Source organism: Pseudophryne corroboree, chromosome 3 (genome assembly GCF_028390025.1).
Source record: "Pseudophryne corroboree isolate aPseCor3 chromosome 3, aPseCor3.hap2, whole genome shotgun sequence".
NCBI lineage: Eukaryota > Metazoa > Chordata > Amphibia > Anura > Myobatrachidae > Pseudophryne > Pseudophryne corroboree.
Genome location: NC_086446.1, coordinates 648459733 through 648748090, shown reverse-complemented (window position 1 = coordinate 648748090; position 288358 = coordinate 648459733). Strand labels below are relative to the sequence as shown.

Below are 288358 nucleotides of genomic sequence, written 5' to 3'. Positions count from 1 at the left end.
TGCAGATGTGAAAAGGATCGGACGAGTCCCCAATTGACAATGCTAAATTCCTATGTCGTATAAACAACCCTTATGAAGCTAAGAACACTGTACGCTGTTTACTTAAGAAATACCGTAATGGTACGCTATTTGCGTAACGATCGCTCAGCCGTAGGCGAGACGCTCAAGCGTCACGTTCGCTCACGGCCCAGCGATCACAGGACACGTTATTGGTTATGTCTAGGGGAAAGATTCGCTATGGCGTAGCATACACTCGAGACCACGAGGAGGTCACCAGCGATGCAGACGCTCACAACACTATACCTTGATATTAAACCTTATACCGACGAAACACACAGAATACCTTTAATGTGAGTACAGGGTGTAAATGCAACTTTGTGTAGCCTGACTACCTACAAAGCTGTTTGAGCGTCACCGTCGCTCAAGTGAACACTTAACACTATAGTAAATACACAGATACTGTTTTAGGGTTCCAAAGCCTATTATCTGTATTATATCTAGTATACTTGTAAAAGAGTAACACAGTACAAATGATACACTACAATATAACAAAGACTTCCTAACCAAACACCTAACTAAGGGATAAACTACAATACTATCCTGGCCTAACACAATACAATACAATACTATAAAGTTTAGTCTAGGGGAGTTACGAGAGAGAAGAGAAAATAGAGAGAGAGAAATAGACACAGAGGGAGAGAGAGGAATTGGCTCACAGAAAGACAATGATTACGGAGAGAACTTACGCACAAAGGGTATGATCGCCTGCGCCTCGATATCCAGCTCCCGATTATCAGCAGATAACCGTTGATGAGAGAGTGAGAGCTGGATGTGGTCGGCCTGCCTATTTATGCCCCACACACAATGCAATCTCCTGGTCCTACAATCCTTCAGTTTATTGGACACAGGAATTCGGCCCTGTACTGTAACCAAAGGTCATAGGTTGATTCATACAGGTGGGCTGTGCTGAGTTTAAACGGCTCAGGTGGGTGGGAAACTGGGTTTCCCGCCGCATACCTGAGTATGGGTAAATAATAGAAATGGACATAAACTTCTTATGTTCATAACTATTCGCACGAGCGATTAATACGCTCCAAACCAACACCGGAATATTGCTAATTAAATACTCTTCCGATGGGTACCAAATACTGCTGTATGACTCCTGTTAGACCCTTCGTACAATACAAAGAGGGATTCCTCCGCTCAGGGACATTCTATCTAAACCAAACTTACAGAAACTATTGAGGGGAACATGATCTATAAACGACATTAATTGTGAACTTTTGTAACGAATGAGTCGCACGCTACGATCACATAAACTCTACCGTAAATGCGCATACTGCGCGTGCGAGTGCACGCTATTGCGGGTATGCGCTTCCACGGGAGAGCGTACGCATGCGCAGCACGGACCAGTGTGCGGTGCAAATATGGCAGTGTGCATTGAGACATTTTTCTGACTTCGACACAGGTGACGGAGGGAGTGAAGAATCTTCACTCACACACACACCCCCCCCACCCACCCTGCCGGGTCGCCCATCTCCACCATCGGGCAGCGCATCGTGCAGTGTGTAGTGCCCTTTAATACTCCTGGCTGAGTACAGTATATATTAGGAATATTGTAATGACTATAAAGGGGGAATACACATGGGGCAATTTTTGCCTATTCTGTAAGAGGTCTAGATCGCTTAGAAAATAGGATTTTAATGCCTACCGGTAAATCCTTTTCTTGAAGTGGATAACGGATATTGGGGGAAACGAGTACGATGGGTCCAAAGGAGCCAGTGCACTTTAAATTTCTTCCACTGGGTGTGCTGGCTCCTCCCCTCTATGCCCCCCCCCCCCCTCCCACAGGCAGTTATAGGTAAAAACGTGCCCGAAGCAGAAAGGACATACGAGAGAAGGAACAAGATAAACAGAAAAGGTGGTGATATTTACACACAAGCACACCATTAACATACAACGACGGCTGGTAACAGCAACAGCTGAACAGGTAACTATAGAACAAGAACCTGCAGAAAAGTCCACACACTGAGGCGGGTACCCAATGGGGGTCATTCCGAGTTGTTCACTCGTTGCAGATTTTCGCAACGGAGCGATTAAGGCAAAAATGTGCATGTGCATGGTACGCAGTGCGCATGCGCTAAGTAATTTAGCACAAAATTTAGTAGATTTACTCTCGTCCGAACGAAGAATTTCCATCGTTGAAGTGATCGGAGTGTGATTGACAGGAAGTGGGTGTTTCTGGGCGGAAACTGACCGTTTTCTGGGAGTGTGCGGAAAAACGCAGGCGTGCCAGGATAAAACGTGCGAGTGTCTGGAGAAACGGGGGAGTGGCTGGCCGAACGCAGGGCGTGTTTGTGACGTCAAACCAGGAACGAAACGGGCTGAGCTGATCGCAGTGTAGGAGTAAGTCTCAAGCTACTCAGAAACTGCTAAGACTTTTCTATTCGCAATTCTGCTAATCTTTCGTTCGCAATTCTGCTAAGATACACTCCCAGAGGGTGGCAGCCTAGTGTGTGCAATGCTGCTAAAATCTGCTAGCGAGCGAACAACTCGGAATGACCCCCAATATCCCTTATGGACTACGAGAAGGATTTACCGGTAGGTATTAACATCCTATTTTCTCTAGCATCCATAAGGGAGATTGGGGGAAAATAGCATGATGGGGATGTCTCCAAGCTTCCAGAACGGGCGTGCACATGCGGAGACTGCTCTAGCACCACCTGCCCAAACTGGGTATCCTCTTTGGCCAAGGTATCTAATTTGTAGAACTTCACAAACGTGTTCTTCCCTGACCAGGTAGCACCTCGGCATACTTGCAAGGCCAAGACTCCACGGACAGCCGCCCAGGAAGAGCCTACTGATCGAGTAGAGTGGGCCTTTAGAGACTTGAGAACAGGTAAGGCTGCAGACACATAGGCCTGTTCGATAGTAAGCCTAATCCAATGAGCAATGGACTGCTTTGAAGCAGGGCAACCCTTCTTCTGCGCATCATAGAGCACGAACAAGGAATCCGTCTTTCTGACCGGAGCTGTACACTTGACATATCTTCAAGGCACGCACCGCATCCAACACCTCCGGAGGAGCAGAAGCATCAGAACTGGATGGAACCACAATGGGTTGATTCAGATGAAACACGGAGACAACCTTCGTCAGGAACTGCTGTCTAGTCCAGAGATCCACTCTGTCCTCGTAAAAGACCAAGTAAGGACTTTTGCACGATAAGGCCCCCAATTCTGAAACACGTCGAGCAGAAGCCAGAGCCAGTAACATCACCCTCTTCCACTTGTGGTACTTGTATTCTACCGTCAGAGGTTCGAACCAGGAGGACTGTAAGAATTTTAACACTAAATCCAAATCCCAGGGTGTCGTAGGCGGCACAAAGGAAGGGTGTATGTGGAGGACCCCTTGCAAGAAGGTCTGAACTTCTGGAAACACTGCCAATTTTTTTTTTTTTTTTTTAGAAGGAAAGAGAGCTGAGATCTGGACCTTAATGGAACCCAGATGTAAGCCCACACCAGACTGCAGGAAACGACCCAAGTGAAACTCTGCAGGCGGATAAGAGCGTTCCCCGCACCAAGAGACAGATCTCCTCCACATATGATAGTGTTTTGACATCACAAATTTCCTGGCCTGAACCATGGTTGCAGTAACCTTTTTGGAAAGGCCCTTGCGAGCCAGGATGATCCGCTCAACCTCCATGCCATCAGTCACCGCAAGTCGGGGAAGACGAACGGTCCTTGTTGAAGATCTCTTCTGCGTGGTAGAGGCCAAGGGTCTGGGCCGGACATGTCCAGAAGATCCACGTACCACGCCCTCCGAAGCCAATCCGGGGCAATTAGAATTGCCTGGACACCTTGATTCCTGATTCGCTTGAGCACTCTTGGGAGCAATGGGATCGGAGGAAACCGGTAGACCAGCACGTACAGCTAAGACAACACCAGTGCGTCCACTGCCCTCGCCTGAGGGTCCCTGGTCCGCGAGCAATACCAGGGAAGTTTCTTGTTGAGACGAGAAGCCATCATGTCTATTTGTGGACAATCCCACCGGTCGATGATCTGCTGGGACACCAGATGGTGGAGCCACCACTCCCCCTGGGTGAAGATCGTGATGACTCAGGAAATCCACCTCCAAGTTGTCCACATCCGGAATGAAGATTGCGGACATTTTGCTTGCATTTCTTTCCGCCCAGAGGAGTATCTTTGTCACCTCTCGCATGCAGGCTTTGCTTTTTGTCCCTCATTGTCGACTGATATATGCAACCGCCGTGGCCTTGTCCGACTGTACCTGGATCACATGATCCTCGAGCAGAGGAGAGGCTTGAAGTAGAACATTGTAGATCGCCCAAAGTTCCAGAATGTTGATTGGAAGGAAGCTTTCATGGGCCGACCACCTGCCCTGGAACTGTGCCCCTTGGGCGACAGCTCCCCATCCTCTCAGACTCGCATCCGTCGTGAGGAGGGTCCAATCCTGAATCCCGAAACTCCTGCCCTCCAGGAGATTGAGGACTGTTGCCACCACAGGAGGAAAAACCTGGCCTGAGGTGTATCTCCGGTACATCTGGAGATGCGATCCGGACCACTTGCTCAGGAGATCCAACTTAAACTTTCTGACATGGAACCTCCCATACTAGCTAGATTGCCTTGTATGAGGCAACCATCTTTCCCAACAATCTTATGCAGAGATGTACGGACACTCGAGTAGGTCTGAGCAACATGCGGACTATCTCCTGAAGTGTTTTCGCATTATCCACTGGTAGAAACAGCTTCAGGGCCACAGTATCCAGCAACATCCCCAGGAACAGGAGCCTCTGAGTTGGCTCCAGGTGGGACTTCTGTAAGTTGAGGATCCACCCACAGTCTGACAAAAGACGGAGGGTGCGGTCGATATGGAGAAACAAAAGCTCACTGGATCTTGCCTTTATTAGAAAATCATCTAGATAAGGGACCAAATTGATACCCTGGACCCGGAGTTGAAGCATCATCTCCACCATCACCTTCGTGACTGTTAACGGGCCGTAGGGCAATGCTTGGAATTGGAAGTGATCATCCAGCAGGGCAAACCGCAGGTACGGCTGATGAGGCCAAATCGGAATATGGAGATAAGCATCCTTAATATCCGAGGAGATCATAAATTCCTGTTATTCCAGGCCTGCAATCACTGCTCGCAGAGATTACATTTTGAATTTGAACACCCTCAAATAAGGATTCAAGGATTTCAGATTCAGAATGGGTTTGACCGAACCGTCCGGCTTTAGCACCACATACAGGTTTGAGTAAAACCCTTTGCCACGTTGCGGTAGTGGTACTGGAACAATAACGTGGGACTGGATCAACTTTCGGATAGCCTGCTGCAACGTAACTTGCATATCCTCCAAAGCTGGTAAGATTGATTTGAAAAATTGCTGGGGGAAGGGGGAGGGGGGTGTAAGTACTGTCAAACTCCAGCTTGTAGCCTTGAGAAACAAGCTCCCGGACGTCCTGGCTGAAGTGACGCATGCAGGCTCCCACCTCGAGGTGGGTGGGTACCATCATGCTGAGGCCTTAATGGAGGCAGAACTGGTAGACTGTTCCTGAGAACTGGTACTTACAGGATTTCTGGACATACCTCTGGTGCCTCTAGCCACATTGGAGGCACTTCCGGCCTTCGATCGAATGTGCAAAAAGGACTGGACAGACTGTCCCGGATAAGAGCGTCTCACCGCCGGGGCCCCAGAGGGAAGAAATGTGGATTTCCCAGCAGTAACTTTGGAAACACATGCATCCAGGTTAACCCCAAAAAGGCATTTCCCATGAAAGGGGTGGGATTCCACATTACGTTTGTATTCTGCGTCCGCCAATCCACTGATGCAACCACACCGACACCACCATGGCAGACGTCCTAGCATTAATATTCCCCATCTCCTTGAGGCAATCCGAGGAATCGGGTAGTGTCCTGAATGTGCATCAGGAGGGTTACCATATTAACTAAGGTCATATCCCCCGAGAGGCCCCCCTGAAGTTGCCTGGTCCAAGAATGAATAGCATGGGTCATCCATCAACCCGCAATGACCAGTCTTTGTGAAAGGCTGGCTGCAGTGTATATAGATTTTAGGGTAGCCCCTATCTTTCGATCCCCAGTATCCTTCATAGTAAAGGAGCCCAGGGCAGGCAGCACCGCTTTCTTAGACAGGCGAAAGACTGAGACATCTAACCCAGGGGGTTCCTCCCAAAATTTTCTACCTTAAAGAGCAAATAGGAAAGTGTGCAAAAAATTTTTGGACACTTGGAATTTTTTGTCTGGGTTTTTCCAGGCCTGTTTGATTAAGTCATCTAACGCTAGAGAATCAGAGAAAGTGACATTGGGCTTGTTTTGTACAAAGAAAAACGACTGCTATGATGCAGCATCCTCTAGAGGGAGTTTTAACACATCCTTTATAGCCAAAATGAAGGGTTCAATACCCATAGTAGAATCAGGATCCCCACTAATGGGATCCAGGTCAGCCTTATCTTGAATATCATCTGAATCTGATAGCGCAGGTAAACTACGCTTCTGTGGACCTGCACATCTGCCCTAGCAGCTAAATCTGCAACAGCTTGTTGCAGTGGCTGAGTCTTCTGCACATTAGCAGTGAGCTAGGAAGACATCCGACATCATAGTCTTGAGACCCTAACCAGTGGGGCCCTGGACCCTCTCCCCCAGCTCCTTCACTGATTTGTGAAGATTGACTGCATTGTTCACAGGAAACCGAATCATTAGATAATGGAGAGAATCTGTTGTGACACTACACAGCTGGTGTTTACCCATTTCACTGTAAGCACAATAACACAGTTAAAATGCAAGCATGCAGTACTGTATGTGAGAGGAGACACAGATGAGAGAGAGGACACCAGCACACCCTGAGCTGCACAGCCCCAGTGAGGCTGTCAGCTTTCTAAACACAGTAAACACTAGCAATTTAAGGCCAACAGAGAATCAGGATAGTGTACACAAGCGACACAAGCCATAGCGATGCGCGGCCCTGCGCGCCAACATCACCCACTCAGATCTTTAGCACATGCAGGCAAGATCTAGTTAGATCGCCTAGCATGTGCATAAAAAACATTGGTTAGCACAGATCGCTCAGCGCACATCACTGTGTGTATAGCGATGTGTGCCGAGTAATCTGTGGTAAACTAGATCGCTTAGCACACAGCACAAGTTGCTGTGTGCGCATGCCCTCTAAGCCACCACTTCAGGTCTCACTTTAGCATGTTGTACGTTAGCAGGGAAAGGGATACTACTGCACTAGCATATTATAGAAAAGTTCCAAATTAGAACAAAGGAAACCCCTAGTTATATTCTATATCAGATATTTGAATTGTATAGGGGGTGCTGCCACTGAATATATTGTTGCCAATATATAGTTATGCACAAAAAGAAACAGAGAAGGATTGGACTTGAAGTGGCGCACTTAAACTAAATTGATACATAAATTATAACTTTTATTAGAGTATATTTGTTAAAAAGACCTGTAGCTGTGAAATATTAAAACCAAAAACATATAAATTGACAAAACAAAGTGTGATATGTGTGAATAAAAACACACACTGTGCTAACTGTGTAGTGCTACACATATATAATATATTATAGGTACTATGACCCTTGAATCAAATTATATGTGTTGTTAGGCTGAGTGCCAATGGCGCTTTGAAGTCACTGATCAGTTGTACTAGATAGGCTTACTGAGGGTACTATAAAGTGCAATATTCCAAAAGAAAGCTCCCCCTCAGTTTGGGCGCTGTGACCCCTCACTTATGTGCAATCATATGCTTGTACAGCTATGAGTCAGTGTTTATCCTCACTAGTGATCTCAATGTAATTAGCTGTTCTCAATCAATTTACAGCAGGTAATATCTGAAGTCAGTATCACTTTAAGTGAATAATCTGTTTGGGCGCTATGACCCCTCACTTATATGCATTCATATGCTTATACAGCTATGAATCCGTGTTTCTCCTCACTAGTGATCTCAATGTAATTGGCTGTTCATTAATCAATTTACAGCAGGTAATACCTGAAGTCAGTGTCACTTTAAGTGAATGATAATTGATGTTCACTTATATGCTTATACAGCTATAGATCAGTGCTTCTCCCCACTAGTGATCTCAATATAATTAGCTGTTCTCAGTCGATTTACAGCAGGTAATTAATAAAGTCAATGTCACTTTCAGTGAGTAATCTCAATGTTCATTAGTGATATTGTTAATGAGAGACACTGTAATGTCCAAGAATGCATATAAACTGACAGTTTTCCACAATATTCACTACTATTATAGTGGAATATAGATCATAGCTGTGAGGCACAGGGTTTAGTGAGCTGTTTGAGTATTGCACTAATGCCGTAAACTGGAACACTCCATCAGCTGTTAATAGCAGTATATCCTAACTAGCTATTTTGTAATTATCAGCTGTGTGATGGAAACCTATATATAAAATAAACAGCATTTAACCTGAATAGCACATAAACATTGCTAGATAATTGTTCTATACTTGTAAAGTAACAAGCAGTGCTGTAGAGATGTCTCAGCTGCTACATTAAGCAGTGTATCTTAGTCTTGCTACAATGTTGCTAGTACATGCAGCTTGCTGAGTCATATGTGGTTAAATAATCCTCTCAGTGCAGGAAAGCTTGTGAGCTCCATCAGTGTCATGAGGCTTCACAATAGCCAGCTCAGCTTTAGTATAGATCTCGCTCTATACCTAACAACACAATACATTTAGCACATTGTTATTATACACAGCAGCACAGTGTGACTCGCCGACACGTGTTTCAGTTAAGTTTTTTCAGGGCTAACCAGAATGGCATTCTGGTTAGCCCTGAAAAAACTTAACTGTGAAACACGTGTCGGCGAGTCACACTGTGCTACTGTGTATAATAACAATGTGCTAAATGTATTGTGTTGTTAGGTATAGAGCGAGATCTATACTAAAGCTGAGCTGGCTATTGTGAAGCCTCATGACACTGATGGAGCTCACAAGCTTTCCTGCACTGAGAGGATTATTTAACCACATATGACTCAGCAAGCTGCATGTACTAGCAACATTGTAGCAAGACTAAGATACACTGCTTAATGTAGCAGCTGAGACATCTCTACAGCACTGCTTGTTACTTTACAAGTATAGAACAATTATCTAGCAATGTTTATGTGCTACTCAGGTTAAATGCTGTTTATTTGATATATAGGTTTCCATCACACAGCTGATAATTACAAAACAGCTAGTTAGGATATACTGCTATAAAAACAGGTGATGGAGTGTTCCAGTGTACGGCATTAGTGCAATACTCAAACAGCTCACTAAACCCTGTGCCTCACAGCTATGATCTATATTCCACTATAATAATAGTAGTGAATATTGTGGAAAACTGTCAGTTTATATGCATTCTTGGACATTTCAGTGTCTCTCATTAACAATATCACTAATGAACATTGAGATTACTCACTGAAAGTGATATTGACTTTATTAATTACCTGCTGTAAATCGACTGAGAACAGCTAATTATATTGAGATCACTAGTGGGGAGAAGCACTGATCTATAGCTGTATAAGCATATAAGTGAACATCAATTATCATTCACTTAAAGTGACACTGACTTCAGGTATTACCTGCTGTAAATTGATTAATGAACAGCCAATTACATTGAGATCACTAGTGAGGAGAAACACGGATTCATAGCTGCATAAGCATATGAATGCATATAAGTGAGGGGTCATAGCGTCCAAACAGATTATTCACTTAAAGTGATACTGACTTCAGATATTACCTGCTGTAAATTGATTGAGAACAACTAATTACATTGAGATCACTAGTGAGGATAAACACTGACTCATAGCTGTACAAGCATATGATTGCGCATAAGTGAGGGGTCACAGCGCCCAAACTGAGGGGGAGATTTCTATTGGAATATTGCACTTTATAGTACCCTCAGTAAGCCTATCTAGTACAACTGATCAGTGACTTCAAAGCGCCATTGGGCACTCAGCCTAACAACACATATAATTTGATTCAAGGGTCATAGTACCTATAATATATTATATATGTGTAGCACTACACAGTTAGCACAGTGTGTGTTTTTATTCACACATATCACATTTTGTTTTGTCAATTTATATGTTTTTGGTTTTAATATTTCACAGCTACAGGTCTTTTTAACAAATATACTCTAATAAAAGTTATAATTTATGTATCAATTTAATGTTTAAGTGCGCCACTTCAAGTCCAATCCTTCTCTGTTTCTTTTTGTGCCTCACTTTAGCATGCCATCTTTTATCTTTCAAGGGCATATGGATCAACCATGCTTTACCCAGTCACATAACTAGTATAAATTCAGTACTACCTACTCACTAAGGCTGGGCACACATTACGACGAGGATTGTGGTCACCTGTACACACAGAACGCTATATTGTGCTCTATCATCCAGCGGCTGTATCCAAGAGCATGCCGCAGTCAGTGGATTAGTCACATCAAATGTGGCCTACGACCCACAGGAGCACGCAGTCACAGTATACGATATATGCGTTATGGTAAGAACTTACCGTTGATAACAGTATTTCTCCTATGTCCACAGGATAACATTGGGATATGCTGGAGCATCAGCGGACTGGCACCAAATCGATCACAAGCTTTGTGGCCTCCCAGGATGCACCATATAATCCCGCCCACCGACTCAGTCAAATCAGTTGTTTCCAAAGCATTTAGGCAGGAGTATTATGTAGAACCCTATTCAGGCAAGAAGAACACACATGCACACCCTTCCACGCAAGAGGGAAGAGGTTAGTGAGTATAAAGATTCTCAAATCAAGTGCGTCAGGGTGGGATCCCTGTGGACATAGGAGAAATACCGTTATCAACGGTAAGTTCTCACCATAACGTATATTTCTCCGGCTGGGTCCACAGGTTATTCACAGGATAACATTGGGATTTCCCCAAAACAAATTTTTAGTGGTGGGGATGCTCCTGATTGGACAGGAGAACCTTTCACCCGAATTCAGCGTCATGAGAGGCAAAAATAAGAATTTACTCACCGGTAATTCTATTTCTCGTAGTCCGTAGTGGATGCTGGGTACTCCGTAAGGACCATGGGGAACAGACGGGCTCCACAGGAGACTGGGCACTCTTTAAAGAAAGATTAGGTACTACATCTGGTGTGCACTGGCTCCTCCCTCTATGCCCCTCCTCCAGACCTCAGTTAGGGTAACTGTGCCCGGAAGAGCTGACATTACTAGGAAAGGATTTGGAATCCAGGGTAAGACTCATACCAGCCACACCGTACAACTTGTGATAACTATACCCAGTTAACAGTATGAATAACAGCTGAGCCTCACTGAACAGATGGCTCAGAACAATAACCCTATAGTTAAGCAATAACTATATACAAGTATTGCAGAAGTCCGCACTTGGGACGGGCTCCCAGCATCCACTACGGACTACGAGAAATAGAATTACCGGTGAGTAAATTCTTATTTTCTCTGACGTCCTAGTGGATGCTGGGTACTCCGTAAGGACCATGGGGATTATACCAAAGCTCCCAAACGGGCGGGAGAGTGCGGATGACTCTGCAGCACCGAATGAGCAAACTCAAGGTCCTCCTCAGCCAGGGTATCAAACTTGTAGAATTTTGCAAACGTGTTTGATCCCGACCAGGTAGCAGCTCGGCAAAGTTGTAAAGCCGAGACCCCTCTGGCAGCCGCCCAAGAAGAGCCCACCTTCCTCGTGGAATGGGCTTTTACTGATTTAGGATGCGGCAGTCCAGCCGCAGAATGAGCCTGCTGAATCGTGCTACAGATCCAGCGAGCAATAGTCTGCTTAGAAGCAGGAGCACCCAGCTTGTTGGGTGCATGCAGGATAAACAGCGAGTCAGTTTTTCTGACTCTAGCCGTCCTGGAAACATAGATTTTCAGGGCCCGGTCTACGTCCAGCAACTTGGAATCCTCCAAGTCCCGAGTAGCCGCAGGCACCACAATAGGTTGGTTCAAATGAAACGCTGATACCACCTTAGGGAGAAATTGGGGACGAGTCCTCAAATTCTGCCCTGTCCATATGGAAGATCAGATAGGGGCTTTTACATGACAAAGCCGCCAATTCTGACACACGCCTAGCCGAAGCTAAGGCCAATAGCATGACCACTTTCCACGTGAGATATTTTAGCTCCACGGTCTGAAGTGGCTCAAACCAATGTGATTTTAGGAAATCCAACACAACGTTGAGATCCCAAGGTGCCACTGGAGGCACAAAAGGGGGCTGAATATGCAGCACTCCCTTGACAAACGTCTGAACTTCAGGCAGTGAAGCCAGTTCTTTTTGAAAGAAAATAGACAGGGCCGAAATCTGGACTTTTATGGATCCCAATTTTAGGCCCATAGTCACTCCTGACTGTAGAAAGTGCAGAAATCAACCCAGCTGAAATTCCTCTGTTGGGGCCTTCATAGCCTCACACCAAGCAACATATTTTCGCCATATGCGGTGATAATGTTTTGCTGTCACATCCTTCCTAGCTTTTATCAGCGTAGGAATGACTTCAACCGGAATGCCCTTTTCCATCAGGATCCGGCGTTCAACCGCCATGCCGTCAAACGCAGCCGCGGTAAGTCTTGGAACAGACCGGGCCCCTGCTGCAGCAGGTCCTGTCGGATCGGCAGAGGCCAAGGGTCCTCTGAGATCATTTCTTGTAGTTCCGGGTACCAAGTTCTTCTTGGCCAATCCGGAACGATGAGTATAGTTCTTACTCCTCTCTTTCTTATTATCCTCAGTACCTTTGGTATGAGAGGAAGAGGAGGGAACACATAAACCGATTGGTACACCCACGGTGTCACTAGAGCGTCCACAGCTATCGCCTGAGGGTCCCTTGACCTGGCGCAATATCTTTTTAGCTTTTTGTTGAGGCGGGACGCCATCATGTCCACCTGTGGCCTTTCCCAACGATTTACAATCAGCTGGAAGACTTCTGGATGAAGTCCCCACTCTCCCGGGTGGAGGTCGTGCCTGCTGAGGAAGTTTGCTTCCCAGTTTTCCACTCCCGAAATGAACACTGCTGACAGTGCTATCACGTGATTCTCCGCCCATCGGAGAATCCTTGTGGCTTCTGCCATTGCCATCCTGCTTCTTGTACCGCCCTGTCGGTTTACATGGGCGACCGCCGTGATGTTGTCTGACTGAATCAGCACCGGCTGGTTTTGAAGCAGGGGTTTTGCTTGACTCAGGGCGTTGTAAATGGCCCTTAGTTCCAGAATATTTATGTGTAGGGAAGTGTCCTGACTCGACCATTGTCCTTGGAAGTTTCTTCCCTGAGTGACTGCCCCCCAACCTCGGAGGCTTGCATCCGTGGTCACCAGAACCCAGTCCTGTATGCCGAATCTGCAGCCCTCGAGAAGATGAGCACTCTGCAGCCACCACAGCAGAGACACCCTGGCCCTCGGGGACAGGGTGATCAGCCGATGCATCTGAAGATGCGATCCGGACCACTTGTCTAATAGATCCCACTGAAAGATCCTTGCATGGAACCAGCCGAAGGGAATTGCTTCGTAAGAAGCTACCATCTTTCCCAGGACTCGCGTGCAGTGATGCACCGACACCTGTTTTGGTTTTAGGAGGTCTCTGACCAGAGATGACAACTCCTTGGCCTTCTCCTCCGGGAGAAACACCTTCTTCTGTTCTGTGTCCAGAATCATACCCCAGAACAGCAGACGCGTCGTAGGAACCAGCTGCGACTTTGGGATATTCAGAATCCAGCCGTGCTGTTGTAGCACTTCCTGAGATAGTGCTACTCCGACCAACAACTGCTCCATGGACCTCGCCTTTATAAGGAGATCATCCAAGTACGGGATAATTATAACTCCCTTCTTTCGAAGGAGTATCATCATTTCGGCCATTACCTTGGTAAATACCCTCGGTGCCGTGGACAGACCAAACGGCAACGTCTGGAATTGGTAATGGCAGTCCTGTACCACAAATCGGAGGTACTCCTGGTGAGGTGGGTAAATGGGGACATGTAGGTAAGCATCCTTGATGTCCAGTGATACCATATAATCCCCCTCTTCCAGGCTTGCAATAACCGCCCTGAGCGATTCCATTTTGAACTTGAACTTCCTTATATAAGTGTTCAAGGATTTCAAATTTAGAATGGGTCTCACCGAACCGTCTGGTTTCGGTACCACAAACATTGTGGAATAGTAACCCCGTCCCTGTTGAAGGAGGGGAACTTTGATTATCACCTGCTGGAGGTACAGCTTGTGAATTGCCGCCAGTACTACCTCCCTGTCCTTGGGAGTAGCTGGCAAGGCTGATTTGAGGTAACGGCGAGGGGGAGACGTCTCGAACTCCAGCTTGTATCCCTGAGATACCACTTGTAGAACCCAGAGATCCACCTGTGAGCGAACCCACTGGTCGCTGAAGTTCCGGAGACGGGCCCCCACCGCACCTGGCTCCACCTGTGGAGCCCCAGCGTCATGCGGTGGACTTAGTGGAAGCAGGGGAGGATTTTTGTTCCTGGGAACTGGCTGTCTGGTGCAGCTTTTTCCCTCTACCCCTGCCTCTGGGCAGAAAGGACGCGCCTCTGACCCGCTTGCCTTTCTGAGGCTGAAAGGACTATACTTGTTAATACGGTGCTTTCTTAGGCTGTGAGGGAACCTGAGGTAAAAAGTCGACTTCCCAGCTGTTGCTGTGGATATGAGGTCCGAGAGACCGTCCCCAAACAATTCCTCACCCTTATAAGGCAAAACCTCCATGTGCCTTTTAGAATCAGCATCACCTGTCCACTGCCGAGTCCATAATACTCTCCTGGCAGAAATGGACATTGCATTAATTCTAGATGCCAGCCGGCAAATGTCCCTCTGTGCATCCCTCATATATAAGACTATGTCTTTAATATGCTCTATGGTTAGCAAAATAGTGTCCCTGTCAAGGGAATCAATGTTATCAGACAGGGAATCAGACCATGCTGCTGCAGCACTACACATCCATGCTGAAGCAATAGCAGGTCTCAGTATAGTACCTGAGTGTGTATTCACAGACTTCAGGATAGCCTCCTGCTTTCTATCTGCAGGCTCCTTTAAGGCGGCCGTATCCTGAGACGGCAGTGCCACCTTTTTTGATAAGCGTGTGAGCGCCTTGTCCACCCTAGGGGATGTCTCCCAGTGTAACCTATCCGTTGGCGGGAAAGGGTACGCCATTAGTAACTGCTTAGAAATCACTAGTTTCTTATCTGGGGAACCCCACGCTTCTTCACACAATTCATTTAACTCATCAGATGGGGGAAAAGTCACTGGCTGCTTTTTCTCCCCAAACATAATACTCTTTTTTGTGGTAACCGGGTTAATGTCAGAAATGTGCAACACATTTTTCATTGCCGTAATCATGCATCGGATGGCCCTTGTGGATTGTACATTTGTCTCATCCTCGTCGACACTGGAGTCAGACTCCGTGTCGACATCTGTGTCTGCCATCTGAGGTAGCGGGCGTTTTTGAGCCCCTGATGGCCTCTGAGATGCCTGGGCAGGCGCGGGCTGAGATGCCGGCTGTCCCAAAGCTGCGTCATCAAACCTTTTATGCAAGGAGTTGACACTGTCGGTTAATACCTTCCACATATCCATCCACTCTGGTGTCGGCCCCACAGGGGGCGACATCACACTTATCGGCACCTGCTCCGCCTCCACGTAAGCGTCCTCATCAAACATGTCGACACAGCCGTACCAACACACCGCACGCACACACAGGGAATGCTCTGACTGAGGACAGGACCCCACAAAGTCCTTTGGGGAGACAGAGAGAGAGTATGCCAGCACACACCAGAGCGCTATATAACAGAGGGATTTACACTATACACAAAGTGAATTTTCCCCCAATAGCTGCTTATATCACAATTTTGCGCCTAAATTTATGTGCCCCCCCCTCTCTTTTTTACCCTTTCCGTAGTGTATACTGCAGGGGAGAGCCTGGGGAGCGTCCTTCCAGCGGAGCTGTAAAGAGAAAATGGCGCTGGCTGTGCTGAGGAAGATAGCCCCGCCCCTTCAGCGGCTGGCTTTTCCCGCTTTTTTAATAATAATTATGGCGGGGGATTAGGCACATATACAGTTTAGAACTGTATTATGTGCATTTTGCCACTTAAGGTATACTAATTGCAGCCCAGGGCCCCCCCACCCCCCCAGCGCCCTGCACCCACCAGTGACCGGAGCGTGTGGTGTGCTGTGGGAGCAATGGCGCACAGCTGCAGTGCTGTGCGCTACCTTATTGAAGACCGGAGTCTTCAGCCGCCGATTTTCTCAGGAATCTTCCGTCTTCTGGCTCTGCAAGGGGGACGGCGGCGCGGCTCCGGGAATGGACGATCGAGGTCGGGCCCTGTATTCGATCCCTCTGGAGCTAATGGTGTCCAGTAGCCTTAGAAGCACAAGCTAGCTGCAAGCATGTAGGTTTGCTTCTCTCCCCTAAGTCCCACGTAGCAGTGAGTCTGTTGCCAGCAGATCTCACTGAAAATAAAAAACCTAACAAATACTTTCTTTTTAGTGAACTCAGGAGAGCCCACTAAGTGCACCCAGCTCTGGCCGGGCAAAGATTCTAACTGAGGTCTGGAGGAGGGGCATAGAGGGAGGAGCCAGTGCACACCAGATGTAGTACCTAATCTTTCTTTAAAGAGTGCCCAGTCTCCTGCGGAGCCCGTCTATTCCCCATGGTCCTTACGGAGTACCCAGCATCCACTAGGACGTCAGAAAAAGTATCCAAGGCATAATGTCTAATGAATGTGTTAATGGAGGACCATGTGGCTGCCTTACATATCTGTTCTGCATTTTGTGCTGCCTATGAAGGACCTACCTTAGGTATAGAGTAAGCAGAGACATTAGCCGTAACAGGGAGATCAGCTTGAGAGTATGCTTCTGAAATAGTCATTCAAAGCCATCTTGCTAGCATCTGTTTAGTAGCATGCCATCCCCTCTTATGAAATCCGTAGAGAATGAAGAGAGAGAATCTGTCTTTCTGATGGCACTGATACGATCTACGTAGATTCTTAATGCACGGACTACGTCCAGCGACGCTTCTCCCGCAGAAAGTCCCGATACCTGAAAAGTCGGGACTACAATTTCTTCATTAAGGTGAAACTTCGATACCACCTTTGGAAGATAACCAGACCTAGTTCTGGTAACTGCTTTACCTGGATAAAAACTCAGAAAAGGAGGAAACTTACACGATAGTGCTCCTAAATCGGATACTCTTCTAGCTGATGCCATAGTCAGTAGGAAGAGTACTTTAGCTGTTAACCATTAAAAATCCACTTTTTTAAGTGGTTCAAACGGAGCCCCTTGAAAAGCTTTGAGAACCAGACTTAGATCCCATGGCACTGCAGGAAGAACAAAAGGTGGTTGAATGCGCAGCATTCCCTGGAAAAAAGTATGCACATCCTGAAAAGTAGCAATTTTCTTTTGAAACCATACAGTCCATGCCAAAACTTGAACTCTGAAGGAAGCCACCTTCAAACCCTTATCCATTCCTGCCTGAAGGAAATCTAAGATACTGGATACTTAGAAATATGTATCCAAAATCTTTCATTCACTGCACCAATGAATATAGCTTTGCCATATTCGGTGATAAACGAGAGCAGAGGAAGGTTTCCTTGCTCTAAGCATTGTTTGAATTACCTGCTGTGAAAAACCTCTTGATTTTAGGATAGAGGTTTCAACAGCCACGCCGTCAAAGACAGCCGATCCAGATGCCTGTGACAACAGGGACCCTGCATTAGTAGATCTGGACGTTGAGGGAGCAGAATTGGCGCATCAATCGACATCCGCTGCAGATCTACGTACCAATGCCTTCTGGGCCATGCCGGAGCTATTAGACTCACGGCACCCTTTGCTTGCTTTATTTTCCTCACCACCCTGGGTAGCAGGGAGATTGGAGGAAACAGATATGCCAGATGAAAGTCCCATTTCACCGACAGTGCTTCCACCAGGATCGCTCCGGGGTCTTTTGTTCTTGACCCGTATGCCAGAACTTTGTGGTTCAGACGGGACGCCATGAGGTCTCTCTGGCAACCCCCACTTGTCTACTAGTGTCTGAAATACTTCTGGGTGTAGAGCCCATTCTGTTTCTTGAATGGTGTGTCGACTGAGAAAATCCGCTTCCCAGTTTAGGACTCCTGGAACGAACACTGCGGACAATGCTGGAAGATGGAGTTCTGCCCACTTTAGTATGTGACTTACCTCCTTCATTGCTCTTTGGCTGCGAGTTCCTCCCCGATGGTTGAGGTATGCTACTGTCGTTGCATTATCTGAGTGGATCTGGACTGGTTTTCCTTGCAGAATGTCCTTTGCCTGAATCAGTGCCCTGTATATGGCCTGTAGTTCCAACAAATTTATTGGCAGGCAACTTTCCTCTTTGGTCCATTGTCCCTGGAACCATAATTTTCCGGACACTGCTCCCCAGCCCTGAAGACTGGCATCCGTTGTCAGGATCTCCCAATCTGATATCCAAAAGGGTCTCCCCTTGTCTAGATGGGATGTCTGTAGCCACCAGGCTAACAAACTCTTTACCTTTACTGGAAGTACCATCATTTGTTTCTTTATTGTCTGATGTACTCCGTTCCATCTGGTTAGAATCAGATGTTGCAAAGGTCTTGAGTGGAATTGTGCATATTCCACTATGTCGAATGTTGACACCATCAATCCCATCACTCACATTGCCGTATGAACTGATATTGTTTCCTAAGTTATTAACTGCACCTTGGATATTTTTTCCACAGGTAAAAATTATTTTCTGCAGACCTGAATCCAATACAGCCCCTAAGTGAATCATCCGTTGTGACGGAATTAGAGACGACTTTGCCCAATTTATGAGCCATCCATGCTTCTGTAGACAAGTTATTGTCTGTTGGAGATGGCTCAATAGCAATTCCTGGGATTTGTGCCAGGATTAAAAGATCTTGGAGGTATGGAAAAATCCTTATACCCTGCTTGTGGAGATAAGCTGCCATAACCACCATGATCTTGGTAAATACTCTGGGGTCTGTAGCCAACCCAAAGGGTCAGGCCTGGAACTGAAAATGTGGCTGGAGGATAGCAAACCTGAGGTAACCCTGATTAGACAAGGCTATCGGCACATGCAGGTAAGCATCTTGTATATCCAAAGATACCATGTAGTCCCCTGGCCAAAATTATGGAACATAATATTTTCATATGGAACCTTGGGACCCAAATGTATTTGGGTAACATTTTGAGATTGAGGATGGGTCGAAACGACCCACTTGGCTTCTGGACCAAAAATAGGTTGCCGTAAAACCCCTTCCGCCGTTGTTCCGGAGGTACTGGGACAATTACTCCTGACTGAAGCAATTTGTGAACTGCTTCTTGTAGTGTCCTGGCCCTCGTCTCTATGTGAGACGGGCTGGTACAAAAAAAAAACCCTTGAGGAGGCTGTTTTTTGAATGGGAAAACATAACCCCGAGATACTACTTCTTGCACCCAGGCGTCTGTTGTCGACCGCTGCCATATGTGTGCAAACTGAAGCAGACAGCCCCCTACCTTGGAGTCCCCCAAGTGGAGGCCCGCACCCTCAGGCTGATGGTTTCTGTTCTGGTTTGGAAGTTGGCCCTCTAGTTGCCCACTGCTTCCTTGTTTTACCAGACTTATTGTGCTGGGTTTGCTTAAACTCATTTTTACCTTTTGTTTTACCCTGCCATCGAAATGGCCTAAATCCTGAACCTTTAGGCTTAGGAGTATAACTGGCATACAATTTAACCTTCTTGGATTCAGCTTCTGTCTCCAGAATCTGTCAATTCCTTACCATAGAGAATGTTCCCAACAAAAGGCAAAGCTTCCAGAACCTTTTTGGATTCCGAATCAGCTTCATGTACGTAGCCAAATTGCTCTGTGAGCAGCCACCGTTAAGGCTGATGCTTTGGAAGCAATCGTACCCATATCCATTGCTGCTTCTTCTAGAAATAGCAGAGCCTGTTTCATATGAGCTATATCAGCGTTTTTCAACCCATGTGCCGCGGCACACTAGTGTGCCGCGGCTGGTTGACAAGTGTGCCGCAGAGTCAGAGCCCCCTTCACTAACTGTGGACCTTTACAGCGGACACGCGGGCAGCGCTGGGCTCTTCTGATAGTGCCTGAGCCGTGACCTATAGTGACGCGGCGGCATGGCATCACAGGTCACATGCGCTACATAGCATGCCCACCCACCAGCCAGCCCGTACGACCGTCTGCCATCCAGCCCGCATAACGGCCCCACTCGCCAGCTAACCAGCCAGACAGCCGGGCAGCTAGTCTGCCTGCATGCCTGTCTACCGCTCACAGATCTGCACTGTGAGTTTCACTCCAGCCGATGAGGGACCTGAGCTCCTTTCTCTTCTATCAGCAGGTAGGGACCAATGTATTTTATTCATTTTTATTTTGGGAGCAAATGTGTGTTTTAATACTATGGGGGCTAGTGTGTGTGTGTTTTGTTCTTGAGGAGGCAAATGTTTGTTTTTATTGCTGAGGGGGCAAATGTTTGTTTTTTTATTCTGAGGGGGCACATGTTTGTTTTTATTTGTGAGGGGACAAATGTTTGTTTTTTTATTCTGAGGGGGCAAATGTTTGTTTTATTACTGTGAGGGCCAAATGTGTGTGGGGGTTTTCTGTGGTGGCAAATGTATTTATTTTATTACCCGTGTGCCCGTGTGTTTCTTTTATTACCGTGGGGCCACTATGTGTGTTTTTCCCCGTGGAGGACTGGTGGTGTGCCTCAGCAATTTAAAAATATTGTTCGGTGTGCCGCAAGTTGAAAAAGGTTGAAAATCACTGAGCTATATGGAGACTCCTGCTCCCTAGTAGGTGCTAAAAGCCCATTCTCTAATTCTTCAGCCCATTCAACTACCGCTTTTGCCATCCAGGCTGAGGCCACGGCAGGCCTTATGACTGCCCCTGACAAAGAAAAAAAAAATGTTTTTCAAAAAACCATCCACTCTTCTGTCTGACATCATTTAATGATGTTGATGGCAAGGGTAAAATAGATTTTCGCACAAGTCGAATGACGTGCGCATCTTCTTTAGGAGGCACGTCTCTTTTTAAACAGTCCCCAGTTGGAAAAGAGTAGTACGAATCCCATTTTCTTGGAATTCTATTTCTCTAACGTCCTTGAGGATGCTGGGACTCCGTAAGGACCATGGGGAAGAGACGGGCTCCGCAGGAGATAGGGCACTTTAAGAAAGCTTTGGACTCTTGGTGTGCACTGGCTCCTCCCTCTATGCCCCTCCTCCAGACCTCAGTTTTTACACTGTGCCCAGAGCAGGATGGGTGCACTGCAGAGAGCTCTCCTGTGTTCTCTGCCTAGAAGCATTTTTGTTTGGATTTTTTTCTACTTTTTTACAGGGAGCACTGCTGGCAACAGGCTCCCTGCATCGAGGGACTGAGGAGAGAGGGGCAGACTTTCTTGTCTAAGATAGGCTCTGCTTCCTCGGCTACTGGACACCATTAGCTCCAGAGGGGGTGAACACAGGTTCTTACTGGGCGTCCACCCCCAGAGCCGCGCCACCGTTCTCCTCACAGAGCCAGAAGAACCGAAGTCAGAAGACGTCAGGAGGCAGAAGCCTTCAGCTTCACTGAGGTAACGCACAGTACTGCAGCTGTGCGTCATTGCTCCCATACACCTCACATACTCCGGTCACCGTAAGGGTGCAGGGGGGGGGGGGGCGCCCTGGGCAGCAATATAACACCTCTATTATGGCAAAAGACAATATACATGTACAGGTGGGCACTGTACATGTATATAAAAGAGCCCCTGCCATATTTTAGTACGTTTGAGCGGGACAGAAGCCCACCGCCGAGGGGGCGGGGCTTCTCCCTCAGCACTCACCAGCGCCATTTTCTCTCCACAGCACCGCTGAGAGGAAGCTCCCCGGACTCTCCCCTGCTTACACATGGTGAAGGGGTGTTTAAAAGAGAGGGGGCACATAATTGGTGGATAACATATTATACAGCGCGGCTGGGGGAAAAACATTTTGTGTTGGTCTCCAGGGTCATTGCGCTGGGGTGTGTGCTGGCATACTCTCTCTCTGTCTCTCCAAAGGGCCTTGAAGGGGATACTATCTTCAGAAAAGAGGTTCCCTGTGTGTGTGTGAAGTGTGTCGGTACGCGTGTGTCGACTTGTTTGACGAGGAAGTCTCGCTTAATGTGGAGGGGGAGTGCTTGAATGTCAGGTCGCCGTCGGCAACACAGACACCGGAATGGGTGGATATGCTGAATGTCTTGAATGCAAATGTCAATCTATTGCATAAAAGGTTAGACAAGGCTGAAGCTAGGGATCAGTCAGGTAGCCAGTCCATGCCTGTCCCTGTGGCGCCAGGCCCTTCAGGGTCTCAGAAGCGCACCATATCCCAGATTGATGACACAGATACCGACACGGATACTGAATCTAGTGTCGACTATGAAGATGCAAAATTACAGCCGAGGGTGGCAAAAGGTATTCGGTACATGATTATTGCCATTAAAGAGGTTTTGCATATTACTGAGGAACCCCCTGTCCCTGACACGAGGGTACACATGTATAAAGGGAAAAAGCCTGAAGTCACCTTTCCGTCCTCATTTGAACTGAGTGAATTGTGCAAAAATGCTTGGGAATCTCCGGATAGGAGACCACAAGTTCCCAAAAGGATTCTTATGGCGTATCCTTTTCCACAAACGGATAGGATACGATGGGAATCTTCGCCTAAAGTAGACAAGGCGCTGACACGCTTGTCCAAAAAGGTGGCACTGCCTTCTCAGGATACAGCTTCCCTCAAGGATCCTGCTGATCGCAGGCAGGAAATTACCATGAAGCACATTTACACTCATTCAGGTACTATTGTTAGACCGGCTATGGCGTCGGCCTGGGTTTGTAGTGCGGTTGTGGCATGGGCAGATTCCTTATCTACGGAGATTGACACCTTAGATAGGGATGCCATTCAAATGACCATAGAGCATATCAGAGATGCTGCTTTGTATATGAGAGATGCTCAGAGAGACATTTGTTTATTAAGCTCCAGAATAAATGCTATGTCTATTTCTGCTAGGCGGCTCTTGTGGACCCGACAGTGGACGGGAGACGCAGATTCAAAGCGGCATATGGAGTCCTTGCCTTACAAAGGGGAGGAGTTGTTTGGAGACGGCCTCTCGGACCTTGTCTCTACTGCTACGGCTGGTAAGTCGAATTTCTTACCTTATGTCCCCCCGCAGCATACAAAAAAGGCACCTCATTATCAAATGCAGTCCTTTCGTTCCAATAAAAACAAAAAGGTACGGGGATCGTCCTTTGTTGCCAGAGGGAAATGCAGGGGAAAGAAGCTGCACACAGCTAGTTCCCAAGAGCAGAAGTCCTCCCCTGCGTCTGCAAAGTCCACCGCATGACGCTGGGGCTTCCCGGGGGGAGGCAGATCTAGTGGGGGCTCGTCTTCGGTTTTTCAGCCACGTCTGGGTTCACTCGCAGGTGGATCCCTGGGCATTAGAGATTGTTTCTCAAGGATACAGGCTGGAATTCGAAGACTTGCCGCCTCGCCGGTTTTTCAAATCGGCTCTGCCGGCTTCCCCGTCAGAGGGAGCTAGTGTTGGCAGCAATCCAAAAATTGTATCTTCAACAGGTGATTGTCACAGTTCCTCATCTCCAGCAAGGAGAGGGATATTACTCAACCCTGTTTGTGGTTCCGAAACCGGACGGTTCGGTCAAACCCATTTTAAACCTAAAATCCCTGAACCTGTACTTGAAGAGGTTCAAGTTCAAAATGGAATCACTCAGGGCGGTCCTCGCCAGCCTGGAGGGGGGGGGGGATTGGATGGTGTCCCTGGACATAAAGGATGCTTACCTTCATGTTCCGGTATTCCCCCCTCATCAGGCGTTCCTGAGATTTGCAGTGCAGGACTGTCACTACCAATTTTAGACGTTGCCATTTGGGCTTTCCACGGCCCCGAGAATTTTCACCAAGGTAATGGCGTAAATGATGGTGCTCCTGCGCAGGTAGGGGGTCACAATTATCCCATACTTGGACAATCTCCTCATAAAGGCGAGATCTCCGGAGAAGTTGCTGGACAGTGTGTCTCTGTCCATGAAGACGTTGCAGTTACACGGCTGGATTCTCAATATACCGAAGTCCCAGCTAGTCCCTACAACGCGTCTGGGCCTGATTCTAGACACAGACCAGAAAAAGGTTTTTCTTCCGGTCGAAAAGGTTCAGGAGCTCATAGCCCTGGTCAGGAACCTATTAAAACCAAAACAGGTTTCAGTGCATCATTGCACGCGGGTCCTGGGGAAGATGGTGGCTTCATACGAGGCCATCCCTTTCGGCAGATTCCATGCGAGGACTTTTCAATGGGACCTCTTGGACAAGTGGTCCGGGTCCCATTTACAAATGCATCGAAGGATCACCCTGTCTCCCAGGACCAGGGTATCTCTCCTGTGGTGGCTGCACAGTGCTTACCTACTAGAGGGTCGCAGGTTCGGCATTCAGGACTGGGTCCTGGTGACCACGGACGCAAGCCTCCGAGGCTGGGGAGCAGTCACACTGGGAAGAAATTTCCAAGGTCTCTGGTCAAATCTAGAGACTTGTCTCCACATCAACGTCCTGGAGTTGAGGGCCATATACAACGCCCTGCGTCAAGCGGAGGAATTGCTTCGGGAAAAACCGGTTCTGATTCAGTCAGACAATGTCACGGCAATGGCTCATATAAACCGCCAAGGCGGAACAAGGAGCAGAGTGGCCATGGCAGAAGCGACCAGGATTCTACGCTGGGCGGAAGGCCATGTAAGCGCGCTATCAGCAGTGTTCATCCCGGGGGTGGACAACTGGGAGGCGGACTTCCTCAGCAGGCACGACCTGCATCCGGGAGAGTGGGGACTTCATCAAGAAGTCTTCGCACAGTTCATGGGTCGGTGGGGACTGCCTCAAATAGACATGATGGCATCCCGTCTCAACAAAAAGCTAAAGCGGTATTGCGCCAGGTCAAGGGACCCTCAGGCGGCAGCGGTAGACGCTCTGGTGACACCTTGGGTGTTCAGATCGGTCTATGTGTTTCCTCCTCTTCCTCTCATACCCAAAGTGTTGAGAATAATAAGAATAAGCAGGGTCAGAACAATCCTCATTGTTCCAGATTGGCCACGGAGGACTTGGTATCCGGAGCTGCAAGAGTTGCTCACAGAAGATCCATGGCCTCTTCCTCTAAGGCAGGACCTGCTGCGGCAGGGGCCCTGTCTGTTCCAAGACTTACCGCGGCTGCGTTTGACGGCATGGCGGTTGAACGCCGGATCCTAGCGGAAAAAGGGATTCCGGAGGAGGTCATTCCTACCCTGATCAAGGCTAGGAAAGACGTGACGTTAAAACATTATCACCGTATATGGCGAAAATATGTTTCTTGGTGTGAGGCCAGAGCTGCTCCTACGGAGGAGTTCCATTTGGGCCGTCTACTTCACTTCCTTCAAACAGGAGTGACTTTGGGCCTAAAATTAGGGTCCATAAAGGTCCAAATTTCGGACTTATCCATTTTCTTTCAAAGAGAATTAGCCTCTCTTCCTGAAGTACAGACTTTTGTGAAGGGTGTGCTGCATATTCAGCCTCCCTTTGTGCCTCCGGTGGCGCCTTGGGTTCTTAACGTGGTGTTACGTTTCCTCAAGTCACCTTGGTTTGAACCACTCAAAACTGTGCAGTTGAAATACCTCACGTGGAAAGTGGTCATGTTGTTGGCATTGGCTTCGGCAAGACGAGTTTCAGAATTGGCGGCTTTATCACATAAAAGCCCATACTTGGTTTTTCACGTGGATAGGGCAGAGTTGAGGACTCGTCCTCACTTTCTGCCAAAAGTGGTCTCATCTTTTCATGTGAACCAACCTGTGTGCCTGTGGTTTCACGGGACTTGGAGGATTCAGAGTCCCTGGAAGTGGTCAGGGCTTTGAAGATTTATGTTACCAGAACAGCTAGAATCAGGAAGACTGAAGCTCTGTTTGTTCTGTATGCGGCCAACAAGGTTGGCGCTCCTGCTTCAAAGCAGACTATTGCTCGATGGATCTGTAATACGATTCAGCAGGCGCATTCTACGGCAGGTTTGCCATTGCCTAAATCGGTTAAGGCCCATTCCACTAGGAAAGTGGGCTCTTCTTGGGCGGCTGCCCGAGGGGTCTCGGCATTACAGTTGTGCCGAGCAGCTACTTGGTCGGGGTCTAACACCTTTGCAAAGTTCTATAAGTTTGATACCCTGGCTGAGGAGGACCTCCTGTTTGCTCAATCGGTGCTGCAGAGTCATCCGCACTCTCCCGCCCATTTGGGAGCTTTGGTATAATCCCCATGGTCCTTACGGAGTCCCAGCATCCTCAAGGACGTTAGAGAAAATAAGATTTTACTTACCGGTAAATCTATTTCTCGTAGTCCGTAGAGGATGCTGGGCGCCCGTCCCCAGTGCGGACTTCTTCTGCAAGACTTGTATATAGTTGTTGCTTACATAAGGGTTATGTTATAGTTTATCGGTTGAACCGAGGCTATGTTGTGGTTCATACTGTTGACTGGGTAGTGTATCACAAGTTATACGGTGTGATTGGTGTGGCTGGTATGGATCTCGCCCTTAGATTTACAAAAATCCTTCCTCGTACTGTCCATCTCCTCTGGGCACAGTTTCCCTAACTGAGGTCTGGAGGAGGGGCATAGAGGGAGGAGCCAGTGCACACCCAGAGTCCAAAGCTTTCTTAAAGTGCCCTATCTCCTGCGGAGCCGTCTATTCCCCATGGTCCTTTCGGAGTCCCAGCATCCTCTACGGACTACGAGAAATAGATTTACCGGTAAGTAAAATCTTATTATTTCTAATTGGGCGTAGCCCAAGGTTCCTCCATAATTTCCGTCAGTTCTTCTGACCCTGGAAACTCAACCTTCACTGTTTTGGGACGTTTAAAACACAGGTGCTTTAGTTTTAACTACTGGCTCAACTGAATCTTCTAGAGACAGAATAGCCTTCATTGCTCCAATTAACTCAGCTATATCTTCTGAGCTGAAGCCCTCTATTTGTTCTTCATAACGTGAAGTAGAGTATATGGAGTCATCTGTTGTATCATCGTGTGTAGCCTGTTCATTAGATATATTTACCCTAAGTTTATCAGCTTGTTGACATGTAGAAGCTGTAGGGACTATACCATAATATGGGAGCTGCATGTATGGGTTAATCGTGTACCCTGTGGCTGGAGCTGCAAGGGCCAACCCGTCAGCTATACTGGATAGTCTGTGCAAATATGGCCCAAGGTGGATCTATTTGTTGTTGAACAGGGATCTGCCTTGCTGTCTGCTGAAATGAAAAACAATTTGCACACAACCCATTATTTCCCAAAGATTGAGTTGTTAACCCCGCCTTGCAGGATAAACATGTTTTGAGTGTTGGTGTTAAGGTTACAACAGTATCACCTTTGCCACTCTTAGACATGATAAATAATCAACTATTCCACAGTATACTACACAATCTGTGACTGAAAACACTTTATATTGCATAAAAAGTGATATCAAACTGAGCCCAACCCAAGCACCAGCATTGAGGTTCAGAAAAAACACTGACAAACATATATAAAGTCAGCAATCACACTAGCAGTCAGCCATGTTATACATTAATCATATGAGCATATTATCAACTACAAACACATTTCAAGTATGTAGGCGTACATTTACTGTTCTCTGTACTATACAGTTATTTTATTGTATTCAGACGCAACTGCGGAGAAAACCACAGCATTGTACAAAACTCATATGCAATAGGCACTAAACTTAACTATTCGTACTAACTCAGTAGATAGAATTTTAGTGCTGTATAACCCTTACTCTGTAGAGTGGGATACAGGGAGACTCACCCCACTTCCAGGATCGATCAATACGTTAGTAAACCGCTGAGTGGATCCAGACGCTACTAGTGTACACTGCCGCTCCGGTATTTTTAATGGACACAGACGCTCAGTGAACGTTTAGTGTATGCAGACACTCATGTCTGCGTCCCAATCTCTTAGCGGTAAACTTTAGTGTATACAGACGCAGCTGCCCATGCTGCGACCGAGTCCCCTCGTGGTAGCGTCTGAGACGGAAGCAAGCTAAACAGTTCATGGCGTGAGACGCACGGTAACTGGTCATGATCTGGGGGGAGGGGCGACCAGGAGAGCATCTGACTCCCCACTGCTGACATCAACCCTAGGGATCGCAGCCTCACTAATCCTGGTGCCTTACGATTCCTAAAGCCGTATAACTTGTGATAACCTTACCCAGTTAACAGTATGAACAAACAACATAGCATCAACCAAAGGATGCCAATATAACATAACCCTTTATTAAGCAATAACTATATACACGTATTGCAGAAAGTCCGCACTGGGGACGGGCGCCCAGCATCCACTACGGACTACGAGAAAAAGATTTACCGGTGAGTAAAATCTTATTTTCTCTAACGTCCTAGTGGATGCTGGGGACTCCGTAAGGACCATGGGGATTATACCAAAGCCTCCAAACGGGCGGGAGAGTGCGGATGACTCTGCAGCACCGAATGGGCAAACACAAGGTCCTCCTCAGCCAGGGTATCAAACTTGTAGAATTTTGCAAAAGTGTTTGAACCCGACCAAGTAGCAGCTCGGCAAAGCTGTAATGCCGAGATCCCTCGGGCAGCCACCCAAGAAGAGCCCACCTTCTTTGTGGAGTGGGCTTTCACTGAATTTGGATGCGGCAATCCTGCCGCAGAATGAGCCTGCTGAATCGTGTTACAGATCCAGCGCGCAATAGTTTGCTTTGAAGCAGGAGCACCCAGCTTGTTGGATGCATACAGGATAAACAGCGAGTCAGTCTTCCTGACTCCAGCCGTTCTGTTAAATAAGATTTTACTTACCGGTAAATCTATTTCTCGTAGTCCGTAGTGGATGCTGGGGACTCCGTAAGGACCATGGGGAATAGCAGGCTCCGCAGGAGACTGGGCACTCTAAAGAAAGATTCAGTACTATCTGGTGTGCACTGGCTTCTCCCTCTATGCCCCTCCTCCAGACCTCAGTCAAGGAAACTGTGCCCGGAAGAGCAGACATTATAAGGAAAGGATTTTGGAATCTCGGGTAAGACTCATACCAGCCACACCAATCACACCGTATAACTTGTGATACACTTATCCAGTCAACAGTATGAACAACAACAGGGCATCAACAATGGATGCCAACATAACTTAACCCATTATTAAGCAATAACTATGTACACGAATTGCAGAAAGTCCGCACTTGGGACGGGCGCCCAGCATCCACTACGGACTACGAGAAATAGATTTACCGGTAAGTAAAATCTTATTTTCTCTGACGTCCTAGTGGATGCTGGGGACTCCGTAAGGACCATGGGAATTATACCAAAGCTCCCAAACGGGCGGGAGAGTGCGGATGACTCTGCAGCACCGAATGGGCAAACTCAAGGTCCTCCTCAGCCAGGGTATCAAACTTGTAGAATTTTGCAAATGTGTTTGAACCCGACCAAGTAGCAGCTCGGCAAAGCTGTAATGCCGAGACCCCTCGGGCAGCCGCCCAAGAAGAGCCCACCTTCCTTGTGGAATGGGCTTTCACTGATTTTGGATGCGGCAATCCAGCCGCAGAATGAGCCCCTGAATCGTGTTACAGATCCAGCGGGCAACGGTTTGCTTTGAAGCAGGAGCACCCAACTTGTTGGGGGCATATAGGATAAACAGCGAGTCAGTTTTCCTGACTCCAGCCGTTCGGGCTACATAAATCTTCAAAGCCCTGACTACATTTAGTAACCTGGAATCCTCCAAGTCACGAGTAGCCGCAGGCACTACAATAGGTTGGTTCAAATGAAAAGATGACACTACCTTTGGCAGAAATTGGGGACGAGTCCGCAATTCTGCCCTGTCCATATGAAAAACCAGATAGGGGCTTTTACATGACAAGGCCGCCAATTCTGACACACGCCTAGCCGAAGCCAATGCCAACAGCATGACCACCTTCCACGTGAGATACTTTAGCTCCACGGTCTTAAGTGGTTCAAACCAGTGGGATTTTAGGAAACCCAACACCACGTTGAGATCCCAAGGTGCCACTGGTGGCACAAAAGGGGGCTGAATATGTAACACTCCCTTTACAAACGTCTGAACTTCAGGAAGAGACGCCAGTTCCTTTTGAAAGAAAATGGACAGGGCCGAAATCTGGACCTTTATGGATCCCAACTTCAAGCCCATAGTCACTCCAGACTGTAGAAAGTGCAGAAATCTGCCCAGTTGGAATTCCTCTGTAGGGGCCTTCCTGGCCTCACACCAAGCAACATATTTTCGCCATATGCGGTGATAATGCTTTGCTGTCACGTCCTTCCTAGCCTTTATCAGCGTAGGAATAACTTCCTCCGGAATGCCTTTTTCCGCTAGGATCCGGCGTTCAACCGCCATGCCGTCAAACGCAGCCGCGGTAAGTCTTGGAACAGGCAGGGCCCCTGTTGCAACAGGTCCTGTCTGAGAGGCAGAGGCCATGGGTCCTCTATGAGCATTTCTTGCAATTCCGGGTACCAAGTTCTTCTTGGCCAATCCGGAACAATGAGTATTGTTCTCACTCCTCTTCTTACGATTCTCAGTACCTTGGGTATGAGAGGAAGAGGGGGGAACACATAGACCAACTGGAACACCCACGGTGTTACCAGGGCGTCCACAGCTATCGCCTGAGGGTCTCTTGACCTGGCGCAATACCGTTGCAGCTTTTTGTTGAGACGGGACGCCATCATGTCTACCTGTGGCAGTTCCCATCGATTTGTAATCTGAATGAAGACTTCGTGATGAAGTCCCCACTCTCCCGGGTGAAGGTCGTGCCTGCTGAGGAAGTCTGCTTCCCAGTTGTCCACCCCCGGAATGAACACTGCTGACAGTGCTTGTACGTGATTCTCCGCCCACCGAAGAATCCTGGAGGCCTCCGCCATCGCGACTCTGCTTCTTGTGCCGCCCTGGCGGTTTACATGAGCCACCGCGGTGATGTTGTCTGACTGAATCAGCACCGGTTGGTTGCGAAGCAGGGGCTCCGCTTGACTCAGGGCGTTGAATATGGCCCTTAGTTCCAGGATATTTATGTGCAGACAAGTTTCCTGACTTGACCACAACCCTTGGAAGTTTCTTCCCTGAGTGACTGCCCCCCACCCTCGGAGGCTTGCATCCGTGGTCACCAGGACCCAGTCCTGTATGCCGAATCTGCGGCCCTCGAGAAGGTGAACACTCTGTAGCCACCACAGAAGAGACACCCTGGCCCTGGGGGACAGGGTGATCAGCCGATGCATCTGAAAATGCGATCCGGACCATTTGTCCAACAGATCCCATTGAAAGATCCTCGCATGGAACCTGCCGAAGGGAATGGCTTCGTACGATGCCACCATCTTTCCCAGGACTCGCGTGCAGTGATGCACAGTCACCTGTTTCGGTTTTAAGAGGTCTCTGACTAGAGTCACAAGCTCTTGAGCCTTCTCCGTCGGGAGAAACACCTTCTTCTGGTCTGTGTCCAGAATCATGCCCAGAAAGGGCAGCCGCGTTGTAGGAATCAGCTGCGACTTTGGGATATTCAGAATCCAGCCATGCTGTTGCAACACTTCCTGTGAGTGCGCTACGCTGATCTGCAACTGCTCCCTCGCCTTTATGAGGAGATCGTCCAAGTATGGGATAACTGTGACTCCTTGCTTTCTCAGGATCACCATCATTTCTGCCATTACCTTGGTAAATATTCTCGGTGCCGTGGACAGACCAAACGGCAACATCTGGAATTGGTAATGACAGTCCTGTACCACAAATCTGAGGTACTCCTGATGAGGCGGATAAATGGGGACATGCAAGTAAGCATCCTTGATGTCCAGAGACACCATAAAATCCCCCTCTTCCAGGCTTGCAATGACCGTTCTGAGCGATTCCATTTTGAACTTGAATCTTTTCAGATAAATGTTCAGGGACTTTAAATTTAATATAGGTCTGACCGAACTGTCCGGTTTCGGTACCACAAACATTGTGGAATAGTATCCCTTCCCCTGTTGAGGAAGGGGAACCTTTACCACCACCTGCTGGAGAAATAGCTTGTGAATTGCCACTACCACTACTTCCCTTTCTATGGGGGAAGCTGGCAGGGCCGATTTTAGGTAACGTTGAGGGGGCATCACCTCGAATTCCAGCTTGTATCCCTGAGACACAATCTGTATAGCCCAGGGATCCACCTGTGAGCGAACCCACTGGTGGCTGAAATATCGGAGACGCGCCCCCACCGCTCCTAGCTCCACCCGTGGAGCCCCAGCGTCATGCGGTGGATTTAGTGGAAGCCGGGGAGGACTTCTGTTCCTGGGAACTAGCTGTAAGGTGCAGCTTTTTTCCTCTGCCCCTGCCTCTAGCAAGAAAGGAAGCACCTCTGACCTTCTTGCTTCTTTGTGCGCGAAAGGACTGCATTTGGTAATACGGTGCTTTCTTCGGTTGTGAGGGAATATATGGCAAAAAGTTTGACTTCCCAGCAGTAGCTGTGGAAACCAGGTCCGAGAGACCGTCCCCAAATAATTCCTCACCCTTGTAAGGTAACACCTCCATGTGTTTTTTGGAGTCGGCATCACCTGTCCACTGCCGTGTCCACAGGACCCTCCTGGCAGAAATTGACATTGCATTAATTCTAGAGCCCAGTAGGCAAATGTCCCTCTGGGCATCCCTCATATATAGGACGGTGTCTTTTATATGCCCCAGGGTCAGCATAATGGTATCCCTGTCTAAGGTATCCATTTCCTCAGATAGATTATCTGTCCACGCTGCTACAGCACTACACATCCACGCCGATGCAATTGCCGGCCTCAGTAGAGTCCCTGAATGTGTATAAACAGATTTCAGGATACTTTCCTGCTTCCTATCTGCAGGATCCTTTAGGGTGGCCGTATCCTGTGACGGCAGGGCCACCTTCTTAGATAAGCGTGTGAGAGCTTTATCTACCCTAGGGGAGGATTCCCAGCGCACCCTGTCCTCTGGCGGGAAAGGGTATGCCATAAGTAACCTTTTGGAAATCAGGACTTTCTTATCTGGGGAATCCCACGCTCTTTCACATAACTTATTTAACTCATGTAAAGGGGGAAAAGTCACCTCTTGCTTTTTCTCCCCATACATATAAACCCTCTTGTCAGGGACAGGGTTTACCTCTGATATGTGTAAAATATCCTTCATCGCTATAATCATGTAACGTATAGCTTTTGTCATTTTTGGTTGCAATTTTGCATCATCGTCGTCGACACTGGAGTCAGAATCCGTGTCGACATCTGTGTCAACCATTTTGGATAGTGGGCGCTTTTGAGACCCTGAGGGCCTCTGCGCTGTAGGATCAGGCATGGGTTGAGATCCTGACTGGTCCGAGGTATCAGCTTTATCCAACCTTTTATGTAAGGAGTTTACATTATCATTTAACACCTTCTACATATCCATCCAATCAGGTGTCGGCACCGTCGGCGGCGACACGTCAGTCAACTGCACTTGCTCTGCCTCCACATAGCCCTCTTCGTCAAACATGTCGACACACGAGTACCGACACACCACACACACAGGGGAAGCTCTAAATGAGGACAGGACCCCCACAAGGCCTTTTGGAGAGACAGAGAGAGAGAGTTTGCCAGCACACACCCCAGCGCTATATAACCCAGGGATTACACAGTAACTTAGTGTTAACCCAGTAGCTGCTGTATTATGATTTATGCGCCCCCCCTCTCTTTTTACCCTTCTACCGTGATTCTGCAGGGGAGAGCCTGGGGAGCTTCCTCTCAGCGGAGCTGTGGAAGGAAAATGGCGCTGGTGAGTGCTGAGGAAGAAGGCCCCGCCCCCTCAGCGGCGGGCTTCTGTCCCGCAATTTCTTGTAAAATAAATGGCGGGGGCTCATACATATAACAGTGTGCCACTGTCTATATACAGCATTCGCCAGGAGGTAACAATTGCTGCCCAGGGCGCCACCCCCTGCGCCCTGCACCCTACAGTGACCGGAGTGTGTGGGTTAGTGTGGGCGCAATGGCGCACAGCTGCAGTGCTGTGCGCTACCTCATGTGAAGACAGGAGTCTTCTGCCGCCGATTTCGATGTCTTCTCCGGTTCTGCCGGCTTCTGTCTTCTGGCTCTGCGAGGGGGACGGCGGCGCGGCTCCGGGAACGGACGACAAGGTCAGGTCCTGTATTCGATCCCTCTGGAGCTAATGGTGTCCAGTAGCCTAAGAAGCGCAACCTAGCCGCAGTTAGTAGGTTTGCTTCTCTCCCCTCAGTCCCTCGTAGCAGAGAGTCTGTTGCCAGCAGAAGCTCTCTGAAAATAAAAAACCTAACTAAAATACTTTCTTATTAGCAAGCTCAGGAGAGCTCACTAAAAGCACCCAGCTCTGTCCGGGCACAGATTCTAACGGAGGTCTGGAGGAGGGGCATAGAGGGAGGAGCCAGTGCACACCAGATAGTACTGAATCTTTCTTTAGAGTGCCCAGTCTCCTGCGGAGCCCGCTATTCCCCATGGTCCTTACGGAGTCCCCAGCATCCACTAGGACGTCAGAGAAACATAAGACTTCAAAGCCCGGACCACGTCCAGCAACTTGGAATCTTCCAAGTCACAAGTAGCCGCAGGCACCACAATAGGTTGGTTCAAATGAAACGAAGACACAACCTTTGGTAGAAATTGCGGACGAGTCCGCAATTCTGCCCTGTCCATATGAAAAACCAGATAGGGGCTTTTACATGACAAAGCCGCCAATTCTGACACATGCCTAGCCGACGCTAAGGCCAACAGCATGACCACTTTCCATGTGAGATACTTTAGCTCCACGGTCTTAAGTGGCTCAAACCAGTGGGATTTCAGGAACCCCAAGACCACGTTAAGATCCCAAGGTGCCACTGGTGGCACAAAAGGGGGCTGAATATGCAGTACTCCAACGTCTGAACCTCAGGCAGTGAAGCCAGTTCCTTTTGAAAGAAAATGGATAGGGCCGAAATCTGGACCTTCATGGACCCTAATTTTAGGCCCATAGTCACATCTGACTGTAGGAAGTGAAGGAATCGACCCAGCTTGAATTCCTCTGTAGGGGCCTTCCTGGCCTCACACCAAGCAACATATTTTCGCCATATACGGTGATAATGTTTTGCAGTCACGTCTTTCCTAGCCTTTATCAGCGTAGGAATAACTTCATCCGAAATGCCCTTTTCCGCTAGGATCCGGCGTTCAACCACCATGCCGTCAAACGCAGCCGCGGTAAGTCTTGGAACAGACAGGGCCCTTGTTGTAACAGGTCCCGTCTGAGAGGCAGAGGCCATGGGTCCTCTATAAGCATTTCTTGCAGTTCCGGGTACCAAGTCCTTCTTAGCCAATCCGGAGCAATGAATATTGTTCTCACTCCTCTTTTTCAAACAATTCTCAGCACCTTGGGTATGAGAGGAAGAGGAGGAACACATAGACCGACTGGAACACCCATGGTGTTACTAGTGCGTCCACAGCTATCGCCTGAGGGTCCCTTGACCTGGCGCAATACCCGTTTAGCTTTTTGTTGAGGCGTGACGCCATCATGTCCACCTGTGGGAGTTCCCATCGATTTGCAATCAGCGTGAAGACTTCTTGATGAAGTCCCCACTCTCCCGGGTGGAGGTCGTGTCTGCTGAGGAAGTCTGCTTCCCAGTTGTCGACCCCCGGAATGAACACTGCTGACAGTGCCTGCACCTGATTCTCCGCCCAACGAAGAATCCTGGTGGCTTCTGCCATCGCCACCCTGCTCCTTGTGCCGCCCTGTCGGTTGACATGGGCCACTGCAGTGATGTTGTCTGACTGAATCAGCACTGGTTGGTCTTGAAGCAGAGGCTCCGCTTGGCTTAGGGCGTTGTATATGGCCCTTAGTTCTAGGATATTTATGTGCAGACAAGTCTCCTGACTTGACCACAGCCCTTGGAAGTTTCTTCCCTGAGTGACTGCCCCCCAACCTCGGAGGCTTCCATCCGTGGTCACCAGGACCCAGTCCTGTATGCCGAACCTGCGGCCCTCGAGGAGGTGAGCCCTCTGCAGCCACCACAGAAGAGACACCCTGGCCCTGAGGGCCAGGATGATCAGCCGATGCAAGAAAAAAGGGCGGCTGCGCTGAATTTCAGAAATGTATGATATAATCAATAGAGAGAGCCAACGTGTCAAATCTAAAAATGAACAATTTTATTTAAAAAACTTAATATAATAGAAAACAATAAATGAATATTCCTGTTACTTGTCTCAAAGTGTCAACATTCAAGAGCTTATCTCAATTTGCAGCTGTGATGTATAATGCTGAAGTCCATGTTCCGTGACTGAGAGGAGGTGCTTCTAATGGTGCACAGAAATGAACACAGGGTGCAATTGTGGAGCTCCTATGATATAATAAACGTGTGTAGCCAGTGGGTCATTCAGTGATTAATACCTCTCAATGGGCTGGTCCGTTTACCGGGCGTCCCCGGTCTGGTGTCCTGCGTTGCCCACTAGTGCTGTGCAGCGGAGAGGAGACAAAATGCCGTGTGTGGTCAGCTGGCTGGTGCGGCGTGAATGACAGCGGCTGCTAGGAGCAGAGATCAGTCCGGAGCGTTGCCGTCTGGGAGTGCCGAGCTCTGCACCAAATGCGAGACACCTGAGCAAGGTGTGTAGAGAGGCGGGTCCTAACATCCCCGGTCTGGTGTCCTGCGTTGCCCACTAGTGCTGTGCAGCGGAGAGGAGACGGAATGCCGTGTGTGGTCAGCTGGCTGGTGCGGCGTGAATGACAGCGGCTGCTAGGAGCAGAGATCAGTCCGGAGCGTTGCCGTCTGGGAGTGCCGAGCTCTGCACCAAATGTGAGACACCTGAGCAAGGTGTGTAGAGAGGCGGGTCCTAATGCGTTTCGTCACGCTCCACGTGACTTTTTCAAAGAAGGATTGAGTCGCTCTCCCTTTTGTTCTCTTGTGGGTGACCCTGTAATGTGATCTTGCTGCAAAGCTGTAGCGTCCCTCACTGTTCAGCGAGAGGCATCGGGAACCGACTGGCCAACAATGAATCAGCCGATGCATCTGAAGATGCGATCCGGACCACTTGTCCAACAGATCCCACTGAAAAATCCCGGCATGGAACCTGCCGAAGGGAATGGCTTCGTATGACGCCACCATCTTTCCTAGGACTCGCGTGCAGTGATGCACCGACACCTGTTTTGGTTTCAGGAGGTCCCTGACCAGAGTCACGAGCTCCTGAGCCTTCTCCTCCGGGAGAAATACCTTCTTCTGGCCTGTATCCAGAATCATGCCCAGGAAGGGCAGACGCTTCGTAGGGATCAGCTGCGACTTTGGAATATTCAGAATCCAGCCGTGCTGCCGCAACACTTCCTGAGAGTGTGCTACGCTGATCTGTAATTGCTCCCTGGACCTCGCCTTTATGAGGAGATCGTCCAAGTATGGGATAATTGTAACTCCTTGCTTCCGAAGGAGCACCATCATCTCCGCCATCACCTTGGTAAATATTCTCGGTGCCGTGGACAGGCCAAACGGTAGCGTCTGGAATTGGTAATGACAGTCCTGTACCACAAACCTTAGGTACTCTTGATGAGGCGGATAAATGGGGACATGCAAGTAAGCATCCTTGATGTCCAGAGACACCATGAAATCCCCCTCTTACAGACTTGCAATGACCGCTCTGAGCGATTCCATTTTGAACTTGAATTTCCTCAGATAAATATTCAGGGATTTTAAATTCAAGATGGGCCTGACCGAACCGTCCGGTTTTGGTACCACAAACATAGTGGAATAGTAACCCCTTCCCTGTTGAAGGAGGGGAACCTTTACTACCACCTGCTGGAGGTATAGCTTGTGAATTGCCGCCAGCACTACCTCTCTTTCCATGGGGGAAGCTAGCAAGGCCGATTTTAGGTAACGGCGAGGGGGCGTCACTTCAAACTCCAGCTTGTATCCCTGAGACACAATTTGTATAGCCCAAGGAACCACCTGTGAGCGAACCCACTGGTGGCTGAAATTTCGGAGACGCGCCCCCACCGCTCCTGGCTCTGCCTGTGGAGCCCCAGCGTCATGCGGTGGATTTAGTGGAAGCCGAGAAGGACTTTTGTTCCTGGGAACTAGCTGCATGGTGCAGTTTTTTTTCCTCTACCCCTGCGCCTCTGGCAAGAAAAGATGCCCCTCTGACTTTCTTGCTCTTTTGCGAACGAAAGGACTGCATTTGGTAATACGGTGCTTTCTTCGGCTGTGAGGGAACATATGGCAAGAAATTTGACTTCCCTGCCGTAGCAGTGGAAACTAGGTCCGAGAGACCGTCCCCAAATAATTCCTCACCCTTATAAGGCAAAACCTCCATGTGTCTTTTAGAGTCGGCATCCCCTGTCCATTGCCGAGTCCATAAGACCCCTCTGGCAGAAATGGACATTGCGTTTATTCTAGAGCCCAGCAGGCAAATGTCCCTCTGGGCATCGTGCATATATAGGACAGCGTCCTTGATATGTCCCAGGGTCAGTAGAACAGTGTCCCTGTCCAGGGTATCTATCTCCTCCGAGAGATTATCAGTCCAAGCTGCTACAGCACTACACATCCAGGCCAAAGCAATTGCTGGCCTCAGTAGAGTACCAGAATGTGTATAAACAGACTTCAGGATAGCTTCCTGCTTTCTATCCGCAGGATCCTTTAGGGCGGCCGTATCCTGAGACGGCAGGGCCACCCTCTTAGATAAGCGTGTCAACGCCTTGTCTACCTTCGGGGAGGATTCCCAGCGTAACCTGTCAGTTGGCGGGAAAGGATACGCCATCAGTAATCTCTTGGAAATTACTACTTTCCTATCAGGGGAATCCCACGCTTTTACACATAATTCATTTAATTCATGTGAAGGGGGAAAAGTCACTTCTTGCTTTTTCTCCTCATACATATAAACCCTCTTGTCAGGGACAGGGTTTTCCTCTGATATGTGCAATATATCCTTCATTGCTATAATCATGTAGCGGATGGCTTTAGTCATTTTAGGCTGCAACTTTGCATCATCGTCATCAACACTGGAGTCAGACTCCGTGTCGGCATCTGTGTCAACCATCTGGGATAGTGGGCGCTTGTGAGACCCTGACGGCCTCTGCATTGTAGGATCAGGCATGGGTTGAGACCCTGACTGTCCCAAGGCTACAGCTTTATCCAACCTGTTATGCAAGGAGCTTACATCATCATTTAACACCTTCCACATATCCATCCAATCAGGTGTCGGCACCGTCGGCGGCGACACCTCATTCACCTGCACTTGTTCTGCCTCCACATATCCTTCCTCATCAAACATGTCGACACTGACGTACCGACACATCGCACACACACACACACAGGGAATGCTCTGACTGAGGACAGGACCCCACAAAGGCTTTTGGGGAGACAGAGAGAGAGAGTATGCCAGCACACACCCCAGCGGTATATAACCCAGGGATTACACTGTACCTTAGTGATTACCGAGTAGCTGCTGTCTGTGATCGTTTTGCGCCTAAATTTATGTGCCCCCCCTCTCTTTTTACCCTTTTTGCACCTGGATACTGCAGGGGAAAGCCTGGAGAGCGTCTTTCCAGCGGAGCTGTGAAGAGAAAATGGCGCTGGTGTGCTGAGGAAGAAGGCCCCGCCCCCTCAGCGGCGGGCTTCTGTCCCGCTTCTATGTGTAAAAAATGGCGGGGGCTCGAACATATATCCAGTGCCTGACTGGATATATGTGTTATTTTGCCAAAAAGTACCTTAATTGCTGCCCAGGGCGCCCCCCTGCGCCCTTGCACCCTACAGTGACCGGAGTGTGCGGTTGTGCTGCGGGAGCAATGGCGCACAGCTGCAGTGCTGTGCGCTACCTTAAGTGAAGACAGGAGTCTTCTGCCGCCAATTTCGATGTCTTCATGCTTCTGCTGCTTCTGTACTTCTGGCTCTGCGAGGGGGACGGCGGCGCGGCTCCGGGAACGGACGATCAAGGTTAGGTACCTGTGTTCGATCCCTCTGGAGCTAATGGTGTCCAGTAGCCTAAGAAGCGTAACCTAGCAGTTAGTAGTTTTGCTTCTCTCCCCTCAGTCCCACGTAGCAGAGAGTCTGTTGCCAGCAGAAGCTCTCTGAAAATAAAAAAACCTAAACTAAAATACTTTCTTCTTAGCAAGCTCAGGAGAGCCCACTAAAAGCACCCAACTCTGGCCGGGCACAGATTCTAACTGAGGTCTGGAGGAGGGGCATAGAGGGAGGAGCCAGTGCACACCAGGTAGTACTAAATCTTTCTTTAGAGTGCCCAGTCTCCTGTGGAGCCCGTCTATTCCCCATGGTCCTTACGGAGTCCCCAGCATCCACTAGGACGTTAGAGAAAACTGGCTTGACTGAGTCGGTGGGTGGGATTATATGGACGAAGCCGGTGGATCCTGGGAGGCCACAGAGCTTGTAATCGATTTGGTGCCAATCTGCTGACGCTCCGGCATATCCCAATGTTATCCTGTGGATAACCTGTGGACCCAGCCGGAGAAATATTGTTCCAATCTGTAGAATCAGGTAACATATCGCCCAGTGCGTACCCACCCTAAGAAAACTTAGGCCCAAAGTACAATGGTGCAGGTCTTCTCTCCAACAATGCACCTCGGCATACAGAGAGATCTATACTAGAGGTGCTTTAAAAAAAAAAAAAAAAGGATTTTAATACCTACCAGTAAATCCTTTTCTCTTAGTCCGTAGAGGATGCTGGGGATGCTTCAAGAACCATGGGGTACAGACGGGATCTGCAGGATACATGGGCACTTTAAGACTTTGAATGGGTGTGAACTGGCTCCTCCCACTATGCCCCTCCTCCAGACTCCAGTTTAAGTAACTGTGCCCAGGGAGACAGACATTAATAAAGAATTTGTTAAACCACGGTGAGCATTTTACCAGCTCACACCTCCAGTATGCCGCAGAACGTGACATTCAATAGAACACCAGCCGACGGCATGAAGAATATGCAGCAATACGTTGACAAAGCGTAACACAACCTGAGTGTAAACTAGAGATGAGCGCCTGAAATTTTTCGGGTTTTGTGTTTTGGTTTTGGGTTCGGTTCCGCGGCCGTGTTTTGGGTTCGACCGCGTTTTGGCAAAACCTCACCGAATTTTTTTTGTCGGATTCGGGTGTGTTTTGGATTCGGGTGTTTTTTTAAAAAAACACTAAAAAACAGCTTAAATCATAGAATTTGGGGGTCATTTTGATCCCATATTATTATTAACCTCAAAAACCATAATTTCCACTCATTTTCAGTCTATTCTGAATACCTCACACCTCACAATATTATTTTTAGTCCTAAAATTTGCACCAAGGTCGCTGGATGACTAAGCTAAGCGACACTAGTGGCCGACACAAACACCTGGCCCATCTAGGAGTGGCACTGCAGTGTCACGCAGGATGTCCCTTCCAAAAAACCCTCCCCAATCAGCACATGACGCAAAGAAAAAAAGAGGCGCAATGAGGTAGCTGACTGTGTGAGTAAGATAAGCGACCCTAGTGGCCGACACAAACACCGGGCCCATTTAGGAGTGGCACTGCAGTGTCACGCAGGATGTCCCTTCCAAAAAACCCTCCCCAATCAGCACATGACGCAAAGAAAAAAAGAGGCGCAATGAGGTAGCTGACTGTGTGAGTAAGATTAGCGACCCTAGTGGCCGACACAAACACCGGGCCCATTTAGGAGTGGCACTGCAGTGTCACGCAGGATGTCCCTTCCAAAAAACCCTCCCCAATCAGCACATGACGCAAAGAAAAAAAGAGGCGCAATGAGGTAGCTGACTGTGTGAGTAAGATAAGCGACCCTAGTGGCCGACACAAACACCGGGCCCATTTAGGAGTGGCACTGCAGTGTCACGCAGGATGTCCCTTCCAAAAAACCCTCCCCAATCAGCACATGACGCAAAGAAAAAAAGAGGCGCAATGAGGTAGCTGACTGTGTGAGTAAGATTAGCGACCCTAGTGGCCGACACAAACACCGGGCCCATTTAGGAGTGGCACTGCAGTGTCACGCAGGATGTCCCTTCCAAAAAACCCTCCCCAATCAGCACATGACGCAAAGAAAAAAAGAGGCGCAATGAGGTAGCTGACTGTGTGAGTAAGATTAGCGACCCTAGTGGCCGACACAAACACCGGGCCCATTTAGGAGTGGCACTGCAGTGTCACGCAGGATGTCCCTTCCAAAAAACCCTCCCCAATCAGCACATGACGCAAAGAAAAAAAGAGGCGCAATGAGGTAGCTGACTGTGTGAGTAAGATTAGCGACCCTAGTGGCCGACACAAACACCGGGCCCATTTAGGAGTGGCACTGCAGTGTCACGCAGGATGTCCCTTCCAAAAAACCCTCCCCAATCAGCACATGACGCAAAGAAAAAAAGAGGCGCAATGAGGTAGCTGACTGTGTGAGTAAGATTAGCGACCCTAGTGGCCGACACAAACACCGGGCCCATTTAGGAGTGGCACTGCAGTGTCACGCAGGATGTCCCTTCCAAAAAACCCTCCCCAATCAGCACATGACGCAAAGAAAAAAAGAGGCGCAATGAGGTAGCTGACTGTGTGAGTAAGATTAGCGACCCTAGTGGCCGACACAAACACCGGGCCCATTTAGGAGTGGCACTGCAGTGTCACGCAGGATGTCCCTTCCAAAAAACCCTCCCCAAACAGCACATGACGCAAAGAAAAAAAGAGGCGCAATGAGGTAGCTGACTGTGTGAGTAAGATTAGCGACCCTAGTGGCTGACACAAACACCGGGCCCATTTAGGAGTGGCACTGCAGTGTCACGCAGGATGTCCCTTCCAAAAAACCTCCCCAAACAGCACATGACGCAAAGAAAAATAAAAGAAAAAAGAGGTGCAAGATGGAATTGTCCTTGGGCCCTCCCACCCACCCTTATGTTGTATAAACAAAACAGGACATGCACACTTTAACCAACCCATCATTTCAGTGACAGGGTCTGCCACACGACTGTGACTGATATGACGGGTTGGTTTGGACCCCCCCAAAAAAGAAGCAATTAATCTCTCCTTGCACAAACTGGCTCTACAGAGGCAAGATGTCCACCTCATCATCACCCTCCGATATATCACCGTGTACATCCCCCTCCTCACAGATTATCAATTCGTCCCCACTGGAATCCACCATCTCAGCTCCCTGTGTACTTTGTGGAGGCAATTGCTGCTGGTCAATGTCTCCGCGGAGGAATTGATTATAATTCATTTTAATGAACATCATCTTCTCCACATTTTCTGGATGTAACCTCGTACGCCGATTGCTGACAAGGTGAGCGGCGGCACTAAACACTCTTTCGGAGTACACACTTGTGGGAGGGCAACTTAGGTAGAATAAAGCCAGTTTGTGCAATGGCCTCCAAATTGCCTCTTTTTCCTGCCAGTATAAGTATGGACTGTGTGACGTGCCTACTTGGATGCGGTCACTCATATAATCCTCCACCATTCTTTCAATGGTGAGAGAATCATATGCAGTGACAGTAGACGACATGTCCGTAATCGTTGTCAGGTCCTTCAGTCCGGACCAGATGTCAGCATCAGCAGTCGCTCCAGACTGCCCTGCATCACCGCCAGCGGGTGGGCTCGGAATTCTGAGCCTTTTCCTCGCACCCCCAGTTGCGGGAGAATGTGAAGGAGGAGATGTTGACAGGTCGCGTTCCGCTTGACTTGACAATTTTCTCACCAGCAGGTCTTTCAACCCCAGCAGACTTGTGTCTGCCGGAAAGAGAGATCCAAGGTAGGCTTTAAATCTAGGATCGAGCACGGTGGCCAAAATGTAGTGCTCTGATTTCAACAGATTGACCACCCGTGAATCCTTGTTAAGCGAATTAAGGGCTCCATCCACAAGTCCCACATGCCTAGCGGAATCGCTCCGTGTTAGCTCCTCCTTCAATGTCTCCAGCTTCTTCTGCAAAAGCCTGATGAGGGGAATGACCTGACTCAGGCTGGCAGTGTCTGAACTGACTTCACGTGTGGCAAGTTCAAAGGGCATCAGAACCTTGCACAACGTTGAAATCATTCTCCACTGCGCTTGAGACAGGTGCATTCCACCTCCTATATCGTGCTCAATTGTATAGGCTTGAATGGCCTTTTGCTGCTCCTCCAACCTCTGAAGCATATAGAGGGTTGAATTCCACCTCGTTACCACTTCTTGCTTCAGATGATGGCAGGGCAGGTTCAGTAGTTTTTGGTGGTGCTCCAGTCTTCTGTACGTGGTGCCTGTACGCCGAAAGTGTCCCGCAATTTTTCTGGCCACCGACAGCATCTCTTGCACGCCCCTGTCGTTTTTTAAATAATTCTGCACCACCAAATTCAAGGTATGTGCAAAACATGGGACGTGCTGGAATTTGCCCATATTTAATGCACACACAATATTGCTGGCGTTGTCCGATGCCACAAATCCACAGGAGAGTCCAATTGGGGTAAGCCATTCCGCGATGATCTTCCTCAGTTGCCGTAAGAGGTTTTCAGCTGTGTGCGTATTCTGGAAACCGGTGATACAAAGCGTAGCCTGCCTAGGAAAGAGTTGGCGTTTGCGAGATGCTGCTACTGGTGCCGCCGCTGCTGTTCTTGCGGCGGGAGTCCATACATCTACCCAGTGGGCTGTCACAGTCATATAGTCCTGACCCTGCCCTGCTCCACTTGTCCACATGTCCGTGGTTAAGTGGACATTGGGTACAACTGCATTTTTTAGGACACTGGTGAGTCTTTTTCTGACGTCCGTGTACATTCTCGGTATCGCCTGCCTAGAGAAGTGGAACCTAGATGGTATTTGGTAACGGGGGCACACTGCCTCAATAAATTGTCTAGTTCCCTGTGAACTAACGGCGGATACCGGACGCACGTCTAACACCAACATAGTTGTCAAGGCCTCAGTTATCCGCTTTGCAGCAGGATGACTGCTGTGATATTTCATCTTCCTCGCAAAGGACTGTTGAACAGTCAATTGCTTACTGGAAGTAGTACAAGTGGGCTTACGACTTCCCCTCTGGGATGACCATCGACTCCCAGCAGCAACAACAGCAGCGCCAGCAGCAGTAGGCGTTACACGCAAGGATGCATCGGAGGAATCCCAGGCAGGAGAGGAATCGTCAGAATTGCCAGTGACATGGCCTGCAGGACTATTGGCATTCCTGGGGAAGGAGGAAATTGACACTGAGGGAGTTGGTGGGGTGGTTTGCGTGAGCTTGGTTACAAGAGGAAGGGATTTACTGGTCAGTGGACTGCTTCCGCTGTCACCCAAAGTTTTTGAACTTGTCACTGTCTTATTATGAATGCGCTGCAGGTGACGTATAAGGGAGGATGTTCCGAGGTGGTTAACGTCCTTACCCCTACTTATTACAGCTTGACAAAGGGAACACACGGCTTGACACCTGTTGTCCGCATTTCTGTTGAAATACCTCCACACCGAAGAGCTGATTTTTTTGGTATTTTCACCTGGCATGTCAACGGCCATATTCCTCCCACCGACAACAGGTGTCTCCCCGGGTGCCTGACTTAAACAAACCACCTCACCATCAGAATCCTCCTGGTCAATTTCCTCCCCAGCGCCAGCAACACCCATATCCTCCTCATCCTGGTGTACTTCAACACTGACATCTTCAATCTGACTATCAGGAACTGGACTGCGGGTGCTCCTTCCAGCACTTGCAGGGGGCGTGCAAATGGTGGAAGGCGCATGCTCTTCACGTCCAGTGTTGGGAAGGTCAGGCATCGCAACCGACACAATTGGACTCTCCTTGTGGATTTGGGATTTCGAAGAATGCACAGTTCTTTGCTGTGCTTTTGCCAGCTTGAGTCTTTTCATTTTTCTAGCGAGAGGCTGAGTGCTTCCATCCTCATGTGAAGCTGAACCACTAGCCATGAACATAGGCCAGGGCCTCAGCCGTTCCTTGCCACACCGTGTGGTAAATGGCATATTGGCAAGTTTACGCTTCTCCTCCGACAATTTTATTTTAGGTTTTGGAGTCCTTTTTTTACTGATATTTGGTGTTTTGGATTTGACATGCTCTGTACTATGACATTGGGCATCGGCCTTGGCAGACGACGTTGCTGGCATTTCATCGTCTCGGCCATGACTAGTGGCAGCAGCTTCAGCACGAGGTGGAAGTGGATCTTGATCTTTCCCTAATTTTGGAACCTCAACATTTTTGTTCTCCATATTTTAATAGGCACAACTAAAAGCCACCTCAGGTAAACAATGGAGATGGATGGATACTAGTATACAATTATGGACGGACTGCCGAGTGCCGACACAGAGGTAGCCACAGCCGTGAACTACCGTACTGTACTGTGTCTGCTGCTAATATAGACTGGTTGATAAAGAGATGTCGTAGTATGTATGTATGAAGAAGAAAGAAAAAAAAACCACGGGTAGGTGGTATACAATTATGGACGGACTGCCGAGTGCCGACACAGAGGTAGCCACAGCCGTGAACTACCGTACTGTACTGTGTCTGCTGCTAATATAGACTGGTTGATAAAGAGATGTCGTAGTATGTATGTATAAAGAAGAAAGAAAAAAAAACCACGGTTAGGTGGTATACAATTATGGACGGACTGCCGAGTGCCGACACAGAGGTAGCCACAGCCGTGAACTACCGTACTGTACTGTGTCTGCTGCTAATATAGACTGGTTGATAAAGAGATGTAGTAGTATGTATGTATAAAGAAGAAAGAAAAAAAAACCACGGGTAGGTGGTATACAATTATGGACGGACTGCCGAGTGCCGACACAGAGGTAGCCACAGCCGTGAACTACCGTACTGTACTGTGTCTGCTGCTAATATAGACTGGTTGATAAAGAGATGTCGTAGTATGTATGTATAAAGAAGAAAGAAAAAAAAACCACGGTTAGGTGGTATACAATTATGGACGGACTGCCGAGTGCCGACACAGAGGTAGCCACAGCCGTGAACTACCGTACTGTACTGTGTCTGCTGCTAATATAGACTGGTTGATAAAGAGATGTCGTAGTATGCATGTATGAAGAAGAAAGAAAAAAAAACCACGGTTAGGTGGTATACAATTATGGACGGACTGCCGAGTGCCGACACAGAGGTAGCCACAGCCGTGAACTACCGTACTGTACTGTGTCTGCTGCTAATATAGACTGGTTGATAAAGAGATGTCGTAGTATGTATGTATAAAGAAGAAAGAAAAAAAAACCACGGTTAGGTGGTATACAATTATGGACGGACTGCCGAGTGCCGACACAGAGGTAGCCACAGCCGTGAACTACCGTACTGTACTGTGTCTGCTGCTAATATAGACTGGTTGATAAAGAGATGTAGTAGTATGTATGTATAAAGAAGAAAGAAAAAAAAACCACGGGTAGGTGGTATACAATTATGGATGGACTGCCGAGTGCCGACACAGAGGTAGCTACAGCCGTGAACTACCGTACTGTGTCTGCTGCGACTGGATGATAAATAATGATATAAAAAATATATATATATCACTACTGCAGCCGGACAGGTATATATATTATATAATGACGGACCTGCTGGACACTGTCTGTCAGCAGAATGAGTTTTTTATAGAATAAAAAAAAAAACACCACACAAGTGAAGTCACACGACGAGTGTTTAACTTTTTCAGGCAATCACAATATAGTATACTACTAACTATACTGGTGGTCAGTGTGGTCAGGTCACTGGTCAGTCACACTGGCAGTGGCACTCCTGCAGCAAAAGTGTGCACTGTTTAATTTTAATATAATATGTACTCCTGGCTCCTGCTATAACCTATAACTGGCACTGCAGTGCTCCCCAGTCTCCCCCACAATTATAAGCTGTGTGAGCTGAGCACAGTCAGATATATAATATATACATAGATGATGCAGCACACTGGGCTGAGCAGTGCACACAGATATGGTATGTGACTGTCTTGTACTCCTGGCTCCTGCTATAACCTATAACTGGCACTGCAGTGCTCCCCAGTCTCCCCCACAATTATAAGCTGTGTGAGCTGAGCACAGTCAGATATATAATATATACATAGATGATGCAGGCATGCAGCACACTGGGCTGAGCAGTGCACACAGATATGGTATGTGACTGAGTCACTGTGTGTACCGTTTTTTTCAGGCAGAGAACGGATATATTAAATAAAACAACTGCACTGCTGGTGGTCACTGTGGTCAGTCACTAAACTCTGCACTCTCTTCTACAGTATCAGCCTCAGGTCAATCTCTCTCTCTCTCTCCTGATCTAAATGGAGAGGACGCCAGCCACGTCCTCTCCCTATCAATCTCAATGCACGTGTGAAAATGGCGGCGACGCGCGGCTCGAGTCCTTATATAGAATCCGAGTCTCGCGAGAATCCGACAGCGTCATGATGACGTTCGGGCGCGCTCGGGTTAACCGAGCAAGGCGGGAAGATCCGAGTCGCTCGGACCCGTGAAAAAAAACATGAAGTTCGTGCGGGTTCGGATTCAGAGAAACCGAACCCGCTCATCTCTAGTGTAAACACAACCAAGAACAGCATAACGCATGCCACGGCATGAATAACGTCAGCAACAGGCTGACTTAAACGCAACACACCATGTGTGTAAACATACCCAATAACTGCAGATACAGTACGCACTGGGACGGGCGCCCAGCATCCTCTACGGACTAAGAAAAATAAGATTTTACTTACCGATAAATCTATTTCTCGTAGTCCGTAGTGGATGCTGGGACTCCGTAAGGACCATGGGGAATAGCGGCTCCGCAGGAGACAGGGCACAAGAATAAAAGCTTTAGGATCAGGTGGTGTGCACTGGCTCCTCCCCCTATGACCCTCCTCCAAGCCTCAGTTAGGATACTGTGCCCGGACGAGCGTACATAATAAGGAAGGATCTTGAATCCCGGGTAAGACTCATACCAGCCATACCAATCACACCGTACAACTTGTGATCTGAACCCAGTTAACAGTATGATAAAACGAAAAGGAGCCTCTGAAAAGATGGCTCACAACAATAATAACCCGAATTTTTGTAACAATAACTATATACAAGTATTGCAGACAATCCGCACTTGGGATGGGCGCCCAGCATCCACTACGGACTACGAGAAATAGATTTATCGGTAAGTAAAATCTTATTTTCTCTGACGTCCTAGTGGATGCTGGGACTCCGTAAGGACCATGGGGATTATACCAAAGCTCCCAAACGGGCGGGAGAGTGCGGATGACTCTGCAGCACCGAATGAGAAAACTCCAGGTCCTCCTCAGCCAGGGTATCAAATTTGTAGAATTTTGCAAACGTGTTTGCCCCTGACCAAGTAGCTGCTCGGCAAAGTTGTAAAGCCGAGACCCCTCGGGCAGCCGCCCAAGATGAGCCCACTTTCCTTGTGGAATGGGCTTTTACCGATTTTGGCTGTGGCAGGCCTGCCACAGAATGTGCAAGCTGAATTGTACTACAAATCCAACGAGCAATCGTCTGCTTAGAAGCAGGAGCACCCAGCTTGTTGGGTGCATACAGGATAAACAGCGAGTCAGATTTTCTGACTCCAGCCGTCCTGGAAACATATATTTTCAGGGCCCTGACAACGTCAAGCAACTTGGAGTCCTCCAAGTCCCTAGTAGCCGCAGGTACCACAATAGGTTGGTTCATGTGAAATGCAGAAACCACCTTAGGTAGAAATTGAGGACGAGTCCTCAATTCTGCCCTGTCAGAATGAAAAATTAAGTAAGGACTTTTATATGATAAAGCCGCCAATTCTGACACACGCCTGGCTGAAGCCAGGGCTAACAGCATCGTCACCTTCCATGTGAGATATTTGAAGTCCACAGTGGTGAGTGGTTCAAACCAATGTGACTTTAGAAAACTCAACACAACATTGAGATCCCAAGGTGCCACTGGAGGCACAAAAGGAGGCTGTATATGCAGTACCCCTTTTACAAATGTCTGAACTTCAGGCATTGAAGCCAGTTCTTTCTGGAAGAAAATCGACAGGGCCGAAATTTGAACCTTAATGGACCCTAATTGTAGGCCCATAGATAGTCCTGTTTGCAGGAAATGGAGGAAACGACCCAGTTGAAATTCCTCTGTAGGGGCCTTCTTGGCCTCACACCACGCAACATATTTTCGCCAAATGCGGTGATAATGTTTTGCGGTTACGTCCTTCCTGGCCTTGACCAGGGTAGGGATGACTTCATCTGGAATGCCTTTTTTCCCTCAGGATCCGGCGTTCAACCGCCATGCCGTCAAACGCAGCCGCGGTAAGTCTTGGAACAGACAAGGCCCCTGCTGGAGCAGGTCCTTTCTCAGAGGGAGAGGCCACGGTTCGTCCGTGAGCATCTCTTGAAGTTCCGGGTACCAAGTCCTTCTTGGCCAATCCGGAGCCACGAGTATAGTTCTTACTCCTCTCCTTCTTATGATTCTCAGTACCTTTGGTATGAGAGGCAGAGGAGGGAACACATACACTGACTGGTACACCCACGGCGTTACCAGGGCGTCCACCGCTATTGCCTGAGGGTCCCTTGACCTGGCGCAATATCTGTCTAGTTTTTTGTTTAGACGGGACGCCATCATGTCCACCTTTGGTTCTTCCCAACGGTTTACTATCAGGTGGAAGACTTCTGGGTGAAGTCCCCACTCTCCCGGGTGGAGGTCGTGTCTGCTGAGGAAGTCTGCTTCCCAGTTGTCCACTCCCGGAATGAAGACTGCTGACAGTGCTATCACATGATTTTCCGCCCAGCGAAGAATCCTTGCAGCTTCTGCCATTGCCCTCCTGCTTCTCGTGCCGCCCTGTCTGTTTACGTGGGCGACTGACGTGATGTTGTCCGATTGGATCAATACCGCCTGACCCTGAAGCAGGGGTTTCGCTTGACTTAGGGCATTGTAAATGGCCCTTAGTTCCAGAATGTTTATATGAAGAGATGCTTCCATGCTTGACCACAAGCCCTGGAAATTTCTTCCCTGTGTGACTGCTCCCCAGCCTCTCAGGCTTGCATCCGTGGTCACCAGGATCCAATCCTGAATGCCAAATCTGCGGCCCTCTAGTAGATGAGCACTCTGCAGCCACCACAGAAGAGACACCCTTGTCCTTGGCGACAGGGTTATCCGCTGATGCATCTGAAGATGCGATCCGGACCATTTGTCCAGTAGATCCCACTGAAAAGTTCTTGCATGGAATCTTCCGAATGGAATCGCTACGTAAGAAGCCACCATTTTTCCCAGGACCCTCGTGCACTGATGCACTGACACCTGGCCTGGTTTTAGGAGGTTCCTGACTAGCTCGGATAACTCCCTGGCCTTCTCCTCCGGGAGAAACACCTTTTTCTGGACTGTGTCCAGAATCATTCCTAGGAACAGTAGACGTGTCGTAGGAATCAGCTGCGATTTTGGAATATTTAGGATCCACCCGTGCTGACGTAACACTACCTGAGATAGTGCTACTCTGACTTCTAACTGTTCCCTGGACCTTGCCCTTATCAGGAGATCGTCCAAGTAAGGGATAATTAAGATGCCTTTTCTTCGAAGAAGAATCATCATTTCGGCCATTACCTTGGTAAAGACCCGAGGTGCCGTGGACAACCCAAACGGCAGCGTTTGAAACTGATAATGACAGTTTTGTACTACAAACCTGAGGTACCCTTGGTGAGACGGGTAGATTGGGACGTGGAGATAAGCATCCTTGATGTCCAGAGACACCATATAGTCCCCTTCTTCCAGGTTTGCTATCACCGCTCTGAGTGATTCCATCTTGAATTTGAACCTCTTTATGTAAGTGTTCAAGGATTTCAGATTTAAAATTGGTCTCACCGAGCCGTCCGGCTTCGGTACCACAAACAGCGTGGAATAATACCCCTTTCCCTGTTGTAGGAGGGGTACCTTGATTATCACCTGCTGGGAATACAGCTTGTGAATGGCTTCCAAAACTGCCTCCCTGTCGGAGGGAGACTTTGGTAGAGCAGACTTCAGGAACCGGCGAGGGGGAAACGCCTCGAATTCCAGTTTGTACCCCTGCGATACTACCTGTAGAATCCAGGGGTCCACTTGCGAGTGAGCCCACTGCGCGTTGAAATTCTTGAGACGGGCCCCCACCATGTCTGAGTCTGCTTGTAAAGCCCCAGCGTCATGCTGAAGACTTGGCAGAAGCAGGGGAGGGCTTCTGCTCCTGGGAAGCGGCTGCATGGTGCAGTCTTTTTCCCCTTCCTCTGCCCCGGGGCAGGAAGGAATGGCCTTTAGCTCGCTTGTACTTATGGGAACGAAAGGACTGAGTTTGAAAAGACAGTGTCTTTTTCTGCTGATGTGAAGTGACCTGGGGTAAAAAGGTGGATTTTCCAGCCGTTGCCGTGGCCACCAGGTCCGATAGACCAGCCCCAAATAACTCCTCCCCTTTATACGGCAATACTTCCATATGTCGTTTGGAATCCGCATCGCCTGACCACTGTCGCGTCCATAACGCTCTTCTGGCAGAAATGGACATAGCACTTACTCTTGATGCCAGGGTGCAAATATCCCTCTGTGCATCACGCATATATAGTAATGCATCCTTCAAATGCTCTATAGTTAACAGTATATTGTCCCTATCCAGGGTATCAATATTTTCAGTCAGGGAATCCGACCACGCGACTCCAGCACTGCACATCCAGGCTGAAGCGATTGCTGGTCGCAGTATAACACCAGTATGTGTGTATATACTTTTAAGAATATTTTCCAGCCTTCTATCTGCTGGTTCCTTGAGGGTGGCCGTATCAGGAGACGGTAACGCTACTTGTTTAGATAAACGTGTGAGCGCCTTATCTACCCTAGGGGGTGTTTCCCAACGCGTCCTAACCTCTGACGGGAAAGGATATAGTGCCAATAATTTTTTAGAAATTAGCAGTTTTTTGTCGGGGGAAACCCACGCTTTATCACACACCTCATTTAACTCATCTGACTCAGGGAAAACTATTGGTAGTTTTTTCACACCCCACATAATACCCTTCTTTGTGGTACTTGTAGTGTCAGAAATGTTCAATGCCTCCTTCATTGCCGTGATCATGTAACGTGTGGCCCTACTGGACATTACGTTTGTCTCCTCACCGTCGACACTAGACTCAGTATCTGTGTCTGGGTCTGTGTCGACCCACTGAGGTAACGGGCGTTTTAGGGCCCCTGACGGTGTCTGAGACGCCTGGACAGGCACTAATTGATTTGCCGGCTGTCTCATGTCATCAACCGTTCTTTGCAAAGTGCTGACATTATCACTTAATTCTTTAAATACGATCATCCAGTCAGGTGTCGACACCCTAGGGGGTGACATCACTAACCCAGGCAATTGCTCCGCCTCCACATCATTTTCCTCCTCATACATGTCGACACACACGTACCGACACACAGCACACACACCGGGAATGCTCTGATAGAGGACAGGACCCCACAAGCCCTTTGGAGAGACAGAGGGAGAGTCTGCCAGCACACACCAAGCGCTATATATATATACAGGGATAACCTTATATAAGTGTTATTCCCTTATAGCTGCTGTTTATATAATTTATAGCTGCCAATAGTGCCCCCCCTTCTCTTTTTTACCCTGATTCTGTAGCAAGTCTGCAGGGGAGAGTCAGGGAGCCGTCCTTCCAGCGGAGCTGTGAGGGAAAATGGCGCTTGTGTGCTGAGGAGATAGGCTCCGCCCCTTCACGACGTCCTTATCTCCCGCTCTTTTCTGTAAAAATGGCAGGGGTTAAAATACATCCATATAGCCCAAGAGCTATATGTGATGTATTCTTTTGCCAACCTAAGGTATTATCTGTTATATTGCGTCTCAGGGCGCTCCCCCCCAGCGCCCTGCACCCTCAGTGACCGGAGTGTGAAGTGTGCTGAGAGCAATGGCGCACAGCTGCGGTGCTGTGCGCTACCTTAGTCTGAAGACAGGATCGTCTTCTGCCGCCGATTTCACCGGACCTCTTCGCTCTTCTCGCTCTGTAAGGGGGCCGGCGGCGCGGCTCCGGGACCCATCCAGGCTGAACCTGTGATCGTCCCTCTGGAGCTAATGTCCAGTAGCCTAAGAAACCCAATCCACTCTGCACGCAGGTGAGTCCGTTTCTTCTCCCCTGAGTCCCACGATGCAGTGAGCCTGTTGCCAGCAGGACTCACTGAAAATAAAAAACCTAAAATACACTTTTATTCTAAGCAGCTCAGGAGAGCCACCTAGCCTGCACCCTTCTCGTTCGGGCACAAAAATCTAACTGAGGCTTGGAGGAGGGTCATAGGGGGAGGAGCCAGTGCACACCACCTGATCCTAAAGCTTTTATTCTTGTGCCCTATCTCCTGCGGAGCCGCTATTCCCCATGGTCCTTACGGAGTCCCAGCATCCACTAGGACGTCAGAGAAAAAGTATTTACCGGTAGGTATTAAAATCCTATTTTCTCATACGTCCTAGAGGATGCTGGGGATGCTTCAAGAACCATGGGGTTCATACCAAAGCTCTAGAACAGGTGGGAGAGTGCGGATGACTGCAGCACCGATTGAACCAACAAGAGGTCCTCAACAGCCAGGGTATCAAACTTGTAAAACTTCTCAAAGGTGTTTGAACCCGACCAAGTAACTGCTCGGCCAAGCCGTAATACCGAGACCCCTCGTGCAGCCGCCCAGGATGAGCCCACCTTTCTGGTAGAATGGGCCTTCACCGATTTCGGTAACAGCAATCAAGCCGTAGAATGAGCTTGCCGAATCGTATTATAGATCCAGTGTGCAACAGTCTGCTTGGAAGCAGGAACCCAATCTTGTTGGGATCATACAGGACAACAGAGCCTCCATTGTCCTAATCTGAGCCGTTCTGGCGACATTGAAACAAAGCCGCTGATTCAGACACCCGCCTCGCGGATGCCAAGGCCAACAGCATGACCACTTTCCAAGTGAGGAATTTGCGCTCAACCTTATGTAAAGGTTCAAACCAATGAGATTGCAGGAACTGCACACCACGTTAAGATCCCATGGCGCTACTGGGGGCACAAAAGGAGGTTGGATGCGCAGCACTCCTTTCACGAAGGTCTGAACTTCTGGAAGGGAGGCCAATTCTTTCTGAAAGAAAATTGACAAGGCCAAAATTTGTTCTTTAATGGAGCCTAACTTTAGGCCCGCATCCACACCTGCTTGCAAAAAAAATGGAGAAAACGCCCCAGCTGAAACACTTCCGTAAGAGCCTTCGTGGATTCACACCAAGACACATTTTCTCGAAACACGGTGATAATGCCTCGCCGTTACTTCTTTTCTAGCCTGAAGTAGTGTGGAAATTACTTCACTGGGAATACCCTTTCTGGCTAGGATTTGGCGTGCAACCGCCATGCCTGCAGACGCGGTAAGTCTTGATACACGCACGGTCCTTGCTGTAACAGGTCCTCTCGTAAAGGAAGAGGGCAGGGATCTCCTATGAGTAATTCCTGAAGATCCGGATACCAGGCCCTCCTTGGCCAGTCTGGAACAATGAGTATTGCCTGAACCCTTGTTCTTCTTATGATCACCACCTTTGGAATGAGTGGAAGTGGAGGGAACACATAGACCGACTGAAAACACCCACGGTGTCACTAGAGATGAGCGCCGGAAATTTTTCGGGTTTTGTGTTTTGGTTTTGGGTTCGGTTCCGCGGCCGTGTTTTGGGTTCGACCGCGTTTTGGCAAAACCTCACCAAATTTTTTTTGTCGGATTCAGGTGTGTTTTGGATTCGGGTGTTTTTTTCAAAAAACACTAAAAAACAGCTTAAATCATAGAATTTGGGGGTCATTTTGATCCCAAAGTATTATTAACCTCAAAAACCATAATTTACACTCATTTTCAGTCTATTCTGAATACCTCACACCTCACAATATTATTTTTAGTCCTAAAATTTGCACCTAGGTCGCTGGATGACTAAGCTAAGCGACCCTAGTGGCCGACACAAACACCGGGCCCATCTAGGAGTGTCACTGCAGTGTCACGCAGGATGTCCCTTCCAAAAGACCCTCCCCAAACAGCACATGACGCAAAGAAAAAAAGAGGCGCAATGAGGTAGCTGTGTGAGTAAGATAAGCGACCCTAGTGGCCGACACAAACACCGGGCCCATCTAGGAGTGTCACTGCAGTGTCACGCAGGATGTCCCTTCCAAAAAACCCTCCCCAAACAGCACATGACGCAAAGAAAAAAAGAGGCGCAATGAGGTAGCTGTGTGAGTAAGATAAGCGACACTAGTGGCCGACACAAACACCGGGCCCATCTAGGAGTGTCACTGCAGTGTCACGCAGGATGTCCCTTCCAAAAAACCCTCCCCAATCAGCACATGACGCAAAGAAAAAAAGAGGCGCAATGAGGTAGCTGTGTGAGTAAGATAAGCGACCCTAGTGGCCGACACAAACACCGGGCCCATCTAGGAGTGTCACTGCAGTGTCACGCAGGATGTCCCTTCCAAAAAACCCTCCCCAAACAGCACATGACGCAAAGAAAAAAAGAGGCGCAATGAGGTAGCTGTGTGAGTAAGATAAGCGACCCTAGTGGCCGACACAAACACCGGGCCCATCTAGGAGTGTCACTGCAGTGTCACGCAGGATGTCCCTTCCAAAAAACCCTCCCCAAACAGCACATGACGCAAAGAAAAAAAGAGGCGCAATGAGGTAGCTGTGTGAGTAAGATAAGCGACCCTAGTGGCCGACACAAACACCGGGCCCATCTAGGAGTGTCACTGCAGTGTCACGCAGGATGTCCCTTCCAAAAAACCCTCCCCAAACAGCACATGACGCAAAGAAAAAAAGAGGCGCAATGAGGTAGCTGTGTGAGTAAGATAAGTGACCCTAGTGGCCGACACAAACACCGGGCCCATCTAGGAGTGGCACTGCAGTGTCACGCAGGATGTCCCTTCCAAAAAACCCTCCCCAAACAGCACATGACGCAAAGAAAAATTAAAGAAAAAAGAGGTGCAAGATGGAATTGTCCTTGGGCCCTCCCACCCACCCTTATGTTGTATAAACAGGACATGCACACTTTAACCAACCCATCATCTCAGTGACAGGGTCTGCCACACGACTGTGACTGAAATGACGGGTTGGTTTGGACCCCCACCAAAAAAGAAGCAATTAATCTCTCCTTGCACAAACTGGCTCTACAGAGGCAAGATGTCCACCTCATCATCATCCTCCGATATATCACCGTGTACATCCCCCTCCTCACAGATTATCAATTCGTCCCCACTGGAATCCACCATCTCAGCTCCCTGTGTACTTTGTGGAGGCAATTGCTGCTGGTCAATGTCTCCACGGAGGAATTGATTATAATTCATTTTAATGAACATCATCTTCTCCACATTTTCTGGATGTAACCTCGTACGCCGATTGCTGACAAGGTGAGCGGCGGCACTAAACACTCTTTCGGAGTACACACTTGTGGGAGGGCAACTTAGGTAGAATAAAGCCAGTTTGTGCAAGGGCCTCCAAATTGCCTCTTTTTCCTGCCAGTAGAAGTACGGACTGTGTGACGTGCCTACTTGGATGCGGTCACTCATATAATCCTCCACCATTCTTTCAATGGTGAGAGAATCATATGCAGTGACAGTAGACGACATGTCCGTAATCGTTGTCAGGTCCTTCAGTCCGGACCAGATGTCAGCATCAGCAGTCGCTCCAGACTGCCCTGCATCACCGCCAGCGGGTGGGCTCGGAATTCTGAGCCTTTTCCTCGCACCCCCAGTTGCGGGAGAATGTGAAGGAGGAGATGTTGACAGGTCGCGTTCCGCTTGACTTGACAATTTTCTCACCAGCAGGTCTTTCAACCCCAGCAGACTTGTGTCTGCCGGAAAGAGAGATCCAAGGTAGGCTTTAAATCTAGGATCGAGCACGGTGGCCAAAATGTAGTGCTCTGATTTCAACAGATTGACCACCCGTGAATCCTTGTTAAGCGAATTAAGGGCTCCATCCACAAGTCCCACATGCCTAGCGGAATCGCTCCGTGTTAGCTCCTCCTTCAATGTCTCCAGCTTCTTCTGCAAAAGCCTGATGAGGGGAATGACCTGACTCAGGCTGGCAAGTTCAAAGGGCATCAGAACCTTGCACAACGTTGAAATCATTCTCCACTGCGCTTGAGACAGGTGCATTCCACCTCCTATATCGTGCTCAATTGTATAGGCTTGAATGGCCTTTTGCTGCTCCTCCAACCTCTGAAGCATATAGAGGGTTGAATTCCACCTCGTTACCACTTCTTGCTTCAGATGATGGCAGGGCAGGTTCAGTAGTTTTTGGTGGTGCTCCAGTCTTCTGTACGTGGTGCCTGTACGCCGAAAGTGTCCCGCAATTCTTCTGGCCACCGACAGCATCTCTTGCACGCCCCTGTCGTTTTTTAAAAAATTCTGCACCACCAAATTCAAGGTATGTGCAAAACATGGGACGTGCTGGAATTTGCCCATATTTAATGCACACACAATATTGCTGGCGTTGTCCGATGCCACAAATCCACAGGAGAGTCCAATTGGGGTAAGCCATTCCGCGATGATCTTCCTCAGTTGCCGTAAGAGGTTTTCAGCTGTGTGCGTATTCTGGAAAGCGGTGATACAAAGCGTAGCCTGCCTAGGAAAGAGTTGGCGTTTGCGAGATGCTGCTACTGGTGCAGCCGCTGCTGTTCTTGCGGCGGGAGTCCATACATCTACCCAGTGGGCTGTCACAGTCATATAGTCCTGACCCTGCCCTGCTCCACTTGTCCACATGTCCGTGGTTAAGTGGACATTGGGTACAGCTGCATTTTTTAGGACACTGGTAAGTCTTTTTCTGAGGTCTGTGTACATTTTCGGTATCGCCTGCCTAGAGAAGTGGAACCTAGATGGTATTTGGTAACGGGGGCACACTACCTCAAGAAATTGTGTAGTTCCCTGTGAACTAACGGCGGATACCGGACGCACGTCTAACACCAACATAGTTGTCAAGGCCTCAGTTATCCGCTTTGCAGCAGGATGACTGCTGTGATATTTCATCTTCCTCGCAAAGGACTGTTGGACAGTCAATTGCTTACTGGAAGTAGTACAAGTGGTCTTCCGACTTCCCCTCTGGGATGACCATCGACTCCCAGCAGCAACAACAGCAGCGCCAGCAGCAGTAGGCGTTACACGCAAGGATGCATCGGAGGAATCCCAGGCAGGAGAGGAATCGTCAGAATTGCCAGTGACATGGCCTGCAGGACTATTGGCATTCCTGGGGAAGGAGGAAATTGACACTGAGGGAGTTGGTGGGGTGGTTTGCGTGAGCTTGGTTACAAGAGGAAGGGATTTACTGGTCAGTGGACTGCTTCCGCTGTCACCCAAAGTTTTTGAACTTGTCACTGACTTATTATGAATGCGCTGCAGGTGACGTATAAGGGAGGATGTTCCGAGGTGGTTAACGTCCTTACCCCTACTTATTACAGCTTGACAAAGGCAACACACGGCTTGACACCTGTTGTCCGCTTTTCTGTTGAAATGCCTCCACACTGAAGAGCTGATTTTTTTGGTATTTTCACCAGGCATGTCAACGGCCATATTCCTCCCACGGACAACAGGTGTCTCCCCGGGTGCCTGACTTAAACAAACCACCTCACCATCAGAATCCTCCTGGTCAATTTCCTCCCCAGCGCCAGCAACACCCATATCCTCCTCATCCTGGTGTACTTCAACACTGACATCTTCAATCTGACTATCAGGAACTGGACTGCGGGTGCTCCTTCCAGCACTTGCAGGGGGCGTGCAAATGGTGGAAGGCGCATGCTCTTCACGTCCAGTGTTGGGAAGGTCAGGCATCGCAACCGACACAATTGGACTCTCCTTGTGGATTTGGGATTTTGAAGAACGCACAGTTCTTTGCGGTGCTTTTGCCAGCTTGAGTCTTTTCAGTTTTCTAGCGAGAGGCTGAGTGCTTCCATCCTCATGTGAAGCTGAACCACTAGCCATGAACATAGGCCAGGGCCTCAGCCGTTCCTTGCCACTCCGTGTGGTAAATGGCATATTGGCAAGTTTACGCTTCTCCTCCGACAATTTTATTTTAGGTTTTGGAGTCCTTTTTTTACTGATATTTGGTGTTTTGGATTTGACATGCTCTGTACTATGACATTGGGCATCGGCCTTGGCAGACGACGTTGCTGGCATTTCATCGTCTCGGCCATGACTAGTGGCAGCAGCTTCAGCACGAGGTGGAAGTGGATCTTGATCTTTCCCTAATTTTGGAACCTCAACATTTTTGTTCTCCATATTTTAATAGGCACAACTAAAAGGCACCTCAGGTAAACAATGGAGATGGATGGATACTAGTATACTTATGGATGGACTGCCGAGTGCCGACACAGAGGTAGCTACAGCCATGGACTACCGTACTGTGTCTGCTGCTAATATAGACTGGATGATAATGAGATGAAATCAATATATATATATGTATGTATATATAATATCACTAGTACTGCAGCCGGACAGGTAGATAATATATTTATTAGGTAATGATGACTGATGACGGACCTGCTGGACACTGTCAGCTCAGCAGCACCGCAGACTGCTACAGTAAGCTACTATACTATAGTAGTATGTACAAAGAAGAAAGAAAAAAAAAAACCACGGGTAGGTGGTATACAATTATGGATGGACTGCCGAGTGCCGACACAGAGGTAGCTACAGCCGTGGACTAACGTACTGTGTCTGCTGCTAATATAGACTGGATGATTGATAATGAGATGAAATCAATATATATATATATATGTATGTATATATAATATCACTAGTACTGCAGCCGGACAGGTAGATAATATATTTATTAGGTAATGATGACTGATGACGGACCTGCTGGACACTGTCAGCTCAGCAGCACCGCAGACTGCTACAGTAAGCTACTATACTATAGTAGTATGTACAAAGAAGAAAGAAAAAAAAAAAACCACGGGTAGGTGGTATACAATTATGGATGGACTGCCGAGTGCCGACACAGAGGTAGCTACAGCCGTGGACTAACGTACTGTGTCTGCTGCTAATATAGACTGGAGGATTGATAATGAGATGAAATCAATATATATATGTATGTATATATAATATCACTAGTACTGCAGCCGGACAGGTAGATAATATATTTATTAGGTAATGATGACTGATGACGGACCTGCTGGACACTGTCAGCTCAGCAGCACCGCAGACTGCTACAGTAAGCTACTATACTATAGTAGTATGTACAAAGAAGAAAGAAAAAAAAAACCACGGGTAGGTGGTATACAATTATGGATGGACTGCCGAGTGCAGACACAGAGGTAGCTGCAGCCGTGGACTAACGTACTGTGTCTGCTGCTAATATAGACTGGATGATTGATAATGAGATGAAATCAATATATATATGTATGTATATATAATATCACTAGTACTGCAGCCGGACAGGTAGATAATATATTTATTAGGTAATGATGACTGATGACGGACCTGCTGGACACTGTCAGCTCAGCAGCACCGCAGACTGCTACAGTAAGCTACTATACTCTATAGTAGTATGTACAAAGAAGAAAGAAAAAAAAAAAACCACGGGTAGGTGGCATACAATTATGGATGGACTGCCGAGTGCCGACACAGAGGTAGCTACAGCCGTGGACTAACGTACTGTGTCTGCTGCTAATATAGAGTCTAGACTGGATGATAAATTATTGATAATGAGATGAAATCAATATAATATCACTAGTACTGCAGCCGGACAGGTACTATATATATTTATTATGTAATGACTGATGACGGACCTGCTGGACACTGTCAGGTCAGCACAGCACCGCAGACTGCTACAGTAAGCTACTATAGTAGTATGTATAAAGAAGAATGAAAAAAAAAAAAACACGGGTAGGTGGTATACAATATTATATATATATATATATATATATATATATATTAAACTGGTGGTGATTGATTATTAAACTGGTGGTCACTTCAGGTCACGTTGCAACTTGCAACTAGTACTCCGAGGCCTAAGCAGACAATCACAAAATATATTATTATTATACTGGTGGTCAGTGTGGTCACAACAATGGCAGTGTGGCACTGACTCTGGCAGCAAAAGTGTGCACTGTACGTTATATGTACTCCTGAGTCCTGCTCTCAGACTCTAACTGCTCCCCACTGTCAGTGTCTCCCCCACAAGTCAGATAATACACTTACAGTCACACTATCTAATCTATAAATATCACTTCAGCAAGTAGTATAGTAGTATACAGTATAGTAGTACTCCTCCTAATAATGCTCCCCAAAATACTGTGTCTCTCTCTTCTCTAAACGGAGAGGACGCCAGCCACGTCCTCTCCCTATGACTCTCAATGCACGTGTGAAAATGGCGGCGACGCGCGGCTCCTTATATAGAATCCGAGTCTCGCGATAGAATCCGAGCCTCGCGAGAATCCGACAGCGTGATGATGACGTTCGGGCGCGCTCGGGTTAGCCGAGCAAGGCGGGAAGATCCGAGCCTGCTCGGACCCGTGTAAAAAACCTGAAGTTCGGGCGGGTTCGGATTCAGAGGAACCGAACCCGCTCATCTCTAGGTGTCACTAGGGCATCCACTGCTATTGCTTGAGGGTCCCTCGACCTGGAACAATATCGCTAAAGTTTCTTGTTTAAGCGAGACGCCATCATGTCTATTTGAGGAATTCCCCAACGACCTGTCACTTCTGTGAAGACCTGATGAAGACCCCACTCTCCTGGATGGAGATCGTGTCTGCTGACAGAGCGCTTGCATGTCTTTCCGCCCAGCAATGAACTTTTGTGGCCTCCGCCATTGCCGCTCTGCTCTTTGTTCCGCCCTGACGGTTTATGTACACCACTGCTGTTATGTTGTCCGACTGAATCAAGACGAGCAGACCGCGAAGATGATGTTCTGCTTGCAGAAGGCCATTGTAAATATCCCTTAATTCCAGAATGTTTATGTGCAGACAAGCTTCCTGGCTTAACCATTTTCCCTGGATATTTTTCCCCCTGTACGACTGATCCCCAGCCTCGGAGACTTGCATCCATGGACACCAGAATTCAATCCTGGATCCCGAACCTTCGTCCCTCTAGGAGGCGAGAACTGTGCAGCCACCACAGGAGAGAGATTCTGGTCCTGGAAGACAGAATTATTTTCCGGTGCATGTGCAGGCGAGACCCGGACCACATGTCCAACTGGTCCCGCTAACACCACTCTGGCATTTAACCTGCTCACTGAATGGCCTCGTAGGCCGCAACCATCTTTTTCATCAACGGAACGTATTGATGGATTGACACTGTTGCAGATCTGACCCGACACTGGATCCTCAGAGCTTTTTCCACTGGAAGAAACAAACTCAACAGTTCTGTATCTAACATTATTCCCAACGCAGACAACCGCGTCGTTGTGAACAACAGTGATTCTGGCAAGTTCAGGAGCCAACCACTGAAGAACGGTCAGGGAGAAAGCAACGTTTTGCACCACTTGTTTCTTGACCTCGCCGTAATCAGGAGAGCGTCCCAGTACAGAATAATGACTCTTACTATCGAAGGAAAACCATCATACCGCCATCACTCCGGTGAATTGGTAATGACAACCCTGAATAGCAAACCCAGGCTCGCCTAATGCGGAAGAAAAATAAGAATTTACTTACCGATAATTCTATTTCTCGTAGTCCGTAGTGGATGCTGGGGACTCCGTCAGTACCATGGGGAATAGCGGCTCCGCAGGAGACAGGGCACAAAAATAAAGCTTTAGGATTAGGTGGTGTGTACTGGCTCCTCCCCCTATGACCCTCCTCCAAGCCTCAGTTAGGATACTGTGCCCGGACGAGCGTACACAATAAGGAAGGATATTGAATCCCGGGTAAGACTCATACCAGCCACACCAATCACACCGTATAACTTGTGATCTGAACCCAGTTAACAGTATGACAAACGTAGGAGCCTCTGAACAGACGGCTCACAACAATAACAACCCGAATTTGTTTGTAACAATAACTATGTACAAGTATTGCAGACAATCCGCACTTGGGATGGGCGCCCAGCATCCACTACGGACTACGAGAAATAGAATTATCGGTAAGTAAATTCTTATTTTCTCTAACGTCCTAAGTGGATGCTGGGGACTCCGTCAGGACCATGGGGATTATACCAAAGCTCCCAAGCGGGCGGGAGAGTGCGGATGACTCTGCAGCACCGAATGAGAGAACTCAAGGTCCTCCTCAGCCAGGGTATCAAATTTGTAGAATTTTGCAAACGTGTTTGCCCCTGACCAAGTAGCAGCTCGGCAGAGTTGTAATGCCGAGACCCCCCGGGCAGCCGCCCAGGATGAGCCCACTTTCCTTGTGGAATGGGCCTTGACAGATTTAGGTTGTGGCAAGCCTGCCACAGAATGTGCAAGTTGAATTGTGCTACAAATCCAACGAGCAATTGTCTGCTTAGAAGCAGGAGCACCCATCTTGTTGGGTGCATACAATATAAACAGTGAGTCAGACTTTCTGACTCCCGCCGTTCTTGAAATATATATTTTCAATGCCCGGACCACGTCCAACAACTTGGAATCCTCCAAATCGTTAGTAGCCGCAGGCACCACAATAGGCTGGTTCAGGTGAAACGCTGACACCACCTTAGGCAGAAAATGAGGACGCGTCCGCAGTTCTGCCCTGTCCGTATGGAAAATCAGATATGGGCTCTTATATGATAAAGCCGCCAATTCTGATACTCTCCTGGCTGAAGCCAGGGCCAGTAGCATGGTTACTTTCCATGTAAGATACTTCAACTGCACCGATTTGAGCGGCTCAAACCAATGGGATTTGAGAAAATCCAAGACTACATTAAGATCCCACGGTGCCACTGGGGGCACAACCGGGGGCTGTATATGTAGTACTCCTTTTACAAAAGTCTGGACTTCAGGAACTGAAGCCAATTCTTTCTGGAAGAAAATCGACAGGGCCGAAATTTGAACCTTAATGGACCCCAATTTGAGGCCCATAGACAATCCTGTTTGCAGGAAATGTAGGAATCGACCCAGTTGAAATTCCTCCGTGGGGGCCTTCCTGGCCTCACACCACGCAACATATTTCCTCCAGATGCGGTGATAATGTTGTGCAGTCACCTCCTTCCTGGCTTTTACCAGTGTAGGAATGACCTCTTCCGGAATGCCTTTTTCCCTTAGAATTCGGCGTTCAACCGCCATGCCGTCAAACGCAGCCGCGGTAAGTCTTGGAATAGACACGGTCCCTGCTGAAGCAGGTCCCGTCTTAGAGGTAGAGGCCACGGATCCTCCGTGAGCATCTCTTGAAGTTCCGGGTACCAAGTTCTTCTTGGCCAATCCGGAGCCACTAGTATCGTTCTTACTCCCTTTTGCCGTATAATTCTCAGTACTTTTGGTATGAGAGGCAGAGGAGGGAACACATACACTGACTGGAACACCCACGATGTTACCAGAGCGTCCACAGCTATTGCCTGAGGGTCTCTTGACCTGGCGCAATACCTGTTCAGCTTTTTGTTGAGGCGGGACGCCATCATATCCACCATTGGTTTTTCCCAACGGTTCACAATCATGTGGAAGACTTCTGGATGAAGTCCCCACTCTCCCGGGTGTAGATCGTGTCTGCTGAGGAAGTCTGCTTCCCAGTTGTCCACTCCCGGAATGAATACTGCTGACAGTGCTATCACATGATCTTCCGCCCAGCGAAGAATCCTTGCAGCTTCTGCCATTGCTGTCCTGCTTCTTGTGCCGCCCTGTCTGTTTACGTGGGCGACTGCCGTGATGTTGTCCGACTGGATCAACACCGGCTGACCCTGAAGCAGGGGTTTTGCCAGACTTAGAGCATTGTAAATCGCTCTTAGCTCCAGTATATTTATGTGAAGAGACATCTCCAGGCTTGACCATACTCCCTGGAAGTTTCTTCCCTGTGTGACCGCTCCCCAGCCTCTCAGACTGGCATCCGTGGTCACCAGGACCCAGTCCTGTATGCCGAATCTGCGGCCCTCTAACAGATGAGCACTCTGCAACCACCACAGAAGAGACACCCTTGTCCGTGGCGATAAGGTTATCCGCTGATGCATCTGCAGATGTGATCCGGACCATTTGTCCAGCAGATCCCACTGAAAAGTTCGTGCGTGGAATCTGCCGAATGGAATCGCTTCGTAAGAAGCCACCATCTTTCCCAGGACTCTTGTGCATTGATGCACAGACACTTTCCCTGGTTTTAGGAGGTTCCTGACAAGTTCGGATAACTCCCTGGCTTTCTCCTCCGGAAGAAACACCTTTTTCTGAACCGTGTCCAGAATCATTCCCAGGAACAGCAGACGTGTCGTCGGGGTCAACTGAGATTTTGGAAAATTCAGAATCCACCCGTGTTGTTGCAGCACTAGTCGGGTTAGTGCTACTCCGTCCTCCAGCTGTTCTCTGGACCTTGCCCTTATCAGGAGATCGTCCAAGTAAGGGATAATTAATACGCCTCTTCTTCGCAGAAGAATCATCATTTCGGCCATTACCTTGGTAAAGACCCGAGGTGCCGTGGACAATCCAAACGGCAGCGTCTGAAACTGATAATGACAGTTTTGCACCACGAACCTGAGGTACCCTTGATGTGAAGGGCAAATTGGGACATGCAGGTAAGCATCCTTTATGTCCAGGGACAACATAAAGTCCCCTTCTTCCAGATTCGCTATCACTGCTCTGAGTGACTCCATCTTGAACTTGAATTTTTGTATGTACAGGTTCAAAGATTTCAGATTTAGAATAGGTCTTACCGAGCCGTCCGGCTTCGGTACCACAAATAGCGTGGAGTAATACCCCTTTCCCTGTTGTAGGAGGGGTACCTTGACTATCACCTGCTGAGAAAACAGCTTGTGAATGGCTTCCAATACCGTCGCCCTGTCTGAGGGAGACGTTGGCAAAGCAGACTTTAGGAACCTGCGAGGGGGAGACTTCTCGAATTCCAACCTGTAACCCTGAGATACTACCTGCAGGATCCAGGGGTCCACCTGTGAGCAAGCCCACTGTGCGCTGAAATTCTTGAGTCGACCCCCCACCGCTCCTGAGTCCGCTTGTAAGGCCCCAGCGTCATGCTGAGGGCTTTGCAGAACCCTGAGAGGGCTTCTGTTCCTGGGCAGGGGCTGCTTGCTGCCCTCTCTTACCCCTTCCTCTGCCCCGAGGCAGATATGACTGTCCTTTTGTCCGCTTGTTCTTATAGGACCGAAAGGACTGCGGCTGAAAAGACGGTGTCTTTTTCTGTTGGGAGGGGGTCTGAGGTAAAAAGGTGGATTTTCCGGCAGTTGCCGTGGCCACCAGATCCGATAGACCAACGCCAAATAATTCCTCCCCTTTATACGGCAATACTTCCATATGTCATTTGGAATCCGCATCACCTGACCACTGTCGCGTCCATAAACTCCTTCTGGCAGATATGGACATCGCATTTACTCTCGATGCCAGAGTGCAAATATCTCTCTGAGCATCTCGCATATAAAGGAAAGCATCCTTTAATTGCTCTATAGTCAATAAAATACTGTCCCTATCCAGGGTATCAATATTTTCAGTCAGGGAATCCAACCAGACGACCCCAGCACTGCACATCCAGGCTGAGGCGATGGCTGGTCGCAGTATAACACCAGTATGTGTGTATATACTTTTTAGGGTAGTTTCCAGTCTCCTATCAGCTGGATCCCTGAGGGCGGCCGTATCAGGAGACGGTAACGCCACTTGTTTTGATAAGCGTGTGAGCGCCTTATCCACCCTAGGGGGTGTTTCCCAGCGCGCCTTAACCTCTTGGGGTAAAGGGTATAATGCTAATAACTTTTTTGAAATTAGCACTTTTCTATCTGGGTTAACCCACGCTTCATCACATACATCATTTAATTCCTCTGATTCAGGAAAAACTACAGGTAGTTTTTTCACCCCCCACATAATACCCCTTTTTGTGGTACTTGCAGTATCAGATATATGCATAGCCTCCTTCATTGCCGTGATCATATAACTTGTGGCCCTACTTGAAAATACGTTTGTTTCATCACCGTCGACACTAGATTCAGTGTCTGTGTCTGTGTCGACCGACTGAGGTAAAGGGCGCTTTACAGCCCCTGACGGTGTCTGAGACGCCTGGGCAGGTACTAACTGGTTTGCCGGCCGTCTCATGTCGTCAACTGATTTTTGTAATGTGCTGACATTATCACGTAATTCCATAAACAATGCCATCCATTCCGGTGTCGACTCCCTGGGGGGTGACATCACCATTATCGGCAATTGCTCTGCCTCCACACCAACATCGTCCTCATACATGTCGACACACACGTACCGACACACAGCAGACACACAGGGAATGCTCTTATCGAAGACAGGACCCCACTAGCCCTTTGGGGAGACAGAGGGAGAGTTTGCCAGCACACACCCAAGCGCTATAATATATATGGGAACAACCTTATATAAGTGTTGTTCCTTATAGCAGCTTAAATATATCAAAATATCGCCAAAAAATGCCCCCCCTCTCTGTTTTACCCTGTTTCTGTAGTGCAGTGCAGGGGAGAGTCCTGGGAGCCTTCCTCACAGCGGAGCTGAGCAGGAAAATGGCGCTGTGTGCTGAGGAGAATAAGCCCCGCCCCCTATTTCGGCGGGCTTTTCTCCCGGAGTTTTAGATATCTGGCATGGGTTAAATACATACATATAGCCTCAATGGCTATATGTGATGTATTCTTTTGCCATAAAGGTATTAAATATTGCTGCCCAGGGCGCCCCCAGCAGCGCCCTGCACCCTCCGTGACCGCTTGGTGTGAAGTGTGTGACAACAATGGCGCACAGCTGCAGTGCTGTGCGCTACCTTCATGAAGACTGAAGAGCCTTCTGCCGCCTGTTTCCGGACCTTCAATCTTCAGCATCTGTAAGGGGGGTCGGCGGCGCGGCTCCGGGACGAACCCCAGGGTGAGACCTGTGTTCCGACTCCCTCTGGAGCTAATGGTGTCCAGTAGCCTAAGAATCCAATCCATCCTGCACGCAAGTGAGTTGAAATTCTCTCCCCTAAGTCCCTCGATGCAGTGAGCCTGTTGCCAGCAGGACTCACTGAAAATAAAAAACCTAAAAACTTTTTCTAAGCAGCTCTTTAGGAGAGCCACCTAGATTGCACCCTGCTCGGACGGGCACAAAAACCTAACTGAGGCTTGGAGGAGGGTCATAGGGGGAGGAGCCAGTACACACCACCTAATCCTAAAGCTTTATTTTTGTGCCCTGTCTCCTGCGGAGCCGCTATTCCCCATGGTCCTGACGGAGTCCCCAGCATCCACTTAGGACGTTAGAGAAAGGTACTTAGACCCCCTTTCTCCCTTTACAGATTGGAGATCCCTGCCCTGAGAGATTCCATCTTGTAGTTCAACTTCTTAAGTAGAAATTTTTGGGATTTTAGATCTAGGATTGTTCTAACAGAGCAGTCTGGCCTCAGAAGCACGAAAAAGCTTGAACAGCTTTTTTCTTTTTTTTGTGACCGGGACAGCAGGACAATGACCTCATCCTGACACAACTCTTGTATGGCGACGCATACTACCTCCCCTCGGTAAGGTCTATTTGAAAAATCAGTGATAGGGGAAGAGTCTGGACACTCCAGTATGTCCCCTTGGGACTCTATTCTTAAACTCACTGGTCCATGTCCGTTCCAGGACTGACTGAAGAGTATTAGACATGGTCCCACCGGTGTGGGCTCCCGCAAGATAGACCCAGCGTCATGCGGTGGATGTGGCAGAAACAGAGGATGATTTCTGCTTCTGCGAACTTGAAAATAAGAATTTACTTACCGATAATTCTATTTCTCATAGTCCGTAGTGGATGCTGGGACTCCGTAAGGACCATGGGGAATAGCGGCTCCGCAGGAGACTGGGCACAAAAGTAAAAGCTTGAACTAGCTGGTGTGCACTGGCTCCTCCCCCCATGACCCTCCTCCAAGCCTCAGTTAGGATACTGTGCCCGGACGAGCGTACATAATAAGGAAGGATCTTGAATCCCGGGTAAGACTCATACCAGCCACACCAATCACACCGTACAACCTGTGATCTGAACCAAGTTAACAGTATGATAAACGAAGGAGCCTCTGAAAAGATGGCTCACAACAATAATAACCCGAATTTTGTAACAATAACTATATACAAGTATTGCAGACAATCCGCACTTGGGATGGGCGCCCAGCATCCACTACGGACTATGAGAAATAGAATTATCGGTAAGCAAATTCTTATTTTCTCTAACGTCCTAAGTGGATGCTGGGACTCCGTAAGGACCATGGGGATTATACCAAAGCTCCCAAACGGGCGGGAGAGTGCGGATGACTCTGCAGCACCGAATGAGAGAACTCCAGGTCCTCCTCAGCCAGGGTATCAAATTTGTAGAATTTAGCAAACGTGTTTGCCCCTGACCAAGTAGCTGCTCGGCAAAGTTGTAAAGACGAGACCCCTCGGGCAGCCGCCCAAGATGAGCCCACCTTCCTTGTGGAATGGGCTTTTACAGATTTTGGCTGTGGCAGGCCTGCCACAGAATGTGCAAGCTGAATTGTACTACAAATCCAACGAGCAATCGTCTGCTTAGAAGCAGGAGCACCCAGCTTGTTGGGTGCATACAGGATAAACAGCGAGTCAGATTTCCTGACTCCAGCCGTCCTGGAAATATATATTTTCAGGGCCCTGACTACGTCCAGTAACTTGGAGTCCTCCAAGTCCCTAGTAGCCGCAGGCACCACAATAGGCTGGTTCACGTGAAACGCTGAAACCACCTTTGGGAGAAATTGAGGACGAGTCCTCAATTCTGCCCTATCCGTGTGAAAAATCAGGTAAGGGCTTTTATAAGATAAAGCCGCCAATTCTGAGACACGCCTGGCTGAAGCCAGGGCTAACAGCATTACCACCTTCCATGTGAGATTTTAATTCCACAGTGGTGAGTGGTTCAAACCAATGTGATTTTAGGAACCCCAAAACCACATTGAGATCCCAAGGTGCCACCGGGGGCACAAAAGGAGGCTGTATATGCAGTACCCCTTTGACAAACGTCTGGACTTCAGGCACTGAAGCCAGTTCTTTTTGGAAGAAAATCGACAGGGCCGAAATTTGAACCTTAATGGACCCTAATTTTAGGCCCATAGACAGTCCTGTTTGCAGGAAATGTAGGAAGCGACCCAGTTGAAATTCCTCTGTAGGGGCCTCTTTGGCCTCACACCACGCAACATATTTTCGCCAAATGCGGTGATAATGTTTTGCGGTTACATCCTTCCTGGCCTTTATCAGGGTAGGGATGACTTCTTCTGGAATGCCTTTTTCCTTCAGGATCCGGCGTTCAACCGCCATGTCGTCAAACGCAGCCGCGGTAAGTCTTGGAACAGACAAGGCCCCTGCTGGAGCAGGTCCTTTCTTAGAGGTAGAGGCCACGGTTCCTCCGTGAGCATCTCTTGAAGTTCCGGGTACCAAGTCCTTCTTGGCCAATCCGGAACCACGAGTATAGTTCTTACTCCTCTCCTTTTTATGATTCTCAGTACTTTTGGTATGAGAGGCAGAGGAGGGAACACATACACTGACTGGTACACCCATGGTGTTACCAGAGCGTCCACCGCTATTGCCTGAGGGTCCCTTGACCTGGCGCAATATCTGTCTAGTTTTTTGTTGAGACGGGACGCCATCATGTCCACCTTTGGTTTTTCCCAACGGTTTACCATCTCTTGGAAGACTTCTGGATGAAGTCCCCACTCCCCCGGGTGAAGGTCGTGTCTGCTGAGGAAGTCCGCTTCCCAGTTGTCCACTCCCGGAATGAACACTGCTGACAGTGCTATCGCATGATTCTCCGCCCAGCGAAGAATCCTTGCAGCTTCTGCCATCGCCCTCCTGCTTCTCGTGCCGCCCTGTCTGTTTACGTGGGCGACTGACGTGATGTTGTCCGATTGGATCAATACCGCCTGACCCTGAAGCAGGGGTTTTGCTTGACTTAGGGCATTGTAAATGGCCCTTAGTTCCAGAATGTTTATATGAAGAGATGTTTCCATGCTTGACCACAAGCCCTGGAAATTTCGTCCCTGTGTGACTGCTCCCCAGCCTCTCAGGCTGGCATCCGTGGTCACCAGGATCCAATCCTGAATGCTGAATCTGCGGTTCTCTAGTAGATGAGCACTCTGCAGCCACCACAGAAGAGACACCCTTGTCCTTGGCGACAGGGTTATCCGCTGATGCATCTGAAGATGCGATCCGGACCATTTGTCCAGAAGATCCCACTGAAACGTTCTTGCATGGAATCTTCCGAATGGAATCGCTTCGTAAGAAGCCACCATTTTTCCCAGGACCCTCGTGCACTGATGCACTGACACCTGGCCTGGTTTTAGGAGATTCCTGACTAGCTCGGATAACTCCCTGGCCTTCTCCTCTGGGAGAAACACCTTTTTCTGGACTGTGTCCAGAATCATTCCTAGGAACAGGAGACGTGTTGTTGGAATCAGCTGCGATTTTGGAATATTTAGAATCCACCCGTGCTGACGTAACACTAACTGAGATAGTGCTACTCCGACTTCTAACTGTTCCCTGGACCTTGCCCTTATCAGGAGATCGTCCAAGTAAGGGATAATTAAAACGCCTTTTCTTCGAAGAAGAATCATCATTTCGGCCATTACCTTGGTAAAGACCCGAGGTGCCGTGGACAACCCAAACGGCAGCGTCTGAAACTGATAATGACAGTTTTGTACTACAAACCTGAGGTACCCTTGGTGAGAAGGGTAGATTGGGACGTGGAGATAAGCATCTTTGATGTCCAGAGACACCATATAGTCCCCTTCTTCCAGGTTTGCTATCACTGCTCTGAGTGACTCCATCTTGAATTTGAACCTCTTTATTTAAGTGTTCAAGGATTTTAGATTTAAAATTGGTCTCACCGAGCCGTCCGGCTTCGGTACCACAAACAGCGTGGAATAATACCCCTTTCCCTGTTGTAGGAGAGGTACCTTGATTATCACCTGCTGGGAATACAGCTTGTGAATGGCTTCCAAAACTGCCTCCCTGTCGGAGGGAGACTTTGGTAGAGCAGACTTCAGGAACCGGCGAGGGGGAGACGTCTCGAATTCCAGTTTGTACCCCTGTGATACTACCTGCAGAATCCAGGGGTCCACTTGCGAGTGAGCCCACTGCGCGTTGAAATTTTTGAGACGGGCCCCCACCGTGTCCGAGTCCGCTTGTAAAGCCCCAGCGTCATGCTGAAGACTTGGCAGAAGCAGAGGAGGGCTTCTGCTCCTGGGAAGAGGCTGCCTGGTGCAGTCTTTTTCCTCTTCCTCTGCCCCGGGGCAGAAATGAGTGGCCTTTTGCCCGCTTGTACTTATGGGAACGAAAGGACTGAGTTTGAAAAGACGGTGTCTTTTTCTGCTGAGAGGTGACCTGGGGTAAAAAGGTGGACTTTCCGGCCGTTGCCGTGGCCACCAGGTCCGATAGACCGGCCCCAAATAACTCCTCCCCTTTATACGGCAATACTTCCATATGTCGTTTGGAATCCGCATCCCCTGACCACTGTCGCGTCCATAACGCTCTTCTGGCAGAAATGGACATAGCACTCACTCTTGATGCCAGGGTGCAAATATCCCTCTGTGCATCACGCATATATAGTAATGCATCCTTCAAATGCTCGATAGTTAGTAATATACTGTCCCTATCCAGGGTATCAATATTTCCAGTCAGGGAATCCGACCACGCCACTCCAGCACTGCACATCCAGGCTGAGGCGATTGCTGGTCGCAGTATAACACCAGTATGTGTGTATATACCCTTCAGGATATTTTCCAGCCTTCTATCCGCTGGTTCTTTGAGGGCGGCCGTATCAGGAGACGGTAACGCTACTTGTTTAGATAAACGTGTGAGCGCTTTATCTACTCTAGGGGGTGTTTCCCAACGCGCCCTAACCTCTGGCGGGAAAGGGTATAGTGCCAATAATTTATTAGAAATTAGCACTTTTTTATCGGGGGAAACCCACGCTTTATCACACACCTCATTTAATTCATCTGACTCAGGAAAAGCTACTGGTAGTTTTTTTTACTCCCTACATAATACCCTTCTTTGTGGTACTTGTAGTGTCAGAAATGTTCAATGCCTCCTTCATTGCCGTGATCATGTAACGTGTGGCCCTACTGGACATTACGTTTGTCTCCTCACCGTCGACACTGGACTCAGTATCTGTGTCTGGGTCTGTGTCGACCCACTGAGGTAACGGGCGTTTTATCGCCCATGACGGTGTCTGAGACGCCTGGACAGGCACTAATTGATTTGTCGGCTGTCTCATGTCGTCAACAGTTTTTTGTAAAGTGCTGACATTGTCACGTAGTTCTTTAAATACAACCATCCAGTCAGGTGTCGACTCCCTAGGGGGTGACATCACTAACACAGGCAATTGCTCTGCTTCCACATCATTTTCCTCCTCATACATGTCGACACAATCGTACCGACACCCAGCACACACACAGGGAATGCTCTGATAGAGGACAGGACCCCACTAGCCCTTTGGGGAGACAGAGGGAGAGTTTGCCAGCACACACCAGAGCGCTATATATATATATATATATATATATATCCTATATAATAGCCCTATTCTGTGACCTTGTGATTCATTTGCTAATGCTGGGCGGAGTCACAACAGTGGGCGGAGTTATTCAAATGAGTCACAGAGATCTGGCCAAATCTACAGGAGACTAGGAGCAGAAGCAGATAGCATGGGCATTGGGCATGGCACAGGCAGGGGTGCAGACCTCCCAGCTTTCTGCAGGAGCTTTCTCCAGGCAGAAGGAGGGAAACACACTCGGCGAAAAGGGGGCGTGGCTTCACGGGAGGGCCCCGTTTTCGTCAGTGAGGGAGCATGCCCAGTGCTCTGTGAGCTGCTGGCATGCTCCCAGGGGCTGATTATGAGTCCGGGGGGCCCAGGGCACTTGAGACAGGGGAGCCCTATCTCATTGCTGTGCCTGCTGGGGGTTGGGGGCGTGGCCTAATCGCGGACCACGCCCCCTTATGCAAATTCCGATTTTTGTTTTCATTTTTTGTATGGGATTTTGGCCCCTCAGCTAGGGCTAAATCCAGAGGAGGTGGTCGCTCCCCCCTACACACCCGCACAGGGAGAAGAAAGCAGGGAGACTGCTGCCTCCCTGCAACACCACAGACCTGCCAATATGCAGCAGCGTGTGCTGACTGTAGCACAATGCTGCCACTGTTGCTGGCAGGACGGGGGAGCTTCTGAGCTGGGACAGAGCTACTCCAGCCGGGGGGGCCTCTAAAACTGTGGGGCCAACGGTACGTATCCCCCGCCCCCCCCCCCCTTAATCCGGCTCTGCTGCTGGAACCCCCCCATTAATCCGTACCCCCTGATGCCCCCTCTCCCTCTGTCTCCACTATTCACCGCTGCTCTGCTAAGCAGAACAGCGAGTACAGGAGCTTTCCAACTGCCCCTCCCCCCCCCCCCCACCGCAGGACACTGCGACCCGCGGGTGGGACAGCGGGACACCCCAAAAAATGGGACTGTCCCGCGAAAATCGGGACATTTGGGAGGTATGGGGGTGTGTGAGGGGTATGTCATACAGACAGACGGGCACCGGCTCACTGTGTGCTTGACCCCCCACATCGGCATACTCAGCAGGGTCTCTCTGGTGCGGAGGAGCGTCACTTTCTGACACACTCCACGCTTCTTAGCTGCAGTTTAGTGAGGCACCTGCCGCTGTGCAGGTTCCATACTGCCTCTGTTATCTCCAGCCCCGGCAACCCCACCGCTAGCTGCAGCGCTGCCACCCGCAGTGGAGTGCGCCCAGCTCATTCACACACTTTAGCTGGCGGGTAGCGCTGCAGAAATCCGAGCTGCTTGCAGGCTCTGACCCACTCCTCCCTCCAGCCGCAGCGTCTCCTGGGAGCTAACCAGTCACTCCCAGTCTCCCCTTACCACAGTGCCCGGAAGCCGTGAGGTCCGCGCCACGTGCATGCTATGACCCCCTCCTCCCTCCAGCCGCAGCATCTCCTGGGGGCTAACCAGTCATTTCCAGTCTCACCTTACCACAGTGCCCGGCAGCTGCGCGAGGTCTGCGGTGTGTGACTGAGGAGGGGGGGAGGGATGCGGACTGGCAGAGAAAGCAGGACTCCAGCCTGAGAGAGTCAGCCATGCCAAGTCTCCAGCAGCAGCAGATCCCAACAGGTTGGAATGGAACAGCAGCAGCCAGCAGCAGTGACTCCGGTAAGACACATCTGTCTGTCACCACTGTTTTGTCCCTAATACCAATCTCTCCCGTGCCCTGTGTTCTGTCATGTCCCTGGCCTTGCCCTGCCACCCTTATTCTGGCCCTTTCACCCTTATCCTGGCCCTGTCACCCTTATGCTGGCCCTGTTACCCCTATCCTGGCCCTGTCACCCCTGTGCTTGCCCTGTCAACCCTATACTGGCCCCGTCACCCCTGTCCTGGTCCTGCCGCCCCTACCCTGGCCCTGTCACCCCTATCCTGTCCCTATCATTTCTGTCCTGGCCCTGTCACCCCTGTCCTGGCCCCGTCACCCCTGTCCTGGCCCCGTCACCCCTGTCCTGGCACCGTCACCCCTGTCCTGGCCCCGTCAACCCTGTACTGACCCTGTCACCCCTGTCCTGGCCCTGTTACTGCATACCCTCCAACTACCTTTTATGGCATGTACAGTACCCGCAGCGCCTCCAGACCTCTCCCCAATGCACCACACCTCCGCACCTTCCCCTCCACCACATGCGGCACTCCACCCCTCCCCCACATGCTGTGCCTCCAGACCCCCTACACCACCCGTGGCTCCCACTCCTCCACCCCTTCACCACCCACAGCACCTCCAGGCCCCTTCCACCATTCACCCCCCTTATACGTCTCCCCCCACACCTGCCCCCTCCACCCGCAGCATCTGCAGACACCCTCCTCCATCAGCGGTCCCCCCCTCACCCACCCCTCCCCCACCAATGGCACCCCTGCACCTGCCCCTCCACCACCTGCAGCACCTCCGGACCTCCTTTCCCATCCGCCGCAACACCCGTACCTGCCCCTACCCTACCCATGGTGCCTGCGGTCCCCTACCCAACCCCCGGCACACCCGTCCCTTCCCATCCCACAGCACCTCCGGAACCCTTCACCCATCCACAACATCCCCACACCTGCCCCTCTCCCACACGTGGCACCCCTGCCCCTCCCCCACCTGCGGTGCCTCCGGACCCCTCCCCCATCTGCATCCCCCACTCCTCTGCCCCTCCCCCACGCGCAGCACCTCCCGAACCTTCCCCATCCGGGCCCCACCCCCACTTCTGCCTCCCCTCCACCCGCAGCATCTACAGACACCATCCGCAGTCCCCCCCGCACCCGCTACATTCTGTACATCGTGCCCTGCAGGTGCTGTTCACGCCGTCGCAAGGGGCTGCGCCTCCTTCACCATCGCACGCCCTTTCATTGTGCAATATTTAACCACTAACAAAGGAATGCAGGTAATACTCCATATAATACAAATATTAAACCCCAGAAAGGCATGCAAGGGTTAAGGGGGCGTAGCCCCTTGCGACGGTGTGAAGAGCGCCCGTAGGGCGCGATGAAGCACCTAGTGTGTGTATATATATATATATAGGGATAACCTTATATAAGTGTTACTCCCTTTTATAGCTGCTGTTTATAATTTAGCTGCCAATAGTGCCCCCCCCCCCCCCCCCCTCTCTCGTTTTTACCCTGATTCTGTAGGGACTGCAGGGGAGAGTCAGGGAGCCGTCCTTCCAGCGGAACTGTGAGGGAAAATGGCGCTTGTGTGCTGAGGAGATAAGGCCGTCGTGAAGGGGCGGAGCCTATCTCCCGCTTTTTTCTGGAAAACTGGCAGGGGTTAAATACATCCATATAGCCCAGGAGCTATATGTGATGTATTTCTTTTGCCATCCTAAGGTATTTCAGTTTTTATTGCGTCTCAGGGCGCTCCCCCCCAGCGCCCTGCACCCTCAGTGACCGGAGTGTGAAGTGTGCTGAGAGCAATGGCGCACAGCTGCAGTGCTGTGCGCTACCTTAGTTGAAGACAGGAACGTCATCTGCCGCCGATTTCACCGGACCTCTTCGTTCTTCTGGCTCTGTAAGGGGGCCGGCGGCGCGGCTCCGGGACCCATCCAGGCTGAACCTGTGATCGTCCCTCTGGAGCTAATGTCCAGTAGCCTAAGAAGCCCAATCCACTCTGCACGCAGGTGAGTTCGCTTCTTCTCCCCTTAGTCCCACGATGCAGTGAGCCTGTTGCCAGCAGGACTCACTGAAAATAAAAAAACCTAAAATAAACTTTTACTCTAAGCAGCTCAGGAGAGCCACCTAGCATGCACCCTTCTCGTTCGGGCACAAGAATCTAACTGAGGCTTGGAGGAGGGTCATAGGGGGAGGAGCCAGTGCACACCAGCTAGTTCAAGCTTTTACTTTTGTGCCCAGTCTCCTGCGGAGCCGCTATTCCCCATGGTCCTTACGGAGTCCCAGCATCCACTTAGGACGTTAGAGAAAATAAGAATTTACTTACCGATAATTCTATTTCTCGTAGTCCGTAGTGGATGCTGGGACTCCGTAAGGACCATGGGGAATAGCGGCTCCGCAGGAGACAGGGCACAAAAGTAAAGCTTTAGGATCAGGTGGTGTGCACTGGCTCCTCCCCCTATGACCCTCCTCCAAGCCTCAGTTAGGATACTGTGCCCGGACGAGCGTACATAATAAGGAAGGATTTTGAATCCCGGGTAAGACTCATACCAGCCACACCAATCACACCATACAACTTGTGATCTGAACCCAGTTAACAGTATGATAAAACGTAGGAGCCTCTGAAAGATGGCTCACAACAATAAACAACCCGATGTTATTGTAACAATAACTATATACAAGTATTGCAGACAATCCGCACTTGGGATGGGCGCCCAGCATCCACTACGGACTACGAGAAATAGAATTATCGGTAAGTAAATTCTTATTTTCTCTGACGTCCTAAGTGGATGCTGGGACTCCGTAAGGACCATGGGGATTATACCAAAGCTCCCAAACGGGCGGGAGAGTGCGGATGACTCTGCAGCACCGAATGAGAGAACTCCAGGTCCTCCTCAGCCAGGGTATCAAATTTGTAGAATTTAGCAAACGTGTTTGCCCCTGACCAAGTAGCTGCTCGGCAAAGTTGTAAAGCCGAGACCCCTCGGGCAGCCGCCCAAGATGAGCCCACTTTCCTTGTGGAATGGGCTTTAACAGATTTTGGCTGTGGCAGGCCTGCCACAGAGTGTGCAAGCTGAATTGTACTACAAATCCAACGAGCAATCGTCTGCTTAGAAGCAGGAGCACCCAGCTTGTTGGGTGCATACAGGATGAACAGCGAGTCAGATTTTCTGACTCCAGCCGTCCTGGAAACATATATTTTCCGGCCTTGACAACGTCTAGCAACTTGGAGTCCTCCAAGTCCCTAGTAGCCGCAGGCACCACAATAGGTTGGCTCAGGTGGACGCTGAAACCACCTTAGGGATAAACTGAGGACGAGTCCTCAATTCCGCCCTGTCCGAATGGAAAATCAGATAAGGGCTTTTACAGGATAAAGCCGCCAATTCTGACACGCGCCTGGCCCAGGCCAGAGCCAACAGCATGACCACTTTTCCTGTGAGATATTTTAACTCCATAGATTTAAGTGGGTCAAACCAATGTGACTTTTGGGACCCAAAAACTACATTGAGATCCCAAGGTGCCACTGAAGGCACCAAAGGAGACTGTATATGCAGTACCCCTTTTACAAACGTCTGAACTTCAGGGACTGAAGCTAGTTCTTTTTGGAAGAAAATTGACAGCCGAAATTTGAACTTTAATGGACCCCAATTTCAGGCCCATAGACACTCCTGTTTGCAGGAAATGTAGGAATCGTCGAATTTCCTCCGTCGGGCCTTACTGGCCTCGCACCACGCAACATATTTTCGCCAAATGCGGTGATAATGTTTTGCGGTTACATCCTTCCTGGCTTTGATCAGGATAGGGATGACTTCATCCGGAATGCCTTTTTCCTTCAGGATCCGGCGTTCAACCGCCATGCCGTCAAACGCAGCCGCGGTAAGTCTTGGAACAGACAGGGTCCTTGCTGGAGCAGGTCCCTTCTTAGAGGTAGAGGCTACGGATCCTCAGTGAGCATCTCTTGAAGTTCCGGTTACCAAGTCCTTATTGGCCAATCCGGATCCACGAATATAGTGCTTACTCCTCTGCATCTTATCAATCTCAGTACCTTGGGTATGAGAGGCAGAGGAGGGAACCCATACACTGATTGGTACACCCACGGTGTTACCAGAGCCTTTACAGCTATTGACTGAGGGTCCCTTGACCTGGCGCAATACCTGTCGAGTTTTTCCCAACGGTTTATAATCATGTGGAGGACTTCTGGGTGAAGTTCCCACTCTCCCGGGTGGAGGTCGTGCTGAGGAAATCTGCTTCCCAGTTGTCCACTCCCGGAATGAATACTGCTGACAGTGCTATCACATGGTTTTCCGCCCAGCGAAAAATCCTTGCAGCTTCTGTCATTGCCCTCCTGCTTCTTGTGGCACCCTGTCTGTTTACGTGGGTGACTGCCGTAATGTTGTCCGACTGGATCAACACCGGCTGACCTTGAAGCAGAGGTCTTGCTAAGCTTAGAGCATTGTAAATGGCCCTTAGCTTCAGATATTTATGTGAAGTGATGTCTCCAGGCTTGACCATAAGCCCTGGATATTCCTTCCCTGTGTGACTGCTCCCCAGCCTCGCAGGCTGGCATCCGTGGTCACCAGGACCCAGTCCTGAATGCCGAATCTGCGGCCCTCTAGAAGAGGAGTACTCTGCAACCACCACAGGAGGGATACCCCTGTCCTTGGTGACAGGGTTATCCGCTGATGCATCTGAAGATGCGACCCGGACCATTTTTCCAGTAGGTCCCACTGGAAAGTCCTTGCGTGGAATCTGCCAAATGGGATTGCTTCGTAGGAAGCCACCATTTTTACACAGAACCCTTGTGCATTGATGCACTGAGACTTGGCTCGGTTTTAGGAGGTTCCTGACTAGCTCGGATAACTCCCTGGCTTTCTCCTCCGGGAGAAACACCTTCTTTCTGGACTGTGTCCAGGATCATCCCTAGGAACAGAAGACAAGTCGTCGGAACCAGCTGCGATTTTGGAATATTGAGAATCCAATCGTGCTGCCGCAACACTACCTGAGATAGTGCTACACTGACCTCCAACTGTTCCCTGGATCTTACCCTTATCAGGGAATCGTCCAAGTAAAGAATAACTAAAATTCCCTTCCTTCGAAGGAATATCATCATTTCGGTCCTTACTTTAGTAAAGACCCGGGGTGCCGTGGACCATCCCTACGGCAGCGTCTGAACTGATAGTGACAGTTCTGTACCATAACCTGAGGTACCCTTGGTGAGAAGGGTAAATTTTTTGACATGAAGGTAAGCATCCTTGATGTCCCGAGACATCATGTAGTCCCCTTCTTCCAGGTTCGCAATCACTGCTCTGAGTGACTCAATCTTGAATTTGAACCTCTGTATTCAAAGATTTTAGATTTAGAATCGGTCTCACCGAGCCGTCTGGCTTCGGTACCACAATAGTGTGGAATAATACCCCGTTTCCTTTTGCAGGAGGGGTACCTTGATTATCACCTGCTGGGAATACAGCTTGTGAATGGCTTCCAAAACTGCCTCCCTGTCAGAGGGAGACGTCGGTAAAACCGACTTTTGGAAACGGCGAGGGGGAGACGTCTCGAATTCCAATTTGTACCCCTGAAATATTACCTGAAGGATCCAGGGGTCTACTTGCGAGTGAGCCCACTGCGCACCGAAATTCATTGAGAACGGGCCCCCACCGTGCCTGAGCTTGTAAAGCCCTAGCATCATACTGAGGGCTTGGCAGAGGCGGAAAAGGGTTTCTGTTCCTGGGAACTGGCTCATCTCTGTAGCCTTTTTCCTCTCCCTCTGTCAAGAGCAGAAAAGAGGAACCTTTTGTCCGCTTGCCAACAAAGGACTGCGCCTGATAATACTGCGTCTTATTTTGAGAGGCGACCTGGGGTACAAACGTGGATATCCCAGCTGTTGCCGTGGCCACCAGGTCTGAAAAACCGACCCCAAATGCCTTTTTTAAGGCAATACTTCCAAATGCCGTTTGGAATCCGCCTCACCTGACCACTTTACTGGTAGAATTGGACAACGCACTTATACTTGATGCCAGTCGGCATATTCCGCTGTGCATCTCGCATATATTTTAAATGCTCTATAGGCAATAATATACTGTCCTTATCTAGGATATCAATATTTCCAGTCAGGGAATCCGACCACGCCAACCCAGCACTGCACATCCAGGCTGAGGCGATTGCTGGTCGCAGTATAACACCAGTATGTGTGTAAATACATTTTAGGATACCCTCCCGCTTTCTATCAGCAGGATCCTTAAGGGCGGCCATCTCAGGAGAGGGTAGAGCCCTTGTTCTTACAAGCGTGTGAGCGCCTTATCCCCCCTAGGGGGTGTTTCCCAACGCACCCTAACCTCTGGCGGGAAAAGGTATACTGCCAATAACTTTTTAGAAATTATCAATTGTTATCGGGGGGAAACCCACGCATCATCACACACCTCATTTTATTTCTCAGATTCAGGAAAACTACAGGTAGTTTTTCCTCACCAAACATAATACCCCTTTTTGGTGGTACTCATATTATCAGAAATGTGTAAACATTTTCCCTTGCCTCAATCATGTAACGTGTGGCCCTATTGGAAATCACGGTTGTCTCTTCACCGTCGACACAGGAGTCAGTATCCGTGTCGGCGTCTGTATTTGCCATCTGAGGTAACGGGTGCTTTAGAGCCCCTGACGGCCTATGAGACGTTTGGACAGGCACAAGCTGAGTAGCCGGCTGTCTCATGTCAACCACTGTCTTTATACAGAGCTGACACTGTCACGTAATTTTCAACAGTACATCCACTCAGGTGTCGACCCCCTAAGGGGTGACATCACTATTACAGACAATCTGCCCCGTCTCCACATCATTTTTCTCCTCATACATGTCGACACAAACGTACCGACACACAGCACACACACAGGGAATGCTCTGATAGAGGACAGGACCCCACTAGCCCTTTGGGGAGACAGAGGGAGAGTTTGCCAGCACACACCAAAGCGCTATAAACTGTATAGGGACAACCTTATAATAAGTGTCTATCCCTTATAGCTGCTTATATATATTTTTAGCCAAATAAGTGCCCCCACTCTCTGTTGTACCCTGTTTCTGTAGTGCAGTGCAGGGGAGAGTCTGGGAGCCTTCCTACCAGCAGAGCTGTGTGGGAAAATGGCGCCGTGTGCTGAGGAGATAAGCCCCGCCTCCTTCTCGGCGGGCTCTTCTCCCGCTTTTATCTGGAAAACTGGCAGGGGTTAAATACATCCATATAGCCCAGGGGCTATATGTGATGTATTTTTTGCCATAGGAGGTATTTACATTGCTGCCCAGGGCGCCCCCCCCCCCCCCCCCCAGCGCCCTGCACCCTCAGTGACCGCAGTGTGAAGTGTGCTGGGAGCAATGGCGCACAGCTGCAGTGCTGTGCGCTACCTTAATGAAGACAGGAACGTCTTCTGCCGCCGATTTCTGGACCTCTTCACTCTTCAGCATCTGTAAGGGGGCCGGCGGCGCGGCTCCGGGACCCATCCAGGCTGTACCTGTGATCGTCCCTCTGGAGCTAATGTCCAGTAGCCAAGAAGCCCAATCCACTCTGCACGCAGGTGAGTTCGCTTCTTCTCCCCTTAGTCCCTCGATGCAGTGAGCCTGTTGCCAGCAGGTCTCACTGAAAATAAAAAACCTATTTAAACTTTACTTCTAAGCAGCTCAGGAGAGCCACCTAGCCTGCACCCTTCTCGTTCGGGCACAAAAATCTAACTGAGGCTTGGAGGAGGGTCATAGGGGGAGGAGCCAGTGCACACCACCTGATCCTAAAGCTTTACTTTTGTGCCCTGTCTCCTGCGGAGCCGCTATTCCCCATGGTCCTTACGGAGTCCCAGCATCCACTTAGGACGTCAGAGAAAAGGCTGCTGACCTCTTACCTTTTCACCCTCTTCTACCTGCAAAGAAATGGAAATCTGTATCCATTCGGTCGAAATGACTGCATCCTACAATAATGTTGTGAGGGAACATAGGTCAAGAAGGTAGACTTACCAGTGGTATCTGCAAAGATCAACTTAACAAGGCCATCCCCAAACCATGTTTCACCTTCATAGGGAAGAGACTCCAGTTCTTCCCGGAGTCAGCCTCAGCATTCCATTGGTGAATCCACAAAGCCCTCCTAGTCGAGACCGCCATGGAATTGGCCCGCGAACCCAAGAGTCCTATGTCCCTTGTAGTCGCACGGCAGTATGCTGCAATGATAGACATGACCCAACTTAAGGAGTACCCTGCATACAACTACTCCCCCATGCGCATGTAATGCAAGTATAATCAACGTACATGCGGACACCTAATTAGAGTATCACATATCTTCCTGCATACGATCCTTTCTGACAGGGCCCCATGCAGAACATGGGGCGACTCACTTTATTCTATCCACGGCGGGAAAAGAATAAACACTCGGAATCCTTGACCCAGAGTTTTCAACAGAGCGCTCAGCACTTGAGAAAGAATAACTTTACCTCAGTATTCATTATCCTTTTGTCAGAAACAGCAGGGTCCCTAGTGATGTTAATAAGTTCTAATGTGTATGAACATGTACTGAATGCCGATTTTGTGGTTCTAATCAGGAAACACTATGGTCGACATAAGAAACATTATTCGAGTCGATCTCAGGGAGTAGTAACTGGGCAAACTAACATTTTTGCGATCCCGAGAGGTCTGAGAGAAATCTAATCTATGAATATGACTCCTTCCATAAATATTACCACGTCTGTGTTCGTGCCACAGACCTATGTAACCTTACTATACATACATACTCTTTCTGATAAGAGTCACATTATCATGCCAATTTCCACCCAGTCAGATATTGTTAGTGCCGACAGGGTCACCCCCCACGTCTGTGTCTCCCATTTAGTTTTCTCTTGGGAAAAGTATACCTCTACCGACATGTTGACATTTATTTACACGTACCAAGTACCATTAGGAGTCGACAGTGCCGACAGCCATTCCCTTTGTGGCAGAGCACTCAGCCTCAGATATGCCGACACATGTACCAAACACCCACAGACATTGCACTGGCTATAAGGGATAGACCACAGTACATTATGTCAGGGAAACACAGAAGGAGTTTACCAGCTCATTTCCACAGCACTCATGATATAGTGTGCTTTTATTTTTAACTTATATTGCATCAAACAACTGTACCCCCCCCTCGTTTTTCACTCTGATCTGTACAGCAGTGCTTTGGAAGGACCAGCGTCTCTGTGGAGAAAAAGGCGCTGAAATGAGCTGTGAGGGGGAAGCCCCGCCCCCTTAATGGCACGCTTCAGCCCCGCTATTACTTACATATATTTATACTGGCGGGGGTTAAATATAGTGCCTAGGCACTTACATATTCGATAGCCAGTCTCTGTTGAGGATTTATATGCTGCCCAGGGTGGCCCTCGCACCCTACAGTGCCCCGGTGGGAGCATGGCACACAGCGCAGCCGCTGTGCGGTACCTCAAAGCAGTCACTGAAGTCTTCTGATCTTCTACTCACCTGTCTCCTGGCTCTGCAAGGGGGGTGACGGCAGGCTCTGGGAACGAGCATCTAGGCCAGCGGTGGCCAACCAGTGGCTCTTGAGCCGCATGAGGCTCTTTATTTATATGTGGCTCCCAACACTCTAAATCATGTGACCACAACAAATACAGAAACTTCTACACTCCAGCCAGACATGCAGCAGCACTACAGGGACTGAAAATTGAAGGAGCCAGATACTAGAGGCGAGACCCCCACTGGCAAACAGAGAACACATTAGGGGCTGCAGCAATGGCACGACTTGGTGGGGGAACTTTAGTGACACAGGAGGGTGGGCTAGAGTGACACAAGGCGGAGCTGGCTGGAGTGACACAGAAGGGTCCTGGCAGGCGTGACACATGGAGGAGCTGACGAGTGATGGAGGGTGCTGGAAGTAGTGACACATGGGAAAGCTGGCTGGAGTGACATAGTAGGGTGGTAGCAGGAATGACACATGGAAGAGCTGGCAGGAGTGACATAGGAGGGTGCTAGCAGGAGTTTCACATGGGGAGCTGGCTGGAGTGACACATGGGGGAACTTAAGTTTATTATGTGAATCTGGCTTTTTCAATAATTTTATGTGAAAGTGGCTGTCAATGGATCGGACTTTAAAAAAAAAATTTTTATGTCGTTCTGGCTTTTTCAATGTATTTTATACCAGGGGCGTGGTCTAGCAGGCACAGGGCCACATTCCATTTTTGCATGCGCGCCTTCAGCTTGATGTCGGCTCTTTGACGTACCCAACAAGGTATTTTGGCTCTTTGTCACGGACTGGTTGGCCGCCCCTGATCTAGGCGTACCTAGCGATCAGACCCTCTGTAGCTAATGGTGTCCAGTAGCCAAAGAAGTAGAGCCTTGAAACTCACAGAAGTAGGTCTGCTTCTCTCCCCCTAAATCCCACGATGCAGGGAGACTTGCCAGCAGTGCTCCCTGAAAAATAAGATTTTACTTACCGATAAATCTATTTCTCGTAGTCCGTAGTGGATGCTGGGACTCCGTCAGGACCATGGGGGATTAGCGGCTCCGCAGGAGACAGGGCACAAAAATAAAAGCTTTAGGACTAGGTGGTGTGCACTGGCTCCTCCCCCTATGACCCTCCTCCAAGCCTCAGTTAGGATACTGTGCCCGGACGAGCGTACACAATAAGGAAGGATTTTGAATCCCAGGTAAGACTCATACCAGCCACACCAATCACACCGTACAACCTGTGATCTGAACCCAGTTAACAGTATGATAAACGTAGGAGCCTCTGAACAGACGGCTCACAACAATAACAACCCGATTTTTTTGTAACAATAACTATGTACAAGTATTGCAGACAATCCGCACTTGGGATGGGCGCCCAGCATCCACTACGGACTACGAGAAATAGATTTATCGGTAAGTAAAATCTTATTTTCTCTGACGTCCTAGTGGATGCTGGGACTCCGTCAGGACCATGGGGATTATACCAAAGCTCCCAAACGGGCGGGAGAGTGCGGATGACTCTGCAGCACCGAATGAGAGAACTCCAGGTCCTCTTTAGCCAGGGTATCAAATTTGTAGAATTTTACAAACGTGTTCTCCCCCGACCACGTAGCTGCTCGGCAGAGTTGTAATGCCGAGACCCCTCGGGCAGCCGCCCAAGATGAGCCCACCTTCCTTGTGGAATGGGCCTTGATAGATTTAGGCTGTGGCAGGCCTGCCACAGAATGTGCAAGTTGAATTGTGCTACAAATCCAACGAGCAATCGTCTGCTTAGAAGCAGGAGCACCCAGCTTGTTGGGTGCATACAGTATAAACAGCGAGTCAGATTTTCTGACTCCAGCCGTCCTTGAAATATATATTTTCAATGCCCTGACAACGTCCAGCAACTTGGAATCCTCCAAATCGCTGGTAGCCGCAGGCACCACAATAGGCTGGTTCAGGTGAAACGCTGAAACCACCTTAGGCAGAAACTGAGGACGCGTCCGCAGTTCTGCCCTGTCCGAATGGAAAATCAGATATGGGCTTTTATACGATAAAGCCGCCAATTCTGACACTCTCCTGGCTGAAGCCAGGGCCAGTAGCATGGTTACTTTCCATGTAAGATATTTCAAATCCACCGATTTGAGTGGCTCAAACCAATGGGATTTGAGAAAATCCAAAACTACATTAAGATCCCACGGAGCCACTGGGGGCACAACCGGGGGCTGTATATGTAGTACTCCTTTTACAAAAGTCTGGACTTCAGGAACTGAAGCCAATTCTTTCTGGAAGAAAATCGACAGGGCCGAAATTTGAACCTTAATGGACCCTAATTTGAGGCCCATAGACAATCCTGTTTGCAGGAAATGTAGGAATCGACCCAGTTGAAATTCCTCGGTCAGGGCCTTCCTGGCCTCACACCACGCAACATATTTTCTCCAAATGCGGTGATAATGTTGTGCAGTCACCTCCTTCCTGGCTTTTACCAGGGTAGGGATGACCTCTTCCGGAATGCCTTTTTCCCTTAGAATTCGGCGTTCAACCGCAGCCGCGGTAAGTCTTGGAATAGACACGGTCCCTGCTGAAGCAGGTCCCGTCTTAGAGGTAGAGGCCACGGATCTTCCGTGAGCATCTCCTGAAGTTCCGGGTACCAAGTTCTTCTTGGCCAATCCGGAGCCACGAGTATCGTTCTTACTCCCCTTTGCAGTATAATTCTCAGTACTTTTGGTATGAGAGGCAGAGGAGGAAACACATACACTGACTGGAACACCCACGGTGTTACCAGAGCGTCCACAGCTATTGCCTGAGGGTCTCTTGACCTGGCGCAATACCTGTCCAGTTTTTTGTTGAGGCGGGACGCCATCATATCCACCTTTGGTTTTTCCCAACGGTTCACAATCATGTGGAAGACTTCTGGATGAAGTCCCCACTCTCCCGGGTGTAGATCGTGTCTGCTGAGGAAGTCCGCTTCCCAGTTGTCCACTCCCGGAATGAACACTGCTGACAGTGCTATCACATGATCTTGCGCCCAGCGAAGAATCCTTGCAGCTTCTGCCATTGCCCTCCTGCTTCTTGTGCCGCCCTGTCTGTTTACGTGGGCGACTGCCGTGATGTTGTCCGACTGGATCAACACCGGCTGACCCTGAAGCAGGGGTTTTGCCAGGCTTAGAGCATTGTAAATCGCTCTTAGCTCCAGTATATTTATGTGAAGAGACATCTCCAGGCTTGACCACACTCCCTGGAAGTTTCTTCCCTGTGTGACCGCTCCCCAGCCTCTCAGACTGGCATCCGTGGTCACCAGGACCCAGTCCTGTATGCCGAATCTGCGGCCCTCTAACAGATGAGCACTCTGCAACCACCACAGAAGAGACACCCTTGTCCGTGGAGACAAAGTTATCTGCAGATGCGATCCGGACCATTTGTCCAGCAGATCCCACTGAAAAGTTTGTGCGTGGAATCTGCCGAATGGAATCGCTTCGTAAGAAGCCACCATTTTTCCCAGGACTCTTGTGCATTGATGCACAGACCCTTTTCCTGGTTTTAGGAGGTTCCTGACAAGTTCGGATAACTCCCTGGCTTTCTCCTCCGGAAGAAACACCTTTTTCTGAACCGTGTCCAGAATCATTCCCAGGAACAGCAGACGTGTCGTCGGGGTCAATTGAGATTTTGGAAAATTCAGAATCCACCCGTGCTGTTGCAGCACTACTTGGGTTAGTGCTACTACGTCCTCCAGCTGTTCTCTGGACCTTGCCCTAATCAGGAGATCGTCCAAGTAAGGGATAATTAATACGCCTTTTCTTCGCAGAAGAAACATCATTTCGGCCATTACCTTGGTAAAGACCCGAGGTGCCGTGGACAATCCAAACGGCAGCATCTGAAACTGATAATGACAGTTTTGCACCACGAACCTGAGGTACCCTTGATGTGAAGGGCAAATTGGGACATGCAGGTAAGCATCCTTGATGTCCAGGGACACCATAAAGTCCCCTTCTTCCAGATTCGCTATCACTGCTCTGAGTGACTCCATCTTGAACTTGAATTTTTGTATGTACAGGTTCAAAGATTTCAGATTTAGAATAGGTCTTACCGAGCCGTCCGGCTTCGGTACCACAATAGTGTGGAATAATACCCCTTTCCCTGTTGTAGGAGGGGTATCTTGACTATCACCTGCTGAGAATACAGCTTGTGAATGGCTTCCAATACCGTCGCCCTGTCTGAGGGAGACGTTGGCAGAGCAGACTTTAGGAACCGGCGAGGGGGAAACTTCTCGAATTCCAACCTGTAACCCTGAGATACTACCTGCAGGATCCAGGGGTCCACCTGTGAGTGAGCCCACTGTGCGCTGAAATTCTTGAGTCGACCCCCCACCGCCCCTGAGTCCGCTTGTAAAGCCCCAACGTCATGCTGAGGGCTTTGCAGAAGCCGGGGAGGGCTTCTGCTCCTGGGAGGGAGCTGCTTGGTGCACTCTCTTACCCTTTCCTTTGCATCGGGGCAGATATGACTGTCCTTTTGCCCGCTTGTTCTTATAGGAACGAAAGGACTGCGGCTGAAAAGACTGTGTCTTTTTCTGTTGGGAGGGGACCTGAGGTAAAAAGGTGGATTTCCCGGCTGTTGCAGTGGCCACCAAATCCGATAGACCGACCCCAAATAATTCCTCCCCTTTATACGGCAATACTTCCATATGCCGTTTGGAATCCGCATCACCTGACCACTGTCGCGTCCATAAACTTCTTCTGGCAGATATGGACATCGCACTTACTCTCGATGCCAGAGTGCAAATATCCCTCTGAGCATCTCGCATATAAAGAAAAGCATCCTTTAATTGCTCTATAGTCAATAAAATACTGTCCCTATCCAGGGTATCAATATTTTCAGTCAGGGAATCCGACCAAACCACCCCACCACTGCACATCCATGCTGAGGCGATGGCTGGTCGCAGTATAACACCAGTATGAGTGTATATACTTTTCAGGGTAGTTTCCAGCCTCCTATCAGCTGGATCCTTGAGGGCGGCCGTTTCAGGAGACGGTAACGCCACTTGTTTTGATAAGCGTGTGAGTGCCTTATCCACCCTAGGGGGTGTTTCCCAGCGCGCCCTAACCTCTGGCGGGAAAGGATATAATGCCAATAACTTCTTTGAAATTAGCAGTTTTCTATCGGGGTTAACCCACGCTTCATCACACACTTCATTCAATTTCTCTGATTCAGGAAAAACTACAGGTAGTTTTTTCAGACCCCACATAATACCCCTTTTTGTGGTACTTGCAGTATCAGAGATATGCAAAGCCTCCTTCATTGCCGTGATCATATAACGTGTGGCCCTACTGGAAAAATAAGAATTTACTTACCGATAATTCTATTTCTCGGAGTCCGTAGTGGATGCTGGGGTTCCTGAAAGGACCATGGGGAATAGCGGCTCCGCAGGAGACAGGGCACAAAAAGTAAAGCTTTAGGATCAGGTGGTGTGCACTGGCTCCTCCCCCTATGACCCTCCTCCAAGCCTCAGTTAGGATACTGTGCCCGGACGAGCGTACACAATAAGGAAGGATTTTGAATCCCGGGTAAGACTCATACCAGCCACACCAATCACACTGTACAACCTGTGATCTGAACCCAGTTAACAGTATGATAACAGCGGAGCCTCTGAAAAGATGGCTCACAACAATAATAACCCGATTTTTGTAACTATGTACAAGTAATGCAGATAATCCGCACTTGGGATGGGCGCCCAGCATCCACTACGGACTCCGAGAAATAGAATTATCGGTAAGTAAATTCTTATTTTCTCTATCGTCCTAGTGGATGCTGGGGTTCCTGAAAGGACCATGGGGATTATACCAAAGCTCCCAAACGGGCGGGAGAGTGCGGATGACTCTGCAGCACCGAATGAGAGAACTCCAGGTCCTCCTTAGCCAGGGTATCAAATTTGTAGGATTTTACAAACGTGTTTGCCCCTGACTAAATAGCCGCTCGGCAAAGTTGTAAAGCCGAGACCCCTCGGGCAGCCGCCCAAGATGAGCCCACCTTCCTTGTGGAATGGGCATTTACATATTTTGGCTGTGGCAGGCCTGCCACAGAATGTGCAAGCTGAATTGTATTACACATCCAACTAGCAATAGTCTGCTTAGAAGCAAGAGCACCCAGTTTGTTGGGTGCATACAGGATAACAGCAAGTCAGTTTTCCTGACTCCAGCCGTCCTGGAACCTATACTTTCAGGGCCCTGACAACATCCAGCAACTTGGAGTCCTCCAAGTCCCTAGTAGGCGCAAGGCACCACAATAAGCTGGTTCAGGTGAAACACTGACACCACCTTAGGGAGAGAACTGGGGACGAGTCCACAGCTCTGCCCTGTCCGAATGGACAAACAGATATGGGCTTTTTTGAGAAAAAACCCACCAATTTGACACTCGCCTGGCCCAGGCCAGGGCCAAGAGCATGGTCACTTTTCATGTGAGATGCTTCAAATCCACAGATTTGACTGGTTTTAAACCAATGTGATTTGAGGAATCCCAGAACTACGTTGAGATCCCACAGTGCCACTGGAGGCACAAAAGGGGGTTGTATATGCAATACTCCCTTGACAAACTTCTGGACTTCAGGAACTGAAGCCAATTCTTTCTGGAAGAAAATCGACAGGGCCGAAATTTGAACCTTAATGGGCCCCAATTTGAGGCCCATAGACACTCCTGTTTGCAGGAAATGCAGGAATCGACCGAGTTGAAATTTCTTCGTGGGGCCTTCCTGGCCTCACACCACGCAACATATTTTCGCCACATGTGGTGATAATGTTGTGCGGTCACCTCCTTCCTGGCTTTGACCAGGGTAGGAATGACCTCTTCCGGAATGCCTTTTTCCCTTAGGATCCGGCGTTCCACCGCCATGCCGTCAAACGCAGCTGCGGTAAGTCTTGGAACAGACATGGTACTTGCTGAAGCAAGTCCCTTCTTAGCGGCAGAGGCCATAAGTCCTCTGTGAGCATCTCTTGAAGTTCCGGGTACCAAGTCCTTCTTGGCCAATCCGGAGCCATGAGTATAGTTCTTACTCCTCTACGTCTTATAATTCTCAGTACCTTAGGTATGAGAAGCAGAGGAGGGAACACATACACCGACTGGTACACCCACGGTGTTACCAGAACGTCCACAGCTATTGCCTGAGGGTCTCTTGACCTGGCGCAATACCTGTCCCGTTTTTTGTTCAGACGGGACGCCATCATGTCCACCTTTGGTATTTCCCAACGGTTCACAATCATGTGGAAAAACTTCCCGATGAAGTTTCCACTCTCCCGGGTGGAGGTCGTGCCTGCTGAGGAAGTCTGCTTCCCAGTTTCCACTCCCGGAATGAAACACTGCTGACAGTGCTATCACATGATTTTCCGCCCAGCGAAAAGTCCTTGCAGTTTTTGCCATTGCCCTCCTGCTTCTTGTGCCGCCCTGTCTGTTTACGTGGGCGACTGCCGTGATGTTTTTCCCACTGGATCAATACCGGCTGACCTTGAAGCAGAGGTCTTGCTAAGCTTAGAGCATTATAAATTTACCCTTAGCTCCAGTATATTTATGTGGAGAAAAGTCTCCAGACTTGATCACACTCCCTGGAAATTTTTTCCTTGTGTGACTGCTCCCCAGCCTCTCGGGCTGGCCTCCGTGGTCACCAGCATCCAATCCTGAATGCCGAATCTGCGGCCCTCTAGAAGATGAGCACTCTGTAACCACCACAGGAGAGACACCCTTGTCCTTGGATATAGGGTTATCCGCTGATGCATCTGAAGATGCGATCCGGACCATTTGTCCAGCAGATCCCACTGAAAAGTTCTTGCGTGAAATCTGCCGAATGGAATTGCTTCGTAGGAAGCCACCATTTTTACCAGGACCCTTGTGCAATGATGCACTGACACTTTTCCTGGTTTTAGGAGGTTCTTGACTAGCTCGGATAACTCCCTGGCTTTCTCTTCCGGGAGAAACACCTTTTTCTGGACTGTGTCCAGAATCATCCCTAGGCACAGCAGACACGTCAGGATCAGCTGCGATTTTGGAATATTTAGAATCCATCCGTGCTGTTGTAGCAGTATCCGAGATAGTGCTACTCCGACCTCCAACTGTTCCCTGGACTTTGCCCTTATCAGGAGATCGTCCAAGTAAGGGGTAATTAAGACGCCTTTTCTTCGAAGAAGAATCATCATTTCGGCCATTACCTTGGTAAAGACCCGGGGTACCGTGGACAATCCAAACGGCAGCGTCTGAAACTGACAGTGACAGTTCTATACCACGAACCTGAGGTACCCTTAGTGAGAAGGGCAAATTTGGGACATGGAGGTAAGCATCCCTGATGTCCCGGGACACTATATAGTCCCCTTCTTCCTGGTTCGTTATCACTGCTCTGAGTGACTCCATCTTGATTTGAACCTTTGTAAGTGTTCAAATTTTTTTAGATTTAGAATAGGTCTCACCTAGCCTTCTGGCTTCAGTACCACAATATAGTGTGGAATAATACCCCTTTCCTTGTTGTAGGAGGGGTAATTTGATTATCACCTGCTGGGAATACAGCTTGTGAATTTTTTCCCATACTGCCTCCTTGTCGGAGGGATACCTTGGTAAAGCAGACTTCAGGAGCCTGCGAGGGGGAAACGTTTCGACATTCCAATCTGTACCCCTGGGATTCTACTTGTAGGATCCAGGGGTCCTGTACGGTCCCAGCGTCATGCTGAGAGCTTGGCAGAAGCGGTGGAAGGCTTCTGTTCCTGGGAATGGGCTGCCTGCTGCAGTCTTCTTCCCTTTCCTCTATCCCTGGGCAAATATGACTCTTATAGGGACGAAAGGACTGAGGCTGAAAAGACGGTGTCTTTTTCTGCAGAGATGTGACTTAGGGTAAAAACGGTGGATTTTCCAGCAGTTGCCGTGGCCACCAGGTCCGATGGACCGACCCCAAATAACTCCTCTTCCTTTATACGGCAATACACCTTTGTGCCGTTTGGAATCTGCATCACCTGACCACTGTCGTGTCCATAAACATCTTCTGGCAGATATGGACATCGCACTTACTCTTGATGCCAGAGTGCAAATATCCCTCTGTGCATCTCGCATATATAGAAATGCATCCTTTAAATGCTCTATAGTCAATAAAATACTGTCCCTGTCAAGGGTATCAATATTTTTAGTCAGGGAATCCGACCAAGCCACCCCAGCTCTGCACATCCAGGCTGAGGCGATCGCTGGTCGCAGTATAACACCAGTATGTGTGTATATACTTTTATATGATATTTTCCAGCCTCCTGACAGCTGGCTCCTTGAGGACGGCCCTATCTATAGACGGTACCGCCACTTGTTTTGATAAGCGTGTGAGCGCCTTATCCACCCTAAGGGGTGTTTCCCAACGCGCCCTAACTTCTGGCGGGAAAGGGTATACCGCCAATAATTTTCTATCGGGGGGAACCCACGCATCATCACACACTTCATTTAATTTATCTGATTCAGGAAAAACTACAGGTAGTTTTTTCACATCCCACATAATACCCTCTTTTGTGGTACTTGTAGTATCAGAAATATGTAACACCTCCTTCATTGCCCTTAACGTGTGGCCCTAATAAGGAATACGTTTGTTTATTCACCGTCGACACTGGATTCAGTGTCCGTGTCTGTGTCGACCGACTAAGGTAAACGGGCGTTTTAAAAACCCCTGACGGTGTTTTTGAGACGTCTGGACCGGTACTAATTGTTTGTCGGCCGTCTCATGTCGTCAACCGACCTTGCAGCGTGTTGACATTATCACGTAATTCCCTAAATAAGCCATCCATTCCGGTGTCGACTCCCTAGAGAGTGACATCACCATTACAGGCAATTGCTCCGCCTCCTCACCAACATCGTCCTCATACATGTCGACACACAGCACACACACAGGGAATGCTCTGATAGAGGACAGGACCCACTAGCCCTTTGGAGAGACAGAGGGAGAGTTTGCCAGCACACACCAAAAAACGCTATAATTATATAGGGACAACCTTATATAAGTGTTTTCCCTTATAGCATCTTTTTATATATTTCTAACGCCAAATTAGTGCCCCCCCTCTCTGTTTTAACCCTGTTTCTGTAGTGCAGTGCAGGGGAGAGCCTGGGAGCCTTCCCTCCAGCCTTTCTGTGAGGGAAAATGGCGCTGTGTGCTGAGGAGATAGGCCCCGCCCCTTTTTCGGCGGGCTCGTCTCCCGCTCTTCAACGGATTCTGGCAGGGGTTAAATATCTCCATATAGCCCCCGGAGGCTATATGTGAGGTATTTTTTGCCAAAAAATAGGTTTACATTGCCTCCCAGGGCGCCCCCCTCCCAGCGCCCTGCACCCTCAGTGACTGCCGTGTGAAGTGTGCTGAGAGCAATGGCGCACAGCTGCAGTGCTGTGCGCTACCTTAAGAAGACTGAGGAGTCTTCTGCCGCCGATTCTGGACCTTCTTCTCTTTTCAGCATCTGCAAGGGGGCCGGCGGCGAGGCTCCGGTGACCATCCAGGCTGTACCTGTGATCGTCCCTCTGGAGCTAATGTCCAGTAGCCAAAGAAGCCAATCCATCCTGCACGCAGGTGAGTTCACTTCTTCTCCCCTAAGTCCCTCGTTGCAGTGATCCTGTTGCCAGCAGGACTCACTGTAAAATAAAAAACCTAAGCTAAACTTTTCTAAGCAGCTCTTTAGGAGAGCCACCTAGATTGCACCCTTCTCGGCCGGGCACAAAAATCTAACTGAGGCTTGGAGGAGGGTCATAGGGGGAGGAGCCAGTGCACACCACCTGATCCTAAAGCTTTACTTTTTGTGCCCTGTCTCCTGCGGAGCCGCTATTCCCCATGGTCCTTTCAGGAACCCCAGCATCCACTAGGACGATAGAGAAATACGTTTGTTTCTTCACCGTCGACACTAGATTCGGTGTCCGTGTCTGGGTCGACCGACTGAGGTAAAGGGCGTTTTACAGCCCCTGACGGTGTCTGAGACGCCTGGACAGGTACTAACTGGTTTGCCGGCCGTCTCATGTCGTCAACTGATTTTTGTAACGTGCTGACATTATCACGTAATTCCATAAACAAAGCCATCCATTCCGGTGTCGACTCCCTAGGGGGTGACATCACCATTACCGGCAATTGCTCCGCCTCCACACCAACATCGTCCTCATACATGTCGACACACACGTACCGACACACAGGGAATGCTCTTATCGAAGACAGGACCCCACTAGCCCTTTGGGGAGACAGAGGGAGAGTTTGCCAGCACACCCAAGCGCTATAAATATATAGGAACAACCCTACAGAAGTGTTGTTTCCTTTATAGCAGCTTAATATCAATATCGCCAAAAAAGTGCCCCCCCTCTCTGTTTTTTTTACCCTGTTTCTGTAGTGCAGTGCAGGGGAGAGTCCTGGGAGCCTTCCTCGCAGCGGAGCTGTGCAGGAAAATGGCGCTGTGTGCTGAGGAGATAGGCCCCGCCCCCTATTTCGGCGGGCTCTTCTCCCGGTGTTTGTGAGACCTGGCAGGGGTTAAATACATCCATATAGCCCCAGGGGCTTTATGTGATGTATTTTTAGCCAGAACAAGGTATTATCATTGCTGCCCAGGGCGCCCCCCCCCCCAGCGCCCTGCACCCTCAGTGACCGCTGGTGTGAAGTGTGCTGACAACAATGGCGCACAGCTGCAGTGCTGTGCGCTACCTCATGAAGACTGAAAAGTCTTCTGCCGCCGGTTTCTGGACCTCTTCACTTTTCGGCATCTGCAAGGGGGTCGGCGGCGCGGCTCCGGGACCGGACTCCATGGCTGGGCCTGTGTTCGATCCCTCTGGAGCTAATGGTGTCCAGTAGCGTAAGAAGCCAATCCATCCTGCACGCAGGTGAGTTCACTTCTTCTCCCCTAAGTCCCTCGTTGCAGTGAGCCTGTTGCCAGCAGGACTCACTGAAAATAAAAAACCTAATAACTTTTTCTAAGCAGCTCTTTAGGAGAGCCACCTAGATTGCACCCTGCTCGGACGGGCACAAAAACCTAACTGAGGCTTGGAGGAGGGTCATAGGGGGGAGGAGCCAGTGCACACCACCTAGTCCTAAAGCTTTTATTTTTGTGCCCTGTCTCCTGCGGAGCCGCTAATCCCCCATGGTCCTGACGGAGTCCCAGCATCCACTAGGACGTCAGAGAAATAATAAACCCAACATAAAGTCTTTTCAGAGAAACTCAGTAGAGCTCCCCTGTGTGTGACCAGTCTCACTTGGCACAGAATCTAAACTGGAGTCTGGAGGAGGGGCATAGAGGGAGGAGCCAGTTCACACCCAAAGTCTTAAAGTGCCCATGTCTCCTGCGGATCCAGTCTATACCCCATGGTTCTTGAAGCATCCCCAGCATCCTCTAGGACGTATGAGAAAATAAAAACACAAGTTAGACCAGTGGTCTCCAACCTTAATTGGGGTGTGAGCTACTTTCGGAAAATAAAACCACTGAAGGAGCTACCCCCTTCCCCCAATGTGCGCGTGTTCCTACGAAAGAGGGTGTGGCCTCACTAATACAAGTAATGCCCCCCCTGCGCAGTGCCAGATACTCAAATAATGCCCCCTAGCAGTGCCAGATACACAAATAATGCCCCCCGCAGTGCCATTTAAAATCCCCCCCTACCGTAGTGTACGATACAGTGCCCCACACAGTGCTAACTCTTGCTGGCTTCTACTGCCACCGGTGCTGCTCCTCCTGTATGAGTGACAGAAGTTGAGGAGAGCGCAGCACACGCCTCTCCTGTGAAGTCCGGAGAGCGGCTGCGGTGAGGGTGACCGTCTCTGGCAGCAGTGGGCATTTAAAATATGGTGCCGGTAAGTGAGCCAATCAAAACTCGCGGTCCGGCAGCCAATCAGATGCCGCCACTACCGGTCCACGAGCTGATTGGCTGACAGCCAGCACCATATTAAAAAAAAAAAAAAAAAAAATGAAGGGAGGAGTGCCAGTGACTACCCAAGCCCATGCGCTCTGTGAGCTACCGAAAATATTACGGTGAGCTACCAGTAGCTCGCGAGCTACAGGTTGGAGATCACCAAGTTAGACTCTTGCAACAGGATCACTCTTAGTTCTCTTGAGATATGAGGTAGGTTGAAATGGTAAAACAGTTTGTTAGTATAAGGAGATTCAGAGACTACAGTTGGAACATTGGTGAATATAGATCTTTATTTAAGAATTTGTGGAAATGTAATGCGTGGCATTTATACACAGCATGTGTCAATATTTACAAGTGTTAAAGTATGAAGTTTACAGGTAAGTACATTAACTGAAGTTTAGTTACACGATAATACAGAGACCAAACATTACGACAAACATAAAAAAAAAAGAAAAAGTGGAGATTCATAGAATTCCATAAGAGTCTACAGAGCAAATGGATTACAATTTTAAATTAACTTTTAATTTGATTGGCAGGAAGACTTGATTTGTCCAAATCATCAAAATATGGATGTAGCAGGGCTTTCCTGGCAGAAATTCTTTTTGCAGGATCATAGATAAGCATTTTCTGTCAAAAACAATTCATAACATTTAGTTACACATACATCTGGTCAGATGCAGGCAGACTACCTGCAAAGCATCTCAAATGGGCATAGATAACGGAGGGCAACATAGGGAAGATTAAATACAAGAAGTCACAATAAAAAACCCTTTCATAAAACATGTTAATTATGCATTATCAGGTACATAAGAGGAACCTGAATATACCATCAAACATTGTTAACCAGTCCCCACGCATGGAGATATACAAGTCATTGCAGGAGTTAGCCAAGCCAACCCCAAGGATTGAGTGATAAAAGCAAAAAATAGGATTTTAAATACCTACCGGTAAATCCTTTTCTCGTAGTCCATTAGTGATATTGGGGATAGAATAGTACGATGGAGTATAGACGGGTCCAAAGGAGCCAGTGCACTTTAGATTTCTTCTACTGGGTGTGCTTGCTACTCTCCTTTGAGCTGTAGGAGGAGGCATAGTTATAGGTAAAACAGTGCCCGAAAGAGAATGGACATACTTGAGAGAAGGAACATAACCGGTGTGGCGAGATTTGAACACCAGCACACCAATACATAAATTAGCCAGCAAAGTCTTGTAACATTAACAGCTGAACAGGAACACGTAACAAAGAACCTGCAGAAACTCATCGCACAGAGGCAGGCAGCCAATATCCCTTATGGACTACGAGAAAAAGGATTTACTGGTAGGTATTTAAAATCCTATTTTCTCTAGCATCCATAAGGGATATTGGGGACAGAATTAGTACGATGGGGGGGGGGGGGGGGGGGATGTCCCAAAGCTTCCAGAACGGGCGGTAACGTGCAGAGACAACTGCAGCACCGCCTACCCAAACTGGGTATCCTCTTTGGCCAGGGTATCAAACTTGTAGAACTTCAAAGGTGTTCGTCCCCGACCAGGTAGCAGCTCAGCATAGTTGCAGGGCCAAGACTCAACAGGCAGCAGCCCAGGAAGAACCCACCTATCTAGTAGAGTGGGCCTTCAGAAACTGGAACTGGTAAGGCTGCTGATGCATAGGCTTGTTGGATAGTAAGCCTAATCAAACGAGCAATGGACGGCTTTGAAGCAGGGCAACCCTTTTTCTGCGCATCATACAAGGAATCTGTCTTTCTGAACAGAGCAGTCCTCTTGACAGATTCAAGGCTCGCACTACAAACGCCTCCAGAAGAACAGAAGTGTCAGAACAGGATGGAATCATAATAGGTTGATTCAAGTGAAACGCAGAGACCACCTGCTGTCTAGTCCTGAGCTCCGCTCTGTTCTTGTAAAAGACCAAGTACGGACTTGTGCACTTCAAGGCCCCCAATTCTGAGACACGCCTATCAAAGCCAGGGCCAGTAACATCATTGGTTTCCACGTGAGGTACTTATCTTCTACGGTCGTCAGGTGTTCAAACCAGGAGGACTGTAGAAAGCTTAACACTACATCCAGATCCAAAGGTGCTGTAGGCGACACGAAAGGAGGTTGTATGTATACCCCTTGCAAGAAGGTCTGAACTATCGGCAAGAGCCAACTTCTGAAAGATGGAAAGAGCTGAAATCTGAACCGTAATGGATCCCAGACGCAAGCTTTTATCCACTACAGCCTGCAGGAAATGGAGGAACCTTTCATTCTTCAGAGGGATATTTGCGTTCTTCGCACCACGAGACATACCTCCGCCAGATATGATAATAGGATTTTGGTACTTACCGATAAATCCTTTTCTCCTAGTCCGTGGAGGATGCTGGGGACTCCGAAAGGACCATGGGGTATAGACTGGATCCGCAGGAGCTTGGGCACACTGAAAAGACTTAATCTGGGTGTGAACTGGCTCCTCCCTCTATGCCCCTCCTCCAGACCTCAGTTATAGGAACTGTGCCCAGGTGAGACGGAAATTGAGGAAAGATTTTTGTTTAAACTAAGGGCTACCAACATAACAGCCCACACCACAAACATACCGTACAACCAGAGTAACATTAAACCAGATAACAGTATGAATTAACAACAGCAACAAGCTGAAACAAGAAATACACAACCAGTGTATAAATTAATTTAACTAGCAAGAAAACACTGCAAGTAACAGTCCGCACTGGGATGGGCGCCCAGCATCCTCTACGGACTAGGAGAAAAGGATTTATCGGTAAATACCAAAATCCTATTTTCTCTTACGTCCTAGAGGATGCTGGGGACTCCAAAAAGGACCATGGGGTTTCTACCAAAGCTCCAGAACCGGCGGGAGAGTGCGGACGACTCTGCAGCACCGACTGAGCAAACGCAAGGTCCTCATCAGCCAGGGTATCAAACTTATAGAACTTAGCAAAAGTGTTTGAACCCGACCAAGTAGCTGCTCGGCAAAGCTGCAACGCCGAAACGCCTCGGGCAGCTGCCCAAGATGAGCCCACTTTTCTGGTAGAATGGGCTTTTACTGACTTCGGCACCGGTAGTCCGGCCGAAGAATGAGCCTGCTGAATCGTACTACAAATCCAGTGTGCAATAGTCTGTTTTGAAGCAGGATGACCAATTTTGTTGGAAGCATACAAGACAAAAAGCGCCTCAGTTTTTCTGGCAACAGCTGTCCTAGTGACGTACATCTTCAACGCTCTTACAACATCCAGAGATTTTGGAATCGCCACAGCCTCCGTAGCCACCGGGACCACAATAGGTTGGTTAATGTGAAATGAAATGAAAAATCAAGTACGGGCTCTTATGAGATAAGGCCGCCAACTCCGACACCCGCCTGGCAGACACCAGTGCCAACAGCATAACTTCCTTCCAAGTGAGAAATTTCAATTCAACCTTACGCAAAGGTTCAAACCAGGAAGACATGAGAAACCTTAAAACCACATCTAGCTCCCATGGAGCTACAGGAGGCACAAACGGAGGATTGATATGCATTACTCCTTTCACAAAAGTCTGAACCTCTGGGAGTACAGCTAATTCTTTTTTAAAGAAAATAGACAAAGCCGAAATCTGCACTTTGATGGAACCTAATTTCAGGCCTGCGTCTACTCTCGCCTATAAAAAGTGGAGAAAGCGCCCCAAGTGAAAATCTTCCGCAGGAGCCATTTTAGACTCACCAGGAAACATACTTTCTCCAAATACGGTGATAATGTTTCACCGTAACCTATTTCCTAGCCTTAACGAGAGTTGGAATGACCTCCCTGGGGAAACCCTTACGAGCCAAGATCTGGCGCTCAACCTCCATGCCGACAAACGCAGCCACGGTAAGTCTGGAAACACGCATGGACCCTGCAACAACAGGTCCTCTCTTAGAGGAAGCGGCCAAGGATCTTCCACCAGTAATTCCTGAAGATCCGGGTACCAGGCCCTTCTTGGCCAATCTGGGATGACGAGAATCGCCTGAACCCTTGCTCGTCGAATGATCCCCAGTACCTTTGGAATGAGAGGAAGTGGAGGGAACACATACACCGACTGGAACACCCACGGAGACACCAGGGCGTCCACTGCACTGGCTTGGGGGTCCCTTGACCTGGAACAATACCTCGGGAGCTTCTTGTTGAGACGAGACGCCATCATGTCGATCAACTGAATTCCCCAACGTTTTGTCACCAATGCAAATACCTCTTGGTGAAGAGCCGACTCTCCCGGATGGAGATGGTGTCTGCTGAGGAAATCTGCTTCCCAGTTGTCCACTCCCGGTAGGAAGACTGCTGACAGTGCGCTCACGTGTTGTTCAGCCCAGCGAAGGATTCTTGTGTCCTCCGCCATTGCCGCTCTGCTCCTTGTTCCGCCTTGACGGTTTATATGTGCCACCGCTGTGATGTTGTCTGACTGTACCAGGACAGGTCGACCCTGAAGAAGGCTTCTTGCTTGCAGCAGGCAGTTGTTAATGGCTCTTAACTCGAGAACATTTATGTGGAGACAGGCTTCCTGGAGCGACCATTTACCCTGGAAGTTCCTTCCTTGGGTGACTGCGCCCCAGCCCCGGAGACTTGCATCTGTTGTCCGAAGTACCTAATCCTGGATACCGAATCGGTGTCCACCTAGGAGGTGAGGACTTTGTAGCCACCACAGGAGAGAAATTCTGACTTATCTTCCGGTGCATGTGCAGGTGAGACCCGGACCATTTGCTCAGCAAGTCCCACTGAAATACCCGGGCATGAAACCTGCCAAATGGAATGGCTTCGTACGCCGCAACCATTTTCCCCAGAACCCGAGTACAGTGATGGATCGACACACTCGTCGGCCTCAGAAGTTCCCTGACCATCATCTGCAGTTCCAGAGCTTTTTCTTCTGGAAGAAATCCTTTCTGTAAATCCGTGTCCAGAACCATGCCCAGAAAAGTCAGCCGAGTGGTTGGAATCAACTGAGATCTTGGCAAATTGAGTACCCAACTGTGCTGTCGCAGAACCGACAGTGACAAATTTACACTTCTCAGCAACCGTTCCTTGGCCCTCGCCTTTATCAGGAGATCGTCCAAGTACGGGATAATTGTAACCCCTTGTTTGCGAAGGAGAACCATCATTTCCGCCCTGACTTTGGTGAAAATCCTCAGAGCCGTGGAAAGCCCAAACGGCAACGTCTGAAATTGCTAATGAGAATCCTGTATCGCAAACCTGAGGAAGGCCTGATGTGAAGGACATATCGGGACATGTAAGTAGGCATCCTTTATGTCGACTGACGCCATAAAATCCCCCCTTCCAGGCTGGCAATTACCGCTCGAAGAGATTCCATCTTGAACTTGAAAACTTTCAAGTATGGATTGAGGGATTTTAGATTTAGAATTGGTCTGACCGAACCGTCCGGTTTCGGCACAACAAAGAGGCTCGAGTAGAACCCCTCTCCACGTTGGGGCGAGGGAACGGGAACAATGACCCTCTGTAGACACAATTTATGTATCGCTGCCAGCACCACCTCCCTGTCCGGAAGAGCTACTGGTAACGCCAAAATGAAGAACCGGTGAGGGGGTATCTCCCGAAACTCCAGCTTGTATCCCTGAGACACAATGTCTAGGACCCAAGGATCCAGGTCTGATTGAATCCAGACCTGACTGAATATTTGTAGACGGCCCCCCACCGGTCCGGACTCCCCCAGGGAAGCCCCAGCGTCATGCGGTGGTCTTGGTAGAAGCAGGGGAGGACTTTTGGTCCTGGGCGCCTGACACTGCAGGTGGTTTCCTTCCCCTTCCTCTACCTTTTGAAGCGAGGAAGGACGAACCTTTTCCACGCCTGTATTTATTGTACGAAAGGACTGCATCTGCTGATGTGGTGCCTTTTTCTGTTGTGTGGGAACATAAGGAAGAAAAGAGGACTTACCCGCAGTCGCGGTCGAGACCAGGTCAGCCAAGCCGTCCCCAAACAAGACAGTACCTTTGAAGGGTAACGCTTCCATAGCCCTCTTGGAGTCGGCATCAGCATTCCATTGATGGATCCACAAAGCCCTCCTGGCTGATATCGACATGGCATTGGCTCTTGATCCCAAGAGACAGACGAGACATCCCTCGCCGCATCCTTCAGGTAATCTGCAGCGTCCTTGATATAACCAAGAGTCAAAAGAACAATTATCTTTATCAAGGGTATCCATATCATTAGCTAAATTCTCAGCCCATTTAGCAATAGCACTACTCACCCATACCGACGCCACAGCAGGTCTGAGCAATGCACCCGAATTAGCGAAAATGGACTTGAGACGTCTCCAGCTTGCGATCCGCCGGATCTTTGAGAGCTGCCGTGTCAGGAGACTGAAGCGCCACTCTTAGACAAGCGAGATAGAGCTTTGTCAACATTTGGAGACGCCTCCCATTTTTCCCTGTCATCAGAGGGGAACGGATATGCCATGTAAATCCTCTTGGGAATCTGCCACCTCTTATCCGGCGACTCCCAAGCCTTTTCACAAAGAGAATTCATTTCACGAGAGGGGGGAAACTTCACCTCAGGTTTTTTCCCCTTAAACAAGCAAATCCTTGTTTCCTGTACCGCAGGTTCATCAGAAATGTGTAAAACATCTTTTATAGCCACAATCATGTACTGAATGCTCTTAGCTAATCGTGGATGTAAAGCAGCCTCAGTGAAATCGATCTCGGAATCAGAGTCCGTGTCGGTATCCGTATCTACCACTTGAGTAAATGGTCGCTTTTGCGACCCAGATGGGGTCTGTACCTGAGACAAAGCCTCTTCCATGGACTTTTTCCACACCTGTGTCTGTGACTCAGACTTATCCAACCTCTTTGATAAAGAAGCTACATTCGAATTTATCGTACGGAGCAATGCGAGTTTATCAGGTGTCGGCTGCGTCGACAGTCCCAAATCTAGCCCCGCATCCGCTCCCCCAATAACCTCCTCTGGTGAATAACATTCAGCCTCAGACATGCCGACACGTAGTACCGACACAGATGCACAAAGAACGTACCAGCTAGGTGACAGGCCCACAATGAAGCCCAGATAGAAGACACAGAGGGAGTATGCCAGCTCACACCCCAGCGCTCATATATCCCGACAAAAGATATATGTACCCAGCGCTGCGGCCCCCCCCCCCCCCCCCTTCTGAATATCTCCCCGTTACTTGCGAGAGGAATGTGGAGGTCCCGGCAGAGTCTCCTTCAGCCGCGTGTAGAAGGAAAAGATGGCGAGTGTGAGCCGAAGCTCCGCCCCCTTCCCGGCACGCTTCGGCCCGCCAAATTTGAAAATGAAAAAAAGATGCCATCGGGGGGTTAAGAAACTGTGCCGAGGCACCGAAACCCTTCTGCCGGTCCCCGACCTCAGTAACATGCTGCTGCCCCCCCCCCCCTGCACCCTGTAACTACCGTTGGTGATGTGTGTGGGAGCATGGAGCACAGCGTTACCGCTGTGCTGTACCTTCAGTTACTGAAGTCTTCTGATCTTCTCATACTCACCCGACTTCTTTCTTCTGGCTTCTGTGAGGGGGTGACAGCGTGGCTCCGGGAACAAGCAGCTAGGCGCACCAAGTGATCGAACCCTCTGGAGCTAATGGTGTCCAGTAGCCGAGAAGCAGAGCCCTTAACTAAGAAGAAGAAGTAGGTCTGCTTCTCTCCCCTCACTCCCACGCTGCAGGGAGCCTGTAGCCAGCAGGTCTCCCTGAAAATAAAAAACCTAACAGTCTTTTCCAGAGAAACTCAGGAGAGCTCCCCTGTGAGTGTCGTCAGTCAGTCCAGGGAACAAAGTCTAACTGAGGTCTGGAGGAGGGGCATAGAGGGAGGAGCCAGTTCACACCCAGATTAAGTCTTTTCAGTGTGCCCAAGCTCCTGAGGATCCCGTCTAGACCCCATGGTCCTTTTGGAGTCCCCAGCATCCTCTAGGACGTAAGAGAAAAGTGTTTTGACGTCACAGGTTTTCTGGCTTACACCATAGTGGCAATGACCTTTTTGGAGAGCCCTTGGTCAGCTAGGATGTTCCGCTCAACTTCCATGCCGTCAAACGAAGCTGCTGTAACTCCTGGCAGACGAATGGTCCTTGTTGAAGAAGGTCCCTTCTTAGTGGTAGAGGCCAAGCAAGGGTCCTCTACGGACAAGTCCTGAAGAGCAGTGTACCACGCTCTTCAGGGGCAATCAAGATTGCTTCCACTTTGATGTCTGATCCGCTTGAGCACCCTTGGGATCAGAGGAAACAGGTAGAACAGCTGGTAAGGCCAAGGCAAAGTCAGCGCATCCACTGTGCTCGTCTGAGGGTCCCTGGTCTGTGAGCAACAGCAACAAAGCTTCTTGTTGAGACGAGAGGCCACATCGATCTGTGGGCATCCCCATCTGTTGATAATCAGTTGGAACACCTGAGGGTGTAGTCCCCACTCCCCCTGGGTGGAGGTTGTGGCAGCTTAGGAAGTCCACAGACAGCGCTCTTGCATGTCTTTCTGCCCAGAGGTGTACTCTTGACACTGCTCGCATGCAGGCCCTACTTTTAGTCAGTCGATGTACGCCACCGCGTTGTCTGACTGCACCTGGATCGCCCGTCACCTGTAGTAGATAAGACGCCTGAAGCAGAGCATTGGGAATAACCTGAAGTTCCAGAATGTTGATTGGAAGTAGGGCCTCTTGGGCAGACCACCTGCTCTGGAACTGCACCCCCTGGGTGACCGCTCTCAATCCTCTTAGACTCGCATCCGTCGTGAGGAGGATCCAATCCTGAACTCCAAAGAGTTGTCCTTACAGCAGTTTGTAAGACTGTAGCCACCACAGGAGAGAAATCCTGGCCTGGGGTGACAACTGAATCATCCGGTGCATCTGGAGATGGGAACCGGACCACTTGTACAGGACTTCCAATTGGAACGGTCTGGCAGACTTGACCATCTTCCTTGGAAGGTCTCCCCTTGAGTGACTGCGCCCCAGCCCCGGAGACTTGCATCCGTGGTTAGAAGGACCCAGTCCTGAATCCCAAACCTGCGGCCCTCCAGAAGGTGAGGCAATTGTAGCCACCAGAGGAGGAAAATCCTGGCCTTTGGCGACAGACGTATTCTCTGGTGCATGTGTAGATGAGATTCGGACCACTTGACCAGGAGATCCAGTTGGAAGGGCCGAGCATGTAACCTCCCATACTGCAGGGCCTCATAAGAGGCCACCATCTTCCCCAGAAGGCGAATGCACTGATGAAGAGACACCCGGGCTGGCTTCAGAACATCCCAGACCATTGTTTGTATCACCAACACTTTCTCCTCTGGGAGAAACACAAAGCTGGCAAGCCTGACTTGAAGAACTGGTGAGAAGGGAGATCTTGAAACTCCAGCCTGTACCCCTGGGACACAATATCCAGCAGCCAGGGGTCCAGGCCGGACGACACCCAGACGTGACTGAAATGCCCAAGTCTCGCCCCCACCTCCAAGCCGCGCGGTCCACCGTCATGCTGAGGACTTTGGCGTACCTGAAGCAGGCTTCTGTTCCTGGGAACCAGCAGCAGGTTTCTGGGATTTTGGCCGACCTCCTCTAAGAAAGGTGTTGGACGACTTGGCCTTTGTTTTAGCAGCCTGAAAGGACTGATGCAGCTGAAGAAAAAGGCTTCATAGCAGGTGCAGCTGAGGTAAGAAAAGGAGACTTACCCGCTGTAGCCGTGGAAATCCACGCATCCAACGCTTCCCCAAAAAGAGCCTGACCTGTGTAGGGTAGGGTCTCCACACCTCTCCTGGATTCCACGTCTGCAGACCACTGGCGCAGCCAAAGTCCCCTGTGAGCTGAGCCAAACATGGAAGATATCCCTGCAGCCATGGAACCCAGGTCTTTCATGGATTCCACCATAAATCCTGCGGAATCCTGAATGTTACGCAAAAACAATTCAACATCACTTTTAAACATTGTATCCAAATCCTCAAGTAATGTGCCTGACCACTTTACTATAGCTTTGGAAATCCATGCACAGGCAATAAAACGCTGTATCACTCCTGAAGCCATGTATATGGATTTGAGCGTAGTGTCAATTTTTCAATCAGCCGGTTCTTTTAACGCTGTAGATCCTGGAACAGGTAAAACCACCTTTTTGGAGAGTCTGGACACAGGTGCGTCCACTATGGGTGGGTTTTCCCCATTTTTTCCTATCCTCCTCAGGGAAGGGGAAAGCAACCAGAACCCTACTTGGGATCTGGAATTTTTCTACAGGTTTTCCCAGGCTCTCAAATACAGCATTTAATTTTTTTTAGACGCAGGGAAGGTTAGTGAGGCTTTTACTGTCTGTGAAGTAAGCCTCCTCAACCTACTCAGGTGTTGTATCAACAATATTCAACACATCTCTAATAACCGCTCATCAACTGCACCCCTTTTGCAAGAGATGCCACCCACCTCAGCACATCCCCATCACCGTCTGCCGCGTTAGAGTCGGTATCCGTGTCATCCTGCATAATCTGGACAAGAGCACGTTTGTGGGAACATACTGTAGGGGATCCTGAGCTAACAGAGCCAAACCTTTGGGGCAACCCATACCAGGTATTTGGATTTCCATATTTTGGAATATTTACATACCATAATGAGATCCTAGAGATGGGACCCAAGTCTAAACAAAGAATGCATTTGTTGTACATAGATTTTAGACATAGGCCGGGATGTATTAAGTTTGTGCAGATTTAAAATCAAAAGGTGTGTGCCCCCCCCCCCCCCCCAATGCTGTAGAAGTGTGGAAAAAGTTAGATAGTTTGAAGGAATTAAAGCCTAGATTTATCAAGCTGTGGAGAGTGATAAAGTGCCAACCAGTCAGCTCCTGTCATTTTTCAAACAGCCTGTAACATGGCAGTTAGGAGCCGATCGGCTGACACTTTAGCACAGTGCAATTTATCACTCTCCAAGGCTTGATAAATCTGGACAAACCAAGCATAAAGAAGTTTCTGGACCTCTGACCAAGCATTGGGACCTGCACATTTTCTCACTTGATGGACCCACTGTGGTAATTGTCTAACTGCAGAATAAAATTTTGCCAAAGATAGATAACCACAAATACTCCACCACCACTAGTCAGGTTCCAAGCAAAAGCAAACCCTTTTAATGACCGATGTGTCAGTGGCACCAATAGATTTTTTTCACAAAATGCACATTGGATCAGAAACTGTAGCTGGTAATGAGAATCTCATGGTAGCAGTAGAGCAATTGCTAACAGCTGCAGCATCATTAGCTTCAGTAGAAAGAATATTTTCCACATTTGGTTTGGTGCAGTCATAACAGAGAAACTGCTTGAGTACTGACAAAACTGCAAGTGTATTTTAAGGTGTTCAAAAAAGAAAAACCTAATGTGTTGTCTTATACGGACTCATAAATCAGACTAGGCAATTGCCAACTACTGGAACTTATCATTGCCGTTTCTTTCCTTTTGCAGTTTGTGTGTAGTTTGCCGAGCCATGCCATATGGTGACACTAATATATAATTTAAAATCAATTGAAAGTTGCTGTATGAAAATAATTTTGTAATCTCTCTCACACACCCTGGATGTTGCAGATAATGCTGGCCAGGAAATTAATGCACCCCATTCGATATTCTAAATCTGTGTCTGTTTCTCGGAACTTGGCCAGTGTAATGGCTATTTCCCCAACTTCAGTATTGGATTCGAGGTTTTGCAGTATTTAGGAGTAGAGAACATCAGATATTTTCAGATGCACCGGAATGAGTCTCCGTACAGGAGGACCATCGTATCATTGAAAGTCACCCATTGACCCACAAAAGTCCCATGATTAAAGCAACAAACCCCCTAAATACCCAGTCCTCCAGGACACAGAAGCAGCTTCTAAGATGAAGTGCAGCATGCCTATATTGACTGTAATAGCACCTGTATATACACACACGATATGCTACACTGTATTTTAAGCCAAACACTGGAACAGTCACATTACACACAGAAAATAGCCATGCCGCATATCATTTAAATCAGCATAAGCTGCTTGTGCATCCTAATACATAAACAGCGGCAAATGGACAATTTACCATTACTGGCTCCCATTACATCCTGGCCATACCACGAAGGTAATTGTACGCAATCATTTTGACATTGTGTACACTGAGCCATCAGAAATCAAATGTTTCACTATCCCAATCATGCTCTCAAGAGTCCATACTTTGGAATTTTGGATATGGAGGACTCAACCTGTATAACGAATATAATCAAGAAAGCCCAATTTGAAATACTTACAGAAAGCAAATCAATCCCTTCTTTATCAATGTTCTTCACGCTAGCAGACAGGCCGCCTCCTTTCCATTTAGGAAATGTGTTCTTGTAGTCTTGCAGCGACTCCACATCTGGCCATACTTCATTGTTGGGTGTTCCCAAAGCTCTGTTGAAAGTTACTTGCATGAGTTATAGGTTTCATCTACTTACAGCTTACTATAAGCAGTTCTTCGTATTCAAGAATCACTCAGACATAGCTTTATGGGGCTTTCTCCCGTATCATTAACAGTAATGTGTATATAGTACAGCACTATCAGTGATCACAAAAAATAAGAATTTACTTACCGATAATTCTATTTCTCGGAGTCCGTAGTGGATGCTGGGGTTCCTGAAAGGACCATAGGGAATAGCGGCTCCGCAGGAGACAGGGCACAAAAAGTAAAGCTTTTCCAGATCAGGTGGTGTGCACTGGCTCCTCCCCCTATGACCCTCCTCCAGACTCCAGTTAGGTACTGTGCCCGGACGAGCGTACACAATAAGGGAGGATTTTGAATCCCGGGTAAGACTCATACCAGCCACACCAATCACACCGTACAACTTGTGATCTAAACCCAGTTAACAGTATGATAACAAAAGGAGCCTCTGAAAGACGGCTTCCTACAACAATAACCCGATTTTTGTAACAATAACTATGTACAAGTATTGCAGAATAATCCGCACTTGGGATGGGCGCCCAGCATCCACTACGGACTCCAAGAAATAGAATTATCGGTAAGTAAATTCTTATTTTCTCTATCGTCCTAGTGGATGCTGGGGTTCCTGAAAGGACCATGGGGATTATACCAAAGCTCCCAAACGGGCGGGAGAGTGCGGATGACTCTGCAGCACCGAATGAGAGAACTCCAGGTCCTCTTTTGCCAGGGTATCAAATTTGTAAAATTTTACAAACGTGTTCTCCCCCGACCACGTAGCTGCTCGGCAGAGTTGTAATGCCGAGACCCCTCGGGCAGCCGCCCAAGATGAGCCCACCTTCCTTGTGGAATGGGCATTTACATATTTTTTGCTGTGGCAAGCCTGCCACAGAATGTGCAAGCTGAATTGTACTACAAATCCAACGAGCAATAGTCTGCTTAGAAGCAGGAGCACCCAGCTTGTTGGGTGCATACAGGATAAACAGCAAGTCAGATTTCCTGACTCCAGCCGACCTGGAAACTATATTTTCAGGGCCCTGACAACATCCAGCAACTTGGAGTCCTCCAAGTCCCTAGTAGCCGCAGGCACCACAATAAGCTGGTTCAGGTGAAACGCTGACACCACCTTAGGGAGAAACTGGGGACGAGTCCACAGCTTTGCTCTGTCCGAATGGACAATCAGATATGGCTTTGTGAGATAAAGCCGCCAATTCTGACACTCGCCTGGCCGAGGCCAGGACCAACAGCATGGTCACTTTCCATGTGAGATATATCAAATCCACAGATTTGAGTTGTTTAAAACAATGTGATTTTAGGAATCCCAAACTACGTTGAGATCGCCCAGTGCCACTGGAGACATCAAAAAGGGGTTGTATATGCAGTACTCCCTTAACAACTTCTGGACTTCAGGAACTGAAGCCAATTTCTTTCTGGAAGAAAATCGACCGGTCGAAATTTGAACCTTAATGGACCCCAATTTGAGACCCATATACACTCCTGCTTGCAGGAATGTAGGAATTAACCTAGTTGAAATTCTTCCGTGGAGCCTTCCTGGCCTCACACCATGGAACATATTTTCACCTAAGCGGTGATAATGTTGTGCGGTCACCTCCTTCCTGGCTCTGACCAGGGTAGGGATGACCTCTTCCGGAATGCCTTTTTCCCTTAGGATCCGGCGTTCACCCGCCCTGGCGTCAACGCAGCTGCGGTAAGTCATGGAACAGACATGATTCTTGCTGAATCAAGATCCTTTCTAGTATCTCTTGAAGTTCCGGGTACCAAGTTCTTCTTGGCCCAAACCGGAACCACGAGTATAGTTCTTACTCCTCTCCTTCCTATCATTCTCCATACACTGGGTATGAAAGGCAGAGGAGGGAACACATACACCGACTGGTACACCCACGGTGTTACCAGAGCGTCCCAGCTATTGCATGAGGGTCTCTAGACCTGGCGCTTCATGTGGGACGCCATCATAACCACCTTTGGTCTTTCCCAACGGTTTACAAACATGTGGAAACTTCCAGATGAAGTTCCCACTTTTCCGGGTGGAATTCATTTATGCTGAGGAAATCTTCCTAGTTGTCCACTCCCGGAATGAACACTGCTGACAGTGTTATCACATGATCTTTCGCCCAGCGAAGAATCCTTGCTGTCATTGCCCTCCTGCTTCTTGTGCCGCCCCGTCTGTTTACGTGGGCGACTGCCATGATGATGTCCTACTGGATCAGCACCGGTTGACTTTGAAGCAGAGGTCTTCCTAGGCTCAGAGCATCGTAAATTGCCCTTAGCTCCAGTATATTCATGTGGAGAGAAATCTCCAGACTTGACCACACTTCCTTGGAAATTTCTTCCTTGTGTGACTGTTCCCCAGCCTCTCAGGCTGGCATCCGTGGTCACCAGAACACAGTCCTGAATGCTGAATGTGCTGCCCTCTAGAAGATGAGCACTCTGCAGCCCCCACAGAAGAGACACCCTTGTCCTTGGAGACAGGGTTATCCGCTGATGCATCTGAAGATGCGATCCGGACCATTCGTCCAGCAAATCCCCCTGAAAAGTTTTTGCGTGAGATCTGCCGAATGGAATCGCTTCGTAAGAAGCCACCATTTTTCCCAGGACTCCTGTGCATTGATGCACTGATACTTGGCCTGGATTTAGGAGGTTTCTGACTAGGTCGGATAACTCCCTGGCTTTCCCCTCCAGGAGAAATACCTCTTTCTGGACTATGCCCAGAATCATTCCTAGGAACAGCAGACGTATCATCGGAAAACAGCTGCGATTTTTGGAATATTTAGAATCCACTCGTGCTGTCGTAGAACTACTTTAGATAGTTCTTTTCCGACCTCCAACTGTTCTCTGGAAACTTGTCCCTTTCAGGATATCGTCCAAGTAAGGGATAATTTAGATGCCTTCTTCTTTTAAGAATCATCTTTTCGGCCATTACCTTGGTAAAGGCCCGGGGTGCCGTGGATAATTCAACGGCAGCGTCTGAAACTGATATTGACAGTTCTGTATCACGAACCAGAGGTACCCTTGTTGAGAAGGGCAAATTTGGACATGGAGGTAATCCTTGATGTCCAGGGACACCATATAGTCCCCTTTATTCCGGTTCTCTATCACTGCTCTGAGTGACTCCATCTTGATTTGAACCTTTTTATGTAAGTGTTCAAAGATTTCAGATTTAGACTATGTCTCACCAAGCCGTCTGGCTTAAGTACCACAATATAGTGTGGAGGACTAATACCCTTTTCCTTGTTGTAGGAGGGGTACTTTGATTATCACCTGCTGGAAATACAGCTTGTGAATTTTTTCCCAATACTGCCTCCTTGTCGGAGGGAGCCGTTGGTAAAGCAGGCTTCAGGAACCTGCGAGGAAAAAATGTCTCGACTCTCCAATCTGTACCCCTGGGATAATACTTGTATGATCTAGGGGTCAACTTGCGAGTGATCCCACTGCGCGCTGAGACTCTTGAGACTACCCCCCCACTGGTGGAGGGCTTCTTTTCCTGGGAAGGGGCTGCCTGCTGCAGTCTACTTCCCTTTCCTCTATGTCTGGGCAGATATGACTGGCCTTTTGCCCGCTTGCCCACATGGGAACGGAAGGATTGAGGCTGAAAAGACAGTGTCTTTTTCTGCTGAGATGTAACTTGGGGTAAAAAAGGTTGGATTTCCCAGCTGTGGCCGTGGCCCCCAGGTCCGACGGACCGACCCCAAATAACTCCTTCCCTTTATACGGCAATACTTCCATGTGCCGTATGGGATCTGTATCACCTGACCACTGTCGTGTCCATGACATCTTCTGGGAGATATGGACAACGCACTTATCTTGATGCCAGAGTGCAAATATCCCTCTGTGCATCTCGCATACATATATATAGAATGCATCCTATTAAATGCTCTATATCAATAAAATATTTTTAGTCAGGGAATTCGACCAAGCCAACCCAGCACTGCATCTCCAGGCTGATGGCGATCGCTGGTCGCAGTATAACCACCGTCTGTGTGTATATACTTTTTAGGATATTTTTCCAGCTGCCTATCAGCTGGCTCCTTGAGGGCGGCCGTATTTGGAGACGGTAACGCCACTTGATAAGCGTGTGAGCGCCTTATCCACCCTAATGGGTGTTTCCCAACGCGCCCTAACTTCTGGCGGGAAAAGGTATAACGCCAATATTTGCTATCGGGGTAAACCCACGCATCATCACACACTTCATTTTATTTTATCTGATTCAGGAAAAACTACAGGTAGTTTTTTCACTTCCACATAATACCCTTTTTTGTGGTACTTGTAGTATCAGAAATATGTAACAGCTCCTTCATTGCCCTTAACGTGTGGCCCTAATGAGGAATACGTTTGTTTATTCACCGTCGACACTGGATTCAGTGTCCGTGTCTGTGTCGACCGACTGAGGTAAATGGGCGTTTTTTATAAAAAAACCCTGACGGTGTTTCTGAGACGCCTGGACCGTTACTAATTGTTTGTCGGCCGTCTCATGTCGTCAACCGACCTTGCAGCGTGTTGACATTCTCACGTAATTCCCTAAATAAGCCATCCATTCCGGTGTCGACTCCCTAGAGAGTGACATCACCATTACAGGCAATTTCTCCGCCTCCTCCAGCATCGTCCTCATACATGTCGACACACACGTACCGACACACAGCACACACACCTGGAATGCTCTGACAGAGGACAGGACCCCACTAGCCCTTTGGAGAGACAGAGGGAGAGTTTGCCAGCACACACCAAAAACCGCTATAATTACATAGGGACAACCTTATATAAGTGTTTCTCCCTAATAGCATCTTTATATATATATATTTATATCGCCAATTTGTGCCCCCCCTCTCTGTTTAAACCCTGTTTCTGTAGTGCAGTGCAGGGGAGAGCCTGGGAGCCTTCTCTCCAGCCTTTCTGTGAGAGAAAAAATGGCGCTGTGTGCTGAGGAGATAGGCCCCGCCCCTTTTACGGCGGGCTCGTCTCCCGCTCTTTAGTGAAGTTTGGCAGGGGTTAAATATCTCCATATAGCCTCTGGGGGCTATATGTGAGGTATTTTTAGCCAGTATATAGGTTTACATTTGCCTCCCAGGGCGCCCCCCCCCAGCGCCCTGCACCCTCAGTGACAGCGTGTGAAGTGTGCTGAGAGGAAAATGGCGCACAGCTGCAGTGCTGTGCGCTACCTTTAGAAGACTGTCAGAGTCTTCAGCCGCCGATTCTGGACCTCTTCTAACTTCAGCATCTGCAAGGGGGCCGGCGGCGCGGCTCCGGTGACCATCCAGGCTGTACCTGTGATCGTCCCTCTGGAGCTAATGTCCAGTAGCCAAGAAGCCAATCCATCCTGCACGCAGGTGAGTTCACTTCTTCTCCCCTCAGTCCCTCGTTGCAGTGATCCTGTTGCCAGCAGGACTCACTGTAAAATAAAAAACCTAAGCTAAACTTTCTCTAAGCAGCTCTTTAGGAGAGCCACCTAGATTGCACCCTTCTCGGCCGGGCACAAAAATCTAACTGGAGTCTGGAGGAGGGTCATAGGGGGAGGAGCCAGTGCACACCACCTGATCTGGAAAAGCTTTACTTTTTGTGCCCTGTCTCCTGCGGAGCCGCTATTCCCCATGGTCCTTTCAGGAACCCCAGCATCCACTAGGACGATAGAGAAATACGCTATAGCGCATATTTTACCCCAAAATTTATGGTGGGGACACAAATAAATAAAAAAAAAAAGAATTTACTCACCGGTAATTCTATTTCTCTGACGTCCTAGTGGATGCTGGGAACTCCGTAAGGACCATGGGGAATAGCGGCTCCGCAGGAGACTGGGCACAAAAAGTAAAAGCTTTAGACTAGCTGGTGTGCACTGGCTCCTCCCCCTATGACCCTCCTCCAAGCCTCAGTTAGATTTTTGTGCCCGAACGAGAAGGGTGCAAGCTAGGTGGCTCTCCTGAGCTGCTTAGAAGTAAAAGTTTAAATAGGTTTTTTATTTTCAGTGAGTCCTGCTGGCAACAGGCTCACTGCATCGTGGGACTAAGGGGAGAAGAAGCGAACTCACCTGACTGCAGAGTGGATTGGGCTTCTTGGCTACTGGACATTAGCTCCAGAGGGACGATCACAGGTTCAGCCTGGATGGGTCCCGGAGCCGCGCCGCCGGCCCCCTTACAGAGCCAGAAGAGCGAAGAGGTCCGGAGAAAGCGGCGGCAGAAGACGTTCCTGTCTTCAAATAAGGTAGCGCACAGCAATGCAGCTGTGCGCCATTGCTCTCAGCACACTTCACACTCCGGTCACTGAGGGTGCAGGGCGCTGGGGGGGAGCGCCCTGAGACGCAATATAAACGATATAAAAACCTTATATGCCTAAAAAAAATGCATCACATATAGCTCCTGGGCTATATGGATGCATTTATCCCCTGCCAGTTTCCTGAAAAAAGCGGGAGAAAAGGCTGCCGTGAAGGGGGCGGAGCCTTTCTCCTCAGCACACAAGCGCCATTTTCTTTCACAGCTCCGCTGGAAGGACAGCTCCCTGACTCTCCCCTGCACTACAGAAACAGGGTAAAACAGAGAGGGGGGCACTATTGGCAGCTAATATATAAATACAGCAGCTATAACAGGGAGTAACACTTATATAAGGTTATCCCTGTGTGTGTGTGTGTATATATATATATATATATATATATATATATATATATATATATATATATATATATATATATATATATATATATATATATATATATATATATATATATATATATATAGCGCTCTGGTGTGTGCTGGCAAACTCTCCCTCTGTCTCCCCAAAGGGCTAGTGGGGTCCTGTCCTCTATCAGAGCATTCCCTGTGTGTGTGCTGGGTGTCGGTACGATTGTGTCGACATGTATGAGGAAAATGATGTGGAAGCAGAGCAATTGCCTGTGTTAGTGACCCCCTAGGGAGTCGACACCTGTCTGGATGGTAGTAATTAAAGAATTACGTGACAATGTCAGCACTTTGCAAAAAACTGTTGACGACATGAGACAGCCGACAAATCAATTAGTGCCTGTTCAGGCGTCTCAGACACCGTCAGGGGCGCTAAAACGCCCGTTACCTCAGATGGTCGACACAGACCCCGACACGGATACTGAATCCAGTGTCGACGGTGACGAGACAAACGTAATGTCCAGTAGGGCCACACGTTACATGATCACGGCAATGAAGGAGGCATTGAACATTTCTGACACTACAAGTACCACAAAAAAGGGTATTATGTAGGGTGTGAAAAAACTACCAGTGGTTTTTCCTGAGTCAGATGAATTAAATGAGGTGTGTGATAAAGCGTGGGTTTCCCACGATAAAAAACTGATTTCTAATAAATTATTGGCACTATACCCTTTCCCGCCAGAGGTTAGGGCACGTTGGGAAACACCCCCTAGGGTAGATAAGGCGCTCACACGCTTATCAAAACAAGTGGCGTTACCGTCTCCTGATACGGCCGCTCTCAAGGAACCAGCTGATAGAAGGCTGGAAAATATCTTAAAAAGGTATATACACACATACCGGTGTTATACTGCGACCAGCGATCGCCTCAGCCTGGATGTGCAGCGCTGGAGTGGCTTGGTCGGATTCCCTGACTGAAAATATTGATACCCTGGATAGGGACAGTATATTATTAACTATAGAGCATTTAAAGGATGCATTACTATATATGCGAGATGCACAGAGGGATATTTGCACCCTGGCATCTAGAGTAAGTGCGATGTCCATTTCTGCCAGAAGAACGTTATGGACGCGACAGTGGTCAGGTGATGCGGATTCCAAACGACATATGGAAGTATTGCCGTATAAAGGGGAGGAGTTATTTGGGGTCGGTCTATCGTACCTGGTGGCCACAGCAACGGCTGGAAAATCCACCTTTTTACCCCAGGTCACCTCTCAGCAGAAAAAGACACCGTCTTTTCAAACCCAGTCCTTTCGTCCCTATAAGGGCAAGAGGGAAAAAGGCCGCTCGTTCCTGCCCCGGGGCAGAGGAAGGGGAAAAAGACTGCACCATGCAGCCTCTTCCCAGGAGCAGAAGCCCTCCCCCGCTTCTGCCAAATCCTCAGCATGACGCTGGGGCTCTGCAAGCAGACTCGGGCACGGTGGGGGGCCGTCTCAAGAATTTCAGCACGCAGTGGGCTCACTCGCAAGTGGACCCCTGGATCCTGCAGGTAGTATCACAGGGGTACAAATTGGAATTCGAGACGTCTCCCCCTCGCCGGTTCCTGAAGTCTGCTCTACCAACGTCTCCCTCCGACAGGGAGGCAGTATTGGAAGCCATTCACAAGCTGTATTCCCAGCAGGTGATAATCAAGGTACCCCTCCTACAACAGGGAAAGGGGTATTATTCCACGCTGTTTGTGGTACCGAAGCCGGACGGCTCGGTAAGACCAATTTTAAATCTAAAATCTTTGAACACTTACATAAAAAGGTTCAAATTCAAGATGGAGTCACTCAGAGCAGTGATAGCGAACCTGGAAGAAGGGGACTATATGGTATCTCTAGACATCAAGGATGCTTATCTCCATGTCCCAATCTACCCTTCTCACCAAGGGTACCTCAGGTTTGTGATACAAAACTGTCATTATCAGTTTCAGACGCTGCCGTTTGGATTGTCCACGGCACCACGGGTCTTTACCAAGGTAATGGCCGAAATGATGATTCTTCTTCGAAGAAAAGGTGTATTAATTATCCCTTACTTGGACGATCTCCTGATAAGGGCAAGGTCCAGGGAACAGTTAGAGGTCGGAGTAGCACTATCTCAGGTAGTGCTACGTCAGCACGGGTGGATTCTAAATATCCCAAAATCACAGCTGATTCCGACAACACGTCTACTGTTCCTAGGGATGATTCTGGACACAGTCCAGAAAAAGGTGTTTCTCCCGGAGGAGAAGGCCAGGGAGTTATCCGAGCTAGTCAGGAACCTCCTAAAACCAGGACAAGTGTCAGTGCATCAGTGCACGAGAGTCCTGGGAAAAACGGTGGCTTCTTACGAAGCGATTCCATTCGGAAGATTCCATGCAAGAACTTTTCAGTGGGATCTGCTGGACAAATGGTCCGGATCGCATCTTCAGATGCATCAGCGGATAACCCTATCTCCAAGGACAAGGGTATCTCTCCTGTGGTGGTTACAGAAGGCTCATCTTCTAGAGGGCCGCAGATTCGGCATTCAGGATTGGATGCTGGTAACCACGGATGCCAGCCTGAGAGGCTGGGGAGCAGTCACACAGGGAAGAAATTTCCAGGGCTTGTGGTCAAGCATGGAAACGTCTCTTCACATAAATATCCTAGAGCTAAGGGCCATTTACAATGCCCTAAGTCAAGCAAGGCCTCTGCTTCAGGGTCAACCGGTATTGATCCAGTCGGACAACATCACGGCTGTCGCCCACGTAAACAGAAAGGGCGGCACAAGAAGCAGGAGGGCAATGGCAGAAGCTGCAAGGATTCTCCGCTGGGCGGAAAAATAAGAATTTACTTACCGATAATTCTATTTCTCGGAGTCCGTAGTGGATGCTGGGGTTCCTGAAAGGACCATGGGGAATAGCGGCTCCGCAGGAGACAGGGCACAAAAGTAAAGCTTTCCGATCAGGTGGTGTGCACTGGCTCCTCCCCCTATGACCCTCCTCCAAGCCAGTTAGGTACTGTGCCCGGACGAGCGTACACAATAAGGGAGGAATTTTGAATCCCGGGTAAGACTCATACCAGCCACACCAATCACACCGTACAACTTGTGATCTAAACCCAGTTAACAGTATGATAACAGCGGAGCCTCTGAAAAGATGGCTCACAACAATAATAACCCGATTTTTGTAACTATGTACAAGTATTGCAGATAATCCGCACTTGGGATGGGCGCCCAGCATCCACTACGGACTCCGAGAAATAGAATTATCGGTAAGTAAATTCTTATTTTCTCTATCGTCCTAGTGGATGCTGGGGTTCCTGAAAGGACCATGGGGATTATACCAAAGCTCCCAAACGGGCGGGAGAGTGCGGATGACTGCAGCACCGAATGAGAGAACTCCAGGTCCTCCTTAGCCAGGGTATCAAATTTGTAGGATTTTACAAACGTGTTTGCCCCTGACTAAATAACCGCTCGGCAAAGTTGTAAAGCCGAGACCCCTCGGGCAGCCGCCCAAGATGAGCCCACCTTCCTTGTGGAATGGGCATTTACATATTTTGGCTGTGGCAGGCCTGCCACAGAATGTGCAAGCTGAATTGTATTACACATCCAACTAGCAATAGTCTGCTTAAAAGCAAGAGCACCCAGTTTGTTGGGTGCATACAGGATAACAGCAAGTCAGTTTTCCTGACTCCAGCCGTCCTGGAACCTATATTTTCAGGGCCCTGACAACATCTAGCAACTTGGAGTCCTCCAAGTCCCTAGTAGGTGCAAGGCACCACAATAAGCTGGTTCAGGTGAAACACTGACACCACCTTAGGGAGAGAACTGGGGACGAGTCCGCAGCTCTGCCCTGTCCGAATGGACAAACAAATATGGGCTTTTTTGAGAAAAAAACCACCAATTTGACACTCGCCTGGTCCAGGCCAGGGCCAAGAACATGGTCACTTTTCATGTGAGATGCTTCAAATCCACAGATTTGACTGGTTTTAAACCAATGTGATTTGAAGAATCCCAGAACTACGTTGAGATCCCACAGTGCCACTGGAGGCACAAAAGAGGGTTGTATATGCAATACTCCCTTGACAAAGTTCTGGACTTCAGGAACTGAAGCCAATTCTTTCTGGAAGAAAATTGACAGGGCCGAAATTTGAACCTTAATGGACCCCAATTTGAGGCCCATAGACACTCCTGTTTGCAGGAAATGCAGGAATCGACCGAGTTGAAATTTCTTTGTGGGGCCTTCCTGGCCTCACACCACGCAACATATTTTCGCCACATGTGGTGATAATGTTGTGCGGTCACCTCCTTTCTGGCTTTGACCAGGGTAGGAATGACCTCTTCCGGAATGCCTTTTTCCCTTAGGATCCGGCGTTCCACCGCCATGCCAACAAACGCAGCTGCGGTAAGTCTTGGAACAGACATGGTACTTGCTGAAGCAAGTCCCTTCTTAGCGGCAGAGGCCATAAGACCTCTGTAAACATCTCTTGAAGTTCCGGGTACCAAGTCCTTCTTGGCCAATCCGGAGCCATGAGTATAGTTCTTACTCCTCTACGTCTTATAATTCTCAGCACCTTAGGTATGAGAAGCAGAGGAGGGAACACATACACCGACTGGTACACCCACGGTGTTACCAGAACGTCCACAGCTATTGCCTGAGGGTCTCTTGACCTGGCGCAATACCTGTCCCGTTTTTTGTTCAGACGGGACGCCATCATGTCCACCTTTGGTATTTCCCAACGGTTTACAATCATGTGGAAAAAACTTCCCGATGAAGTTTCCACTCTCCCGGGTGGAGGTCGTGCCTGCTGAGGAAGTCTGCTTCCCAGTTTCCATTCCCGGGATGAAACACTGCTGACAGTGCTATCACATGATTTTCCGCCCAGCGAAAAGTCCTTGCAGTTTTTGCCATTGCCCTCCTGCTTCTTGTGTCGCCCTGTCTGTTTACGTGGGCGACTGCCGTGATGTTTTTCCCACTGGATCAATACCGGCTGACCTTGAAGCAGAGGTCTTGCTAAGCTTAGAGCATTATAAATTTACCCTTAGCTCCAGTATATTTATGTGGAGAAAAGTCTCCAGACTTGATCACACTCCCTGGAAATTTTTTCCTTGTGTGACTGCTCCCCAGCCTCTCGGGCTGGGCTCCGTGGTCACCAGCATCCAATCCTGAATGCCGAATCTGCGGCCCTCTAGAAGATGAGCACTCTATAACCACCACAGGAGAGACACCCTTGTCCTTGGATATAGGGTTATCCGCTGATGCATCTGAAGATGCGATCCGGACCATTTGTCCAGCAGATCCCACTGAAAAGTTCTTGCGTGAAATCTGCCGAATGGAATTGCTTCGTAGGAAGCCACCATTTTCTACCAGGACCCTTGTGCAATGATGCACTGTTTTTAGGAGGTTCCTGACTAGTTCGGATAACTCCCTGGCTTTCTCTTTCGGGAGAAACACCTTTTTCTGGACTGTGTCCAGAATCATCCCTAGGCACAGCAGACGTGTCGTCGGGATCAGCTGCGATTTTGGAATATTTAGAATCCACCCGTGCTGTTGTAGCAGTATCCGAGATAGTGCTACTCCTACCTCCAACTGTTCCCTGGACTATGCCCTTATCAGGAGATCGTCCAAGTAAGGGATAATTAAGACGCCTTTTCTTCGAAGAAGAATCATTTCGGCCATTACCTTAGTAAAGACCCGGGGTGCCGTGGACAATCCAAACGGCAGCGTCTGAAACTGATAGTGACAGTTCTGCACCACGAACCTGAGGTACCCTTAGTGAGAAGGGCAAATTTGGGACATAGAGGTAAGCATCCCTGATGTCCCGGGACACTATATAGTCCCCTTCTTCCTGTTCGTTATCACTGCTCTGAGTGACTCCATCTTGATTTGAACCTTTGTAAGTGTTCAAAAAATTTTTAGATTTAGAATAAGTCTCACCTAGCCTTCTGGCTTCAGTACCACAATATAGTGTGGAATAATACCCCTTTTCTTGTAGTAGGAGGGGTAATTTAATTATCACCTGCTGGGAATACAGCTTGTGAATTTTTTCCCATACTGCCTCCTTGTCGGAGGGAGACCTTGGTAAAGCAGACTTCAGGAGCCTGCGAAGGGGAAACGTCTCGACATTCCAATCTGTACCCCTGGGATACTACTTGTAGGATCCAGGGGTCCTGTACGGTCTCAGCGCCATGCTGAGAACTTGTCAGAAGCGGTGGAACGCTTCTGTTCCTGGGAATGGGCTGCCTGCTGCAGTCTTCTTCCCTTTCCTCTATCCCTGGGCAGATATGATCTTATAGGGACGAAAGGACTGAGGCTGAAAAGACGGTGTCTTTTTCTGCAGAGATGTGACTTAGGGTAAAAACAGTGGATTTTCCAGCAGTTGCCGTGGCCACCAGGTCCGATGGACCGACCCCAAATAACTCCTCTTCCTTTATACGGCAATACACCTTTGTGCCATTTGGAATCTGCATCACCTGACAACTGTCGTGTCCATAACATCTTCTGGCAGTTATTGACATCGCATTTACTCTTGATGCCAGAGTGCAAATATCCCTCTGTGCATCTCGCATATATAGAAATGCATCCTTTAAATGCTCTATAGTCAATAAAATACTGTCCCTGTCAAGGGTATCAATATTTTTAGTCAGGGAATCCGACCAAGCCACCCCAGCTCTGCACATCCAGGCTGAGGCGATCGCTGGTCGCAGTATAACACCAGTATGTGTGTATATACTTTTTATGATATTTTCCAGCCTCCTGTCAGCTGGTCCTTGAGGACGGCCCTATCTATAGACGGTACCCGCCACTTGTTTTGATAAGCGTGAGCGCCTTATCCACCCTAAGGGGTGTTTCCCAACGCGCCCTAACTTCTGGCGGGAAAGGGTATACCGCCCATAATTTTCTATCGGGGGGAACCCACGCATCATCACACACTTTATTTAATTTATCTGATTCAGGAAAAAAGAAGAATTTACTTACCGATAATTCTATTTCTCGGAGTCCGTAGTGGATGCTGGGGTTCCTGAAAGGACCATGGGGAATAGCGGCTCCGCAGGAGACAGGGCACAAAAGTAAAGCTTTTACAGGTCAGGTGGTGTGTACTGGCTCCTCCCCCTATGACCCTCCTCCAGACTCCAGTTAGGTACTGTGCCCGGACGAGCGTACACAATAAGGGAGGATTTAGAATCCCGGGTAAGACTCATACCAGCCACACCAATCACACCGTACAACTTGTGATCTAAACCCAGTTAACAGTATGATAACAGAGGAGCCTCTGAAAGATGGCTTCCTAAACAATAACCCGAATTAGTTAACAATAACTATGTACAAGTATTGCAGATAATCCGCACTTGGGATGGGCGCCCAGCATCCACTACGGACTCCGAGAAATAGAATTATCGGTAAGTAAATTCTTATTTTCTCTATCGTCCTAAGTGGATGCTGGGGTTCCTGAAAGGACCATGGGGATTATACCAAAGCTCCCAAACGGGCGGGAGAGTGCGGATGACTCTGCAGCACCGAATGAGAGAACTCCAGGTCCTCCTTTGCCAGGGTATCAAATTTGTAAAAATTTACAAACGTGTTCTCCCCTGACCACGTAGCTGCTCGGCAGAGTTGTAATGCCGAGACCCCTCGGGCAGCCGCCCAAGATGAGCCCACCTTCCTTGCGGAATGGGCCTTAACAGATTTAGGCTGTGGCAGGCCTGCCACAGAATGTACAAGTTGAATTTTGTTACAAATCCAACGAGCAATCGACTGCTTAGAAGCAGGTGCACCCAACTTGTTGGGTGCATACAGTATAAACAGCGAGTCAGATTTTCTGACTCCAGCCGTCCTTTAAATGTATATTTTTAAGGCTCTGACAACGTCCAACAACTTGGAGTCCTTCAAGTCGTCTGTAGCCGCAGGCACTACAATAGGCTGGTTCAGGTGAAACGCTGATACCACCTTAGGGAGAAAATGCGGACGCGTCCGCAGCTCTGCCCTATGTCGAATGGAAAATTAAATAAGGGCTTTTATAAAACAAAGCCGCCAGTTCAGATACTCTCCCGGCCGAAGCCAGGGCCAGTAACATAGTCACTTTCCATGTGAGATATTTCAAATCCACCTTCTTTAGTGGTTCAAACCAATTTGATTTGAGGAAATCTAAAACTACATTTAGATCCCACGGTGCCACCTTAGGCACCACAGGAGGCTGTATATGCAGTACTCCTTTGATAAAAATCTGGACCTCAGGGACTGAGGCCAATTCTTTTTGGAAGAATATTGATAGGGCCGAAATTTGAACCTTAATAGATCCCAATTTGAGACCCATAGACAATCCTGATTGCAGGAAATGTAGGAAAACGACCCAGTTGAAATTCCTCCATCGGAGCACTCCGCTGCTCGCACCACGCAACATATTTTCGCCAAATACGGCGATAATGCTTCGCGGTGACTTCCTTCCTTGCCTTTATCAAGGTAGGAATGACTTCTTCTGGAATGCCTTTTCCTTTTAGGATCTGGCATTCAAACGCCATGCCGTCAAACGCAGCCGCGGTAAGTCTTGAAAAAGACAAGTACCCTGCTGAAGCAAGTCCCTTCTCAGAAGTAGAGGCCACGGATCGTCCGTGACCATCTCTTGAAGTTCCGGGTACCAAGTCCTTCTTGGCCAATCCGGAGCCACTAGTCTTACTCCACTTTGCCGTATAATCCTCAATACCTTTGGTATGAGAGGCAGAGGAGGAAACACATATACCGACTGGTACACCCAAGGTGTTACCAGCGCGTCCACAGCTATTGCCTGCGGATCTCTTGACCCGGCGCAATACCTGTCCAGTGTTTTGTTGAGGCGAGACGCCATCATGTCCACCATTGGTTTTACCCAACGGTTTAATAGCATGTGGAAAACTTCTGGATGAAGTCTCCACTCTCCCGGGTGAAGGTCGTGTCTGCTGAGGAAGTCTGCTTCCCAGTTGTCCACGCCCGGGATGAATACTGCTGACAGTGCTATCACGTGATTCTCCGCCCAGCGAAGGATCCTGGCAGCTTCTGCCATTGCCCTCCTGCTTCTTGTGCCGCCCTGTCTGTTTACATGGGCGACTGCCGTGATGTTGTCCGACTGGATCAACACCGGTCTTCCTTGAAGCAGAGGTTCCGCCTGGCTTAGAGCATTGTAGATTGCTCTTAGTTCCAGAATGCTTATGTGAAGAGACTTTTTCAGGCTCGACCACACTCCCTGGAAATTTCTTCCCTGTGTGACTGCTCCCCAGCCTCTCAGGCTGGCATCCGTGGTCACCAGGATCCAATCCTGCATGCCGAATCTGCGGCCCTCCAATAGATGAGCCTCCTGCAACCACCACAGAAGGGATACCCTTGTCCTCGGCGACAGGGTTATCCGCAGGTGCATCTGAAGATGCGACCCTGACCATTTGTCCAACAGATCCCTTTGCATGGAATCTGCCGAAAGGGATTGCTTCGTAAGAAGCTACCATTTTTTCCCAGGACTCTTGTGCATTGATGTACAGACACCTTTCCTGGTTTTAGGAGGTTCCTGACCAGGTCAGATAACTCCTTGGCTTTTTCTCCTTGGCTTTTTCTTCGGGAAGAAAAACCTTTTCTGAACTGTGTCCAGAATCATCCCCAGGAACAGCAGACGAGTTGTCGGCATTAATTGGGATTTTGGAATATTCAGAATCCATCCGTGCTGCTTTAGCACCTCTTGAGATAGTGCTAAACCCATCTCTAGCTGTTCTCTGGACCTTGCCCTTATTAGGAGATCGTCCAAGTATGGGATAATTAATACGCCTTTTCTTCGAAGAAGAAATATTATCTCGGCCATTACCTTTGTAAAGACCCGAGGTGCCGTGGACAAACCAAACGGCAGCGTCTGAAACTGATAGTGACAGTTTTGTACAACGAACCTGAGGTACCCCTGGTGTGAGGGGTAATTGGAACGTGGAGATACGCATCCTTGATGTCCAAGGATACCATAAAGTCCCCTTCTTCCAGGTTCGCTATCACTGCTCTGAGTGACTCCATCTTGAACTTGAACTTCTTTATGTACAGGTTCAAGGACTTCAGATTTAGAATAGGCCTTACCGAGCCATCCGGCTTCGGTACCACAAAAAGAGTGGAATAATACCCCTTCCCTTGTTGTAGAAGAGGTACCTTGACTATCACCTGCTGAGAATACAGCTTGTGAATGGCTTCCAAAACCGTCTCCCTTTCTGAGGGGGACGTTGGTAAAGCAGACTTCAGGAAACGGCGAGGTGGCTCTGTCTCTAATTTCAACCTGTACCCCTGAGATATTATCTGCAGGATCCAGGGATTTACCTGCGAGTGAGCCCACTGCGCGCTGTAATTCTTGAGACGACCGCCTACCGCCCCCGAGTCCGCTTGCGAAGCCCCAGCGTCATGCTGAGGCTTTTGTAGAAGCCGGGGAGGGCTTCTGTTCCTGGGAAGGAGCTGCCTGTTGCTGTCTCTTCCCTCGTCCTCTGCCTCGTGGCAGATATGAATAGCCCTTTGCTCTCTTATTTTTAAAGGAACGAAAAGGCTGCGGTTGAAAGGTCGGTGCCTTTTTCTGTTGGGGAGTGACTTGAGGTAGAAAGGTGGATTTCCCGGCCGTAGCCGTGGCCACCAAATCCGATAGACCGACCCCCAAATAACTCCTCTACGCATCGCCTGTCCACTGTCGTGTCCATAAAGCTCTTCTGGCCGAAATGGACATAGCACTTACCCGTGATGCCAGTGTGCAGATATCTCTCTGTGCATCACGCATATAAAGAAATGCATCCTTTATTTGTTCTAACGACAGTAAAATATTGTCCCTGTCCAGGGTATCAATATTTTCGATCAGGGACTCTGACCAAACTACCCCAGCACTGCACATCCAGGCAGTCGCAATAGCTGGTCGTAGTATAACACCTGCATGTGTGTATATACCTTTTTGGATATTTTCCATCCTCCTATCTGATGGATCTTTAAGTGCGGCCGTCTCAGGAGAGGGTAACGCCACTTGTTTTGATAAGCGTGTTAGCGCTTTGTCCACCCTAGGAGGTGTTTCCCAGCGCTCCCTAACCTCTGGCGGGAAAGGGTATAAAGCCAATAACTTCTTTGAAATTAGCAGTTTTTTATCGGGGCACCCCACGCTTCATCACACACGTCATTTAATTCTTCTGATTCGGTAAAAACTACTGGTAGTTTTTTTTTTTTTTTTTTACACCCCACATAATACCCTGTTTAGTGGTACCTGTAGTATCAGCTAAATGTAACATCTCCTTTATTGCCAAAATCATATAACGTGTGGCCCTACTGGAAAATACGGTTGATTCGTCACCTTCACTACCGGAATCAGTGCCTGTGTCGACCGACTGAGGCAAGGGGCGTTTTACAGCCCCTGACGGTGTTTGAGGCGCCTGGACAGGCCCTAAGTGAGTGTCCGGCCGCCTCATGTCGGCAAACGACTGCTTAAGCGAGTTGACGCTATCCCGTAATTCCACAAATAAAGGCATCCATTCTGGTGTCGACCCCCCTAGAAGGTGACATCCTCATATTTGGCAATTGCTCCGCCTCCACACCAATAACGTCCTCATACATGTCGACACACACGTACCGACACACAGGGAATGCTCTATACGAAGACAGGACCCACTAGCCCTTTGGGGAGACAGAGGGAGAGTCTGCCAGCACACACCAAAAAGCGCTATATATGACAGGGATAGCCTTATGATTAAGTGCTCCCTTATAGCTGCTTTTATATTAATATATTGCCATTTATTTTGCCCCCCCTCTCTGTTATACCCTGTTTCTGTAGTGCAGTGCAGGGGAGAGACCTGGGAGCCTTCCTGACCAGCGGAGCTGTGACAGAAAATGGCGCCGTGTGCTGAGGAGATAGGCCCCGCCCCTTTTCCGGCGGGCTCGTCTCCCGCTATTTAGTACATTTAGGCAGGGGTAAATATCTCCATATAGCCTCTGGGGCTATATGCGAGGTATTTTTAGCCTTTTTAAAGGTTTTCATTTGCCTCCCAGGGCGCCCCCCCCCCCAGCGCCCTGCACCCTCAGTGACTGCCGTGTGAAGTGTGCTGAGAGGAAAATGGCGCACAGCTGCAGTGCTGTGCGCTACCTTAAGAAGACTGCAGGAGTCTTCAGCCGCCGATTCTGGACCTCTTCTTGCTTCAGCATCTGTGAGGGGGCCGGCGGCGTGGCTCCGGTGACCATCCAGGCTGTACCTGTGATCGTCCCTCTGGAGCTTCATGTCCAGTAGCCAAGAAGCCAATCCATCCTGCACGCAGGTGAGTTCACTTCTTCTCCCCTCTGTCCCTCGTTGCAGTGATCCCTGTTGCCAGCAGGAATCCCTGTAAAATAAAAAACCTAAGCTAAACTCTCTAAGCAGCTCTTTATGAGAGCCACCTAGAATTGCACCCTTCTCGGCCGGGCACAAAAATCTAACTGGAGTCTGGAGGAGGGTCATAGGGGGAGGAGCCAGTACACACCACCTGACCTGTAAAAGCTTTACTTTTGTGCCCTGTCTCCTGCGGAGCCGCTATTCCCCATGGTCCTTTCAGGAACCCCAGCATCCACTTAGGACGATAGAGAAACTATGGTAGTTTTTTCACATCCCCCATAATACCCTCTTTTGTGGTACTTGTAGTATCAGAAATATGTAACACCTCCTTCATTGCCTTTAACGTGTGGCCCTAATAAGGAATACGTTTGTTTATTCACCGTCGACACTGGATTCAGTGTCCCTGTCTGTGTCGACCGACTAAAGTAAACGGGCGTTTTAAAACCCCTGACGGTGTTTTTGAGACGTCTGGACCGGTACTAATTGTCGGCCGTCTCATGTCGTCAACCGACCTTGCAGCGTGTTGACATTATCACGTAATTCCCTAAATAAGCCATCCATTCCGGTGTCGACTCCCTAGAGAGTGACATCACCATTACAGGCAATTGCTCCGCCTCCTCACCAACATCGTCCTCCTACATGTCGACACACACGTACCGACACACAGCACACACACAGGGAATGCTCTGATAGAGGACAGGACCCACTAGCCCTTTGGAGAGACAGAGGGAGAGTTTGCCAGCACACACCAAAAACGCTATAATTATATAGGGACAACCTTATATAAGTGTTTTTCCCTTATAGCATCTTTTTTATATATTTCTAACGCCAAATTAGTGCCCCCCCTCTCTGTTTTAACCCTGTTTCTGTAGTGCAGTGCAGGGGAGAGCCTGGGAGCCTTCCCTCCAGCCTTTCTGTGAGGGAAAATGGCGCTGTGTGCTGAGGAGATAGGCCCCGCTCCTTTTTCGGCGGCCTCGTCTCCCGCTCTTAACGGATTCTGGCAGGGGTTAAATATCTCCATATAGCCTCCGGAGGCTATATGTGAGGTATTTTTAGCCAAAATAGGTTTTCATTTGCCTCCCAGGGCGCCCCCCTCCCAGCGCCCTGCACCCTCAGTGACTGCCGTGTGAAGTGTGCTGAGAGGAAAATGGCGCACAGCTGCAGTGCTGTGCGCTACCTTTAGAAGACTGAGGAGTCTTCTGCCGCCGATTCTGGACCTCTTCTTATTTCAGCATCTGCAAGGGGGCCGGCGGCAAGGCTCCGGTGACCATCCAGGCTGTACCTGTGATCGTCCCTCTGGAGCCGATGTCCAGTAGCCAAGAAGCCAATCCATCCTGCACGCAGGTGAGTTCACTTCTTCTCCCCTAAGTCCCTCGTTGCAGTGATCCTGTTGCCAGCAGGACTCACTGTAAAATAAAAAACCTAAGCTAAACTTTTCTAAGCAGCTCTTTAGGAGAGCCACCTAGATTGCACCCTTCTCGGCCGGGCACAAAAATCTAACTGGCTTGGAGGAGGGTCATAGGGGGAGGAGCCAGTGCACACCACCTGATCGGAAAGCTTTACTTTTGTGCCCTGTCTCCTGCGGAGCCGCTATTCCCCATGGTCCTTTCAGGAACCCCAGCATCCACTAGGACGATAGAGAAATCATGTGATAGCACTGTCAGCAGTGTTCATTCCGGGAGTGGACAACTGGGAAGCAGACTTCCTAAGCAGACACGACCTCCACCCGGGGGAGTGGGGACTTCATCCAGAAGTCTTCCAAGTGATTGTAAACCGTTGGGAAAAACCAAAGGTGGACATGATGGCGTCCCGTCTCAACAAGAAACTGGACAGATATTGCGCCAGGTCAAGGGACCCTCAGGCAATAGCGATGGACGCTCTGGTAACTCCGTGGGTGTTCCAGTCGGGGTATGTGTTCCCTCCTCTTCCTCTCATACCAAAAGTACTGAGAATCATAAGAAGGAGAGGAGTAAGAACGATACTCGTGGCTCCGGATTGGCCAAGAAGAACTTGGTACCCGGAGCTGCAAGAGATGCTCACGGAGGACCCGTGGCCTCTACCTCTAAGGAAGGACCTGCTCCAGCAGGGACCTTGTCTGTTCCAAGACTTACCGCGGCTGCGTTTGACGGCATGGCGGTTGAACGCCGGATCCTGAAGGAAAAAGGCATTCCAGATGAAGTCATCCCTACCCTGATCAAGGCCAGGAAGGATGTAACGGCAAAACATTATCATCGCATTTGGCGAAAATATGTTGCGTGTTAAGTCTTGGAACAGACAGGGCCCCTGCTGCAGCAGGTCCTGTCTGAGCGGTAGAGGCCATGGGTCCTCTGACATCATTTCTTGAAGTTCCGGATACCACGCTCTTCTTGGCCAATCCGGAACAATGAGTATAGTTCTTACTCCTCTTCTCCTTATTATCCTCAGTACCTTTGGTATGAGAGGAAGAGGAGGGAACACATAAACCGATCGGTACACCCACGGTGTCACTAGAGCGTCCACAGCTATCGCCTGCGGGTCTCTAGACCTGGCACAATATTTTTCTAGCTTTTTGTTTAGGCGGGACGCCATCATGTCCACCTGTGGTTTTTCCCACTGGTTTACAATCATTTGAAAGACTTCTGGATGAAGTCCCCACTCTCCCGGGTGGAGGTCGTGCCTGCTGAGGAAGTCTGCTTCCCAGTTGTCCACTCCCGGAACGAACACTGCTGACAGTGCGAACACGTGATTTTCCGCCCATCGGAGAATCCTTGTGGCTTCTGCCATCGCCGTCCTGCTTCTCGTGCCGCCCTGTTGATTTACATGGGCGACCGCTGTGATGTTGTCTGACTGGATCAGTACCGGCTGGTTTTGAAGCAGGGGTTTTGCCTGACTTAGGGCATTGTAAATGGCCCTTAGTTCCAGAATATTTATGTGCAGGGAAGTCTCCTGACTTGACCATAGTCCTTGGAAGTTTCTTCCCTGTGTGACTGCTCCCCAGCCTCGAAGGCTGGCATCCGTGGTCACCAGGACCCAGTCCTGTATGCCGAATCTGCGGCCCTCTTGAAGATGAGCACTCTGCAGCCACCACAGCAGAGACACCCTTGTCCTCGGAGACAGGGTTATCAGACGATGCATCTGAAGATGCGATCCGGACCACTTGTCCAACAGGTCCCACTGAAAGGTTCTTGCATGAAACCTGCCGAATGGAATCGCTTCGTAGGAAGCTACCATTTTTCCCAAGATCCGCGTGCAATGATGCACCGACACCTGTTTTGGTTTTAAGAGGCCTCTGACTAGAGATGACAGCTCCTTGGCCTTTTCCTCCGGGAGAAACACTTTTCTCTGTTCTGTATCCAGAACCATCCCTAGGAACAGCAGGCGTGTCGTAGGGACCAGCTGTGACTTTGGAATGTTTAGAATCCAGCCGTGCTGTTGTAGCACTTCCCGAGATAATGCTACCCCTATCAACAACTGCTCTCTGGACCTCGCCTTTATCAGGAGATCGTCCAAGTACGGGATAATTAAAACTCCCTTCCTTCGAAGGAGTATCATCATTTCCGCCATTACCTTGGTAAAGACCCTCGGAGCCGTGGAGAGACCGAACGGCAACGTCTGAAATTGGTAATGACAATCTTGTACCACAAACCTGAGGTACTCCTGGTGAGGATGGTAAATGGGGACATGTAGGTAAGCATCCTTGATGTCCAGCGACACCATGTAATCTCCCTCGTCCAGGCTTGCAATAACCGCCCTGAGCGATTCCATCTTGAACTTGAATTTTTTTATGTATGTGTTCAAGGATTTAAAATTTAAAATGGGTCTCACCGAACCGTCCGGTTTCGGTACCACAAACATTGTGGAATAGTAACCCCTTCCTTGTTGAAGTAGGGGCACCTTTACTATCACTTGTTGTGAATACAGCTTGTGAATTGCCTGTAACACTGCCTCCCTGCCTGAGGGAGTGGTTGGCAAGGCAGATTTGAGGAAACGGCGGGGGGGGAGATGTCCCGAATTCCAGTTTGTACCCCTGAGATACTACTTGAAGGATCCAGGGATCCACCCGTGAGCGAGCCCACTGATTGCTGAAATTTTTGAGACGGGCCCCCACCGTACCTGGCTCCGCCTGTGGTGCCCCAGCGTCATGCTGTGGACTTAGAGGAAGTGGGGGAGGACTTTTGCTCCTGGGAACTGGCTGTATGCTGCAGCTTTTTCCCTCTACCTCTGCCTCTAGGCAGAAAGGACGCGCCTTTAACCCGCTTGCCCCTATTGGGCCGAAAGGACTGTACCTGATAATACGGTGCTTTCTTTGGTTGTGAGGGAACATGGGGTAAAAATGTAGACTTCCCAGCTGTTGCTGTGGAAACGAGGTCCGAGAGACCATCCCCGAACAATTCCTCACCCTTATAAGGCAGAACTTCCATGTGTCGTTTGGAATCTGCATCACCTGTCCACTGCCGAGTCCATAACCCTCTCCTGGCAGAAATGGACATTGCACTAATTTTGGATGCCAGCCGGCAAATCTCCCTCTGTGCATCCCTCATGTATAAAAGTGCGTCTTTTATATGCTCTACGTTTAGCAAAATAGTGTCCCTGTCTAGGGTATCTATATTTTCTGACTGGGAATCTGACCACGCAGCAGCAGCGCTGCACATCCAGGCTGAAGCTATAGCCGGTCTCAGTATCACACCTGTGTGTGTATATATAGATTTCAGGATAGCCTCCTGCTTTCTATCAGCAGATTCCTTCAGGGCGGCCGTATCCGGAGACGGTAGTGCCACCTTCTTTGACAAGCGTGTGAGCGCTTTATCCACCCTAGGGGATGTTTCCCAGCGTGACCTATCCTCTGGCGGGAAAGGGTACGCCATTAGTAACCTCTTAGAAATTACCAACTTTTTATCAGGGGAAGCCCACGCTTCTTCACACACTTCATTTAACTCTTCAGATGGAGGAAAAGCTACTGGTAGTTTCTCTCCAAACATTATACCCTTTTTTGTGGTAACGGGGGTAACATCAGAAATGTGCAACACATTTTTCATTGCCTCAATCATGTAACGTGTGGCCCTACTGGAAGTTACATTAGTCTCTTCGTCGTCGACACTGGAGTCAGTATCCGTGTCGACATCTGTGTCAACCACCTGAGGTAGCGGGTGTTTTAGAGCCCCTGATGGTTTTTGAGACGCCTGGGCAGGCACAGGCTGAGAAGCCGGCTGTCCCACATTAGGTATGTCGTCAAACCTTTTATGTAAGGAGTCGACACTATCACGTAATTCCTTCCACAGCACCATCCACTCAGGTGTCGACCCTGCAGGGGGTGACATCACATTTACAGGCATCTGCTCCGCCTCCACATAAGCCTCCTCAACAAACATGTCGACACAACCGTACCGACACCGCAAACACACAGGGAATGCTCTGACAGAGGACAGGACCCCACAAAGCCTTTTGGGGAGACAGAGAGAGAGAGTATGCCAGCACACACCAGAGCGCTATATAACACTGGGATCCCACTATCAATGAGTGTTTTCCCTATAGCTGCTTTTTTATATATATATTACACATATATATATATATATATATATATATATATATATATATATATATATATATATATATATATATATATATATATATAATATCTATACTGCGCCTAAATTTAGTGCCCCCCCTCTCTTTTTTACCCTTCTGTAGTATTCTTAGACTGCAGGGGAGAGCCAGGGAGCTTCCTTCCAGCGGAACTGTGAGGGAAAAATGGCGCCAGTGTGCTGAGGGAGAAGCCCCGCCCCCTTTTTGGCTGACTTTCTCCCGCTTTTTCTGTAATACTGGCAGGGGTAATTTTACATCTATATAGCCTCTGGGACTATATATGATGTATACTTTGCCAGCCAAAGTGTTATTTATTGCCCTCAGGGCGCGCCCCCCCCCCCCCCCAGCGCCCTGCACCCATCAGTGACCGAAGAGTGAGGTGTACATGAGGAGCAATGGCGCACAGCTGCAGTGCTGTGCGCTACCTTGGTGAAGACCGAAGTCTTCTGCCGCCGATTTTCCGGACCTTCTTCGTGCTTCTGGCTCTGTAAGGGGGACGGCGGCGCAGCTCCGGGAACGAACACCAAGGTCGGGTCCTGCGGTCGATCCCTCTGGAGCTAATGGTGTCCAGTAGCCTAAGAAGCCCAAACTACCACCTGTTAGGTAGGTTCGCTTCTTCTCCCCTTAGTCCCTCGCTGCAGTGAGTCTGTTGCCAGCAGATCTCACTGAAAATAAAAAACCTAAATATACTTTCTAGGTGCTCAGGAGAGCCCCTAGTGTGCATCCAGCTCAGCCGGGCACAAGAATCTAACTGAGGTCTGGAGGAGGGTCTTAGTGGGAGGAGCCAGTGCACACCAGCAGTCTAAAAGCTTTCTTTATAGTTGTGCCCAGTCTCCTGCGGAGCCGCTAATCCCCATGGTCCTTACGGAGTCCCCAGCATCCACTTAGGACGTTAGAGAAAAACGCTGGTTCCTTCAGGACACGCTCTCACACGCAGCGCTCCCCTGTGCGGTCAGTCAGGTCTCCACAGCAACAGAGGGAGGAACTTGGAAAAGACGGAGACCATGAAGAGTGATAATCCCCGCCCTCCCCTCATCCTCTGCATGCTCTCCCCCACCCCCCTCCACACGAATAACGGCTGCAGGTGCCCTCCCTCCGCAAGTAGCGTGGCCGTGATTCAACCGCTGCTCCCTGACAGCCCACTGAATACCCGCCCGGCTGAGTCTGCTGCTGCATAAACCCAGGTGGAGGCAGTTTGTTCCCTGTGCCCCTGGCTGGATGCTGCCGCTCCCCGCGCTGATTCCCCTCTTCTCACCACCCAGGCGGCCGTCCCCTCATGCCGATCCCCGGACTGCCCCGAGTGCTGCGGCGCGGCCTGTCTGAGACCTGCAGGGCCGAGGAGGGAGAGCTCCGGGATGGAGAGAGACAAGCTGGCCAGGGAAGGTGAGGGATACTCCCCGGGGTGACTCTGCTGCTTTTGCTGGCAGTGTCCATGGAGGAGCCAGGAGTACTCTTTTTACAGGTATACAGTGGGGGCCTGGTCCCTGGAGGGTGTTGGCAGGGTGGTGCTCCCCAATGTGAGTTCCAGGCTGCACTCTCTCCTACCTCCCTGTCCCTGCTCCACCCCTTGTCCCTCCCTGTCACACCCTCTGTCCCTGCCGCCCCCCCCCTGTCCCTCCCTGCTCCTGTCCCTGTCCCTCCCTGCTCCTGTCCCTGTCGCCCCCCCTGTCCCTCCCTGCTCCTGGCAGGATGCTGCCGCTCCCCGTGCAGATTCCCCTTTTCTCACCACCCAGGCGGCCGTCCCCTCCGTGTTTTCCGCTCCCCCCTGGCTGCATCCTCTGACTCGTGTAGGCCTCATGCCAATTCCCGGACTGCCTCTCCTACCTATCAGTCCCTGCTCACTGGTGCCTGCCGCCGTCCCTGCTCCGGTCCCCTCCCCCCTCCCCGCCGTTTCTGTAGCATGTATAACGTGCTCTACCTGGTGCAGTGTGTATAGGGTGTTCTAACTAGCGCAATCTGTATTACGTGCTGGCACAATGCGTGTAACATGCTCTACCTGTGTTGTGTAATGTGAATTGGTACTATTATTTTGCCATGTTCTTTCCCCATGAAGCCACGCACCTAAGTTTTTGGTGCACGCCTTTTTTTAAAGCAGCAGGTCATTTACAAAGCAAGGTTATTCCCTTATAAATTACTGTCGCTTTAAAAAAATAAAAAAAATAAGATTTTAAACCTACCGGTAAATCTTTTTTTCTCGTAGTCCGTAGAGGATGCTGGGACTCCGTAAGGACCATGGGGATAGACGGGCTCCGCAGGAGACATGGGCATCTTATGAAAGACTTTGACTCTGGGTTTGCACTGGCTCCTCCCTCTATGCCCCTCCTCCAGACCTCCATTAGAGACACTGTGCCCAGAGGAGACGGACAGTACAAGAAAAAGGATTTTTGTAATCCAAGGGCAAGATTCATACCAGCCACACCAATCACACCGTATAACTTGATATACTACCCAGTTTACAGTATGAAAAAACAACATAGCATCAGTCCAAGACCGATGAAACTATAACATAACCCTTATGTAAGCAATAACTATATACAAGTCTTGCAGAAGTAGTCCGCACTTGGGACGGGCGCCCAGCATACTCTACGGACTACGAGAAAAAGATTTACCGGTAAGTTTAAAATCTTATTTTCTCTGATGTCCTAGAGGATGCTGGGACTCCGTAAGGACCATGAGGATTATACCAAAGCTCCCAAACGGGAGGGAGTGCGGATGACTCTGCAGCACCGATTGAGCAAACAGGAGGTCCTCCTCAGCCAGGGTATCAAACTTATAAAACTTTGCAAAGGTGATTGACCCCGACCAAGTAGCAGCTCGACACAGCTGTAGTGCAGACCCCCCTCGGGCAGCCGCCCAAGACGAGCCCACCTTCCTAATGGAATGGGCCTTAACCGATTTTGGCAACGGCAATCCTGCCGTAGAATGCGCCTGCTGGATCGTGTTACAGATCCAGCGAGCAATAGTCTGCTTTGAAGCAGGGCCGCCAACTTCGTTGGCTGCATACAAGACAAACAGTGCTTCTGTTTTTCTGATCCTAGCCGTTTTGGCCACGTAAATATTCAAAGCCCTGACCACATCAAGGGACTCGGAATCCTCCAAGTCACGAGTAGCCACAGGCACGACAATAGGTTGGTTCATATGATAAGGATGAGACCACCTTAGGTAGGAATTGAGGACGGGTCCACAACTCCGCTCTATCCATATGGAAAACCAGATAGGGGCTTTTTTATGCGATAAAGCCGCCAATTCCGAAACTCACCTAGCCGAAGCCAAGGCCAACAACATGACTACCTTCCAAGTGAGATATTTCAACTCCACTGTTTTCAGTGGTTCACACCAATGAGACTTAAGGAAACTTACCACGTTAAGGTCCCAAGGCGCCACCGGAGGTACAAAAGGAGGCTGAATATGCAGTACTCCCTTCACAAAAGTCTGTACTTCAGGTAAAAAGAGGCCAATTCCTTTTGAAAGAAAATGAATAAGGCCGAAATTTGAACTTTAATGGAGCCTAATTTTAGGCCCAAATTCACTCCAGTTTGTAGGAAGTGAAGAAAACGGCCTAGATGGAATTCCTCCGTAGGAGCATTCCTGGCCTCACACCAAGAAACATTTTCGCCATATTCGGTGATAATGTTTAGACGTCACTGCCTTCCTAGCCTTTATTAGCGTAGGAATGACCTCATCCGGAATACCCTTTTCCGCTAGGATCCGGCGTGCAGCCGCAGTAAGTCTTGGAACAGACCGGGACCTTGTTGTAACAGGTCCTGCCTTAGAGGAAGAGGCCACGGATCTTCTGTGAGCATTTCTTGCAGATCTGGATACCAGGTCCTTCGTGGCCAATCTGGAACAATGAGAATTGTTCTCACTCTCATTATCCTCAACACCATGGGTATGAGAGGAAGAGGAGGAAACACATACCGACTGGAACACCCACGGTGTCACTAGGGCGTCCACAGCTAGCGCCTGAAGGTCTCTTGACCTGGCGCAATACCTTTGTAGCTTTTTGTTGAGACGGGACACCATCATGTCTATTTGGGGTAGTCCCCACCGACTTGCAATCTGCGCGAAGACTTCCTGATGAAGTCCCCACTCTCCCGGATGCAGATCGTGTCTGCTGAGGAAGTTTGCTTCCCAGTTGTCCACTCCCAGAATGAACACTGCTGACAGAGCGCTTACATGATTCTCCGCCCAGCGAGGAATTCTGGTGGCTTCCGCCATTGCCACTCTGCTCCTTGTGCCGCCTTGGCAGTTTACATGAGCTACTGCGGTGATGTTGTCTGACTGGATCAGAACTGGTCGATTGCGAAGTAAGATCTCCGCTTGACGTAGGGCGTTGCATATGGCCCTTAGTTCCAGGATGTTGATGTGAAGACAAGTCTCTTGACTTGACCAAAGTCCTTGGAAATTTCTTCCCTGTGTGACTGCTCCCCAACCTCGGAGGCTCGCGTCCGTGTTCACCAGGATCCAGTCCTGAATGCCGAACCTGCGGCCCACTAGAAGGTGAGCACTGTGTAGCCCCCACAGGAGAGACACTCTGGCCTTGGGGAACAGGGTGATCCGCTGATGCGACCCGGGGCAATTTGTCCAATAGGTCCCATTGGAAGGTCCTTGCATGGAATCTGCCGTATGGGATGGCTTCGTATGTTGCAACCATCTTTCCCAGAACTTGAGTGCAATGATGTACTGACACTTGTTTTGGTTTCAACAGGTTCATGACTAGAGTCATGAGTTCCTGCGCTTTTTCCGTCAGAAGAAAAACCCTCTTCTGGTCTGTGTCCAGAATCATGCCCAAGAAGGGCAGACGAGTTGTAGGATTCAGCTGCGACTTTGGAATATTGAGAATCCAGCCGTGTCGCTGTAACACATTCAGTGAAAGTGATACGCTGTTCAGCAACTTCTCCCGTGATCTCGCTTTTATGAGGAGATCGTCCAAATACGGGATAATTGTGACACCCTGCATGCGTAGGAGCACCATGATTTCCGCCATTACCTTGGTGAAAATTCTCGGGACCGTGGACAGCCCAAGCGGCAACGTCAAAATAAGAATTTACTAACCGGTAATTCTATTTCTCGTAGTTCGGAGTGGATGCTGGGGACTCCGTAAGGACCATGGGGATTAGCGGCTCCGCAGGAGACTGGGCACAACTATAAAGAAAGCTTTAGACTACTGGTGTGCACTGGCTCCTCCCACTAAGACCCTCCTCCAGACTTCAGTTAGGATACTGTGCCCGGAAGAGCTGACACAATAAGGAAGGATTTTGAATCCCGGGTAAGACTCATACCAGCCACACCAATCACACCATATAACTCGTGATACAATACCCAGTTAACAGCATGATAACAACTGAGCCTCTCAACAGATGGCTCAACAATAACCCATTAGTTAAGCAATAACTATATACAAGTATTGCAGACAATCCGCACTTGGGATGGACGCCCAGCATCCACTACGGACTACGAGAAATAGAATTACCGGTGAGTAAATTCTTATTTTCTCTAACGTCTTAAGTGGATGCTGGGGACTCCGTAAGGACCATGGGGATTATACCAAAGCTCCCAAACGGGCGGGAGAGTGCGGATAACTCTGCAGCACCGAATGGGCAAACTCTAGATCCTCCTCAGCCAGGGTGTCAAACTTGTAGAATTTAGCAAACGTGTTTGATCCCGACCAAGTAGCTGCTCGGCAAAGTTGAAGAGCCAAGACCCATCGGGCAGCCGCCCAAGAAGAGCCCACCTTCCTCGTGGAATGGGCTTTCACTGATTTAGGATGCGGCAGTCCAGCCGCAGAATGTGCAAGCTGAATCGTACTACAGATCCAGCGAGCAATAATCTGCTTTGAAGCAGGTGCACCCAACTTGTTGGGCGCATACAGGATAAAGAGCGAGTCAGTCTTTCTGACTCCAGCTGTCCTGGAAACATAGATTTTCAGGGCCCTGACTACGTCCAAACACTTGGAAGCCTCCAAGTCATTTGTAGCCGCAGGCACCACGATAGGTTGGTTCAGATGAAAAGCTGATACCACTTTGGGGAGAAACTGGGGACGAGTCCTCAATTCTGCCCTATCCATATGGAAAATCAGATAAGGGCTTTTACATGACAAAGCCCCCAATTCTGAAACACGCCTGGCCGAAGCTAAGGCCAACAGCATGACCACTTTCCACGTGAGATATTTCAAATCCACGGTTTTCAGTGGCTCAAACCAATGTGACTTTAGGAAATCCAACACCACGTTGAGATCCCAAGGTGCCACTGGAGGCACAAAAAGGAGGCTGAATATGCAGCACTCCCTTAACAAAAGTCTGAACTTCAGGTAGTGAAGCCAGTTCTCTCTGGAAGAAAATCGATAGCCGAAATCTGGACCTTAATGGAACCCAATTTAAGGCCCATAGTCACCCCTGACTGTAGGAAGTGCAGGAAACGGCCCAGCTGAAATTCCTCCGTTGGGGCCTTCCTGGCCTCACACCACGCAACATTTTCGCCATATGCGGTGATAATGGTTTGCGGTTACTTCTTTCCTAGCTTTAATCAGCGTAGGAATGACTTCCTCCGGAATGCCCTTTTCCTTCAGGATCCGGTGTTCAACCGCCATGCCGTCAAACGCAGCCGCGGTAAGTCTTGGAACAGACAGGGCCCCTGCTGCAGCAGGTCTTGTCTGAGCGGTAGAGGCCATGGGTCCTCTGAGATCATTTCTTGAAGTTCCGGGTACCATGCTCTTCTTTGCCAATCCGGAACAAATGAGTATAGTTCTTACTCCTCTTCTCCTTATTATCCTCAGTACCTTTGGTATGAGAGGAAGAGGAGGGAACACATAAACTGACCGGTACACCCACGGTGTCACTAGAGCGTCCACAGCTATCGCCTGCGGGTCCCTTGACCTGGCGCAGTACTTTTCTAGCTTTTTGTTGAGGCGGGACGCCATCATGTCCACCTGTGGCCTTTCCCAACGGTTTACAATCATTTGAAAGACTTCTGGATGAAGTCCCCACTTTCCCGGGTGGAGGTCGTGCCTGCTGTGGAAGTCTGCTTCCCAGTTGTCCACTCCCGGAATGAACACTGCTGACAGTGCTAACACGCGATTTTCCGCCCACCGGAGAATCCTTGTGGCTTCTGCCATTGCCGTCCTGCTTCTCGTGCCGCCCTGTCGGTTTACATGGGCGACCGCCGTGATGTTGTCTGACTGGATCAGTACCGGCTGGTTTTGAAGCAGGGTTTTTGCCTGACTTAGGGCATTGTAAATGGCCCTCAGTTCCAGAATATTTATGTGCAGGGAAGTCTCCTGACTTGACCATAGTCCTTGGAAGTTTCTACCCTGTGTGACTGCCCCCCAGCCTCGAAGGCTGGCATCCGTGGTCACCAGGACCCAGTCCTGTACGCCGAATCTGCAGCCCTCTTGAAGATGAGCACTCTGCAGCCACCACAGCAGAGACACCCTTGTCCTTGGAGACAGGGTTATCAGCCGATGCATCTGAAGATGCAACCCGGACCACTTGTCCAACAGGTCACACTGAAAGGTTCTTGCATGAAACCTGCCGAATGGAATTGCTTCGTAGGAAACTACCATCTTTCCCAGGATCCGCGTGCAGTGATGCACAGACACCTGTTTTGGTTTTAGGAGGCTTCTGACTAGAGATGACAGCTCCTTGGCCTTCTCCTCCGGGAGAAACACTTTTTTCTATTCTGTGTCCAGAACCATCCCCAGGAACAGTAGACGTGTCGTAGGGACCAGCTGTGACTTTGGAATGTTTAGAATCCAGCCGTGCTGTAGTAGCACCTCCCGAGATAGTGCTAACCAGACCAACAACTGCTCTCTGGACCTCGCCTTTATCAGGAGATCGTCCAAGTACGGGATAATTAAAACACCCTTCTTTCGAAGGAGTATCATCATTTCGGCCATTACCTTGGTAAAGACCCTCGGAGCCGTGGATAGACCAAACGGCAACGTCTGGAATTGGTCATGACAATCCTGTACCACAAATCTGAGGTACTCCTGGTGAGGATGGTAAATGGGGACATGCAGGTAAGCATCCTTGATGTCCAGTGATACCATGTAATCCCCCTCGTCCAGGCTTGCAATAACCGCCCTGAGCGATTCCATCTTGAACTTGAATTTTTTTATATATGTGTTCAAGGATTTCAAATTTAAAATGGGTCTCACCGAACCGTCCGGTTTCGGTACCACAAACATTGTGGAATAGTAACCCTGTCCTTGTTGAAGTAGGGGTACCTTTACTATAACTTGTTGTGAATACAGCTTGTGAATTGCCTGTAACACTGCCTCCCTGCCTGAGGGAGTGGTTGGCAAGGCAGATTTGAACTCAAGCTTGTACCCCTGAGATACTATTTGAAAAATCCAGGGATCCACTCATGAGCGAGCCCACTGATTGCTGAAATATTTGAGACGGGCCCCCACCGTACCTGGCTCCGCCTGTGGAGCCCCAGCATCATGCTGTGGATTTAGAGGAAGCGGTGGAGGACTTTTGCTCCTGGGAACTGGCTGTATGCTGCAGCTTTTTTCCCCTACCTCTGCCTCTGGGCAGAAAAGACGCGCCTTTAACCCGCTTGCCCCTATTGGGCCGAAAGGACTGTACCTGATAATACGGTGCTTTTTTTGGCTGTGAGGGAACATGGGGTAAAAATGTAGACTTCCCAGCTGTTGCTGTGGAAACGAGGTCCGAGAAACCATCCCCGAACAACTCCTCACCCTTATAAGGCAGAACTTCCAAGTGCCTTTTGGAATCTGCATCACCTGTCCACTGCCGAGTCCATAACCCTCTCCTGGCAGAAATGGACAATGCACTAATTTTTGATGCCAGCCGGCAAATATCCCTCTGTGCATCCCTCATGTATAAAAGTGCGTCTTTTATATGCTCTACGGTTAGCAATATAGTATCCCTGTCTAGGGTATCAATATTTTCTGACCGGGAATCTGACCATGCAGCTGCAGCACTGCACATCCATGCTGAAGCAATAGCTGGTCTCTCAGTATAACACCTGTGTGTGTATATATAGATTTCAGGATAGCCTCCTGCTTTCTATCAGCAGATTCCTTCAGGGCGGCCGTATCCGGAGACGGTAGTGCCACCTTCTTTGACAAGCGTGTGAGCGCTTTATCCACTCTAGGGGATGTTTCCCCAACGTGACCTATCCTCTGGCGGGAAAGGGTACGCCATTAGTAACCTCTTAGAAATTACCAGCTTCTTATCAGGGGAAGCCCACGCTTCTTCACACACTTCATTTAACTCCTCAGATGGAGGAAAAGCTACTGGTAGTTTTTTCTCTCCAAACATTATACCCTTTTTTGTGGTACCGGGGGTAACATCAGAAATGTGCAACACATTTTTCATTGCCTCAATCATGTAACGTGTGGCCCTACTGGAAGTTACATTAGTCTCATCGTCGTCGACCCTGGAGTCAGTATCCGTGTCGACATCTGTGTCTGCCATCCGAGGTAGTGGGCGTTTTAGAGCCCCTGATGGCTTTTGAGACGCCTGGGCAGGCACAGGCTGAGAAGCCGGCTGTCCCACATTTGGTATGTCGTCAAACCTTTTATGCAAGGAGTCGACACTGTCACGCAATTCCTTCCACAGCACCATCCATCCACTCAGGTGTCGACCCCGCAGGGGGTGACATCACATTTACAGGCATCTGCTCCGCCTCCACATAAGCCTCCTCAACAAACATGTCGACACAGCCATACCGACACACCGCAAACACACAGGGAATGCTCTGACAGAGGACAGGACCCTACAAAGCCCTTTGGGGAGACAGAGTATGCCAACACAGGGATCCCACTATAAATGAGTGTTATATATATATATATATATATTTGTATATCCTGCGCCTAAATTCAGTGCCCCCCCTCTTTTTTACCCTTCTGTAGCTTGTCAGACTGTAGGGGAGAGCCAGGGAGCTTCCTTCCAGCAGAGCTGTGAGGGAAAAATGGCGCCAGTGTGCTGAGGAAGATGCCCCGCCCCTTTTCCGGCTGACTTCTCCCGCTTTTTCTGGAATACTGGCAGGGGTATTTTTACATCTATATAGCCTCTAGGACTATATATGATGTAGATTTGCCAGCCAAGGTGTCATTTATTGCCCTCAGGGCGCCCCCCCCCAGCGCCCTGCACCCATCAGTGACCGGAGTGTGAGGTGTACATGAGGAGCAATACCGCACAGCTGCAGTGCTGTGCGCTACCTTGGTGAAGACCGAAGTCTTCTGCCGCCGATTTTCCGGACCTTCTTCGTGCTTCTGGCTCTGTAAGGGGGACGGCGGCGCGGCTCCGGGAACGAACACCAAGGTCGGGTCCTGCGGTCGATCCCTCTGGAGCTAATGGTGTCCAGTAGCCTAAGAAGCCCAAACCACCACCTGTTAGGTAGGTTCGCTTCTTCTCCCCTTAGTCCCTCGCTGCAGTGAGTCTGTTGCCAGCAGATCTCACTGTAAAATAAAAAAACCTAAATATACTTTCTTTCTAGGAGCTCAGGAGAGCCCCTAGTGTGCATTCAACTCAGCCGGGCACAAGAATCTAACTGAAGTCTGGAGGAGGGTCTTAGTGGGAGGAGCCAGTGCACACCAGTAGTCTAAAGCTTTCTTTATAGTTGTGCCCAGTCTCCTGCGGAGCCGCTAATCCCCATGGTCCTTACGGAGTCCCCAGCATCCACTTAGGACGTTAGAGAAAATACGGTGCTTTCTTAGGCTGTGAGGAAACCCGAGGTAAAAAAATTTCTTCCCAGCTGTTGCTGTGGATACGAGGTCCCAGAGACCATCCCCAAACAATTCCTCACCCTTGTAAGGCAGAATCTCCATGTGCCTTTTAAAGGCAGCATCACCTGTCCACTGCCGGGTCTCTAATACCCTCCTGGCAGAATGGACATTGCATTAATTCTGGATGCCAGCCGGCAAAAATCCTTCTGTGCATCCTTCATATATAAGACGACGTCTTTAATATGCTCTATGTTAGCAAAATATTATCCCTGTCTAGGGTATTAATATTATCTGACAGGGTATCAGACCACGCTGCAGCAGCACTATTTATGCTGAGGCAAATGCAGGTCTCAGTATAGTACCTGAGTGTGTATATACAGACTTCAGGATAGCCTCCTGCTTTTTATCAGCAGGCTCCTTCAAAGTGGCCGTATCCCAAGACGGCAGTGTCACCTTTTTTGACAAACGTGTGAGCACCTTATCCACCCTAGGGGATATCTCCCAACGTGACCTATCCTCTGGCGGGAAAGGGTACGCCAGCAGTAACTTTTTAGAAATTATCATTTTCTTATCTGGGGAACCCACGCTCTTTACACACTTCATTCACTCATCTGATGGGGGAACAAAACACTGGCTGCTTTTTCTCCCCAAACATAAAACCACCCCTTTTATGTGGTACTTGGGTTCATGTCAGAAATGTGTAACACATTTTTCATTGCCGAGATCATGCAACGGATGTTCCTAGTGGATTGTGTATATGTCTCAACCTCGTCGACACTGGAGTCAGACTCCGTGCCGACCTCTGTGTCGGCCATCTGAGGTAACAAGCGTTTTTTGAGCCCCTGATGGCCTTTGAGACGCCTGGGCAGGCGCGGGCCGAGAAGCCGGCTGTCCCACAGCTGTTACGTCATCCAGCCTTTTATGTAAGGAGTTGACTTATCGGCCTCTGCTCCGCCTCCACGTAACCTTCCTCATCCAACATGTCGACACAGCCGTACCGACACACCGCACACACACAGGGAATGCTCTGACTGAGGACAGGACCCCACAAAGTCCTTTGGGGAGACAGAGAGAGAGTATGCCAGCACACACCAGAGCGCTATATAATGCAGGGATTAACACTATAACTGAGTGATTTTTCCCCCAATAGCTGCTTGTATACACATATTGCGCCTAAATTTAGTGCCCCCCCCTCTCTTTTTAACCCTTTGAGCCTGAAAACTACAGGGGAGAGCCTGGGGAGCTGTCTTCCAGCTGCACTGTGAAGAAAAAATGGCGCCAGTGTGCTGAGGGAGATAGCCCCGCCCCTTTTTCGGCGGACTTTTCTCCCACTTTTTTCATGGATTCTGGCAGGGGTAATTTATCACATATATAGCCCTGGGACTATATATTGTGATGATTTGCCAGCTAAGGTGTATTATATTGCCCTCAGGGCGCATCCCCCCCCCTCCCCCCAGCGCCCTGCACCCATCAGTGACCGGAGTGTGAGGTGTGCATGAGGAGCAATGGCGCACAGCTGCAGTGCTGTGCGCTACCTTGTTGAAGACAGAAGTCTTCTTCCGCCGATTTTCCGGAACACTTCTTGCTTCTGGCTCTGTAAGGGGGCCGGCGGCGCGGCTCCGGGACCGAACATCGAGGTCGGGTTCTGTGGTCGATCCCTCTGGAGCTAATGGTGTCCAGTAGCCTAAGAAGCCCAAGCTACCACCAGTTAGGTAGGTTCGCTTCTTCTCCCCTTAGTCCCTCGCTGCAGTGAGTCTGTTGCCAGCAGATCTCACTGTAAAATAAAAAACCTAAAATATACTTTCTTTCTAGGAGCTCAGGAGAGCCCCTAGTGTGCATCCAGCTCAGCCGGGAACAAGATTCTAACTGAGGTCTGGAGGAGGGTCATAGTGGGAGGAGCCAGTGCACACCAGGTAGTCCTAAAGCTTTCTTTAGTTGTGCCCAGTCTCCTGCGGAGCCGCTATTCCCCATGGTCCTTACGGAGTCCCAGCATCCACTTAGGACGTCAGAGAAAATGGCTTTTAATGTCGTTTCCTACTTGCGATCCACAGGATCTTTGAGGGCAGCCGTGTCAGGAGACGGAAGCGCCACCTTTTTGGACAGTCAGGACAAAGCCTTGTCCACATTGGGAGACGACTCCCATTTCTCCCTGTCGTCAGATGGGAAAGGGTATGCCATAAAAATTCTCTTAGGAATCTGCCACCTTTTGTCAGGCGACTCCCAAGCCTTTTCACAAAGGGCATTTAGTTCATGATGGGGATAAAAGGAAACTTCACCTCAGGCTTTCCCCCCTTTAAACAAACAAACAAACAAACAAACAAACAAACCCTTGTATCTGTAACAGGAGGTTCCTCAGAAATATGTAAAACATCTTTAATAGCCACAATCATGTACTGAATACCTTTACCAATTTTGGATGTAAAGTGGCTTCACAAAAGTCGACACTGGAATCAGAGCCTGTGTCGGTATCCGTATCTGCCATCAGGGTAAAGGAATGTTTCTGTGACCCTGAGGGGGCCTGTACCTGAGCCAAGGCGTCCTCCATGGATTTTCTCCACGTTTGTGTCTGAGAATCAGATTTATCCAGCCTCTTAGATAATAACGCCACATTGCATTCAGTGTACTCAACACATTCACCCATTCAGCAGTCGGCTGTGCCGAGCCGACAAAACCACTCCCAAATCCTTCTCTGCGCCCCCAGTAACTTCCTCCGGGGAGGAGAATTTAGCCTCAGACATGTTGACACGGTACCGACACACACACTCTCACTGGCCAAAGGGGACACAGACCCATAGGGAAGCCTGTAGAGAGAACACAGAGGGAGTATGCCAGCTCACACCCCAGCGCCCATATACTACTAAAAAATAAGAATTTACTTACCGATAATTCTATTTCTCATAGTCCGTAGTGGATGCTGGGGACTCCGTAAGGACCATGGGGAATAGCGGCTCCGCAGGAGTCTGGGCACATCTAAAGAAAGCTTTAGGACCACCTGGTGTGCACTGGCTCCTCCCCCTATGACCCTCCTCCAAGCCTCAGTTAGGATACTGTGCCCGGACGAGCGTACACAATAAGGAAGGATTTTGAATCCCGGGTAAGACTCATACCAGCCACACCAATCACACCGTATAACCTGTGATCTGAACCCAGTTAACAGCATGATAACAGAAGGAGCCTCTGAAAAGATGGCTCACAACAATAATAACCCGATTTTTGTAACAATAACTATGTACAAGTATTGCAGACAATCCGCACTTGGGATGGGCGCCCAGCATCCACTACGGACTACGAGAAATAGAATTATCGGTAAGTAAATTCTTATTTTCTCTAACGTCCTAAGTGGATGCTGGGGACTCCGTAAGGACCATGGGGATTATACCAAAGCTCCCAAACGGGCGGGAGAGTGCGGATGACTCTGCAGCACCAAATGAGAGAACTCCAGGTCCTCCTCAGCCAGGATATCAATTTTGTAGAATTTTACAAACGTATTTGCTCCTGACCAAGTAGCTGCTCGGCAAAGTTGTAAAGCCGAGACCCCTCGGGCAGCCGCCCAAGATGAGCCCACCTTCCTTGTGGAGTGGGCATTTACAGATTTTTGGCTGTGGCAGGCCTGCCACAGAATGTGCAAGCTGAATTGTACTACAAATCCAACGAGCAATAGTCTGCTTAGAAGCAGGAGCACCCAGCTTGTTGGGTGCATACAGGATAAACAGCGAGTCAGATTTCCTGACTCCAGCCGTCCTGGAAACATATTTTCAGGGCACTGACAACGTCTAGCAACTTGGAGGCCTCCAAGTCCCTAGTAGCCGCAGGCACCACCAATAGGTTGGTTCAGGTGAAACGCTGAAACCACCTTGGGGAGAAACTGAGGACGAGTCCTCAATTCCGCCCTGTCCGAATGGAAAATCAGATAAGGGCTTTTTCAGGATAAAGCCGCCAATTCTGACACGCGCCTGGCCCAGGCCAGGGCCAACAGCATGACCACTTTTCATGTGAGATATTTTAACTCCACAGATTTAAGTGGTTCAAACCAATGTGACTTTTGGAACCCAAAACTACATTGAGATCCCAAAGTGCCACTGGAGGCACAAAAGGAGGCTGTATATGCAGTACCCCTTTTACAAACGTCTGAACTTCAGGGACTGAAGCTAGTTCTTTTTGGAAGAAAATTGACAGGGCCGAAATTTGAACCTTAATGGACCCCAATTTCAGGCCCATAGACACTCCTGTTTGCAGGAAATGTAGGAATCGACCCAGTTGAATTTCCTCCGTCGGGCCTTACTGGCCTCGCACCACGCAACATATTTTCGCCAATTGCGGTGATAATGTTTTTGCGGTTACATCCTTCCTGGCTTTGATCAGGATAGGGATGACTTCATCCGGAATGCCTTTTTTCCTTCAGGATCCGGCGTTCAACCGCCATGCCGTCAAACGCAGCCGCGGTAAGTCTTGGAACAGACAGGGTCCTTGCTGGAGCAGGTCCCTTCTTAGAGGTAGAGGCCACGGATCTCCGTGAGCATCTCTTGAAGTTCCGGTTACCAAGTCCTTCTTGGCCAATCCGGAACCACGAATATAGAGCTTACTCCTCTCCATCTTATCAATCTCAGTACCTTGGGTATGAGAGGCAGAGGAGGGAACACATACCCTGACTGGTACACCCACGGTGTTACCAGAGCGTCTACAGCTTATTGCCTGAGGGTCCCTGGACCTGGCGCAATACCTGTCGAGTTTTTAATCATGTGGAAGACTTCTGGGTGAAGTCCCCACTCTCCCGGGTGGAGGTCGTGCTGAGGAAGTCTGCTTCCCAGTTGTCCACTCCCGGAATGAATACTGCTGACAGTGATATCACATGATTTTCCGCCCAGCGAAGAATCCTTGCAGCTTCTGCCATTGCCCTCCTGCTTCTTGTGCCACCCTGTCTGTTTACGTGGGTGACTGCCGTGATGTTGTCCGACTGGATCAACACCGGCTGACCTTGAAGCAGAGGTCTTGCTAAGCTTAGAGCATTGTAAATGTCCCTTAGCTTCAGGATATTTATGTGAAGTGATGTCTCCAGGCTTGACCATAAGCCCTGGATATTCCTTCCCTGTGTGACTGCTCCCCAGCCTCGCAGGCTGGCATCCGTGGTCACCAGGACCCAGTCCTGAATGCCTAATCTGCGGCCCTCTAGAAGATGAGCACTCTGCAACCACCACAGGAGGGACACCCTTGTCCTTGGTGACAGGGTTATCCGCTGATGCATCTGAAGATGCGACCCGGACCATTTTTCCAGTAAGTCCCACTGGAAAGTTCTTGCGTGGAATCTGCCGAATGGGATTGCTGCGTAGGAAGCCACCATTCTTACCCAGAACCCTTGTGCATTGATGCACTGAGACTTGGCTCGGTTTTAGGAGGTTCCTGACTAGCTCGGATAACTCCCTGGCTTTCTCTTCCGGGAGAAACACCTTTGTTCTAGACTGTGTCCAGGATCATCCCTAGGAACAGAAGACAAGTCGTCGGAACCAGCTGCGATTTTGGAATATTGAGAATCCAATCGTGCTGCCGCAACACTACCTGAGATAGTGCTACACCGACCTCCAACTGTTCCCTGGATCTTACCCTTATCAGGGAATCGTCCAAGTAAGGGATAACTAAAATTCCCTTCCTTCGAAGGAATATCATCATTTCGGCCAATACCTTGGTAAAGACCCGGGGTGCCGTGGACCATCCCTACGGCAGCGTCTGAACTGATAGTGACAGTTCTGTACCATAACCTGAGGTACCCTTGGTGAGAAGGGTAAATTTTGACCTGAAGGTAAGCATCCTTGATGTCCCGAGACATCATGTAGTCCCCTTCTTCCAGGTTCGCAATCACTGCTCTGAGTGACTCAATCTTGAATTTGAACCTCTGTATGTAAGTGTTCAAAGATTTTAGATTTAGAAACAGTCTCACCGAGCCGTCTGGCTTCGGTACCACAATAGTGTGGGATAATACCCCGTTCCCTGTTGCAGGAGGGGTACCTTGATTATCACCTGCTGGGAATACAGCTTGTGAATGGCTTCCAAAACTGCCTCCCTGTCAGAGGGAGACGTCGGTAAAACCGACTTTTGGAAACGGCGAGGGGGAGACGTCTCGAATTCCAATTTGTACCCCTGAGATATTACCTGAAGGATCCAGGGGTCTACTTGCGAGTGAGCCCACTGCGCACTGAAATTCATTGAGAACGGGCCCCCACCGTGCCTGAGCTTGTAAAGCCCTAGCGTCATACTGAGGGCTTGGCAGAGGCGGGAAAGGGTTTCTGTTCCTGTGAACTGGCTGATCTCAGCAGCCTTTTTCCTCTCCCTCTGTCACGAGCAGAAAAGAGGAACCTTTTGTCCGCTTGCCAACAAAGGACTGCGCCTGATAATACGGCGTCTTATTTTGAGAGGCGACCTGGGGTACAAACGTGGATATCCCAGCTGTTGCCGTGGCCACCAGGTCTGAAAGACCGACCCCAAATGTCCCCTTTTTAAGGCAATTCTTCCAAATGCCGTTTGGAATCCGCATCACCTGACCACTTTACTGGTGGAATTGGACAACGCACTTATACTTGATGCCAGTCGGCAAATATTCCGCTGTGCATCATGCATATATAGAAATGCATCTTTTAAATGCTCTATAGGCAATAATATACTGTCCTTATCTAGGATATCAATATTTCCAGTCAGGGAATCCGACCACGCCAACCCAGCACTGCACATCCAGGCTGAGGCGATTGCTGGTCGCAGTATAACACCATTATGTGTGTAAATACATTTTAGGATACCCTCCTGCTTTTATCAGCAGGATCCTTAAGGGCGGCCATCTCAGGAGAGGGTAGAGCCCTTGTTCTTACAAGCGTGTGAGCGCCTTAACCCCCCTAGGGGGTGTTTCCCAACGCACCCTAACCTCTGGCGGGAAAAGGTATACTGCCAATAACTTTTTAGAAATTATTATCGGGGGAAACCCACGCATCACACACCTCATTTTATTTCTCAGATTCAGGAAAACTACAGGTAGTTTTTCCTCACCAAACATAATACCCCTTTTTGGTGGTACTCATATTATCAGAAATGTGTAAACATTTTCCATTGCCTCAATTATGTAACGTGTGGCCCTATTGGAAATCACGGTTGTCTCTTCACCGTCGACACAAGAGTCAGTATCCGTGTCGGCGTCTGTATCTGCCATCTGAGGTAACGGGCGCTTTAGAGCTCCTGACGGCCTATGAGACGTCTGGACATGCACAAGCTGAGTAGCCGGCTGTCTCATGTCAACCAATGTCTTTTATACAGCGCTGACACGGTCACGTAATTTTCAACAGTACATTCACTCAGGTGTCGACCCCCTAGGGGGTGACATCACTATTACAGACAATCTGCTCCGTCTCCACATCATTTTTCTCCTCATACATGTCGACACAAACGTACCGACACACAGCACACACACAGGGAATGCTCTGATAGAGGACAGGACCCCACTAGCCCTTTGGGGAGACAGAGGGAGAGTTTGTCAGCACACACCAGAGCGCGATATATATATATATATATATATATATATATATATATATATATATATATATATATATATATATATATATATATATATATATACATATACATACATACATACATACATACATACATACATACACACACACAGGGATAACCTTATATAAGTGTTTTTCCCCCTTATAGCTGCTGTATGTTTTAATACTGCGCCTAATTAGTGCCCCCCTCTCTTTTTAACCCTTTCTGTAGTGTAGTGACTGCAGGGGAGAGCCAGGGAGCTTCCCTCCAACTGAGCTGTGAGGGAAAATGGCGCCAGTGTGCTGAGGAGATAAGGCCGCCGGAAAAGGGGCGGAGCCTATCTCCCGTTTTTCTGTATATTCTGGCAGGGGTTAAATGCATCCATATAGCCCAGGAGCTATATGTGATGTATTTTTTGCCATGTAAGGTATTTTTATTGTGTTTTATTGCGTCTCAGGGCGCCCCCCCCAGCGCCCTGCACCCTCAGTGACCGGAGTATGAAGTGTGCTGAGAGCAATGGCGCACAGCTGCGGTGCTGTGCGCTACCTTATTGAAGACAGGAACGTCTTCTGCCGCCGATTTTTCCGGACCTCTTCGCTCTTCTGGCTCTGTAAGGGGGCTGGCGGCGCGGCTCCGGGACCCATCCAGGCTGAACCTGTGATCGTCCCTCTGGAGCTAATGTCCAGTAGCCAAGAAGCCCAATCCACTCTGCACGCAGGTGAGTTCGCTTCTTCTCCCCCTTAGTCCCTCGATGCAGTGAGCCTGTTGCCAGCAGGTCTCACTGAAAATAACAAACCTAATCTAAAACTTTCACCAAGAAGCTCAGGAGAGCCCTTAGTGTGCACCCTTCTCGTTCGGGCACAGAGATCTAACTGAGGCTTGGAGGAGGGTCATAGGGGGAGGAGCCAGTGCACACCAGGTGGTCCTAAAGTTTTTTTTAGATGTGCCCAGACTCCTGCGGAGCCGCTATTCCCCATGGTCCTTACGGAGTCCCCAGCATCCACTTAGGACGTTAGAGAAATAATAATAATATATGGTGTGTGTGTATGCATATGTATATAAATAAATATAGCACCAATTGCCTGTCTCTCCCCCCCACCCCCTCCCTTGTACTTGTAAGGAGAGTGGAGGTCCGGGACAGCGTCTCTGCATGCACTGTGAAGAGATAAAAGTTCGCTGGTAAGCTGTGCGGCTAAACCCCGCCCCTTCCCGGCGTGCTGTAGTCCCGCTTAAATCTTTATACTGGCGGGGGATTCATACTTAGTGCCCCTGCCTTTTTTGCCAGTTTTAATCACCTCAGTAACTTGCTGCCCAGGGCGCTTCCCCCCCCCCAGCGCCCTGTGAGTGCCGTTGGTGTGTGGGAGCATGGAGTGCAGCGCGACCGCTGCGCTGTACCTCCGTTACTGAAGTCTTCTGCAGTCACTGAAGTCTTCTGCATACTCACCCGGCTTCTGTCTTCTGTGAGGGGGTTGACGGCGCGGCTCCGGGAACAAGCAGCTAGGCGAACCAAGTGATCGAACCCTCTGGAGCTAATGGTGTCCAGTAGCCCAAGAAGCAGAGCCCTTAACTCAATAGAAGTAGGTCTGACTTCTCTCCTCTCAGTCCCACGAAGCAGAGAGCCTGTAGCCAGCAGGTCTCTCTGAAAATAAAAAACCTAAGTCTTTTTCAGAGAAACTCAGTAGAGCTCCCTTAGTATGTATCCAGTCTCTCCTGGGCACAGAGTCTAACTTAGGTCTGGAGGAGGGGCATAGAGGGAGGAGCCAGTTCACACCCAGTAAAAGTCTTAGTGTGCCCATGTCCCCTGCGGATCCCGTCTAAACCCCATGGTCCTTTTGGAGTCCCCAGCATCCTCTAGGACAGAGGTTCTCAAACTCGGTCCTCGGGGGGAACACACGGTGCATGTTTTGCAGGTAACCCAGCAGGTGCACAGGTGTATTACTTACTGACACATTTTAAAAAGGTCCACAGGTGGAGCTAATTATTTCACTTGCAATTCTGTGGAGACCTGCAAAACATGCAGTGTTGTGCCCCCGAGGACCGAGTTTGAGAGCCTCTGCTCTAGGACGTAAGAGAAAAAAAGTTGGAGTGCCAGTGACACCTAACACACTTTAACTTCAACTACTCATCTGTTGTGGGTCACTCCGTGATTGTGGTGTTCATTGCAAAGCAGAAGATTCATAAATTGTCTAGTGGCAACCATTAAGAGGTTTGTGTCCTTGATTAAATTAGTCCCAGGTGAATCACCAATCAGCGTATATGCACATTTGCTTAATTAAACCCAATACCCCTTTCAGACACATGAATTTCCCTGTTCAGTCCCAAGTCTTCATGCAAAAATAGTTATGTTCTCCATTACGCTTTAGATTGAGGCCAAAAAAGGATAAAGATAATGCAGCTTTGAAAAATGCTGCAGTTACCTCAGTGTTAGGGCTTCCTATAGTGTGACAATCTGCACTGGTTTACTTGACTATAATTGATCAAAGGTCTAATGTCACCAACATACGCTACCAATACCAACAGCAAGTTTAGCTGAAGGAGAAACAGCACTTGTGTCAGCATGTGCAAACATGGTCATAATCTCTATAGCCCATACGGTCTATAGTGCTACTAATTAACAAATACATGTACAAGATTTAAAAAAGGAAAGTTTTCACACTGTCCATGCAGGATGCTGCACAGGTGATTATCTTTAAACTACTCATTACATGCGGCACCTGCCTAACAGTGGCAGGTTAATGCTAAAATATGCCCATTTCAAGATTGGAGCCAAAGATCAAAAAAAGCACTTAGACCATTAAGTACAGTAGTTCCCAAACTCTGTCTCTCCCCCCCTCCCCCCCCCCCCTTCCCAACAGTTCATGTTTTCCAGGTCACCAACGTGCTGCGCAGGTGTATTTATTACTCACTGACATTTTAAAAGAGCCACAGGTGAAGCCAATCATTACACTTATGATTCTGTGAGGTGCCCAGGAAAAATAAGATTTTACTCACCGGTAAATCTATTTCTCGTAGTCCGTAGTGGATGCTGGGACTCCGTAAGGACCATGGGGAATAGCGGCTCCGCAGGAGACTGGGCACAACTAAAGAAAGCTTTAGGACTACCTGGTGTGCACTGGCTCCTCCCACTATGACCCTCCTCCAGACCTCAGTTAGGATACTGTGCCCGAAAGAGCCGACACCATAAGGAAGGATTTTGAATCCCGGGTAAGACTCATATCAACTCGTGATACTATACCCAGTTAACAGTATGAAATATAACTGAGCCTCTCAACAGATGGCTCAACAATAACCCTTTAGTTAGGCAATAACTATATACAAGTATTGCAGACAATCCGCACTTGGGATGGGCGCCCAGCATCCACTACGGACTACGAGAAATAGATTTACCGGTAAGTAAAATCTTATTTTCTCTGACGTCCTAAGTGGATGCTGGGACTCCGTAAAGACCATGGGGATTATACCAAAGCTCCCAAACGGGCGGGAGAGTGCGGATGACTCTGCAGCACCGAATGAGCAAACTCTAGGTCCTCCTCAGCCATGGTATCAAACTTGTAGACTCTTGCAAAAGTGTTTGAACCCGACCAAGTAACAGCTCGGCAAATTTGTAAAGCCAAGACCCCTCGGGCAGCCGCCCAAGAAGAGCCCACTTTCCTCGTGGAATGGGCTTTTACAGATTTAGGGTGCGGCAGTCCAGCCGCAGAATGTGCAAGTAGTAGCGTGCTACAGATCAAGCGAGCAAAAGTCTGCTTAGAAGCAGGAGCACCCAGCTTGTTGGGTGCATACAGGATAAATAGCGAGTCAGTTTTCCTGACTCCAGCCGTCCTGGAAACATATACTTTTCAGGGCCCTGACTACGTCCAGTAACTTGGAATCCTCCAAGTCCCAAGTAGCCGCAGGCACCACAATAGGTTGGTTCACATGAAAAACTGATACCACCTTAGGAAGGAATTGGGAACGAGTCCTCAATTCCGCCTTATCCATATAAAAATACAGATAAGGGCTTTTGCATGACAAAGCCGCCAATTCTGATACACGCCTGGCCGACGCCAAGGCCCACAGCATGACCACTTTCCACGTGAGGTATTGTAGCTCCACGTATTTAAGTGGCTCAACCCAATGCGACTTCAGGAAATCTAACCACGTTGAGATCCCACGGTGCCACTGGAGGCACAAACGGGGGCTGACTATGCAGCACTCCCTTAACAAAAGTCTGAACTTCAGGCAGTGAAGCCAGTTCTAATTTGGAAGAAAATCGATAGAGCCGAAATCTGGACCTTAATGGAACCCAATTTTAGGCCCATAGTCACCTCTTACAGTAGGAAGTGCAGAAATAGACCTAGCTGAAATTCCTCCTTTGGGGCCTTCCTGGCCTCACAGCACGCAACATATTTCCGCCATATGCGGTGATAATGGTTTGCGTTCACTTCTTTCCTAGCTTTAATTAGCATAGGGATAACTTCCTCCGGAATGCCCTTTTCCTTCAGGATCCGGCATTCAACCGCCATGCCGTCAAACGCAGCCGCGGTACGTCTTGGTACAGACAGGCCCCCTGCTGCAGCAGGTCCTGTCTGAGCGGCAGAGGCCATGGGTCCTCTGAGATCATTTCTTGGAGTTCTGGGTACCAAGCTCTTCTTGGCCAATCCGGAACAATGAGTATAGTTCTTACTCCTCTCATTATTCTCATTACCCTGGGTAAGAGAGGCAGAGAAGGTAACACATACACCGACTGGTACAACCACGGTGTTACCAGAGCGTCCACAGCTATCGCCTGAGGGTCCCTTGACCTGGCGCTACATCTTTGTAGCTTTTTGTTGAGGCGGGACGCCATCATGTCCACCTGTGGCCTTTCCCAACGGTGTACAATCATTTGGAAGACTTCTGGATGAAGTCCCCACTCTCCCGGGTGGAGGTCGTGTCTGCTGAGAAAGTCTGCTTCTCAGTTGTCCACTCCGGGAATGAACACTGCTGACAGTGCTAACACATGATTTTCCGCCCATCGGAAAATCCTTGTGGCTTCTGCCATCGCCATCCTGCTTCTTGTGCCGCCCTGTCGGTTTACATGAGCGACTGCCGTGATGTTGTCTGACTGGATCAGCACCGGCCGGTGTTGAAGCAGGGTCTAGCCTGACTTAGGGCATTGTAAAAGGCCCTTAGTTCCAGAACATTTATGTGTAGGGAAGTCTCCTGACTTTTCCATAGGCCTTGGAAGTTTCTTCCCTGTGTGACTGCCCCCCAGCCTCGGAGGCTGGCATCCGTGGTCACCAGGACCCAGTCCTGTATGCCGAATCTGCGGCCCCCTAGAAGATGAGCACTCTGCAGCCACCACAACAGCGACACCCTGGCCCTTGGAGACAGGGTTATCCGCCGATGCATCTGAAGATGCGACCCGGACCACTTGTCCCACAGATCCCACTGGAAGATCCTTGCATGGGACCTGGCGAATGGAATTTCTTCGTAAGAAGCTACCATCTTTCCCAGGGCTCGCGTGCATTGATGCACCGACACCTGTATTAGGAGGTCTCTGTCTAGAGACGACAACTCCTTGGACTTCTCCTCCGGGAGAAACCCTTTTTATCCTGTTCTGTGTCCAGAACCATACCCGGGAACAGTAGACGCGTCGTAGGAACCAGCTGCGACTTTGGAATATTCAGAATCCAGCCGTGCTGTTGTAGCACTTCCCGAGATAGTGCTACTCCGACGAACAACTGCTCCCTGGACCTCGCCTTTATAAGGAGATCATCCAAGTACGGGATAATTATTTCGGCCATTACCTTGGTAAATACCCTCGGTGCCGGGGACAGACCAACGGCAACGGCTGGAATTGGTAATGACAATCCTGTACCACAATTTTGAGGTACTCCTGGTGAAGAGGGTAAATAGGGACATGCAGGTAAGCATCCTTGATGTCCAGTGATACCCTGAAATTCTCCAGGCTTGCAATAATCGCCCTGAGCGATTCCATTTTGAACTTGAACCTTCGTATACAAGTGTTCAAGGATTTCAATTTTAGAATGGGTCTCACCGAACCGTCTGGTTTCGGTACCACAACATTTTGGAATAGTAACCCCCGGCCTTGTTGAAGGAGGGGTACCTTGATTTCACCTGCTGGAAGTACAGCTTGTGAATTGCCGCCAGTACTACCTTTCTCCGAGGGCAGCCGGCAAGGCTGATGTGAGGCAACAGCGAGGGGGAGTCGCCTCGAACTCCAGCCTGTATCCCTGTGATACTACTTGCAGAACCTAGGGATCCACCTGTGGGCAAGCCCATTGGTCCCTGAAGTTCCCGAGACGCGCCCCCACCGCATCCGTCTCCACCTGTGGAGCCCCAGCGTCATGCGGTGGACTCAGAGGAAGCGGGGGAAGATTTTTGATCCTGGGAACTGGCTGTCTGGTGCAGCTTTTTCCTTCTTCCCTCGTCTCTGTGCAGAAAGGAAGCGCCTTTGACCCGCTTGCTTTTCTGAAGCCGAAAGGACTGTACCTGAAAATACGGTGCTTTCTTAGGCTGTGAGGAAACCCGAGGTAAAATGTTTTCTTCCCAGCTGTTGCTGTGGATACGAGGTCCCAGAGACCATCCCCAAACAATTCCTCACCCTTATAAGGCAGAATCTCCATGTGCCTTTTAAAGGCAGCATCACCTGTCCACTGCCGGGTCTCTAATACCCTCCTGGCAGAATGGACATTGCATTAATTCTGGATGCCAGCCGGCAAATATCCCTCTGTGCATCCTTCATATATAAGACAACGTCTTTAATATGCTCTATGTTAGCAAAATATTATCCCTGTCTAGGGTTTTAATATTATCTGACAGGGTATCAGACCACGCCGCAGCAGCACTATTTATGCTGAGGCAATTGCAGGTCTCAGTATAGAACCTGAGTGTGTATATACAGACTTCAGGATAGCCTCCTGCTTTTTATCAGCAGGCTCCTTCAAGGTGGCCGTATCCTAAGACGGCAGTGCCACCGTTTTTGACAAACGTGTGAGCGCCTTATCCACCCTAGGGGATATCTCCCAACATGACCTATCCTCTGGCGGGAAAGGATACGCCATCAGTAACTTTTTAGAAATTACCAGTTTCTTATCGGGGGAACCCACGCTTCTTTACACACTTCATTCACTCATCTGATGGGGGAACAAAACACTGGCTGCTTTTTCTCCCCAAAAATAAAACCCCTTTTATGTGGTACTTGGGTTCATGTCAGAAATGTGTAACACATTTATCATTGCCGAGATCATGTAACGGATGTTCCTAGTGGATTGTGTATATATCTCAACCTAGTCGACACTGGAGTCAGACTCAGTGTCGACATCTGTGCCATCTGAGGTAACGGGCGTTTTTTGAGCCCCTGATGGCCTTTGAGACGCCTGGGCAGGCGCGGGCTGAGAAGCCGGCTGTCCCACAGCTGTTACGTCATCCAGCCTTTTATGTAAGGAGTTGACATTGTCGGTTAATACCTTCCACCTATTCATCCACTCTGGTGTCGGCCCCACAGGGGGCGACATCCCATTTATCGGCCTCTGCTCCGCCTCCACGTAACCTTCCTCATCCAACATGTCGACACAGCCGTACCGACACACCGCACACACACAGGGAATGTTCTGACTGAGGACAGGACCCCACAAAGTCCTTTGGGGAGACAGAGAGAGGAGTATGCCAGCACACACCAGAGCGCTATATAATGCAGGGATTAACACTATAACTGAGTGATTTTTCCCCCCCCCCAATAGCTGCTTGTATACACATATTTCGCCTAAATTTAGTGCCCCCCCTCTTTTTAACCCTTTGAGCCTGAAAACTACAGGGGAGAGCCTGGGGAGCTATCTTCCAGCTGCACTGTGAAGATAAAATGGCGCCAGTGTGCTGAGGGAGATAGCCCCGCCCCTTTTTCGGCAGACTTTTCTCCCGCTTTTTCATGGATTCTAGCAGGGGTAATTTATCACATATATAGCCCTGGGACTATATATTGTGATGATTTGCCAGCCAAGGTGTATTATATTGCCCTCAGGGCGCCCCCCCCCCCCCCAGCGCCCTGCACCCATCAGTGACCGGAGTGTGAGGTGTGCATGAGGAGCAATGGCGCACAGCTGCAGTGCTGTGCGCTACCTTGTTTGAAGACAGAAGTCTTCTGCCGACGATTTTCCGGAACACTTCTTGCTTCTGGCTCTGTAAGGAGGGCGGCGGCGCGGCTCCGGGAACGAACACCAAGGTCGGGTCCTGCGGTCGATCCCTCTGGAGCTAATGGTGTCCAGTAGCCTAAGAAGCCCAAACTACTACCAGTTAGGTAGGTTCGCTTCTTCTCCCCTTAGTCCCTCGCTGCAGTGAGTCTGTTGCCAGCAGATCTCACTGTATAATAAAAAACCTAAAATATACTTTCTTTCTAGGAGCTCAGGAGAGCCCCTAGTGTGCATCCAGCTCAGCCGGGCACAAGATTCTAACTGAGGTCTGGAGGAGGGTCATAGTGGGAGGAGCCAGGTAGTCCTAAAGCTTTCTTTAGTTGTGCCCAGTCTCCTGCGGAGCCGCTATTCCCCATGGTCCTTACGGAGTCCCAGCATCCACTTAGGATGTCAGAGAAAAACGTGAACTGCTGGGGTTCTTTGAGGACAGTTTAGGAACCACTGACCTAGCGTAACATCAAGAGTCCAATCCATACCTGAATATTCTGAAGAGCTGATCAATTTCAGAATCGCCATGGAAAATAGGCTTCTTTGTGGCAATCTCTGCAAATATGGTACCTACACTCCATACATCAACTGGTGTGGAATATCTCACAGAGCCCAGGAGAACTTCTGGTGCCCTGTACCACAAGGTTACCACCTATAGCAAGGAGAAATAATTCTATGGCTTAATAGAGCATTATATTTAAAAGCATATATGTAACTTTTTTTTGTAACTAACAAATATTCAATTTGTCCCAACATTCTTTATGTTTTATGTGCAGTTTGTTATTTAGTTGGATTCAATAGGATATCCAGATGGACTGGATGCAGACGGTCAATATCCAGACAGCGACATCCCAAACATCAGAAACCCGACACCCCTCAAAAAATAAGATTTTACTTACCGATAAATCTATTTCTCGGAGTCCGTAGTGGATGCTGGGGTTCCTGAAAGGACCATGGGGAATAGCGGCTCCGCAGGAGACAGGGCACAAAAAGTAAAGCTTTTCCAGATCAGGTGGTGTGCACTGGCTCCTCCCCCTATGACCCTCCTCCAGACTCCAGTTAGGTACTGTGCCCGGACGAGCGTACACAATAAGGGAGGATTTTGAATCCCGGGTAAGACTCATACCAGCCACACCAATCACACCGTACAACTTGTGATCTAAACCCAGTTAACAGTATGATAACAGCGGAGCCTCTGAAAGACGGCTTCCTTCAACAATAACCCGAATTAGTTAACAATAACTATGTACAATTATTGCAGATAATCCGCACTTGGGATGGGCGCCCAGCATCCACTACGGACTCCGAGAAATAGATTTATCGGTAAGTAAAATCTTATTTTCTCTATCGTCCTAGTGGATGCTGGGGTTCCTGAAAGGACCATGGGGATTATACCAAAGCTCCCAAACGGGCGGGAGAGTGCGGATGACTCTGCAGCACCGAATGAGAGAACTCCAGGTCCTCCTTAGCCAGAGTATCAAATTTGTAAAATTTTACAAACGTGTTCTCCCCTGACCACGTAGCTGCTCGGCAAAGTTGTAATGCCGAGACCCCTCGGGCAGACGCCCAAGATGAGCCCACCTTCCTTGTGGAGTGGGCCTTTACAGATTTAGGCTGTGGCAGGCCTGCCACAGAATGTGCAAGTTGGATTGTGCTACAGATCCAACGAGCAATCGTCTGCTTAGACGCAGGAGCACCCATCTTGTTGGGTGCATACAATATAAACAACGAGTCAGATTTTCTGACTCCAGCTGTCCTTGCAATATATATTTTTAATGCTCTGACAACGTCCAGTAACTTGGAGTCCTCCAAGTCACTTGTAGCCGCAGGCACTACAATAGGCTGGTTCAGATGAAATGCTGACACCACCTTAGGGAGAAAATGCGGACGAGTCCGCAGTTCTGCCCTGTCCGAATGGAAAATCAGATATGGGCTTTTGTAAGATAAAGCTGCCAGTTCTGACACTCTCCTGGCCGAAGCCAGGGCTAGAAGCATGGTCACTTTCCATGTGAGATATTTCAAATCCACCTTCTTTAGTGGTTCAAACCAATGAGATTTTAGAAAGTCCAAAACCACATTGAGATCCCACGGTGCCACTGGAGGCACCACAGGAGGCTGTATATGTAGCACTCCCTTAACAAAGGTCTGGACTTCAGGGACTGAAGCCAATTCTTTTTGAAAGAAAATCGACAGGGCCGAAATTTAAACCTTAATAGATCCCAATTTGAGACCCATAGACAATCCTGATTGCAGGAAATGTAGGAATCGACCCAGTTGAAATTCCTCCGTCGGAGCACTCCGATCTTCGCACCACGCAACATATTTTCGCCAAATTCGGTGATAATGTTGCACGGTTACTTCCTTCCTTGCTTTAATCAAAGTAGGAATGACTTCTTCCGGCATGCCTTTTTCCTTTAGGATCCGGCGTTCAACCGCCATGCCGTCAAACGCAGCCGCGGTAAGTCTTGAAACAGACAGGGACCCTGCTGAAGCAAGTCCCTCCTTAGAGGTAGAGGCCACGGATCTTCCGTGATCATCTCTTGAAGTTCCGGGTACCAAGTCCTTCTTGGCCAATCCGGAACCACTAGTATCGTCCTTACGCCTCTTTGCCGTATAATTCTCAATACTTTTGGTATGAGAGGCAGAGGAGGAAACACATACACCGACTGGTACACCCAAGGCGTTACCAGCGCGTCCACAGCTATTGCCTGCGGATCTCTTGACCTGGCGCAATACCTGTCCAGTTTTTTGTTGAGGCGAGACGCCATCATGTCCACCATTGGTCTTTCCCAACGGGTTACCAGCAAGTGGAAGACTTCTGGATGAAGTCCCCACTCTCCCGGGTGAAGATCGTGTCTGCTGAGGAAGTCTGCTTCCCAGTTGTCCACTCCCGGGATGAACACTGCTGACAGTGCTATCACATGATTCTCTGCCCAGCGAAGAATCCTTGCAGCTTCTGCCATTGCACTCCTGCTTCTTGTGCCGCCCTGTCTGTTCACATGGGCGACTGCCGTGATGTTGTCCGACTGGATCAACACCGGTTTTCCCTGAAGCAGAGGTTCTGCCTGGCTTAGAGCATTGTATATTGCTCTTAGTTCCAGAATGTTTATGTGAAGAGACGTTTCCAGGCTCGTCCATACTCCCTGGAAGTTTCTTCCTTGTGTGACTGCTCCCCAGCCTCTCAGGCTGGCGTCCGTGGTCACCAGGATCCAATCCTGTATGCCGAATCTGCGGCCCTCCAATAGATGAGCACTCTGCAACCACCACAGAAGAGACACCCTTGTCCTTGGAGACAGGGTTATCCGCAGGTGCATCTGAAGATGCGACCCTGACCATTTGTCCAACAGATCCCTTTGGAAAATTCTTGCGTGGAATCTGCCGAATGGAATTGCTTCGTAAGAAGCCACCATTTTTCCCAGGACTCTTGTGCATTGATGTACAGACACTTTTCCTGGTTTTAGGAGGTTCCTGACAAGCTCGGATAACTCCTTGGCTTTTTCCTCCGGGAGAAAAACCTTTTTCTGAACCGTGTCCAGAATCATCCCTAGGAACAGCAGACGAGTTGTCGGCATTAACTGGGATTTTGGAATATTCAGAATCCACCCGTGCTGTTTTAGCACTTCTTGAGACAGTGCTAATCCCATCTCTAGCTGTTCTCTGGACCTTGCCCTTATTAGGAGATCGTCCAAGTATGGGATAATTAATATGCCTTTTCTTCGAAGAAGAATCATCATCTCGGCCATTACCTTTGTAAAGACCCGAGGTGCCGTGGACAATCCGAACGGCAGCGTCTGAAACTGATAGTGACAGTTTTGTACAACGAACCTGAGGTACCCCTGGTGTGAGGGGTAAATTGGAACGTGGAGATACGCATCCTTGATGTCCAAGGATACCATAAAGTCCCCCTCTTCCAGGTTCGCTATCACTGCTCTGAGTGACTCCATCTTGAACTTGAACATCTTTATGTACAGGTTCAAGGACTTCAGATTTAGAATAGGCCTTACCGAGCCATCCGGCTTCGGTACCACAAAAAGAGTGGAATAATACCCCTTCCCTTGTTGTAGAAGAGGTACCTTGACTATCACCTGCTGAGAGTACAGCTTGTGAATGGCTTCCAAAACCGTCTCCCTTTCGGAGGGGGACGTTGGTAAAGCAGACTTCAGGAAACGGCGAGGTGGATCTGTCTCTAATTCCAACCTGTACCCCTGAGATATTATCTGCAGGATCCAGGGATCTACCTGCGAGTGAGCCCACTGCGCGCTGTAATTTTTGAGACGACCACCCACCGTCCCCGAGTCCGCTTGAGAAGCCCCAGCGTCATGCTGAGGCTTTTGTAGAAGCCGGGGAAGGCTTCTGTTCCTGGGAAGGAGCTGCCTGTTGCTGTCTCTTCCCTCGACCTCTGCCTCGTGGCAGATATGAATAGCCCTTTGCTCTCTTATTTTTAAAGGAACGAAAGGGCTGCGGTTGAAAAGTCGGTGCCTTTTTCTGTTGGGGAGTGACTTGAGGTAGAAAGGTGGATTTCCCGGCTGTAGCCGTGGCCACCAAATCTGATAGACCGACTCCAATTAACTCCTCCCCTTTATACGGCAAAACTTCCATATGTCGTTTTGAATCCGCATCGCCTGTCCACTGTCGCGTCCATAAAGCTCTTCTGGCCGAAATGGACATAGCACTTACCCGTGATGCCAGTGTGCAGATATCCCTCTGTGCATCACGCATATAAAGAAATGCATCCTTTATTTGTTCTAACGACAGTAAAATATTGTCCCTGTCCAGGGTATCAATATTTTCAATCAGGGACTCTGACCAAACTACCCCAGCACTGCACATCCAGGCAGTCGCTATAGCTGGTCGTAGTATAACACCTGCATGTGTGTATATACTTTTTTGGATATTTTCCATCCTCCTATCTGATGGATCTTTAAGTGCGGCCGTCTCAGGAGAGGGTAACGCCACTTGTTTAGATAAGCGTGTTAGCGCCTTGTCCACCCTAGGAGATGTTTCCCGGCGCTCCCTAACCTCTGGCGGGAAAGGGTATAATGCCAATAATTTCTTTGAAATTATCAGCTTTTTATCAGGGGCAACCCACGCTTCATTACACACGTCATTTAATTCTTCTGATTCAGGAAAAACTATAGGTAGTTTTTTCACACCCCACATAATACCCTGTTTAGTGGTACCTGTAGTATCAGCTAAATGTAACGCCTCCTTCATTGCCAAAATCATATAACGTGTGGCCCTACTGGAAAATAAGAATTTACTTACCGATAATTCTATTTCTCGGAGTCCGTAGTGGATGCTGGGGTTCCTGAAAGGACCATGGGGAATAGCGGCTCCGCAGGAGACAGGGCACAAAAAGCAAAGCTTTAGGATCAGGTGGTGTGCACTGGCTCCTCCCCCTATGACCCTCCTCCAAGCCAGTTAGGTACTGTGCCCGGACGAGCGTACACAATAAGGGAGGAATTTTGAATCCCGGGTAAGACTCATACCAGCCACACCAATCACACCGTACAACTTGTGATCTAAACCCAGTTAACAGTATGATAACAGCGGAGCCTCTAAAAAGATGGCTCACAACAATAATAACCCGATTTTTGTAACTATGTACAAGTATTGCAGATAATCCGCACTTGGGATGGGCGCCCAGCATCCACTACGGACTCCGAGAAATAGAATTATCGGTAAGTAAATTCTTATTTTCTCTATCGTCCTAGTGGATGCTGGGGTTCCTGAAAGGACCATGGGGATTATACCAAAGCTCCCAAACGGGCGGGAGAGTGCGGATGACTCTGCAGCACCGAATGAGAGAACTCCAGGTCCTCTTTTGCCAGGATATCAAATTTGTAGAATTTTACAAACGTGTTCTCCCCTGACCACGTAGCTGCTCGGCAGAGTTGTAATGCCGAGACCTCTCGGGCAGCCGCCCAAGATGAGCCCACCTTCCTTGTGGAATGGGCCTTAACCGATTTAGACTGTGGCAGGCCTGCCTCAGAATGTGCAAGTTGAATTGTGTTACAAATCCAACGAGCAATCGCCTGCTTAGAAGCAGGCGCACCCAACTTGTCGGGTGCATACAGTATAAACAGCGAGTCAGATTTTCTGACTCCAGCTGTCCTGGAACATATTTTCAGGGCCCTGACAACTCCTAGCAACTTGGAGTCCTCCAAGTCCCTAGTAGGTGCAAGGCACCACAATAAGCTGGTTCAGGTGAAACACTGACACCACCTTAGGGAGAGAACTGGGGACGAGTCCGCAGCTCTGCCCTGTCCGAATGGACAAACAGATATGGGCTTTTTTGAGAAAAAACCACCAATTTGACACTCGCCTGGTCCAGGCCAGGGCCAAGAGCATGGTCACTTTTTATGTGAGATGCTTCAAATCCACATATTTGACTGGTTTTAAACCAATGTGATTTGAGGAATCCCAGAACTACGTTGAGATCCCACAGTGCCACTGGAGGCACAAAAAAGGGGTTTGTATATGCAATACTCCCTTGACAAACTTCTGGACTTCAGGAACTGAAACCAATTCTTTCTGGAAGAAAATTTACAGGGCCGAATTTGAACCTTAATGGACCCCAATTTGAGGCCCATAGACACTCCTGTTTGCAGGAAATGCAGGAAACGACCGAGTTGAAATTTCTTTGTGGGGCCTTCCTGGCCTCACACCACGCAACATATTTTCGCCACACGTGGTGATAATGTTGTGCGGTCACCTCCTTTCTGGCTTTGACCAGGGTAGGAATGACCTCTTCCGGAATGCCTTTTTTCCCTTAGGATCCGGCTTTCCATCGCCATGCCGACAAACGCAGCTGCGGTAAGTCTTGGAACAGACATGGTACTTGCTGAAGCAAGTCCCTTCTTAGCGGCAGAGGCCATAAGACCTCTGTAAGCATCTCTTGAAGTTCCGGGTACCAAGTCTTTCTTGGCCAATCCGGAGCCATGAGTATAGTTCTTACTCCTCTACGTCTTATAATTCTCAGCACCTTAGGTATGAGAAGCAGAGGAGGGAACACATACACCGACTGGTACACCCACGGTGTTACCAGAACGTCCACATCTATTGCCTGAGGGTCTCTTGACCTGGCGCAATACCTGTCCCGTTTTTTGTTCAGACGGGACGCCATCATGTCCACCTTTGGTATTTCCCAACGGTTTACAATCATGTGGAAAAAACTTCTCAATGAAGTTTCCACTCTCCCGGGTGGAGGTCGTGCTGAGGAAGTCTGCTTCCCAGTTTCCATTCCCGGGATGAAAAACTGCTGACAGTGTTATCACATGATTTTCCGCCCAGCGAAAAGTCCTTGCAGTTTCTGCCATTGCCCTCCTGCTTCTTGTGTCGCCCTGTCTGTTTACGTGGGCGACTGCCGTGATGTTTTTCCCACTGGATCAATACCGGCTGACCTTGAAGCAGAGGTCTTGCTAAGCTTAGAGCATTATAAATTTACCCTTAGCTCCAGTATATTTATGTGGAGAAAAGTCTCCATACTTGATCACACTCCCTGGAAATTTTTTCCTTGTGTGACTGCTCCCCAGCCTCTCAGGCTGGGCTCCGTGGTTACCAGCATCCAATCCTGAATGCCGAATCTGCTGCCCTCTAGAAGATGAGCACTCTATAACCACCACAGGAGAGACACCCTTGTCCTTGGATATTGGGTTATCCGCTGATGCATCTGAAGATGCGATCCGGACCATTTGTCCAGCAGATCCCACTGAAAAGTTCTTACGTGAAATCTGCCGAATGGAATTGCTTCGTAGGAAGCCACCATTTTTACCAGGACCCTTGTGCAATGATGCACTGTTTTTAGGAGGTTCCTGACTTGCTCGGATAACTCCCTGGCTTTCTCTTCCGGGAGAAACACCTTTTTCTGGACTGTGTCCAGAATCATCCCTAGGCACAGCAGACGTGTCGTCGGGATCAGCTGCGATTTTGGAATATTTAGAATCCACCCGTGCTGATTGTAGCAGTATCCGAGATAGTGCTACTCCGACCTCCAACTGTTCCCTGGACTATGCCCCTATCAGGAGATAGTCTAAGTAAGGGATAATTAAGACGCCTTTTCTTCGAAGAAGAATCATCAATTCGGCCATTACCTTGGTAAAGACCCCAGGGTGCCGTGGACAATCCAAACGGCAGCGTCTGAAACTGATAGTGACAGTTCTGCACCACGAACCTGAGGTACCCTTAGTGAGAAGGGCAAATTTGGGACATAGAGGTAAGCATCCCTGATGTCCCGGGACACTATATAGTCCCCTTATTCCTGGTTCGTTATCACTGCTCTGAGTGACTTCATCTTAATTTGAACCTTTGTAAGTGTTCAAAAAAAATTTTTTAGAATAAGTCTCACCTAGCCTTCTGGCTTCAGTACCACAATATAGTGTGGAATAATACCCCTTTTCTGTAGTAGGAGGGGTAATTTAATTATCACCTGCTGGGAATACAGCTTGTGAATTTTTTCCCATACTACCTCCTTGTCGGAGGGAGACTTGGTAAAGCAGACTTCAGGAGCCTGCGAAGGGGAAACGTCTCGACATTCCCATCTGTACCCCCGGGATACTACTTGTAGGATCCAGGGGTCCTGTACGGTCTCAGCGCAATGCTGAGAACTTGTCAGACGCGGTGGAACGCTTCTGTTCCTGGGAATGGGCTGCCTGCTGCAGTCTTCTTCCCTTTCCTCTATCCCTGGGCAGATATGTTCTTATAGGGACGAGAGGACTGAGGCTGAAAAGACGGTGTCTTTTTCTGCAGAGATGTGACTTAGGGTAAAAAACGGTGGATTTTCCAGCAGTTGCCGTGACCACCAGGTCCGATGGACCGACCCCAAACAAGTCCTCTTCCTGTATACGGCCATACTGTGCCGTTTGGAATCTGCATCACCTGACCACTGTCGTGTCCATAACATCTTCTGGCAGTTATGGACATCGCGTTTATTCATGATGCCAGAGTGCAAATATCCCTCTGTGCATCTCGCATATATAGAAATGCTCTATAGTCAATAAAATACTGTCCCTGTCAAGGGTATCAATATTTTTAGTCAGGGAATCCGACCAAGCCACCCTAGCTCTGCACATCCAGGCTGAGGCGATCGCTGGCCGCAGTATAACACCAGTATGTGTGTATATACTTTTTATTATATTTTCCAGCCTTGTCAGCTGGTCCTTGAGGACGGCCCTATCTATAGACGGTACCGCCACTTGTTTTGATAAGCGTGTGAGCGCCTTATCCACCCTAAGGGGTGTTTCCCAACGCGCCCTAACTTCTGGCGGGAAAGGGTATACCGCCCATAATTTTCTATCGGGGGGAACCCACGCATCATCACACACTTTATTTAATTTATCTGATTCAGGAAAAACTATGGTAGTTTTTTCACATCCCACATAATACCCTCTTTTGTGGTACTTGTAGTATCAGAAATACGTAACACCTCCTTCATTGCCTTTAACGTGTGGCCCTAATAAGGAATACGTTTGTTTATTCACCGTCGACACTGGATTCAGTGTCCCTGTCTGTGTCTGTGTCGACCGACTAAAGTAAACGGGCGTTTTAAAACCCTTGACGGTGTTTTTGAGACGTCTGGACCGTACTAATTGTTTGTCGGCCGTCTCATGTCGTCAACCGACCTTGCAGCGTGTTGACATTATCACGTAATTTCCTAAATAAGCCATCCATTCCGGTGTCGACTCCCTAGAGAGTGACATCACCATTACAGGCAATTGCTCCGCCTCCTCACCAACATCGTCCTCCTACCTGTCGACACACACGTACCGACACACAGCACACACACAGGGAATGCTCTGATAGAGGACAGGACCCACTAGCCCTTTGGAGAGACAGAGGGAGAGTTTGCCAGCACACACCAAAAACGCTATAATTATATAGGGACAACCTTATATAAGTGTTTTCCCTTATAGCATCTTAATATATATATAAGCATATCGCCAAATTAGTGCCCCCCCTCTCTGTTTTAACCCTGTTTCTGTAGTGCAGTGCAGGGGAGAGCCTGGGAGCCTTCCCTCCAGCCTTTCTGTGAGGGAAAATGGCGCTGTGTGCTGAGGAGATAGGCCCCGCCCCTTTTTCGGCGGCCTCGTCTCCCGCTCTTAACGGATTCTGGCAGGGGTTAAATATCTCCATATAGCCTCCGGAGGCTATATGTGAGGTATTTTTAGCCAAAATAGGTATTCATTTGCCTCCCAGGGCGCCCCCCTCCCAGCGCCCTGCACCCTCAGTGACTGCCGTGTGAAGTGTGCTGAGAGGAAAATGGCGCACAGCTGCAGTGCTGTGCGCTACCTTTAGAAGACTGAGGAGTCTTCTGCCGCCGATTCTGGACCTCTTCTTACTTCAGCATCTGCAAGGGGGCCGGCGGCAAGGCTCCGGTGACCATCCAGGCTGTACCTGTGATCGTCCCTCTGGAGCTGATGTCCAGTAGCCAAGAAGCCAATCCATCCTGCACGCAGGTGAGTTCACTTCTTCTCCCCTAAGTCCCTCGTTGCAGTGATCCTGTTGCCAGCAGGACTCACTGTAAAATAAAAAACCTAAGCTAAACTTTTCTAAGCAGCTCTTTAGGAGAGCCACCTAGATTGCACCCTTCTCGGCCGGGCACAAAAATCTAACTGGCTTGGAGGAGGGTCATAGGGGGAGGAGCCAGTGCACACCACCTGATCCTAAAGCTTTGCTTTTTGTGCCCTGTCTCCTGCGGAGCCGCTATTCCCCATGGTCCTTTCAGGAACCCCAGCATCCACTAGGACGATAGAGAAAATACGGTTGATTCGTCACCGTCACCACTGGAGTCAGTGCCTGTGTCTGGGTCTGTGTCGACCGACTGAGGCAAAGGGCGTTTCACAGCCCCTGACTGTGTTTGAGTCGCCTGGACAGGCACTAATTGATTGTCCGGCCGTCTCATGTCGTCAAACGACTGCTTTAGCGTGTTGACACTATCCCGTAGTTCCATAAATAAAGGCATCCATTCTGGTGTCGACTCCCTAGGGGGTGACATCCTCATATTTGGCAATTGCTCCGCCTCCACACCAATATCGTCCTCATACATGTCGACACACACGTACCGACACACAGCAGACACACAGGGAATGCTCCTAACGAAGACAGGACCCACTAGCCCTTTGGGGAGACAGAGGGAGAGTTTGCCAGCACACACCAAAAGCGCTATATATAACAGGGATAGCCTTATAATAAGTGCTCCCTTATAGCTGCTTTATATAAATCAAAATATCGCCATAAATTTGCCCCCCCTCTCTGTTTTACCCTGTTTCTGTAGTGCAGTGCAGGGGAGAGACCTGGGAGCCGTCCTGACCAGCGGAGCTGTGAGAGGAAATGGCGCCGTGTGCTGAGGAGATAGGCCCCGCCCCTTTTCCGGCGGGCTCGTCTCCCGCTATTTAGTGAATCCAGGCAGGGGTTAAATATCTCCATATAGCCTCTGGGGGCTATATGTGAGGTATTTTTAGCCTTTATATAGGTTACATTTGCCTCCCAGGGCGCCCCCCCCCAGCGCCCTGCACCCTCAGTGACTGCGTGTGAAGTGTGCTGAGAGGAAAATGGCGCACAGCTGCAGTGCTGTGCGCTACCTTTAGAAGACTGCAGGAGTCTTCAGCCGCCGATTCTGGACCTCTTCTGACTTCAGCATCTGCAAGGGGGCCGGCGGCGCGGCTCCGGTGACCATCCAGGCTGTACCTGTGATCGTCCCTCTGGAGCCGATGTCCAGTAGCCAAGAAGCCAATCCATCCTGCACGCAGGTGAGTTCACTTCTTCTCCCCTCAGTCCCTCGTTGCAGTGATCCTGTTGCCAGCAGGACTCACTGTAAAATAAAAAACCTAAGCTAAACTTTTTCTAAGCAGCTCTTTAGGAGAGCCACCTAGATTGCACCCTTCTCGGCCGGGCACAAAAATCTAACTGGAGTCTGGAGGAGGGTCATAGGGGGAGGAGCCAGTGCACACCACCTGATCTGGAAAAGCTTTACTTTTTGTGCCCTGTCTCCTGCGGAGCCGCTATTCCCCATGGTCATTTCAGGAACCCCAGCATCCACTAGGACGATAGAGAAAGTACACTAACCCCCCCCCCCCCACTCCTACCATGTGGGTGCCTAACCCTATCCCTCCCCATCCAAGGGCCTAAAGCTTGACTGTCACCCATACTACCAACTCCATAAACAGATGAGTGGAAAGAACACATCAAGTTACCAAAATAATTTCCAGCGACAGCCCAGCTGTATTTGTGGCATACCAATTTGCCATTTTTAGACCTCAACAATGCTTGCCACAAAAATGTGTAGAAACCACAAGAGGATGCCAGAACCTACTTGTGAGATGTGGCCATTCCTTGCAGATACTGAAACTTGCCACACACTTTGCTACTATTATAGCCTGGATGACTAAATGGCAACGGAGGGAAAAAGAAAAAAAAAAAAAAAAGGGAAAAAAAAAAAAAGGGGAAAAAAAAAAAATTTACACCAGAAATCTGTTTTTAAAGAAAATGGTTCCAAATACAGTTCTTACTATCCTGATACTATACTTTATATAAAGCAAGCCTCCTCCTTTACCTTTTAACTGATATTTAGTGTTTACCAAAGGAACTCTGCGCCGCTCCATAGTCCAGGATGCAATACCAATCAGTTAGATCTGCACTATCTATAGGCTGCTATGTGCTGAATACTGTTTGCACTTTAGAACAGGCAGAATACTATAATGAACAATCTGTATAATACTTTACAAAATGAGCTGTGTCAGTGAACACAGAGGTCAAAACAGCTGCAGGCACAGTATAACAGCAAGGGCCTCAGAGTATTGCAGAGCCTCCCGCAGTTACAGTCACTGCTGTTAGATGTTGTATATTGGTATTACCAATATAACTGAAACACAGGTCTGGATTGGTTCATTATTTACATTGCCCAGCAAGAGGCTGAACATACTGGCCTTGTAAAAGTACAACTAGTATAGTAAGCAGTCTTATAGATGTCATAAAGGTGGTCATACCTCATGTGTGTAAACTCGAACAGGGATGCCAAATGCTCGGGCCAGCCCAAAGTCGGCAAGCTTTATCACCCCTTTGCTGTCTATTAACAGATTTTGTGGCTTCAGATCTCTGTGCAAAACTCTTCTAGCATGGCAAAACACAATGCCTTGTAGGATCTGATAAACGTAACTCTGCAAAACAATAGGTCCAGTTTATAAAGGTCACTACAAGCACTATAGCACTCTAATGCAGTGTAATCTGAAGCATGCCATATTTGTGCTACAAATTAAAAATGTCAAATACCTTTATAAGCATTGCATCCAAGTATTGACCACTAGGAATGGAATCCAAGTACTTCTTCAAGTCCATGGAAAGAAACTCAAAGATAAGATATAGCCTTGAATCTTGCATTAGAACATCTAGAAGGCTGAGAAAAATGAATGGTATAAGAAGCCATTACTTCACAGGTACACTACATATAAAGAACAAGCATTACAAGCCACCCAATCAGCAAATGGTAACCTCACTTACCACACAATGTTGGGATGCTGAAGCTCTTTAAGGAGGGAGATCTCTCTAATTGCCGTACTTGGGACACCTTCTTCTTCATTTTCCAATCTAATTTTCTTCATGGCAACAACTTGACCAGTTGCTTTGTGCCTCCCCTTATACACAACCCCATAAGTGCCTATAAAGTAAAATGCATTGCAGTCCTTAAGGTCAAATAGCTTAAAAAGCTGGTCACCGGTACTTACTCTCACCAACACCGAGACAACAGACCTCAAAAATTCAGTTTTTGAATATGAATACAGGTCACAATTAAAACGGAGAGCCACAAAGTCCTCTTTGGTCATGTAGCACACCTCAATGTCTAGTAGGATACATAGAAAGAGGCAGCATGGTTTGTGGAGAGGTTTACAGAGGATGACGGTAGTTAACATCACTCAGGTTATATCTTGTGAAGTATGGAGTAGGTGCACCACTCCACACAGTATATGTTGCGGTACACCACACACCCAAGATTTTATCTTACAGATCAATATTAACGATGAGATAAGGGATTGAAAGTATGTTTTATAATGGTTTCTTGCTATGCAGAGGAAATCTGTTTCCACAAAAGGAATGATTTTTCAATAAGGTTGCTGAGGAAGACCAAATGGCATACTTAGAGACAGCTTTGCCTCAATTTCAAGCTGCACCAATACTAAAAGCAAAATACACCAAGCTTTTGCACTTAAAATTAGTTCTGTAAATTGCAGCCAAAGCTCACATTTTATAAATATAACCCTAGGTATCATTTTGCACTTCCCAGATGTACATTTTCAGATGCTCTTTGCCCAATGTGAAACAAAGTTTCATCAATACCAATTTAAAAAAAAAAAAAAAAACCCGAAAACATGTCATTGTGACCCTTTAGGGAAACTGCATGAACTAAGATTTTGGAGTAGCCTCCACTCACTGTAAACAGAAGAGAAAGCTTGACATACATGGCTACACAAAGCTCATTACAGAACTGTCCATCGACCATTTTATCTAAATTGATGCTCCAGTATGATGACTATGCAGCATGGCATTCTGGGGCAATACTTGCCATGAGTGGGATTAATCAAAGACCAGTGTCTATGATCAAGCACATTAGTACTCAAATTAGAACAGTTACATGCGCATGTTCTAATATGGATAAGTGTGGAGGAACAGCCTATTGGTGAGGGGATCTTAAACGATAAATTAATATAATCTATGATAGATGGTTAAAGGAGGCATAGTGTAGATCAGAAGGGTTAGTAGTGATTGATCCAGAAATTGATAATATGGGTTCACTATGCTGCAAAGAAGAGAGTGAATGTTTGTGGTAATGATTGGGCAAAATGAGGACGAGGGACAATGGGATCAGAAGGAATTGTGTTGGCGATGATGCAAAGGAAATTAAGACTAGAAACTGAAGTGGTATAACACTAAGACTGATCAAATGTTCATCCACCCAGTGTCTACCATCACAATTAATAAAAGCCATGAATGAGGCAAACCCCAGTGGCATTCCCTAAGACAGAGTGATGTTTGGTTGTACAATGGAAGCAATGTTGGATGTTAATGGAAGTTACACTCCTACACTTGTTCAAGCACTCCCGGATCCTGCATTTCTAGTTCCCAATGTGTCTCCTAATAGCAGAAGTAACACACTCAATCAAGTGCACTGGGAGGACCATTACACATTACAGCAAAGCCAGAAGCAATATATGGCGCATATCAATGAACTGTAATTATGAAGTGCAGCATGCTAACCCAACATTTTTTTATACCGAGCTACAGGGTCTAGTATTAACATCCAGCTCCGTTCAAAGACAGCTTACATCTCCTTGGCTAGTGTCCTCATGGGATACCATGCCGTCTAAGAAGCAGATATTGAAGTGCTGTGACATTATGGCTCTTGCCCTTGTGTATGAATCAACTAATCCAAATTGCGTATTTCTACAAATTAAGGCTGCCTTGCAGTCAGTCACTGTCTGGTCATATAGAGAATACACTTACCCTCGCCAATTTTCTCTATTTTAGCATACTCATCCATTGCTGTAGATGTCGATGTAACTGCCTGGTGGGAGAAACAAGACAAAAAAAAAAACCCACAACATGAAAAGGAGGGTGGGAGGAGTGTCAAGCACGGTTATAACTAGACAAGCCAGCGATCAAACACTTAAATATGAATCCTGGCACCTACCTTTTGGCATCATTAGTTTTGAAGAGCAATACCATATTCTTAAGAGATCCTGGTCACCATTACATTTGACAGGGTTGCTACTGAAGGCTGCATTTTGCCCACAGGTATAAATATCAAGTGACAAGTCTAGGGGGTTGATTTGCTAAACATTGTTTTCTAAGCCGGTAATGAGGAGTTTGACTAATGGATTTCAAATGGCAATAGTAATTAATGCTCAGCAAGCCTGAAGTAGTAAAATATACCCCCAGAGGTGAAGCTGTCATTAATCCTTTGTTGCCATATGTAGAGTGAAGTACAGTCATAGCTATGACCTGCACTTCTTGCCTTATCCATACGACACAAACAGCATCTCCAAAAAGAAGAATTTACTCACCGGTAATTCTATTTCTCGTAGTCCGTAGTGGATGCTGGGAACTCCGTAAGGACCATGGGGAATAGACGGGCTCTGCAGGAGACTGGGCACTCTTAAAAGAAAGATTAGGTACTATATCTGGTGTGCACTGGCTCCTCCCTCTATGCCCCTCCTCAAGACCTCAGTTAGGGAAACTGTGCCCGGAAGAGCTGACATTACCAGGAAAGGATTTGGAATCCAGGGTAAGACTCATACCAGCCACACCAATCACACTGTACAACTCGTGATAACCATACCCAGTTAACAGTATGAACAACAACTGAGCCTCAGTAACAGATGGCTCATAACAATAACCCTTTAGTTAAGCAATAACTATATACATGTATTGCAGAGAGTCCGCACTTGGGACGGGCGCCCAGCATCCACTACGGACTACAAGAAATAGAATTACCAGTGAGTAAATTCTTATTTTCTCTGACGTCCTAGTGGATGCTGGGAACTCCGTAAGGACCATGGGGATTATACCAAAGCTTCCAAACAGGCGGGAGAGTGCGGATGACTCTGCAGCACCGAATGAGCAAAGGCAAGGTCCTCCTCAGCCAGGGTATCAAACTTGTAGAACTTAGCAAACGTGTTTGAACCCGACCAAGTAGCAGCTCGGCAAAGCTGTAAAGCCGAGACCACTCGGGCAACCTTCCTTGTGGAATGGGCTTTTACTGATTTAGGATGCGGCAATCCTGCCGCAGAATGAGCTTGCTGAATCGTGCTACAGATACAGCGCGCAATAGTTTGCTTTGAAGCAGGAGCACCCAGCTTGTTGGGCGCATGCAGGATGAACAGCGAGTCAGTTTTCCTGACTCCAGCCGTCCTGGCTACATATATTTTCAAAGCCCTGACTACATCTAGTAACTTGGAGTCCTCCAAGTCCCTAGTAGCCGCAGGCACCACAATAGGTTGGTTCAAATTAAACGCTGATACCACCTTAGGGAGAAATTGGGGACGAATCCTCAATTCTGCCCTGTCCATATGGAAGATCAGATAAGGGCTTTTACACGACAAAGCCGCCAATTCTGACACACGCCTAGCCGAAACTAAGGCCAATAGCATGACCACTTTCCACGTGAGATATTTTAGCTCCACGGTCTTAAGTGGCTCAAACCAGTGGGATTTCAGGAAATCCAACACAACGTTTAGATCCCAAGGTGCCACTGGAGGCACAAAAGGGGGCTGAATATGCAGCACTCCCTTAACAAACGTCTGAACTTCAGGCAGTGAAGCCAGTTCTTTTTGAAGGAAAATAGATAGGGCCGAAATCTGGACCTTTATGGATCCTAATTTTAGGCCCATAGTCACCCCTGACTGTAGGAAGTGCAGGAATCGACCCAGCTGGAATTCTTCTGTAGGGGCCTTCCTGGCCTCCCACCAAGTAACATATTTTCGCCATATACGGTGATAATGTTGTGCTGTCACGTCTTTCCTAGCCTTTATCAGCGTAGGAAGGACTTCATCTGGAATGCCCTTTTCCATTAGGATATGGCGTTCAACCGCCATGCCGTCAAACGCAGCCACGGTAAGTCTTGGAACAGACAGGGCCCCTGCTGTAACAGGTCCTGTCTGAGAGGCAGAGGCCATGGGTCCTCAGATCATTTCTTGTAGTTCTGGGTACCAAGTTCTTCTCGGCCAATCCGGAACGATGAGTATATAGTTCTTACTCCTCTCTTTCTTACAATCCTCAGTACCTTGGGTATGAGAGGAAGAGGAGGGAACACATAAACCGACTGGTACACCCACGGTGTCACTAGTGCGTCAACAGCTATCGCCTGAGGGTCTCTTGACCTGGCGCAATATCTTTTTAGCTTTTTGTTGAGACGGGAAGCCGTCATGTCTACCTGTGGCCGTTCAACGATTTACAATCAGCGTGAAGACTTCTGGATGAAGTCCCCACTCTCCCGGGTGGAGGTCGTGCCTGCTGAGGAAGTCTGCTTCCCAGTAGTCCACTCCCGGAATGAACACTGCCGACAGTGCTAGCACGTGATTCTCCGCCCATCGAAGAATCCTTGTGGCTTCTGCCATCGCCATCCTGCTTCTTGTGCCGCCCTGTCGGTTTACATGGGCGACCGCCGTGATGTTGTCTGACTGAATCAGCACCGGTTGTTTTGAAGCAGGGGTTTTGCTTGACTCAGGGCGTTGCAAATGGCCCTTCGTTCCAGAATATTTATGTGAAGGGAAGTCTCCTGACTTGACCACTGTCCTTGGAAGTTCCTTCCCTGAGTGACTGCCCACCAACCTCGGAGGCTTGCATCCGTGGTCACCAGGACCCAGTCCTGTATGCCGAATCTGCGGCCCTCGAGAAGATGAGCACTCTGAAGCCACCACAGCAGAGACACCCTGGCCCTCGGGGACAGGGTGATCAGCCGATGCATCTGAAGATGCGATCCGGACCACTTGTCTAACAGATCCCATTGAAAGATCCTTGCATGGAACCTGCCGAAGGGAATTGCTTTGTAAGAAGCTACCATCTTTCCCAGGACTCGCGTGCAGTGATGCACCGACACCTGTTTTGGTTTCAGGAGGTCCCTGACCAGAGATGACAATTCCTGGGCCTTCTCCACCGGGAGAAACACCTTCTTCTGTTCTGTGTCCAGAATCATGCCCAAGAACAGCAGACGCGTCGCAGGAATCAGCTGCGACTTTGGGATATTCAGAATCCAGCCGTGCTGTTGCAGCACTTCCCGAGATAGTCAACGTAGCACTAACAACTGCTCCTTGGACCTCGCCTTTATAAGGAGATCGTCCAAGTACGGGATAATTATAACTCCCTTCTTCCGAAGGAGTATCATCATTTCGGCCATTACCTTGGTAAATACCCTCGGTGCCGTGGACAGACCAAACGGCAACGTCTGCAATTGGTAATGACAGTCTTGTACCACAAACCTGAGGTACTCCTGGTGAGGTGGGTAAATGGGGACATGCAGATAAGCATCCTTGATGTCCAGCGACACCATAAAATCCCCCTCTTCCAGGCTTGCAATAACCGCCCTGAGCGATTCCATTTTGAACTTGAACTTCCTTACATAAGTGTTCAAGGATTTTAAATTTAGAATGGGTCTCACCGAACAGTCTGGTTTCGGTACCACAAACATTGTGGAATAGTAACCCCGTCCCTGTTGAAGGAGGGGAACCTTGATTATCACCTGCTGAAGGTACAGCTTGTGAATAGCCGCCAGCACTACCTACCTTTCCCTGGGAGCCGCTGGCAAGGCTGATTTGAGGTAACGGCGAGGGGGAGTCGCCTCGAACTCCAGCATGTATCCCTGAGATACCACTTGTAGAACCCAGAGATCCACCTGTGAGCGAACCCACTGGTCGCTGAAGTTACGGAGACGCGCCCCCACCGCACCTGGCTCCACCTGTGGAGCCCCAGCGTCATGCGGTGGACTTAGTGGAAGCAGGGGAGGATTTTTGTTCCTGGGAACTGGCTGTCTGGTGCAGCTTTTTCCCTCTACCCCTGCCTCTGGGCAGAAAGGATGCGCATCTGACCCGCTTGCCTTTCTGAGGCTGAAAGGACTGTACTTGATAATACGGTGCTTTCTTAGGCTGTGAGGAAACCCGAGGTAAAAAAGTCGACTTCCCAGCTGTTGCTGCGGATACGAGGTCCGAGAGACCGTCCCCAAACAATTCCTCACCCTTATAAGGCAAAACCTCCATGTGCCTTTTAAAATCAGCATCACCTGTCCACTACCGAGTCCATAATACTCTCCTGGCAGAAATGGACAATTGCATTAATTCTAGATGCCAGCCGGCAAATGTCCCTCTGTGCATCCCTCATATACAAGACAACGTCCTTTATATGCTCTATGGTTAGCAAAATAGCATCCCTGTCGAGGGTATCAATGTTGTCTGACAGGGTATCAGACCATGCTGCTGCAGCATTACACATCCATGCTGAAGCAATAGCAGGTCTCAGTATAGTACCTGAGTGTGTATATACAGACTTCAGGATAGCCTCCTGCTTTCTATCTGCAGGCTCCTTTAGGGCGGTCGTATCCTGAGACGGCAGTGCCACCCTTTTAGATAAGCGTGTGAGCGCCTTGTCCACCCTAGGGGATGTCTCCCAGCGTAACCTATCCGTTGGCGGGAAAGGGTACGCCATCAGTAACCTCAAGAAATCACTAGTTTTTTATCAGGGGAACCCCACGCTTCTTCACACAATTCATTTAATTCATCAGATGGGGGAAAAGTCACTGGCTGCTTTTTCTCCCCAAACATAATACCCTTTTTAGTGGTAACCGGGTTAATGTCAGAAATGTGCAACACATTTTTCATTGCCGTAATCATGCATCGGATGGCCCTTGTGGACTGTACATTTGTCTCATCCTCATCTACACTGGAGTCAAACTCCGTGTCGACATCTGTGTCTGCCATCTGAGCTAGCGGGCGTTTTTGAGCCCCTGATGGCCTCTGAGACGCCTGGGCAGGCGCAGGCTGAGATGCTGGCTGTCCCAAGGCTGTTACGTCATCAAACCTTTTATGTAAAGAGTTGATACTGTCGGTTAATACCTTCCACATATCCATCCACTCCGGTGTCGGCCCCGTAGGGGGTGACATCACACTTATCGGCTCCTGCTCCGCCTCCACATAGCCCTCCACATCAAACATGTCGACACAGCCGTACCGACACCACACACACAGGGAATGCTCTGACTGAGGACAGGACCCCACAAAGTCCTTTTGAGGAGACAGAGAGAGAGTATGCCAGCACACACCACAGCGCTATATAACACAGGGATTTTCACTATACTGAGTGATTTTTCCCAATAGCTGCTTATTAACACCAATTTGCGCCTAAATTTATGTGCCCCCCCTCTCTTTTTTACCCTTGTCGTACTGAATACAGCAGGGGAGAGCCTGGGGAGCGTCCTTCCAGCGGAGCTGTGAAGAGAAAATGGGGCTGGCTGTGCTGAGGAAGATATCCCCGCACCCTCAGCGGCGGGCTTCTCCCGCTTTTTATAATGTTAATGGTGGGGTTTTTTGCACATATACAGTGTTATACACTGTATTATGTGCTATTTTTGCCAAAAGGTAAACTAATTGCTGCCCAGGGCGCCCCCCCCCCCCCCCAGCGCCCTGCACCCAACAGTGACCGGAGTGTGTGGTGTGCTATGGGAGCAATGGCGCACAGCTGCAGTGCACTACCTTAATGAAGACAGGAGTCTTCAGCCGCTGTTTTTCATCTTTATCTTCCGTCTTCTGGCTCTGCAAGGGGGACGGCGGCGCGGCTCCGGGAACGGACGATCGAGGTCGGGCCCTGTGTTCGATCCCTCTGGAGCTAATGGTATCCAGTAGCCTTAGAAGCACAAGCAGGTAGGTTTGCTTCTCTCCCCTCAGTCCCTCGTAGCAGTGAGTCTGTTGCCAGCAGATCTCACTGAAAATAAAAAACCTAACAAATACTTTCTTTTCTAGTGAGCTCAGGAGAGCCCACTAGGTGCATCCGGCTCTGGCCGGGAACAGATTCTAACTGACGTCTGGAGGAGGGGCATAGAGGGAAGAGCCAGTGCACACCAGATATAGTACCTAATCTTTCTTTTAAGAGTGCCCAGTCTCCTGCGGAGCCCGTCTATTCCCCATGGTCCTTACGGAGTTCCCAGCATCCACTAGGACGTCAGAGAAAATCTGTTACTTCCGTATAACCACCAGATTAACCAATGCAGACAAACTATTCTAATGTGCAATAACCCATCCAATCACATCTGCAACTGCACAAAGGGGTCAATTCAATTTGCCGACAGTTGAATAGCTTCGGGAATTAGCTCCTGCCGCTATTCAATTCTGCTCAAGTTAAGTCGTTCTCCCGGACTTAACAGGTTGATTTGTTGGGAGAACGGGTATTCTCCGACTTAACTGTCCAATGCAATGCTGATTCCCGACAGAACCAGCTTCACGCAAGCCAGCACTTTCGTCGGATTTCTGCTCGCAACCACCAGGGGTGAGAGAGACGAAAACCCGACAAGTGTCACATGGCGCTGTATTGAATAGCGCCAGGAGCTAATTCCTGGCGCTATTCAACTGTCCACAAATTGAATTGACCCCAAAGATTGCTAAGCAAGGGGAAAAAAAAAATAAGAATTTACTCACCGGTAATTCTATTTCTCATAGTCCGTAGTGGATGCTGGGGACTCCGTAAGGACCATGGGGATTAGCGGCTCCGCAGGAGACAGGGCACAACTATAAAAAAAGCTTTTAGACTACTGGTGTGCAATGGCTCCTCCCACTGAGACCCTCCTCCAGACCTCAGTTAGGATACTGTGCCCGGAAGAGCGGACACAATTAGGAAGGATTTTGAATATGCAGCACTCCCTTAACAAAAGTCTGAACTTCAGGTAGTGAAGCCAATTCTCTCTGGAAGAAAATCGATAGAGCCGAAATCTGGACCTTAATGGAACCCAATTTTAGGCCCATAGTCACCCCTGACTGTAGGAAGTGCAGGAACCGGCACAGCTGAAATTCTTCCGTTGGGGCCTTCCTGGCCTCACACCACGCAACATATTTTCGCCATATGCGGTGATAATGGTTTGCGGTTACTTCTTTCCTAGCTTTAATCAGCGTAGGAATGACTTCCTCCGGAATGCCCTTTTCCTTCAGGATCCGATGTTCAACCGCCATGCCGTCAAACGCAGCCGCGGTAAGTCTTGGAACAGACAGGGCCCCTGCTGCAGCAGGTCTTGTCTGAGCGGTAGAGGCCATGGGTCCTCTGACATCATTTCTTGAAGTTCCGGATACCACGCTCTTCTTGGCCAATCCGGAACAATGAGTATAGTTCTTACTCCTCTTCTCCTTATTATCCTTAGTACCTTTGGTATGAGAGGAAGAGGAGGGAACACATAAACCGATCGGTACACCCACGGTGTTACCAGAGCGTCCACAGCTATCGCCTGCGGGTCTCTCGACCTGGCACAATATTTTTCTAGCTTTTTGTTTAGGCGGGACGCCATCATGTCCACCTGTGGTTTTTCCCACTGGTTTACAATCATTTGAAAGACTTCTGGATGAAGTCCCCACTCTCCCGGGTGGAGGTCGTGCCTGCTGAGGAAGTCTGCTTCCCAGTTGTCCACTCCCGGAATGAACACTGCTGACAGTGCTAACACGTGATTTTCCGCCCATCGGAGAATCCTTGTGGCTTCCGCCATCGCCGTCCTGCTTCTCGTGCCGCCCTGTCGATTTACATGGGCGACCGCCGTGATGTTGTCTGACTGGATCAGTACCGGCTGGCCTTGAAGCAGGGGTTTTGCCTGACTTAGGGCATTGTAAATGGCCCTTAGTTCTAGAATATTTATGTGCAGGGAAGTCTCCTGACTTGACCATAGTCCTTGGAAGTTTCTTCCCTGTGTGACTGCTCCCCAGCCTTGAAGGCTGGCATCCGTGGTCACCAGGACCCAGTCCTGTATGCCGAATCTGCGGCCCTCTTGAAGATGAGCACTCTGCAGCCACCACAGCAGAGACACCCTTGTCCTCGGAGACAGGGTTATCAGACGATGCATCTGAAGATGCGATCCGGACCACTTGTCCAAGAGGTCCCACTGAAAGGTTCTTGCATGAAACCTGCCGAATGGAATCGCTTCGTAGGAAGCTACCATTTTTCCCAGGATCCGCGTGCAGTGATGCACCGACACCTGTTTTGGTTTTAGGAGGCCTCTGACTAGAGATGACAGCTCCTTGGCCTTTTCCTCCGGGAGAAACACTTTTCTCTGTTCTGTGTCCAGAACCATCCCTAGGAACAGCAGGCGTGTCGTAGGGACCAGCTGTGACTTTGGAATGTTTAGAATCCAGCCGTGCTGTTGTAGCACTTCCCGAGATAGTGCTACCCCGACCAACAACTGCTCTCTGGACCTCGCCTTTATCAGGAGATGAAACGGCGGGGGGGGGGAAGACGTCTCGAATTCCAGTTTGTACCCCTGAGATACTACTTGAAGGATCCAGGGATCCACCCGTGAGCGAGCCCACTGATTGCTGAAATTTTTGAGACGGGCCCCCACCGTACCTGGCTCCGCCTGTGAAGCCCCAGCATCATGCTGTGGACTTAGAGGAAGCGGGGGAGGACTTTTGCTCCTGGGAACTGGCTGTATGTTGCAGCTTCTTTCCCCTACCTCTGCCTCTGGGCAGAAAGGACGCGCCTTTAACCCGCTTGCCCCTATTGGGCCGAAAGGACTGTACCTGATAATACGGTGCTTTCTTTGGTTGTGAGGGAACATGGGGTAAAAATTTAGACTTCCCAGCTGTTGCTGTGGAAACGAGGTCCGAGAGACCATCCCCGAACAATTCCTCACCCTTATAAGGCAGAACTTCCATGTGTCGTTTGGAATCTGCATCACCTGTCCACTGCAGAGTCCATAACCCTCTCCTGGCAGAAATGGACATTGCACTAATTTTGGATGCCAGCCTGCAAATATCCCTCTGTGCATCCCTCATGTATAAAAGTGCATCTTTTATATGCTCTACGTTTAGCAAAATAGTGTCCCTGTCTAGGGTATCTATATTTTCTGACAGGGAATCTGACCACGCAGCAGCAGCACTGCACATCCAGGCTGAAGCTATAGCCGGTCTCAATATAACACCTGTGTGTGTGTATATATAGATTTCAGGATAGCCTCCTGCTTTCTATCAGCAGATTCCTTCAGGGCGGCCGTATCCGGAGACGGTAGTGCCACCTTCTTTGACAAGCGTGTGAGCGCTTTATCCACCCTAGGGGATGTTTCCCAGCGTGACCTATCCTCTGGCGGGAAAGGGTACGCCATTAGTAACCGCTTAGAAATTACCAGCTTTTTATCAGGGGAAGCCCACGCTTCTTCACACACTTCATTTAACTCTTCAGATGGAGGAAAAGCTACTGGTAGTTTTTTCTCTCCAAAACATAATACCCTTTTTTGTGGTACCGGGGGTAACATCAGAAATGTGCAACACATTTTTCATTGCCTCAATCATGTAACGTGTGGCCCTACTGAAAGTTACATTAGTCTCGTCGTCGACACTGGAGTCAGTATCCGTGTCGACATCTGTGTCAACCATCTGAGGTAGCGGGCGTTTTAGAGCCCCTGATGGCTTTTGAGACGCCTGGGCAGACACAGGCTGAGAAACCGGCTGTCCCACATTTGGTATGTCGTCAAACCTTTTATGTAAGGAGTCGACACTATCACGTAATTCCTTCCACAGCACCATCCACTCAGGTGTCGACCCCGCAGGGGGTGACATCACATTTACAGGCATCTGCTCCGCCTCCACAAGCCTCCTCATCAAACATGTCGACACAGCCGTACCTACACACCACTAACACAGGGAATGCTCTGACAGAGGACAGGACCCCACAAAGCCCTTTGGGGAGACAGAGAGAAAGTATGGCAGCACACACCAGAGCGCTATATAACACTGGGATCCCACTATCAATGAGTGTATATATATATATATATATATTTTATCTATACTGCGCCTAAATTTAGTGCCCCCCCTCTCTTTTTTACCCTTCTGTAGTATTCAGACTGCAGGGGAGAGCCAGGGAGCTTCCTTCCAGCGGAGCTGTGAGGGAAAAACGGCGCCAGTGTGCTGAGGGAGAAGCCCCGCCCCCTTTTCGGCTGACTTTCTCCCACTTTTTCTGGAATACTGGCAGGGGTAATTTTACATCTATATAGCCTCTAGGACTATATATGATGTAGATTTGCCAGCCAAGGTGTCATATCCTCAGGGCGCCCCCCCCAGCACCCTGCACCCATCAGTGACCGAAGTGTGAGGTGTACATGAGGAGCAATGGCGCACAGCTGCAATGCTGTGCGCTACCTTGGTGAAGACCGAAGTCTTCTGCCGCCGATTTTCCGGACCTCTTCGTGCTTCTGGCACTGTAAGGGGGACGGCAGCGCGGCTCCGGGAACAAACACCAAGGTCGGGTCCTGCGGTCGATCCCTCTGGAGCTAATGGTGTCCAGTAGCCTAAGAAGCCCAAACTACCACCTGTTAGGTAGGTTCGCTTCTTCTCCCCTTAGTCCCTCGCTGCAGTGAGTCTGTTGCCAGCAGATCTCACTGTAAAATAAAAAACCTAAATATACTTTCTTTCTAGGTGCTCAGGAGAGCCCCTAGTGTGCATCCAGCTCAGCCGGGCACAAGAATCTAACTGAAGTCTGGAGGAGGGTCTTAGTGGGAGGAGCCAGTGCACACCAGTAGTCTAAAAGCTTTCTTTATAGTTGTGCCCAGTCTCCTGCGGAGCCGCTAATCCCCATGATCCTTACGGAGTCCCCAGCATCCACTTAGGACGTTAGAGAAATAAGATTTTACTTACCGGTAAATCTATTTCTCGTAGTCCGTAGAGGATGCTGGGGACTCCGTAAGGACCATGGGGATAGACTGGCTCCGCAGGAGACATGGGCACTTTAAGAAAGAATTTAGTTCCTGGTGTGCACTGGCTCCTCCCTCTATGCCCCTCCTCCAGACCTCAGTTAGAGAAACTGTGCCCAGAGGTGACTGACCGTACAAGCAAAGGATTTTGGTAATCCAGGGCAAGATTCATACCAGCCACACCGTATAACCTGCGATAACAACCCAGTTAACAGTATGACAACATAGCATCAGTTCACGCCCAATGCAACAATAACGTAACCCTTATTGAAGCAATAACTATATACAAGTATTGCAGAAGAAGTCCGCACTTGGGACGGGCACCCAGCATCCTCTACGGACTACGAGAAATAGATTTACCGTTAAGTAAAATCTTATTTTCTCTAACGTTCTGGAGGATGCTGGGGACTCCGTAAGAACCAAGGGGATTATACCAAAGCTCCCAAACGGGCGGGAGAGTGCGGATGACTCTGCAACACCGATTGAGCAAACACAAGGTCCTCCTCAGCCAGGGTATCAAACTTATAGAATTTTGCAAAGGTGTTTGAACCCGACCACGTAGCAGCTCGACACAGCTGTAGTGCCGAGACCCCTCGGGCAGCCGCCCAAGAAGAGCCCACTTTTCTAGTGGAATGGGCCTTGACCGATTTCGGTAATGGCAATCCTGCCGTAGAATGCGCCTACTGAATCGTGTTACAGACCCAGCGAGCAATAGTCTGCTTTGAAGCAGGGCCGCCAAGCTTGTTGGCTGCATACAGAACAAACAGTGTTTCTGTCTTCCGGACTCTAGCCGTCCTGGCTACATAAATTTTCAAAGCCCTGACCACATCAAGGGACTCGGAATCCTCTAAGTCCCGTGTAGCCACAGGCACCACAATAGGTTGGTTCATATGAAAGGATGAAACCACTTTTGGCAGGAACCGAGGACGTGTCCGCAATTCCACTCTATCCATATGGAAAACCAGATAGGGGCTTTTATGTGACAAAGCCGCTAATTCCGACACTCGCCTAGCCGAAGCCAGGGCTAACATGAAATATCTCACGTGGAAGGTGGTCAACTCCACTGTTTTAAGTGGTTCGAACCAGTGTGACTTTAGGAAGCTTAACACCACATTAAGGTTCCAAGGCGCCACCGAAGGCACAAAGGGAGGCTGAATATGCAGTACTCCCTTTATAAAAGTCTGAACTTCTGGGAGAGAAGCCAATTCTTTTTTAAAGAAAATGGATAGGGCCGAAATCTGGACCTTAATGGAGCCTAATTTAAGGCCCAAATCCACTCCAGTTCGTAGGAAGTGAAGGAAACGGTCCAGATGGAATTCTTCCGTAGGAGCATGCCTGGCCTCACACCAAGAAACATATTTTCACCATATACGGTGATAATGATTTGCTGTTACATCCTCCCTAGCCTTTATCAGCGTAGGGATAACCTCAACCGGAATGCCTTTTTCTGCTAGGATCCAGCGTTCAACCGCCATGCCGTCAAACGCAGCCGTGGTAAGTCTTGGAACAGACAGGGTCCCTGTTGCAACAGGTCCTGTCTTAGAGGAAGAGGCCACGGATCTTCTGTGAGCATTTCCTGCAGATATGGATACCATGTCCGTCGTGGCCAATCTGGAACAACGAGGATTGTTCTCACTCCTTTTCTTCTTACTATTCTCAATACCTTGGGTATGAGAGGAAGATGAGGAAATACATAGACTGACCGGAACACCCACGGTGTCACTAGGGCGTCTACCGCTACTGCCTGAGGGTCTCTGGAACTGGCGCAATACCTCTGTAGCTTTTTGTTGAGGCGGGACGTCATCATGTCTATCTGTGGCAGTTCCCACAGACTCCCAATCTGTACGAAGACTTCTGGATGAAGTCCCCACTCTCCCAGGTGTAGGTCGTGTCTGCTGAGGAAGTCTGCTTCCCAGTTGTCTACTCCCGGAATGAACACTGCTGACAGTGCGCTTACATGATTCTCCGCCCAGTGAAGAACCCTGGTGGCTTCCGCCATTGCCACTCTGCTCCTTGTGCCGCCTTGGCGGTTTACATGAGCCACTGCGGTGAGGTTGTCTGACTGGATCAGAAATGGTTGGTCGCGAAGTAAGGTCTCCGCTTGACGTAGGGCGTTGTATATGGCCCTTAGTTCCAGGATGTTGATGTGCAGACAAGTCTCTTGACTTGACCAAAGACCCCGGAAATTTCTTCCCTGTGTGACTGCCCCCCAACCTCGAAGGCTTGCGTCCGTGGTCACCAGGATCCAATCCTGAATGCCGAATCTGCGGCCCTCGAGAAGGTGAGCACTCTGCAGCCACCACAGGAGTGACACCCTGGCCCTGGGGGACAGGGTGATCAACCGATGCATCTGTAGATGTGACCCGGACCACTTGTTCAGCAGATCCCATTGGAAAGTCCTCGCATGGAACCTGCCAAAGGGAATGGCCTCGTATGAGGCCACCATCTTTCCCAGGACTCGAGTGCAATGATGCACTGACACCTGTCTTGATTTCATAAGGTTTCTGACCAGAGTCATAAGTTCCTGGGCTTTTTCTATCGGAAGATAAACCCTTTTCTGGGTCATGTCCCGAATCATGCCCAAGAAAGGCAGACGAGTCGTAGGAACCAACTGCGACTTTGGAATATTGAGAATCCAGCCGTGTTGTTGTAACACTTTCAGTGAAAGCGATACGCTGATCAGCAACTGCTCTCTTGATCTCGCTTTTATGAGGAGATCGTCCAAGTACGGGATAATTGTGACACCCTGCTTGCGCAGGAGCACCATCATTTCCGCCATTACCTTGGTGAAAGTCCTTGGGGCCGTTGAGACCAAATGGCAACGTCTGAAATTGGTAATGACAGTCCTGTACTGCAAATCTTAGGCACGCCTGATGAGGTGGATATATGGGAACATAAAGGTATGCATCCTTTATGTCCAGTGACACCATAAAATCCCCCCCTTCCAGGCTTGCGATGACCGCTCTTAGCGATTGTATCTTGAACTTGAACCTTTTCAAGTATAGGTTCAGAGATTTTAAATTCAATATGGGTCTGACCGAACCGTCTGGTTTCAGAACTACAAACATGGTCGAATAATAACCCCTTCCCTGTTGAAGGAGGGGAACCTCGACCACCACCTGCTGAAAAATAAGAATTTACTTACCGATAATTCTATTTCTCGGAGTCCGTAGTGGATGCTGGGGTTCCTGAAAGGACCATGGGGAATAGCGGCTCCGCAGGAGACAGGGCACAAAAAAGTAAAGCTTTACTAGGTCAGGTGGTGTGCACTGGCTCCTCCCCCTATGACCCTCCTCCAGACTCCAGTTAGGTACTGTGCCCGGACGAGCATACACAATAAGGGAGGCATTTTGAATCCCGGGTAAGACTCATACCAGCCACACCAATCACACCGTACAACTTGTGATCTAAACCCAGTTAACAGTATGACAACAGAAAGGGCCTCTTAAAGATGGCTCCTTAACAATAACCCGAATTAGTTAACAATAACTATGTACAAGTATTGCAGATAATCCGCACTTGGGATGGGCGCCCAGCATCCACTACGGACTCCGAGAAATAGAATTATCGGTAAGTAAATTCTTATTTTCTCTATCGTCCTAAGTGGATGCTGGGGTTCCTGAAAGGACCATGGGGATTATACCAAAGCTCCCAAACGGGCGGGAGAGTGCGGATGACTCTGCAGCACCGAATGAGAGAACTCCAGGTCCTCCTTTGCCAGGGTATCAAATTTGTAAAATTTTACAAACGTGTTCTCCCCCGACCACGTAGCTGCTCGGCAGAGTTGTAATGCCGAGACCCCTCGGGCAGCCGCCCAAGATGAGCCCACCTTCCTTGTGGAGTGGGCTTTTACAGTTTTAGGCTGTGGCAGGCCTGCCACAGAATGTGCAAGTTGAATTGTGTTACAAATCCAACGAGCAATCGACTGCTTAGAAGCAGGTGCGCCCAACTTGTTGGGTGCATACAATATAAACAGCGAGTCAGATTTTCTGACTCCAGCCGTCCTTGCAATGTATATTTTTAAGGCTCTGACAACGTCCAACAACTTGGAGTCCTCCAAGTCGCTAGTGGCCGCAGGCACCACAATAGGTTGGTTCAGATGAAATGCTGATACCACTTTAGGGAGAAAATGCGGACGAGTCCGCAGTTCTGCCCTATCCGAATGGAAGATTAGATAAGGACTTTTATAAGATAAAGCCGCCAATTCAGATACTCTCCTGGCAGAGGCCAGGGCTAGTAACATAGTCACTTTCAATGTGAGATATTTCAAATCCACCTTTTTCAATGGTTCAAACCAATGGGATTTGAGGAAATCTAAAACTACATTTAGATCCCACGGTGCCACCGGAGGCACCACAGGAGGCTGTATATGCAGTACTCCCTTGACAAAAGTCTGGACCTCAGGGACAGAGGCCAATTCTTTTTGGAAGAATATTGACAGGGCCGAAATTTGAACCTTAATGGATCCCAATTTGAGACCCATAGATAATCCTGATTGCAGGAAATGTAGGAAACGACCCAGTTGGAATTCCTCCGTCGGAACCCTCCGATCCTCGCACCACGCTACATATTTTCGCCAAATGCGGTGATAATGTTTCACGGTGACTTCCTTCCGTGCCTTAATCAAGGTAGGAATGACTTCTTCTGGAATGCCTTTCCCTTTTAGGATCTGGCGTTCAACCGCCATGCCGTCAAACGCAGCCGCGGTAAGTCTTGAAAAAGACAGGGACCCTGCTGTAGCAGGTCCCTTCTCAGAGGTAGAGGCCACGGTTCGTCCGTGAGCATCTCTTGAAGTTCCGGATACCAAGTCCTTCTCGGCCAATCCGGAACCACTAGTATTGTTCTTACTCTTCTTTGCCGTATGATCTTCAATACCTTTGGTATGAGCGGCAGAGGAGGAAACACATACACTGACTGGTACACCCAAGGAGTTACCAGTGCGTCCACAGCTATTGCCTGTGGATCTCTTGACCTGGCGCAATATTTGTCCAGTTTCTTGTTGAGGCGAGACGCCATCATGTCTACAATTGGTCTTTCCCAACGGTCTATTAACATGTTGAAGACTTCTGGATGTAGACCCCACTCTCCCGGATGAAGATCGTGTCTGCTGAGGAAGTCTGCTTCCCAGTTGTCCACGCCCGGGATGAACACTGCTGACAGTGCTATCACGTGATTCTCCGCCCAGCGAAGAATCTTGGCAGCTTCTGCCATTGCACTCCTGCTTCTTGTGCCGCCCTGCCTGTTTACATGGGCGACCGCCGTGATGTTGTCCGACTGAATCAACACCGGCTTTCCTTGCAGGAGAAGTTCCGCCTGGCTTAGAGCATTGTAGATTGCTCTTAGTTCCAGAATGTTTATGTGAAGAGACTTTTCCAGACTCGTCCATACTCCCTGGAAGTTTCTTCCTTGTGTGACTGCTCCCCAGCCTCTCAGGCTGGCGTCCGTGGTCACCAGGATCCAATCCTGAATGCCGAATCTGCGGCCTTCTAATAGGTGAGCCTTCTGCAACCACCACAGAAGTGACACCCTTGTCTTTGGTGACAGGGTTATTCGCAGGTGCATCTGCAGATGCGACCCTGACCATTTGTCCAACAGATCCCTTTGGAATATTCTTGCATGGAATCTGCCGAATGGAATTGCTTCGTAAGAAGCCACCATTTTTCCCAGGACTCTTGTGCATTGATGTACTGACACTTTTCCTGGTTTTAGGAGGTTCCTGACCAGATCGGATAACTCCTTGGCTTTTTCCTCTGGAAGGAAAACCTTTTTCTGAACCGTGTCCAGAATCATTCCTAGGAACAGCAGACGAGTTGTCGGGATTAAATGGGATTTTGGAATATTCAGAATCCACCCGTGTTGTCTTAGCACCTCTTGAGATAGTGCTAAAGCTGTCTCCAGCTGTTCTCTGGACCTTGCCCTTATTAGGAGATCGTCCAAGTATGGGATAACTAATACGCCTTTTCTTCGAAGAAGAATCATCATCTCGGCCATTACCTTGGTAAAGACCCGAGGCGCCGTGGACAATCCGAACGGCAGCGTCTGAAACTGATAGTGACAGTTTTGAACAATGAACCTGAGGTACCCCTGGTGTGCGGGGTAAATCGGAACGTGTAGATACGCATCCTTGATGTCCAAGGATACCATAAAGTCCCCTTCTTCCAGGTTCGCTATCACTGCTCTGAGTGACTCCATCTTGAACTTGAACTTTTTTATGTAGAGGTTCAAGGACTTCAGATTTAGAATAGGCCTTACCGAGCCATCCGGCTTCGGTACCACAAATAGAGTGGAATAATACCCCTTTCCTTGTTGTAATAGGGGTACTTTGACTATCACCTGCTGAGCGTACAGCTTGTGAATGGCTTCCAACACCCTCTCCCTTTCGGAAGAGACGGTTGGTAAGGCAGACTTCAGGAAACGATGAGGAGGATCCGTCTCTAGTTCCAACCTGTACCCCTGAGATATTATCTGCAGGATCCAGGGGTCTACCTGCGAGTGAGCCCACTGCGCGCTGTAATTTTTGAGACGGCCCCCCACTGTCCCCGAGTCCGCTTGAGAGGCCCCAGCGTCATGCTGAGGTTTTTGCAGGAGCCGGGGAGGGCTTCTGTTCCTGGGAAGGAGCTGCCTGTTGGTGTCTCTTCCCTCTTCCTCTGCCTCGTGGCAGGTACGACAAGCCCTTTGCTCTCTTATTTTTGTAGGAGCGAAAAGGCTGCGGTTGAAAGGTCGGTGCCTTTCTCTGTTGGGGAGTGACTTGAGGTAAAAAAGTGGATTTCCCGGCAGTAGCCGTGGCCACCAAGTCTGATAGACCAACTCCAAATAACTCCTCCCCTTTATACGGCAAAACCTCCATGTGACGTTTTGAATCCGCATCGCCTGTCCACTGTCGTGTCCATAAGGCTCTTCTGGCTGAAATGGACATAGCACTCACCCGAGATGCCAGTGTGCAAATATCCCTCTGTGCATCACGCATATAGATAAATGCATCCTTTATTTGTTCTAACGACAGTAAAACATTGTCCCTATCTAGGGTATCAATATTTTCAATCAGGGATTCTGACCAAACTACTCCAGCACTGCACATCCAGGCAGTTGCTATAGCTGGTCGTAGTATAACACCTGCATGTGTGTATATATTCTTTTGAATAACTTCCATCTTTCTATCTGATGGATCCTTAAGTGCGGCCGTCTCAGGAGAGGGTAACGCCACTTGTTTGGATAAGCGTGTGAGCGCCTTGTCCACCTTAGGGGGTGTTTCCCAGCGCGCCCTAACCTCTGGCGGGAAAGGGTATAATGCCAATAACTTTTTTGAAATTATCAACTTTTTATCAGGAGCAACCCACGCTTCATCACACACGTCATTTAATTCTTCTGATTCAGGAAAAACTGTTTGTAGTTTTTTCACACCATACATAATACCCTGTTTTACGGTATCTGTAGTATCAGCTAAATGTAACGTCTCCTTCATTGCCAAAATCATATAACGTGTGGCCCTACTGGAAAATACGTTTGAATTTCTACCGTCGTCACTGGAATCAGTGCCCGTGTCTGGGTCTGTGTCGACCGACTGAGGCAAAGGGCGTTTTACAGCCCCTGACGGTGTTTGAGGCGCCTGGACAGGCATTAATTGATTGTCCGGCCGCCTCATGTCCTCAACTGACTGTTTAAGGGAAGATAAACCATCACGTAATTCCACAAATAAAGGCATCCATTCTGGTGTCGACCCCCTGGGGGGTGACATCTGCATATTTGGCAATTGCTCCGCCTCCACACCAATATCGTCCTCATACATGTCGACACCACGTACCGACACACACCGCAAACTCACAGGGAATGCTCTAATGAAGACAGGACCCACTAGCCCTTTTGGGGAGACAGAGGGAGAGTCTGCCAGCACACACCACAAAGCGCTATATATACAAGGGATATCCTTATATTAAGTGCTCCCTTATAGCTGCTTTAATATATATATATATAGCCATTAATGTGCCCCCCCTCTCTGTTTTACCCTGTTTCTGTAGTGCAGTGCAGGGGAGAGACCTGGGAGCCGTTCTGACCAGCGGAGCTGTGACAGAAAATGGCGCCGTGTGCTGAGGAGATAGGCCCCGCCCCTTTTTCGGCGGGTTCTTCTCCCGCTATTTTTCCAGTCAGGCAGGGGTTAAATATCTCCATATAGCCCCTATGGGCTATATGTGAGGTATTTTTAGCCTTGTATAAGGTTTATATTTGCCTCTCAGAGCGCCCCCCCCCAGCGCTCTGCACCCTCAGTGACTGCCCAGTGAAGTGTGCTGAGAGGAAAATGGCGCACAGCTGCAGTGCTGTGCGCTACCTTATGAAGACTGAGGAGTCTTCAGCCGCCGGTTTCCGGACCTCTTCACGCTTCAGCATCTGCAAGGGGGTCGGCGGCGCGGCTCCGGGACCGGACTCCACGGCTGGGCCTGTGTTCGATCCCTCTGGAGCTAATGGTGTCCAGTAGCCAAGCAGCAAATCCACTCTGCATGCAGGTGAGTTTACTACTTTCCCCCTAAGTCCCACGTTGCAGTGATCCTGTTGCCAGCAGGACTCACTGTAAAGAAAAAAAACCTAAACTAAACTTTCTCTAAGCAGCTCTTTAGGAGAGCCACCTAGATTGCACCCTTCTCGTTCGGGCACAAAATCTAACTGGAGTCTGGAGGAGGGTCATAGGGGGAGGAGCCAGTGCACACCACCTGACCTAGTAAAGCTTTACTTTTTTGTGCCCTGTCTCCTGCGGAGCCGCTATTCCCCATGGTCCTTTCAGGAACCCCAGCATCCACTTAGGACGATAGAGAAATACAATTTTTGTATTGCCTTTAACACTATCTCCCTCTCTAGGGGGGAAGACGGCCGATTTGAAATACCGCCGAGGAGGCACCTCTTCGAATTCCAGCTTATAACCCTGAGACACAATTTCTATTGCCCAGGGATCCACCTGGGAGTGAACCTACATGTGGCTGAAATTCCGAAGACGCGCCCCCACTGGCCCCGACTCCGCCAGTGGAGCCCCAGCGTCATGCGGTGGATTTTGCAGAGGCCGGGGAGGACTTCTATTACTGGGAACTAGCTGTGTTGTGCAGCTTCTTTCCTCTGCCCCTACCTCTGGCAAGAAAGGACGCACCTCGGACTTTGTTTCTTTGTGAACGAAAGGACTGCATTTGATAATGCGGTGCTCTCTTAGGCTGTGAGGGAACATAAGGCAAAAAATTTGACTTTCCAGCTGTAGCTGTGGAGACCAGGTCCGAGAGACCTTCTCCGAATAATTCCTCACCCCTGTAAGGTAAAACCTCCATATGCCTTTTTGAGTCGGCATCACCTGTCCATTGCCGAGTCCACAAGACCCTTCTGGCAGAAATCGACATAGCGTTTATTCTAGAACCCAGTAGACTAATGTCTCTGAGCATCTCTCATATCAAGGACAGCGTCTTTAATATGCCCCAGTGTCAATAAAACAGTAAACTTATCTAGGGTATCAATCTCCTCTGATAAGGTATCTGTCCATGCCGCTACCGCACTACAGACCCAGGCCGACGCGATTGCTGGTCTGAGTAAGGTACCTTAATGTGTATAAATGGACTTCAGGGTACCCTCCTGTTTGCGATCAGCCGTATCCTGGGACGGCAGGGCTACTATTTTGGATAAGCGTGTCAAAGCTTTGTCCACCCTAGGGGAGGATTCCCATCGTAACCTGTCCGTTGGCGGGAAGGATACGCCATAAGAATCAGTTTGGAAATCTGCAGATTCCCAAGCTTTTTCACATAACTCATTCAGTTCGTGTGAGGGGGGAAATGTTACCTCAGGTTTCTTTTCCATATACACCCTCGAGTCAGGGACAGGGGTTTCCTCTGTTATGTGCAAAACATCCTTTATCGCTATAATCATACATCGAAGGGATTGAGCCAATTATGGCTGCAACTTTGCATCATCGTAATAGACACTGGAGTCAGAATCCATGTCGGTATCTGTGTCAACAATTTGGGATAGTGGGCGCTTATGAGACCCCGACGGTCCCTGTGACATAGGATCAGGCACGGGTTGAGACCCTGAGTGCCCGAATGCATCAGCCTTGTCTAATCTTTTATGCAAGGAATTAACATTATCATTTAAAACCTTCCACATCCATCCAATCAGGTGTCGGCGCCGTCGGCGGAGACACCACATTCATTTGCTCCCGCTCCTCTCCCACATAGCCTTCCTCATCAGACATGTCAACACAAGCGTACCGACACCACACACACAGGGAATGTCCTTTCTGAAGACAGGTCCCCCACGAGGCCCTTTGGAGAGACAGAGAGAGTATGCCAGCACACAACCCCAGGAATAACACAGTAACTTAATGTTAACCAAGTAGCTGCTGTTTATATCTTTTTTGCGCCTAATTATGTGCCCCCCCTCTCTTTTCAACCCTCTTCTACCGTGTATCAGCAGGGGAGAGCCTGGGGAGCTTCCTCTCCGCGTGCTGTGGAGAAAAAATGGCGCTGGTGAGTGCTGAGGGAGAAGCCCCGCCCCCTCGGCGGCAGGCTTCCGTCCCGCTTAAATTGTAATGCTTTGGCGAGGGCTCTTACACATACATATATATATATATATATATATATATATATATATATATATATATATATATATATATATATATATATATATATATATATATATATATACAGTGCCCAGCTGTATATATGTGGTCTTTTGCCAATGAGGTCCCAAATGCTGCCCAGGGCGCCCCCCCTGTACCCTTACAGTGACCGGAGTATGTGTGGGTGTGTGGAGCAATGGCGCACAGCTGCAGTGCTGTGCGTTACCTCCAGTGAAGATCACGAAGTCTTCTTGCTTCTCCTACTCACCCGGCTTCTGTCTTCCGGCTCTGCGAGGGGGAAGGCGGCGCGGCTCTGGGACGGACGGCGAGGGTGAGATCCTGCGTACCGATCCCTCTGGAGCTAATGGTGTCCAGTAGCCTAAGAAGCAGGACCTAGCTTCAGAGAGTAGGGCTGCTTCTCTCCCCTCAGTCCCACGATGCAGGGAGTCTGTTTCCAGCAGAGCTCCATGAAAATAAAAAACCTAACAAAACACTTTCTCAGCAAACTCAGGAGAGCTCACTGAAAAGCACCCAGCTCCTCTGGGCACAGTATAAAACTGAGGTCTGGAGGAGGGGCATAGAGGGAGGAGCCAGTGCACACCAGGAACTAAATTATTTCTTAAAGTGCCCATGTCTCCTGCGGAGCCCATCTATCCCCATGGTCCTTACTGAGTCCCCAGGATCCTCTAGGACATTAGAGAAATTACTCATTAAAATAATTTAGGAAACGGAAAGGTATGGTTTCACTTAACTACATAAGTAGCATTGGTGTCAGAGGTAACAAAGCAATCAATACTTCCACTCATACTGTATGTTGTTAGCCATATAATATGCACTCAGATTTATAGGTTTAAGGGGTCTGTTTATTACAGGGTGAAGAGCCCTAAACCGTTTTTTAAAATAGAAAATTTTATTTTTATTGAAAAAAAATTTTTTAGATTCACAGTACAGATATCTCAGAACATCATACAAACAAATGCATAGATAAACTAGCACTGGTAAAGTAAACAAAATCAGTCTTTACTAACATTGTATATGATTTTATTCTAACAAGAAAAAAAGGGGGGAGGGGGGGGGGGGGGGGGAGAAAAATATAGGTGCAAATAGTTAATTAAATAAGCAGGTACTAAACCTGTTTTTAAACGTTTGAACCTTTTCTTACTACAATGGCAGAGGTAGGAAATTAATAAAAAGATCAATTTATGACAAGTAATGGCCCCCATATAAGAGCTTTAATTGCTGCAGTGCCCCGGTCTCCCGATGGGGAATCAGGGATTTAAAACATTTGCAGAAAAAAAAAAAAAAGAATTTACTTACCGATAATTCTATTTCTCGTAGTCCGTAGTGGATGCTGGGAACTCCGTAAGGACCATGGGGAATAGCGGCTCCGCAGGAGACAGGGCACATCTAAAGAAAGCTTTAGGATCACCTGGTGTGCACTGGCTCCTCCCCCTATGACCCTCCTCCAAGCCTCAGTTAGGATACTGTGCCCGGACGAGCGTACACAATAAGGAAGGATTTTGAATCCCGGGTAAGACTCATACCAGCCACACCAATCACACTGTACAACTTGTGATCTGAACCCAGTTAACAGCATGATAATAGAGAAGCCTCTCGAAAAGATGGCTCACTACAACAATAACCCGAATTTTTTGGTAACAATAATTATGTACCAGTATTGCAGACAATCCGCACTTGGGATGGGCGCCCAGCATCCACTACGGACTACGAGAAATAGAATTATCGGTAAGTAAATTCTTATTTTCTCTGACGTCCTAGTGGATGCTGGGAACTCCGTAAGGACCATGGGGATTATACCAAAGCTCCCAAACGGGCGGGAGTGCGCGGATGACTCTGCAGCCCCCAATGAGAGAACTCCCGGTCCTCCTCAGCCAGGGTATCAAATTTGTAGAATTTTACAAACGTATTTGCTCCTGACCAAGTAACTGCTCGGCAAAGTTGTAAAGCCGAGACCCCTCGGGCAGCTGCCCAAGATGAGCCCACCTTCCTTGTGGAGTGGGCATTTACAGATTTTTGGCTGTGGCAGGCCTGCCACAGAATGTGCAAGCTGAATTGTACTACAAATCCAACGAGCAATAGTCTGCTTAGAAGCAGGAGCACCCAGCTAGTTGGGTGCATAGAGGATAAACAGCGAGTCAGATTTCCTGACTCCAGCCGTCCTGGAAACATATTTTCCGGGTCCTGACAACGTCTAGCAACTTGGAGTCCTCCAAGTCCCTAGTAGCCGCAGGCACCACAATAGGTTTGGTTCAGGTGAACGCTGAAACCACCTTAGGGAGAAACTGAGGACGAGTCGTCAATTCCGCCCTGTCCGAATGGAAAATCAGATAAGGGCTTTTACAGGATAAAGCCACCAATTCTGACACGCGCCTGGCCCAGGCCAGAGCCAACAGCATGACCACTTTTTCTGTGAGATATTTTAACTCCACAGATTTAAGTGTGTCAAACCAATGTGACTTTTGGAACCCAAAAACCACCTGGAGATCCCAAAAGTGCCACTAAAGGCACAAAAGGAGGCTGTATATGCAGTACCCCTTTTTCTGAACTTCAGGGACCGAAGCTAGTTCTTTTTTTTTTTTTGGAAGAAAATTGACAGAGCCGAAATTTGAACCTTAATGGACCCCAATTTCAGGCCCATAGATACTCCTGTTTGCAGGAAATGTAGGAATCGACCCAGTTGAATTTCCTCCGTCGAGCCTTACTGGCTTCGCACCACGCAACATATTTTCGCCAAATGCGGTGATAATGTTTTGCGGTTACATCCTTCCTGGCTTTGATCAGGATAGGGATGACTTCATCCGGAATGCCTTTTTCCTTCAGGATCCGGCGTTCAACCGCCATGCCGTCAACGCAGCCGCGGTAAGTCTTGGAACAGACAAGGTCCTTGCTGGAGCAGGTCCCTTCTTAGAGGTAGAGGCTACGGATCCTCCGTGAGCATCTCTTGAAGTTCCGGTTACCAATTCCTTCTTAGCCAATCCGGAGCCACTAATATAGTGCTTACTCCTCTCCATCTTATCAATCTCAGTACCTTGGGTATGAGAGGCAGAGGAGGGAACCCATACACTGATTGGTACACCCACGGTGTTACCAGAGCATCTACAGCTATTGCCTGAGGGTCCCTTGACGTGGCGCAATACCTGTCGAGTTTTTCCCAACGGTTTATAATCATGTGGAAGACTTCTGGGTGAAGTCCCTACTCTCCCGGGTGGAGGTCGTGCTGAGGAAAACTGCTTCCCAGTTGTCCACTCCCGGAATGCAAACTGCTGACAGTGCTATCACATGGTTTTTCGCCCTGCGAAGAATCCTTGCAGCTTCTGCCATTGCCCTCCTGCTTCTTGTGGCACCCTGTCTGTTTACGTGGGTGACTGCCGTAATGTTGTCCGACTGGATCAACACCGGCTGACCTTGAAGCAGAGGTCTTGCTAAGCTTAGAGCATTGTAAATGGCCCTTAGCTTCAGGATATTTATGTGAAGTGATGTCTCCAGGCTTGACCATAAGCCCTGGATATTCCTTCCCTGTGTGACTGCTCCCCAGCCTCGCAGGCTGGCATCCGTGGCCACCAGGACCCAGTCCCGCATGCCGAATCTGCGGCCCTCTAGAAGATGAGCACTCTGCAACCACCACAGGAGGGATACCCTTGTCCCTGGTGACAGGGTTATCCGCTGAAGCATCTGAAGATGCGACCCGGACCATTTGTCCAGTAGGTTCCACTGGAAAGTTCTTGCGTGGAATCTGCCGAATGGGATTGCTTCGTAGGAAGCCACCATTTTTACCCAGAACCCTTGTGCATTGATGCACTGAGACTTGGTTCGGTTTTAGGAGGTTCCTGACTAGCTCGGATAACTCCCTGGCTTTCTCCTCCGGGAGAAACACCTTCTTTCTGGACTGTGTCCAGGATCATCCCTAGGAACAGAAGACAAGTCGTCGGAACCAGCTGCGATTTTGGAATATTGAGAATCCAATCGTGCTGCCGCAACACTACCTGAGGTAGTGCTACACCGATCTCCAACTGTTCCCTGGATCTTACCCTTATCAGGGAATCGTCCAAGTAAAGGATAACTAAAATTCCCTTCCTTCGAAGGAATATCATCATTACGGTCATTACTTCAGTAAAGACCCGGGGTGCCGTGGACCATCCCTACGGCAGCGTCTGAACCGATAGAGACAGTTCTGTACCATAACCTGAGATACCCTTGGTGAGCAGGGTAAATTTTGACATGAAGGTAAGCATCCTTGATGTCCCGAGACATCATGTAGTCCCCTTCTTCCAGGTTTGCAATCACTGCTCTGAGTGACTCAATTTTGAATTTGAACCTCTGTATGTAAGTGTTCAAAGATTTTAGATTTTAAAATCGGTCTCACCGAGCCGTCTGGCTTCGGTACCACAATAGTGTGGAATAATACCCCGTTCCCTGTTGCAGGAGGGGTACCTTAATTAACACCTGCTGGGAATACAGCTTGTGAATGGCTTCCAAAACTGCCTCCCTGTCAGCGGGAGACGTCGGTAAAACAGACTTTTGGAAACGGCGAGGGGAATACGTTTCGAATTCCAATTTGTACCCCTGAAATATTACCTGAAGGATCCAGGGGTCTACTTGCGAGTGAGCCCACTGCGCACTGAAATTCATTGAGAACGGGCCCCCACCGTGCCTGAACTTGTAAAGCCCTAGCGTCATACTGAGAGCTTGGCAGAGGCGGAAAAGGGTTTCTGTTCCTGGGAACTGGCTGATCTCTGCAGCCATTTTCCTCTCCCTCTGTCACGAGCAGAAAAGAGGAACCCTTTTGTCCGCTTGCCAACCAGGACTGCGCCTGATAATACGGCGTCTTATTTTGAGAGGCGACCTGGGGTACATCCCCTTTTTTTAAGGCAATACTTCCAAATGCCGTTTGGAATCCACATCACCTGACCACTTTACTGGTATAATTGGACAACGCACTTATACTTGATGCCAGTCGGCAAATATTCCACTGTGCATCATGCATATATAGAAATGCATCTTTTAATTGCTCTATAGGCAATAATATACTGTCCTTATCTAGGATATCAAATTTCCAGTCAGGGAATCCGACCACGCCAACCCAGCACTGCACATCCAGGCTGAGGCGATTGCTGGTCGCAGTATAACACCAGTATGTGTGTAAATACATTTTAGGATACCCTCCTGCTTTCTATCAGCAGGATCCCTAAGGGCGGCCATCTCCAGAGAGGGTAGAGCCCTTGTTCTTACAAGCGTGTGAGCGCCTTATCCCCCCTAGGGGGTGTTTCCCAACGCACCCTAACCTCTGGCGGGAAAAGGTATACTGCCAATAACTTTTTAGAAATTATCAATTGTTATCGGGGGGAAACCCACGCATCATCACACACCTCATTTTATTTCTCAGATTCAGGAAAACTACAGGAAGTTTTTCCTCACCAAACATAATACCCCTTTTTTTGGTGGTATTTATATTATCAGAAGAGTGTAAACGTTTTCCATTGCCTCAATCATGCAATGTGTGGCCCTATTGGAAATCACGGTTGTCTCTTCACCGTCGACACAGGAGTCAGTATCCGTGTCGGCGTCTGTATCTGAGGTAACGGGCGCTTTAGAGCCCCTGTATGAGACGTCTGGACATGCACAAGCTGAGTAGCCGGCTGTCTCATGTCAACCACTGTCTTTTATACAAAGCTGACACTGTCACGCAATTTCAACAGTACATCCACTCAGGTGTCGACCCCCCAGGGGGTGACAACACTATTACAGACACTCTACTCCGTCTCCTCATCATTTTTCTCCTCATACATGTCGACACAAACGTACCGACACAGCACACACAGGGAATGCTCTGATAGAGGACAGGACCCCACTAGCCCTTTGGGGAGACAGAGGGAGAGTTTGCCAGCACACACCAGAGCGCTATATATATACAGGGATAACCTTATAAGTGTTTTTCCCTTTATAGCTGCTGTATTGTTTATACTGCGCCTAATTTGTGCCCCCCTCTCTTTTTTAACCCCTTTCTGTAGTGTAGTGACTGCAGGGGAGAGCCAGGGAGCTTCCCTCCAACGGAGCTGTGAGGGAAAATGGCGCCAGTGTGCTGAGGAGATAGGCTCCACCCCTTTCTCGGCGTCCTTATCATCCGTTTTCTTGTATGTTTTGGCAGGGGTTAAATGCATCCATATAGCCCAGGAGTTATATGTGATGCATTTATTTTAGCCATAAAAGGTTTTCTATCGATTTATTGCGTCTCAGGGCGCTGCCCCCCCAGCGCCCTGCACCCTCAGTGACCGGAGTGTGAAGTGTGCTGAGAGCAATGGCGCACAGCTGCGGTGCTGTGCGCCTACCTTTATCTGAAGACAGGAAAGTCTTCTGCCGCCGATTTTTCCGGACCTCTTCGCTGTTCTGGCTCTGTAAGGGGGCCGGCGGCGCGGCTCCGGTGACCCATCCAGGCTGAACCTGTGATCGTCCCTCTGGAGCTAATGTCCAGTAGCCTAAGAAGCCCAATCCACTCTGCACGCAGGTGAGTTCGCTTCTTCTCCCCTTAGTCCCTCGATGCAGTGAGCCTGTTGCCAGCAGGTCTCACTGAAAATAATAAACCTAAACTAAAACTTTCACAAAGAGCTCAGGAGAGCCCCTAGTGTGCACCCTTCTCGTCGGGCACAGAAAATCTAACTGAGGCTTGGAGGAGGGTCATAGGGGGAGGAGCCAGTGCACACCAGGTGATCCTAAAGCTTTCTTTAGATGTGCCCCATCTCCTGCGGAGCCGCTATTCCCCATGGTCCTTACGGAGTTCCCAGCATCCACTAGGACGTCAGAGAAAATAAGAATTTACTTACCGATAATTCTATTTCTCGGAGTCCGTAGTGGATGCTGGGGTTCCAGGGGGATAGCGGCTCCGCAGGAGACAGGGCACAAAAAGTAAAGCTTTAGGATCAGGTGGTGTGCACTGGCTCCTCCCCCTATGACCCTCCTCCAAGCCTCAGTTAGGATACTGTGCCCGGACGAGCGTACACAATAAGGAAGGATTTTGAATCCCGGGTAAGACTCATACCAGCCACACCAATCACACTGTACAACCTGTGATCTGAACCCAGTTAACAGTATGATAACAGCGGAGCCTCTGAAAAGATGGCTCACAACAATAATAACCCGATTTTTGTAACTATGTACAAGTATTGCAGATAATCCGCACTTGGGATGGGCGCCCAGCATCCACTACGGACTCCGAGAAATAGAATTATCGGTAAGTAAATTCTTATTTTCTCTATCGTCCTAGTGGATGCTGGGGTTCCTGAAAGGACCATGGGGATAATACCAAAGCTCCCAAACGGGCGGGAGAGTGCGGATGACTCTGCAGCACCGAATGAGAGAACTCCAGGTCCTCCTTAGCCAGGGTATCAAATTTGTAGGATTTTACCAACGTGTTTGCCCCTGACTAAATAGCCGCTCGGCAAAGTTGTAAAGCCGAGACCCCTCGGGCAGCCGCCCAAGATAAGCCCACCTTCCTTGTGGAATGGGCATTTACATATTTTGGCTGTGGCAGGCCTGCCACAGAATGTGCAAGCTGAATTGTATTACACATCCAACTAGCAATAGTCTGCTTAGAAGCAAGAGCACCCAGTTTGTTGGGTGCATACAGGATAACAGCAAGTCAGTTTTCCTGACTCCAGCCGTCCTGGAACCTATATTTACAGGGCCCTGACAACATCTAGCAACCTGGAGTCCTCCAAGTCCCTAGTAGGCGCAAGGCACCAAAATAAGCTGGTTCAGGTGAAACACTGACACCACCTTAGGGAGAGAACTGGGGACGAGTCCGCAGCTCTGCCCTGTCCAAATGGACAACCAGATATGGGCTTTTTTGAGAAAAAAACCACCAATTTGACACTCGCCTGGTCCAGGCCAGGGCCAAGAGCATGGTCACTTTTTATGTGAGATGCTTCAAATCCACAGATTTGACTGGTTTTAAACCAATGTGATTTGAGGAATCCCAGAACTACGTTGAGATCCCACAGTGCCACTGGAGGCACAAAAGGGGGTTGTATATGCAATACTCCCTTGACAAACTTCTGGACTTCAGGAACTGAAGCCACTTCTTTCTGGAAGAAAATCGACAGGGCCGAAATTTGAACCTTAATGGACCCCAATTTGAGGCCCATAGACACTCCTGTTTGCAGGAAATGCAGGAATCGACCGAGTTGAAATTTCTTCGTGGGGCCTTTCTGGCCTCACACCACGCAACATATTTTTGCCACATGTGGTGATAATGTTGTGCGGTCACCTCCTTTCTGGCTTTGACCAGGGTAGGAATGACCTCTTCCGGAATGCCTTTTTCCCTTAGGATCCGGCGTTCCACCGCCATGCCGTCAAACGCAGCTGCGGTAAGTCTTGGAACAGACATGGTACTTGCTGAAACAAGTCCCTTCTTAGCGGCAGAGGCCATAAGTCCTCTGTGAGCATCTCTTGAAGTTCCGGGTACCAAGTCCTTCTTGGCCAATCCGGAGCCATGAGTATAGTTCTTACTCCTCTACGTCTTATAAGTCTCAGTACCTTAGGTATGAGAAGCAGAGGATGGAACACATACACCGACTGGTACATCCATGGTGTTACCAGAACGTCCACAGCTATTGCCTGAGGGTCTCTTAACCTGGCGCAATACCTGTCCCGTTTTTTGTTCAGACGGGACGCCATCATGTCCACCTTTGGTATTTCCCAACGGTTTACAATCATGTGGAAAACTTCCCGATGAAGTTTCCACTCTGCCGGGTGGAGGTCGTGCCTGCTGAGGAAGTCTGCTTCCCAGTTTCCATTCCCGGAATGAAACACTGCTGACAGTGCTATCACATGATTTTCCGCCCAGCGAAAAGTCCTTGCAGTTTTTGCCATTGCCCTCCTGCTTCTTGTGTCGCCCTGTCTATTTACGTGGGCGACTGCCGTGATGTTTTTCCCACTGGATCAATACCGGCTGACCTTGAAGCAGAGGTCTTGCTAAGCTTAGAGTATTATAAATTTACCCTTAGCTCCAGTATATTTATGTGGAGAAAAGTCTCCAGACTTGATCACACTCCCTGGAAATTTTTTCCTTGTGTGACTGCTCCCCAGCCTCTCGGGCTGGCCTCCGTGGTCACCAGCATCCAATCCTGAATGCCGAATCTGCGGCCCTCTAGAAGATGAGCACTCTGTAACCACCACAGGAGAGACACCCTTGTCCTTGGATATAGGGTTATCCGCTGATGCATCTGAAGATGCGATCCGGACCATTTGTCCAGCAGATCCCACTGAAAAATTCTTGCGTGAAATCTGCCGAATGGAATTGCTTCGTAGGAAGTCACCATCTTTACCAGGACCCTTGTGCAATGATGCACTGATTTTAGGAGGTTCCTGACTAGCTCGGATAACTCCCTGGCTTTCTCTTCCGGGAGAAACACCTTTTTCTGGACTGTGTCCAGAATCATCCCTAGGCACAGCAGACTTGTCGTCGGGATCAGCTGCGATTTTGGAGTATTTAGAATCCACCCGTGCTGTTGTAGCAGTATCCGAGATAGTGCTACTCCGACCTCCAACTGTTCCCTGGACTTTGCCCTTATCAGGAGATCGTCCAAGTAAGGGATAATTAAGACGCCTTTTCTTCGAAGAAGAATCATCATTTCGGCCATTACCTTGGTAAAGACCCGGGGTGCCGTGGACAATCCAAACGGCAGCGTCTGAAACTGATAGTGACAGTTCTGTACCACGAACCTGAGGTACCCTTAGTGAGAAGGGCAAATTTTGGACATGGAGGTAAGCATCCCTGATGTCCCGGGACACTATATAGTCCCCTTCTTCCTGGTTCGTTATCACTGCTCTGAGTGACTCCATCTTGATTTGAACCTTTGTAAGTGTTCAAATTTTTTTAGATTTAGAATAGGTCTCACCTAGCCTTCTGGCTTCAGTACCACAATATAATGTGGAATAATACCCCTTTTCTTGTTGTAGGAGGGGTAATTTGATTATCACCTGCTGGGAATACAGCTTGTGAATTGTTTCCCATACTGCCTCCTTGTCGGAGGGAGACCTTGGTAAACCAGACTTCAGGAGCCTGCGAAGGGGAAACGTCTCGACATTCCAATCTGTACCCCTGGGATACTACATGTAGGATCCAGGGGTCCTGTACGGTCCCAGCGTCATGCTGAGAGCTTGGCAGAAGCGGTGGAACGCTTCTGTTCCTGCTGCAGTCTTCTTCCCTTTCCTCTATCCCTGGGCAGATATGACTCTTATAGGGACGAAAGGACTGAAGCTGAAAAGACGGTGTCTTTTTCTGCAGAGATGTGACCTAGGGTAAAAACGGTGGATTTTCCAGCAGTTGCCGTGGCCACCAGGTCCGATGGACCGACCCCAAATAACTCCTCTTCCTTTATACGGCAATACACCTTTGTGCCGTTTGGAATCTGCATCACCTGACCACTGTCGTGTCCATAAACATCTTCTGGCAGATATGGACATCGCACTTACTCTTGATGCCAGAGTGCAAATATCCCTCTGTGCATCTCGCATATATAGAAATGCATCCTTTAAATGCTCTATAGTAAATAAAATACTGTCCCTGTCAAGGGTATCAATATTTTTAGTCAGGGAATCCGACCAAGCCACCCCAGCTCTGCACATCCAGGCTGAGGCGATCGCTGGTCGCAGTATAACACCAGTATGTGTGTATATACTTTTTATGATATTTTCCAGCCTCCTGTCAGCTGGCTCCTTGAGGACGGCCCTATCTATAGACGGTACCGCCACTTGTTTTGATAAGCGTGTGAGCGCCTTATCCACCCTAAGGGGTGTTTCCCAACGCGCCCTAACTTCTGGCGGGAAAGGGTATACCGCCCATAATTTTCTATCGGGGGGAACCCACGCATCATCACACACTTCATTTAATTTATCTGATTCAGGAAAAACTACGGTAGTTTTTTCACATCCCACATAATACCCTCTTTTGTGGTACTTGTAGTATCAGAAATATGTAACACCTCCTTCATTGCCCTTAACGTGTGGCCCTAATAAGGAATACGTTTGTTTAATCACCGTCGACACTGGATTCAGTGTCCGTGTCTGTGTCGACCGACTAAAGTAAACGGGCGTTTTAAAACCCCTGACGGTGTTTCTGAGACGTCTGGACCGGTACTAATTGTTTGTCGGCCGTCTCATGTCGTCAACCGACCTTGCAGCGTGTTGACATTATCACGTAATTCCCTAAATAAGCCATCCATTCCGGTGTCGACTCCCTAGAGAGTGACATCACCATTACAGGCAATTGCTCCGCCTCCTCACCAACATCGTCCTCATACATGTCGACACACACGTACCGACACACAGCACACACACAGGGAATGCTCTGATAGAGGACAGGACCCCACTAGCCCTTTGGAGAGACAGAGGGAGAGTTTGCCAGCACACACCAAAAACGCTATAATTATATAGGGACAACCTTATATAAGTGTTTTCCCTTATAGCATCTTTTATATATTTCTAACGCCAAATTAATGCCCCCCCTCTCTGTTTTAACCCTGTTTCTGTAGTGCAGTGCAGGGGAGAGCCTGGGAGCCTTCCCTCCAGCCTTTCTGTGAGGGAAAATGGCGCTGTGTGCCGAGGAGATAGGCCCCGCCCCTTTTTCGGCGGGCTCGTCTCCCGCTCTTTAATGGATTCTGGCAGGGGTTAAATATCTCCATATAGCCCCCGGAGGCTATATGTGAGGTATTTTTAGCCAAAAAAGGTTTTCATTTGCCTCCCAGGGCGCCCCCCTCCCAGCGCCCTGCACCCTCAGTGACTGCCGTGTGAAGTGTGCTGAGAGGAAATGGCGCACAGCTGCAGTGCTGTGCGCTACCTTAAGAAGACTGAGGAGTCTTCTGCCGCCGATTCTGGACCTCTTCTCGTTTCAGCATCTGCAAGGGGGCCGGCGGCGAGGCTCCGGTGACCATCCAGGCTGTACCTGTGATCGTCCCTCTGGAGCTAATGTCCAGTAGCCAAAGAAGCCAATCCATCCTGCACGCAGGTGAGTTCACTTCTTCTCCCCTAAGTCCCTCGTTGCAGTGATCCTGTTGCCAGCAGGACTCACTGTAAAATAAAAAACCTAAGCTAAACTTTTCTAAGCAGCTCTTTAGGAGAGCCACCTAGATTGCACCCTTCTCGGCCGGGCACAAAAATCTAACTGAGGCTTGGAGGAGGGTCATAGGGGGAGGAGCCAGTGCACACCACCTGATCCTAAAGCTTTACTTTTTGTGCCCTGTCTCCTGCGGAGCCGCTATCCCCCTGGAACCCCAGCATCCACTAGGACGATAGAGAAATATAAGATTTTACTTACCGGTAAATCTATTTCTCGTAGTCCGTAGTGGATGTCTGGGACTCCGTAAGGACCATGGGGAATAGACTGGCTCCGCAGGAGACAGGGCACTTTAAGAAAGAAATAGGATACTGGTGTGCTCTGGCTCCTCCCTCTATGTCCCTCCTCCAGACCTCCGTTAGAGAAACTGTGCCCGGAAGAGCTGACAATACAAGGAAAGGATTTTGGAATCCAGGGTAAGACTCATACCAGCCACACCAATCACACCGTATAACTTGTGATAAACTTACCCAGTTAACAGTATGAACAACAACAGAGCATCAGATCAACCCTGATGCAACTATAACATAACCCTTATGCAAGCAATAACTATATACAAGTATTGCAGAAGAAGTCCGCACTTGGGACGGGTGCCCAGCATCCACTACGGACTACGAAAAATAGATTTACCGGTAAGTAAAATCTTATTTTCTCTAACGTCCTAGTGGATGCTGGGGACTCCGTAAGGACCATGGGGATAATACCAAAGCTCCCAAACGGGCGGGAGAGTGCGGATGACTCTGCAGCACCGAATGAGCAAACACAAGGTCCTCCTCAGCCAGGGTATCAAACTTGTAGAACTTAGCAAAAGTGTTTGTACCTGACCAAGTAGCTGCTCGGCAAAGCTGTAATGCCGAGACCCCTCGGGCAGCCGCCCAAGAAGAGCCCACCTTCCTTGTGGAGTGGGCTTTTACCGATTTTGGCAGCAGCAATCCTGCCGCAGAATGAGCCTGCTGAATCGTGTTACAGATCCAGCGAGCAGTAGTTTGCTTTGAAGCAGGAGCAGCCAGCTTGTTGGATGCATACAGGATAAACAGCGACTCAGTTTTCCTGACTCTAGCCATTCTGGCTACATAAACCTTCAAAGCCCTGACCACATCTGGTAACTCGTAATCCTCCAAGTCACGAGTAGCCACAGGCACCACAATAGGTTGGTTCATATGAAAAGATGACACCACCTTAGGCAGAAATTGTGGACGGGTCCTCAATTCTGCTCTGTCCATATGGAAAACCAGATAGAGGCTTTTATGTGATAAAGCCGCTAATTCTGACACACGCCTAGCCGAAGCCAAGGCTAATAGCATGACCGCCTTCAACGTGAGATATTTTAACTCCACGGTTTTAAGTGGTTCAAACCAGTGTGACTTCAGGAAACTCAACACCACGTTTAGATCCCAAGGTGCCACTGGAGGCACAAAAGGGGGCTGAATATGCAGCACTCCCTTTACAAACGTCTGCACTTCAGGCAGAGAAGCCAGTTCTTTTTGAAAAAAAATAGACAGGGCCGAAATCTGGACCTTAATAGAACCCAATTTTAGGCCCAAAGTCATTCCCGCCTGTGGGAAGTGAAGGAAACGGCCCAGCTGGAATTCCTCCGTGGGGGCATTCCTGGCCTCACACCAAGCAACATATTTTCACCATATACGGTGATGTTTAGCCGTCACATCCTTCCTAGCCTTTATCAGCGTAGGAATAACTTCATCCGGAATGCCTTTTTCTGCTAGGATCCGGCGTACAACCGCCATGCCGTCAAACGCAGCCGCGGTAAGTCTTGGAACAGACAGAGCCCCTGTTGCAACAAGTCCTGTCTTAGAGGCAGAGGCCATGGGTCCTCTGTGAGCATTTCTTGCAGATCTGGATACCAAGTCCTTCTTGGCCAATCCGGAACAATGAGTATTGTTCTCACTCCTCTTTTTCTTATGATTCTCAGCACCTTGGGTATGAGAGGAAGAGGAGGAAATACATAAACCGACTGGCCCACGGTGTCACTAGTGCGTCTACAGCTATCGCCTGAGGGTCTCTTGACCTGGCGCAATACCTCTGTAGCTTTTTGTTGAGGCGGGATGCCATCATGTCCACCTGTGGCAGTTCCCACCGACTTGCAATCTGCTTGAAGACTTCCCAGTTGTCCACTCCCGGAATGAACACTGCTGACAGTGCGCTTACGTGATTCTCCGCCCAGCAAATAATTCTGGTGGCTTCCGCCATCGCCACCCTGCTCCTTGTGCCGCCTTGGCAGTTTACACGAGCCCCTGCGGTGATGTCTGACTGAATCAGAACTGATTGGTCACGAAGCAGGGTCTCCGCTTGACGTAGGGCGTTGTATATGGCCCTTAGTTCCAGGATATTGATGTGAAGGCAAGTCTCCTGACTTGACCACAGACCTTGGAAATTTCTTAGCGGTGTGACTTCCCCCCACCCTCGGAGGCTTGCATCCGTGGTCACCAGGACCCAGTCCTGAATGCCAAATCTGCGGCCCTCGAGAAGGTGAGCACTCTGCAGCCACCACAGGAGAGACACCCTGGCCCTGGGGGATAAGGTGATCAGCCGATGCATCTGAAGATGTGATCCGGACCACTTGTCCAACAGATCCCATTGAAAGGTCCTCGCATGGAACCTGCCGAAGGGAATGGCCTCGTATGATGCCACCATCTTTCCCAGGACTCGCGTGCAGTGATGCACAGACACCTGTTTTGGTTTTAATAGGTCTCTGACCAGTGTCATGAGCTCCTGAGCCTTCTCCATCGGGAGATAAACCCTCTTCTGGCCTGTGTCCAGAATCATGCCCAGGAAGGGCAGACGAGTCGTAGGAATCAACTGCGACTTCGGAATATTTAGAATCCAACCGTGCTGTTGTAACACTTCCCGAGAGCGTGCTACGCTGATCAGCAACTGCTCTCTGGTCCTCGCACCTTTATGAGGAGATCGTCCAAGTATGGGATAATTGTGACCCCTTGCTTTCGCAGGAGCACCATCATTTCCACCATTACCTTGGTAAATATTCTCGGTGCCGTGGAGAGACCAAACGGCAACGTCTGGAATTGGTAACTAATGACAATCCTGTACCACAAATCTGAGGTACGCCTGATGAGGTGGATAAATGGGGACATGAAGGTATGCATCCTTTATGTCCAGAGACACCATAAAATCCCCCCCTTCCAGGCTTGCGATGACCGCTCTGAGCGATTCCATCTTGAACCTTTTCAGGTATATGTTCAGGGATTTTAAATTCAATATGGGTCTGACCGAACCGTCCGGTTTCGGTACCACAAACATGGTCGAATAATAACCCTTTCCTTGTTGAAGGAGGGGAACCTTGACCACCACCTGCTGAAGATACAATTTGTGAATTGCAGCCAACACCATTTCCCTCTCTAAGGAGGAAGCTGGCAGGGCCGATTTGAGGTGTCTGTGAGGGGGCACCTCCTCGAATTCCAGCTTGTATCCCTGAGACACAATCTCTATTGCCCAGGGATCCACCTGGGAGTGAACCCACTAGTGGCTAAAATTTCGGAGACGCGCCCCTACCGGGCCTAGCTCCGCCTGTGGAGCCCCAGCGTTATGCGGTGGATTTAGTGGAAGCCGGGGAGGACTTCTGTTCCTGGGAACTAGCTGTGTTGTGCAGCTTCTTTCTCTACCCCTGCCTCTGGCAAGAAAGGACGCACCTCGGACTTTCTTGCCTTTTTGTGAACGAAAGGACTGCATTTGGTAATACGGTGCTCTTAGGTTGTGAGGGAACATATGGCAAAAAAAAATTGACTTTCCAGCAGTAGCTGTGGAGACCAGGTCCGAGAGACCCTCCCCAAAAAATTCCTCACCCTTGTAAGGTAAAACCTCCATGTGCCTTTTTGAGTCGGCATCGTCTGTCCATTGCAGAGTCCACAGGACCCTTCTGGCAGAAATCGACATTGCATTTATTCTAGAGCCCAGTAGGCTAATGTCTCTTTGGGCATCTCTCATATATAGGACAGCGTCTTTTATATGCCCCAGGGTCATTAATATAGTATCCTTGTCCAAGGTATCCGTCCATGCTGCTACAGCACTACACACCCAGGCCGACGCAATTGCCGGCCTTAGTAAGGTACCTGAATGTGTATAAATGGACTTCAGGGTACCCTCTTGCTTTCTATCCGCAGCATCTTTTAGGGTGGCCGTATCCTGTGACGGTAGGGCCACCTTCTTGGATAAGCGTGTTAGAGCTTTGTCCTCCCTAGGGGAGGATTCCCAGCGTAGCCTGTCCGTTGGCGGGAAAGTATACGCCATAAGCATCCGTTTGGAAATCTGCAGTTTTTGTATCTGGAGATTCCCAAGCTTTTTCACATAACTCATTTAGCTCATGTGAAGGGGGAAAGGTCACCACCTGCCTCTTTTCCCCATACATATGAACCCTCTTGTCAGGGACTGGGGTTTCCTCTGTGATGTGCAACACCTCCTTCATTGCTATAATCATAACAGATGGCTTTAGCCAATTTAGGCTGTAACTTTGCATCATCATAGTCGACACTGGAGTCAGAATCCGTGACGGTATCTGTGTCAACAATTTGGGATAGTGGGCGCTTCTGAGACCCTGACGGCCTCTGCGACATAGGATCAGGCATGGGCTGAGACCCCGACTGTCCTAAGGTTTCAGCTTTATCCAACCTTTTATGCAAGGAATTATCATCATCATTTAAAACCTTCCACATATCCATCCAATCAGGTGTCGGCGCCGTCGGCGGAGACACCATTCATTTGCTCCCGCTCTGCTTCCACATAGCCTTCCTCGTCAAACATGTCGACACAAGCGTAACGACACCACACACACAGGGGATGCTCTTTTTGAAGACAGTCCCCCCCACAAGGCCCTTTGGAGAGACAGAGAGAGTATGCCAGCACAAACCCCAGCGCTATATGTCCCAGGAATCACACAGTAACTTAGTGTTAACCCAGTAGCTGTTGTATATAATGTTTTTGCGCCTAATTTATGTGCCCCCCCTCTCTTTTTACCCTCTTCTACCGTGAACCTGCAGGGGAGAGCCTGGGGAGCTTCCTCTCAGCGGAGCTGTGGAGAGAAAATAGCGCTGGTGAGTGCTGAGGAAAAAGCCCCGCCCCCTAAGCGGCAGGCTTCTGTCCCGCGTTTGTGTAAAATTATGGCGGGGGCTCATGCATATATACAGTGCCCAACTGTATATGTGCCCAACTTTTGCCAAGAGTTCCTAATTGCTGCCCAAGGCGCCCCCCCCCCCCCCTCCCTGCACCCTACAGTGACCGGAGTATGTGGGTTTAGTGTGGGAGCAATGGCGCACAGCTGCAGAGCTGTGCGCTACCTCAGTTTGAAGACTGGAGTCTTCTGCCGCCGATTTCGAAGTCTTCTTGCTTTTTTCACCCGGCTTCTGTCTTCCGGCTCTGCGAGGAGGACGGCGGCGCGGCTCCGGGATCGGACGACAAAGGGTGAGATCCTGTGTACGATCCCTCTGGAGCTAATGGTGTCCAGTAGCCTAAGAAGCAGAACCTATCTTCAGAGAGTAGGTCTGCTTCTCTCCCCTCAAGCCCACGCTGCAGGGAGTCTGTTGCCAGCAGATCCCCCTGAAAATAAAAAAACCTAACAAAATACTTTCTTATAGCAAGCTCAGGAGAGCTCACTAATTAGCACCCAGCTCGTCCGGACACAGATTCAAACTGAGGTCTGGAGGAGGGACAGAGGGAGTAGCCAGAGCACACCAGTATCCAAATTCTTTCTTAAAGTGCCCTGTCTCCTGCAGAGCCCGTCTATTCCCCATGGTCCTTACGGAGTCCCCAGCATCCACTAGGACGTTAGAGAAAATAAGAATTTACTTACCGATAATTCTATTTCTCGTAGTCCGTAGTGGATGCTGGGGACTCCGTCAGGACCATGGGGATTAGCGGCTCCGCAGAAGACAGGGCACAAAAGTAAAAGCTTTAGGATCAGGTGGTGTGCACTGGCTCCTCCCCCTATGACCCTCCTCCAAGCCTCAGTTAGGATACTGTGCCCGGACGAGCGTACACAATAAGGAAGGATTTTGAATCCCGGGTAAGACTCATACCAGCCACACCAATCACACTGTACAACCTGTGATCTGAACCCAGTTAACAGCATGATAACAGCGGAGCCTCTGAAAAGATGGCTCACAACAATAATAACCCGATTTTTGTAACAATAACTATGTACAAGTATTGCAGACAATCCGCACTTGGGATTGGCGCCCAGCATCCACTACGGACTACGAGAAATAGAATTATCGGTAAGTAAATTCTTATTTTCTCTGACGTCCTAAGTGGATGCTGGGGACTCCGTCAGGACCATGGGGATTATACCAAAGCTCCCAAACGGGCGGGAGAGTGCGGATGACTCTGCAGCACCGAATGAGAGAACTCCAGGTCCTCCTCAGTCAGGGTGTGCCCCTGACCAAGTATCAGCTCGGCAAAGTTGTAAAGCCGAGACCGCTCGGGCAGCCGCCCAAGATGAGCCCACCTTCCTTGTGGAATGGGCATTTACATATTTTGGCTGTGGCAGGCCTGCCACAGAATGTGCAAGCTGAATTGTACTACACATCCAACTAGCAATCGTCTGCTTAGAAGCAAGAGCACCCAGTTTGTTGGGTGCATACAGGATAACAGCAAGTCAGTTTTCCTGACTCCAGCGGTCCTGGAAACTATATTTTCAGGGCCCTGACAACATCTAGCAACTTGGAGTCCTCCAAGTCCCTAGTAGCCGCAGGTACCACAATAAGCTGGTTCGGGTGAAACATTGACACCACCTTAGAGAGAAACTGGGGATGAGTCCGCAGCTCTGCCCCGTCCGAATGGACAATCAGATATGGGCTTTTTCGAGACAAACGCCGCCAATTCTGACACTCGCCTGGCCGAGGCCAGGGCCAACAGCATGGTCACTTTTCCTGTGAGATATTTCAAATCCACAGATTTGAGCGGTTTAAACCAATGTGATTTTAGGAATCCCAGAACTACGTTGAGATCCCACAGTGCCACTGGAGGCACAAAAGGGGGTTGTATATGCAGTACTCCCTTGACAAACTTCTGGACTTCAGGAACTGAAGCCAATTCTTTCTGGAAGAAAATTGACAGGGCCGAAATTTGAACCTTAATGGACCCCAATTTGAGGCCCATAGACACTCCTGTTTGCAGGAAATGCAGGAAACGACCGAGTTGAAATTTCTTCAAGGGGCCTTCCTGGCCTCACACCACGCAACATATTTCCACCACATGTGGTGATAATGTTGTGCGGTCACCTCCTTCCTGGCTTTGACCAGGGTAGGAATGACCTCTTCTGGAATGCCTTTTTCCCTTAGGATCCGGCGTTCAACCGCCATGCCGTCAAACGCAGCCGCGGTAAGTCTTGGAACAGACATGGTACTTGCTGAAGCAAGTCCCTTCTTAGCGGCAGAGGCCATGAGTCCTCTGTGAGCATCTCTTGAAGTTCCGGGTACCAAGTCCTTCTTGGCCAATCCGGAGCCACGACTATAGTTCTTACTCCTCTACGTCTTATAATTCTCAATACCTTGGGTATGAGAAGCAGAGGAGGGAAGACATACACCGACTGGTACACCCACGGTGTTACCAGAACGTCCACAGCTATTGCCTGAGGGTCTTTTGACCTGGCGCAATACTTGTCCAGTTTTGTTTTTTGTTTTTTTTTTTTGTTCAGGCGGGACGCCATCATGTCCACCTTTGGTCTTTTCCAACGGTTCACAATCATGTGGAAGACTTCCCGATGAAGTCCCCACTCTCCCGGGTGGAGGTTGTGCCTGCTGAGGAAGTCTGCTTCCCAGTTGTCCACTCCCGGAATGAACACTGCTGACAGTGCTATCACATGATTTTCCGCCCAGCGAAAAATCCTTGCAGTTTCTGCCATTGCCCTCCTGCTTCTTGTGCCACCCTGTCTGTTTACGTGGGCGACTGCCGTGATGTTGTCCCACTGGATCAATACCGGCTGACCTTGAAGCAGAGGTCTTGCTAAGCTTAGAGCATTGTAAATTGCCCTTAGCTCCAGTATATTTATGTGGAGAAAAATCTCCAGACTTGATCACACTACCTGGAAATTTTTTTATTTTTTTTTTTCCCTGTGTGACTGCTCCCCAGCCTCTCAGGCTGGCCTCCGTGGTCACCAGCATCCAATCCTGAATGGCGAATCTGCGGCCCTCTAGAAGATGAGCACTCTGTAACCACCATAGGAGAGATACCCTTGTCCTTGGAGATAAGGTTATCCGCTGATGCATCTGAAAATGCGATCCGGACCATTTGTCCAGCAGATCCCACTGAAAAGTTCTTGCGTGGAATCTGCCGAATGGAATCGCTTCGTAATAAGCCACCATTTTTCCCAGGACTCTTGTGCAATGATGCACTGACACTTTTCCTGGTTTTAAGAGGTTCCTGACTAGCTCGGATAACTCCCTGGCTTTCTCCTCCGGGAGAAACACCTTTTTCTGGACTGTGTCCAGAACCATCCCTAGGAACAGCAGACGTGTCGTCGGAAACGGCTGCGATTTTGGATATTTAGAATCCACCCGTGCTGTCGTAGAACTACTTGATAGTGCTACTCCGACTTCCAACTGTTCTCTGGACCTTGCCCTTATCAGGAGATCGTCCAAGTAAGGGATAATTAAGACGCCTTTTCTTTGAAGAAGAATCATCATTTCGGCCATTACTTTGGTAAAGACCCGGGGTGCCGTGGACAATCCAAACGGCAGCGTCTGAAACGGATAGTGACAGTTCCGTACCACGAACCTGAGGTACCCTTGGTGAGAAGGGCAATTTTGGACATGGAGGTAAGCATCCTTGATGTCCAGGGACACCATATAGTCCCCTTCTGAGTGACTCCATCTTGATTTGAACCTTTGTATGTAAGTGTTCAAAGATTTCCCATTTAGAATACGTCTCACCGAGCCGTCTGGCTTCAGTACCACAATATAGTGTGGAATAATAACCCTTTCCTTGTTGTAGGCGGGGTACTTTGATTATCACCTGCTGGGAATACAGCTTGTGAATTGTTTCCAATACTGCCTCCCTGTCGGAGGAAGACGTTGGTAAAGCAGACATCAGGAGCCTGCGAAGGGGAGACGTCTCGAATTTCCAGTCTGTACCCCTGGGATACTACTTGTAGGATCCAGGGGTCCACTTGCGAGTGAGCCCACTACGCGCTGAAACTCTTGAGACGACCCCCCACCGCACTTGAGTCCGCTTGTACGGCCCCAGCGTCATGCTGAGGACTTGGCAGAAGCTGTGGAGGGCTTCTGTTCCTGGGAATGGGCTGCCTGCTGCAGTCTTCTTCTCTTTCCTCTATCCCTGGGCAGATATGACTGGCCTTTTGCCCGCGTGCCCTTATGGGGACGAAAGGACTGAGGCTGAAAAGACGGTGTCTTTTTCTGCCGAGATGTGATTTGGGGTAAAAAAGGTGGATTTTCCAGCTGTTGCCGAGGCCACCAGGTCCGATGGACCGACCCCAAATAACTCCTCCCCTTTATACGGCAATACTTCCATGTGCCGTTTGGAATCTGCATCACCTGACCACTGTCGTGTCCATAAACATCTTCTGGCAGATATGGACATCGCACTTACTCTTGATGCCAGAGTGCAAATATCCCTCTGTGCATCTCGCATATATAGAAATGCATCCTTTATAGTCAATAAAATACTGTCCCTGTCAAGGGTATCAATATTTTCAGTCAGGGAATCCGACCAAGCCACCCCAGCGCTGCACATCCAGGCTGAGGCGATCGCTGGTCGCAGTATAACACCAGTATGTGTGTATATACCTTTTTAGGATATTTTCCAGCCTCTCAGCTGGCTCCTTGAGGGCGGCCCTATCTGGAGACTGTACCGCCACTTGTTTTGATAAGCGTGTGAGCGCCTTATCCACCCTAAAGGGTGTTTCCCAACTCGCCCTAACTTCTGGCGGGAAAGGGTATACCGTCAATAATTTTCTATCGGGGGAAACCCACGCATCATCACACACTTCATTTAATTTATCTGATTCAGGAAAAACTACAGGTAGTTTTTTCACACCCCACATAATACCCTTCTTGTGGTACTTGTAGTATCAGAAATATGTAACACCTCCTTCATTGCCCTTAACATGTAACGTGTGGCCCTAAAGGAAAATACGTTTGTTTCTTCACCGTCGACACTGGAGTCAGTGTCCGTGTCTGTGTCGACCGACTGAGGTAAATGAGCGTTTTACAGCCCCTGACGGTGTTTGAGACGCCTGGACAGGTACTAATTTGTTTTCCGGCCGTCTCATGTCGTCAACCGACCTTGCAGCGTGTTGACATTATCACGTAATTCCTTAAATAAGCCATCCATTCCGGTGTCGACTCCCTAGAGAGTGACATCACCATTTCAGGCAATTGCTCCGCCTCCTCACCAACATCGTCCTCATACATGTCGACACACACGTACCGACACACAGCACACACACAGGGAATGCTCTGATAGACAGGACCCCACTAGCCCTTTGGGGAGACAGAGGGAGAGTTTGCCAGCACACACCAAAAACGCTATAATTATACAGGGACAACCTTTATATAAGTGTTTTTCCTATATATATATATATATATATATATATATATATATATATATATATATATATATATATATATATATATATATATATATATATATATATATATATATATATATATATATATATATATATATATATATATATATATAGCCAAATAAGTGCCCCCCCTCTCTGTTTTAACCCTGTTTCTGTAGTGCAGTGCAGGGGAGAGCCTGGGAGCCTTCCCACCAGCATTTCTGTGAGGGAAAATGGCGCTGTGTGCTGAGGAGAATAGGCCCCGCCCCCTTTTCGGCGGGCTTCTTCTCCTGTTTTTCTGAGACCTGGCAGGGGTTAAATACATCCATATAGCCCCCAGGGGCTATATGTGATTTATTTTTAGCCAGAATAAGGTACTATCATTGCTGCCCAGGGCGCCCCCCCCCCCCCCCCAGCGCCCTGCACCCTCAGTGACCGCTGCTATGAAGTGTGCTGACAACAATGGCGCACAGCTGCAGTGCTGTGCGCTACCTTATGAAGACTGAAGAGTCTTCTGCCGCCGTTTCTGGACCTCTTCACTTTTCGGCATCTGCAAGGGGGGTCGGCGGCGCGGCTCCGGGACGAACCCCAGGGTGAGACCTGTGTTCCGACTCCCTCTGGAGCTAATGGTGTCCAGTAGCCTAAGAAGCCAATCCATCCTGCACGCAGGTGAGTTCACTTCTCTCCCCTAAGTCCCTCGTAGCAGTGAGCCTGTTGCCAGCAGGACTCACTGAAAATAAAAAACCTAACAAACTTTTACTCTAAGCAGCTCTTTAGGAGAGCCACCTAGATTGCACCCTCCTCGGCCGGGCACAAAAATCTAACTGGGGCTTGGAGGAGGGTCATAGGGGGAGGAGCCAGTGCACACCACCTGATCCTAAAGCTTTTACTTTTGTGCCCTGTCTCCTGCGGAGCCGCTAATCCCCATGGTCCTGACGGAGTCCCCAGCATCCACTTAGGACGTCAGAGAAATAAACAAAATTTATTCAGACGGGATCTGGGAATAGGGCACTTTTAACATGTTTAATTTGCCCGATGGATAACCAATCATCTCTGCCCACCAATCGCAGCCTCAAACTTCGTACAGTGATCGGACAGGATACCCACTATTACATAATGTGCGTCACCCCGAGATCTCTTCATGTGTGAAAGGAAACCAGGGACTTAAGCTGGGTGCACACTGGGCAACCTCAGTTAGCAATCAGCACTATACTGCCAATTTCTAATTAAGTGAGATCGCCAGTGCATGCACACTGAACGATAACGATGTACAATATCATTCAGTGACGTCATCCCCCTCAATGCCCGAACATGCAGCTCAAAGATATTGGTAACATTGATCTGCATGTTCAGTAGATGAAGGATGAACAAGAACGACCCACGGGTGTCTGCATCGTTCATCCATATACACTGGCAGATATCAATCACATCATATCGTTAGTTTATATCTGCCAGTATGTATTACCTCTTTCAGACCAGAAATGCAGGGTCTTACCAGGGAATACGGTACCGGGATCACGCAGGGACATTCCCGGGTAAGACGCCTTGCATACCGCAGTCAGTAGCCCGGCATATTGCCGTGTTGCCGACGTCAGCGGTGACGCGGCGGGGGTGGCGCAAGAGATCACATGATCTCTAAGCGCCGCCTGCTACATAGAGAGTGAACGGGAGCCGGGGCACATTGACCCGGCTCCCGTTCACACTGACCAGGTTCCCGGGAAAATCCCGGGACCAACCCTGGAAGATAGCAGGGTTGAAATGCCGGGGCAGGAATCCAGGGATTTTGACCCTGTACCTTTTCACACTGAGAAATTTCCCGGGTTGATGCGCGTTCATGTGCATTAACCCGGGAAATTTTGGCTGGTGTGAAAGGGGTATATGTGGCTTAAGTCCCAGGTCCACAACCCTGCTCCCAACCAGGGTCATGGAGCAGAGTCCTGGGAATTTGCCAGCTTGCTAGACCCAGCAAATTCCAGGGTCACATGTGTGAAAGCGGCATTAGTAGAACCCAGTACCGCAGTAGCCAGCATTGCAAGTTCATAAGGAACAAATATTACTGCTCCAGATATCAAAAACGTATTCATAACAATTTCAGTAATATCTGGCGGTAATAGAGTGCAACAAAATAATTTTAAGTTGGCTTCCAAGTGCCTCCCCCAACTGCAAGTGGATATGGGAGGCACCAAATCCAACATGTTCCCTCACCATACCATTTTACATGCATTAAGAAAACTACTATCACCACCACCAGTAAACAGCCATATTCTACTAGTGATTAAGGAACACATGCATAGTAGACATTAAGTGTACCCCTGAGATTGATGTCCAACCCTACCCCTCTGGGTCATCATTGCATAGTTATATAGAGCATGGAACAGGATGTAGTTGAGATCCAGAGTCCGTACCAAATCAGGAATGGGATGTAGACAAATGGTCACAGATACCATGTCAACTGAGGTGTCAGGCCAAAGACAGGCATTTGCCCCCTCAACATAGACAGACACCCTACTGTAATACCCACAGTACAAAGTCAGCTCACTCTCAGGTAACTTAAGTAAACCCTTCAAGCACTATACTTGGGAATGATATTGCTATGGCAGAACTAATAAGCTTGTTCGCAGCTGATACCCAAACACCATTCTCTCCCAAACTCGCCAGATAGCAAAACCTGTATAAGGGTTTGGAGCACATAAGTTCTGCATTCGAACAGTCGGGGCCCTGCGTAGGGGAGCCGCGTCAGGACAGTCGGGGCCCTGCGCAGGGGAGCCGCGTCAGGACAGTCGGGGCCCTGCGCAGGGGAGCCGCGTCAGGACAGTCGGGGGGCCCTGCGCAGGGGAGCCGCGTCAGGACAGTCGGGGGGCCCTGCGCAGGGGAGCCGCGTCAGGACAGTCGGGGGGCCCTGCGCAGGGGAGCCGCGTCAGGACAGTCGGGGGGCCCTGCGCAGGGGAGCCGCGTCAGGACAGTCGGGGGGCCCTGCGCAGGGGAGCCGCGTCAGGACAGTCGGGGGGCCCTGCGCAGGGGAGCCGCGTCAGGACAGTCGGGGGGCCCTGCGCAGGGGAGCCGCGTCAGGACAGTCGGGGGGCCCTGCGCAGGGGAGCCGCGTCAGGACAGTCGGGGGGCCCTGCGCAGGGGAGCCGCGTCAGGACAGTCGGGGGGCCCTGCGCAGGGGAGCCGCGTCAGGACAGTCGGGGGGCCCTGCGCAGGGGAGCCGCGTCAGGACAGTCGGGGGGCCCTGCGCAGGGGAGCCGCGTCAGGACAGTCGGGGGGCCCTGCGCAGGGGAGCCGCGTCAGGACAGTCGGGGGGCCCTGCGTAGGGGAGCCGCGTCAGGACAGTCGGGGGGCCCTGCGTAGGGGAGCCGCGTCAGGACAGTCGGGGGGCCCTGCGTAGGGGAGCCGCGTCAGGACAGTCGGGGGGCCCTGCGTAGGGGAGCCGCGTCAGGACAGTCGGGAGGCCCTGCGTAGGGGAGCCGCGTCAGGACAGTCGGGGGGCCCTGCGTAGGGGAGCCGCGTCAGGACAGTCGGGGGGGCCCTGCGTAGGGGAGCCGCGTCAGGACAGTCGGGGGGGCCCTGCGTAGGGGAGCCGCGTCAGGACAGTCGGGGGGCCCTGCGTAGGGGAGCCGCGTCAGGACAGTCGGGGAGCCGCGTCAGGACAGTCGGGGGCCCTGCGTAGGGGAGCCGCGTCAGGACAGTCGGGGGCCCTGCGTAGGGGAGCCGCGTCAGGACAGTCGGGGGCCCTGCGTAGGGGAGCCGCGTCAGGACAGTCGGGGGCCCTGCGTAGGGGAGCCGCGTCAGGACAGTCGGGGGCCCTGCGTAGGGGAGCCGCGTCAGGACAGTCGGGGGCCCTGCGTAGGGGAGCCGCGTCAGGACAGTCGGGGCCCTGCGTAGAGGAGCCGCGTCAGGACAGTCGGGGTCCTGCGTAGGGAAGCCGCGTCAGGACAGTCGGAGCCCTGCGTAGGGGAACCGCGTCAGGACAGTCGGGGCCCTGCGTAGGGGAGCCGCGTCAGGACAGTCGGGGCCCTGCGTAGGGGAGCCGCGTCAGGACAGTCGGGGGGGTGTAGCACGGGTGACCGGCGGTCTCGTGACCGCCGGTCACCTTACCGACGCCGGGATCCCGGCGGGGAGGGGCGAGTGCAGCAAGCACCTTGCGGGCTCGCTGCGCTCGCCACGGGATCTATTCCCACTCTATGGTGGAAATAGTCCCTGTTGGTCGGCATGCCGACCATCGGGATAGTGAGCCGTCGGGCTCACGGAGGAGGTCATGTGACTGTCGGTCAGCCGACTGGCGGTCACATGACTACCACCCCAGTTGGGGGCCCTGCGTAGGGGAGCCGCGTCAGGACAGTCGGGGGCCCTGCGTAGGGGAGCCGCGTCAGGACAGTCGGGGGCCCTGCGTACGGGAGCCGCGTCAGGACAGTCGGGGGCCCTGCGTACGGGAGCCGCGTCAGGACAGTCGGGGGCCCTGCGTACGGGAGCCGCGTCAGGACAGTCGGGGGCCCTGCGTACGGGAGCCGCGTCAGGACAGTCGGGGGCCCTGCGTACGGGAGCCGCGTCAGGACAGTCGGGGGCCCTGCGTACGGGAGCCGCGTCAGGACAGTCGGGGGCCCTGCGTACGGGAGCCGCGTCAGGACAGTCGGGGGCCCTGCGTACGGGAGCCGCGTCAGGACAGTCGGGGGCCCTGCGTACGGGAGCCGCGTCAGGACAGTCGGGGGCCCTGCGTACGGGAGCCGCGTCAGGACAGTCGGGGGCCCTGCGTACGGGAGCCGCGTCAGGACAGTCGGGGGCCCTGCGTACGGGAGCCGCGTCAGGACAGTCGGGGGCCCTGCGTACGGGAGCCGCGTCAGGACAGTCGGGGGCCCTGCGTACGGGAGCCGCGTCAGGACAGTCGGGGGCCCTGCGTACGGGAGCCGCGTCAGGACAGTCGGGGCCCTGCGTACGGGAGCCGCGTCAGGACAGTCGGGGCCCTGCGTACGGGAGCCGCGTCAGGACAGTCGGGGCCCTGCGTAGGGGGTTGCATTATGACAGTCGGGGCCCTGCGTAGGGGGTTGCATTATGACAGTCGGGGCCCTGCGTAGGGGGTTGCATTATGACAGTCGGGGCCCTGCGTAGGGGGTTGCATTATGACAGTCGGGGCCCTGCGTAGGGGGTTGCATTATGACAGTCGGGGCCCTGCGTACGGGAGCCGCGTCAGGACAGTCGGGGCCCTGCGTAGGGGGTTGCATTATGACAGTCGGGGCCCTGCGTAGGGGGTTGCATTATAGCAGTCGGGGCCCTGCGTAGGGGGTTGCATTATAGCAGTCGGGGCCCTGCGTAGGGGGTTGCACAGGCCCTGCGTAGGGGGTTGCACAGGACAGTCGGGGGCCCTGCGTACGGGAGCCGCGTCAGGACAGTCGGGGGCCCTGCGTACGGGAGCCGCGTCAGGACAGTCGGGGGCCCTGCGTACGGGAGCCGCGTCAGGACAGTCGGGGGCCCTGCGTACGGGAGCCGCGTCAGGACAGTCGGGGGCCCTGCGTACGGGAGCCGCGTCAGGACAGTCGGGGGCCCTGCGTACGGGAGCCGCGTCAGGACAGTCGGGGGCCCTGCGTACGGGAGCCGCGTCAGGACAGTCGGGGGCCCTGCGTACGGGAGCCGCGTCAGGACAGTCGGGGGCCCTGCGTACGGGAGCCGCGTCAGGACAGTCGGGGGCCCTGCGTACGGGAGCCGCGTCAGGACAGTCGGGGGCCCTGCGTACGGGAGCCGCGTCAGGACAGTCGGGGGCCCTGCGTACGGGAGCCGCGTCAGGACAGTCGGGGGCCCTGCGTACGGGAGCCGCGTCAGGACAGTCGGGGGCCCTGCGTACGGGAGCCGCGTCAGGACAGTCGGGGGCCCTGCGTACGGGAGCCGCGTCAGGACAGTCGGGGCCCTGCGTACGGGAGCCGCGTCAGGACAGTCGGGGCCCTGCGTACGGGAGCCGCGTCAGGACAGTCGGGGCCCTGCGTAGGGGGTTGCATTATGACAGTCGGGCCCTGCGTAGGGGGTTGCATTATGACAGTCGGGGCCCTGCGTAGGGGGTTGCATTATGACAGTCGGGGCCCTGCGTAGGGGGTTGCATTATGACAGTCGGGGCCCTGCGTAGGGGGTTGCATTATGACAGTCGGGGCCCTGCGTAGGGGGTTGCATTATGACAGTCGGGGCCCTGCGTACGGGAGCCGCGTCAGGACAGTCGGGGCCCTGCGTAGGGGGTTGCATTATGACAGTCGGGGCCCTGCGTAGGGGGTTGCATTATAGCAGTCGGGGCCCTGCGTAGGGGGTTGCATTATGACAGTCGGGGCCCTGCGTAGGGGGTTGCATTATGACAGTCGGGGCCCTGCGTAGGGGGTTGCATTATGACAGTCGGGGCCCTGCGTAGGGGGTTGCATTATGACAGTCGGGGCCCTGCGTAGGGGGTTGCATTATGACAGTCGGGGCCCTGCGTAGGGGGTTGCATTATGACAGTCGGGGCCCTGCGTAGGGGGTTGCATTATGACAGTCGGGGCCCTGCGTAGGGGGTTGCATTATGACAGTCGGGGCCCTGCGTAGGGGGTTGCATTATGACAGTCGGGGCCCTGCGTAGGGGGTTGCATTATGACAGTCGGGGCCCTGCGTAGGGGGTTGCATTATGACAGTCGGGGCCCTGCGTAGGGGGTTGCATTATGACAGTCGGGGCCCTGCGTAGGGGGTTGCATTATGACAGTCGGGGCCCTGCGTAGGGGGTTGCATTATGACAGTCGGGGCCCTGCGTAGGGGGTTGCATTATGACAGTCGGGGCCCTGCGTAGGGGGTTGCATTATGACAGTCATGGCAGTAAGGGCCCTGCGTAGGGGGTTGCATGAGAACAGTTGGGCAGTAAGGGCCCTGCATAGGTGGATGCATGAGAACAGTAGGGCAGTAAGGGCCCTGCATAGGTGGATGCATGAGAACAGTAGGGCAGTAAGGGCCCTGCATAGGGGGTTGCAATATGACAGTCAGGGCAGTAAGGGCTCTGCATAGGGCCCTGCGTTATGACAGTCAGGGCAGTAAGGGCCCTGCGTAGGGGGTTGCATGAGAACAGTTGGGCAGTAAGGGCCCTGCATAGGTGGATGCATGAGAACAGTAGGGCAGTAAGGGCCCTGCATAGGTGGATGCATGAGAACAGTAGGGCAGTAAGGGCCCTGCATAGGGGGTTGCAATATGACAGTCAGGGCAGTAAGGGCTCTGCATAGGGCCCTGCGTTATGACAGTCAGGGCAGTAAGGGCCCTGCGTAGGGGGTTGCATGAGAACAGTTGGGCAGTAAGGGCCCTGCATAGGTGGATGCATGAGAACAGTAGGGCAGTAAGGGCCCTGCATAGGTGGATGCATGAGAACAGTAGGGCAGTAAGGGCCCTGCATAGGGGGTTGCAATATGACAGTCAGGGCAGTAAGGGCTCTGCATAGGGCCCTGCGTTATGACAGTCAGGGCAGTAAGGGCCCTGCGTTATGACAGTCAGGGCCCTGCGTTATGACAGTCAGGGCCCTGCGTTATGACAGTCAGGGCCCTGCGTTATGACAGTCAGGGCCCTGCGTTATGACAGTCAGGGCCCTGCGTTATGACAGTCAGGGCCCTGCGTTATGACAGTCAGGGCCCTGCGTTATGACAGTCAGGGCCCTGCGTTATGACAGTCAGGGCCCTGCGTTATGACAGTCAGGGCAGTAAGGGCCCTGCGTTATGACAGTCAGGGCAGTAAGGGCCCTGCGTAGGGGGTTGCATTATGACGGTCAGGGCAGTAAGGGCCCTGCGTAGGGGGTTGCATTATGACGGTCAGGGCCCTGCGTAGGGGGTTGCATTATGACAGTCGGGGCCCTGCGTAGGGGGTTGCATTATGACGGTCAGGGCCGTAAGGGCCCTGCGTAGGGGGTTGCATTATGACGGTCAGGGCCATAAGGGCCCTGCGTAGGGGGTTGCATTATGACAGTCTGGGCCCTGCTTAGGGGGTTGCATGAGAACAGTAGGGCAGTAAGGGCCCTGCATAGGGGGTTGCATGAGAACAGGACAGCAAAAAACAGGTGTGACAGCTGGAAGGGACAATAAACTGCACCCAGGAATAGTGAGTGCATGATCTGCAGGACACCTGGGCGACAGTAAAGTACTCCCTGCCACATGTACATAGATAAGAAATAGCTACAGCAGCTCTAGGGGACCAGAATGACAGTAATCCCTACATACAGCGATTGGCACAACACCTACACACACGGGCGCAGCAAGAAAGAAAGCACCCAGACAGGATCGTGATGGGGATGAGGAACTACAGGTCTCAGCATAGCCAGTGTGAGCGGATCAGAAGACAACACATCAGACGGTCACTGTGCGGGCACGGTAGCCGGTTCACTGTACAGATACAGGATGACCGGAGCGTTCTAAACCCATAAGCCTCGGTGCCGCGAGACCGTGCACCATGTGTGCCCCACCGATCACCCGCAGCCCTCTCACCCCGCTGCAGCGATGTCCCTGACGTCTGCAAACCACAGAGCCGGAGCAATCCTCCCCTCCTTCCCGTATGGCCTGCTGTAACCCAGCCTGCACTATAACTTTACCCGGAGATCGCTGCTTCCGTCCGATAGAAAGGCTGCTGGAGAATGAAGAGATTTCAAACCGGCCGCGAAAAGCTCACGCAGCCGGCCCAATCACACGGCGAGTGGACATTCAAAGCAGCCAATCAGCGTCGGGCTCTGATGACGGCGCGAAAGTTACTGAGAAGGGCGGCGAGAAAAAAAGCTACGGGAAGTGATGAGCAGGAATATTAGTTGATCTGTAGGTTGTTTCTCTAAATAAAATTATAATCATGACGCGGTAGGGCACGTTTTGTAAAGTGAATATGATTTTTATTTTTCCCATAATTTTGTTGCGTTACAACCTACTATATTGTATAAAAAAATACTATGCACTATTGGGGATGAACCGCTAGTCTTTATTTAAATAAAAATAGGAATCTATCCGCTATCATGTAATTTATATACCCCAATACACTGAAAGACGTGCACAGATGGCTACAGGATTATTAACTCCAAATATTGTTAATTTCAACTGGTTAGTTTTATGTATAGATCATTTTATAGCTGTTTCAAAGCAAACTCTGATTAGAGAAGCAACCATCTGTGCAACTGAGATATAATGAACTGTGAATTTTTATTAATATTTGTTGTGAGTTGTTGGGTACAAGTTACAAATTATTACTGGAGGCTAATTAGAAACAGTACTGATGCTCTAATATCCTCCTCCTCCTCAATAGGATATTTATTATAGCTGGTGGCCCAGGATAGTCGTCAGAAGCGGTGAATTAAAATAGATGAGATATATTCTTCTTTGTGGTATACACGCAGCACAATTGCTTTTAGACTTCATAACTTTTATTATTTTATGGTTTATAGAATGTGAATGTGACGGCAGATAAGAACCACTTGGCCCCTCTAGTCTGCCCCTTTTATGTTTACGTTTATGTGTATTATAACACCGTCCGTGTGTATTAGTGTATGTATCAAAGCATGTTTTATAAAACAAATATTGAATTTATGTACATAATTTTCTTTGTGAACTTTGGGCCTAATTCAGACCTGATCGTAGATGTGCGAGAAAACGCACATCTGTGATCAATTTCTTTAATATGCAGGTGGGCGGCTACCGGCCATGCTAAGGGTCCCGCCCCGCAAAAGTTCCGGACACGCCTGCGTTGTCCGAACCGCGCCCCTAAAACGGAGCATAGATGCCGACAAATCGCGGCGTCGATGCCCCCGTTCCAGCCAACTCCAGGTCTTAACCTGAGTTCTGAAGAGAACGCAGTTAAGGACCTTGCACATGCGCATACCGACGTACGCGCATGCGCAGACGTGCAAAAATCACTTCATAGCGATTTTTGCACATCAGGGTCTGAATCGGCCCCTTGATCTGTGATAGAATTCAGTTTTTTCCAACAAGTTGTTACAAGGATAATTTTAATAGTAAAATAGAGCTCTTTAAGCATTATCAGCTCCCAGTATATATATTTGTTTGTAGGTTATATACACAGCTTTTTGTCAAGGCAGAATCAGGAAATGTTATTATTATTATTATTATTTATTATTATTAATAGTTTCTTATATAGTGCAGCATATTCCGTTGTTCTTTACAACAACAGTAATAGAACAAAACTAGGTAATAACAGACAGAGCTTGGAAGGCCCTGCTCTCAAGCTTACATTCTATAGGATGAATTGCCTCTGAGCTATGGGGGTCATTCCGAGTTGATCGCTAGCACATGCGTATACACCGCAATGCGCACGCGTGACGTACGGTCACAAAGGCATTTGTTGTTTTGGACAGGTTCTAGCGAAGTTTTCAGTCGCACTGACGGGCGCAAGAAGATTGACAGGAAGGGGGCGTTTCTGGGTGTCAACTGACCATTTTCAGGGAGCGTTTGCAAAAACGCAGGCGTGTCAGAAAAACGCAGGCGTGGCTGGGCGTTCGCTGGGCGGGCGTATGACGTCAAATCCGGACACGAATAGGCTGAAGTGATCGCAAGCGCTGAGTAGGTTCAGAGCTGCTCAGATACTGCACAAACTGTTTTTGCAGAGCTCGGCTGCACAGGCGTTTGTACTTCTGCTAAGCTAAAACACACTTCCCAGTGGGCGGCGGCATAGCTTTTGCACGGCTGCTAAAACTAGCTAGCGAGCGATCAACTCGGAATGACCCCCTATGTACATCACCCCTACACCTATTCACGAAGAACTTCTAATATGCAGGGCCATATTAACCCATGGCCGGGCCCCTAGGCTTTCAGGTATTTCAGGCCCCCTCCGGCACCTTGATCGGTCACCCCACTGCAGCGGACGTTTGGGAAGCAGAGCTTATGCCATCATTTACACTTTCGTTATTCACACGGACACCAATACTCAGTTGAAATAAAGTCAGCTGACATCTTTTCTCACAGCGAAATTGTTTTTCCTTTTCTTTTGAAATAGCGCTAGTGCGCTATTGGTCCGCTGGGTCCCCCTCCCCTTCCTAATGCCTCAAAACAAACCTCAGCTGACTACAAGTGTGCCTTGCTACGGCACATAGTGCCAAGTGCTTTTAACCGCTGGCGTCCTGGCAGGGACATTTTTAACAGCATTATAGACCCTGGGCACAGGAATGCACTGGGGCCCCTACCCACCCGTTTAAAGGAATAAAAAAACAGGATTTTTATACCTACCGGTAAATCCTTTTCTCCTAGTCCGTGGAGGATGCTGGGGTCCACTTAGTACCATGGGGTATAGACTGTTTCGCAGGAGCCATCGGCACTTTAAGACTTTTTCAGAGTGTGAACTGGCTCCTCCCTCTATGCCCCTCCTCCAGACCTCAGTATAGGAACTGTGCCCAGGGAGACGGACAATTCGAGAAAAGGGTTTACTTTTATGTTAATGGTGAGATTCACACCAGCTCACACTTCAACCATGCCGCACAACATGGCATTCAACATAACACATGCTAACCAGCATGAACATTACAGCAACGTGCTGAAAATAATTTAAACACAACACCTGTGTAAAACTATAACAAAATAACTACTGCAGGTAAAGTACGCACTGGGCTGGGTGCCCAGCATCCTCTACGGACTAGGAGAAAAGTATTTACCGGTAGGTATAAAAATCCTGTTTTCTCATACGTCCTAGAGGATGCTAGGATCCACTTTAGTACCATGGGGTTATACCAAAGCTCCAGTACGGGCGGGAGAGTGCGGATGTCCCTGCAGAACCGATTGACCAAACTTTAGGTCATCAGCGGCCAAGGTGTTCAACTTGTAAAACTTAGCAAACGTGTTTGTCCCTGACCAAGTAGCTGCTCAGCAAAGTTGTAATGCCGAGACCCCCCGGGCAGCCGCCCATTATGAGCCCACCTTTCTTGTAGAATGGGCATTCACTGAATTCGGCATCGGCAATCCTGCCGTGGAATGAGCGTGTTGAATCGTACCTCTGATCCGACGTGCAATCGTCTGCTTAGAAGCAGGACACCCAATCTTGTTGGGAGCATACAGGACAAACAGAGCCTCTGTTTTCCATATCCAAGCCGTTCTTGCGACATAAATTCTCAAAGCTCTGACCACATTCAGAGAATCCGAACCACCAAAGTTGTCAGTAACCACTTGCACCACAATAGATTGGTTTACATGGAAAGAAGAAACCACCTTTGGAAGAAAATGCTGACTAGTTCTTAGCTCAGCTCTATCTTCATGGAATATCAAGTAAGGGCTCCTGTGAGACAAGTCTCCTAACTCAGACACCCTCCTTGTGGAAGCCAAGGCCAACAGCATGACCACTTTCCAAGTGAGAAACTTTAACTTCACCTCCTGGAGAGGTTCAAACCAATATGATTGAAGAAACTGCAACACCACGTTAAGATCCCACGGTACCGCAGGAGGCACAAATGGAGGTTGGATGTGCAGAACCCCTTTCACGAACATCTGAACATCCGGAAGGGAAGCCAATTGTTTTTGAAAGAAAACGGACAAGGCCGAAATCTGGACCTTGATTGAACCCAATCGTAGGCCCGCATCCACACCCGCCTGAAGAAAATGGAGAAAACGTCCTAACAAACTCTTCCGTTGGAGCCTTCTTGGTTTCACACCAAGACACATATTTTCTCCAAATACGGTGGTAATGTTTAGACGTTACTCCTCTCCTGGTCTGAATAAGAGTGGGAATGACTTCTTTGGGAATACCCTTTCGGGCTAGGATCCGGCGCTCAACAGCCATGCCGTCAAACGTAGCCACGGTAAGTCTTGATACACTCACAGCCCCTTCTGCAGCAGGTCCTCGCGAAGAGGAAGAGGCCGAGGATCTTCTATGAGTAACTCCTGAAGATCTGGATACCAAGCCCTCCTTGGCCAGTCTGGGACAATGAGGATCGCTTGAACCCCTGTTCTTCTTATGATTTTGAGAACTTTTGGTATCAGTGGAAGTGGAGGGGAGACATACACCAACCGAAACACCCACTGGGTCACCAGTGCATCCACTGCTATTGCTTGAGGGTCTCTCGACCTGGAACAATATCTCTGAAGCTTCTTGTTGAGACAAGATGCCATCATGTCTACTTGAGGAACTCCCCAAAGACCTGTTACCTCTGCGAAGACTTCTTGGTGGAGGCCCCATTCTCCTGGATGGAGATCGTGTCTGCTGAGGAAGTCTGCTTCCCAGTTGTCCACTCCTCGAATGAAAATTGCCGACAGAGCTCTTGCATGTCTTTCTGCCCAGAGGAGAATCTTTGTCACCTCTGCCATTGCCGCTCTGCTTTTCATTCCGCCCTGACGGTTTATGTACGCTATGTCACGATCCGGGTATCTGGACGCCATTACCTGCCATTTAGGTGTCTTCTGAGACTGGCCCAGCGTTCCAAATCCGGATCTCATCTGTGTCAACACTCTGCACATCCCTCCTGTCATTCTGAGACACTACCACAGCGGCGCCATGTTTGAATCCAACATGGCGTCTCCCGTCCTCCGCGGCCTCCGCCGCCGTTACTGTGTTATTGCTGCAGTTTCTCAGAATCATGTATTATGCCTGCCGCGGCCTCTGCTGCCCTCCAAGTGTCTCAGCATATAACTGTCATCTGGCGTCTCCTGTCCTCCACGGCCGGCGCCGCCATTATCATTATGTTTGCACATTTCATTTCAAACCAGTTTTCCCTCCAGGTTCCAGCATGGGCGCAGCCATGTTGGATTTGATCACATGCTCCAATTCCTCCAATCCACCGTCTCTGGAATCTGCATAATTGCCCAGCCAATGCCTGCATAGCAGCAGGTATAAGTATCCTGTGTCTGGGCCAGATAGATGTCAGTGCTTTGAATGTCATACCTTGTTCCAGTCTCTCTCTCCTGTGGCTTGTTTCTCCAGGTTCCAGTTCCTGTCTCCAGCATCCACAAAGAGACCCGCACCTGCTTTCCATCTTGCAGTGCAGCCTGACTCTACAGCCTTCCGTGGCTGTCCAGTTTCCAGCTGTCTACTATCTGCTTCCAAGCATCCAGCTTTCAACTGATTCCAGCTTCTACCAAACACCGGTGCTGATCCAGCGGATCCTATCTTACCAGCAGTATCCACTACCACCGGTAATCATCTTTCAGCTATTCTGTTTCTACGCTCCCTAGCATCTCACATCATTCACTCTGTGTTTTATCACCTGGCTGGTTCCATCCAGCATCCACTCCGTGACTTTAGTACCTGGCTGATTCCATTCAGCATCCACTCTGCATTTCATCACCTGGCTGATTCCACTCAGCATCCACTCCGTGTCTTACCACCTGGCTGGTTCCATCCAGCTGATACAGCAGCATACTCAAGTTACAGATTCACCTGCTACAACTACTGGCATGTTCCTCGGCTATTTCTACAACTACAACCAGGCCTGGTAAGGCCATCAAAGGACTTTTACATCTGTTCTAAACCTACCAGTGCTCTGAGAAACCTTCTATGGTTATGTATTCCAGGAACTGTGTTATTTGCCACTGTCTTTGCTAAACTTGAATACTGCTTGTTATCACACGGAGTCTGTTAATAAACTTTTATTTTGAATTTTAAACTGGTTGTCATGGTCACACCTTCGGGTAATCATTCTGCACTTACATGTCCAGGGGTCTGATTAAACCTCCCAGGTTTAATTTCAACTCAGCCCCTACAACTGAGGCTTCCTCCCGTCAGCCTAAACCCTCAGTTGTGACAGTAAGCACTGACCATATGAATCCAGCCGGAGACCAGGATCAAGCGGCTAGACCTATGCAAGAACTGGCAGCCAGACTCGAACATCAGGAGGCTGCACAAGGTCACATCATCCGCTGTCTCCAGGATCTCTCTACTCGGCTGGATGGGATTCAGACGACCCTCCGTGGACCTGGCACGTCTGGTGCGTCCACCACAGTGACTCCAGCTGTAACCCCACCCACCTTGCCCATTTCCATACCACGTCTTCATCTTCCAACGCCAGCAAAATTTGACGGATCTCCAAGGTTCTGCAGGGGATTTCTCAACCAATGCGAAATCCATTTTGAGCTTCAATCTGGCAACTTCTCCAGTGACCGTACCAAAGTTGCTTATATTATTTCTCTCCTCAGTGGCTCAGCCCTTGATTGGGCATCACCGTTATGGGAGAAGTCTGATCCCCTGCTGTCCTCCTATACTGACTTTGTAGCATCATTCAGGCGCATCTTCGACGAGCCGGGCCGGGTTTCCTCTGCTTCATCTGAGATTCTCCGTCTACGCCAGGGAACACGTACTGTGGGACAGTATCTTATACAGTTCAAAATCCTGGCATCTGAACTGGCCTGGAACGACGAGGCCCTGTATGCTGCATTCTGGCATGGCTTGTCAGAACGCATTAAAGATGAGTTAGCTACCAGAGACTTGCCTTCTAAGTTGGATGAACTAATTTCACTATGCACGAAGGTTGATCTACGGTTCAGAGAGAGAGCAACCGAGCGAGGAAGATCATCCGTTCCTAAATCTTCTGCTCCTCGTCAACCATCTCCATCCAAGGATGAGCCTATGCAAATTGGTCGTTCCCGTCTATCTCCCGCTGAGCGCCGAAGACGCCTCTCCGAGTCTCTATGTCTCTACTGTGCAGCTCCGTCGCACACTATCAACGCCTGTCCCAAACGTTCGGGACTCCAGATCCTAGCTCGCCAAGGAGAGGGCCGGCAAGGAGTAATGATCTCCTCTCTATCTCCTCATGATTGTAACCTCCCAGTGTCGCTCCAAATTGCTCAACGTTACAGGAACGTCATTGCCCTCCTTGATTCCGGAGCAGCTGGGAATTTCATAACCGAAGCTTATGTTAAACGGTGGTCCCTACCCACCGAGAGACTGTCCTCGTCCATCTCTTTGACTGCCGTGGATAGTAGCAAGATTTTTGACGCAGTCATTTCCTTAAGGACTCTTCCAGTTCGTCTGAGAGTGGGAGTTCTTCATTCTGAGTATATTTCTTTTCTAGTGATTCCAAGAGCCACACATCCAGTGGTTTTAGGCCTTCCATGGCTCCGTCTCCACAACCCATCGATTGACTGGACGACTACGCAAATACTGGCATGGGGTCCCTCCTGTGCTGAGACTTGTTTAGCCAAAGTTCTTCCTGTTTGTTCTTCCTTCCCCAGGTCATCTGATGTTCCACCTCCTCCATATCAAGACTTCACGGACGTGTTCAGTAAAGCCTCTGCTGATATCCTTGCTCCTCATAGAGAATGGGACTGCCCAATCGACCTCATTCCAGGGAAGGTTCCACCGCGAGGCCGAACTTATCCGTTGTCTCTGCCTGAGACACACTCCATGGAAGAGTACATCAAAGAGAACCTGGCAAAGGGTTTCATCCGACCATCTTCTTCTCCAGCCGGCGCAGGCTTCTTCTTCGTTAAGAAGAAAGACGGTGGTCTGCGTCCGTGTATCGACTACAGAGGTCTGAACGACATTACCATTAAGAACCGATACCCTTTACCCCTGATTACAGAACTCTTCGATAGAGTTAGTGGTGCAACCATTTTTACAAAGCTGGACTTGAGGGGTGCCTACAATCTCATCCGGATCCGTGAGGGTGACGAGTGGAAGACCGCCTTTAACACCCGTGACGGACATTATGAGTACCTCGTCATGCCCTTCGGATTGAGCAATGCTCCAGCAGTCTTCCAGCACTTCGTGAATGAGATCTTCAGGGACATCTTATACCGCCATGTCGTGGTTTATCTAGATGACATCCTCATATTTGCTTATAATCTTGAAGATCATCGTTTCTGGGTAAAGGAGGTTCTTTCCCGTCTCCGTGTCAACCACCTCTATTGTAAATTGGAGAAGTGTATGTTTGAAGTTAAAGCCATTCCGTTTCTAGGTTACATTGTGTCCGGTTCCGGACTAGAGATGGATCCTGAGAAACTCCAAGCAATCCAGAATTGGCCTATACCCTTAACCCTCAAAGGGGTCCAGAGGTTCTTAGGGTTCGCCAATTATTATAGAAAGTTTATACGAGACTTTTCCACCATTGTGGCGCCTATCACTGCATTTACCAAGAAAGGTGCTAATCCGTCCAAGTGGTCCGAAGAAGCTACGCAGGCCTTTCACCTTCTGAAGGAACGGTTCATCTCTGCACCAGTTCTGAAACAGCCCGACACCGACTCTCCTTTTATCTTAGAGGTAGATGCCTCCTCCGTTGGAGTAGGAGCGGTGTTATCCCAGAGGGCCAAAGATGGACATCTACATCCTTGCAGTTTCTTCTCCCGGAAGTTCTCCCCAGCTGAGCGCAACTATGCCATTGGCGATCAGGAGTTGCTAGCCATCAAGCTCGCTCTGGAGGAGTGGAGATACCTGTTGGAGGGAGCTTCTCATTCAATCACCATACTTACCGACCACAAAAATCTTTTATATCTCAAAGGCGCACAATGTCTGAACCCTCGTCAGGCCAGATGGGCACTTTTCTTCTCTAGGTTTGACTTTAAACTCCAGTTCTGTCCGGGTTCTCAGAATCGTAAGGCCGATGCCCTTTCCCGCTCATGGGAGCAAGAAAATGAGTCCGAGTCTGCATACAAGCATCCTATTATTAATCCGTTGGCATTCTCCACGGTAGGGATGGACTCTACGCCCCCGCCAGGGAAAAGTTTTGTTAAGCCAGTTCTAAGGAAGAAGCTCATGCATTGGGCCCACGCTTCCCGCTTTGCTGGACATACAGGCATTCAGAAAACCCTGGAGTTTATCTCTAGGTCTTACTGGTGGCCAACTCTGAAGAAGGACGTTATGGAATTTATTGCCTCCTGCCCAAAGTGTGCCCAACACAAAGTCTCCCACCAGTCGCCTGCGGGGCAACTGGTTCCATTATCTGTTCCCCGTCGACCATGGACCCATTTGTCGATGGACTTTGTTACCGATCTACCTATCTGCAACAAGTTTAATACCATCTGGGTGGTAGTTGACCGGTTCACCAAGATGGCACATTTCATCCCTCTCACCGGTCTTCCGTCAGCTTCCAAGTTGGCTCAAGTGTTTATACAAGAGATCTTCCGACTTCACGGTCTTCCTGAAGAGATTATCTCGGATCGTGGAGTACAATTTGTAGCCAAATTTTGGCGAAGTTTGTGTCAAGCCCTCCAAGTCAAGTTAAAGTTTTCCACAGCTTACCATCCTCAGACCAATGGTCAAACCGAGAGGGTGAATCAGGACTTGGAGGCCTTCCTCCGTATATATGTGTCTTCCTCTCAAGATGACTGGGTTCAACTCCTTCCTTGGGCCGAGTTCAGCCACAACAATCAATACCATTCCTCATCTTCTTCGACACCATTCTCCATTAATTATGGATTCCACCCTAAAGTCCCAGAATTTCAACCGCTTCCCGCAACTTCTGTTCCAGCAGTGGATGTCACCTTGCGTCAGTTTTCAAATAACTGGAAGAACGTCCGCGCAGCCCTGCTTAAAGCCTCATCCAGGTATAAGAAGTTTGCCGATAGGAAGCTTAGAGCGGTTCCTGCTCTCAAGGTGGGTGATCGTGTGTGGTTGTCCACGAAGAATTTGAGGTTGAGAGTTCCCAGCATGAAATTTGCACCTCGCTACATCGGTCCCTTCAAGATTGAACAAGTCATCAATCCTGTTGCCTACAGATTACAGTTACCACCCTTCTTGAAAATACCCAGGACATTTCATGTTTCCTTGTTGAAACCGCTGATCCTGAATCGGTTTCATTCCGCACTTCCTCCAGCTCCCAAAGTTCAGACTCAACGGGGAGTCGAGTACGAGGTGGCCAAGATTTTGGACTCACGTTTCCGTTACGGTCAGTTACAGTATCTCATTGACTGGAAGGGCTATGGTCCTGAAGAACGCTCTTGGACCAATGCCTCAGACGTCCATGCTCCTGCCTTGGTCCGAAATTTCCACTCAAAGTTTCCTTTAAAGCCTAAGAAGTGTCCTGGGGCCACTCCTAAAGGGGGGGGTGCTGTCACGATCCGGGTATCTGGACGCCATTACCTGCCATTTAGGTGTCTTCTGAGACTGGCCCAGCGTTCCAAATCCGGATCTCATCTGTGTCAACACTCTGCACATCCCTCCTGTCATTCTGAGACACTACCACAGCGGCGCCATGTTTGAATCCAACATGGCGTCTCCCGTCCTCCGCGGCCTCCGCCGCCGTTACTGTGTTATTGCTGCAGGTTCTCAGAATCATGTATTATGCCTGCCGCGGCCTCTGCTGCCCTCCAAGTGTCTCAGCATATAACTGTCATCTGGCGTCTCCTGTCCTCCGCGGCCGGCGCCGCCATTATCATTATGTTTGCACATTTCATTTCAAACCAGTTTTCCCTCCAGGTTCCAGCATGGGCGCAGCCATGTTGGATTTGATCACATGCTCCAATTCCTCCAATCCACCGTCTCTGGAATCTGCATAATTGCCCAGCCAATGCCTGCATAGCAGCAGGTATAAGTATCCTGTGTCTGGGCCAGATAGATGTCAGTGCTTTGAATGTCATACCTTGTTCCAGTCTCGCTCTCCTGTGGCTTGTTTCTCCAGGTTCCAGTTCCTGTCTCCAGCATCCACAAAGAGACCCGCACCTGCTTTCCATCTTGCAGTGCAGCCTGACTCTACAGCCTTCCGTGGCTGTCCAGTTTCCAGCTATCTACTATCTGCTTCCAAGCAGCCAGCTTTCAACTGATTCCAGCTTCTACCAAACACCGGTGCTGATCCAGCGGATCCTATCTTACCAGCAGTATCCACTACCACCGGTAATCATCTTTCAGCTATTCTGTTTCTACGCTCCCTAGCATCTCACATCATTCACTCTGTGTTTTATCACCTGGCTGGTTCCATCCAGCATCCACTCCGTGACTTTAGTACCTGGCTGATTCCATTCAGCATCCACTCTGCATTTCATCACCTGGCTGATTCCACTCAGCATCCACTCCGTGTCTTACCACCTGGCTGGTTCCATCCAGCTGATACAGCAGCATACTCAAGTTACAGATTCACCTGCTACAACTACTGGCATGTTCCTCGGCTATTTCTACAACTACAACCAGGCCTGGTAAGGTGATTCCATCAAAGGACTTTTACATCTGTTCTAAACCTACCAGTGCTCTGAGAAACCTTCTATGGTTATGTATTCCAGGAACTGTGTTATTTGCCACTGTCTTTGCTAAACTTGAATACTGCTTGTTATCCTCCCGTCAGCCTAAACCCTCAGTTGTGACACGCTACTGCTGTTACATTGTCCGACTGGATCTGTATGGGTTGATCTTGAAGAAGATGCACCGCTTGTAGAAGGCCGTAAATGTCTCTCAACTCCAGAACGTTTATGTGAAGACAGGCTTCTTGACTTACCCATCTTCCTTGGAAGCTTTCCCCCTGTGTGACTGCTCCCCAGCCTCGGAGACTTGCATCCGTGGTTACTAGGACCCAGTCCTGAATCCCGAACCTGCGTCCTTCCAGGAAGTGAGAACTGTGCAGCCACCACAGGAGCGAAATTCTGGCTTTAGATGACAGGATTATCCTCTGATGCAAGTGTAGATGGGATCCGGACCACTTGTCCAACAGGTCTCACTGGAATACTCTGGCATGGAATCGGCCAAACTGTATGGCCTCGTAGGCCGCTACCATCTTCCCCAACAACCGAATGCATTGATGAATCGACAGTCTTGTTGGTTTCAGAATTTGTTTGACCATTCTCTGGATCTCCAGAGCCTTTTATACTGGAAGAAATACCCTCCGTACTTCTGTGTCCAGTATCATCCCCAAAAACGATAATCTTGTCGTCGGTTCCAACTGTGACTTTGTAAAATTTATGATCCAACCGTGTTGTTAAAGTACTGTCAGGGAGAGTGCAATATTCTGCACCAACCTTTCCCTGGACCTCGCTTTTATCAGAAGATCATCCAGGTAAGGAATTATATTGACTCCTTGCTGTCGAAGGAGGACCATCATCTCCGCCATCACCTTGGTGAAGACCCTCGGTGCCGTGGAGAGTCCGAACAGCAACGTCTGAAATTGGTAATGACAATCCTGCACTGCAAATCTCAGATAAGCCTGATGCGGAGGATAGATAGGAACATGTAAGTAGGCATCTTTTATGTCCACTGACACCATGAAGTCCCTTTCCTCCAGACTGGAAATCACTGCCCTCAGAGATTCCATCTTGAATTTGAACCTTTGCAGGCAGAGGTTCAGTGCTTTCAAATTTAGAATCGGTCTGACCGAGCCGTCCGGCTTCGGAACTATGAAAAGGCTTGAATAAAACCCTTCTCCCTGTTGCGACAAGGGAACCAGGACAATGACTTGATCCTGACACAATTTTTGTATTGCTGCTGATACCACTTCCCTGTCTGGGATAGAAACTGGTAAGGCCGATTTGAAAAATCTGCATGGTGGAATGTCTTGAAACTCCAGCTTGTACCCGTGGGACACTATTTGTGAGACCCACGGGTCCAAGCCAGATTGAACCCAAATCTGACTGAAGAGTTTCAGACGTGCCCCCACTTGAGCGGACTCCCGCAAGGGAGCTCCAGCGTCATGCTGAAGATCTGGCATGCTGTGATCCAGGAGAGGCTGTGGATTTTTTACCTTTTCCCCTTCCTTTACCCGCAAAGAAAGGGGAACCTTTACCCTTTTTGTATTTATTGGGCCGAAAGGACTGCATCTTAGAGAGATGTGTCTTTTTCGCCGGCGCAGGAGCATTAGGCAAAAATGTCGACTTATCTGCGGTAGCCGCAGAAACTAAGGCATCCGGCCCATCTCCAAACAAGGCCTCGCCTTTATACGGGAGAGCCTCCATATTCCTTTTGGAATCTGCGTCAGCATTCCATTGGCGAATCCACAACGCCGTACGTGCTGAAATTTCCATGGTAGTGGCTCTTGATCCAAGAGACCAATATCTTTCATGGCTTCCAGCATATATGCAGCAGCGTCTTTGATATGACCTAATGTTAGGAGCATCTCGTCTCTATCTATTGTGTCAATGTCTGATGACAAGTTTTCTGACCACTTTTCAATAGCACTACTCACCCACGCACAGGCAATGGTAGGCCTGAGTAGTGTCCCATTGGTCACATAAATAGATTTTAATGTAGTCTCTAACTTGCGGTCTGCCAGCTCCTTTAGTGAAGACGTTCCAGGCGCAGGGAGAATCACCTTATTTGTTAACCGAGACAGGGCACTGTCTAAAATGAGGGGTGATTCCCACCTTTTCCTGTCCTCTGCAGGAAAAGGGTAAGCTGCCTGAATTCTTTTTGGAATCTGAAATTTCTTTTCAGGGTTAGTCCAGACTCCTTTAAAGAGACTGTTCAGCTCATGAGATGGAGGGAAAGTTACATTAATTATCTTTTCTTTATTAAAGTAAGCCTTCTCATGTGGTAAAGGAGGGGGCTCCGTAACTTCTAACACCTCCTTTATAGCAACAATCATGTATTGAATGTTTTTCGCTAACTTTGGATCTATTCCCCTGGAATCACTAGTGTCGACACAGGAATCAGAGTCCGTGTCGGTATCAGTTTGTACTACTTGTGCAAAAGATCTTTTTTGTGAACCAGAGGGGTCCCCTGTGGATGAAAAAGCAGAACTACTAAAAATCACATCTTCCACTGATTTTCTCCAGTTTTCTGCATGAGACTCAGACTTATCCAATGTCTTACTGATGTGATTCACACTATCACGTAATTCTTTCACCCATTCAGGCTCGTGGTGCGACGGCAGCGCCACCACATTACAACTCTATCCCTAAAATGGCTCTCTCAGGGGAAAAGCTTCCTGCCTCAGACATGTCACACACGTGCACAATCACACCACAGACACTCCGGGGCTTATTGGGGACAGACCCACAGTAAAATCTGTCAGAAGGACACAGAACAGGAATTGCCAGCTCACAACTCAGCGCCAAGGAAAAATCCCTGTGTCATGTATATTGTACACAGAGACCTTAAGCGCTTATATAATGCCAATAATATGACTGAGCACCCAAATTACACTCTCCCCCCCCCCTTTTTGCACCCTGATACTTGATTCAGAAGTGGAGAGGAGGATCAGCATTTCTTTCCCTGCAGCAGGTGGGAGAAAATGGTGCTGAGCAGTGTGCTGGCTGCCTGAGGAAGAAGCACCGCCCCCTGTAATGGCGCGTTTCCCCATAGAGCTAAATTCTAATATTTATACTGGCGGGGGTGTAGGACTGTGCCACAACATCATATGCTACCTTTTGCCAGTGAGAGTAGGTTTCATGCTGCCCAGGGCGCCACCCCAACCCCCCCTCCCACGCCCTGCACCCTGCTGGGTTCTGTGTTATGGATAGCATGCTCGCGCAGCGTTCCTGCCCGCTGCGCGGTACCTTAAGCCATCACGATGACCGGAGGTCCCTCTCTGCAGATCTCCGGTAATACTACTTACCAGTCTTCTGACTTCTGGCTCTGTTAGGGGGGTGATGGCGTGCTGTGGGAGTGAGCGCATAGCCGCAGCTAGTGTTCAGTACCCTTCAGGAGCTAATGGTGTCCTGTCAGCAGAAGCAGAGCCATGAAACTATTTAGGAAGTTGGTTCCTACTTCTTCCCCCTAAGTCCCACGAAGCAGGGAGACTGTTGCCAGCAGTCTCCCTGTAAAATAAAAAAAACCTAAATAAAGTATTTTAGTAGAACTCAGTAGAGCTCCAGTCTGCCTGGGCATATTTTCTAAACTGAGGTCTGGAGGAGGGGCATAGAGGGAGGAGCCAGTTCACGCTCTGAAAAAGTCTTAAAGTGCCCATGGCTCCTGCGGAACCGTCTATACCCCATGGTACTAAAGTGGACCCCAGCATCCTCTAGGACATATGAGAAAAATAAATCATAACTTAAACCTCCTGCAGTCCTGTGCTGTCTCTCTATATGCTTCCAGCCTTCCACCAGTCAGATGCTGACAGACATTAATTGGCCGGCTGCAGGCTTGGAGGCAGGTAGAGAATGCTGCTGCCTTATCGTACCGCTGCCTTACCAATTGTGTGTAATTCACAATCTGAAAATGCTTCCAGCCTGAATGTAATGGTCTGCGGCTGGTTTGTCCTGGGCCCCTTAGCACCAGTGAAGAGAAATCTTAATGCTACAACACTGAATTGCATTTCATAGAATTGTCTACTTCCAACTTTGTGGTAACAGTTTTGGAGAGGCCCATTCTAGTCTCAGCATGACCACCATGCACAAAGTGAGTTTCATCAAAAAGTAGTTTTTCAAAATCCGATGTGGAAGACTTGACTGACCTGCACACAGCTGTGACCCCAGCCCCATCAACCATCTGTGAATGAATTGAAATGCCAACTGTGAGCCTGGCCTTAAGGTACGTACACACATTGATTATGTGATGTGGCCGGAGCCCGACACCACCGATATAGTCAATGCTGGGCTGCCTGCACAGTCTATTTTTTTTCTTGCGATGCCGACCCCGCGGGACCGTGCATCGGCATCGCAAGCTGTATACACACGGTGTGATATGCACTATATTTTCCTACGATATGGACTATACATTAGTGCCTGACCTGCTGTTGTGGTTCAATGGAAGGAAATTTCTGCAGCCTTGTTCCAAAATCTAGTGGAAAGAAATCCCAGGAGAGTGATGGCTGTTAGAGTAGATGAGGGAGTAACAATTCCATATTATCTGCCATGATATTGAAATTAGGTGTTCAACAAGCACATATGGGTGTGATCATGCCCCCTACGAGATGTGTGCTGGAGCACACAAGCCGCAGGAACTGACAGGGAGAAGCAGACAAATAAGAAGAACCACAATAAAACTCACATAGTACACAACCTGTGATTCACAATCAAAACTGCCATAACAATCAATATCAAAAGGAATGAAAGATTATAAATGCAATGTCAAGTCTTCTAAATCCTAAAATGCTTCAAAGCCTTATAATTTTATAGACTTGCATGAGGCGATGATCCTGCTCATAAAGCACTATGGAATAAAGGTAGAGAAGCTTACAACATGTAGATGGAAAACACCCACCATGCTGACTTTATATGGGCAGGAAACAGGGTTATATCTATATACAATGACAAATACTTTAATGAGCATTCATGAATGTCAAAAGATGCATTCTCTTATTTAGTTTGTTTGGGTTGATTCTGAGTTTCGAGCAAAACAAAAAAGCAATTACAGTAACATTTCACCTAGGTAAAACCACGTCGCACTGCAGGTTGAATGAAATGAAAATATGCAGAGACTTATAGGCCCTACACACTGGGCGATAATCCTCAAAGATATGAACGATCTTGTTCATTATTGAACGCGATACCGTTTATATCTTTGAGTGTGGAGTCACCAACGATGAACGATGCGCGGCCCCGTGCTCATTCATCGCTGGTGCCCCATCGGCTGTGCATGCAGGCCAATATGGACGATCTCATCTATATTGGCCTGCACTTCTATGGAGCCGGGTGACCAGGGCAGTGAAGAAACTTCACTCCCCCCGTCAATAACCCCCCCCCCCCCCTCCCCCGCCGCCGGGTCGCCCGTCGGCCGTATCCGCCGTCGGGCAGCTCGGCGGCGGATCGATCAATGTGTAGGGCCCTTTAGGATTGAGAGTGGCGTGCCCAAACTCTAATCTAAATTGCAGTGTAAGGACAAAGCTGCCCAGCATTTGTTCCTACATTTAAAAGTAGTCAGTAATTTCCCTGCATGCAAAATATAAATAATTTTGCAATCCTTGCATTGCAGCATGGCTTCTTCCAGGAACAAATGTCTTCTTCTTTGCTTCTTTTTTCCCCCATCATATTTAATTTTTTCGTAGTTCGGAAGCAGGTTCAATGTGAGCACCACTAACAAATTCACTTTGACTGTAAGCTGTCAGGAGCAAGGTCATCCTTTACCATCTGTCTCAAGTGTGCAAACACTGGCCCGAATACAGATGTGGTTGGAGCTGCACCCTGTGTCACAAAGTACCAACTATCGTCACTTGGCGCATGCGTAGGACACGTTCTGCAAGTGTGCAAACAGGTCCTGCTACACAGGCTGCAGAGCAGCAGTAGACTATCAGTGATTGATGGTCTGGGGGGCGAGGAAGAGGCAGGGAATGGCCTCCATTTGTTGCTGCCGTTTAGGGAGAGGGAAGAGGCCAAGGATCCCAGTCATTGGACGGAGATTTCTTGGCCTCTGCGACAGCCAACTGGCGCAGCACCATGGGTGCAGCAAGCCATCCAATGGTAATTCAGTGATCCAATGCTGTGTCCTAGGACGCAGGTCGGATCACTACTGCAGCAGGAGGCGTCTGATTATAATAGATCCCTACTTCTGAATTACCATTCAGTGTTATCACCAACTCCATTCACATCTGAACCAGGCCTACTTTGTTATTCTTGTATATCCGTGTTCTCTTTTTGTATGTGATTTTATAGGATTTGTTGTTCTGACTGTCTGGTGCTGCAGAGTTTTTGATGGCTTAGAAACATATAATGATAGTGACCAAGCCATCCAACATTATGGCTTACATTCAGGTGTTGTGCGCCACAAAGGAGACGCGGCCTCTAAGAAAGGGGGTATGGTCTCATAGCACCCCGCCCCCCCTTTCATCGCTCTGGGGGAGATGCTGAGCTGCCCCCAGGCTCTTCCTGCATTATGAACAGATGCCGTTAGTATGCGCACAGCATCTATTCACTCGCTGCTCTGTTATGCAGAGCAGCAGTGAGAATGCCACCCTATCCCCCGCGGGACACTCCCAAAAAGTGGGACTGTTCTTTATTATGCCATTATCCCATTTGTCCCTATTCTTCTACTGTTACTTTCTACTCACTTTGGGCCTGATTCCGAGTTAGGTGTTAAGCAAAAACGAGCACGCAACTGAGCACCTGGACAAATCATGTTGCAAGGGGTGCAAATACATTTATTATTTTGCATGCAGGATAAATACTGGCTGCTTTTGCATGTAGCCCACAAATACTGGACAGCTTTAATTTTACTCTGCAATTTAGATTTTACTTTGGACACGTCCCTCCCAAATTTAAATCTCCCTGCACGTTACATCTCCCCCACCTGCAGTTGAACGTGGTGCTACCAAGATGCGCAGTTACTGCATAGCCCTTTTCCACTAAAAACCTGCGTCTGACCCAGGTAATTGAACATGACTTCAAGCTATGTCACAGCAGCTTGAAACCTCACTCTGCTGGCTGGTTCACACCTTCCTGATACCGACTCTGGTAGCTACCCGGGTCGGATTCCTGATACACTGGATCTGGATTATTTTTCCCTGTGTCATGACCCGGCAATAACCCAGGTTATTCTGACAATGGAAAAGGGGTATTACTTGCTCTTTTTACTTTAGTCCCAATTGACAATTAGACCCTATTTGTCAGTTGTTCTTCCTGTTATTTATCTGACTTTCTTTTCCATTTATATTTAATTTTTTTATAGATATGTTAGTAATTATACTATGCTTCTTCAGTTGATTACTAATTAATCTGTGTAATAACAATGTGATTTATTTGATATTATATTCCACTTCCTCTATTGTATTTATGATTGTACCAGTTATCATTCTTCTTATGCCCAGTCACTTGGACTGGAAATCTTAAAAACGTCAATAAAATTTTTAATTGAAACAAAAAACAATATATATATATATATATATATATATATATATAATTTGTATATCTATAAATATATATTTCTGCTGCGGGGTACACTGGGCTCCACAAGGATTTACATCGGGGTGTAGAGTAGGATCTTGATCCGAGTCACCAACAGGCTCAAAGCTTCAGACTGTTCCCAAGATGCACAGCGCCGCTCCCTCTATAACCCCGCCCTCATGCACAGGAGCTCAGTTTGTAAGTTGGTGCCATGCAGTAAGCAGGCACTTAACAGGAGGGCTGCCTCAGGCAGTCTATTGATAGCTTAAATTACAAGAAAAAGAATATTTTTTACTAACAGGACTTCAAGGGCTGCTGCAGTCTTTCTGACTTGTCTGTGTGCGGCTCCCTCACCCAGAGCGGCGCTGTATACTCCCGCGCCCTGATTTCCAGGTCACTGCAGCGGAGGCGCTGGTTTCTTCCAAACGTGAGTCACACACATGCCGCCGCTCTCCCGGTTCGTGGGGCCGCAGATAAGGGGAAGGTAAGAAGCTTCTGTGCCCGCTCTTTACCGCGATCCAGCGCGGCCGTAGGAGGTGGGCCGCGCGCGCACTGGCGTGGACACTGATTACTGGGCAGCCGCTCCTCTAGCCACCAGGGTCATCTCATGGGCACACTTAAACACACTTAATGATAACTACTTAGTCCAACTAATTGAGGAACCAACTAGGTACAATGCAATCTTAGACCTGGTATTAACAAACAATGGGAATTTGGTATCAGGTATTATAGTAGGGGAACCCATAGGAAACAGCAACCACAATATGGTCACATTCAATATCAGTTTCCATAAACAGCCCTATACTGGCTCAACTAGGACTCTAAACTTTAGCAAAGCAAATTTTGAAAAGATGAGGGTATTTTTCAGGGATATTGAATGGGAAGGTTTGTTTTTAGGAAAAAATACTACGGAGAAATGGGAGGTACTAAAATTCCTGCTAGCTAAAAATACACTCAAATTTATTCCTATGAGCAGCAAAAACAGGAATAAAAATCATAAACCAATGTGGCTTAACAAAAAGATTAAGGAACTTATGGGCAAGAAAAGGCGAGCATTTAAAAAATACAAATCTGACGGGGAAGCAGAGTCATTTCAGCACTATAAGGAATGTAACAAAATTTGCAAAAAGGAAATAAGAGCGGCTAAAGTAGAAACTGAAAAACTAGTAGCAAAGGAAAGCAAAGCGAATCCCAAAAAATTATTTAAATACATTAATAGCAAGAGATTAAAGAAGGAGAGTATAGGCCCTTTAAAAGACAAGTTGGGAGTCTTAAACAAAAATGATAATGACATAGCGGACACACTAAATGAGTTTTTTTCAACAGTATTCACTAGAGAGGACCCAATTCAGGGACTGACAAACAATCTCAATAATGAGAATATCCCACTAATAGGTACTTATTTAAGCGAGGAAGTAGTCTGTGACCGATTAAAACATTTAAAGATTAATAAATCACCAGGGCACGATGGTATTCAACCAAGGGTTCTAATTGAGCTTCACTCTGAACTGGCAAAACCGCTATTTTTGATCTTTAAGGATTCAGTTATATCCGGTATGGTTCCCAAAGACTGGCGTATAGCGGAAGTAGTGCCTATATTCAAAAAGGGAAGTAAAGCTGAACCAGGTAATTATAGACCAGTTAGTCTTACATCTATAGTGGGGAAAGTATTGGAAGGTATTCTAAGAGATAGTATTCAGAAGTTCCTTGAAGTCAATAAGGTCATTAAAAGGAATCAACATGGGTTTATGAAGGACAGATCCTGTCAAACCAACTTACTTGGCTTTTATGAAACAGTAAGCGCAAACCTAGATCAGGGTAAAGACGTGGATGTAATCTTTTTAGACTTTGCCAAAGCGTTCGATACTGTACCACACATGAGACTTATCTACAAGCTACAAGAATCAGGGCTAGGAAGCACAATATGCACTTGGGTCAAAAACTGGTTAGATAATAGGGAGCAGCGCATTGTGGTTAATGGATCTTTTTCAACTTGGACTGAAGTGCTAAGTGGTGTGCCGCAAGGCTCAGTATTAGGACCGCTATTGTTCAATATTTTCATTAACGACCTAACAGAAGGTCTAGAGAGCATGGTGTCAATTTTTGCAGATGATACCAAATTGTGTAAGGCTATAAATACAGAGGAGGATGCCGAGTCTCTTCAGAATGACTTAGTTAAATTAGAAGCATGGGCAGCCAAATGGAGAATGCGCTTCAACACAGACAAGTGTAAGGTAATGCACTGTGGTAACAAGAACAAAAATTACACCTACCTACTAAATGGGGTAAAATTAGGGGATTCTGTACTGGAAAAGGACTTAGGTGTCCTCATAGATAGCAAGCTAAGCAGTAGTACCCAAAGTAGGACTGCAGCAAAGAAGGCTAATAAGATATTAGCATGCATAAAACGGGGTATTGATGCTAGGGACGAGAGTATTATACTCCCGTTATATAAATCACTAGTGAGGCCACACCTTGAATACTGTGTACAATTCTGGGCACCGTACTACAAAAAGGATATCCTGGAGCTAGAAAAGGTACAGAGGAGGGCGACCAAACTAATTAAGGGCATGGAGACGATGGAATACAAGGAAAGGCTTGAAAGACTAGGCATGTTTACATTGGAAAAGCGGAGACTAAGAGGGGATATGATCAACATCTACAAATATATAAGGGGACAATACACAGAGCTTGCGCGGGACCTGTTTTTGGTTAGATCAACACAGAGGACTCGTGGACACTCGCTCAGGTTAGAGGAGAGGAGATTCCGCACAATACGTCGTAAAGGCTTTTTCACGGTAAGGACAATACGTGTTTGGAATTCCCTGCCCGAGGGAGTTGTAATGGCGGAATCTGTCAACACCTTTAAGAATGGGTTAGATAAATTCCTAATGGATAAGGATATCCAGGGGTATGGTGCATAGTCATGCATTATAGTTACTATAAATAGGGATAAAATGCAACGGCTGACAGCAGCATCAGTCAGAAATTTTAGTCAAATCATCATGCATAGGAGACCACAAATAGGTTGAACTCGATGGACAATTGTCTTTTTTCAACCTCAGATACTATGTTACAGGTCAGGGGGTATTTTATTACACAATCTCCGTTTTACACTGCCCGCAGCACCCAGTGGGGAAGCCAGCAGGTGGAGCAGGTCGGACCTGTGGCCCCTCCCCCCCAGCCCCAGGGCACCATTTCTACAAGTGTTCCCGCCCTGGAGCTGCTCTCTTCTCCCTCATTCCCGGCCAGCTGCCATTACAGATAGAGCTTTGCTGTTCCTGGGACTGCTGGGGTAAATCCTCCTCTGTGGAACCACCTGATTGCCAGTGCTGTGCTTCCTACAGGACACTTAAGTATTCTACCTGTTATTGGGACAGTGTTAGTTAAGAAAGAGTGGATACATTCAGGGTTGTGTGGTACAAACACCCTGTGATATACATCCAGTAGTTAATGTGCAGTGTTATATCTATTGTTCTCACATATAGCCATACTGAGTATTACTTTGTATTGCTAGTCCAGTGCAGTTTATGGTACATAATTTCTGTATGGTACGCTTGTGACTATATATGTGTGTGTGCATGTAGCTGCTGCGTGGTTGCCTTATTACAGGGTATTTCACTCAGCGTGCTACTCCTATATTGCTATACCTGAAGGGGCTAAGTGTATCAGGTTTTTCTTCTATATGATATAGGATTGTGTCACAAGATATACCTGTTGTGTATTTTTACTTGTGATTTATAGTCACCATGTTTATCTCTTGTACTCCCGGTTTGTGCTGATCATAGTCACACTTCACTGGGTGTCCTTGCTAGGTATATTGCTGCTATACTTTGTACCATGTTGCCCGATATTGTGCACATAATTATGTCGGCTACACATGGCAACGATGCTGGGGCTTCTCCCACACTGCGTGGTAGTGAAGCCGCGGACGTAACAGAGGATAATATGGCAGCTGAGAGTTCAGGTTCAGGGGGTTCCTTACCCCCAGTGGGTCGGTAGCACCTGGGGCATCACAGTACCCACCTTGGGCTACTTTTTCCACGTTGTTAAACACACTTGTAACTAAATTAACGCCCCCTGTGGGACCACCTGTGCCACTGCAGCAGTTTATGGTTCCTGCTGTTAACCCGCCATGGGTGGATCAACTTTCCACTCAGTTACAGCATTTGAACCGGTCTATGTCTAAATCTAAGCACTCTCGCCCGCCTAATACTAAGTCGTCTTCTAAACGGGCCATTACCTCCTCCCAATCCACTGCCATTCCAGACACATCCTCTGACGAGGACGGCGCATATACTGATCCCATGGACACTGACACAGATGTCTCTGATGGGGAAAGGAAGTCATTAGTGGATGTCCCGGATTTGATTGAAGCAATCAGGCTCATTCTTCAGGTATCTGATGATCCTGAGCCTGAGACTGTCTCCAAGAAACCGGATAGGTTTAAACGTAAGAAGGTGGTTAAACAAGTTTTACCTCATTCTGAACACCTGGGCCTATATTTACTAATAATCCGAGTTTGTCCGATTTATGTTTTTCTCTAACATCCTAGTGGATGCTGGGAACTCCGTAAGGACCATGGGGAATAGCGGGCTCCGAAGGAGGCTGGGCACTCTAGAAAGATCTTAGACTACCTGGTGTGCACTGGCTCCTCCCACTATGACCCTCCTCCAAGCCTCAGTTAGATTTCGTGCCCGGCCGAGGTTGGATGCACACTAGGGGCTCTCCTGAGCTCTTAGAAAGTTATAGTCTTAGAATTTGTTATTTTCAGTGAGACCTGCTGGCAACAGGCTCACTGCAGCAAGGGACTAAGGGGAGAAGAAGCGAACTCGCCTGCTTGCAGCCGGATTGGGCTTCTTAGGCTACTGGACACCATTAGCTCCAGAGGGATCGACCGCAGGCCCAGCCTTGATGTTCGGTCCCGGAGCCGCGCCGCCGTCCCCCTTACAGAGCCAGAAGCAAGAAGATGGTCCGGAAAATCGGCGGCATGAAGACTCTGTCTTCACCAAGGTAGCGCACAGCACTGCAGCTGTGCGCCATTGCTCCTCTCACACACTTCACACTCCGGTCACTGAGGGTGCAGGGTGCTGGGGGGGGCGCCCTGAGGCAGCAATAAAAACACCTTGGCTGGCTAAAATACCTCAATATATGGCCCCAGGGGCTATATATGAGGTAAATACCCCTGCCAGAATTCCATAAAAAACGGGAGAATAGGCCGCGAAAAAGGGGCGGAGCCTATCTCCTCAGCACACTGGCGCCATTTTTCCCTCACAGCTCGGCTGGAGGGAAGCTCCCTGGCTCTTCCCTGCAATTCTACAGTACAGTAAGAAGGAAAAGAGAGGGGGGGCATTAAAATTGGCACTGTATACAGTATATTATATAAAAGCTATTAGGGACATAACTCAGTTAGTCCCTGTATATATATAGCGCTCTGGTGTGTGCTGGCATACTCTTACTCTGTCCCCCCAAAGGGCTTTTGTGGGTCCTGTCCTCGTTTAGAGCATTCCCTGTGTGTCTGCGGTGTGTCGGTACGGCTGTGTCGACATGTTGAATGAGGAGGCTTATATGGTGACAGAACAGAGGCCGATATATGTGATGTCGCCCCCTGTGGGGCCGACACCAGAGTGGATGGATAGGTGAAAGGTATTAACCGACAGTGTCAACTCCTTACATAAAAGGGTGGATGACGTAACAGCTGTGGGACAGCCGGCTTCGCAGCCCGCGCCTGCCCAGGCGTCTCAAAGGCCATCAGGGGCTCAAAAACGCCCGCTCTCTCAGATGGCAGACACAGATGTCGACACGGAGTCTGACTCCAGTGTCGACAAGGTGGAGACATATACACAATCCACTAGGAACATCCGTGACGTGATCCCGGCAATAAAAAATGTGTTATACATTTCTGACTTTAACCCAAGCACCTCTAAAAATGGGTTTTAGGTTTGGGGAGAAAAAACAGGCAGTGTTTTGTTCCCCCATCAGATGAATAAATGAAGTGTGTGAAAGCGTGGGTTCCCCCGTTAAGAAACTGGTAATTTATAAAAAGTTACTGATGGCGTACCCTTTCCCGCCAGGTGGATAAGTTACGCTGGGAGATATCCCCTAGGGTGGATAAGGCGCTCACACGTTTGTCAAAAAAGGTGGCACTGCCGTCTTAGGATACGGCCACTTTAATAGGTACCTGTTGATAAAAAACAGGAGGCTATCCTGAAGTCTGTATTTACACACTCAGGTACTAGACTGAGACCTGCAGATAGTGCTGCTGCAGCGTGGTCGGTGACCCTGTCAAACAGGGATACTAGTTGGAAAACATAAAAACATATTAAAGACGTCGTCTTATATATGGGGGATGCACAGAGGGATATTTTGCCGGCTGGCATCCAAAATAAATGTAATGTCCATTCTGTCAGGAGGGTATTAGAGACCTGTCACTGGACAGGTGATGCTGACTTAAAAAGCGCATAGAGAGCCTTATAAGGGTGAGGAATTATTTGGGGATGGTCTCTGGGACCTCGTATCCACAGCAACTGCTGGGAAGAAATAATTTTACCTCAGGTTTCCTCACAGACAAAGGTACAGTCCTTTCGGCTTCAGAAAAGCAAGCGGGTCAAATGGCGCTTCCTTTCTGTACAGAGACAAGGGTAGAGGGAAAAAAGCTGCACCAGTCAGCCTGTTCCCAGAATCAAGATTCTTCCCCCGCCTCCTGTGAGGCCACACCATGACGCGGGTGCTCCACAGGTGTAGCCAGGTACGGTGGGGGGCCGTCTCAAAAATTTCAGCAATTAGTGGGCTCGCTCACAGGTGGATCCCTGTTTCTTTCAAGTAGTATTTCAGGGGTACAAGCTGGAATTCGAGATGTCTCCCCCCAGCCGTTTCCTAAAATATGCCTTGCTGACAACTCCCTCAGGCAGGGAGGCTGTGCTAGAGGCAATTAATAAGCGGTATTCCCAGCAGGTAATACTCAAGGTGCCCCTACTTCAACAAGGACGGGGTTACTATTCCACACGGGTTGGGGTACCGAAACCGCATGGTTCGGTGTGACCCATTTTATATTTAAAATCCTTGAACACAAAAATTCAAGTTCAAGATGGAATCGCTCAGGGCGGTTATTCCAAGCCTGGACGAGGGGGATTACATGGTATCCTGGGACATCAAGGATGCTTACCTGCATGTCCCCATTTACCATCCTCGCCAGGAGTACCTCAGATTTGTGGTACAGGATTACCATTACCAAGTCCAGACACTGCCGTTTGGACTGTACATGGCACCGAGGGTGTTTTATCAAGGTAATGGCCGAAATGTTGATACTCCTTCAAAAAAAGGGAGTTGTATTTATCCCGTACTTGGACAATCTCGTTATAAGGGCGAGGTCCAAGGAGCAGTTGGTAGTCGGGGTAGCACTATTTTGGAAAGTGCTACAACAGCATGGTTGGATTCTAAACAGTCCAAAGTCACAGCTGGTTCCTATGACACGTCTACTGTTCCTGGGGATGGTTCTGGACATAAACCAGAAATAGTGTTTCTCCCGGAGGAGAAAGCCAAGGAGTTGTCATCTCTAGTCAGAGACCTCCTGAAGCCAAAATAGGTAGCGGTGCATCATTGCACGCGAGTCCTGGGAAAAATGGTAGCTTCCTACGAAGCAATCCCATTAGGCAGGTTCCATACAAGAACTTTTCAGAGGGACCTGTTGGACAAGTGGTCCGGATCGCATCTTCCGATGCATAGGCTGATAACCCTGTCTCCAAGGACCAGGGTATCTCTACTGTGGTGGCTGCAGAGTGCCCATCTTCAAGAGGGCCGCAGGTTCGGCATACAGGACTAGGTCCTAGTGACCATGGATTCCAGCCTTTGAGGCTGGGAGGCAGTCACACAGGGAAGAAATTTCCAGGGACTTTGGTCAAGTCAGGTTATTTCCCTACACATAAATATTCTGGACCTGAGGGCCATTTACAATGCCCTGAGGCCGGCAAGGCCTCTGCTTCAAAACCAGCCGGTACTGATCCAATCAGACAACATCACGGCAGTCGCCCATGTAAACCAACAGGGCGGCACAAGAAGCAGGATGGCGATGGCAGAAGCCACAAGGACTCTCCGATAGGCGGAAAATCATGTGTTAGCACTGTCAGCAGTGTTCATTCCCGGAGTGGACAACTGGGAAGCAGATCTTCTCAACAGACACGACCTCCACCCGGGAGAATGGGGACTTCCTCCAGAAGTCTCCCAATAGGATTGTACACCATTGGGAAAGGCCACAGGTGGACATGATGGCGTCCCGCCTCAACAAAAAGCTATAAAAGATATTGCACCGGGTCAAGGGACCCTCAGGCGATAGCTATGGACGCTCTGGTAACACCGTGGGTGTACCAGTCGGTTTATGTGTTCTCCCCTCTGCCTCTTATACCAAAGGTACTGAGAATAATAAGAAGGCGAGGAGTAAGAACGATACTTGTGGATGGCCAAGAAGAGCTTGGTACCCAGAACTTCAAGAATTTATATCAGAGGACCCATGGCCTCTGCCACTCAGACAGGACCTGCGGCAGCAGGGGCCCTGTCTGTTCCAAGACTTACCGCGGCTGCGTTTGTCGGCATGGCGGTTGAACGCCGGATCCTGAAGGAAAAGGGCATTCCGGAGGAAGTCATTCCTACGCTTACTAAAGCCAGGAAAGAGGTTACAGCAACTCATTATCACCGCATATGGCGAAAATATGTTGCATGGTGTGAGGCCGAAAGGGCCCCAACAGAGGAATTTCAACTAGGTCGATTTCTGCATTTCCTGCAAGCAGGAGTGACTATGGGCCTTAAATTGGGTTCCATTAAGGTACAGATCTCGGCTCTGTCGATTTTCTTTCAAAAAGAACTAGCTTCAGTACCTGAAGTTCAGACATTTAAAAAAGGAGTGCTGCAGAGTCAGCCCCCGTTTGTGCCTCCTGTGGCACCTTGGGATCTCAACGTGGTGTTGAGTTTCTTAAAATCACATTGGTTTGAACCACTAAAAACCGTGGATCTGAAATATCTCACGTGGAAGGTGGTTATGTTATTGGCCTTGGCTTCTGCCAGGCGAGTATCAAAGTTGGCGGCTTTGTCTTGTAAAAGCCCTTATTTGATTTTCCATATGGATAGGGCAGAATTGAGGACTCGTCCCCAGTTTCTCCCAAAGGTGGTGTCAGCGTTTCACCTGAACCAGCCTATTGTGGTGCCTAGGCTACTAGGGACTTGGAGGACTCCAAGTTGCTAGACGTTGTCAGGGCACTGAAAATATATGTTTCCAGAACGGCTAGAGTCAGAAAATCTGACTCGCTGTTTATCCTATATGCACCTAACAAGCTGGGTGCTCCTGCTTCTAAGCAGACTATTGCTCGTTGGATTTGTAGTACAATTCAGCTTGCACATACTGTGGCAGGCCTGCCACAGCCAAAATCTGTCAATGCCCATTCCACAAGGAAGGTGGGCTCATCTTGGGCGGCTGCCCGAGAGGTCTCGGCTTTACAATTTTGCCGAGCAGCTACTTGGTCAGGGGCAAACACGTTTGCAAAAATTCTACAAATTTGATACCCTGGCTGAGGAGGACCTGGAGTTCTCTCATTCAGTGCTGCAGAGTCATCCGCACTCTCCCGCCCGTTTGGGAGCTTTGGTATAATCCCCATGGTCCTTACGGAGTTCCCAGCATCCACTAGGACGTTAGAGAAAATAAGAATTTACTCACCGGTAATTCTATTTCTCGTAGTCCGTAGTGGATGCTGGGCGCCCATCCCAAGTGCGGTTTATCTGCAATACTTGTACATAGTTATGGTTAACTAAATCGGGTTATTGTTGAGCCATCTGTTGAGAGGCTCTATTGTTTCATACTGTTAACTGTGTTTCATATCACGAGTTGTACGGTGTGATTGGTGTGGCTGGTATGAGTCTTACCCGGGATTCAAAATCCTTCCTTATTGTGTACGCTCGTCCGGGCACAGTACCTAACTGAGGCTTGGAGGAGGGTCATAGTGGGAGGAGCCAGTGCACACCAGGTAGTCTAAGATCTTTCTAGAGTGCCCAGCCTCCTTCGGAGCCCGCTATTCCCCATGGTCCTTACGGAGTTCCCAGCATCCACTACGGACTACGAGAAATAGAATTACCGGTGAGTAAATTCTTATTTTTTTTCTAAGTCCCAACACGGGAATTCACTAAGCACAAATCTCGGCAGAGTTTGGGCTATTCGTAATGGTTTTAACGGCAAAGTTCAGAAATACGAATGAATAGACCATCGGTCAAATGCGGCTGTTATTTCATACAACACGGGTATTCACTATTCATTCGTATTTGGGTGTTAGTCTCTGAATGCTCAAGTGCGGGTGTATTTTTTTGCGATTCGTTAAAAAAAGCAGCAAAAAAATAGACCTGCTTTTTCAAGGCGAGTTTGGATAATCATGCACGGATCAGTGAGATCTGTGCATGGTTATCTTTGGGAAAGGGTCTGTTTACTGTAAAAACTGAAATAAAAATTGCGTGGGGTCCCCCCTCCTAAGCATAACCAGCCTCGGGCTCTTTGAGCCGGTCCTGGTTGTAAAAATACGGGGGGGGGGGGGGAATTGACAGGGGTTCCCCTATATTTAAACAACCAGCACCGGGCTCTGCGCCTGGTTCTGGTGTAAAAAATACGGGGGACAAAAGACGTAGGGGGTCCCCCGTATTTTTCACACCAGCACCGGGCTCCACTAGTCAGAGAGATAATGCCACAGCCGGGGGACACTTTTATATAGGTCCCTGCGGCCCTGGCATTAAATCCCCAAATAGTCACCCCTGGCCGGGGTACCCTGGAGGAGTGGGGACCCCTTAAATCAAGGGGTCCCCCTCCCTCCAGCCACCCAAGGGCCAGGGGTGAAGCCCGAGGCTGTCCCCCCCATCCAAGGGCTGCGGATGGGGGGCTGATAGCCATAGTGTAAAAAAAAAGATTATTTTTTTTTGTAGCAGTACTACAAGTCCCAGCAAGCCTCCCCCGCAAGCTGGTACTTGGAGAACCACAAGTACCATCATGCGGCGGGAAAAGGGCCCGCTGGTACCTGTAGTTCTACTACAAAAAAAATACCCATAAAAAAACAACACACACACCGTGGCAGTAAAACTTTATTACATACATGCACACCTACATACACACATACTTACCTATGTTCACACAAGGCTCGGTCCACTTCTCCACGTAGAATCCACGGGGTACCTGTAAATAAAATTATACTCACACAATCCAGTGTAGTTCCGTCCTCTTTGTAATCCATGTACTTGGCAAAAAAACAAACCGAAAAACCCGATCCACGCACTGAAAGGGGTCCCATGTTTACACATGGGACCCCTTTCCCCGACTGGCGGGACCCCCTGTGACTCCTGTCAAAGAGGGTCCCTTCAGCCAATCAGGGAGCGCCACGTCATGGCACTCTCCTGATTGGCTGTGCGCTCCTGAGCTGTCAGTCAGGCTGCGCACTGAAGATACAATGTAGCGCATAGGCACTCCATTGTATCCAATGGTGGGAACTTTGCGGTCAGCGGTTGAGGTTACTCGCGGTCAACCGCAGGCCTCTCCGCCGGCGCCCGCCCTCCTCCTGCTTCCTCTATGCTATCAGCCCCGGAGTTCCATTGGCGGGTGCCGCAGCAGGGCCTTAGACCCCCAGAACGTGGGCGCTGGTCCCTGCGGCGCATGTTTGCGTGAATGGAGCAGGCCTGAGTGCGCCTCCAGCTGCCGGGTCAGCTTTATTTCCCTAGGCTCCAGGAGTCCGCTTGCTGCTGCAGCTGCCACACTCAGCTGGACTCTCCATACTGCCAACCACTCTGCCCTGCGGTACCCCTCCTGCTAGATACCTTGCTGGGTCAGTGGACCCTCTGAGCCCTCTGGGAAGGCCCCCCAACGGGAGCGCTGCCTCCACCCCTGCTGCCCGGCTGATCGCCTCTCTCCGCCTGGCTCCTGCTCCTGGGGAGTTGGTAGAGGTTCCGCACTGCTCGGATACACGCACCCCTCAATACCTGGGTCCTTTCGCAGGATACTACGCAGTGACTTCTGCGCTACTCCGACCCTCCTTCTCCGATAGCGGTATATTACATTGCTGGACTGTTCCTCATTTACATGCTCCCGGGTGTCAGCCCCGTGGCCGCTGATGGGATGTGAGTGCGGCTGCTCTCCACCGGCTATGCTGTCTAACTAGAAGGGGAATGTATCCCCCGTTATCCTTATAAGAATATGGTGTTATCCTTTTGAAATGGTCCTTTCCTTTACACTCGTCTAATGGCCAGAGGCAAGAAAAATCAACAGGGAAAATCCGCCCGGTCTACACGTAGTACCCCGTCCTAATCGAATCTCCAATCCTACTTATCCATAACGCCCGTTGCTGACCCCCCTCCTCCTACACCTGATACGGGTATTGCCCCGCCCACGATGGCTTCCTCCCCCACGACTGGAGATCTACAGGCTCCAATGACCCAACTGCGGGGTGAAATTGGGGCAATTCTGACTCAAGTCCGCTCCCTTCCTTCCTAACAAGACATGCAAGCTCTTGAATGCCGACTTCAGGAATCTATTCAAACCCAGATCTCGTCGATACAATCTGATATTAAACATCTGGGATCCAGAATTGTCTCTTTAGAGGAGGAAAGGGACACAGTGGAGGACCAACTACTCCAGCTTCGGGACACGGTCACTCAACAGGAGTCGGACATGGAACTGATGCAGAATAAATTAGACGACCTGGACAACAGAGGCCGTCGGAACAATGGCCCTCATTCCGAGTTGTTCGCTCGCTAGCTGCTTTTAGCAGCATTGCACACGCTAAGCCGCCGCCCTCAGGGAGTGTATCTTATCCTAGCAGAATTGCGAACGAAAGATTAGCAGAATTGCGAATAGAAAATTCTTAGCAGTTTCTGAGTAGCTCCAGACTTACTCAGCCATTGCGATCAGTTCAGTCAGTTTCGTTCCTGGTTTGACATCACAAACACACCCAGCGTTCGCCCAGGCACTCCCCCGTTTCTTCAGACACTCCCACGTTTTTCCCAGAAACGCCAGCGTTTTTTCGCACACGCCCAGAAAACGGCCAGTTTCCGCCCAGAAACACCCACTTCCTGTCAATCACAGTACGATCACCAGAACGATGAAAATTCCTCGTTATGCCGTGAGTAAAATACCTAACTTTTGTGTAAAATAACTAAGCGCATGCGCTCTGCGAACCTTGCGCATGCGCAGTAAGCGACTAATCGCAATATAGCGAAAATCGGCAACGAGCAAACAACTCGGAATGACCCCCAATATTAGAGTCCGGGGCCTTCCTGAAGAGGTTCCTCCGTCCGGCCTTGTTGACGCTCTAACCAAAATATTCGGTGAAATCCTGGGCCTGGACTCCTCTGACTCGATTTAATTCGACCGGGCCCATAGAGCCCTCAGACCAAAAGGGCCAGCTTCTGATCGCCCGAGGGACGTCATTTGCAGACTCCATTATTTCTCACAGAAAGAGGAGATTCTTCGCAAGGTACGAGATTTGGAGGGAGTTGATTTTAATGGTACCCGAATCCAAATTTTCCAAGACCTCTCCTGGCGCACGCTCCAACAGCGGAGGTTGTTGAAGCCTTTGACGGAAACGCTACGCAAACGTGATCTGAAGTACAGATGGGGTTTCCCGTTCTCCATGCAAGTATCCCATGCTGGTAAGGTCCTCTCTCTCCAATCCCCAGCGGATTTGCCTGGATTTTGCTCTGCTCTGGGACTAGAAGATATTTCCCTCCCTGATTGGCGAGCTTTTACTCTCCCCACCCTGGCCTCTACCAACCCACCCAGAAGAGAGAGGTGGCACAAGGTCCACAATCCGAAACGGAAATCCAAAGGCGAAGATCCTCTCCAATCGGTGGATGCCACCTGACGAGTGTCCAGCTGAAGGGCATTGCTAGTCCTTTTCAAGTTCTGCTTTTGACAGTCCCCTATGTCGGGTTTGCAGATGGACCCCCATGTGAGATTCAGTTGCTTCGTTTCTCTGTTGTTTCTGCCTCATGACTTTAGATTTTTTTTTTTCTTTTTTTTTTTTCTTTCTTCCCTCTCCCCTCAGTCCCCCTGGTTGTCTGACAATACCTGTACCCTGCTTCTCATACTTGTACCATGTCATAGCTGTCAATTACTACTCTACACTTAGACCCAGAACCCCAGAACCTGACTCTTGCGCGTTTACTTAACGCAGTTATGGCCCTCATTTATGCCCCTTGAACCCCTCCCCCACCCCTTTTTTTTCTGCCCTGAAAGGACCTTTACCATTATTACCGTTGTTGTTATTATTATTAGTCTTACTATTGTTGTTATTATTCATGTTGCTGTTCCTGTATTGCTCAACCAACACCGGTTATCTCCATTACTTATGTTTCACTTGAAATAATTGTTCTTGGGATGACGGGGCTGCGGCCCCCTAATGTACCCCCTACCGCTATGGTTTTCCCGAGACAGGGGCACCCTTACGGTCCCTTTCCTGTCCGGCTGCGGTATTTTACTGTTCGACCTACTCTGGTATGTCGCTTTCTTTCTTTTTTGTTCTTGGATACTCCTATATCTTCTCTTCTCTCCTTAGTTCTATCCTTTTTTTTTCTTTCTCTCTTCACCTGGTCCACAGTGTGCGATCTTTGAGGTCCTTCACCACCCCGACATATGCCTTCTACACTTAGGATACTCTCCATAAATGCCAGGGGTTTAAACGTCCCTGAGAAGAGGGCCGGTGCTCTCCGTTCGTTTCATGCGGAGAGGGCTGATATTGTCCTTGTGCAGGAGACCCATTTCCGACACTCCCCCTCTGCACCCCATATTAGGAATAGGTTCTTTCCCACCTCGTATTATTGTAATTATTCCCAATCTAAATCTAAAGGTGTGGCCATCCTTTTTGCTAAACATTTACCCATTACCAATGTGGTGGTCCACAGGTTGGAGGAGGGGAGATGCCTTTTACTTATATGCTCTATTTTTAATACGACTTTTACAATTGTTAACATATATGTTCCCTACCAAGGTCAACCTGCCTTCCTCGAGACTATTATGGACAGGGTTGACACGCTGAAACAGGGGATCCTGATTGTGGGGGGAGACTTCAACTGGGCCCTCGACCACACCCTAGACGCCTCCTCCAAGCCCCCGTTGGTGCATCACCGCTCGTCCAGGAGAGTGAGACGCCTCCTCCACCTCCATCAGCTGTCCGACGTCTGGCGCATTTTTCACCCGCCTGACCGGGATTATACATATTATTCAGTTCCTCATCGTTCATACTATAGACTAGATTATATTCTTATTGACCACAGACACCTACCCCTGGTCTGCGATGCCTCCATAGGCCAGACATCATGGTCTGATCACGCTCCGGTCAGACTGGACATTGCCATCGGTCCCTCTCCGGACCAGCGACGCTCGTGGCGCTTTAACGAGTCTCTATTACACGACCCGTACTGTAAAGCCCAACTTGAGGATGCCATTGATATGTATATTGACTGTAACGTCTCCCCTGATGTCTCTGACTTTACTATTTGGGAGGCTCATAAATGTGTAATCCGGGGAAAGTGCATCCAATTGGGCTCCTTTCTAAACAGACAACGTTTGGGCCAAATTGAGGGACTTCTGCGGCAAGTTGAATCCCTAGAAACCGCCCATAAGGCCTCTCTCTCCCCTGACACTTATGTAGTTCTGGTCGCTGCCCGTTCGTCCCTGAATAAATTACTGATGGATAAAGTAAAACTTTCCTTTCGGAAGTGTCGCAATCGGTATTACCGATGGGGCAAGAAGCCGGGCAAAATGCTTGCCAGGGCTTTGCGCACTCAGCGGGCATTCTCGTTTATCCCCTCCATAAAGGACGCACATGGCCGTTCTCTCCACGACACGGATAAAATTGCGGAGACATTCTGTTTGTACTACACCTCCCTATACAATCTCCCCTCTCCCGATTCGACTAGCAATAGGGCGCGCGACGTGGACACTTACATTACAAAGATTGGCTTCCCAAACTTTCAGAGGATGCCGGGGAGGAGTTGGAAAGGCCCTTTACTTCCCAAGAACTCGATGATGCTATTAAATCCACCCCTTCTGGAAAGAGTCCTGGCCCTGACGGTTTCACCATCAATTACTATAAAGCCTTTAAGGATAAACTGTCCCCTCTCCTCTTGGACGCGTGCAACACAGTCTCCGATACTAACCCTTTATCTAGGCAATCACTTGAGGCCCACATCACAGTCATCCCTAAGGAAGGCAAGGACCCCTCCCTGTGCCCCAGCTACCGGCCTATATCCCTTCTCAATGTTAACGTTAAACTCTTCGCCAAACTCCTTGCTAATAGGCTCGGGTCCCTCCTACCCTCCCTTATACACGATGATCAAGTGGGGTTTGTCCCTGGTCGTGAGGCGAAGGACAATACGTCTAAGATCATTGCTCTTATACACTATGCCTCCTCAAAAGACTCCCCGGCGATCCTACTATCCACTGACGCTTAAAAAGCGTTCAACAGAATTGACTGGGGTTTTATGGCTAGGGTGTTGAGACACATGGGACTGGGTCCGACCTTCTTACATCGCGTCCTGGCCCTTTGCACCTCCCCTTCGGCCAGAATCGTGATTAACGGTTCCTTGTCCGGATCGTTTGATATTAATAATGGGACTAGGCAAGTCTGTCCCCTGTCCCCCATGATTTTTATTCTCTGCATGGAGGCCCTTGCTAGGGCGATTAGGCTAAATCCAAATATTTCTGGGATCAGTCTCCGGGACACCGACTCTAAACTTGCCCTTTCGCCGACGACTTACTGGCTACAATCACAAACCCTACAGTTTCCTTACCTAATCTAATGGTCGAGTTTAAGCTCTTTGGTGAGCTCTCTAATTTTAAAATAAATTACTCAAAATCGGTGGCCCTGAATCTTACTGCCCCGCCTACCATGGTATCTGGACTTAAAGCGGCACATCCCTTCACCTGGCACACCTCTCAATTGAAATACTTAGGGACTACCATTTCCAGGGACCTTTCACGTCTTTTCGATTCCAACTTTACCCCTCTCCTAACTAAACTTCGTGCAGACCTCCAGTCCTGGACTTCCAAGTCATTCTCTTGGCTAGGCAGACTGGGTATTCTCAAGATGAATTCCCTCCCTAAAATCTTATATCTATTGCAGATCCTACCGATCAAAATTCCTCCAACTTGGTTTAGGGAGGTCCAACGGCTATTTAGAGAATTCATCTGGGGAGGCAAGAGACCCAGCTTGAAATTTTCCATGATGGTTAGGCAGAGAGACAAAGGTGGCCTTCGCCTGCTAGACATACAAGGCTACTACCGAGCCTGCCACCTCCAAAGGATTCTTTGGTGGTCAAGAGCTGTACCATCGAAACAATGGGTGCAGATTGAGAGCCAGGTGCTCCCTTCACCTATTGCCGTCGCTCCGTTGTTACACACCCTCCCTACCATTTCCCATCCAACTGTAGGCCCCACTTTGGCGTGTTGGAAGGCGATTAGAAAATCCCCCTCTGTTTCCTCGCCGACTTCCTCTTACATGTCCTTTTTATTTAATGAACGATTTCCCCCTGGTATGGATGCGCGGGCCTTCCAGCATTGGTTTGATTTAGGACTCTGTAGGGTCGGGCAGCTGATGGATGGGGATGGGTTTGTCTCCTTTTCGGATTTACAAGAGAAATGGCATTTACCGCCCAGAGATTTTTGGCGCTATCTGCAAGTTTGCCATTTTTTTATATCCCAGGGCTATCCTGGAGGGAGGCCCCCAACCCTCACACCGTTTGAACGTCTCTGCGACAGCCCGTCACCCCCGCTTCACTCTATCTCCCTGATATACAACCTTCTATTGACAGACTCCAGCTCAGCTCTCCCATCCTTCACTGAGACGTGGGACAAAGATCTCGGCCGGGAGCTCGGAGAAGACGTTTGGGAGAAAATATTCAAACTGGCTCACGCTTGCTCCCCTAGTACACTGGTAGTAGAGACCCAGTACAAATTGATTTCTCGGGGGTATAGATGCCCTGACATTCTTTCTAAAATGGGTCTTGGACTCCCTGATACCTGTTGGCGCTGCTCTTCTGGTCCAGGGAACCCGCTCCATATATGGTGGTCGTGCCCCTTACTCCAGCCCTACTGGAAGGAGATACTTTCACTTTCTGCTGAAATTACGGGAGAAGAGGTACAGACGGATCCCCTGTTTTGGCTGTTTCATTACTCGTCCAAACCCATCTCGAGCTATAAACACTCCCTATTATGCCATCTCAATAATGCCGCCAAAGCGGTGATTCCTGTCCGTTGGCGATCCTCCTCCCCTCCAACTGTTAGAGACTGGTTGAATAGAGTAGATCTTTATATGGACTTGGATGATATAATGACATCCGCTGATGGGGGCTATTCATCTTTCAGGGATACGTGGGCTCGATGGCTACTTTTCAAAGATTCCCCAACCTTTAGGTCCATCCTCGCCTCCAGTTCTCCCACGTCCTCTTAGACGCTTCCCCACCTCAATGTACTGCTTCCCGTTATGTAGTAAGCAAGAGACTCGCGCTTTGGACCAGGTGATTCTGATCCTGATGCTTGTTCTTATCCTTTCCCCTTTCTTTTTCTCCTCTTCCTCTCTCTGTATCTTTTCTTTCCTCTTCTTCTTTATCTTGTTTTTTGCTTTGGGCTAATAGGGTTAACAAGACATGTTTGACTAACAAATTCTACCTATCCATGTGTGTTTGAGCTGTTATATAACATTGAATACATGTTCTTCTGTTATTGGCAATGGGAGTTAGACAGGCCTGCAGCTGTATTACGACACTACTTTCTATTACGATTGTCTGTATGTTAACCGTTTGTTATTGGTATTGTTTTTTTCAATAAACACATTTTGCACTAAAAAGCGCTGTGTGTGGGTTGGCTCCAATCTCTGTGTCTCTCTGTGGCATACTTGGGGGGGAAACTCTGTCTGACATTTTCCTGTGTGTGTGTGCGTGGGTGTTTAATATCTCACATAGCCATGTCTAGGGACTCGGGGGGAATTTCTGAGTTGATCACTAGCAGCCGTTGTTCGCTGCATAGCGATCATTAAAAAAATGGCTAATCTGCACATGCGTATGGACTGCAATGTGCACGCGCGTCGTATGGGTACGAAGTCCTTTGTGGTTTTGCAATGGTTCAAGCGACGATTCCAATCGCACAGCCGAACGTAAGGAGATTGACAGGAAGAGGGCGTTTATAAGTGTCAACTGACCGTTTTCTGGGAGTGTTTGGAAAAACGCAGGCGTGGCCGGGCGTATGCTGGGCGGGCATCTGCCGTCATTACAGTGTCACTCGTCGCAGCAATCAACGCACAGAATAAGTAACTACAGGGCTGGTCTTGTTTTGCACAAAATGTGTTTGCAGGCGCTCTGCTGCACAGGCGTTCGCACTCCTGCAAAGTGAAAATACACTCCCCCATGGGCGGCGACTATGCGTTTGCACGGCTGCTAAAAACTGCTAGCGAGCGATCAACTCGGAATGACCCCCTCTGTGTCATATGCTGCAGAAGAGGTTTCCTCTCAGGAAGGATCCATCCCATGTACACAGGATTGTAATGCTTTGTCTCAGATCCCTATTGTTGAACCTGAGTGGTTAACTTCTATCAAAGGAATGATCTCTCAGATCTCTACTAGGGTAGCTAATACTGAGACTGAAACTCAGGTGTTGAAGAAGTCTATGGCAGTTTGGTCAGGCTCTGTTCCTATTCCTGCAAAATCCCCTAGCATGTTCCCACAGAAACGTGCACTTGCCCAAAATATGCAAGATGACACGGATACCAATTCTTATACTGCAGATGGTTATGGAGATGTGCTGAGGGGGGCGGCATCCCTTGCTAAGGGGGTGCAGCTCATGATTGAGGCCATTAGAGATGTGTTAAATATTAATGACACAACACCTGAGCAGGTTGAGGAGGCTTACTTCACTGACAATAAGAAAGCCTTGCTAACCTTCCCTGCATCTAAAGAATTAAACGCTATACTGTATTTGAAAAATCCTGGGAAAACCCGGAGAAAAAAATTCCAGATCCCAAAAAGGGTTCTGGTTGCTTTTCCCTTCCCTGAGGAAGATAGGAAAAAATGGGAAAGCCCACCCATTGTTGACGCATCTGTTTCCAGACTGTCTAAAAAGGTGGTTTTACCTGTCCCGGGATCTACCGCGTTAAAAGAAGCGGCTGATCGTAAGATTGACACTAAGCTCAAATCCATTTACACTGCTTCAGGAGTGGCGTTAAGGCCCACTATTGCCTGTGCATGGATTTCTAAAGCCATAGTAAAGTGGTCAGGCACATTACTAGAGGATTTGGATACAATGGATAGAAGTGACATTGAATTGTTTTTACGTAACATACAGGATTCTGCGGGGTTCATGGTGGAATCCATGAAGGACCTGGCTACGCTGACTGCACAGATATCTTCCATGTCTGTCTCAGCTTGCAGGAGACTCTGGCTACGCCAATGGTTTACAGACGCGGAATCCAGGAGAAGCGTGGAGAACCTACCCTACACAGGTCAGGCTCTATTTGGGGGAGCGGATGCGTGGATTTCCACAGCAACCGCAGGTAAGTCACGTTTCCTTCCCTCTGCTACACCTTCTACGAAGAAACTATTTTCTTCAGCTGTGCAGCAGTCCTTTCGGACCGCTAAGGCAAAAACGTCCAAGCCTCCTACCACTTTCTTTAGAGGTGGTCGTGCAAAATCCAAAAAGCCTGCACCCGCAGGCTCCCAGGACCAGAGACCTGTTTCTGGTTCCTCAAAATCCTCAGCATGACGGTGGACCACGAAGCCTGGAGGACAGGCTGGTGGGTGCAAGACTCAGACGTTTCAGACACGTCTGGCTGTCGTCCGGCCTGGATCCCTGTGTACAGGATATTGTGTCCCAGGAGTACAGACTGGAGTTTCAAGAACTTCCGCCTCACCGATTCTTCAAATCAGGCTTGCCAGCTTTGCTGACAGACAGGACTATCCTACTGGAAGCCATCCTAAAATTGGAAAAGTCACAGGTCATTGTCCCAGTTCCACCTCATATGCAAAACAAGGGTTATTATTCAAACCTTTTCGTGGTACCAAAACCGGATGGTTCGGTCAGACCAATTTTGAACTTGAAATCATTGAACCCTTACCTGAGGGTGTTCAAATTCAAAATGGAGTCTCTCAGAGCAGTGATTTCAGGTCTGGAGGAGGGAGAGTTTCTGGTATCCCTGGATATCAAGGATGCGAACCTCCACATTCCGATTTAGCTGCCGCACCAGACTTATCTCAGATTTGCACTGTTAGACAGTTACTATCAATTTCAGGCACTGCCATTCGGCCTCTCCACAGCACCGAGGGTGTTCACCAAGGTGATGGCAGAGATGATGGTTCTCCGCAGACAGGGGGTGAACATAATCCCATATCTGGATGATCTGCTGATAAAGGCATCATCCAGGGAAACGTTGTTGCAGTACATTATTCTCATGACTCGTCTGCTCAGGGAACACGGTTGGACCTGGACCTTCCGAAATCACATTTGGAGCCGACCAGGAGGTTGTCTTTTCTGGGAATGATCCTCGACACGCAAGTGCAGAGGGTGTTTCTCCCGGAGGAGAAAGCGTTGGTGATACAAACAATGGTCTGGGATGTTCTGAAGCCAACCCGGGTTTCGGTTCATCAGTGCTTTCGCCTTCTGGGGAAGATGGTGGCCTTTTACAGGCTCTACAGTACGAAAGGTTTCACGCTCGGTCCTTCCAACTGGATCTCCTGGACAAGTGGTCGGGATCTCATCTACACATGCACCAGAGAATACGTCTGTCGCCGAAAGCCAGGATTTCACTCCTCTGGTGGCTGCAACTACCTCACCTTCTGGAGGGCCGCAGGTTCAGGATTCAGGACTGGATCCTTCTAACCACGGATGCAAGTCTCCGGAACTGGGGCGCAGTCACTCAAGAGGAAACCTTCCAAGGACGGTGGTGAAGCCTGGAATCCAGCCTTCCAATAAACATTCTGGAACTAGAGCCGTCTACAAGGGTCATCTCCAAGCGGCTCATCTTCTGCGAGATCGAGCCATTCAAGTGCAGTCGGACAATGTAACGACGGTGGCTTACATAAACCGACAGGGCGGAACGAAGAGCAGAGCTGCAATGTCAGAAGTAACAAAAATCATCCTCTGGGCAGAAAAACATGCGTTGGCGCTGTCAGCAATCTTCATTCCGGGAGTAGACAACTGGGAAGCGGAATTCCTCAGCAGACATGATCTCCATCCAGGAGAGTGGGGACTCCATCCGGACGTGTTCACGGAGGTAACAGATCTTTGGGGTGTACCTCAAATAGACATGATGGCCTCTTCTCTCAACAAGAAGCTTCGGCGGTATTGTTCCAGGTCGAGGGACGCGCAATCCATGTCGGTGGATGCCCTAGTGACTCCGTGGGTGTTCCAGTCAGTGTACGTGTTTCCTCCCCTTCCACTCACTCCAAGAGTTCAGGCAATCCTCATTGCTCCGGACTGGCCAAGAAGGGCTTGGTATGTAGATCTTCTGGATCTACTGCTAGAAGAGACGAGGCCTCCTCCTCCTCAAGACTTACCGCGGCTACGTTTGACGGCATGGAGGTTGAACGTCAGATATTAGCTCAGAAGGGCATTCCGAACAAGGTTATTCCTACCCTGATACAGGCTAGGAAAGGAGTAACGTCTAAACATTACCATCGTATTTGAAAAAAATATGTATCTTGGTGTGAGTTTAAGAAGTTTCCTACGGTGGAGTTTCAACTGTGACGGTTTCTCCTCTTCCTGCAAGCAGGTGTGGATATGGGCCTGAGGTTGGGATCAGTAAAGGTCCAGATTTCGGCCCTATCCATTTTCTTCCAGAAACAGTTTGCTTCCCTCCCTGAGGTACAGACTTTTCTGAAAGGGGTTCTGCACATCCAGCCTCCCTTTGTGCCGCCTACGGTGCACTGGGATCTTAACATGGTATTACATTTCCTCCAATCAGATTGGTTCGAACCTCTACAGGAGGTTGAGGTCAAGTTTCTCACATGGAAGGCTATCACTTTGTTGGCCTTAGCTTCTGCTAGACGTGTGTCGGAGTTGGGGGCTTTGTCTTGTAAGAGCCCCTACTTGATCTTCCATGAAGATAGAGCTGAGCTCCGGACACGTCAGCAGTTCCTTCCGAAGGTCGTGTCAGCATTTCATATCAACTAACCTATTGTGGTGCCAGTTGCTACTGACTCCTCATTTTCATCAAAGTCCTTGGATGTTGTAAGGGCTCTGAAAATCTATGTAAAGAGAACTGCTTGTCACAGAAAATCGGACTGTTTGTCCTGTATGATCCCAAGAAACTTGGGTGTCCTGCTTCTAAGCAGACGATCTCTCGCTGGATCAGGTTCACTATCCAGCATGTGTATTCTATGGCAGGATTGCCATGTCTGTTAAGGCCCACTCTACTCGTAAGGTGGGTTCTTCCTGGGCGGCTGCCCGGGGTGTCTCGGCTTTACAACTTTGCCGAGCGGCTACTTGGTCTGGGTCGAACACGTTTGCAAAGTTCTACAAGTTCAATACTTGGCCTCTGAGAACCTGAAGTTTGGTCATTCAGTTCAGCAGGAGCCTCCACGCTGTCCCTCCTGTTCTGGGAACTTTGGTATATCCCCATGGTACTAATGTGGACCCCAGCATCCTCTAGGATGTAAGAGAAAATAGGATTTTAATTACCTACCGGTAAGTCCTTTTCTCATAGTCCGTAGAGGATGCTGGGCGCCTGCCCAGCACTTTGTGTTCCTGCAGTGGTTACTTAGTTCAGTACTGCTTAGTTCTTGGTTAAGTACTGTTTTGTTACTTGGTTAAGTAATCTTGTTCAGCAGTTGCTGAGTTTTCAACCTGGTTAGCTTGGTTTGCCTTGTATGTGTGAGCTGGTGTGAATCTCACCACTATCTGTGTAAAATCCTTCTCTCGAAGTTGTCCGTCTCCTCGGACACAGTTTCTAGAATGAGTCTGGTAGGAGGAGCATAGAGGGAGGAGCCAGCCCACACTTTCAAACTCTTAAAGTTCCAGTGGCTCCTAGTGGATCCGGCTATACCCCATGGTGCTAATGTGGACCCCAGCATCCTCTACGGACTACGAGAAAAGGATTTACCAGTAGGTAATTAAAAACCTATTTTACTGACTACGCTAGTAACGAGACTTGCGCCCCCTGTGGGACCTCCTGTGCCTGTACAATCACATATTGTCTCTGTTGTAAATCCACCGTGGGTGAATACTCTGTCTACTCCAGCGGTGGCCAACCTGCGGCTCTTGAGCCACATGCGGCTCTTCCTTTATTGAGGTGCGGCTCCTGCCTCCCACTCCCTGACACTGGACGCACAGCAGCAGAAACCTCCCCTAATGGAGACGGAGATTGCTTTATCTCTGTTTCTACACTTACAGAGCATGGCCGCCGTGGCAATCTGTAAGCAGAGCAGCCTCCCTGCTCCCCCTGTCTTCTGGGAGAGATAACATCTCTCCCAGTCTGCCCCCAGTCCACCCACAGTGCACTGCGCTGCGAAGAGCCACAGCATAGGGTGGGAAGCGGGATGGACAAGAGGACAGCTGGCCAGTGGATGCTGCTCCAAAAGTAAGTATAACACAATCTTACTCACATACACTCTCTCTCTCTCTCTCTCTCTCTCTCTCTCTCTCTCTCTATCTCCCTCCCTCTCTCTCTCTCTCTCTCTCTCTCTCTCTCTTCCTCTCCCTCTCTTTGTAAAAGGGGACTCTGCCTGCTAAAATGTGTAAAATGGGGACTCTTGCCTGCCGTAATGTGTAAAATGTTTCAGTGTTTCTCGCCCCCAGTGAAACTAGAAATGGGGGTGTGACACATGGTCATGCTCCTACGAACGTCATACTGAAGACTGGTGCACAAAATGGTGTGTGGCCTTGTGCCAGTTAGGCCACACACCATTTTTGGGTTCGCGCATGATACCTGCTCTTTGGCTTGACTACAGATATTTTTCGTCTCTTTGCCTCTGATTGGTTGGCCACCCCTGGTCTACTCAGTTACAGCAGTTAAATCAGACTTTGGTTAAACAAAAGCCTGACCATTTCTTCCTCACAGTCCACGCATGTTTTGGATACTTCATCTGATGAAGATGGCGTATATACTGACCCATCAGACACTGATGCAGATGCTTCTGATGGGGAATCTACAACACAGGTGGATGTTCCTGACCTCTTGGAGGATATCAAACTGACTCTTCAGATTGATGATGAACCTGAACTTCCAGAAACGTCTAAAAAACCTGATAAGTTCAAACGTCAGAAGGTTACTAAATTAGTTTTGCCACAGTCTGACCATTTAGTTGACATACGCCAGGAATCCTGGGAGTATCCAGGAAAGAAATTCTCCCTGTCTAAAAAGATGCTAACTCGTTATCCCCTCGCTGCAGAGTTAAGTAAAAATTGGGAAACACCACCGCCGGTTGCACGTCTGGTGGTGTCTTCTACTCTGCCTGTCACTACCGTCACCTCTCTGAAGGAACCAACGGATAAGCGTGTAGAGGGTTGCTTGAAGTCAGTTTACACTCTTGCGGGTGCTGTGCATAGACCTACTATAGCAGCTTCTTGGGCTGCAAAAGCAATTGAAGCCTGGGTCAAGAAGTTGAAGCGGAGCTACCTCCGAATTTTTCTGATAATGCCAGTGTCTTTCATATAATTTCACAGCCTCTCATTACATTCAGGAGGCATCCTCTGATGCCAGTGTGCTGGCAGCCAAAGCATCTACTAAGTCCATTCTTGCTCGCCGGATTCTGTGGTTGCGGTACTGGAACGTGGATTTGGACTCTAAAAAGACCTTGGAGGTGATCCCTTTTAAGGGAAACACCCTTTTTGGGGAAGATCTGGACAAGATTGTTGCTGACTTTGGGTCTGCTAAAACTGCATGTCTGCCGAGTACGAATCCTTCAGCTCCGAAGGCTAAGAGTACCACATTTCGTTCCTTTCGACCTCCAAGTAAAGCAAAGGGTCAGGCGTACCCGAAACAGGCTTGCACTTCCAAAACCTCTAAGCCCAAACCTAAACATTCCTGGTCTGCCCATCAGCCTGCTTCCAAACCAGACAAGCCTGCTGCATGATGAGGCGGGCCTCCCCCTGGGGGACCCCAGGGTGGGGGGGGGGGGGCAATTTCTGCGGTTCGCCCAGGTATGTTCACAGACCACTTCAGACGCCTGGCTGAGGGAAGTCGTCACTCACGGATACGCCATCTCTTTCAAGAAACGTCTCCCTCGCCAGTTTTGCTCTACAAATATCCCTTTGGATCCGTTGAAAGCAAAAACTCTACATTTGGTGGTACAATCTCTCCTGGACACAAGAGTGATAGTGCCGGTACCTCTGGCTCAGAGAGGCAGGGGATACTATTCAACGCTGTTCCTAGTTCCGAAACTGAATCGATCCAAATTCCGTATGGAAACTCTTCGCTCTATTGTTCTGGCCTTGGAGCCCAAGGACTGTATGGTATCCCTGGACATACAGGATGCCTACATATACCTATTGCCATGTCGCATCAGCAATATCTGCAGTTTGCTATTGGCAACCTACATTATCAATTCCAGGCCTTGCCTTTTGGACTGACCACGGCTCCACAAATCTTCACCAAGGTCATGGCAGCCCTTCTCCGCCGTCAGGGTATCAGGATACTGCCATATCTGGACAACTTGTTGATCCTGGCGAACTCCCCAGAGGTTCTCCTCCGTCATCTGGAACTGACGATCCAATTCCTGCAAGCCCACGGGTGGCTCATCAACTGGAAGAAATCCTCGCTGGTCCCTGCTCAGAGCATGGTGCACCTGGGGATGTTACTGGACACGCCCACGTGTATCGATACACTCGGCGATGCAAGTACTAGGCCTCATGGTGTCGGCTTTCGACATGGTAGAGTACGCTCAATTTCATCCTCGCCCACTGCAGCGGTTAATCCTTTCCAAGTGGGACGGCCTGCCTTGCCGGATCAGTTCTCACATGATTTCCTTGACTCCGGAAGTTCGTCTTTCTCTGAACTGGTGGCTCCAGGACCAACGATTGAGCAGGGGTCGTCCCTTCTGGATCTCCAACTGGGTCCTCATAACGACGGATACCAGTCTGCGGGGTTGGGGCGCGGGGTTGGAGCAACACTCTCTTCAGGGTCGGTGGACCAGGGAGGAATCTCTCCTTCCAATAAACATTCTGGAGCTGCAGAAAAGAAGGATTACCACATAGGATCTCGGGCGCTCTGTTTTAGATGTATCATGGGACTAACTCACATCAGAACCCCATATAAATTTAAAAACATCTAAAATAAAATAAAACACATAGTATAGTGTAAAACCATCATAAAATATGACTCAGTGTGATGTCTTTTCTTAGTGCAGACTCGTACCAGATATGATGGTCTGCTCTACACAGACAATAGCGTTTGTGTGCTGAATGGTTCACCGGTTAATATCTATTCCGATCTTTTCCACGAGGCACTTTCTCCCATTCACCAATATACGATCATATGTGAACAATAAAATGGGACTTGATAGTGCATTACCAGACAGCAATTTTAATAGACATCACAACATGAATAACATAAAAAACAAGTGGACTCTCACCGAGTATATTGGTCTACAGATGTTAGTAGACAAAAGCGCATTAATAATTAGCCCAGGCGTCCCCGAGAGTCGTCATCAACCGTCTGGTGAGTCCTCCACGTGCCAAACGATACCTCAACCAACGCGTTTCGATAACTGAGTGTTATCTTTTTCAAGGTGTATAGGTATCTGTGTGGGCAGGGTATTTATACCCCACCAATTGTCCCAGAAAGAAAAACCTATTTCCAGACATAGACTTCCTACTGCTAAAAATCCCCATAGATGTAACACAATGCTTTTGTTCCGGTCTTCCAATACAGGATTTCAATCTCACTTCTATTCCCGCCCGTTATCCACTTCCTCTGGTCGCGGTTCACGGCCGGTCACGTGGGTGCTATTTCCGGCGGAAGTGCGTCATTACGTCTCTGTCCCGTTTATCTCTTCTCGGGTACCTCATTGGCGGAAGTACGTCACTCCGCCAGGCCGTCTTTTTCTTCAGTTCGTTACCGGAAGTATGGTGTCCGTCCACAACGTTATAATAATAGATATTGGATAGTCAGATGGTATATATATTTGCCGGGCGCCATTTTAGTGAAGACCGTTCACATTGTATAGGTCATAAAAGGGAAATAGACAAAAAGCATATTAATAAAAAATTCAAGAAGCTATAAATCCTATTGTCACATAACTCTTTTATTCCATTAGGAACCATTTAGTCTCGAAATCCTTATTAAGACCCAGAGGTTCTAGAGTTTTGTATGTAAATATATTTTGCATTTCAATTTTTGCAAGTTTTTTATGCGGATCTCCACCTCTTTTGTCGAATGCTACTTTTTTTAAAGCATAACATTTTTTAATATCACTGGGGTTAGAATTGTGAATTTTTTTTAAATGTTCTGATAGAGCATGGGTTTCCAGGCCTTTTTTAACGTTACGGAGGTGTTCCCCCATTCTAATTTTTAGCGCCCTATTGGTCCTGCCAATATAAAATTTGTTACAGCTGCATGCTATGCAGTATATAACATTTGCTGAGTGGCATGTAATAAAATCCTTAATTCAACATTTTCTATTATTAATGACAACTTCTTCTTTTTTGTTCCCAAATGTGTTGGCAATATCTCTGCATGCAATACACGAGCCGCACCTATAAAATCCCTTGGATGTGATTGTTGGTAGTTCAGGAGAAAAATCATGGAAACTATTACCAGTTTTGATTGTATACTTGGTGCCTTTCTGTAAATACAGATCGTTTTTTCTGGTAACTCGGATCCAATTACGGGATCCTTTTTTAGGATTGACCAGTGTTTTTTCAAGATATTATTCACCTTATGGTGCTGGGACGAGTAAGTTTCAAGAGATAGTTTAAGTGCCTGTTCATCATACCCGGAATTTTTGAAAAACCGTTTCAAAAATTCCGGGTATGATGAACAGGCACTTAAACTATCTCTTGAAGGAGTTTCTAAACTAGACAGATCCACTCTCATTAAAAAGAAAAACAAAAACAAAGAGAAGGTAGAATTGAATGATAAATATAAGTGGGCCTTTATCACCAATTATTCGTCCCAGCACGATAAGGTGAATAATATCTTGAAAAAACACTGGTCAATCCTAAAAAAGGATCCCGTAATTGGATCCGAGTTACCAGAAAAACCGATCTGTATTTACAGAAAGGCACCAAGTATACAATCAAAATTGGTACATAGGGGGTCATTCCGAGTTGTTCGCTCGCAAGGCGATTTTAGCAGAGTTACACACGCTAAGCCTCCGCCTACTGGGAGTGAATCTTAGCTTCTTAAAATTGCGAACGATGTATTCGCAATATTGCGATTACAAACTACTTAGCAGTTTCAGAGTAGCTTCAGACTTACTCGGCATCTGCGATCAGTTCAGTGCTTATCGTTCCTGGTTTGACGTCACAAACACACCCAGCGTTCGCCCAGACACTCCCCCGTTTCTCCAGCCACTCCCGCGTTTTTTCCGGAAACGGTAGCGTTTATATCCACACGCCCATAAAACGCCATGTTTCCGCCCAGTAACACCCATTTCCTGTCAATCACATTACGATCGCCGGAGCGAAGAAAAAGCCGTGAGTAAAAAAACTATCTTCATAGCAAAAATACTTGGCGCAGTCGCAGTGCGAACATTGCGCATGCGTACTAAGCAGAAAAACGCTGCGATCGAAGAAAATTACCGAGCGAACGACTCGGAATGACCCCCATAGTTTCCATGATTTTTCTCCTGAACTACCAACAATCACATCCAAGGGATTTTATAGGTGCGGCTCGTGTATTGCATGCAGGAATATTGCCAACACATTTGGGAACAAAAAAGAAGAAGTTGTCATTAATAATAGAAAATGTTTAATTAAGGATTTTATTACATGCCACTCAGCAAATGTTATATACTGCATAGAATGCAGTTGTAACAAATTTTATATTGGCAGGACCAGTAGGGCGCTAAAAATTAGAATGAGGGAACACCTCCGTAACGTTAAAAAAGGCCTGGAAACCCATGCTCTATCAGCACATTTTAAAAAAATTCACAATTCTAACCCCAGTGATATTAAAAAATGTTATGCTTTAAAAAAAGTAGCATTCGACAAAAGAGGTGGAGATCCGCATAAAAAACTTCCAAAAATTGAAATGCAAAATATATTTACATACAAAACTCTAGAACCTCTGGGTCTTAATAAGGATTTCGAGACTAAATGGTTCCTAATGGAATAAAAGAGTTATGTGACAATAGGATTTATAGCTTCTTGAATTTTTTATTAATATGCTTTTTGTCTATTTCCCTTTTATGACCTATACAATGTGAACGGTCTTCACTAAAATGGTGCCCGGCAAATATATATACCATCTGACTATACAATATCTATTATTATAACGTTGTGGACGGACACCATACTTCCGGTAACGAACTGAAGAAAAAGACGGCCTGGCGGAGTGACGTACTTCCGCCAATGAGGTACCCGAGAAGAGATAAACGGGACAGAGACGTCATGACGCACTTCCGCCGGAAATAGCACCCACGTGACCGGCCGTGAACCGCGACCAGAGGAAGTGGATAACGGGCGGGAATAGAAGTGAGATTGAAATCCTGAAGTGGAAGACCGGAACAAAAGCATTGTGTTACATCTATGGGGATTTTTAGCAGTAGGAAGTCTATGTCTGGAAATAGGTTTTTCTTTCTGGGACAATTGGTGGGGTATAAATACCCTGCCCACACAGATACCTATACACCTTGAAAAAGATAACACTCAGTTATCGAAACGCGTTGGTTGAGGTATCGTTTGGCACGTGGAGGACTCACCAGACGGTTGATGACGACTCTCGGGGACGCCTGGGCTAATTATTAATGCGCTTTTGTCTACTGACATCTGTAGACCAATATACTCGGTGAGAGTCCACTTGTTTTTTATGTTATTCATGTTGTGATGTCTATTAAAATTGCTGTCTGGTAATGCACTATCAAGTCCCATTTTATTGTTCACATATGATCGTATATTGGTGAATGGGAGAAAGTGCCTTGTGGAAAAGATCGGAATAGATATTAACCGGTGAACCATTCAGCAGACAAACGCTATTGTCTGTGTAGAGCAGACCATCATATCTGGTACGAGTCTGCACTAAGAAAAGACATCACACTGAGTCATATTTTATGACGGTTTTACACTATACTATGTGTTTTATTTTATTTTAGATGTTTTTAAATTTATATGGGTTTCTGATGTGAGTTAGTCCCATGACACATCTAAAACAGAGCGCCCGAGATCCTATGTGGTAATCCTTCTTTTCTTCTGTATTTAAGTGTTGGTGACACTTATACCACTGGTTTCTAGGCTGCTAATTGGCGCATGAGTGTGTGATCACATTTTGTCTCTATTCTGGAGCTGCAGGCAGTGTTCAGTGCTCTGAAACTTGCCCTGCCTCTAGTGCGGAACAGGCCTGTTCAAGTACAGTTGGACAACGCCACCACGGTGGTGTACATAAATCATCAAGGCGGCACTCGAAGCCGCATGGCAATGATAGAAGTGTCAAAGATTCTTCTATGGGCGGAACGCCATCTGCCAGCCATATCGGCAGTGTTCATTCCGGGGGTCCTCAACTGGGAAGCGGACTTCCTCAGTCGTCAGGACATACACGCCAGAGCGTGGAGCCTTCATCCGGAAGTCTTTCAACTTCTAGTGGACAAGTGGGGCCTACCAGATGTAGACCTGATGGCGTCTCGACACAATCACAAAGTTCCGGTCTTCGGAGCAAGGACAAGGGATCCTCAAGCAGCATTCGTGGACGCGCTGGCAACTCCATGGAACTTTCGGCTGCCGTATGTGTTCCCTCCGGTGTCACTCCTGCCCAGGGTAATTAGGAAGTTCAAGCACGAATGAGGAATACTACTTCTAATCGCTCCGGCATGGCCCAGACGGCATTGGTTCTCAGACCTGCAGAGTCTCTCGATAGAGCGTCCTCTTCTACTTCCACAACGTCCAGACCTCCTCGTTCAGGGCCCTTGTGTCTACCAGGATCTGGCCCGACTAGCTTTGACGCCGTGGCTCTTGAAGCTTCAGTTCTGAGGGCCAAAGGATTTTTTGAGGAGGTCATTCAAACTATGTTGAAAGCCCGTAAACCAGCTTCGGCTCGGATTTATTATAGAGTCTGTAATTCTTACTTCACCTGGTGTGCGGCTAAGAAGTATGATGCATACAAGTTCAGTACTGCCAATCTTTTGGCTTTTCTGCAACAGGGCCTGGATTTAGGCCTTCATCTGGCCTCCCTCAAGGTTCACATTTCAGCCTTGTCATCTGGCCTCCCTCAAGGTTCATATTTTAGCCTTATCGTCTCTGTCTGACATTCATACTTTCACTCAGGGTGTTTTACGGATACAACCACCCTATGTCCCTCCTCTGGCTTCTTGGGATTTGTCGATTGTTCTGGCTGTCCTACAAGAGTCTCCATTTGAACCTCTTGAGTCTGTGGAATTTAAGTGGCTTACACTTAAGGTCTTGTTTTTGCTGGCTATTGCCTCTTCTAGAATGGTTTCAGATTTGGGTGCCTTATCCTGTAGGTCACCCTATCTGATTTTTCACCGTGACCGCGCGGTTCTTAGAACTCGCCCTGGTTATCTGCCTAAGGTGGTGTTATATTTCCACCTTAACCAAGAGATTGTGGTTCCGGCCTTTATCTCTCCTGGTTTGTCTTCCAAAGAACGGTCTTTGGATGTGGTACGGGCTCTCCATATATATGTGAAGAGAACCGCCTCTCTTAGGAGATCTGATTCTCTCTTTGTCCTTTTTGGTTTTCACAAACGTGGCTGGCCTACGAATAAGCAGACCTTGGCCAGATGGATTAGAATGATGATTGCACAAGCTTATGTATAGGCTGGACTTCCAGCTCCTGCTACTATCAAGGCCCATTCTACTCGGTCTGTTGGACCTTCTTGGGTGGCCCGTCGTGGCGCGTCCCTAGAACAATTGTGCAAGGCGGCTACGTGGTCCTCAGTGAACACGTTCATCAGGTTCTATGCCTTTGATACTTCCGCCTCCCAGGATGCTTCCTTTGGACGCCGGGTTCTTGTGCCCGCTACAGTGCGTCCCCTCCCATGAGGAACTGGTTTAGGACATCCCAGATGTTATTCCCTGTGGAATACCAATATACGCCGCTGCAGAAAAGGAGATTTATGGTAAGACTTACCATTGTTAAATCTCTTTCTGCTAGGTACACTGGATTCCACAGGGGGCCCACCCTGACGCAGTTAGCTTCTTTGGGTTTGTATGGCATTAGCTGCTGGCACCTTCTCCTTTCGTGAGAATGTGGTTATCTGTGGCTACTAACTACTGTTGTCTCTTTTACCTGCTACTGCATTGGACTGGTTAACAAAACTGAGCTCCACTGCCTGGAGTCTGGGATATAGAGGAGGCGGTGCAGTGCATCCTGGGAACAGTCAAAGCTTTAGCCTGTTGGTGCCTAGGACCAAGATCCAACTCTACATCCCTATGTTATTCCCTGTTGAATCAGTGTACCTCGCAGAAAAAGATTTAACAATGGTAAGTCTTACCATAAATTTCCTTTTATAAATATATATATATATATATATACTAGGTGATTCATCGCGCCCTACGGGCGCTCTTCACACCGTCGTTTGGGGCTACGCCCCGTTAACCCCTGCACACCTTTGGACATACGCATGCCGGTAGATAACAGAATCAGAAACACAGGGCAGTATAGAGAGCATACAGAAATGGTGTCCGGTTGAGAAAAGAGAGGCGTGGAAGGGGGGGGGGGGGGGGGGGGGGAGAAAGGGAATGTACAGAAACGCGGTGCGATTGGTAAAGGATAGGGAGAGTCAGGGTGGTAGGGAGAGGATAAAGAGAGGGAAGGTGTTAGACAGAAAATACCGTTGCAAGAGGCTGCGACCCGTTAACCCCTGCACGGGCCTCAGCTGTGTTATAATTGTTATTATATGGAGTTTTACCTGCAAAAAAGTTTATGCTATTGGGTAAATATTGCAAGGGGGAAGGGCGTGCGATTGTCAAGGGGGCATAGCCCTTTGTGAGGGCGTGAAGAGTGGCCACAGGGCACAATGAATAACATAGTGTAGTATATACTGCTAGTGTATGCAGCGCAGCTAATACACACAGTGGCCACAGGTAGCAGAGCCGCTTATACACACAGTGCCCACAGGTAGCAGCGCAGCTTATACGCACAGTGGACACAGGTATCAGAGCCACGTATCCACACAGTGGCCAGAGGTAGCAGGGCAGCTTATACACACAATACCCACAGATAGCAGAGCCGCTTATACACACAGTGCCCACAGGTAGCAGAGCCGCTGATACACACAGTGGCCACAGGTAGCAGAGACTTTGATACACACAGTGCCCACAGGTAGCAGAGACGTTGATACACAACGTGCCCACAGGTAGCAAAGCAGTTTATAGTTTTATACACACAATGACCACAGGTAGCAGTGTTGCTTATACACACAATGGACCCCGGTAGCAGTGCCACTTCTACACACAATTCCCATAGGTAACGGAGGCACTTATACACACAGTGGCCACAGGTAGCTGAGCCGCTTATACACACAATGGCCACAGGTAGCAGCACACTTATACACACAATTCCCATAGGTACGGAGGCACTTATACACACAGTGCCCACAGGTAGCAGTGTCGCTTAGACACATAATGGCCACAGTATTACTTTTTTTTTATTAATCCAGTGTCCATTGGTAGCAACTATACTCACAGAAGTTCAGTGTGTGTGTGGGGGGTTTGGAAAGGGGGTGGGTTCAGTGAGGTGGATGGTGCCTATCCATGCCGCTGATCACCCCGATTCAGGGAATCACTTGTAGCAGCTGCGGATGGTCTCCGAGGTGCTACGTGTGGTGGAGGGGTGGGTGCGGGAGGGGGTCCAGAGGTGTTGCTGGTGGTGGAGGGGTGGGTGCAGTGGCACGGATGGCGGAAAGGGTGCAGAGGTGCTGTGGGTGGGGGAGCGTAGGTGTGGAGGGGGCGCGGATGGGGGAGGGGTCTAGAGGTGCTGCGGGTGGGGGAGGTGCGGGTGCGGAAGGGTAGTGTAGATGCTGTTGGTGGGCGAGGGGTGGGTGCGGGGGGCTGTGGATAAAGGAGGGGTCTGGAGGTGGTGTGCATGGGGGAGGGGCGATGTAGTGGGGGGGGTGTTTGGGAGGTGGGGTTGCAGGGGGGGTGAGGTTGGGTGATAGGTTCCAGAAGTGCTGTGGAGGGGTGGCTGCAGGGGGTTTTATGGTCCGGGGGTGTAGCGGGGGGGAGCGGTGGGAGTGCCGCGGGTGGGGGAGGGCAGGGGGTGCCACGGGTTGTGGGTGCTACGGGTGGGGGAGGGGCGTGTGCTGCTGGTGGGGGATGGATGTGGTAGGTGGGGTGGAGGGTGCGAGGGTGTAGCTGGGGGGAAGAGGTGGGTATGGGGGTGGGGTGTGGGAGTTGCGAAGGTGCTGCGGGAGGGGGAGAGGGCAGGAGTGCAGCGCGCGGGGGAGGGCGTGTGCCGCGGGTGTGGGGCGGAAGTGGTGGATGCTGTGGGTGCCGCGGGTGGGGGAGGTGCGGGTGGGGTGGAGGGTGCGGGGGAGAGGTGGGTATGGGGGTGGGGGAGGTGCAGCTGTGGGGGTGTGGTGGGGTCTGGATGCGCTGCGGGCAGAGGAGGGGGTGCTGCGGGTGTGGGTGCTATGGGTGGGGGAGGGGGCGGGAGTACCGCGGGTGGGGGGCGAATGTGGTGGATGCTGTGGGTGGGGGAGGGGCGGGGCAGGAAGGGTGGATGGAGCGGTGGTGTATGGGGGGAGAGGTGGGTATGGGGGTGCCGCGGGTGGGGGAGGGGTCGTGTTAGCTATGTGTGGGGGGATGTGGTGGATGCTGTGGGTGCAGCGGGTGGGGGAGGGGCAGGTGGGGTGGAGGGTGCGGGGGGTGTAGCGGGAGGGAGAGGCGGGTATGGGGGTGGGATGGGGGAGGTGCGGGGGGTGCTGCAGATGGGGGGAGGGGGTGCTATGGGTGGGGGAGGGAGTGCAGCGGGCGGGGGAGGGGCGTGTGCTGCAAGTGGGGGACAGATGTGGTGGATGCTGTGGGTGCCGTGGGGGGGAAGGTGCGGGGGGGGGGGGGTATGGGTGGGGGAGGTGTGGGGGTGTAGGGAGGGGAGAGGTGGGTACGGGGGTGGGGGAGGGGCGGGGGTGCCACGGGTGGGAGAGGAGGGGGGCGGCAACGGTTTGTGGGTGCTACGGGTGGGAGAGGAGGTGGGAATGGTGTGGGTGGGGGAGTGGCGTGTACCGTGGGTGCGGGACAGATGTGGTGGGTGCTGTGTGTTCCGCGGGTGGGGGAGGGGCGGGGGGTGCTGCGGATGGGGGAGGGTGCTGGAGTGTGGCGGGTGGTGCTGCAGGTGTGGGTGCTACGGGTGGGGGAGGGGGATGGAGTGCCCGTGGGTGGGGGAGGGGCGTGTGCTGCGGGTGGGGGAGGGGCAGGAATGCCGTGGGTGGGGGAGGGGCATCTGCTGCTGGTGGGGGAGGGGCGGGAGTCCCGCGGGTGAGGGAGGGGGGTGCTGCAGATGTGGGTGCTATGGGTGGGGGAGGGGGTGGGAGTGTCGCGGGTGGGGGAGGGGCATCTGCTGCTGGTGGGGGAGGGGTGGGAGTTCCGCGGGTGGGGGAGGGGCGGGATTGCCGCAAGTGGGGGAGGGGCGGGGGGTGCTGCAGATGTGGGTGCTATGGGTAGGGGAGGGGGCGGGAGGGCCGGTGGGGGAGGGGCGAGAGTGCTGCGGGTGGGGGAGGGGGTGGGGGGTGCTGCAGATGTTGCTGCTATGGGTGGGGGAGGGGGCGGTAGTGCCGCGGGTGGGGGAGGGGCGGGGGGTGCGGCAGATGTGGCTGCCATGGGTGGGGGAGGGGCCGGAGTGCCTCGGGTGGGGGAGGGTCTGGAGTGCCGCGGGTGGGGGGTGCCGCAGGTGTGGGTGCCGCGGGTGGGAGGGTGTGGGGTGTGTGCCGCGGGTGGGTGGCGGATGATGTGAAGGCTGTGGGTGCCGCGGGTGGGAGGGGGGAGGGGGGCGGCAGTCAGTGGTCGTCCACGGCATTCTCCTCTGGACTGTGCGGCAGGTGAGCAGACATCGGCTGCAGTGTCACCAGGGTGCAGGGAGGGGGGAGAGAGGGGAGTGGGCGGAGATGGGGAGGGGACTGGGCAGGGATGGGCGGACCGAGGGAGGGGACTGTTCCTGGCCTGCATCCAGCCACCCAGATCTGTGCCTGTGACTCCGCCCAGCGTTAGCAAATGAGTCACAAAGTCACAGATCTGGGCTATTATATAGGAGATATATATATATATATATATATATATATATACACACTGCTCAAAAAAATAAAGGGAACACTAAAATAACACATCCTAGATCTGAATGAATGAAATATTCTTATTAAATACTTTGCTCTTTACATAGTTGAATGTGCTGACAACAAAATCACACAAAAATTATCAATGGAAATCAAATTTATTAACCCATGGAGGTCTGGTTTTGGAGTCACACTCAAAATTAAAGTGGAAAAACACACTACAGGCTGATCCAACTTTGATGTAATGTCCTTAAAACAAGTCAAAATGAGGCTCAGTAGTGTGTGTGGCCTCCACGTGCCTGTATGACCTCCCTTCCACGCCTGGGCATGATCCTGATGAGGTGGCGGATGGTCTCCTGAAGGATCTCCTCCCAGACCTGGACTAAAGCATCCGCCAACTCCTGGACAGTCTGTGGTGTTGGTGGATGGAGCAAGACATGATGTCCCAGATGTGCTCAATTGGATTCAGGTCTGGGGAACGGGCGGGCCAGTCCATAGCATCAATGCCTTCGTCTTGCAGGAACTTCTGACACACTCCAGCCACATGAGGTCTAGCATTGTCTTGCATTAGGAGGAACCCAGGGCCAACCGCACCAGCATATGGTCTCACAAGGGGTCTGAGGATCTCATCTCGGTACCTAATGGCAGTCAGGCTACCTCTGGCGAGCACATGGAGGGCTGTGCGGCCCCCCAAAGAAATGCCACCCCACACCATTACTGAACCACTGCCAAACCGGTCATGCTGGAGGATGTTGCAGGCAGCAGAACGTTGTCCTTGGCGTCTCCAGACTCTGTCACGTCTGTCACATGTGCTCAGTGAGAACCTGCTTTCATCTGTGAAGAGCACAGGGCGCCAGTGGCGAATTTGCCAATCTTGGTGTTCTCTGGCAAATGCCAAACGTCCTGCACGGTGTTGGGCTGTAAGCACAACCCCCACCTGTGGACGTCGGGCCTTCATAACACCCTCATGGAGTCTGTTTCTGATCGTTTGAGTAGATACATGCACATTTGTGGCTTGCTGGAGGTAATTTTGCAGGTCTCTGGCAGTGCTCCTCCTGTTCCTCCTTGCACAAAGGCGGAGGTACCGGTCCTGCTGCTGGGTTGTTGCCCTCCTACGGCCTCCTCCACGTCTCCTGATGTACTGGCCTGTCTCCTGGTAGTGCCTCCATGCTGACAGACACAGCAAACCTTCTTGCCACAGCTCGCATTGATGTGCCATCCTGGATGAGCTGCACTACCTGAGCCACTTGTGTGGGTTGCAGACTCCGTCTCATGCTACCACTAGAGTGAAAGCACCGCCAGCTTTCAAAAGTGACCAAAACATCAGCCAGAAAGCATAGGAGCTGAGAAGTGGTCTGTGGTCACCACCTGCAGAAGAACTCCTTTATTGGGGGTGTCTTGCTAATTGCCTATAATTTCCACCTGTTGTCTATTCCATTTGCACAACAGCATGTGAAATTGATTGTCAATCAGTGTTGCTTCCTAAGTGGACAGTTTGATTTCACAGAAGTGTGATTGACTTGGAGTTACATTGTGTTGTTTAAGTGTTCCCTTTATTTTTTTGAGCAGTGTATATATATATGTATATCTCCTATATAATAGCCCAGATCTGTGACTTTGTGACTCATTTGCTAACGCTGGGCGGAGTCACAGGCACAGATCTGGGTGGCTGGATGCAGGCCAGGAACAGTCCCCTCCCTCGGTCCGCCCATCCCTGCCCAGTCCCCTCCCCATCTCCGCCCACTCCCCTCTCTCCCCCCTCCCTGCACCCTGGTGACACTGCCGCACAGTCCAGAGGAGAATGCTGTGGACGATCACTGACTGCCGCCCCCCGCCCCCCTCCCACCCGCGGCACCCACAGCCTTCACATCATCCGCCACCCACCCGCGGCACACACCCCACACCCTCCCACCCGTGGCACCCACACCTGCGGCACCCCCCACCCGCAGCACTCCAGACCCTCCCCCACCCGAGCAGCCACATCTGCAGCACCCCTCCCCCACCCGCGGCACTCCACCCCTCCCCCACCAGCAGCAGATGCCCCTCCCCCACCCGCGACACTCCCACCCCCTCCCCCACCCATAGCACCCACATCTGCAGCACCCCCCTCCCTCACCCGCGGGACTCCCGCCCCTCCCCACCAGCACCAGATGCCCCTCCCCCACCCACGGCATTCCTGCCCCTTCCCCCACCCGCAGCACACGCCCCTCCACCACCCAC

The 288358-nt window shown here is 49.3% G+C and overlaps 1 protein-coding gene across 3 annotated transcripts; it reads right to left on the bottom strand.

Annotated features, from left to right (window-relative positions):
* Positions 1 to 98570: 98570 nt before the first annotated feature.
* CDK1 (cyclin dependent kinase 1) lies at positions 98571 to 229874 on the bottom strand. 3 transcript variants are annotated; one of them, XM_063961802.1, is made up of 8 exons: positions 229774 to 229874; positions 177029 to 177089; positions 175031 to 175187; positions 174803 to 174926; positions 174520 to 174690; positions 162025 to 162188; positions 110479 to 110620; positions 98571 to 98925 (listed from the first exon to the last, which is right to left on the bottom strand). In XM_063961802.1, the coding sequence occupies exons 2-8, from the start codon at positions 177063 to 177065 to the stop codon at positions 98812 to 98814; spliced, it is 909 nt and encodes a 302-aa protein (XP_063817872.1). In that variant the 5' UTR covers positions 177066 to 177089; positions 229774 to 229874; the 3' UTR covers positions 98571 to 98811. The 3 variants fall into 3 exon arrangements, with proteins under 3 accessions (XP_063817872.1, XP_063817874.1, XP_063817873.1); XM_063961804.1 differs by having other exon boundaries at positions 177029 to 177085; positions 229774 to 229855; XM_063961803.1 differs by lacking the exon at positions 229774 to 229874 and adding an exon at positions 229670 to 229767.
* Between the last annotated feature and the right edge of the window lie 58484 nt (positions 229875 to 288358).

Excerpts from the sequence above, each read along its gene's own strand:
- CDK1 (XM_063961802.1), bottom strand. The coding sequence starts at position 177,065 with ATGGATGAGTATGCTAAAATAGAGAAAATTGGCGAGG. Across the intron at positions 175,188-177,028 it reads AATAGAGAAAATTGGCGAGG|GCACTTATGGGGTTGTGTAT; the intron begins GTAAGTGTATTC and ends TTTACTTTATAG. Across the intron at positions 174,927-175,030 it reads CAGCATCCCAACATTGTGTG|CCTTCTAGATGTTCTAATGC; the intron begins GTAAGTGAGGTT and ends CATTTTTCTCAG.